The 249,613-nt window shown below is 44.4% G+C and overlaps 2 protein-coding genes across 3 annotated transcripts; both read right to left on the reverse strand.

Annotated features, from left to right (window-relative positions):
* Window positions 1–846: 846 nt before the first annotated feature.
* MYBPC3 (myosin binding protein C3) lies at window positions 847–137,921 on the reverse strand. Of its 2 annotated transcripts, XM_074955460.1 has the most exons (33): window positions 137,765–137,921; window positions 118,928–119,194; window positions 118,256–118,363; window positions 117,439–117,525; window positions 117,145–117,293; window positions 114,762–114,879; window positions 112,505–112,553; window positions 109,762–109,806; window positions 107,738–107,794; window positions 95,405–95,428; window positions 94,525–94,694; window positions 93,546–93,678; window positions 91,931–92,055; window positions 87,024–87,129; window positions 77,949–78,115; window positions 76,306–76,471; window positions 74,363–74,469; window positions 72,267–72,296; window positions 71,949–72,088; window positions 68,622–68,699; window positions 67,104–67,263; window positions 57,809–57,913; window positions 49,518–49,706; window positions 46,825–46,959; window positions 42,455–42,622; window positions 38,586–38,674; window positions 28,672–28,867; window positions 11,632–11,771; window positions 10,894–11,053; window positions 10,186–10,322; window positions 5,992–6,178; window positions 4,360–4,402; window positions 847–3,805 (listed from the first exon to the last, which is right to left on the reverse strand). In XM_074955460.1, exons 1-32 carry the CDS (start codon window positions 137,787–137,789, stop codon window positions 4,392–4,394), a joined length of 3,828 nt encoding a protein of 1,275 aa, XP_074811561.1. In that variant the 5' UTR covers window positions 137,790–137,921; the 3' UTR covers window positions 847–3,805; window positions 4,360–4,391. The 2 variants fall into 2 exon arrangements, with proteins under 2 accessions (XP_074811561.1, XP_074811560.1); XM_074955459.1 differs by lacking the exon at window positions 4,360–4,402.
* Window positions 137,922–167,611: 29,690 nt separating this feature from the next.
* Window positions 167,612–196,906, reverse strand: SPI1 (Spi-1 proto-oncogene). Its single transcript, XM_074957022.1, has 5 exons — window positions 196,617–196,906; window positions 187,408–187,501; window positions 175,837–176,024; window positions 169,209–169,365; window positions 167,612–168,137 (listed from the first exon to the last, which is right to left on the reverse strand). Exons 1-5 carry the CDS (start codon window positions 196,659–196,661, stop codon window positions 167,821–167,823), a joined length of 801 nt encoding a protein of 266 aa, XP_074813123.1. The 5' UTR covers window positions 196,662–196,906; the 3' UTR covers window positions 167,612–167,820.
* Window positions 196,907–249,613: the final 52,707 nt, after the last annotated feature.

The raw sequence follows: 249,613 nt of genomic DNA on the forward strand, positions 1-249,613 counted from the left end.
ACCTGTTTTCAAGCGTTAAGGGCCACGTTACGTATCTCCCCAAGGGAGAGCATTTAGGTATTGGAGGGTTTAGGGGCCAAGCTTGGTGGGGCATTGCGGGGGGGGACCCCAGCTTTCCCTGCAGCATTAGCAGGGGCCTTGACTATTTTTGATCTGAAAGGTGGGGGGGGGCGAGGAAGCCCTGGGTGACCGGGGAGGGGCTGGAGTGTCCGACGCGGCTGCTCGAACGGCCTCTCCCGTGGAGGTCGCGCCCCGCTCTCCTCGTTCACTTTGCGCAGCCCCTCTAGTTCTCACGAGTCAGCCCCGCCCCGCTGCACGCACAGACCCGCGCTCCGGCGTGAGCCGCGGCCGCCCGCTTGCCGCGCTGTCGTCTAGGCGCATGCGCAGCCCCCGTTTCTGCCGTCCTCGGGATCACGGCTTGGAGTACTGCTTGGCTGCGGTCTTTCGCCCCGGGGGGCGCGCGCTATCTCCACGCGCCGCCAGGCTCCTCACCGCGGGCGGGAGGGGGAACCCCAGGGCCAGCCCCTTAGTCAGGCGGCCCGTTTCCTTCCCCCGGCAACACGCAAGGGCCGCCGGGCTCGCCCGTCCCGAGGAGGCTGAGCGCGGTGACGACGCAACCGTCTTGATTCCCGCTCCCTGGCCAGCTTCCCGCCCTTCCTGGGGCACTCACGCGGGGCCCCGCCCTGCCCCTCCCGCTGGGGGACGTGCCTGGCCCGCCCGGCTTTAATGGTGCCATTGACGACAGTGGACGTTGCACTCAGCCACCTAAATAGCATGGTGATAAGTGCTTTAGAAATACAAATAGACTATAGGATATATAAATAGACACGTTCCTTAATTTCTGGATGAATTTTAAATGGACTATGTATTGTGTTTCATGAATAGTGTCCAAAGTAAAAGGCCACCAATAAGAACAAAGAAATGCTTCACTCTCTACTTGACAATATTTAATAGAAAGTAGACTGCACAGGAACTTTACCTCTGTATTGTAAAAATCATTGCTTTATCTAAGAGTTTTAAATAGAAGAAGGGAGTGAATGAAAGGGGAATTGTTGTCGGGGGGACACAACTCCCCAGACATTGAGAGTGACCACAGGATGTCAGTCTTGCTTTGCAGTTTGACTGGGAAGCATAGAGATGATTGCACACAGGAGGCCGTTTGTCAGAAAATTTGTCACAGATTTTTCTGTGTCGTTCCAGTGCTGGAAGTAGTCTGTGGTGAATGGTGGTAGTGGAATGTGGGTTTGATATTTTCCTAGCTAGCTAGGTTTGTGACGTGTGGGTAGACATGCCACATGGCATGTCAGTCAGTGCTTAAACTAGCATCAAGCTGCCAGCATTTTTCAGTGTCTGAGGAGCTGCCAGCATTTGGGTGTTAAAATCAATATTTTGCTTTTTGAAACTCAACTATATTATGATGGCTATTTATTTTAACCCATTTGGATCACTATTAAATTTGCCCCCTATTATTGTTTGATTGAGAATTTGACAAGCAAATGCTATATCATGTCTGCCCTGTCATAGAACTGCATTATCTTAAGAAGATCCACTAAAAATTATGTAAGTAACCCATCCCAATTTGGTTTTGTACTCCAGAAACTGAAAATCTAAAAGCAGCAGCTCAACCAACTTAGTTAAAGGAGACTATGCACTAGCTATCATTAGTTTCTGGACTTCACATGTACTAGACGGTGAGGCCCTGCAGGCACAGAGCAGGCTTGTCTGTCTTTTTGTCTTACGCCATTTGAAAGTGCTATCACTGGTACCTAAGTTATCTGAGTTTTGTATTCTGACATTTATATAGTGGAATTTCATGAAGATGTTGTGTAGATACAAACACACATCTCTGATGAAAGTGTCAAGGGAAATGCATTTCTTGCCACTGCTGATGGAGCTGTCATAGTGAGTGAACATCCCCTTGTCTTTCATAAAATCAGTATGAGTATAGTCAGCAGACAAGAATTCAGTGGGAAAGTGCCATCTTCTTCAGGACTGTGAGTTAGTTTTGTGAGTTCTTTTTAATCTTGAGCTAAAATGTAGCATGAGTTTACTACTTCTCCAAAACAATAATTCAGAGCACTTTTCAAATATTAATTAAGACAGTTTGTAAAGCACTTTGACCTCTTTCAGGCTAAAAGGTTAAGCTGCTGTTTATAATTTAGTCCTTTATTTTCTACACATGCTGTCAACATGGTTGCCAGAGGTGATGGTTTGAGTCCACTTTACATTCAGTTTGTAAGTTCTTTATGACATGGAGTGTCTCAATTTGTATGTGTGGTATCTAGTAAGTTCAGGTAAATAAGAGAGCTGGTCAGAAAATGGGAAAATGTAAATATTTTTGCACAATATTTTTAATTGAAGTTTTCTAACCAACAAATAGTAATAAAGTTCATAGGAGATATCACAAAAGCACCTCTTGTTTTAGAGGAATTGTGGTTGCTTATATATCCCTCCATGTTCTGATATGTGAATAAAATACCACTTAATCCAGCTGTCACTGCACAGGTATCTTTATTATGAAGATGTACTTCACAGTGTGGTACAATCTGCTGAGTCAGAAATACTCATCCATCAACACTGGTACATCTTGGAGGGGAGAACAGGAGCACTGAGTATTAATATGAAGAAACTGATGTAATTCTTTGATAAAGCCTCACTTCCTGGATGGGTTTCCTCTCCCTGCCTTCTCTTGTTACGCCAGTGTAAAAGGAGAGTAATATCAAGTCAGGGACTTCTAACTACCACTATAAGCTGAAAAAGATTACACAGTGCAAACTAGCAAGTTAGAAGCAGGAGACTCTGTTGGGGCAAAAGGGTTTGTTTGTTTTTTTAAAACTCATTCAAAAACCTAACTAAAGAACATAACTGTCTGGAAAAACATGTAAAAATAGTTTGTAAACTTTGAAAAACCACAAATGATACAAATGATACAAAATTAAAATCAGCTTTTGCTGAATTCATCATAAGCTTTGTGGTTTGAAATAGTCTTGTATGCTTTACTTCCTGACTGCATTTTTCAACGTCTCTCCTGAGACAGAAAGCTAGTTCTGAATTTAAGCTCTTTCATGATGTTTGTAATTCAGTTGTAGTAATATCTGAAAAACAGGAGTTCATGCTAGTGTAATTTACCAAACCAGAAGATGATTAGTAAATAGTTGGCAGGGACTATCTTATATACAGCAAGCAGTGCGATAGCCTAGACTAGATATTCTCAAATAGTGTTCCATGGACAAGCTGGGATCTGTAGAGGCCTTCCTGAGTCCACAGGCGTAAACATTTTGAGAATCAGCTGTTGGAGGTTGGAAGAGGAAAGAGATCCCTGTGAGGTCTCTCTTTTATCTAGGGTCCTGTGGGGTAATAAAGTTGAAGCACTAGAACAAATGACCTGCTAGGTATTTCTGAGCAATACAAGTATTCCATCAGGAATTTTAGAATTCTGAAAGTGACAAAAGAGGAAAAGGAGAGGATTTATTTTAGCATTGGAGAGTTGATGTTAGTGTTTGTGCTCACTTGAGGGGTGGTGGATCAGTTTTGCATTTAGCTTTAATGTTTCTGTCCTAAAGGAGAACCTCTAGTGTTAATGGAGAAAATATTTCTATTTCTCCTGCATGGTTATTAGGGACAATAACACTTCAACAATTCTGAGAAGGGAAGCATGTGAAACTGTGTAGCTAAACAGAACATCTTTCTCCCCCATTAAATGACACTTAAAGATGCTCAGAGCTTTAGGTGTACATGGGTCTACCCATTATTCATTTTCTTCTTTTGTCCTTTCCTTCTCTTCAAATTCCAAGCCCAACACCACCTGAGACAGAAAGAGAAGAGAGAGAGAGAGAGAGGTTGGTCACAAACAAGTGTGATGTTTATGATAACCATTTTATTTTTAAAAGTTTAAAGAGCATTGTACACTTTCAGATATATGTGTGAACAACCATTTTTAAACTTAACATGATTTTTAAACTACTACATCCAGATACTATGTTACAAATTAGCCTTGTACTAATTCGTGGTGCACATGGAACCACTGCTGTGGTTCTCCTACACAAACAACTTTCAGTAAATTAAAAAAGGAAATGTTCCAGTAGGATTATTCCATTAGCCTTACAAATTGTTTAAGCCTGTGAGGGGCAGGAGAGTCTTTAATACCCTCTAACTTGAATGGGAGTCCAAAAAAGGCACTTTGCAGCAATATGACTTAAATGCAGTGATTTAAAAAAAATCATCTTATTGATTGACCCATAAACTGTGGATTTCCATAAATGGCTCTGAATGGACCTGTTTTCTACCTACCCAGCTTTATTTATCATTATTTTACCCAATGCTAACTAATTATTTTCCTTAAGTTATTTTGTTTCATACCTTGAATTGGTGATGAACTAAGGTTTAGAGTTTTACTGAGGTGCTGGAGGAGGTAAAAGAATTAAGAGACAGTGAGACACACCATAGAAGCTGAACTGCAAAATTAAGACATAGCACTAATTAAAGCTTAAAAAAGAGGATGGGGGCAGAGAGAGAGAATTTTATAGTGGTCATTTTCTCCCTCACAATCATGGGGAGACTTAACATGCCCAAGTCAGACTCCAAGAAAAAGAGGACTTAAAATTTCAATTACTATGTTTTAAATATTTTTCCATGTTTAACAGGGAGTACTCCTCGTATACGCCTCCAAACATTTAACTTTGTCATTTGTATTCACTTTCAAATGTTCTGTCACTAAAATGCTTTCTACTGCAACTACCTGTGAAGAGAGTGACCGTCTCTCTAGTGGCCATATACCACCTTTTTCTTCTTGGGCCATATTATTATTAGTTTTAAAAAGAACACTGTACTTGCTTTTCTCCATTGAGGTGAACTACAGTTCCTCTTGTTGCTTTTGTATTCAAATTACCACGTTTTTGTCCTTATATTGGAATATAGTTGCACCATATTTTTTCTAGCATTTTTGATTGTACGCATAACAATTTTTAATGATGTAATACCATTTGGATTGGAAGAAGTCAATCTCCCTGTATAGAAGGCACATCTCCACCAATCGCTATTCTGTACGCATCTTTGTTGGCAGTTTGTTCTGTTTCTGAAATTTATTTGTATGCAAAGCACCATGCATGCTCATGGTACTTTATAACTCTTATTATGTTTTTTTTAACAATATTTAGCCTAAAATGTTCCCTTTTGCAGTGTAAGCATTTGTCTGACTTCAGCTAGTAGTGAAAATAAGTTATCAGTATCCTCTTTTATAATTGCTTGTAATGTAACAGAGCTTATATTTACATATTTTTGACAGCTATCGTATCTCATCACTTTTGAGGCTCTTAGGAATATCAGTTTTGAAATGTAGAGTATTGTCTATAGCAGCAGTTCTCAAACTGTGGATCAGGACCCCAAAGTGGGTCGCAACTCCATGTTAATGGGGTCACTAGGGCTGGCATTAGACTTGCTGGGGCCCGGGGCCCAAGCCCCAGCCCCACCGCCTGAGACCAAAGCCCAAGGGCGTCAGCCCTGGGCGTCAGATCTCAGGCTTCAGCTTTGGCCCCCCCTGCCCTGGGGCAGCAGGGCTCAGGCGGACTCAGGCTTTGGTCCCCCTTCCTGGGGTCATCTAGTAATTTTTGTTGTCAGAAGCGGGTCGTGGTGCAATGAAGTTTGAGAACCTCTGGTCTATAGGACAGTGCTGTTGTCCACAGCATACTGTTTATTAATTCAGCTTGTCACATTCATTCCAATGTCTCATGCCTTCTTCTGGAATATTAACAACAATGGGAGCTTAATAGCTCCCCATCTTCTTGTCCTATAGTACCTAACATATAACAAAGTTCTACCACAGAATTCTACCATATTTTCACCTGTTCCTATGGAGACATTCACTTATTCAATGGACTTTAGCTTCTGCCCCCCAGATATCAACAATTTTTGCTTAAAGGGAAGCTGTGGTTTTTGGAGAAATTAATTATCCATTCATTTAAAGGAGAATATTGTCTACAGAAATCTGGTTACCTCTGACATCCAATCTGCACTCTATTTCAGCTTCACCACATTCATTCACAGCTTTACAAGTGTAAAAGCCTCCATCAAAGGGACTAGGCTTTCGGATCTCCAGGGTCAATACCCCTTGCTTGCTGAACATACGATACTTGGCATCTCCAGAGAGATCCACTTTGTTCTTGTACCAGAATATCTTTGGCTGAAGAACATAAAAACAAAAGTTAGGAAGTTGAAGATTTATGGCTGCCTGTGCAACCTTAATACAGCCCCCTTAGGTGCACCATGATACTATTTTTAATTACATGATTCCATACTGTTGTTTTCATGAGACCCTGACTCATTCACTACATCAGATGGACAATGCTCAGAAAATAGATAACTTAGCTTTTCAATATTTCTTTTTATCTTCATTTAGTGTGTAGCTCTGTATCTTGTTTACTGCACACTATACAAACCCTGCACTGTCTACAGAATTATTAATTCCCTCTTGGGCTTTTTTTTGGGTGCTCCTCACCATAACATATGAGTGCTTTACAAACATGAATGGATTTATCCGCACAACATGCCTGTGAGATGATATGGTATTATTAGTTCCATTTACAGATGAGGAACTGAGAGACAGAGATATTTTAGACCAAAATTTTGAGGCCTGCTAATTTTGCCTAACTTGAGGTATCTGGGGCCTGATTTTTTTCAGCATAATTAGCATTTTATATCATGTTCAAAGCATAGCTCCAGTTGATTTCAGTTGTAAGTGATCAGGACTTGTGCAAATCTTGCCCCTGGTGTCTCAAGTTGGGCATCCAGAAAAGGAGGAACACAGAAACTATGAAACTAGTGGGTAACTATGGCAGATGAAAGCATAGAATTCAGTTCTCCATCATGGTATTCAGGTGTCTTAACTACCAGACCATCCTCCTGCAGTTGCTGTCTCATTCACTATACACCTTCCAATTTCCTGCAGAAAACAGAGTTGTTTAGTACAAAACCCTGAGCACCATCCATCTTGTGCACTGAATGAAGCAGAGGTCTTGTAGGAAAAAAGTATGTGATCATGTAATTAAAGGCTATAAAAATGTATACGCATAAGAGGGCTGAATTAAGGTTGCATGGTCAGTCTAAGTTCTGGCATTTCGTAGCTTTTGGGTTGAACCTTAACAGTTTTTAAACATCGTTATCTTGTATGTAATTTCCTAGGTTTTTAAAAAAGCAAATGGAAAAAAAAAAACTCCATGTGGAACCATATTAATCCATATGTGGTTTACCACTAGGATTCCACTTTTAAATCCTCACCACAGATCTCTACCATTTGAGGTATCTCAGTTCCTGGTAGACTGTGGGCCAGTCACTAAAAGGGGATGAGATACAGATTTTTATCAGTGAGTTTGCCACCTGTTTGCTGAGAACAAAGGAATGTTGGGACTTAGGAATCCTGAGTTCAGTTTTGGGTTCTGTAGGGGAGTGTTCTCTGGCTGTTACAGATTCTTTTGTCCCTGTTTCCTTCTACTTGTGTCCCCTACCATCTCCCCTGCTTCTGTGCCCCTCTGCTCAAATCCCCCAAGTCTGTCCCTGTCCACTTCTGCTCCTATCCCCTAGTCTGTTCCTCCTCCTTCCACCCTGCTTATCATCCTTCTGCTTCCTCCTTCTCTTTCATGCTGCCTGGGTGCCAGGAGGGGAAGCATTGTGAGTACAGGAGGGAAAGTCTCCCGAATCATAGAATCATAGAATATCAGGGTTGGAAGGGACCTCAGGAGGTCATCTAGTCCAACCCCCTGCTCAAAGCAGGACCAATCCCCAACTAAATCATCCAGCCAGGGCTTTGTCAAGCCTGACCTTAAAAATATCTAAGGAAGGAGATTCCACCACCTCCCTAGGTAATGCATTCCAGTGCTTCAGCACCCTCCTAGTGAAAAAGTTTTTCCTAATATCCAATCTAAACCTCCCCCACTGCAACTTGAGACCATTACTCCTTGTTCTGTCATCAGCTACCACTGAGAACAGTCTAGATCCATCGTCTTTGGAACCCCCTTTCAGGTGGTTGAAAGCAGCTATCAAATCCCCCCTCATTCTTCTCTTCCGCAGACTAAACAATCCCAGTTCCCTCAGCCTCTCCTCATAAGTCATGTGTTCCAGTCCACTAATCATTTTTGTTGCCCTCCGCTGGACGTTTTCCAATTTTTCCACATCCTTCTTGTAGTGTGGGGCCCAAAACTGGACACAGTACTCCAGATGAGGCCTCACCAATGTCAAATAGAGGGGAACGATCACGTCCCTCAATCTGCTGGCAGTGCCCCTTCGTATACATCCCAAAATGCCATTGGCCTTCTTGGCAACAAGGGCACACAATGACTCATATCCAGCTTCTCGTCCACTGTAACCCATAGGTCCTTTTCTGCAGAACTGTTGCCGAGCCATTCGGTCCCTAGTCTGTAGCAGTGCATGGGATTCTTCTGTCCTTAGTAATGAGTAATCTCAGTTGTAGTGCATAGTATTGATAGCTGCATGTATGCAGGCTATCAAGTATGTTTGTTTCTGATACGTTTTTCCCTTCTGATTGCAATGTGGAACTAAAGAAGGTCTTATATTTTTGCAACCAAGATGGTGGAGTAAAAATTTAAATGAAAATAATGTTTCTTGCACTGTGACTCATGTTTATCCTCTGTCTCTAAACCTAGTGGAATCTTTAATGCAGCACTAGGATTTAAACAGTAAGAACCAAACCTTTGTGGCATCTGATTTGTTTTTAGAATTAGCAGCCGTGGGCCTCAGTGTCCTCATCTATAAAATTGGAATAATGATACTGATCTACTTTGTAAAGTTCTTTGAGATCTACTAATGAAAGGTATTATTATTACTATTTTGTTATTGTATGTCTTTGGCCTCGTCTGCTTCATGAGTCTTGTGCATCCATACTAGTCATGCTGAATCATATTAACGACACCTGCAGTTTTACTGTTCTTAAACAACTTTGTCCACCCTAGTATTTTTGTCAAGAGCCCTCTTGCTCCTTCTGGATGTCCATCTCATGTCACAGTGCTATCTGGGCATGAATATTGGCATCTGCCTAGTGGCAGCATGTTCATGGAATATACTTTATACCCGAGACATCTTTGATAGTATAGAGTTATCCAAAATGTCAAAGCTCTATCACCAGGAAGTGTTGCCTCTGAAAAAGATGCACAACAGCTGTCCAGTGTGTACAGAGCCATTTGTATGTGTCTTCTGGCAAGCATACAATTGGCATTGCAGGTGCAGAAAGGTGTCTTAGAGAGGCCACTTTGGAGTGATTGTTTGCACTGTGGGATGGCAGGATGAGCAGGGGTTTGCATCAATTGTGCTAACATGGGAGGAAGAATCATCCAAACGACTGACTCATTTAATGACCACTAAAAGCATAATCTGGGGTGTTTGTGAAAATCAGTGGTAACTGGAACAGTTGTGTATTGGATAGAAGATGAGTTTCAGTTGATTGAGGAGGAACAATTATTATTTAGCATGGTAAATTTCTTAAGTGTGTATAAGGCCCTTTCTCCCCCGGTTCAGTCTGCTTTCAGAGATTGACTCTAATCTTAGCCTGTGCTTGATATTCTTTCTGATGCTTTTTCCTAATATATATCAATAAGGTACAAAGTACAGTTCACCCTGAATAGAGCTCAGCAAATAATTGAGAGTGAAGAAAGTGTTCCCTGCCTGAGATTTTTTTTTTTTTTTAATGCTGTCCCCTTGCGCATACATGTTACAGCAGGGTATTTTACTACTTGATCACACAATACACATTTAGAAACACAAAAAGTTACATAGGTGCACTGAAGGTAATAGAAAAAGATGTATTTCCTTTGCATTCTGTTAAGTGAATAGTATGTTGCGTTGTTCTTTGCTGTGCTGAAAGACCCAATTATAATATATACATGGAAGGGGCCAGAGTTAACATTGCTATGCCAACTGTAATTTTCAACGTCCTGACTTGGGCATTTAAAAACATAGGTTTCATGCTGTATCACTGTATTGCTTTTGTTGGTGTTTAGGTTTTTCACACTATTTAATTCTAGGGTGTGGAGGGATAGTATGGACTGGGATTGGTGTCCTATAATGTAGATCAATAATTAGAACAGTGTAATTACATGAAGCTGGCATGGATTTTAGGGTAATTATAGTAGGCTTTTGACTTGTCACAATTATATAGATGAAAACTATTGTAATCTGTACCTTGGGGCTTCCTCTTACAGCACAGCTGAGCGTAGCATTGTATCCAGAGATCACAGAACGGTTTACTAAAGGGTGAGTGAATTTGGGGGCTTCAGAGAAGTCATGCTCTTTGTAACTGGGTGGTTTATACATGGTGCCTGCAAGTCAAACAGAGTAATCTGGTAAGAATTTTGTCTTAAATCTTGCCTAGTCAACACAGTCTACTTGTAATTTTATTTTATCTATGTTGTTTTAGGAAAGCAGTAGTGTTAAAACATCAGCGTTGTCAACTTTTGTGATGTAATGAGGTATTTTTTCCTAAAAGCCCTAGCTCCTGGAGTGCTAGGATTATGTGAGAATCTGTTTTCATTTAAAAAATAAGTTTCTAGCCCTCATGGTTTCATGGAAAAGCTTGAAAGCATGTACTCTAAAGACTCAAAACCCAGAAGATAATAAGAACCCCAAAATTTGTTTTTAATTTAATGACTTCTGGGGGCCTGTCTCATGATTCTTGTGGGTGAAAATAAAAAAATATGTCACAGTCTAATTGCATAAGGAGTCTAAAAGATTAGAAGCTGTAAGTGCCCAGTGTTAAGTAATGAAAAAGTCTCTGCTCCTATGCCCAATAATTCTGTACTCTGCTGTCTATAATGTATTACTCAACTTGCTAACTGTGGCTTATCCATGAGTCAGTCTTTTGTGACCTTTGTTTTGAAGAATGTGTGTTACCTGTCTTTTGTATGTAGGCAGGAGTTTTAGTTGTTGCAGCAGTTTCACTCAGGCCACACAAATTTTCACTGAAGACACGGAAATAATACTCATTCCCCATAATCAGGTCTGACACTACACAGTTGGTGCGTCGATAATGGTCAAAAACAGTGTACCATTCCTATAATGAGATTGTACATTGTTAGAAAAAGTAGACTGTCTTGAAAAAGGTTTAAAGGGTCAGAGATGGTGCTAGTTGTGGTGTAGAGACCTTCCTTGTCAGTGTTAATGAAGAAGACAGCCTACCAAGCAACAGTGATTTTGGGAATGGATAACAATTCCTGACAGAGTAAGTGATAGCACACAGATTCCTTTAAGGGAAATTAAAAACCTTATATATTTTCTTACTTTGATCTTCATTCTGGCACACAATTGTATATGTACATGCATAAAACACAAAAGTTTCTATCCCTTATGGTTATTGCATATAAAACTTTGTAAACTATTGTAGTCTGTCTTCCTAAGTCTTCAGAGACTGCTTTAGTGCCAATAATCACAGATGAAATCAACATGACTCTACTCAATTTCAACATGTCTGTTCATAACAAAATAAAAAATCATGTCAATTGATACAAGCCCTGAAAGTGAATATGTAGTTTCTGGTTCAGCATCCTACTTCCATGCTCTACCTGGCCCTACTCTATTCCCGCCCAATTTCAGTGACTTTAGGAATTATTGGCAAGCCTGAGTGTCTCTCACCATTGTCTTTTTGTCAGCCTTCTGGATTGTGTACCCTGAGATCTGTGCATTGCCATTATCTTGGGGTGGTTTCCACTCCAGAGCGACGTTGAATCCCCACACATCTACGATTTTCACATTCTGAGGTGGACCAGGTTTGTCTACAGAGGAAACAAGTCAGACAAATTCAGTTCTTGTTTCAGGATCTTTGATCTTCAGCATTTCCTTCCAAGCAGGAAAAAAATTGTTACTAAGTTGTGTAATTATCCCAAAGTAAAACACTTATTTTATGGAAAGTTGAAGTTGAAAATTAAAACATGAAAATAAAAAAAAAGTCAGTTAAGGTACCTGCACTATTCTTAATGCTATCCTTCTGCATGCTATTTAGAGTCAGGCAATCCATTTAACAAAAATAGGAATCACCCAAACCTTAACTTATCCTTTGACTCAAACAAGAAGTTTTTGTGATGTTGGATGGGAGTTAACTCTTTTTGCCAGTATTTCATTATACACAGTGTTCTCTGACTGAATTAATCAGTTTCTCAGTGAGAGGTCTTGTATGCACTGAGGGCAGTGTGTTGAACCACCTAGGCACTGGATCTATGTTTAGCTAGACTGATGAAGGCCAGACACTTAGGAATGCCTGAGCACTTTATTGGAGAGATTGTTAATGTCTCACCTATGGGAGGGTAAAAGCAACGTTTAAACAAGCTGTAGTCCTGCCCTTGTTGAAGAAACCGGTGTTCTACTTGAATATTGCCAAGTCTCTAACCTCCTGTCTCTGGGAACATCAATGAAAAGGTGGTGACAGGCCAACTCTAGCATCCAAAATCCTTAAACTCCTTGGATCGGTAGAATGGGTCCACACATTTCTTTCAGAGGGTGGGTGACTTCTTTTTTTTCTCCCAGTGACTCAGCTGAGTCCCACAAGACTGAGTTTTGTCGCTGCTCTTTTACACAGTCTATTTAAAGCTGGTGAAACATTGTGATATATAGTGGCTACACTGTTATCAGTTTGCAGACAGTACTTAGATCTATTTCTTGTCATGTCAAGTATTCAGTCATATCCATGCTGTCCCAATGTCAGCCAGAGAGTGTGATTTGGATGGCTTTAACTCACTCCAAATAAGATTGAGTTGATGTGGATTGGCAGAGAGAAAGATTTTGAAGACCTTTAACCTGTCTCTTGATTGAGGGTATCTGCCCACCTACTGTTAAACTGGTTCATTCTCTTGGGTCTTTTTAGATTCATCACTGCACCAGACTCCCAGCTTTTATCAGTGACAGCAAATATTTTTTCATCCATGGCTGATCAAGAGGATAAGTACTTTAATATGCTTTCTTCACCATGTTTATCTGTGCCTCTTTTATACCTCTAGGCTAGATGAGTGCAATGCACTCTTTAGAGCTAACCAAGAACTTTTGACTAATACAAAATGAGGTTCTCCACCTTCTGGCTATAGGTGGGCTGTCATGAGCATGTTACACCTGTGCGTTTCTCTTTTCCTTAGCGGACAGTCATTTCTGGGTGAAATTCAAGATGCTAATTTTCTACAAAGTCCTATATGGCCCAGGTTCTTGTTATCTTAGAGAGCCCCATTTCCTCTTTGCCATCTGTATCACTTCAGCTATCTTTCACAAGGATGAAGCTTGCAGGAGGTGGAAGCCAGTAGGGGAGGGCTTTGTCTCTGGAATTTGCTCCTGTTGGAAATACTTCCAAGCCTAAACCTGACCACTTTTAAAATGTGCAGAATGGCATCAGGCTTTTCCACTATCATGTCCACCCTCAGACCCCCATGATATAATCAGGTGACTCATGAAGGAGTAAAACACACAGTCACACCTTAGACTGGATCATCTGTCTAGATGTGGACAAAGGAAACTGAAGGATTGACCTTTATCTTGGGCAGTCCACTATAACCTTCAAATTGATATAAAAATGTAGGTATCATGCAGGAAGAAGGTTTTATCAGTAGTCTGCCCCTGTTCTATAAACTCATAGTCCCAGATAATTTCTGAAGCATCCTCAGTGAAATCCATACCCAACTGAAGAACCAAGAACTGGAAGATCTGGTGAAACTTTGACCTTGTACACTGGCTTCTGCTTTTGACCACGCCGGTACCTAAAAGCACCCTTGCATTCATCCCAGCACATCATTGTGGATTTCTGAGAAGATGGAGCAGTAGGAAAGGAAACTAATGACACTGATAGAAAACTGGCAGTTAAACTCCAGCACAAGATTTTTCTCTACTCTAGCTAATATATCGTCAACTTTACATGTAACACCCTGTAAAATTTTCCAGATTGTGAACCACCTTGTTAACGCAAACTGCTTCCTCATATCCCAGCAACAAATTCCTTTCAAAGACCTGTCAACATTATAAGATCAGGACACCAGCAGTTATTCATGAGACTTAAAACACCTTTCCCCTTCCAAGGAATTTAGCTCCTTCACATAGCAGCAAACTATAGGACTGCTGGAAGAAATCTGATTCACTACTGACTGTTGATCTGTGCCCATCATGGGCTAGTTAAAGACATCTGAGGACTCTTACAGAGATTGTCAACTCCACACCACCTTTGATGAGAGAAAGCTACCATCCACCTTAAAGCATACCACTATGTGGCCTATTTACATTTAACTTTGACTTAACAAACTACTGCTTGTTGATTGACCTCTCATTTTTGAGCAAATTAACTTAGAAACTAGCTACAGGCTGCCTCCAAACACACCTATTACCAATATTCTGCATCCCTGAAACCTGGTTTAAGGCCAAGCCAGAACCACGATAGTATTGGTAGCACTGAAAGATGATCACCTCCTGCCTGCAAACTGCAGACACTTCTTGCTCTTATTTCTGGATGTGTCTGTGGCATTTCTACATAGATCATACTGTTGTCCAGGGGTGCTAGAACAATTTTTATAGTGGGGTTGCTGAGAGCCATTGAATCAAACTGTAAATATTCCATTTGTTATAATAGAAACCACTTCAAGCCAGGGGATCTGAAAGCATCCCCAGGACCCCTAGTTCCAGCACCTATGCTACTGTCCTGCCTAAGAGACGGCAGGAACCCCTTGTAAAGTGCTGAAATGGCTCCATTTCTTCCTTTCAAGACAACAACAGAGTGTGGTGATGGAAAACTGCTCTTTTATCTCTGGAGCACTCAGGAAGTCCCATAAAGATTGATTCTCTCCTCCATCCTTCTTAACATATACCCAGAGTTGTTAAGGGAAATTATGAGACATTGTTTTAAATGCCAGCAATATGCAGACAGCCCCCAATGTTAAGTTTTCCTTTGCCTTTTGACACAAATAGAATGATTTTCTAGCCCCCCTCACTGCCTGGCTGAATAAGAGATGAGAATTCTGTACTACCATGAATAGAAAAGAATCACAAAGGACTGAGTCAAAGGTTATTTATATTTGGAGCTTTCAAATGATCCAACTGTTGTTTGCTGGTAACACTTCTGCACCCTCAAGAGCAGTGTGAAGTGATGATTTGGAATGCACATTCCAGACAGAGTAGAAAATACATCTAAATGCATTTAACTAAAAAGGCTCCTGGAATTTTGGGGAAATGATTGGTAAAAGTACAGAATTGTATTTCCATTTTAGTTTCCAGGCTCTGTAAAATATAGATACTTCTGCCATCTCACAGGGTATCGTGAAAGATTAATTCAGTGTTTGTGATGTGTTCAGCTACTACAGTGGTTCTGACTTTGATTTTTGTAGCCATTTCAAAAACCAGTTTGAGTGGAGAAGTCGCAACTAGTCATGTAATGGATAAAAATTACAACTCTGTGTAATGAATAAAAATACCTAGGGATGCAAAGATAGGGCAAAAAATTAACAGAGCCAGAATTGAGATGAATTGGCTAAGTGAAACAAGCCAATACTGTGGCGGACTGTTTTGTGTAATTGAAGTCTATAAGGGATGATATTCTACAGAACAGTGATAAATTCAACCCTTAAACCAACCTAAGTGGATTGCTAGGTATACTGTGGCTTTCTGTGCCAAAGCATAGTATACGAACTCACTTCGCAGGCATACATGAGCCACCAAGGCTATGCTGAAATAAGGCAAAAACAGTTAAAGCCAGCTATTTCCAGCTGCTAATCTTTGGAGCTGAGCTGCGGGTTGGATGAAGGCTTCGCTCTTTCTCTCTTGCTCGTTCTCCACCCTCTCTTTCACACCAGCAGTTCAGAGTAAAACCCTTCCACCTCCACATCTATCAACAACTGCCTTAATTCTTTTTCGTCTCGCTTTCTGAAGTACAGAACATAGAAACAGCGATACCAGCAGCACTGCCCATCAAAAGTGGAAATGTGTCATATTGGATTGGAAGTTTTAAAAACTGCAATCTGCTATACCAAGAAAAATGGCAACCTGTCATTTCTATATTGAATAACACCTCCATATTCATCTGAATATAACAATTCTACACCATATGCCTATGTATCTGCCTGTGTGTAAAACGTCTACAGCAACCCCACTACTTGTGAATCTACCAGTACCTAACAATATTGGACCAGATGACTGTTATATTTGTTTAGAAATTATTCATTTGTGTTCTCATCTGTATATACTCAAGTGAATACATTCTAAACAATTTCTCCTTTGTTTCTATCTTGACACCAAAGGCTGGTGTTAATAGCAGGAAGTGTGTGTGATGCTTGCAGACCAGGTGCCAGCTCATGCCAAGGACTTTAGGCCCCAACTGAACACTGATGAATGCCTAGCTGGAAACCTGTCTGGCTCACCTGTGTGTTAGTATTATTAAAATAGTATTTAGGCTTTATGAAATGGTTGTAGGATGCTGCATGTATTTATCTCACTTCAGGTTATATTAGGGTATGCATTGCAAACCTCTAATTATGACCTGGTCTACGCTACAGAACTAGGTCGATGCAAAGCAGCTTATGTTGACCTAAGTATGTAAATGTCTACAGTAAATTTCACTCCCGCCAATGTAACTGCCCCACTACGCTGACTTAAGTCCAATTCCGCAAGAGGCATAGAGTCAATGTCGATGTAGTTAGGTTGTCGCAGTGTCAGTGTAGACACTGCATTGCTTACATCAACTTTACTGGCTTTCAGAAACTGTCCCACAATGCCCCATACTGACAGCACAGTTGCTACAAGTGCTCCTGGTGAGGATGCTCACTGCCAACACAAGGAGCAAAGTGTAAACATGCACCAGCGATGTAATTACTGCGGCGGCTGTATGCTGATGTAAGTGAGGTCGACTTAATTTTGTAGCGTAGACATGTCCTGTAACTCACCAAATAGGAAAGAAGCATTAATTAATGTAAAGGCTGGATTCCTACCAAAGGTGCTGGGTCCTGCACACAAGAAGGTCCATTGAAACCAAATGAGCCATTGTGAAACATTAAAGGACAAAGACTGTGGATTGCTCCCCGACATCCACGAAGAGGAGATGTGCACGAGGATTCGTCCCATGAGCTTGGACTATGGGGGAAGTGAATAAAAATTCCTGACAAGAAGAAACTGGGTCTGTATGCTGCTTGGACTTTGAGAGGGCAAGATTTCTAAGCATAATCATAGAATCATAGAATATCAGGGTTGGAAGGGACCTCAGGAGGTCATCTAGACCAACCCCCTGCTCAAAGCAGGACTAATCCCCAACTAAATCATCCCAGCCAGGGCTTTGTCAAGCCTGACCTTAAAAATATCTAAGGAAGGAGATTCCACCACCTCCCTAGGTAATGCATTCCAGTGTTTCACCACCCTCCTAGTGAAAAAGTTTTTCCTAATATCCAACCTAAACCTCCCCCACTGCAACTTGAGACCATTACTCCTTGTTCTGTCATCAGCTACCACTGAGAACAGTCTAGATCCATCCTCTTTGGAACCCCCTTTCAGGTAGTTGAAAGCAGCTATCAAATCCCCCCTCATTCTTCTTTTCCGCAGACTAAACAATCCCAGTTCCCTCAGCCACCCCTCATAAGTTATGTGTTCCAGTCCCCTAATCATTTTTGTTGCCCTCCGCTGGACTCTTTCCAATTTTTCCACATCCTTCTTGTAGTGTGGGGCCCCAAACTGGACACAGTATTCCAGATGAGGCCTCACCAATGTTGAATAGAATGATCACATCCCTCGATCTGCTGGCAATGCCCCTACGTATACATCCCAAAATGCCATTGGCCTTCTTGGCAACAAGGGCACACTGTTGACTCATATCCAGCTTCTCGTCCACTGTAACCCCTAGGTCCTTTTCTGCAGAACTGCTGCCGAGCCATTCGGTCCCTAGTCTGTAGCCATTCGGTCCCTAGTCTTCCGTCCTAAGTGCAGGACTCTGCACTTGTCCTTGTTGAACCTCATCAGATTTCTTTTGGCCCAATCCTCTAATTTGTCTAGGTTCCTCTGTATCCTATCCCTACTCTCCAGCATATCTACCTCTCCTCCCAGTTTAGTGTCATCTGCAAACTTGCTGAGGGTGCAATCCACACCATCCTCCAGAGCATTAATGAAGATATTGAACAAAACCGGCCCGAGGACCGACCCTTGGGGCACTCCACTTGATACCGGCTGCCAACTAGACACGGAGCCATTGATCACTACCCGTTAAGCCCGACAATCTAGCCAACCTTCTATCCACCTTATAGTCCATTCATCCAGCCCATACTTCTTTAACTTGCTGGCAAGAATACTGTGGGAGATCGTGTCAAAAGCTTTGCTAAAGTCAAGGAACAACACGTCTATCACTTTCCCCTCATCCACAGAGCCGGTTGTCTCGTCATAGAAGGCAATTAGATTAGTCAGGCATGACTTGCCCTTGGTGAATCCATGCTGACTGTTCCTGATTACTTTCCTCTCCTCTAAATGCTTCAGAATTGATTCCTTGAGGACCCGCTCCATGATTTTTCCAGGGACTGAGGTGAGGCTGACTGGCCTGTAGTTCCCAGGATCCTCCTCCTTCCCTTTTTAAAGATGGGCACTACATTAGCCTTTTTCCAGTCGTCCGGGACTTCCCCCGATCGCCATGAGTTTTCAAAGACAATGGCCAATGGCTCTGCAGTCACATCCGCCAACTCCTTTAGCACTCTCGGATGCAGCGCATCCGGCCCCATGGACTTGTGCTCGTCCAGCTTTTCTAAATAGTCCCGAACCACTTCTTTCTCCATAGAGGGCTGGTCACCTCCTCCCCATTTTATGCTTCCCAGTGCAGTAGTCTGGGAGCTGACCTTGTTCGTGAAGACGGAGGCAAAAAAAGCATTGAGTACATTAGCTTTTTCCACATCCTCTGTCACTAGGTTGCCTCCCTCATTCAGTAAGGGGCCCACACTTTCCTTGACTTTCTTCTTCTTGCTAACATACCTGAAGAAACCCTTCTTGTTACTCTTAACATCTCTTGCTAGCTGCAACTCCAGGTGTGATTTGGCCTTTCTGATTTCACCCCTGCATGCCCGAGCAATATTTTTATACTCTTCCCTGGTCATTTGTCCAATCTTCCACTTCTTGTGAGCTTCTTTTTTGTGTTCAAGATCAGCAAGGATTTCACTCTGAAGCCAAGCTGGTCGCCTGCCATATTTACTATTCTTTCTACACATCGGGATGGTTTGTCCCTGTTACCTCAATAAGGATTCTTTAAAATACAGCCAGCTCTCCTGGACTCCTTTCCCGCTCATGTTATTCTCCCAGGGGATCCTGCCCATCAGTTCCCTGAGGGAGTCAAAGTCTGCTTTTCTGAAGTCCAGCGTCCGTATTCTGCTGCTCTCCTTTCTTCCCCGTGTCAGGATCCTGAACTCGACCATCTCATGGTCACTGCCTCCCAGGTTCCCATCCACTTTAGCTTCCCCTACTAATTCTTCCCAGTTTGTGAGCAGCAGGTCAAGAAGAGCTCTGCCCCTAGTTGGTTCCTCCAGCACTTGCACCAGGAAATTGTCCCCTACCCTTTCCAAAAACTTCTTGGATTGTCTGTGCACCGCTGTATTGCTCTCCCAGCAGTTATCAGGGTGATTGAAGTCTCCCATGAGAACCAGGGCCTGCGATCTAGTAACTTCCAGGATAATCTCAGGATCCTCAGTGCTTGGCCTGGGTTAGTCGTAAAGTACTTAAAGAATTTGCTTATGATAGAAGCTTCTACCATCCTTTGAACTTAAGACTGTAACTCATTTGTGTATGTATGTTTACCTGCTTTAACCTTGTTAATAAATCTTTAGTTAATGTATTATAGGATTGGCTACAAGCATTTTCTTGGGTGTAAGATCTAAGGTGCAATTGACCTGGGACAAGTGACTGGTCCTTTGGGACTGGGAGTAACTTGAATATTATTGTGATTTTTGGTGTAAGGGACCATCTTCCACAACGGCAGGCTTACCTGGCAATATAGACCAAAGTACCCAAATGGACTCTCTCTGACTCTGTGTTAAGGCTGTTACAGTGCTTGAGGAGTTCACACTTGATACTTGGTTGCTGAAATCTAAGTATAGATCACCCAGTCAGTTTGGGGTTTGTGCTCTGCTTCTTAACAGTCTGTCCTGAAGTTGGTACTCACACTCTTGAGCCACTTCAAATAGTTTGAGAGTGTAGAGTTCTCTTTCTTCTCTGGGGATGAAAGGGACTTATTTCAGGACAGTCCAGTTTTTGGTTGCCTGCTTCCTCACCCCAGTCCCCAAAAGGTAAGAGCACATGAGGCTGTAGGCATTAATCCCTCAGCAAGTAGACATCTGTCAAGGAAGATTAACTGATTTATCAAAGGATCAGTGATTGATGTATTGGTTCTTTGACAGCCAGGTTAGGCTCTCACCCTTTCAGCTGACCTATGCATGCTGTTACATAGCAACTGTAGCACTGCCGTCAATAAAAAACAGCCTGCCTGTTTCTCCCACGTTTCTCTCCTGCCAAGAACATACAAATCTGGAGAGCAGAAGGTGCTGTTGACAGAAGTGAAGTAGGGCAGCTCTGATGAATGAGGGGCTTAGTCAATAATTTAAATTCATGGTTTGGCTGCAGAAGGCTCTGCAAGTATCCAAGCCCTTTTGGTAATCAGCAGGAGATTAACTGAAATTTAATGTTGTGGCAAAGCTATCCACCTAAGAATTTAGAAATCTTACACCAGTCCTGCAGGCCTGGTACATCTTAATAAATGTAATAAGATTACTCACACTTTGTCAGCCATTAAGTTTCTATGGGAAATGGTTCTCTGACAACTGATATATAGTGACGGGGTCGGGCTAGATGGCTATAGGAGAGTAATAGAAGGCAGATATATTAGCCTCAGGCTAAGTAGGTCCCTTTTCCCTGAGTAAGGTAACAGGGAAGGTTCCAGAACAATCAGGAACCTTCTGGAGACCATTAAGACAGGCTGATTAGAACACCTGCAGCCAATCAAGAAGCTGATAGAATCAATTAAGGCAGGCTAATCAGGGCACCTGGGTTTTAAAAAGCAGCTCACGTCAGTTTGTGGTGTGCGTGTGAGGAGCTGGGAGCAAGAGGCACTAGGAGCTGAGAGTGAGAATGCGGACTGTTGGAGGACTGAGGTGTACAAGCATTATCAGACACCAGGAGGAAGGTACTATGGTGAGGATAAAGAAGGTGTTGGGAGGAGGCCATGGGGAAGTAGCCCAGGGAGTTGTAGCTGTTGCACAGCTATTCCAGGAGGCAGTCTGGACAGCTGCATTCCACAGGGTCCTGGGCTGGAACCTGGAGTAGAGGGCGGGCCCGGGTTTCCCCCAAATCCTCCCAACCCCCGGTCAGACACAGGAGTCGTCGACCTGGACAGTGGGTTCAGAAAAATGGCCACGCTGAGGGCTGCCGTGAAACTCCAAGGCGAGCAAATCCGCCAATAAGCGCAAGACCCACCAAGGTAGAGCAGGAACTTTGTCACAACTGGTGTTAGAAGTGGGATCTGGTGTCCACAGCGCGGCGGAAGAAGGAGGGTGTTTGGAAGGAAGGGGGGGGGGAAGGAAGAGGGTCTATTTTTATTTTTTTTCACCACAGTGGAGGAGGTAGTGTTGGCACTGATACAAGCAACGGCTGCCCAGCAGGAGGCTACTCGTGTCCAGGCAGCCGCCCAACAGGAGGCAGTGCGGCTGCAGCAAGAGACTACTCGGCTGCTGATGGACCAGGCTGCTCAAGACCGGGCTATGTTGCAGGAACTGGTAAACCAGGTAAAGGCCCTTACAGAGCTGAACCGCGGCCATGATGGGACGCAGATCATGCGGGCCAGCAATTGCCTGCAGAAAACGACGCGGGAGGATGATGTAGAGGCATACCTCCTGGCCTTTGAGAGGACAGCCCTGCGGAAGGCTTGGCCCAAGAACAGTGGTCTGGCATCCTCTCTCCATTCCTGTGTGGGGAGGCCCAGAAGGCCTACTATGATTTGCCTGAAGAGGCTGCAGCAGACTACCCCCACCTGAAAGCAGAGATCCTGGCCAGATCTCGGGTAACAACCGCAGTGCGAGCCCAGTGATATCATGAGTGGAGGTACCAGGAAAACAAAACCTTGCGGTCCCAATTATATGACCTCATCCATCTCGCATGAAAGTGGTTACGAACTGAGTCCTGGAGTCCAGAGGAGATATTAGAGGTTCTGGTCATCGACCGGTACATGAGAGGACTACCGCCAGACCTTCGCACCTGGGTAAGCCAGAACCAACCCTCCACCTACGACGAGGTTGTCGCGCTGGTAGAAAGGCTAAGGACAGCGAGGGACCTGACCCAACCAGTTAAGGAAGAAGCACCCCGGGTTAAACTAGCAGCACCAAGCCCTAGAGCTTGGGTAACTGGGCCATCAGGAGAAGCTAGGTGGAAAAAGAGAGGGGCCGAAGGCCCACCAGAAGCCACAAAGAGTCGGAGCACTGAGGGGAAAGAGAATCGTGATGTTAGACTACCCAAACCCAGAGACCGGGGAATGCCTAGGGCTCCATACAGGTGTTACGCCTGCGGGGAGTGGGGACACATAGCTGCACAGTGTCCCAATGCCGAGGACCCTATGCAGTGTAACCTAGGGAACTGGGCAGACTCGTGCTCCCTAATCCACCTTGTGGGGGTCTCACTAACCCCACATATGTACACTAGACCAGTGAAGCTAAATGGTGTAGAGACCACAGCACTGGTTGATTCGGGGAGTGCTATCACGCTTGTCTTGGGGAAGCTCGTGAAGCATAATCAGCTGCTGTGGGCCAAGTGTACAGGGATAACATGCATCCATGGGACAGTTGGTTATTACCCCACCATCCCAGTAAAAATCGAGATTCAGGGGAACACTACTGAGGTAGCAGCAGGTGTAGTCCTTAAACTCCCATACCCAGTGCTCATAGGGAGGGACTTCTCAGGGTTTGGAGACTTGCTCCCGGTAGGGGAATTGGAGAAAGGGGGAAGCCCTGAAAGTAGTGAGGCATCCACAGTAGACTGTCAACCCCTAACCTTCTCTGAAATATCCCCAGATTTGTTCTCCACTCCCAGACAGCGTAGAAAGATGAAAAGGGAAAGAAGGGCAGCTAATGCCTTGGGAACCCAAATACTGGCCCAAAGCCAGAGGGTCGCTCTCGTAGGTAGGCGGACCCGAGCAGCTGAAAAGGAGGCCACCCAGGAGGGAGAAGCACCCGAGTCTGACCCACACCCTAATGCCTCTGAACCAGTAGAGGCAACAGAGACTGGCCCCCTAGATCTCGGGCAGATTAGCCCTGGGAGAGGAAATTTTGGACGGGACCAGGCTGAAGACCCCAGGTACGACAACATTAGGAAGGAGGTGACCAAAATAGATGGGGTCCCCATGGAAGTGAAAACCCAGGGACCAGGACCCTACTTCATAATGAAGAAGAATCTCTTATACCGGGTTGCACCAGTACAGGGGCAGAAGGTACAGCAGATCCTAGTACCTCAAAAACACCAGAATGCTGTATTAAGTCTGGCCCATAGTCATCTTTTTGGGGGGCATTTGGGGGTAGAGAAGACTCTGGCATGGGTCCTATGACAATTCTTCTGGCCCGGAGTACATGAAGAAGTGCGGAGGTATTGTGCATCCTGCCCGGAGTGTCAGCTGCACAGTCCCCGTCCCCACTTGAGGGCACCATTAGTACCCCTTCCCATCATAGACGTCCCCTTCGAGTGAATAGCCATGGATCTAGTGGGACCCCTGGAGAAGACAGCCCAGGGCCACCAATATATACTTGTCATTCTGGCTTATGCTACTCACTACCCAGAAGCCGTCCCCCTGTAGAACACGGCCTCTAAAACGATAGCTAAAGAGTTGGTGGGGATCTTTGCCCGAGTGGGGCTACCAAAGGAGATATTAACAGACGAAGGTAGCCCATTTATGTTGAAGCTAATGAAGGACCGCTGCTCCATAAACATACCCTGAGAACTTCAGACTATCATCCGCCGACCGATGGGCTGGTAGAAAGGTTTAACCGAACCCTCAAGACAATGATAAGGAAAGTGGTAAGTTGAGACGGGAAGGATTGGGACACCCTACTTCCCTACCTTATGTTTGCAATCTGGGAGGTACCTCAGGCCTCCACTGGGTTTTCCCCCTTTGAATTATTATATGGGCACCACCCCCGTGGCATACTAGATATTGCAAAAGAAATCTGGGAAGAGGAACCCAATGAGGGGAGAAATATAATTGACCATGTATTGCAGATGCAAGAACGGATAGCCCGGGTCACCCCTATTGTACGGGAACATTTGGAAAAGGCACAGGAGGCCCAGCAAATCTATTACAATCGCCAGGCAAAAGTCCGACGGTTCCAACCAGGGGATCGGGTGATGGTGTTGGTACCCACGGCAGAAAGCAAGCTTTTGGCCCAATGGCAGGGGCCCTATGAGGTGATTGAACCCGTGGGGGAAGTAACCTACAAGGTGTGGCAGCCAGGATGCCGGAAACAAGAACAAATTTATCACATTAACCTCTTAAAGCCTTGGCACCAACGAGAGGCGTGTGTAGTGGCCCAAGAGACCCCAATCCAGGGAAATAATGTGCAGGAGCAGATCAGGATATCCACTGATCTGACACCAAACCAGAAGAAGGAGGTAACTGAGATGATCAACCGATACCAAGACGTGTTTTCAACCAAACCAGTCCGGACCATTGAAGCATATCACCACATTATCACAGACCCTGGGGCAAAGGTAACTTTAAGGCCCTATCGGGTCCCAGCAGCAAAAAGGGAGGAGATCAAGGCAGAGGTAAAAAGGATGTTGGAGCTGGGAGTCATCGAAGAGTCCCACAGTCAGTGGTCAAGCCCGATTGTGTTGGTGCCCAAACCCGATGGCACCACTAGGTTTTGTAATGACTTTCGCCGGCTGAATGAGATATCCAAATTCAATGCATACCCCATACCCCGTATTGATGAGTTAGTTGACCGCCTGGGCAATGCCCGATTTTTGACCACCCTTGATTTAACAAAGGGATACTGGCAGATTCCCCTTGCCAAAGATGCGAAAGAAAAGGTGGCATTCTCTACACCAGAGGGTCTGTTTCAATATACTGTTCTTCCTTTTGGATTGCATGGGGCACCTGCCACCTTCCAGCATCTTATGGACAAACTCCTACGGCCCCATACCAGTTATGGAGCGGCATACCTGGATGGTGTGATTATTCACACCCCTGACTGGGAAACCCACTTAGGAAAGGTGGAAGAGGTTCTGGACACGCTAAGATAGGCTGGTCTCACAGCCAACCCAGCCAAGTGTGCTATAGGGCTAGCCGAGGCTAAATACCTTGGCTACATTGTAGGAAGGGGCATGGTTAAGCCCCAACTAAACAAACTAGAGGCTATCCAAAATTGGCCCCGGCCGAATCGGAAAAAGCAAGTCCGGGCATTCCTGGGTGTGGTGGGGTACTACTGACAATTTATTCCCCATTTTGCTACCAGAGCGAGTCCCCTGACAGACTTGATAAAAGCCCGCGGTCCAGACATGGTGAAGCGGACAGATGCTGCAGAGAAAGCATTCATGGATCTACAGACAGCCCTCTGCAGTAACCCCGTGCTTATAGCCCCAGACTTCAACAAAGAATTCATTTTACAAACAGATGCATCTGAAGTAGGATTGGGAGCTGTCCTATCGCAGATGGTCGGAGATGAAGAACACCCAATCTTCTACCTCAGCAGGAAACTCCTCCCGAGAGAGCAGAAGTATGCCGTGGTTGAAAGAGAGTGCTTCGCTGTGAAATGGACCATGGAAACACTGTTATTACCTTCTGGGACGACGGTTTACCCTTGTGACCGACCATGCACCCCTCCAGTGGATGCAGTGAAATAAAGAGAAGAACGCAAGGGTGACCAGATGGTTCCTGTCCCTACAACCTTTCCAATTCACCATACAACACCGGGCTGGAAGCCACCATGGCAATGCAGATGGCTTGTCACGAGTACACTGCCTGACGTCCCAAGTTACCCAACCCCGGAGTGTTGAGCAGAGAGGGGGGATATGTGACAGGGTCGGGCTAGATGGCTATAGGAGAGTAATAGAAGGCAGATATATTAGCCCCAGGCTAAGTAGGTCCCTTTTCCCTGGGTAAGGTAACAGGGAAGGTTCCAGAACAATCAGGAACCTTTTGGAGACAAGACAGGCTGATTAGAACACCTGCAGCCAATCAAGAAGCTGCCAGAATCAATTAAGGCAGGCTAATCAGGGCACCTGGGTTTTAAAAAGCAGCTCACGTCAGTTTGTGGTGTGCGTGTGAGGAGCTGGGAGCAAGAGGCACTAGGAGCTGAGAGTGAGAATGCGGACTGTTGGAGGACTGAGATGTACAAGCATTATCAGACACCAGGAGGAAGGTCCTATAGTGAGGATAAAGAAGGTGTTGGGAGGAGGCCATAGGGAAGTAGCCCAGGGAGTTGTAGCTGTTGCACAGCTATTCCAGGAGGCAGTCTAGACAGCTGCATTCCACAGGGCCCTGGGCTGGAACCCGGAGTAGAGGGCGGGCCCGGGTTCCCCCCAAATCCTCCCAACTCCTGGTCAGACACAGGAGTCGTCGACCTGGACTGTGGGTTCAGAAAAATGGCCAAGCTGAGGGCTGCCGTGAAGCTCCAAGGCGAGCAAATCCACCAATAAGCACAAGACCCACCAAGGTAGAGCAGGAACTTTGTCACAATATGTAAAATATAAAGTCATTTTTACGATATATAAAATGACTATATATATCATGATATATAAAATGACTCTCTCTATATAAAGCATTTTTATGGTATGAGATGTACCAAACATTGGAAGGAAAATACTTAGTATTGTCGTACAGGACCAGAGCATGCCTTAGGTCAGGAGTGGGAAAACTACAGCCCAGGGGCCGCATCCGGCCCTCCAGACGTTTTAATCCGGCCCTCAAGCTCCCGCCGGAGAGCAGGGTCTGGGACTTGCCCCACTCTGGCGCTCCAGCCAGGGAGCAGGCTTGGGGGCTTTCCCTGCTCTGCGCGGCTCCTGGAAGCAGCGGCATGTCCCCCCTCTGGCTCCTATGTGCAGGGGCGGCCAGGGGGCTCCGCACGCTGCCCCCACCCCAAGTGCTGCCCCCGCAGCTCCCAGTGGCCGGGAACCACGGCCAATGGGAGCTGCAGGGGCAGCGTGCAGTGTGCGGTTGCCTGGCTGCGCCTCTGCGTAGGAGCCGGAGGGGGGACATGCCGCTGCTTCTGGGAGCCACTTGAGGTAAGCGTCGCCTGGAACCTGCACCCCTGGCCCCCTCCCACGCCCCAACCCCTGCCCAGGTCCTGATCCCTATTCTGCCCTCGAACCCCTCGGTCCCAGCCTGGAACACCCTCCTGCACCCCCAGCTGGAGCCCGCACCCCCTCCTGCACCCCACCCCCCAATTTTGTGAGCATTCATGGCCTGCCATACAATTTCCATACCCAGATGTGGCCCTTGGGCCAAAAAGTTTGCCCACCCCTGCCTTAGGTCCTTTGTGTCTAAAACCATTAGGTGCTCACTCTTGCCATCTTTATCCTATATATATCTTAAAATTTTTAAAATTTTCAACAATATGTAATAAGCTCCATATTATCAGTTCTAAACGGTCAGAAATTATATTAAATAATAAAGTTCAATAAAATTACACATTCCCAGAAAGATATTGACAAATTGGAGGAAATTTAAGGAGAACAAAAATGATTGGGTCTGAAGGAAGTGATTTAACCTTTCCTCCTAGAAGAGCACAATATTTATAATGTGGCTAAGCAACATTTTACTCTTAAAATATTTGCAGATGGTTAACAGCAAAGATAAAATATTATTTTGTATTATTAGTATTTAGCATTAGCATTATTTAGTATGTTACACAGAGCTATAACAGAATTCTTGCTGACTATGAGATATATATTAGTCTGTGAATAGTCTTCCAAGAGAATTTATGGAAGTGCCATTAAAATGAGAGTAGAAATGTGCAGTACAGAACAATTCTGCACTGGGCTACAAGGGATGGACTGTCTTTGGGCTTGCTTATGGGATATGTTACTCTGCACCAGAGGGTTGTAAATCCTAGTGTACCGTTAGTGTGTTGTTTACTAACTGGACTTGTGGACACTGCTGGCACCCACTAAACATTCCGTAGTGTGTGTTAAGGTAGTCCTGTGAAGAACTACACTAGCATGCATTAGGGAGCTTTTCGTATGTGCCAGCAGTGTCCACACAACCAGTAAGTCCATGACATGCTCATGTGAACTAAAATTTACACCCACTGATGTGGACTAATGCATCATGTAGACAAGCCCTTATCTAATCTAATAGGTCTTTCCATCTCTGTCTGCTATAATTGTATTAGACAAGTATTCTCTGAATTCTTTTAGAAAATTAGGGTAAATTCACAACCTGAATCAAGTAGAATCCTCCTACTAATATATTAGCACCCCTCTGTGACTCTGGGAAGAGTACAATAATACACATACTAGTCCCATGATTTTTTGCATTTACAAACCCTGGGTGTAGAAGGATCATGACACCAGCATACTAATTCCTGGATTCATATTTCCTACCTGTAGTAAAATCATGCATAAGCCCACCAGGGCTGGGATCCATACTTTCTACTTCTGTGTGCAGAAGGATACACATACTAATTCCACAATTTTAAATGTTGAGCTTTAGAGTCACCAGTTTCTTACCCATTATCTGCATGGTAATAGCAACCTTATCATTCATGTTTTCTATCTGAACTTCCACTTCATATGTCCCTGAGTGGTGATGCTCAGCCTTTCGAATGAACAGGATAGTGTCTGTGGTGCTGTTCCGAATTCCCACGTCTTTGGCGTCTACTGTTTGACCATCTTTTGTCCAAGTGATTTTAGGTCGAGGTTTACCCTGCAGGAAGAAAAGAGCATGCTTATTCTTTAGACAACAACAGATTTGCTTTTTTCAGGGTCTTTTTTTTTTTTTTTGGTCTATAAAAATAGAAGAATTAATTTCAGGTGCTGTACTGATATATGAACATATGATTCTTTGTCTGCTTCTCCATTTCCTGGGCCCCTCCAGATATTTCTCTTCCATCCTCATGGGTCAATAGCATGTTCTAACTGGGCAATGTAGATATAACACCCCCATTTTAACATAAGTCATTCTGGGAACAAACACTGACAAAAGACTGAAGTTGCCTTCTCCTCTGAGATTAATTAGGAGAGCTAGCTATCTCAATGCCCCTTTTCTTTGGAGGATGAGGAAATTGAGAGCACGTGGAAGATTAACAACAGAAACCTCATGTGTTTTCTGTTGAGGCTGTTACTCCAGCTACTGTTCCTCCCACCAGTCCCTGACTCCCTTCTCCAGTTGCTTTCAAGGCCTTTCAGAAGCTCTTGTCCAGAACTGCAGCGTCCTTGGATCTAGAATTTTGGTAGTGCAGGACAAATCACATAAACTGATATATTTCGCTCCAAACAGTCAGACACAGTGGCTGTGCCCATAAATGAAGACATTCTGGAGCCAATAAAAGATCTATAACCTACACTTCCATTAATACCAGCCACTTCCAAGATAGCTGATATTTAGCTCCTCAAAAGTGCTTTGGGTCCTTTTTTTCAGTCCTACTTTGGGGTTCCTATTGTTTCAGCAGCCAAAGAAACATCCAAACAATTTGGCCCTCAAAAGTACATCCCTAGAACTTCTGGGCAGGAACCCTTATTCATTAGGCACCTTATAATCCACTGTACTACCACATTTGCTGGTTAACTGATTTATTCAACTGGGACAAACGGGTCTCCTCTTCTTGATCAGCTGCTTGAGGACACCAGAAATGAGGCAAAAAAAGTCTCACAAAGTCTCACTCTGTCAAGCTGTCTGAAGTGGCTCATGAACGTGCATGCCCATCTCATGGCAGTCTGTCAAGAACAAGGGCACAAACCCCCAACTGGTTGTGTGTTCTATAATTAGATTTCACCAATGAAATATCAGGTGTGAACTTCTCAAGCACTATACCAGACTTAGCATGGAGTCAGACAATTGTCTTAAGCACTGCGGTCTATCTTGCCACCCAGGAAAGCCTGCCTTTGTGATAGATGATCCCTTACACCAAAAATCACATCAATATTCAGGTTACTCCCAGTCTCAAAGGACCAGTCACTTACCCCAGGTCAATTGTACCTCATATCTCAAACCAAAGACAATGCTTGTAGCCAATCCTATAATACACTAACTACACATTTATTAACTAGGAAAAAGAAATGAGTTATTTACAAGGTTAAAGCAAGTAAATATACACATACTAATGAATTACAGTGTTGGGTTTTAAAAGGTATAGAAGCTGCTGTAATATGCAAGCTCTATATGTCTTTTAGGGCTAACCCAAGCTAAACAGCTTGGGGATCGCTTGTTTAAGCTTAGAAATACTGCCCTCTCAATTCCAAGCAGTATAGTGATGCAGTTCCTTCTGGTCAGGGATATTTATTCTCTTCCCCCAGAGTTCAACGTGTGACGGAATGCGGGTTTGTACATGTCTCGTCTTCGTGGGTGTGGGGGGGGAACAATCAACAATCATTCCCTGATGTTCCACAATCATTTCTCTGGTGTCCGCATGCCTTCTTTTTTTGGGCAGGAGATAACAACTCTCATGGTAAACTAGTATTTCACACATGGTAATGCTTCTCTCCTGACTGGGGGGGTGGGGGTGGGGTTCCAGCTTCATAGCAAACACTTTAATAGTTACAAAGCAAACACTTGTATATTACTTTATAATATGGGATACAGATATTATAAGTGATATTCGTGAATGCAGCAACTCACAAGCATTTCATAAAGTCCAAACACTAAACACATTCTTAGAAACTTAACATCTATTTTAAAAATGCTAACACACTAGTTTCCAGCTATGCATTTGTAAGTGTTCAGTGAGGTTTAAGGGCATTGGCATGAGCTGGCACCTGGTCTGCCAACATCACGTACTCCCTTCAGGCAGCAATGAATGCCTCTGACAAGCTGCCCTCTCATTTGCCATTGCGGTAACTATGCAAAGATCCTCTGAGCTACAGTCCTCCAGACTTCTCAAGATGCTGCAGAAGCACCATTGAGGAGTTGTGCTTTGAAGGTCCTGAGGTCTTTAAATCAAGATGATTCTCTGCTTACTCTGAGAGACTCAAGAGCATCCTTTAGGTTTTCTTTGCCACTACAAGGAAGTTCTCTTTTAGATACAAGTACCTTCAGGCAAAGGTCTGGCCAGAATTTATACTGAAACACCCACTGAGCCACCTGGAAAGTAACCACACTATTCTAGGAATAGGATCTTTACTCTGTCCTCTGGATCATTAGTTGTTGCATTAGAATGCAAGCAGTAAGTTTGATGGTCAGTTTGAGAGCCTTGGACTAGACCATTTTACAGATCTCTTCCATTTTCTCCCACATTTTGCAATGCCTTATTTCTTCCTGCCATGGAATAGAATCACCTCAGACCAGTGGATTCTCAAAGTATCAGACAAGGTTTCTTCAGCCTATTCCAGTCCATAGCTGCCTCCCTCCCTCTTCATCCCATTTCAGGGACCCTTCTGAGGATAAACTTGAAAGAAGAAGTGGTCTCTTCCCTTCAACTGGGAGCCATAGAAGAAGTTTAAAACAATTTAAATGAAAAGGATTCTATTCCTGTTAGTTTCTGATTCTCAAAAGGAAGGGAGGATTAAGTCTTATCCTGGATTTTAGGCATCTGGTATACTTTTTTACTCATCTTAAGTTCTTACTGTCCATCCTCCTCTACCTAGATATGCAGGAGTAGTTCACTGCTCTCAGTTTAAAGGACACATATTTCCACACTATCATCTATCTGTTTCATAGGAAGTACCTCCGTTTCATAGACTCAACAGTAGCAATATTGGGTCTTTCCATTTGGTCATATCACAGCTCCAAAGGTCTTCACCAAATGCTCAACAGTAATTACGGTCCATTTCAGAAGAGCGGGAATCCACATGTATCCCTGCTGATTCAAGGCAAATCCTTTCAGGATGCTTCATCAGTTCAGGAAATTGTTCCAGTTTCTGGGTCTCTGAGATTACCAAAATTAACACTCATTCTTACTGAAATATTGGAGTTCAGAGGCACGGCCTTCAATTCCAACCTAGCCAGCGGATCAGCCTGAATATCATCTACAATACTCAAATATGCCCATAATAAGACAGATATAGCATCCTAAGGCTCCTGGGTCATATGGCTTCATGCACCTATGTGACCACTCTGCTCCCCCACAAAGGGTGACTAAAGAGGGACTGGTTTCAGAGTAGCAGCCATGTTAGTCTGTATCCACAAAAAGAAAAGGAGTACTTGTGGCACCTTAGAGACTAACAAATTTATTTGAGCATAAGCTTTTGTGAGCTACAACTCACTTCTTCGGATACATGCAGTGGAAAATACAGTGGGGAGATTTTATATACACGGAGAACATGAAACAATGGGTGTTACCATACACAGTGTAACGAGAGTGATCAGGTAAGGTGAGCTATTACCAGCAGGAGAGAATAAAAACCTTTTGTAGTGATAATCAAGGTGGGCCATTTCCAGCAGTTGACAAGAACGAGTGAGGAACAGTAGGGGGGCGGGAAATAAACATGGGGACATAGTTTACTTTGTGTAATGACACATCCACTCCCAGTCTCTATTCAAGCCTAAGTTAATGGTGTCCAGGTTGCAAATTAATTCCAATTCAGCAGTCTCTCGTTGGAGTCTGTTTTTGAAGTTTTTTGTTGAAGAATTGCCACTTTTAGGTCTGTAATCGAGTGACCAGAGAGATTGAAGTGTTCTCTGACTGGTTTTTGAATGTTATAATTCTTGACGTCTCATTTGTGTCCATTTATGCTTTTACGTAGAGACTGTCCAGTTTGACCAATGTACATGGCAGAGGGGAATTGCTGGCACATGATGGCATATATCACATTGGTAGATGTGCAGGTGAACGAGCCTCTGATAGTCTGGTTGATGTGATTAGGCCCTGTGGTGGTGTCCCCTGAATAGATATGCGGACACAGTTGGCAACAGGCTTTGTTGCAAGGATAGGTTCCTGGGTTAGTGTTTTTGTTGTGTGGTATGTGGTTGCTGGTGAGTATTTGCTTCAGGTTGGGGGGCTGTCTGTAAGCAAGGACTGGCCTGTCTCCCAAGATCTGTGAGAGTGATGGGTCGTCCTTCAGGATAGGTTGTAGATCCTTGATGATGCGTTGGAGAGGTTTTAGTTGGGACAAACCAGAGATGGTATGCAAAGTGTCCCATTTCAATCACTACTGCTGCAGAGGGAAGGGGTGTCAGTTGCCTTCACCCAAATGTGGGGTGTTTATCCATGATATTTAAGGCACAAAGAATCCTCTCTACACTTAAAAGTTCTGGAGCTCAGAGCAATCCAGTTTAACTTGCAAATCTTTCTTTCCTCAGTTGAATTTTATCACTCTCAAGATCTTCACATATAATACCACTGCCATGTATTATGTTGACTGGCAAGGTGGGGACTTATAGAAAGAAACTTATAACTTTAAGGGAAAAAATTACCTTTTGGACTGAAATTATTATTTACCAAAACATTTAGGGCCAGGTCCTTGGCTGGTTTTCCAACCTGTTTGCAAAATGGAATAGCTCAAAGGGATTAGAGGAGGCAGAAGATCTGTCCCTAAATTTTTTCAGTAATGAAGAGCCATGAGAAATTTTAGCAGCTTTTTCTGAAAGTTATATCTAGCTCAAAATAGAAACTTACTATGAAAGTGCCCTCTTAGTCATAAATGTAGCTTAGCAATTGCTGTAGTTATAGTATGGTTGAGTAGGCACTTTTCTATAACCCCTTATTTAAGATGCTATAGTAACTAATGAAATAGGGCAAATGTTTGCACTGTTGGTTTTCATATCCCGATACTCTTATTTATAGACTGTGAAAAGCATGAACCCATAGAAAGCATGTTCCTAATTCATATCTCGGAGGATTGGATTTCTGTAATGAGCAATATCTAATCTTGGAGGGAGCAGTGAGAGGCAGAGTAGGTGGATGGCACACCAGAAGAGCCTCAGGGGCTTTACTGAAGGGAGATAGAGAAGTGATTTTTTCTAACAATGTTTTTAGACACTAATATTTACAGATATATGATGGGCAGGAAGGCAGTTAAGGAATACCTTGAGTCCCCAATAATAGCACATAATACTACTTCTAGTACCTGTCTAGTTAATTTTGGAATAAAAGTGTACAAACCTCCTCCTCTTGGCAGGATGTCCCACAAGATTACAGCGCTCTATAAAAAAAGGCGTGGTCTACTAATTACTTGGCTTTTGCCCTACTCTAGCACTTTTCATCTAAAGATTTCAAATTTCTTTACAAACATTAATTCAGCCTAATAATACCCTTATAAGGTAGCTGAATAGTAGAATTCCCATGTTACAGGTGGGTAGGGCTGCGATTCTGTCTGGACATCACAGAAGTCATGGATTCCATGACTTACTACAACCTCTGTGACTTCTGCAGCTGCAGCAACTGGTGCGGCTGACCCCAGGGTCACCAGAGCAGCTGGCCCCAGGGACTGCTCAAGCAATAGCAGTCCTGGAGGCAGCTGGAGCAGCAGCCCGGGGAGTGCCCGAGCAAGGACGGTCCCAGAGGTGGTCAGAGCAGCAGATCCAGGGGCGGTTCTGGAGGATATTGGGAGAGCAGTCCCCACGGGCCTCGGACACGCCCCCTCGCCCCACGGCAGACAGTCCCCACTGCTGAAGCAGGCCCCCCCTCCCCCACCCCCCCAAGCAAAGGGGTCTAAGAGCAGAGATTTAGTAATGGGTATTTATAGTAAAAGTAATGGACAAGTCACTGGCCGTGAATTTTTGTTTATTGCCTGTGACCTGTCCATGACTTTACTAAAAATATCCATGACTAAATCTTAGCCTTACAGATGGGTAAACAGGCCCATAGAGAATAAGTGATTTTGACAAGGTCAGAGACTCAGTCACAGGAATAGAACACAGGATTCTGACTTACAGTGCCATCAGACAGTGCTCCTCAATTCCTGATTGTGTCTTCTATTCACAGAGGTTTAGCATTAATTCAGAGGCTTGTCTATGTACTCCAAATCTCTTTTTGTATTTTGAATACTGCAGTCTTATCTTCTGAAGTGCCTCTTCTTTAGCAAGTACAGTCCTAATTTTTTTAGCCTACCTGAAGAAGCTAAACCTCTCAATCTTTATTTTTATTTTCCTTTTGTTGTTTTTTGTTTAGAAAAGGTGATAAAAATTGGATATTGTAGTCTAAATATGATTTAATAAGTTCCTTCAGAGCTTTTACCTTAGTGAGAGCTATAGTTAAGGTTATAAATCAACATTCATTAAACTTGTTTTCACTTACAACTTTATGAAGAATTCTTTTGAGTTGAAATTTTCCACTCTTGGTTTCAGACCAAAAAAAATGTTTTGTGGAAAACTCCTTCAGCTGTTGAGTTATCACAGCAGCAAAATTATATATTTTTTCAATTTAAAAATGTTTTAAAGATTTAACAGTAACTCAACTGTGTCAGTAACAGTAACTCAAAATTGTCTGCCCTATAAAATGTTGCATTCTGTATGTGGCTAGACATGGGATGAGATGGGGTGGGATCTGAGTTACTACAGAGAATTCGTCCTGGGTATCTGGCTGGTGAATCTTACCCATTTGCTCAGGGTTCAGCTGATCGCCATATTTGGGGTCGGGAAGGAATTTTCCTCCAGGGCAGATTGGAAGAGGCCCTGGGGGGTTTTCGCCTTCCTCTGTAACATGGGGCACGGGTCACTTGCTGGAGGATTCTCTGCACCTTGAAGTCTTTAAACCATGATTTGAGGACTTCAATAGCTCAGACATAGGTGAGAGGTTTATTGCAGGAGTGGGTGGGTGAGATTCTGTGGCCTGCATTGTGCAGGAGGTCAGACTAGATGATCATAATGGTCCCTTCTGACCTTAATATCTATGAATCAGTGAAAAAATACTTCAGAAAGTTTAGGGGTGAGGGACTTGAGAAAGAATAATGGTAAGCATTTAATTTCATGGTAGCGGTGTTAAGCATGCAGTTCAGACATAAGACAAACTCCGTATGTCTCAACTTCACACATGACATATCACAGTTGCTTCAAATTTCTGACTTTCCACTGCTCATTGAAACGATACATCTCCATGCATATAAACCCCTTTGTATAACCTGGAAACCACAAGCCACAACACATGCAAACTATACTTTATATAGATTCCACTCATCTGTACATACAGTACTCCCACTTCCCATCCATCCTCAACATAATGCACTTTATAAGTACTATATATATACATTCTCTCCCTTACTGAAATGATATTTTGCATATCTCTAACTCCATCCATCTGAGATTTCAAAATGCTTTACAAACCTTAATGAATTAATTTCCACAAACACCCACACCTGACACTAAAGGTGTATCATTTTCTTCATTTTCTAGATGAGGAAAATGAGAAACATCAAATTATTTGCCTAAGGTCACACAGAATGTCAGTGTCAAATCCAGAAATAGAATCTGCAAGTTCTAACTTCCAGTCCTATGCCTCAGTCAGAAAACCGTCCTTCTTTGTATATGCTCATCCTGACATAAATTCACATACAAAAATATATGTTCTTTGGCATATGTGATTACTGTGATTGCTTATACAATTGCAGCAAATGGACGCACAGATAACCAGTAAGTGATGTAACTGCCTAGTTAATTATACACTCTGTATAATTTCAAGTGCATGCACATAGTAACTGTATGTAGTTGCACACATGCAGTTTTGAAAATCTGCCATGCAATTTTACACACTTTGAATACATGCCCAACAAAGCACTGACATTCATATCTGCCTCATGCATACAAATTACACTTCTAATGAACACATAGACACCGTACATGTGTGTAAACTCTGAACACCTCTCTGTGCAGGCTTATTTGCACAGAGATGCATAAACAAACATACTCTGTTAATGAGTATCCTAGCCACATTGTATACATAGACGCCATAAAAGCCACTGTTTTCTTCCTTTACACTCTTCAAGGTGTATGCAAGAGGAGAAGTAAGATACACCCCTTTCCAGTGGTGTAGCTCTCCCCTCCCAAGGAAGAAGGAAGCAGGGAAGAAAGAGTCACAATTCCTTCGGAATGCTTCTGAGGTAGCACAGATACATGCAGCCTCACATTCAGCTGAGCCTAAAGGTTTGGCTCTTCCCCCTGTCGATTATTTTTATATCAGTGTGAATGATGACAATTATTTGTATGAAATAAACTTTTGATGATTGAAATTTGTGTAGATTTTTTTCCTTCCTAAGATGTTTTTGAGTACTTATCTTTTTTAATTAAATGTAATGAACATGATTGATTTTTGTTGTCTTTTTTCTTTAATATTTTGTCCTTAATGTGAAATGTTAAAAATACTATTGTATGTTATTTATTACAACTGGAGCATGTAGTGAAAGCTATAGGTAAGGTGGACTAAGCATTTCCATTATAACCCCCCATTTTTAGTTGCTTGTCACTTTCTGAAGTTTTCACATTTGCATTGAGAATTTGATTTTAAATGGTTCATTTGTTTTTCAGTAGGAGGAAAGAGGGAAACAATCTTAACCCATTGTTGTACCTCAGCAGCAGGGTTTAGAAATCTGAAGTTTGGCAAGCAAGTCCTTAAGGAAGTGCAATATTTTAATTTGATTTGGCCAGGTTAATTTATTTATTTCTATTTAAATAATAAAAAGATGCCTATACAAAGCTCTGGCACATAATTAATACTATGAGAAAGGGTTATAAGGAGTTAAAAATCTTACTTTGGACATGTGCCATTTTTTCTGATAAAGGGTGCCGTGCATGTGCAATTTGGATTGTAGTAAAAGCCATCAAACTGAGGACATGAAATAAGACAGCACTGCCTCATTATATAATTTCTTTAAATTTGCACTCACAACTTTAACTCTATTGCCTGGCATTATAGTACATCTTTAATTGCATGAGCATAAGCTGGTATCTTGTCTTATTCATTGTGCAGATTGTACAATGTATTGTGAATGACGCAGGGCAGGAACACTCCGTTTTAAATAACTTATCAGAACAAAAACTAACAGGAGGGACATACATAAAATTATTATTTGTCAACAACAAAAAATCCTTTGTGTTAAAATATATTTAAACATAATTGAATTTGAACTATATATCTTAAATACATAAAGCCAGTTCTGGCTTATTGTTATTTTGATCATTGGACCCTTCTTTGCTATTCACTGCTTGCTATCTGATCTGTGAACAGAGGGCCAAATTCTGCTCAGTTACACTGATGTAAATCAGAAGTAAATCCATTGATTCCAGTGGATGTACTCCAGACTTACACTATTGTAAACAAACTGAATTTGGTCTAGTGTGAGGACTGGCCTAACTTGCTCCATATCTCTGCTTTATTTACTGTAAACTATCCAACCATATAGGGCTACTATCACATTTGATTCTAGGTTAAAGGTCACACGAGCCCATCATTTTTAGGAACCAGTGGCCAGCCAGCACGGGAGCTTGGGTAAGGAAAAAATAATCTGTTAGATAAGCAACTAAAGAGACCCATGTCAAAACTGAATCAATCACATACCTGGAAGGGAATCACAATGTTGATTGTCTCTCCTACTTTCTTCACCAGAGTCTGCCGTAGATAGCGAGGCAGCCAGAATTTGGGACGTTCTGTTGATAAAGACAGATGTCATATTTTGGTTATTTGAAATGTTAGGAAAATGAAGGAAAAACACCAATGGAGACAGCGTTTATACCTAACACTGGGAATCAATACAAAGTGCTTGTGAGCATGAGAAAATCAGAATGAATGCTACTCATACAGTTGGGAAAATTGATAATTTCCTGTGCATATTAATCTGTAACAGCAACTCTTGCCCTTGTTTCTGTACTTCTGCAGGCTCAATTGCTAGCAGGACTAGTGCATTTCCTCTGAATGAAGGAAGATTCTGGAGGTTTCTGCATAGTATATGCACCTCTTTGTGGAGCTCAGCTCCACTGGGTACCCATCTGCAGAGCAACAAGGGGGTAGGGCATGGGCAGGCTTGGCTGAGAGGCAGGGAAACTGCTGCTGCACAGATCCTCCAGTCCTCCTCCCAACACTACATCAGCCACTGGGTTTGCATCACTGTTGTGGAGTGGCTCAATAACACCTCGGTGACCAGCGGTGGAAGGAGTTGCACTTCATTACTCAGCATCAAGGGAGTAATTTGTGGCAGCTTACTTTTCCTTTACAAGTGGGAATCTTATTGCAAAGTGTATTCTGTCTTTTCAAATCCCGGCTCATTTGAATTTTTCTTGCTGTCATAAATATAAAGGGAAGGGTAACCACCTTTCTGTATACAGTGCTATGAAATCCCTCCTGGCCAGAGGCAAAACCCTTTCACCTGTAAAGGGTTAAGAAGCTAAGGTAACCTCGCTGGCACCTGATCCAAAATGACCAATGGGGGGACAAGATACTTTCAAATCTGGAGGGGGCGGGGGGTGGGGTGGGGGGACAAAGGGTCTGTCTGTCTGTATGATGCTTTTGCCGGAAACAGATCAGGAATACAGCCTTACAACTCCTGTAAAGTTAGTAAGTAATTTAGCTAGAACATGCGTTAGATTTTCTTTTGTTTAATGGCTGGTAAAATAAGCTGTGTCTTTTTGTAACTTAAGGTTTTGCCTTGAGGGATTCTCTGTGTTTTGAATCTGATTACCCTATAAGGTATTGACCATCCTGATTTTACAGAGGTGATTCTTTTACCTTTTCTTTAATTAAAATTCTTCTTTTAAGAACCTGATTGATTTTTCATTGTTCTTAAGATCCAAGGGTTTGGGTCTGTGTTCACCTGTACCAACTGGTGAGGATTCTTATCAAGCCTTCCCCAGGAAATGGGGTGTAGGGCTTGGGAGGATATTTTGGGGGAAGATGTCTCCAAGTGGGCTCTTTCCCTGTTCTTTGTTTAAAATGCTTGGTGGGGTAGCATACGGTTCAAGGACAAGGCAAAGTTTGTACCTTGGGGAAATTTTTAACCTAAGCTGGTAAGAATAAGCGTAGGGGGTCTTTCATGCAGGTCCCCACATCTGTACCCTAGAGTTCAGAGTGGGGAAGGAACCTTGACACTTGCATACTCTGTCTTACCTTTTCTCCTTCCCTCATCCATATCAATTATCTATAGAATGAAGTTGTAAGCCTGGATTTGGAGTACTCGTTCTTATATCTGTCTGGTTTTCGGATGCTCTGTAACGCTAGTTCATTACACTAGTGGGACTCTGGTAGGCATCTTGTGTGAGTCAAGAGTGAGGAATGGGCAGTTAACAGCTCTTAATATCTTTTGGACTGCAGTCAAATGAATTAAAACTTATTGCTATTGAGTGGTGGATAGGATGGTAATCAACAAAGTAGGACATGCAAGTGCAGATAACAGCTTTTATCCAGAGAGTCCTTGGCCTCAGTTCGCAGGAGTGTGAATGTTTGTCATTAACATACCAATCTATTTCAAGAATACTCTTATAAAATAAATACTTAAATAAATAAAGCATCTCTTAGTCAGACTTTGAGACAACCATTTCAGGAAGCAAAATGTAAACATTTTAAAAACTGAAATATGAATAAAAATATACTGACTATGGTCCAGATCCTGTTATCTCTCTTGTATATTTCCAGAATTAGGAAATGAATAGTTCAGAACCAACTTGAGAGAACTGTCAAGTATTAGAATATGGGCAGAGTTATACTCAAGTGAGAGAATGCCTGCTCGCTGTCCTCACGCTAAAGAGAGTGTGTACCCTACCAATCCCAGAATTTCCTCTCAGTTAGGAGAGACAAGCTTTCAAGCCACACAGAGCTCTTCCTCAGGTCTAGGGAAAGTACTCAGTGTGTCACAGCTAAATACAAGGCCAACAAATAGTTTAGCATAAGTAGTTAGCACATATTCTAAGAGACGTTTGAAGGTGAAGTAGCCTATTAAAACCCCTGTTTCATAGGACAAAAAGGAGGTTTAGTGGGTTACAGATTGTTGTAATAAGCCATAAATTCAGTGTCTTGATTAAGACCATGATTTTTAGGGAAGGTCTACACTACAAACTTGCATTGGTGTGGCTGCACTGTCTGGTGACGATGCTCTAAGCTGATCGGAGAGAGCTCTCCTGTTTGCTTAATAACTCCACGAGAGATGGTAGCTATGTCGGTGGGAAAAGCTCTTCTGTTGACTAGGACTGTCTACATGGGGGGTTAAGGTTGGTATAACTACATCGCTCAGGAGTGTGGATTTTTCACACCCCTGAACGACATAGTTATATTGAAGTAAGTGTGTAGCGTAGACCTGGCCATAGCGTCTAGCAATGTTAGGAATTTAAGCTCCCAGGCTCATCTTTTGAAAATGTTGTGCAGGTTTCCTTTGAGGATGGGGCTGATAGGTCAGATATGGAGTGATCACTTTTTGAAAACTGTTCACCCACAGGTGATACAGTGTTTTTGTCTTCTGTCCTCTTCTTCTGTAAGTTCATTTGAGAGCATAGTGATTGTCTCGTTTCACCCAGAGAGGTTGGAGGGCTGTTTGAAGACCAAGCTCATCATCAGAAGTAGGCTCCCCATAGACCAGGACACACCAACTCAAAGTAGCACCAGATACCACCAGAACAACAAAAGCAAAACCTGCGGACATATCTCCACTACTACAATGATCAGCACCCCTCACAACACACCTTTTAAGATCCATTGGTCCTATACATGCCTATCACAACATATGGTTTATCTCATCCAGTGCACTAAATGCCCCAATAACAACTATGTGGGTGAAACCAGAAAATCACTATGATCTCGAATGAACTCACACAGGAAAAGTATAAAAGACAAAAACACTGTATTAACTGTGGGTGAACACTTTTCACAAAGTGATCACTCTATATCTGACCTATCTCCCCATCCTCAAAGGAAATATGCACGCTTTCAATAAAACGAGGAGTATTTGTACAGACTAACATGGCTACCACTCTGAAACCTGTCACTTTCAAAAGACAAACCTAGGAGCTTAAATTCCTAACTTTGCTAAAGACTAAAAAATCATGGTCTTAATAAAGACACTGGATTTACGGCTTATTACAACAATCTGTTAACCCACTAACCCCTCTTTTTGTCCTATTACTACCGGGGTGTTAACGGGCCATTTCACTCTGATGGTCCCTTAGTTTAGCATAAGTAGTTAGCACACATTCTATCTCTTCAATCTTGTATTTAGCTGTGATGCTCTGAGAACCTTTCCCAGACCTAAGGAAGAGCTCTGTGTAGCTGGAAAGCTTGTCTCTATCACCAACAGAAGTTGGTCCAATAAAAGATATTACCTCACCCACCTAACATCCTGGGACTGACATGGCTACAACAACACTGCATACTTTCCATTAAAGGACATTATTAGAATTGTCCTGAAGGAAATAGATAAGTGATACTTGTTCACTCCCGATACTCACGCAGGATCTCTTGGATGGTAACAGGCTCTTTGGTTAGAGCTGGTTCGCTCTCACCAGCCAGGTTTATAGCCCTGACACGAAAGTAGAGTTTGTCCCCGGTGACCAGATCTTTAATGAGTGCAGATGTTCGCTCAGTTAGGCCCTGAAGAGCTGGAACCCACTCTGTAGCTGTAAGAAAAGGGTTTCTGTTTTAAAATAATACAAACTTTCTAAACTAAAGTTCCCTCTAGTTTCTTTAGGACTGTGTCTTCAGGAAGTTTAGTGATGACTGTTGAGGGGTTTCTTTGCAACTGATTTCATAAAAGTGGAAGGGAGTGGCTCTAACAGGGAGGCAGTGAGTTAGGGTTAATTCTTTCCTGAAATTGATATATCCCTTAACTATGTATATGGTACTTGGATACTATGGTGACAGAAACATGCTTCTAACAACAATAGTGCAAATAATGGAATTTATCACCTCATTTTTTTCTGCATTTTTACAAGTTGATGGCAGTAGGAGGACAGAATTTCTATTGCTTCTTCAGTAATATTAACAGCATAGAAGTCATGATACTAATAGCACTGCTGTCATGCTGTGGTGATGTAACAGTGATTCTGGTAACTCTGCAGTGAAGTGAGCTGTAGCTCACAAAAGCTTATGCTCAAATAAATTTGTTAGTCTCTAAGGTGCCACAAATACTCCTTTTCTTTTTGCTGATACAGACTGACATGGCTGCTACTCTGTAACCTGTCATTAGTGAATAGATACTAGTGAATAGACACTTTAGAAGAACCTAATACAGATTACATGGCATCACCATATAGTAACATGGTACTGCAGTGACCTTAAGAGATACAGCTGCTTTGTCAATGGTGATTGGTAACAGAGAAGATTCTATATTCCATTATTCCATGTTGATGCTACAGTGATTGTGGTGATTATGATTATGATGCTGCTGCAGCAGTTTATTTGATGACATGATAATGGTGATGTTGTGAAGATACCATGAACATGAGGATTCTAGACTTGCTGCAGTAATACTTTGGTAACCATAGACATATGGTATCAAGTAAGATTAGGGTAACTGTGGTATTTAATTAAGGGTATGTCTACTCTAGAACCACTACAGTGACATAGCTGTGGCGCTGCAGTTACACCATTGTAGCGCTGTAGTGCAAATTAGGGCTGTCAAGCTGTCATAAACATACAGCTAAGGGTAGCATAAAATCCCTCCTTTACCTGTAAGGGGTTACGAAGCTCAAATAACCTGGTTGGCACCTGACCAAAAGGACCAATAAGAGAAGAAGATCCTTTCAAATCTGTGTGGGGAGGTTTTTTATTTGTGTTATTTTTGTTGCTCTCTCCAGGACAGAGAGGGACCAGGGCAGGAAAAACCATCTCCTAAAACCCTACCTGAAATAAGCATCTAGATTACAAAAATTGCAAGTAAAGCAAGGAAATCTGTTAGATTATCTTCTGTTTTAGCTTGTGAATTTTCCCTATGCTAAGAGGGAGGTTTATTCCTGTTTTTTTGTAACTTTGAAGTTTTGCCTAGAGGAGACTTCTCTGTGTTTTAAATCTTATTACCCTGTAAAACTACCTTCCATCCTGATTTTACAGAGGTGCTTCTTTTACTTTTTTCTTCACAATAAAGTTCTGTTTTTAAGAATCTGATTGGTTTTTAGTGTCCTAAAAACCCAAGGGTCTGGTCTGTGCTCATCTTGTTTACCTATTTGGTTGGTATATTATTCTCAAGCCTCCCCAGGAAAGGGGGTGAAGGGGCTTGGGGGGGCGTATTTTGGGGAAACAGGAACTCCAAGTGGTCCTTTTCCTGAATCTTTGTCTAACTCACTTGGTGGTGGCAGTGATACCGTCCAAGGACAAGGAGGAATTTGTGCCTTGGGGAAATTTTTAACCTAAGCTGGTAGAATTAAGCTTAGGGGGTTTTCATGCAGGTCCCCACATCTGTACCCCAGAGTTCAGAGTGGGGAGGGAACCCTGACACAAGCAATTAAAAAAAATTGCAATTAATCACGCAGTTAAATAATAATAGAATATCATTTATTTAAATATTTTGATGGTTTCTACATTTTCAAATATACTGATTTCAGTTACAACACAGAATACAAAGTGTACAGCGCTCACTTTATATTTATTTTTTATTACAAATATTTGCACTATAAAATATAAAAGAAATAGTATTTTTCAATTAATCTAACACAAGTACTGTAGTGCAATCTCTTTACCATGAAAGTTGAACTTACAAATGTAGAATTATGTACCAAAAAAACTGCATTCAAAAATAAAACATTGTAAAACTTTAGAGCCTACCAATCCACTTAATCCTACGTCTTTGTTCAACCAATCACTCAGACAAATAAGTTTGTTTACATTTGCAGGAGATAATGCTGCCTGCTTCTTGTTTACAGTGTCACCTGAAAGTGAGAACAGGTGTTTGCATGGCACTGTTGTAGCTGGCTCGCAAGATATTTACGTGCCAGATGTGCTAAAGATTCATATGTCCCTTTCATGTTTCGATCACCATTCCATAGGAAATGCGTCCATGCTGATGACAGGTTCTGTTCGACACCCAAAGCAGTGTGGACCATTCAGAGCATGTTCGTTTTCATCATCTGAGTCAGATACCACTGGCGGAAGGTTGATTTTCTTTTTTGGTAGTTCGTGTTCTGTAATTTCCGCATCAGAATGTTGGTCTTTTAAGACTTCTGAAAGCATGCTCTACACCTTGTCCCTCTCAGATTTTGGAAGGCACTTCAGATTCTTAAACCTTGGGTCCAGTGCTATAGCTATCTTTAGAAATCTCACATTGGTACTTTCTTTGTGTTTTGTCAAATCTGCAGTGAAAGTGTTCTTAAAACAAACAATGTGTGCTGGGTCATCATCTGAGACTGCAAAAACATGAAATATATGGCAGAATGTGGGTAAAATAGAGCAGGGGACATACAATTCTCCCCCAAGGAGTTCAGTCACAAATGTAATTAACACATTCTTTTTTTAATGCATGTCATCAGCATGGAAGCATGAAAGGGCATACAAATGTTTAGCATATCTGACACGTAAATACCTTGCAATGCCAGCTACAAAAGTGCCATGCAAACACCTGTTGTCACTTTTAGGTGACATTGTAAACAAGGAGCGGGCAGCATTATCTCCCATAAATGTAAACAAACTTGTTTGTCTTAGCGATTGGCTGAACAAGAGGTAAGACTGAGTGGACTTGTCGGCTCTAAAGTTTTACATTGGGGGTTTTTTTTTGAGTGCAGTTATACAAAAAAAAACCCCTACATTTATAAGTTTCACGTTCACAATAAAGAGATTGCACTACAGTACTTGTATGAGGTGAATTGAAAAGTACTATTTCCTTTGTTTATCATGTTTACAGTGCCAATATTTGTAATAAAAATAATATAAAGTGAGCACTGTACACTTTGTATTCTGTGTTGTAACTGAAATCAATATATTTGAAAATGTAGAAAAACATTAAAAAATATTTAATGAATTTCAGTTGGTGTTCTATTGTTTAACGATGCAATTAAAACTGCAATTAATTGTGATTGATTAATTTTTTGAGTTAATCACGTGAGTTAACTGCGATTAATTGACAGCCCTAGTACAAATGCTTCCTACATTGACAGAAGCAGTTTTTCTGTGGACGAAGATAATCCATCTCTCCAAGAGGCAGTAGCTAGGTCAATAGAAGAATCCATGGCCTAGGCATGTCTACATGGGGAGGATGGAGGCAGAGAAGCAGGTCCACTCAACTATGATGCTGAGGGTGCAACATTTTTTACAGCCCTGAGCAATGGAGCTAGGTAAACCTAAGTTTTAGTGTTGACCAGGCCTTGTGTTTACTTACTTATTTAGTTTAGTTTAGTTGTATTACTGTAGCACCTAGGAGCCCTAGTCAAGGACCAGGACCCCAAAATGCTGGTTGTTGTACATACGTAAAACAAAAAGACATTGCTAATGTGTTGTCTGTAGAGATGATATGGGTTGTTTGACTTGGGTTGGATGCTGCAGAAATGCTAAGATGATGATTGCAGTGATGCACTGAGTCTTTTGGCAATACTGTGGTTAAATGCAGGTACTGTTTGTGATGATTATTGTGAAGATGATGGTGTGACAACAATGTTATGGTTGATATGATTATATCATGGTACTATGAGAATGCTGAAGTAAATGTGGCAATGCTTGATAATTATTTTGGGATCACATCCACCATTGTTAGTGGTAAGCTTTAATGTAATGATGCTGGATGTCCTTATTTGTAGTGCTGCTGTTGTGAAGCTGTAGTAGTTATGGTGATATTTTAGTTATTCTGTTCTGCTGATAATGCTCAATCAATACTGTGGTACTAGGGCTTACTCACATCCTTCTTTGCAGTACTCCACATTGTAGCCATCTAGTCCCCCTGCTCCAATCCGCTCAGGGGGTCTCCACTTCAGGGTAACAGTGCTGTCAGAGATGTCTTCCACTGTAAAGTGAGTTGGTTCACTTGGGGGAGCTAAAAGAAAACAAGTAGAAAGTAAAATTCTGAGATACAGGATTATAAGTGAGAGAACATGGTAGATATACAGGGAGTGATCAGCGTATGAATTATATTACTAAGCGGGGGGTGGGCAAGAGGTCAAAATGATATAGAATCATATCAAACCCCAGCTCTAAAATGTAACCTTTGTCGCTCCATCTGATGGACGAGTCAGTGACTAAAACCCAGACAAGGAGGAATACAAGATACTTGTACAGTAACGTAGGAAGTCTAGCTAGATAGCAGTTGCTGTGCGTAAGTTCCTTTATAGATAAAAGCTGATGAAGAGACTAGAGCTCTGGAGAAATGAATCAGCTTTTCAGCTGAGGAGAGCAGGGGAACGGGAAAAAACAATATCTGTACAATTTGTATACTGCACTTATGACTTGACTATTACCAGGTAAAATTCACATAGACAGGGCCAAATTCATCAATGGCACAAATTGGTGTAACACATTTTACTTCAGTAGTGGTATGTTGGCTTACCCCAGTGGTAAAAGTGGCCCATAGTATCCATATTTATTTACAAGTGCAACTAGATCTGGTCTGTGCAATAGAAACAGAAACATGAGAAAAAACATTTTGGTGTCAGGGGTTTCACTTCTGCTAAATTTATCAGCATGCCCCCTCAGAACAGGGGCTTCTTGCCCTGTGAGTCTTCTGCACTTCATAGCTCAGCAAGAACAGCAGTTAAATACAGTCCTAGTGTCTCATCTTATCAGCTTCTTTTCTACTAGTTTGAAAAAACAAAGAAAAGTCTTGCTAAAGAGTTCTGAAACCTGAATAGGCCTCAGGAAAACAAAACTTAGATTTAGGTACCAGTACCAAAACCATAATTCAAAAATGTGAGCTGAAAGTGAACTTGCTTAAAGTCACATATTGCATGGCTGAAACACTGTATTGAGAAGTTTTCCAGCTGTTGTTATCTGATCCCTTCTTCATCCAGATAGATATTTAAGTAGGATATCCCCAGGGCACATGCTCTGAGGAGTTACTTGAAGGTTGGAATTGCAGATTGTGCATTTCTAGCATTTTATATCCCTTGTGGAAAAAATACTCTATTTGGGACACATTTCATAAAAGGACTGCAGAGAACCTACTACATGTGAGAGGATGTAAACTGTGTACCAAAGTATTAATACAGTGGCTCATTCACATACCACTTAAGTTATATGGTATGGCAGAACACATTTTAAATAAATTATTTTTGCCATACCAAATATGTATATATCATAAACTAAACAGCTCTGGAATATTTTAAACATTTTAAATATTGCTTTAAATATATCAATTATGCTGTAAGCTCAGTACAGTTTAATACACTGTTTAATTGATTTAGATTATATTATTAGCATTGTAGTTTATTACTGCTATTAAAAAAACCAGATTTTAACCAGTTCCTTGCTGTTGCTGCATTTCATCAACAGCCTTCATTTTCAAAATGAGATAAAGATTGGGCACCATACACAAGAGGAAAAGGTAATTAGCAGCACACATGACCATACAAAACATACTGCAAACCCAAATACTATTCTCTGAAGCAATGGGCTCAGGCTTTATCCCTAATCTAGTAAATCTCTGCCTGTTCCATGAAAACTTTGGACCTTTTTGTTCAGTAGCTCCTCTTGATGGCTCTTGTTGCTTCCCTTCTGTCTCCGTAGCCCAACTGTTGGGTGACTGAAGTCCAGAGTTAACAGACCCCTCTTGCAGTTCATCCTGCCCTCCTGGCCCCTTGCAATGGCCTTTTGCTTTCACACTGTCTCCTTTAGAAGACTGTTCCCCCTGGCTACAGTCTGCAGATTGGGCCACTTTAGTCATTTCAGACTCCAGCTATTGGTATTTTTGTTACTGCTGTTTCTAAAGCCCTCAATGGCTGGCTTCCTGGAGACTCACACAGTTTGCTCCCAGCTCAGGGACTGCTGAAGACACTGTACTGCTGGGTTGAGAGGAATTATTTATAGAAAATAATTCCTCGGATATTTTCTTAATCAACTAGCCTTGTAGCTCTGGAAGGGGCTAGGATTAAAGGAGGAGGGATACTATGATATTTGCACCCATAAGGGAATAGGGGAAGCTGAGAGGGGCTGGGAAAATGCTATTAATTAGTTCCCTCTCCTCTCCAGACCCGGCCTTGGCTCTCACACTTCTAATTATAACAGCTAGAAATTCATCAGCAATTTCATGAAACTAGAATCTCTGTGCTCCCCAGGGAAGGGAATGGGGGAAAGAGAAGAGAAAAATGACAAAGAAAAAAGGTTTGACCTGAAGAAGAGCTCTGTGTGAGCTTGAAAACTTGTCTCTCTCTCTCTCACCAATAGAAGTTGGCCCGAGAAAGATATTACCTCACCCACATTGTCTCTCTAAAGAAAAAAGGGTGAGAAGTATGGAAGGGAGAGAAAATATCAAATGACTAGTTAGCTGTCTCAAAAAAGTAAACATTTTTTCTCTTTAGAGATGGTGGAATGAGAAGGTGAGAGTTCATTTATCTGTTTCTTTGAGGTCAGAGAGATACTATACCATGTGATGAAACGCACCAATTGGCATGAAGGGCTGTGAGGCGGGGCTAGGCCGGGACATGCCAATGGAATTCACAGCATAAAGCCGCATCTCATAAACAACACCTTCAATCATTCGCTTGGCTTCATATGACAGCTCCTTCAAAAGGTCAAAGTTCAGCCGCATCCACCGGTAGCTCTTCTTCTTTTTCCTCTCTAAGATGTATCCTATGAATGAAAAAAATTTCTGTGATGTACAAGAATTAGAAGTGGCTGAGACAGCATAATTTTCTGAAGGAAAAGGAAAACCATCCTTCTGACTGTATGGAGGGGCCCAATCCAGGCCCAACACTCCTGAGTTTGCACTTCAGAGCCTCCTCTCTGGGGATCTAGGTGGGATCCAGTACTATCTATCTCCTGTGCTCCAGAGTCTTGCTGGGCCCAGTAGTAGACACTCTACACTGCCGTTAGTTCTTATCATCAGATTTGATTTCTCTGTTCTAAGACCTGAAATTTGCCTGAGCTTTTGAGAAGGAATATGATGACACCGTCCTTCTCAACAGAAACAACAGTGGAAGGAAGGAAACCCACATTGCTGGAATTTACCATTTCTTTTACTATATTTCCCTTTTCAGTCAAATTGTCCTAAGCCAGAGAGAGTGGCAAGTAAGCAAATAAAAGGCAATAAGAAACCTCTTTAAAACAAAAGAGAGAGAGAGAGAGAGAAATATAATTGTAAATGAATCGCCAGGATGTGCACATAACTAAATTGCTGTTGCTCTCCACCTTCCATGCTCTGTTCCCCCTCTACTATTTGACATCTTCATTTGTTTGATCACATTGGAAATTTAAATTGTAGCTCTTCTGGAGCTGCGGATGCCTTTCTATGTCTGTTGTTAAGCACCTAGCACACTCTCGATGCTATACAATAATAGTATTCTATTATGTATAGTATGTAAAAATAGTAAACAAAGTTGAGAAAGGGTAGAGTTCCCATCTGCCCTCTCTCGACCCATTACATGGCTTGGGAACAAGTATTCTTCATTAATCACTGAACCAATTAAGGCATGAGCGCCTCATGTGAAGGTAAAGATTTGAAATAGTGTAGGCCAATTACCAGATAGAGATGGTAAATTTGTTAATAATGATGCTGGAAAGACAGAAATGTTCAGTAAACATTTCTTTTCTATATTTGGATGATGTACTCATATCATATGAGAATGATGAAGTACTTTCCAGCCCATTAGTACAGAGTAGGCTGTTAGGCAACATTTAGTAGGGATAAACATTTTTAATTCATTAGACCTGGATAACTTTCATCAAGAGTCCTAAAAGAGTTGGCTGAGGAGATCTGTGGCCTGGTGGTGTTAATTTTTAATAAATCTTGGAATACTAGGGAAATTTTAGAAGAATGGAAGCGTGTTAATGTTATTCCATTATTCAAAAGGGCAAGCAGGATGACCTGGCTAGCTTTAAGCAGGTTAGCCTGAAATCAGTCCTGGGCAAAATACTGGATAAGCTGATACAGGATTCAATTGGTAAAGAGTTAAAGGATAGGAATATAATTAATGCCAATCAAAATGGTTTTGTGGAAAATAGGTTTTGTCAAACAATCTGATTTAATTTTTTAAATTAAAATTAAAGGAGATTACAAGTTCAGCTGAAAAAGGTAACTGCATAGATCTAATATATTTAGACTTCTGTAAGGTGTTTGGCTGAGTACCAAACTACATCCTGATTAAAAAATTAGTATTATGCAATATCAATAGATGTTAAATGGATTAAGAACTGGCTAGCTGACAGATCTCAAAAAGTAGTTATCAATGAGGGGAAGTCATTGAATAGGGGTGTTTCTGTTCCACTGAATGCATCCGATGAAGTGAGCTGTAGCTCACGAAAGCTTATGCTCAAATAAATTTGTTAGTCTCTAAGGTGCCACAAGTACTCCTTTTCTTTTTGCAAATACAGACTAACACGGCTGCTACTCTGAAGCATATAAGTACTTTCATAGTGACAAAATATCAAGCACTAAAGGGTTATTTAATGTAGTGGAGAAAGGCACAACAAGAACTAGTGGCTGAAAGCTGAAGCCAGATAAATTCAAATTAGAAGTTAGGCAAAAAATTTTAACAGTGAGAATAATTAACTATTGGAACAAATTACCAAGGAAAGTGGTAAAGTCTCCATCTCTTGTGTTCAAATTAAGACTGGATAACTTTCTGGAAGTTGTGCTTTCACCAAACACAAGTTATGCTTTATTAAATGCATGTTACTGGTCTCAATGTAGGGGTAACAGGGTGAAAATTAATGACCTCTGACTAAGGTCCCTTCTGGTCTTAAACTATATGAATCTTCCCACATAATTTGTATATGAAATGCATTGAGATTCTTGCATGGAAGATAATTTAGAAGAACAAATATCATTCTAGTTTGGTTTGAGTGACATCCTATTATTATGACTTCCCCTGACATTTTTCACTTCTGACGCTGGGAGACAGATGCCAGCTTATGCCAAGGCCCCTAGGCCTCATGGAACAATGACAGATGAGAAATGGGAAATTTCACCAAATGGGAAAGAATCTTTAATTAATGTGATGTGCTGGTCCCGCACACAGGAAGGCCCATTGAAACCAAAGGAGCCATTGTAAAACATCAAAGTACAAAGACTTTGTTGATAGTCCCACACACCCCCATGAAGAGGAGACAGGTGCAAATACTTGTCCCATCAGTTTGAACTATGGGGGAAGGGAATGAGAATCCCTGTATCATTATACTGCTTGGAATTTAGAGAGGGCAGTAGTTTCTAAGCATAAGCAAGGGATCCCCAATCTGCTTAGCCTTGGTTAGCTCTACAGGACATAGAAAGCTTGCATATCACAGCACCTTCTAATACATTTTGGAACCTAAGACTGTAACTAATTTGTGTGTGTATGTTTACCTTCTTTAACCTTGTAAATAACTCTCTTATTTCTTAGTTAATAAATCTTTAGTTAACATTTGTAGCCAATCCTATAATTATCATTGGTGTGAGGTCTAAGGTGCAACTGAACTGGGATAAGTGTCTGGTCCTTTGGGATTGGGAGTAACCTGAACACTGTTGTGATTTTTGGTATAAGGGACCATCTGTCACAAAGGCAGGTTTGCTTGGGTGGTAAAATAGACTGGAGTACTGAAGGGGACTATCTGAGACTCCATGTTCAGGCTGCTGTAGTGCTTGAGGAGTTCACACTTATTATTTGGTTGGTGAAATCTAAGTATAGGACTCACAACTAGTTTGGGGTTTGTGCCCTGCTTTTTGACAGTCTGCCCTGAGGTTGGCACTCACACCTGTGAGCTACTCAAGAGAGCCTAACACCACTGTCAACTTTTCCCATTAAAATCTTCAGTTATTTATTATGCACTGGTTGCACTTTAGCTAAGGTTGCATTACAAAGTTCAGTTTTAACAAGAACTTCAAACCTTTGTTTTGTAAAATCTTATTGACATGGCAAAAAATAAAACATTGAATATAAATTTTGAGCACTGTTTGAATTTTTCATGGTGTTTTTTAAAAAAATGAATTGATACAGAGAGAATAAGAAGAATTTAAAAATCACCCCCTTTGGCAATTTTTCACTGGTTTGCTCATTTTTTGTCTGCTTCTCCAAGAAATCTGACACACTCTGGGACTTGTCCTTTGTCCACATTGTTGCCCTATATGTGCTAGACTATCAATCATAAATTGGTAGCTTTTGTCTGTAGAGGATTTTATAACTTTTTAGTAATTATAGTAAATATTAGCTCCAAGATGAACCTGCTGAATTAATTTGATGATAAATCTGTTTTGGCTTGAACGCTGTCACTCACTCCTGGAGACAAAGAAACACATGAGTGAGAGAGATTCAATAAGTACCCATGTAGTGTACAGGAAAACTTCCTGGTCTTGGAAAGACAAGACCAATAATTAAAATCTCACCTCTTCCTACTTTTGTTTAAATTCCAATGCAATTCAATACCCTTATTGTTGACTAACCCCATAAACCCCAAATTAGAAGATGGTTAGGGAATCGCTGCTGAAGACTCCCCTCCATTTTAAAAATACGTTAGCAGAGATCTTATGCAAGGCCACCTTAGGCTCATAACTCAGGTCTCTAAGGATAGGTACACTAGTCAGTAGTAGAATACTGGTGATCAGCAGTCCTGGATTCTATCCCTGGCTTTCGGAGAGGGTCATGGTTTATCCTGTAGAGATAGGACAACCCAAACTGATTTTAGTCACTCTGTGTGGTGCCATGGACAAGATTGGGGTTTGTCATGTTAGGCTATGTCTACGTTGCAATGAAAAATCTGTGGCTGGCCCACGCCAACTGACTCAAACTCATAGTGCTCAGACTAAGGGGCTGTTTAATTGCGGTATAGATGCTCAGGCTCCAGGTGGGGCCTTCTCTTTTGGACCCTACAAGGTGGGAGGGTCTCAGAGCTCAGCTGCAACCTGAGCCCAAACATCTGCACAGCAATTAAACAGCCCCATAGCACAAGCCAGTTGGCACAGTGTAGACATACCCTAACATGATAAATCCCAGTCTTATCCACAGCAACACACTACCTTTCAGAATGACTAAATCAGCTGTAGCTCACGAAAGCTCATGCTCAAATAAATTGGTTAGTCTCTAAGGTGCCACAAGTCCTCCTTTTCTTTTTGCGAATACAGACTAACACGGCTTTTACTCTGAAATAAATCAGCTTGGGTTATCCTATATAGCAGGGTTCTCAAAATTTGACATAGTTAGACTCGGTGAGCTATGAAAAAAATGACTACGCCTCCCCATAGTTTAGTAAAACAATATAACAAACTGAAAATCCTATATGTTGCAAAAAATAATAAAAATGTAAAGATTTGATCAATTATAGATCAGTAGGAGTTTCAGAAGTATTAATTTTAAGTTCAAAAACAGTACAAATGGAAGCAGCTAAAATAAAACTTCACAAACATTTTAGGAAACATGACACCAAATAATGATGTATTAATTCAGTATAATATCAATCAGCCCTATCTTATCAGTGGAAGGGGTGTGTTTGTTTCCTTGCTGTACAAAGTAGTGGAATTCAGGGTTGCAGTGTAGAAAGGAAGAGACATAAGTCATCTTCAACAGAAAGCCGGGAGCCATACTTTGTTTTCATTGCAGTTAATAGTGAGAAGCCTGACTAGCATAGGTAGGTGGATAAAAAAGGAATGAGGGCTTTAGGTACCCAGTGTATTAATTCATGAAACTCAGATAACCACCAATAACCAGTAGCTGTGTAGCATTTGATATATCGGTAGACTCCTCTATCTTAATTGAATAATATGGGCTCTGACAAACACTTTCTAGGAGCTGCTCTTTTATATTAGTGGCCATCTCCGCAATACGGTGTGAAACTGTGTCATTAGAAAGTGGGATCACGTCTAGCTGTGATGCTGCTTTCTCTTTTATCATCACCACACATATCCTTTGCAGCTGGAAGTAGTAGTTTCTCACCTATGTTGTGCAGCTTACCAGCTCTGGCAATGCACAAAGCCACATGGTAAGAAGCCTCAGTAGCGTTCATGTTAACAGTGCTTAGACTTCAACAACTTTTTTTTGTCCTGGTAATGAGATGCATAGCTTGCAGGGCCACATATTGTCATTTACCAGTATATCGCCGCCTACAACACCTTGAGGCCTTGGTGCATCGCTGGACCAGCACCATGTAAAGCCCAGTTTGAAATAAGCTTTGTCGTATTTTTGTCTTCTGCGTTTTGCTGGAACTTCCACTTCTGCCCTCACTTTGGCTTGTGTTGTACACTTTTGTCCCTTTGTCACAAAACGATCCATTTCTCATATAAGCTGTTTCTCGCTGTTTCTTGCTGATAATGTTTTTAAGTTCTTGGGGGAAAAAAACATGCAACAGATGTCTGACGTTTCGCAGTTGCTAAGATCGCCCTTCATGGGACTAGTGAAGAGACCTGCAGTGGCCCATGCGGCTGTGGTTCCCACTGGCAGAGCAGGCAGGGCAGGCTGCAGTTCCCCTTGTCACCTCCGGGCGGGCTCCAGCTGTCAGCCCGGGCTCTGCTTGTCAGAGCAGGGTGTGCTGTGGCTCCGGCTCTCAGCCCAGACTCCCACTCCGTCAAAGCAGGGCAGGCTGCGGCTCCCCCTTCAGCCCAGATTCCTGCTGTCAGAGGGTCTCCCCTGCTTTGTTTTTAATCTACAGAGGCTGTGAGTCTATGACAGGTCTCAGCTTGAGAGGCTGGCTCTTTAGCATAAGGTGTAAAGACTCATGTTTTTACCTCTGGAGGTCACTGATTCACTCCCTATTGTTGGCCAAGATGGCAGCCATCATACCAGCAGGTGTTTCACATGGGCATTTTGGCAAGCTGAGTGGCATGCTTCATACTGGCGGGGATGGGAGATCCATATAGATAAAACTGCTAGTGTAATGCCAGACCTGAAGAAGAGCTCTGTGTGGCTCGAAAACTTGTCTCGCTCACCAATAGAAGTTGGTCCAATAAAACATATTCCATCACCCACCTTGTCTCTCTAATATCCTGGGACCGAAGCAGCTACAACTACACTGCATAGTGTAATATAGACACACACACCCTGCAGCTGCTGCTGGCTGTATCCAATTTTCAGAAGTCCAGGCAAGACTTTGGAGGGTTTTAGAAGCGAGTGATGACACAGACTTCTTCACGGAGGTTCCTTCCAGCTGATAGATTATGTAATCAGTTCTAAACATGGAGGGTTTCTCATGGTGTACTTACTTTCAGTAACTTTTAAAAGGGGATAAAATATTTAAAACTTCTCAATGGGGATAAAACAAATAATTTTCTGATGTACACCTCAGTCTCTCTCACTCTTCAGGAGTATCAATGTAGTCAGGAGCAGCTTCAGCAACACAGTTTCTCTCTCTGATTCCCAGGCACGTTCTGCTCCATTTCTCACCTGACTGTGGGAAGCTATCCACTGTTGTACATCAAAACCATAAAAACCTAGGAAATTAGTAAGCAAAAACTACAGTGATAGTAGTATCAGTGACCTCTACAGTGTTAAGGCAGAATAACTTTCCAAACACATGGAAAGCATGACAGTCAAATGTGCTGATCTATTGATATAAAAGCATATGAGGTCACTTAAGATTTTGTGCTAGCGAGTGTAAGTTTAATGAAGTTGTATTGCTTTTTGTTATCTATTGGAGATGGACATGAAAGCCTTATGGGGTTTTGGAATGCATCAAAGTTAATGTTGTGGGCAATATGAAAATGGAAGGGAATGCACAAATCTTTCCCCTTAACTTATCTTCATACTTTTAAGGGTTTCAATGAAAAGAGTGAATTCTGCTGCAACCTTAACTGTCACTAAACATTAGTATTTGCAGTTTTTGTTCTAGTTTTGCTGATAGCAAAATCCTTGACATGATATTAGTTAAAACTTTAATTAGGGATTGAAAACAATACTTAAATGACCTGACCCAACCAAAAGCAGCTCCACATAACCGAACCATTGGTTTCAGAGTAGCAGCCGTGTTAGTCTGTATTCGCAAAAAGAACAGGAGTACTTGTGGCACCTTAGAGACTAACGACTTTATTTGAGCATAAGCTTTCGTGAGCTACAGCTCACTTCATCGGATGCATTGATGTGACCTTTTCAAACTATTTTGTGAGCTTTTGATAACAGCAACATGGCAACTGCTGGTGTGTTTCTTCACATCTGATAGTTTAAGCTATTAACTCCTTGGTGGCTGGAGTGGACACTTCGCAGGTCCTGTTATTCCTGCACAGGGTACCAGTGACTCCTATAGAAGTTACTCCTTTCTTTTGGGAAAAAACAAAGATCTAATACAAACTCTACTCTCCTAGAATATAGTATGAGGAGTTAAAAGGGAGGAATATAGTAGATCATCCATAGCTACAGTGCTTCTCATGAGGCTTCATAAAGGGTGTACTGTGCTGAAACAAGGAAACTCAAGCAAGTCCAGACCCTATAGACTTCAGCAAAGTTTCAGAGTGTGGAATGGGAATGTCTGACTTTAGTTTCCTTCTGCCTTGACACTAGACATTCCCATTTGTGCCCTTGTCCAAACACAGACTTAAGTCTGTCAGTGAAACGTGTCCCTGATTTAGATGGGGCAGATACAAGGCACTCTGCCCCCAAGATTAAAGGGCCAGGATTCCGATAGCTTGAGAATGAGTAGTGTGCATCTCTCAGTTTTAAGAGTCAGCATATCTGATTTCCGTATGAATATGCTGATAAAGGCCCCAGGTCTCATTTTAAAGGGCCAGTAACTGGTATAGATGAGTCTGCGGAGGACTCTTTCTTTTTAGCAACTCTTACCCAGTATTGGTTGGCCTCCATCATATTTAGGGGGTTGCCACTGCACTGTGCAGTAATCCTCTCCAACATTGATGATCTTGGGAGCTTCTGGAGGATCAGGAACGTCTGAAGATTGTATGAGAGAGGGAGTGTCAAAATTATTACCCTTGCCATCAGCTATGTTACTAAACATTTTTGTTGAGCATTTTTCCACATTATATATCTCAAGGATATCCGCACAACCAAATCAAACCTAGTGAGAGATCTCTCCTCCTTCATTATGAAGACACTGTCTGTCTGTCTATGGTATTTCTAATGTGCAGATCTAGATCTGTAGCATCTAAGCACCAGATACAGTATAAGTCATTACCTCAGTCCAGACTGTGCCCTGCTCTTTGATGCTTCTAGGTTAGGTTGCTTTTACTTTAAATTATGTTTGATTATTCATATTTCTTAATCTACACATATATAGACACATCTTTGTGAAATACAAAATTTTAGCTGCATAGTCCTCTGTATAATCTGCCCACACCCCACCAAGGTTTTGACGGCTGCAGTCATAACATATTTCCTCTGGCCTGCAGAATAGGTGCATTCCTGAGATGCATCATTGTTGTTCCATAATTTGGCAGGCAGAGGGAGCTGTTGCAGAGAGAGGTTGCCTCTTGCTACTCCTGGGGGAATTCTGTGCCACTGCATATTCTTTCTGCTCCTGAATCGAGATTGGGAGTGGAGGTGGTTGTGTGTATCTAGGAAATAAGTTATCCACATATTTTTAACAAGAAAACATGGAATACTGGATGTATCCACTCATGGTACATGGTAGCTGGAGCTTGAAGTTCATGAGGTTAATCTGTTGAATGATCTGGAATGAGCCAAGATAACAGTGGTTTAGTTTTCTTGAGGGTCGGGAGGTGTCCAAGTGCTGAGCTGAGAGACATATCCTGTCGATGGAGGTCAGTGTATTGTTTGTAGTCCTCTTTGGCTGAGTTTGTGTGATTTTAATTCCTCTTGAATGTGGTGGAGATGTTCAACGAAATTGGAGGCCGCAGGGTCTCATGGGAGGTTGGCGGTACAGATGGATGAAATCAGGACTGGAAGCAATAACTGAAACAGAAGGGACTTTGGCAGATTGATTTGTGATCGGAGTTATTGTAAGCAAACTTGGCAAAAGGCAAGAGCCTGATCCAGTCATGTTGATGAAGCAGTGAAGACATTTTTCTAGAATTTCGCTTATCCGTTCTGTTTGTCCATCCATCTGGGGGTGGTAGGCAGAGGAAATGTGTAGGGTGACTTCCAGGAGTTTGAACAATTCTCTCCAAAAATGGGAGACAAATTGTGGCCCACAGTTGGATGTAATCTCAGTTGATAACCCATGGAGCTTGAAGATGTGGTTGAAAAATAAGTTAGCCATTGCTTGTGCAGTTGGGATCTTCTGACAAGGCAAAAAGTGCACCATTTTGGTGTGGAGTTTGACAACGATCAGTATAGCTGTGCAGCCCTAAGAAGTGGGGAAGTCAGTGATTAAATCTATTTATTGATTTAACTGCTACCCCTTCCTACTTCTCCATGTGGACACCAATGATACTGCCAAGAATGACCTTAAGCAGGTCACTGCAGACTACGTGGCTCTGGGAAGAAGGATAAAGGACTCTGAGACGCAAGTCATGTTCTCGTACATCCCCCCTGTTGAAAGAAAAGGCCCAGGTAGGGACCATCGAATTGTGGAGGTAAATGCATGGTTGCACAGGTGGTGTTGGAGAGAAGGCTTTGGATTCTTCGACCATAGGATGTTGTTCCAGGAAGAACGATTGCTAGGAAGAGATGGTATCCACCTAACAAAGAGAGGGAAGAGCATCTTCGCAGGCAGGCTTGCTAACCTAGTGAGGAGGGCTTTAAACTAGGTTTGCCAGGAGATGGTGACCTAAGCCCTGAGGTAAGTGGGGAAGTGTGATACCAGGAGGAAACACAAAGAGGAGGGTGCAGCAGGGGAAGCCTCCTGATTCATACTGAGAAAGTAGGGCAATCGGCTAGTTATCTTAGGTGCCTGTACACCAGAGATGGGCAAACTACAGCCCCAGGGCCACATCTGGCCCGCAGGACCATCCTGCCTGGCCCCTGAGCTCCTGGCCCGGGAGGCTGTCCCCACTCCCCCGGAGCCACGCCACTGCACGGCGCAATGCTCTGGGCAGCGGTGCTGCAGAGCCTGGCCTGACCTGGTGCTCTGTGCTGCGCAGCATGGCGCAGCTGCCAGCCACTGGTGCTTCAGGAAGCACGGTAAGGGAGCGGGGGGGGGGGGGGGCGGAGGTTGGATAGAGGGCAGGGGAGTTCCAGGGAGTGTCAGGGGCGTGGGTAGGGGTCGGGGCAGTCAGAGGGCGGGGAACAGGGGTTGAATGGGGACGGGGTCCCGGGCGGGGACAGTCAGGAAGGAGAGGAGGGGTTGGATGGGACGGTCAGGAGACAGGGAGCAGGGGGAGTGGATGGGGCAGGGGTCCTGAGGGGGGGGGGGGGAGTCAGAAAGGAGGGGGGGGTTGAAGGGGGTGGGGGGGAGTTAGGGGTGGGGGCAGTTAGGGGCGAGGAGTCTGGGGGTGGTCAGGGAGAAGGGGTGGTTGGCTGGGTCAGGGGTCCCGGGGGGGCAGTCAGGAAGGAGAGGAGGGGGTTGGATGGGGCAGCGAGGGGGGCAGTTAGGGGTGGGGGGGCCCAGGGGCGGTCAGGGGACAGAGAGCAGGTGTGGGTGGATGCGGCAGGGGTCCCCGGGGGGCCGTCAGGGAACAGGAGGGGTTGGATGTGGCAGGAGTCCTGGGGGGCCGTCAGGGGGCGAGAAGCAGGGGGTTTGGATAGAGGGCAGGGGCTGGGCCATGCCTGGCTGTTTGGGGAGGCAGAGCCTCCCCTAGCCGGCCCTCCATACAATTTCAGAAACCCGATGTGGCCCTTAGGCCAAAAAGTTTGCCCGCCCCTGCTGTACACAAATGCAAGAAGCCTGGGAAACAAACAGGAAGAATTGGAAGTCCTGACACAGTCAAGGAACTGTGATATGATTGCAATAACAGAGACTTGGTGGGGTAACTCACATGACTGACGCACTGTCATGGATGGGTATACGCTGTTCAGGAAGGACAAGCCGGGGAGAAAAGGTGGAGGAGTTGCTCTGTATGTAAGAGAGCAGTATGATTGCTCAGAGCTCCAGTATGAAACCGGAGAGAAGCCTGTTGAGAGTTTTTGGTTTAAGTTTAGAGGTGAGAGCAACAAGGGTGATGTCGTGGTGGGTGTCAGCTGTAGACCACCAGACCAGAAGGATGAGGTAGATGAGGCTTTCTTTGGACAACTAACAGAAGTTTCCAGATCACAGGCCCTGTTCTCGGAGAGGACTTCAATCACCCTGACATTTGCTGGGAGAGCAATACAGCAGTGCTCAGACAATCCGGGAAGTTTTTGGAGAGTGTTGGGGATAACTTCCTGGTGCAAGTGCTGGAGGAACCAACTGGGGGCCATGCTCCACTTGACCTGCTGCTCACAAACAGAGAAGAATTGGAGAAGTAGAAGTGGGTGGCAACCTGGGCAGCAGTGACCATGAGATGGTCGAGTTCAGGATCCTGACAAAAGGAAGAAAGGAGAGCAGCAGAACATGGACCCTGGACTTCAGAAAAGCAGACTTTGACTCCCTCAGGGAACTGATGGGCAGGATCCCCTGGGAGAATAACATGAGGGGGAAAGGAGTCCAGGAGAGCTGGCTGTATTTTAAAGAATCCTTATTGAGGTTACAGGGACAAACCATCCCGATGTGTAGAAAGAATAGTAAATATGGCAGGCGACCAGCTTGGCTTAAGAGTGAAATCCTTGCTGATCTTAAACACAAAAAAGAAGCTTACAAGAAGTGGAAGATTGGACAAATGACCAGGGAAGAGTATAAAAATATTGCTTGGGCATGCGGGAGTGAAATCAGGAAGGCCAAATCACACCTGGAGTTGCAGCTAGCAAGAGATGTTAAGAGTAACAAGAAGGGTTTCTTCAGGTATGTTAGCAAGAAGAAGAAAGTCAAGGAAAGTGTGGGCCCCTTACTGAATGAGGGAGGCAACCTAGTGACAGAGGATGTGGAAAAAGCTCATGTCCTCAATGCTTTTTTTGCCTCTGTCTTCACGAACAAGGTCAGCTCCCAGACTACTGCACTGGGCAGCACAGCATGGGGAGGAGGTGATCAGCCCTCTGTGGAGAAGGAAGTGGTTCGGGACTATTTAGAAAAGCTGGACGAGCACAAGTCCATGGGGCCGGATGCGCTGCATCCGAGAGTGCTAAAGGAGTTGGCGGATGTGACTGCATAGCCATTGGCCATTATCTTTGAAAACTCATGGCGATCGGGGGAAGTCCTGGACGACTGGAAAAAGGCTAATGTAGTGCCCATCTTTAAAAAAGGGAAGAAGGAGGATCCTGGGAACTACAGGCCAGTCAGCCTCACCTCAATCCCTGGAAAAATCATGAAGCAGGTCCTCAAGGAATCAATTCTGAAGCACTTAGAGGAGAGGAAAGTGATCAGGAACAGTCAGCATGGATTCACCAAGGGCAAGTCATGCCTGACTAATCTAATTGCCTTCTATGATGAGATAACTGGCTCTGTGGATGAGGGGAAAGCGGTGGACGTGTTGTTCCTTGACTTTAGCAAAGCTTTTGACACGGTCTCCCACAGTATTCTTGCCAGTAAGTTAAAGAAGTATGGGCTGGATGAATGGACTATAAGGTGGATAGAAAGTTGGCTAGATTGTCGGGCTCAACGGGTAGTGATCAATGGCTCCATGTCTAGTTGGCAGCCGGTATCAAGTGGAGTGCCCCAAGGGTTGGTCCTCGGGCTGGTTTTGTTCAATATCTTCATTAATGATCTGGAGGATGGTGTGGATTGCACCCTCAGCAAGTTTGCAGGTGGCACTAAACTGGTAGGAGAGGTAGATACGCTGGAGGGTAGGGATAGGATACAGAGGGACCTAGACAAATTAGAGGATTGGGCCAAAAGAAATCTGATGAAGTTCAACAAGGACAAATGCAGAGTCCTGCACTTAGGATGGAAGAATGCAATGCACTGCTACAGACTAGGGACCGAATGGCTCGGCAGCAGTTCTGCAGAAAAGGACCTAGGGGTTACAGTGGACGAGAAGCTGGATATGAGTCAACAGTGTGCCCTTGTTGCCAAGAAGGCCAATGGCATTTTGGGCTGTATAAGTAGGGGCATTGCCAGCAGATCGAGGGACGTGATCGTTCCCCTTTATTCGACATTGGTGAGGCCTCATCTGGAGTACTGTGTCCAGTTTTGGGCCCCACACTACAAGAAGGATGTGGAAAAATTGGAAAACGTCCAGTGGAGGGCAACAAAAATGATTAGGGGACTGGAACACATGACTTATGAAGAGAGGCTGCGGGAACTGGGATTGTTTAGTCTGCGGAAGAGAAGAACGAGGCGGGATTTGATAGCTGCTTTCAGCTACCTGAAAGGGGGTTCCAAAGAGGATGGATCTAGACTGTTCTCAGTGGTAGCAGATGACAGAACAAGGAGTAATGGTCTCAAGTTGCAGTGGGGGAGGTTTAGGTTGGATATTAGGAAAAACTTTTTCACTAGGAGGGTGGTGAAACACTGGAATGCGTTACCTTGGGAGGTGGTGGAATCTCCTTCCTTAGAAGTTTTTAAGGTCAGGCTTGACAAAGCCCTAGCTGGGATGATTTAGTTGGGAATTCGTCCTGCTTTCAGCAGGGGGTTGGACTAGCTGACCTCCTGAGGTCCTTTCCAACCCTGATATTCTATGATTGACTCCCACAGGGAACTGATGGGCAGGATCCCCTGGGAAGCTAAAGTCCGTATTCTGCTGCTCTCCTTTCTTCCCTGTGTCAGGATCCTGAACTTGACGTGAGGCAACAGTGTGCGCTTGTTGCCAAGAAGGCGAACGGCATATTGGGCTTCATTAGTAGGAGCATTGCCAGCAGATTGAAGGAAGTGATTATTTCCCTTTATTTGGCACTGGTGAGGCCACATCTGGAGTATTGCATCCAGTTTTGGGCCCCCCATTACAGAAAGGATGTGGACAAATTAGAGAGAGTCCAGCGGAGGGCAACAAAAATGATTAGGGGGCTGGGGCACATGACTTATGAGGAGAGGCTGAGGGAACTGGGCTTATTTTGTCTGCATAAGAGAAAAGCGTGAAGGGAATTGGATAGCAGCCTTCAACTACCTGAAGAGGGGTTCCAAAGAGGATGGTGGTAGGCTGTTCTCAGTGGTGGCAGATGACAGAACAAGGAAAATGGTCTCAAGTTGCAGTGGGGGCGGTCTAGGTTGGATATTAGGAAAATATCCTAATCACCACTAGGAGGGTGGTGAAGCACTAGAATGGGTTACCTAGGGAGGTGATGGAATCTCCATCCTTAGAGGTTTTTAAGGCCCGGCTTGACAAAGCCCTGGCTGGGATGATTTAGTTGGGGTTGGTCCTGCTTTGAGCAGGGGGTTGGACTAGATGACCTCCTGAGGTCTCTTCCAACCTAATCTTCTATGATTCTATGATATCAAGGCCCCAGGTTGAGATATGGGTGGAAGTGGGATCCAGACACCCAGAAGTTTGGCAGTGGGGGTCTTCATCCAGCTGCATGTGTCCCTGGAAGCAATGTAAAGATTTGATGGAGGAGAATAGTTTTGGCCACCAAAAATTGTGAGAGATCAGCTTCTTTGTCTTTCAGTACCCAAAATGGCCTGCCAGCAGGGAATTGTGGCATAGCCAGAGTACAGCTAGATGGGGTGATCCATCAGGGAGATAAAGGCGATCCTTGAACCAGAGTAACTTGTTTTTGACTGAGAAGTTTGGGTCAGAATTGACTGACATCCATTTCACTGAAAGGAGATCACTGACCAGTGAGGAGTTTACAAGGCCAAAAGATCAACGTTGGAGCACATTCACAAAATGGCAGGGCTTTCAATATAGTGGCAGGTTCAAGAGGACCCCTTTATCTAGGAACTTCCCCTTGCAGGATAATGCACTGAGTTCACCATTTTGGGTTCCGGGCTGGCAGATCAGGGTGAAGTTAAATCTAGTAAGGAAAAGGGGCCAACATATTTGACATTGGTTGCGGGCTGTGCCCATTCAGAGATGTTTCAGGTTTTTATGATCTGTGAACACGTTGCCTGGAAAGCGCGCACCTTCTAGATGGTGGTGCCACTCCTGAAATGCAGCCTTGATGGCCAGTAATTCCTTATTGTACATTTGGTAATTTTGTTCCTCAGGTGTCTATTTCCTAGAATAAAAGGCACAAGCATGGAGGTCATTTGAGGACCACATCACTGAGATAATACTACCCTGATTGCGTAATTGGAAGCCTCTGTTTCAACAACAAAACGGTTTAGATGCATCTTGGCGTACTAAGACAGGGGCAGAAGTAAATGCTTTCTTCAGCCAATCAAAAGCCAGTTGGGCTTCTGGTGTCCAGTTGAAAGTGGAGTTTTTCTGTAGCAGTTGCGTAACTGGAAACACCACTTTTGAGAATCCTTGGATGAATTATCTGTAGAAGCTGGCGAATCCTAGAAAGCATTGGATATCACAGATGCTCTTGGCAGTTGCCCAAGTCATAATTGCAGAAACCTTTTTGGGATCCATACTTATTCCACTGGGAGAGATGGTATAACCCAAGAAGTCCACAGCAGTGTGATCAAATTCACATTTCTCAGGCTTCCCATATAAGCCATTTGCTCAAAGACATTCAAGTACCAACTGGACATGCTGGTGATGCAAGGTTTGGTTTTCTGAAAAAATAAGACTGTCATCTAGATAGATTATGATAAACTGGTTCAGAACCTCCCTGAAGATATCATTAACCAAATGCTGGAACATGGTGGAGGTGTTACAGAGACCAAAAGGCAGCATGAGGTACTCAAAATGTCCATACCAAGTATGAAAGTCTGTTTTCCATTCATCGCCCTCTCGGATCCAGACTATGTGATAGGTGCTTTAGTGGAAATTTTTGCTGAGCTGACCCTTTCTACTTCTTTGTTGATCAATGGCAAGGGATATTTATTTTTGATGGTTATATTGTTCAGTGTTCAATAGTATACGCAGAGGTGCAGGGTGCCATCCATTTTGTGACAAAACAGGATTGGGGCCACAGTGGGGGACACAGACAGATGGATAAAATTTTTTGCCAGATTTTCATCAAGATACTCCCGTAGGAACCTGAGTTGAGGTTCTGATGGGATAAATTTTGCACAAAGGGGATTTTGGCCCCTAGATGGAGGTCTGTGGGGCAGTCATAGGACCTATGTGGGGGCAGAGCATCAGTATTATTTTTATCAAATACATTTGCAAAGTCCTTGTATTTCACAGGGATTGGTGAGTTATCCTCACTTAGAGCCTGCTGTGTGCAGAAAATGGTGGCTTTGCCCAGATTACATCTAGGGGTCCTCAATACCAGATTGGACTAGGCACTGATGTAGACAATAGTCAGATTCAAACCAAACTTCTTGTGCTCTCCAAGAAATGCTCATATCATGGAGAGAGAGCCAGGGGATGCCAGGCATTATTGGGAAGTGAGGTTAGTTAGTATGTGTAATACAATGGCTGCACGTATGTTATCTTACCTTATTTAAGAACAGAAATTAATAATATAAAGAACCTTAGTATTTGTCCCGATGACCTCATACAGCAATGAACTACAAAGGTTTATAATATGGCATGCAAAAAACATTTCCTTTTATCACTTCTAAATTTGTTCAGTTTGCCCTTGTTCTTATAATGCAGGCCAGGATATAAAGAAGGAGCTGATTGATTTTCACAACACCCTTCATAATCTAGAGTACTTCAGTCAAACTCCCCTCTAGCTCTTCTCCTTTGTAGGCTAAATAATTCCAGTCCTTTTTAATATCTTACACCGTATGTACATATCCCTTCATTCCATTAACTGTTTACCATACATATAATAAAGCAGTTTCTGTTTGAAAACTTACACAACAAAATGGTAAAAAGTGATTTCATTCTATAGACATATAAACCCCACTGAGAGAAGAGACTGGATCACTGACATTCAAAAATGTAGGGAAATGGAAGGGAAGGATATTCATATAGCCTAATTTTTATGAATGGGAACAATTCTTTCTCCTCCCAGATGGGGAATACAAGGGAAGCTACTTAGAAAAAACATTTGTGTCAAGTTTTATAAAACATATTCCTCTCATATGGTCATTTTTCACCTCTTTGAACTCAGAGTCAGAGCTGCTCTCAGGTTTGCAGGAATGAGGGTAGGTCTGTCCCACTGAACTCAAGAGTTTTTCAGAGACTGGTTATTCCTGTCAGTCACTTACCAATAACCTTTACTGTGATATCAGCCTTATCTTCTCCTGCTGGGTTCTTTACTGTAACTCTATAAACCCCCTCATCTGGCTTCTCTGCTCCTTCAATGATGAAGATACAGTGGTCTTCATGCATCTCTACACGAACTCTACCTTCAGATTCAGAGAGAAGCTGTGGGCATTGAAAACAGCAAGTGAAGTCATTTGTATCTAGGGTGGAAACAGAAGAGCCTAATGCTGTGTCTGAATGAAGGGAACAGGGATTTGCATAAACATGCTGAGCCTGCAGCAACATGTAAGTCTTTCTGACACTGACCATTACCAATATCACTGAAAAACTATCAGTGAAGTTCTCTTCTGTTTTAAGGTTCTATTTTGTAGGAACAACAGGACATCAGTGGATAGTCAATAACAGCTCCGAACATTCTCCTTTGGGGAGAAATTGGTTTTTAAAGCTTGGTAAGCACCATTGGTAGTTAAAAAGACCCTATTACATTTCAAAGTCTCAAACTTGTGACGTGGGGATTATCCTCTGCTCCTCTCTCTCCCTTGGCCCACACATTTTGTCTGTGTCCAAATCTTGTTGCTTCTTCCTCCTTGACACTTCTAAGATCTGAACTTTTGACCTTTTGTTTTTATCCACAATACTAAAACCCTTGTCAAAGCCCTCATCTTCCATTTTTGTTACTGTCACCTCCTCATCCTCAGGGCTTTTGGATGCCCACATCACCCCCGCCCCCACTTAATTAAAAATACGTCGACCATTTGATCAGTGCTAACATGTCTGAGCATAACCATCACCACTTTGTTGTATCATTTTCCTTTTCCCTGTGTCACATCCTTGTATTTTTAGACTATGCTCCTTTGGACAGGGACTGTCCAAGGCCTATGTGTATGTACAGTGCCTAGAACAATGGGGTCCCAATCTTGACCCAGGCCTCTGAGTTCTAATGTAATACAAATAGCAAAATTATTCTTCTGACTGACTACCACGCATACACCAATGTAACAAAAATTAATGCAGGATAAAAGGGATTTAATGTGAAAACAGGTAACGTCATGATCTTGTATTGTGTCCTTCACATTCCCATCACTTTACCTGTTGTCATCTCTCCTTGCATCCTACTAATCTCTTCAACTAGATATCTTTACTAAGACTCAAAAAAGGGTTAGATATCCAGAGTTATGTAAAACAGAATTTACAAAAAATATTTAGAAGTGTTATAAACCCTCATGCTTCAGGGCAAAAGTCCATCACTAAACAATGGTGGTTAGGAAGAAACTTGCCCCTATAGACAGGTTATTCCATAAGTGTGCACTAAGGGGTTTCTTGTGCTTCCCTCTGAACCATCTGATAATTGCCACTGTGAGGCAGGACACTACACTGCTCTAGATGGACAGTGGTCTGATCCATTATGTTAATGCCTATGTTCCTATATACTTTAAATTTTAAGCTCCTCTTGGCAGGACCATTTGTCTGTAAATACACCAGATATATTAATGGGTTTGTATAAATAATAAGGAACTTACCTTGCTCTCATTACTTAAATCACTGCTGGAGTCTGGGGAATCCATGGAATCAGCATTGCTTAGCACATTGCAGCTGTTCTAGATGAGCAAAGAAATACATGAAAGATAATGAAGCAAATAATCAAGCAATCTATTTGCAAACAGCTAGAATATAATAAGGTGATAAGTAAAAGTCAACAGGGATTTGTCAAAAACAAATTAATGTCAAACCAACCTAATTTAACAGGTAACAAGCCTTGTGGATACAGAGAAAGCAGTAGTTGTGGCATATCTTGACTTTAATAAAGCTTTTGATACTGTCTTGCATGACCGTCTCATAAACAAACTAGGGAAATGCAACCTATATGGAGCTACTATAAGGTGGGTGCATAACTGGTTGGAAAACCGTTCCCAGAGAGTAGTTTATCAGTAGTTCACGGTCAAGCTGGAAGAGCATATTGAGCAGGGTCCCTCAGGGATAGGTCCTGGGTCCAGTTCTGCTCAATATCTTCATAAATGATTTAGATAATGGCTATAGAGTACACTTATAAAGTTTGTGGACAATACCAGTACTGGGAGGGATTGCAAATGTTTTGGAGAATAGGATTAAAATTCAAAATTATCTGGACAAACTAGAGAAATGGTCTGAAGTAAATAGGATGAAATTGAATAAGGACAAATGCAAAGTACTCCACTTATCAAGGAACAATCTATTGCACAAATACAAAATGGGAAATGACTGCCTAGAAAGGAGTACTGTGGAAAGGAATCTGCAGCTGATAGTGGATCACAAGCTAAATACGAGTCAACAGTGTAACAATGTTGCAAAAAACCCAAACATCATTCTGGGATGTATTAGCAGGTAGTGTTGTAAGCAAAACATGAGAAGTAATTCTTCCACTCTACTCCATGCTCATTAGGCCTCAGCTGGAGAATTGTGTCCAGTTCTGGGTGCCACATTTCAGGAAAGATGATGACAAACTGGGGAAAATCCAGAGGAGACCAACAAAAATGATTAAATGTCTAGAAAACATGACTGTGAGTAACGCTTGAAAAAATTGGGTTTATTTAGTCTGTAGAGGAGAAGACTGAGGTGGAACATGATAACAGTTTTCAAAAACATTAAAAGGTTGTTACAAGGAGAAGGCTGAAAATATGTTCTTGTTAACCTCTGAGAATAGGACAAGAAGCAATTGGCTTTAATTGCAGCAAGGGCGGTTTAGGTTGGACATGAGGAAAAACTTTCTGTCAGGGAAGTTAAGCACTGGAACAAATTAACCAGGGAGGTTGTGGAATCTCCATCATTGGAGGTTTTTAAGAACAGGTGAGACAAACACCTGCCAGGAATGGTCTAGTTATTACGTAGTCCTGCCTTGAGTGCAGGGGACTGGACTAGATGACCTATTGAGGTCCCTTCCAGTCCTACCCTTCTATGATTGTATGAAGAGTCAGAAAGATCTCATTGAGCAGAGTTGGTCAAGCTGTGTCTGAGACACAGAGAAGAAGGATCTATGCAGGGTATGTTGGCTGCTTGGCAGGGGAGATGTGACAAAAATGAAGATCAGAATGAATGAACAAAAATGAGAAGGAAATTAACTGATAAAAAAACCCAAAATGGTCAATGCATTCCCAGAGTGAAATAGAATTAAAGGAAGCATCAGCAAGACTAGTTTCATAGCTTCGTAAACCAAAGTTTATGAGATCCCTGCAGCAGATGCCATACATAGATGTGATTCAGTCACTGTCCCATGAAAGTAGTAGGTTAGTGGGCTTATGTATTTGTGCAAAATAGAGAGTATTCTTTCTGTATCAGTGGGGTATTGGGTTTATGAACATCTTTTACAGAAAGGAATAAATTCAGCCCTTTAACACCAGCCAAACTAGATACTCTGAAGTTATGCTACTGCCCTTCCTCCACTAGTCCCCATGCTTCCTTTGCATCAAGTTCAATTTCTTGTCCTCATGGTCCTTCATGGTCTTCCTTACTTATTTACTCATGTCTTATATCTCATCCAAAGTTGCCTGCTGCAGCTGATTTACTCTGTTCTTGAAAACTTTTTGGGTAATCCCTCCCAGAAGATTTTTTTCCACAAACTCATTTGGCTTGAGGGGGGAGGGTGGGGCTGTATGGGCTCTACTATTCCCGGGGAAGGAATGGGACCTCTTCGCTGCCCCGTTCTGGAGCTGGGGGAAGGGGTAAGACTGGTTTGGGTCTTAGCTTCCTCTGTGGGATAATATTAATAATTTTAATTTTAAATAATAATGAAGTCTGCATATGTTTTTAGAGGCAAAGTTATTCTAGGAACTGTTTTCTGGATTTTTTTGTGGACTGATGATCAGAAGATAATATTTCAGAAGATTGAATTCCCTCTCCATCTTGTCATTGAAGGAAATTTCCTAATTCTGGGTTGCAAAGGAAAACATTATGATTTATTTAGGAGTGGGTGGTGGGAATATGAGTGAACTGGAGGCAGAGTCTTTACTGCATTCATGTTTAGAGGCAGATCTCAAAATGAAATTCTTACCAGACATGACTGCCACAAGAGGTCAGCCTTTTGCTATCAGCAAAAAAAAGGAACATTTATCTGGCAGTAAGAAGTAGCATTTCACTCTTAAAGAAGAGAGATTGAAAGGTCTAAAAAGTTCAGCAAATACCATAAAAGGAGTAAGTACCATTGGCGCAGTATTACTTTATACTCCTCTATTTTGTCCTTCTGCAATTACTCCAACAACCAGGTAAAATAGCAGGTATCCTCTAAATTCACAAAGTCTAAATTGGCAGAATGCCCAACAGAAATGGCTGCTGGTATAGATGAGTCTGCTTCTAAGACATTCAGTAGGATATTGAAAGTACCATTTGTCACAAACTGACCAAAAGAACTCGGGATGGGAAAGGAGAGACTCTAGAACATTTCCTTCCTGTGAGGCATAGGTGGTGGGGAGGGCTGATGACCAGGGCTTACTTGTTTCCTGTGATGTGAGAAGACAGTAATCTAGTGATGGCAGCCCTCTCCCTAGGCATGCAGATACTATGCTGATGTGCAGTAGAGAAAGAAGGGCAGAAAGGCTACCATACACATCCACTGCCTTCCTTTTGTTTTCTCCGTGCTGAAAATAAACACTTTAGAAAAAGAACACTGTTCAAGAAGACTACAGCAAAATCAACTAAATCACCAGGTGCTGCCTTGCCACTGTTTTAGAAATGTCTTTGTTTAGAAACTCTACATTTGAAGGGATATGGAAAAGTTTTTTAGGTAAGAATTGGAAATTCAAATCATATGTGAAAAAGAGAAGAAGTTCCTTGGTATGACCTGTTTGCCTTAGCCACACTGTCAGACTACACATTACCTTGTTTACTTTCTGCCAGATGACCGTGGGTATTGGATCTCCTGATATGGGAACGTCCAGTCTAAGTTTGTTCCCAGCCACCACAACAATAGTGTCAGGGGCTGCTTGACCCATGCAGTCCAGATGGATTTTGGGGGGTTCTGTAGCGAAAGTGGAGAAAATAAAATATTTTTCAACGTGGTTTGAATGCTTTGCAGGAAACAGGAGGCATTTCTCAGATATTACGTTAAAAATTGAAGAGGTTCTGCTACTGAAAAGCATGCAAGATGACTTGTTCAGATGTTACTCACATGTTCCAATAATGAACATTGTTTTTACCTTGTCTTGGCACAAAATCAATCTTGATCTCTGGAAAGGGAAAAAAAATGGATCTGAAAATAGCTAAATTTCATATAATCAGTAGACCAAAAATAATTTTAAAACAATAATACACTAAATAATCTCTCAGTGGATGTAAATCAATGGGTGAATATATAGTATTTTAGAAACTGGCTTGGTAAAACAAGAAGAAAATAATACAAAAAATAGAATAGGGCTTGCAAAGACTTTTTCAAGTGAATAACTTTGCTCCCATGTGTAATCCTATTGGCAGTGATTTAAACCCACAATCCTGCAAACACACACATATTTAACTGTACTCATGCATAGACCCATAGAAGTCTCTGGGACTGCGTGCATAAGTAAATGTAACCCCATGAATAAGTTTTTGCAGGATCAAAGCTATAGTCTGTAAGCATTTGCAGGATCAGACCCATATAAAATGACAAGAAAACAATATAGAAAAATAAAAATAGAAAATAAGCAACTTTTAAAAAAAGTTTGGAAAATGTTTAGGATAAAAACAAAATAATAGCAATAGTATATGCAAGGGTTAAAAATACATAGAGATTGTAAATAAGCAATGGTTGAAAGAGAAACAAGAGAAACTAAGAGTGGCTATGGGCATTTTGGAACTATTTTACATGTATATTAAAAGGAATGAACATATCATGTGCCAGTCCTCAGCCTAATCACTTTGTTTGTTTCTATCCCTTCCCCTCTTTGCGATCCAATCAGTAGACCAAATTTGGTGATGAATCCTGGTCACGTGCCACCTGAAGCACTTTACACATACATTAAGAAGAAAACCTCCCAGCATAACCCACACGGAAAGGTGCTCTGGGGGTGGAAATATCTACAGGGGCGGGGGAATATCTCCCTGCACCTGTGTTTAGGTGGGATCCCCCTCACACAGAAGAGGTTGCAGGGCTTGGTCCAAACCTGATGGATCCTAGTAGGGTCTGTTGAAGGCCAGAGCCATCTGCTTGGAGGGCCTGTGTCTCCACACTGGGTTCAGTTCTTCCTCACCCCGGAGTCTATTGAAGCCACACTGCCAGGGTTTTCCCTGGCTGGAGTCTTATGGGATCCCCAGCTTATGGGATCCATCAGTTGAGCCCTACTGAAAAACGTAATACAGCATTGGACTGTATTATCTTTTCTGAGGAATCTCTGTGAGATCTGATGGGCTACCCAGACTCCACTCTGTCTCCCAGGGTAGATGCACAGAGGGGCCTTTCTGGAGGTCTGGAGAAAGGAAGGACAGTGCAGTGGAGGAGACTACCCTACCCCCAACTCCTGTCCATATAGTAGTGGTTCTCAACCAGGGGTACGTGCACCCCTGGGGTTACGGAGAGGTCTTCCAGGGGGTACATCAACTCATCTAGATATTTGCCTAGTTTTACAACAGGCTACATAAAAAGCACAAGTGAAGTCAGTACAAACCAAAATTTCAAAAAGACAGTGACTGGTTTATGCTGCTCTATAGACTATACACTGAAATATAAGTACAATATTTATATTCCAAATTATTTATTTTATAATTATATGGTAAAAATGAGAAAGTAAGCAATTTTTCAGTAATTGTGTGCTGTGACACTTACGTATTTTTATGTCTGATTTTGTAAGCAACTAGATTTTAGGTGAGGTGAAACTTGAGGGTACGCAAGACAAATCAGACTCCTGAAAGGGGTACAGTAGTCTGAAAAGGTTGAGAGCCACTGCTGTAAAGGATCTATGTGCAAGGATCTAAATGGGATGATCCAAGTCACTGACATCTGTAGGATTACTCACATGAATAGTTATTCATATATGTAAATGTTTGCAGGATTGGGCCTTAGACTGTCAGTTCTTTTGGGCAGAGGCCATTTCTTCCTATGTATTAAAGTGCCTAGCACACTGTAAGCTCTATAACAATACAAAATACATGTGCCATGTTCATACATCAGGAAGGGAAATCGCCATACAACTTCCTGGTATAATCAATTAAATGATTTGGTCCCACAGTTCCCTATAGTGCTTATATATGGATAATTCCTTCTTTGGAAGGCCCATGGTATTCCCATTACATATTAGGAACCAGATTCCACAACACTCACCCAAAAATCTGAGTTTGGCAGAAAGGTTGTAAGCAAATCCTTCAGGGACAAAAGAATAGTCAGCCTCGTCTTCTGGGGTTACATCGTCAATAGTTAGCTTATGGATTCTGAAAAATATACACAAGCATGTGACTCTCTTAACTTTAGTCAGGAGGTACACTGCTACAGAGAATGAGGGCATTCAGGTTGCAGCACACAGCAAGCCATTAATAAACTTCCCAGTATCAAATCAACATGCTAGGGCAAACAGAACCAGTTTCCTCTCAAGGATATTGTAAACTCAAGCAACACTATGGCAAAAAAAGTGCAGGCTAGTTCACCATCCCCCTCCTTGTAAACTCAGCAGACAGCACATCAAAACAATCCTTTGGGAGCCTAAGTCCCATTAACTTTCAGTAGACTTAGGACCTTAAGTAATTTTAGGCAATTTAGAAAATTTTACTCATCTAAATGTGTGTGTGTATGAGTATATACTATATATCAGGGGTCTCAAACTCAAATGACCACGAGGGCCACATGAGGACTAGTATATTGGCCCAAGGGCCGCACCACTGACCACCCCCCTACTTCACCCCTTCCATGAGGCCCCGCCCCTGCCCTGCTCTTCCCACCCCTTCCCTGCCCGCATTCCAACCCCTTCCCCGAAATCCCCACCCCAGCTCCGCCCCCCTCCCTGCCCCCAGGGGGTGCAGGAGGGGTGCAGGGTGTGGCAGGGGGCTCAGGGCAGGGGCTTGGGGTGCAGGAGGGGTGTGGGGTGTGGCAGGGGGCTCAGGGCAGGGGGTTGGGGTGCAGGGTGGGGCAGGGGGTCAGGATGTGGGGTACGGCAGGGGGCTCAGGGCAGGGGGTCAGGGTGCAGGGTGTGGCAGGGGGCTCATGGCAGGGGGTTGGGGTGCAAGAGGGATGTGGGGTACAGCAGGGGGCTCAGGGCAGGGGGTCAGGGTGCAGGAGGGATGTGGGGTGCGGCAGGGGGCTCAGGGTGTGGGGTGTGGGCAGGGGGTTCAGGGCAGGGTGCAGAGTGTGGCAGGGGGCTCAGGGCAGGGGGTCGGGATGCAGGAGGGATGTGGGGTTCGGCAGGGGGCTCAGGGAAGGGGGTTGGGGTGTCAGGAGGGGTGCGGCAGGGGGCTTAGGGCAGGGGGTCGGGATGCAGTGTGCAGCAGGGGGTTCGGCTGCAGGAGGGGTTCGGGGGGCAGGTCCAGCCTGGCGCGCACCGGGGGCAGGGCGGCCAATGGGAGCGTCGGGGGAGGTACCTGTAGGAGCGGCCTGGGCAACACACAGATCCCTGTGCCCCCCCCCACTCCCCTAGGTTCTGGCCACTTCCTGGAGCAGCGCGGGGGCAGGGCAGGCAGGCAGGGAGCCTGCCCTGCCCCTGGTGCGTGCAGGACTGGAGCCGCTCTAGGTAAACTCGGGGGGGGGGGGCGCGGAGGAGCTGCAGAGAGCTGGCGGGCCGCAGAAAATAACCCCGTGAGCCGCATGTTTGAGACCCCTGCTATATATAGGAAAAACTATAGTAAATTAACACAGACTTACTTCTCGGTACTGATATCTGTCTATCCTTATCTAATGTATCAATCTATTTGATTATGTCTATTCTAAAGTGACCATCAGTGTGGTCTCTAAGCAATTTAAATCCCCCCAAAAATGAAAGGCAGAGTAAAGGCTGAGAATCTGGGCTGATGCTCCATTGTTCAGATGTAGACCAACATACTATACGCACACCTGCAGAATAGCATACATGCCAGTACTGTACATGTGGTGCACACAACCAGGCAGATCACAGAAGGGAGGAATGGCTACATGTTCATTGTGCTCAGGAAGGTTCCAACTTCCTCTGGTTAGCTGAAGCCAGAACAGGAACTTGGCTTATATTAATTTCCTCATCACTATCCAGAGAGGACTTTAGTGTCATACCCAATCTTGTCCAAGCTTTCTGAAGCAGGGCTCACCTGCCAATATGAGAGATCTTTATCCTCTCATCTGGGATCACCTCCTTCCCATTTTTCAACCAGATTCCTTTCACATTCTCATCAGAGACTTCGCACTTGAAGACTGCCTGGTCCCGTGCCCTCACTGTCAGATCTGCAATACTCTGGTACACTTCCAGCTTCTTCTCTAGAGTTGTGAGTTGTGGGAGGAAGCAACACAAACATCAGCAGGTCAAAGGTTGGTTTGTACAGTAAAATGTTGATGTTGCTATTAAAGAAGAGAGGGAGCCAGGGCTGAGGATGCTGTTTGTTGAGAGGTGAAATGTGAAGAGAAATCCACAGTACGCAGGATTTAACAGGACTGGTAGCCAGGCACCTGTTGCAGTCAGGATATCTATTACATCTGGCACACAGATCTAACAATCTTCTGTCTCCTTGAGGCCTCTGGTCATTTCCCCAGCTATAGTTTAATTTTTCTCCAGGCATAAGGACTAACCTTCTCATCCTGTTATGGAGAAGGTTACCTAAAGCCCTCTTGCACATTTCAACCTCCCTGATTATCTGGCATTGCCTGTAACTTACTGTGACATTCCCCTGGTGTTATCTGGACCGATGATCTGCTAGGTCACTCCAGTCCTCGACTCTAGGAGCCAGCCTTACCTTGCTGTGCTGTGAGAACCCCCACTCCTGGGCAGTTCACGCACAGCCTCTGGCATGTAAGCTGCTCCTTGGATTGTGCAACCAAATGACACTAGCCAATATCTCCAGTCCCAGACACAACCCTAGGAACCTCTGTCTTTCAGTTTCCAGTTATGCCCGCTGGACGCTGCAAGCTTATATGAGTTCGTCAATTTAACGAAGAAATTGATATGTACCAGGCTTGTTATCCCAAGGGGAGTCTCTGACATGCTTCAAACCAAACACACTGCTTCAGATAGAATAAACAAATAGATTTTAAGTGATTATAAATCAAAGCATAACAAGTCGGATTTGGTCAAATGAAATAAAAGCAAAACACATTCTAAGCTGATCTTTACACTTTCAGTGCCCTTATAAACTTAGATGTTTCTCACCACAGGCTGGCTGGTTGCCCTTCAGCCAGGCTCTCCCCTTTGATCAGCACTTCAGTCGCTTGGTGGTGATGTCTGTAGATGGAGGTGGAAGTGAGAGCAAGAGTATGGCAAACGTCTCTCCCTTTTATTGTGTTCGTTCTTCCCTCTTGGCTTTGCCCCCCCTTCAGAGTCAGGTGAGCATTACTTCATCGCAGTCCCAAACAGACCAAAGAAAGGGGGGTGACTCACTTGAAAGTCCAACAGATTCTTTCTTGTTGCCTAGGCCAGTGTCCTCTGTTCCTGTGAGGCTGTGCTGGGTTTGTCCCATACATGCCCTGATGTGGTGTGAATTGTCCCCCTGCTCTTGGAGAGTTTTTGCCTGGGCTTGCTTTAAGCCATGAGGACACATTTTCAGCCTCATAACTATATACATGAAATAACAACCTATAACGAACACTATAACATTACCATAACAACAATGATCAGTACATCATGAGCCTTCCAAAGACACCCAACATGACAAACTTTGCGTTAGATACCACAGCATCATATTATAAGGATGAACATGGGGGATGTAGGGTGTTCCCACAAGGTACAGAACGTCACACTTACCTTGTATGATCAGTTCAGCAACTGACTCCCCACCATTGGTCTTCACGGTGTAGTGCCCGCTGTCCTCCTTGGTTGACTCATTCATGATCAGGTAATGCTTTTTCCCATCCTTCTTGAACCGGTACTTGAATGTCTCTTCCCGTTTCAGCTCATTTCCATCCTTTTCCCTGCAGTACCAAACAGTATTGTCACTCTGCTTTCTGCTTCACTCTCTCCCTTCTGGGGCAGGATAAAAGTCAACTGCATGATATGGAGGGTTGGGGGCACAGGACAGCAGTGCTGGATTGATGGTGACCTAAGTGGCAAAAGACTGCGCATTTCACACAGTACCAAAAGGCACAGCGCTGACACCACTACTTGCTGACAGTTCATTTGTACTGAAATTCTGATTCCTAGTACAAGAGGGTTAATTATTATTTTTGTTATATACTTAACCCTGACAATGTGTTGAATGTTATACAGGAGGCAATGATAAATACAATCCTTTCCCCCAGTGAACTTATTGTCTAAAAGACTGACATAGAGAAGACAGAACTCAGTGGAAAATCCAGAAGATTAAATTGATTAAGGTTCATTTTAACTGTTGTTATTAATTACTATTTACTTATTATGAACTCATAACTTGTGGGCATCACAGAAGAAGTGAGATTTTAGGAGGGATTTACATGAAGAGGGGAGTTACTCTGGACTTTTCCCACCCTGTTTGTCCAAGGATCTCCATGTATTTTACAAACATTACTGAGCCTCACAACGCTCCCTGGGAGTGTATGTAATTATTATAATTCCCAGTTTCCATATGGGGAAACTGAAGCACAGAGCAGTTAACCTACTTGATCAAGGTCACACAGCAAGTCATTGGCATAAAGCTTTTGTAAAAACTCTTCCCTATTTAGTAGGGCTGTCAAGTGATTAAAAAAATTTATTGCTATTCATCACAGTGTTAATAATAAATACCATTTATTTAAATATTTTTGGATGTTTTCTATATTTTCAAATATATTGATTTCAATTACAACACAGACCACAAAGTGTACAGTACTCACTTTATATTTATTTTTTATTACAAATATTTGTGCTATAAAAAACTAAAGAAATAGTACATTTCAATTCATCTCATACAAGTACTGGAATACAATCTCTTTATCATGAAAGTTGAACAAATAATTGTAGAATTATGTACAAAAAACTGAATTCAAAAATAAAACAATGTAAAACTTTAGAGCCTACAAGTCCACTCAGTCCTACTCCTTGTTCAGTCAGTCACTCAAACAAACAAGTTTGTTTACATTTGCAGGAGATAATGCTGTCCGCTTCTTGTTTACAATGTCACCTGAAAGTGAGAACAGATGTTCACATGGCACGGTTGTAGCCAGCATCACAAGATATTTACATGCCAGATGTGTTAAAGATTCATATGTCCCTTCATGCTTCAACCACCATTCTAGAGGACATGGGTCCATAATAATGAGGGGTTCTGCTCGATAATGATCCAAAGGAGTGCAGACCAATGCATGTTCACTTTCATCATCTGAATCAGATGCCACCAGCAGAAGGTTGATTTGCTTTTTCGGTGGTTCGGGTTCTGTAGTTTCCACACTGGAGTGTTCTTTTAAGACTTCTAAAAGCATGCTTTACATCTCATCCCTCTCATATTTTGGAAGGCACTTCAGATTCTTAAACCTTGGGTCAAGTGCTGTAGCTATATTTAGAAATTTCACATTGCTACCTTCTTTGTGTTTTGTCAAATCTGCAGTGAAAATGTTCTTAAAACGAACAACATGTGCTGGGTCATCATCTGAGACTGCTGTAATATTAAATACATGGCAGAATGTGGGTAAAACAGAGCAGGAGACATACTATTCTTCTCCAAGGAGTTTAGTCACAAATTTAATTAACGCATTATTTTTTAATTAGCGTCATCAGCATGGAAGCATGTCCTCTGGAAGGGTGGCCAAAGCATGAAGGGGCATATGTATGTTTTATCATATCTGGCACATAAATACCTTGCAATGCCGGCTACAAAAGTGCCATGTGGACGCCTGTTCTCACTTTCAGGTGACATTGTGAATAAGAAGTGGGCAGCATTATCTCCCGTAAATGTAAACAAACTTGTTTGTCTTAGTGATTGGCTGAACAAGAAGTGGGACTGAGTGGACTTGTAGACTCTAAAGTTTTATATTGTTTTGGTTTTGAGTGCAGTTACGTAACAAAAAAAAAATCTACATTTGTAAGTTTCACTTTCACGATAAAGAGATTGCATTACGGTATTGTATGAGGTGAATTAAAAATACTATTTCTTTTGTTTATCATTTTTACAGTGCAAATATTTGTAATAAAAATAATAATATAAAGTGAAAAACATCCAAAAATATTTAATAAATTTCAATTCAATAAATTTCAGTTGGTATTCTAATGTTTAACCGTTCGATTACTGGTGATTCATTTTTTTAATCACTGTTAATTTTTTTGAGTTAATCACGTGAGTTAACTGCGATTAATCGACAACCCTACTATTTAATTTACAAATAACAAAGATTTTATAATAAGTAGCCTGAAATTTCTGCAAATATTCTTAATTCATTTTACATGTTTTTATTTTATTAAGATAGTGCTGTTACAAATTGTATATTCACATTTCTTTCCTTTTGGGGTTTGCACTTGTTCATTTGGCAAAAATGTATTTCTTTCTCTTGTGCTTTTAATGGACTTAGAAATTCCTTGCTGTTTTTTTGTTTCCTTAACTGTGCCCCAGTACCAGAATACAAGAGCTCAGATTAGTGAATGTGTTTGTTTGGTAACAAACTGTAGTGCCAGCTGCGGGAGGACTAAAGCAGTAGAACTCCTATTCTGCAAAGAGATATGTGCAGGCACATCTTTGTTGTTCCCGTGTGGAGCACCACTGAAGGAAGCTGCTGGAATCAAGTCATTTGCAGGATCAGGGCCTAAACAATGGAGAACAGATTTAGGATATGTCTACACTTTGAGCTGGAAGGTGTACTTTCCAGCTCAAGTAGACAGCAGCATGCCCATGGTAGCTTTGATTGAGCTTGCATGCTAACAATAGAGTGTAGCCACCGTGGCATGAGGGGCTAGTCACCCCAAGTACGTATCCATCTAAAATTCTAGGTATGTACTTGAAGCAACTCTGCTGCTCACACCACCGCAGCTACACACTGTTTTTAGCACTCTAGCTCCATCAGAGCTAGTACAGTTATTTCTCCTCGAGCTTTAAGTGTAGACATACCCTAAGTTACGTGCATTGAGTAGTGTCTTAAACAAGACTAGTTGAGGAATAAGGGATTAGCGTGAAGAAGAATAGTAGAATCTGGCCTTATTTTTTGTCTGCATTAAGTACTGCTATTGTGGTTTTTGTTTTTAATTTTCTTTGAGGGAGTAGTGGATATTTTGCATTATTACTTTCATTTATTTAGTTAAGTGGCTAGCACACTGCTGATGCCATATAAAATTATATTATCTGCATAGGGCTTTACAGACAATCAGTGGAACAATGGAAACTACAAACCTCAAGAGGGAACCTCCAGACTTTTCAGTTAGTTTTGCAACAGTATGCTACCACCAAAAAAAACAAACAAAACCACATCTGAAGTACAAATGTAGTCATTGCTGACTGGAGCGGGGAAAAGAGAGAAAAGGATGACAGTACAATTAAGACACTAGACTAGGCCTCACAAGGTTTGGGCTCCATTCTCAGCTGTGCTACAGTCTTCCTCCATTAATGGTTAATCTTGCTGCACCTCAGTCCCCCTTCTGTAAAAGTGGGGATAAGGACACTTCCATACTTTTCAGGCATACTGTGGGAATACATTCATTAATGTTTGTAACATGCTCAGATACAACAGTCATGGAGGCCATATAAGAACACAGACAGAACTGTTATTACGGCAGTTAGTACAGCTGTTTTCACTTTAGGCCTATCAACCAGTGTGCACATTCACCAGCCAGGGATGAAAAAATACACCCCAGCTACAAATCTCATTACATTCCTTTTCTCAGGGACTGCTTTATTTCCAAAACACAAACTTAAAGTCAGAATAAATTAACTTATATAACTGGCTAATAACCACCTGAGGCGTTTGCAGCTTCAGCCAGCTGGTGAGGGAGAACACACATACTTCCCCTTTAGTAACCCTTTCCAACTACCATGGAGAGCCCCGCACTAGGCCAACACTGACCGGTGGCCTCTGCTGACCCTTCCTAAGAATCAGGAAGTCTTATACCTGTCTTCCTATAGGTCACATACTTGCTCCTATTAATGTACCTGTGATTACAGTTCCCAGTTTTAAAGGGCCCAAAGGCTGTAACAGAACACTGGGATATGCACATGTGTCCCAAGGCGCAGTGCCCTGTTGCAGGGCCTAAACTACTTAAACAGCTCCCTAAAGTAACCATATGGCATTTGATATTTTTCCCAGGTGATGACATTTATCCCTTTAGTCCAGGTGTTGACAAAAGGGGCATTTATTGAGTCTCTGAAATGGTGAAAAAAGACATTGAAATGTTATATATTGTATTCCTAACTGCTCAAACTCAGTTACTGTGTATTTGAGAGATCTCTATCTGACTGCTTACTCCCTATTAGGCAAAGACAGCTGCACCTTTTCCCTTGTCTGATAAAATGCACATTCCACAGATATCAAGGCCGTGTGGTGGGTCTGTTTTGGGGAGTGGTTCTGAAGCACAGTATCAGAGAGTAGCAATTGCATGGTATTCCGGGAGGGACAGAGATCAATGCCCCCTCTCCCTCCCCCCCATGCCTTGTCACCATGTATCTGTAAGTGGACACTACACAACAATGTGTGTGCACACGCATGTATTTTTAACAGAGTAATTTATACACTCTAGCCAGCTCTGGGGCGGGGGTCTATTTAAATTCTCAGTTCCTTCCTTGGAGAGGGCAGATGGAAGATAGCACTCTCCAGGAATGACTTGGGCATTATGGGAAATGCTTACAGCCTTGTGCCGGCAGCTGTTAACAAGCATGAGAGGATTCCATATGAAAAAGAAACTAAGTGAGGACAACATGTAAGAACTGGTATGTCAGAATTGCCCAGTGTCCTCTCCAAGCATGATTAGCATTCCAGCTTCCTGTAAACCAAAATGCTGAGCATGCTGGGCTCCCTGAACTGAATGCTCCTCGTTCCAATCTCACAAACCTAATTTGCATAATGATTGACTCTGCATGGTCAAGAGAATAGGTGCATTATTATTTATATTATTCCAGCACCCAGGAGCCCCAGTCATAGACCAGGACCCCATTGTGTTAGGTCTACAAACACAGAATAGAGCGTACAATCTAAGTATAAGACAAGAAACAACAGAGGGATGCAGACGTATGGACGGGAGGTAGAAGGAAACAATGAGACAGTGCTGGTCAGCATTATCAGCAGTGGTCTCAGCCCATCAGCAGCCTAACAGTTGTCAAGTTTTTTGTAGACTTCACAGCAGAGGAGAGTTTTGAGGAGAGACTTCAAGGAAGATAACAAATTAGATTTGCTGATATCATGGGGAGCTTCTCCCAAGTGTGAGGGGCAGCATGGGAAGAATGAAGGTGCTTGTTTGAAAATGTAACACGTGGGCAAGGAAGCCTGGCTTCACGGGCCAATCAGAGGTGGGTGTCAACCTTTCAATACTGAATGAGAGATGAGAGGTAGAGTGAGGATTGCTCTTGAAAGGCCATGAAAGTGAAGACAAGTAAATTACATTTGATACCATAGAGAAGAACCCAGTGGAGGGATTCAAAGAGGGGGTGATGTCATCAAAGTTGCAGAAACAAAATTATGAGAACCTGGCTGAGAGTTTTAGCTGGGTGGATGGACAGGGAAGGTGGTATCTTAGAGATCTTAGTCAGAAAGAATCATCAAAACTTAGACATAGACTGGTTGTGATGACCTAAAGAGGGGTCTGAGTCAAAGATGACATTAGGTTATGGGCCTGAATGACAGGTCAGATGCTGGTGTTGTCCACAGTAGATATGTCTGCACTTCTAGCTGGCAGTGTGATTCCCAGCTTGAGGAGACATGTTTGTGCTAACCCTGATCAAGATAGTTCACTCAAAATAGAATCTAGCTGCGACAGTGCACGTGGCTGCAGTAGCCATGCCAAGTACATACATAGCATCTCTGATGGGCACACACTTGGGGCAGCTAGCCACTTGCACTGCCGCAGCTACATTCTATTTTTAGTGTGCTAGAACAATCAGCACTAGTGTGAATATGTCTCATCGAGCTAGGTATCACACCCCCAGTTTGGAGTAATTGAGAAAGGAGGTTGCAGGGAGGATTTAGGGAGGAGCGTTAGAATCTCTGTTTTAGCCATGCTGAGCTTGAGCTGATGGCTAGAGAGCCATGAGGAGATATCAGAGAGACAGGCTGAGATTTTATTTTGAACAGAAGGAGACGGGTCTGGAGTAGAGAGGTATATCTGAGAATCATCTATATAGAGATGGAAGTTGAATTTGGGTTTGTAGATGAGATTACTCAGAAATAAAATGTAGAGGGAGAAAAGAAAGGGACCAAGGGCAGAGCCCTGAGGAACACCCACCGAAAGTTGGTGGGGGGGATGAGGAGGATCTTCTGAAGGACACGCTGAAGGAGCAGTTAGAGAGATAGAAGGAGAACTACAAGAGGACAGAGTCACAGAAGCCAAGAGGGGACAAGATTTCAAGAACAGCATGAGTGACAGTATCAAAGCAGCTGACAGCTCAAAACAGTTGAGGATGGGGTACTAGTTCTGACCTTTGGCTATGGAAGAGGTCATTAGACACTTCTGTAAGATCATTTTCAGTTGAGTGGAAGGGATGGAAGCTAGATAAGAGATGATCTAGGGCAGAATTGGAGGAGAGGCATTCCAGAAAGCAATTGTAAACAACATGTTCAGTGAGCTTTAAAATGAAAGAGAAAAGGGAGTTGGGGCAGTTGAAGAGGAAAGTGGGGTCAAGGTGGGTTATTTTAATATTGGAGAGAATAAAGCATGTTCGTATGGTGAGGGGAAAGAGCCAGAGCAGAGTGGGGGGTTAAGGAGAAGAGTAAGGTAGGGGATGAGAGTGAGCACCTGGGAGAGATCAAGAAATGGGATGGGATGGGGTTACTGGGCCAGAGAAATGGGTTAGAGGAGGAGAGCAGGTGAGAAACTTCTGCATCTGTAAATGGGGGGAAGGAGAGAATTGTAGGAGAGGAAAGGAGGAAGGGAAAGTGAAATGAGGGAAAGAGGAAGGTCACATCGTATTTTGTCAGTTTTCTCTCAGGAAGAGGGGAGAGTTTGAGGAGTGAGTCAAAGATGGTGAAAAGGCAAGTGGGATTGTAGGGCATGAATCAATTAAGTTGGAGAAGTAAAGTTTAGCTATGAAGATGTTAGAACTAAAGAAGAGAATGAATTTCTAATGGAGGAAGTCAGCCTGATCACAGGTTTTCCACCAGAGTTGCTCTGCAGTGCAAGAGCAGGAGGGGAGGAAAGGAATGTTGGGGGGTGAGCCAGGGCTGGGTTGGGTAGGGTGGATCTCTTGTAATGGGAGAGAGAGGCTAAAGAGTCCAGGATGGAGAAGAGCAATGCATGGAGAGAATCAATAACCAAAGTGATGGAAGAGAGGACAGGGAGGAGAGGGCCGAGCAGATGAGAAGTCATCAGTTCTGATCAATTGGAAGTCATGGAAAGGCCGAGTCACAGGGTGTGAGTTGGGGGGCTGCTGGGTGAGGATGAAAGAGACCAGGTGATGGCCAGAGTGGGGGAACCCAGCAACAGAGAGATCAGAGAGAGAGCAGTGCTTGATGAAGACCAAGTCAAGTGAATAGTCCTTCTGGTGAGTGAGAGAATTGAACCAGGGCTGCAGGTCAAATGAAGACATGAGGGTGATGAAATGTGGAGCTAAGGGGTTGGATGGGTCGTCAACATGGAAGGTGAAGTCTCCAAGGATGAGTGGGGGAGATTGTGAACAGAAAGAGAGAGCCAGGAGTCAATATCAGTGAGGAAGGCTGATGGGGAGGAGTTGTGCAGAGGGAAGATGACAACGAGGAGAGGAGAGGAAAGGCTTTTGTCCTGAGGAATGCTGACTTCTCCCTTGAGAGTCCCTTCCCCTTTTGACAGTGTCTGCTTCCTTGAAGGTATTTTCCTTTGCCTTGGAAACCACTCCTTGCTCCCCTGAGAGTTCCTGTCCCTGACACTGTGAGCTGCTACTACTTCTCTGAGGGTTCCTGACGCATTCCCTGAAGATGGCGTTATGCCACTTTTTCTATTCTGCCCTAGTTTGAGTTAGTCTCAGAATCAACCATCAATAATGGTTTCTAAGGGCCAGAATCTGTATCCCTGTGCTGCACATCTGTGCAGGAGATGCCAACACCCTAGGTCTTGTGCTCTGTGAGCATTGGGGTACTACAGACAATCCAGAGTGGACATAGATAGGTGGCTATGAAATGGGGAGTTAGCCCCCTTCTGCACTAGCTGGCCACCTAGGGCTGGTGCTGGGGGGTCATATGCTTACACCTCCCAAAAGGAAATGTAGAAACCACTTCTTAATACTTATTATAGAGCCCTCAAAGGCATTGTGCTTGCTTGTGCCCTGTGTAGGGAGAAAACCTCCAACCACTGGCAACAGTGCTTCTGAACCCATTTAACAAGAAGAGCAGAAGATGCCATTAAGTCCATTAGGATCTTGCCATGCAGATCTAATGAACCTGTGCAACACTTAGACCGTAAAGTAATAGGCTCTATAGAAAACTCCAAAACAAGTATATTGATAGAATGCTAGAATTATAGAGTGAGAAATTCTGGATACATCATAAAGTATCCCTTACATTTGTTGTTTTATCACTTTATGATCTGTTCTGGCCTCTCTCCTTCTCCTCCTCGCCCTGTTAGGTGGGCGGATGGGGTATTCTCAGTTCCTCTCTTTCTGACCCTGAAGGCATGTGGGTGTGGGGTTCCACCCTGTCCCTCTCCTCATTGCTTCAGGGACAGGCCCCAGCCACTCATGACAATATAACCACACTAATGGTGTCAGCGCTAGAGTCCTCCACACAGGAGTGTGCACTGGGTGTTTTTTTTTTCTTACATTACACTTACCATTTCACAGCAGCCCCTTCCTCAGACACTTCACACTCAAACTCCACTCTCTCTCCAGCCATCACCACCTGGTCCTCTAATGGGTGGCTGATCAGGATTGGAGGCTCTGGAAATGAACAAGCCTGCTTTAAACAGGGTCTGGATAATGGAACACAAAGAGTACTAAGATCCCTGTCACTTCATTTGCATCGTAGTGGGGGAAAGGGACAGGATCTGAGGTAAGACATTTTTCATTCTACAGTAACTAGGGAGCAGTGAACTAATCTCATCCATTCCAAAGCACCCACCAATGCACACCATATGACAGCATACAATTTGCTATGCCAGTTCATACCATTAATTTTATCTAATGATTCCTCTGTTCTTACATTATGGGACAGAATAAAAATGAGAGATTAATCATTTCTCATTTATATTCTTCATAACCCTAATTCAGAGGTGTTAAAAACCTGGCCCATTTGACATATTTGTGCAGTCTATGTAACATATTTAGCTTATATACCAGATAAGCTTTATTTGTAAAGTATATTTCTAGTCCTCTTTGTTGCAAATACAGTCTTCTAAATGTGAACCAAGTGTAACCTGCTCTGCCCCCTCCACTAATCTCATGGGGTGTTAACACTAAAGTCTAAAGATAACACTTGCAGTATGAGCGTTGACCATTTAATTGTTGATCATTTTTGCAGGTAGGTTGGGGAAGGGGTTGGGACTGTAATTTTATTTTAACAAGCCTGAATGAATGTTAATACAGAAACAGTTCCAGATAGAAAGGGCTCATGGTGTGCATCTGGCCCTAACCCACTATGACCAAAACTGAGCACAATGCTCTGCAGGAATAGCCTAATATCTGATATGTCATAAAGTTTGTTTTGTCTCCCTTTTATGATGCACTCAGGTGTTATGTTAGCTTGTAACTTGCTTGCTGCCTTCATTTAACTGTGAAGAAAAATGCCTTGTTGTTCAGTAAATAATAGAATCTGTTTCTGTTGTTAAGAATGTCCTTTTCTGTGAGATTAACTAGTATCAGCTCTACACTACAGGGTTAGGTCGAATTTAGCCGCATTAGGTCGATTTTATAATGAATGCATCTACACAAGCAACCCCGTGCCGTCAACCTAAAGGGCTCTTAAAATCGACTTTTGTACTCCTCCCCGGCGAGGGGAATAGCGCTAAAATCGACCTTGCTGGGTCGAATTTGGGGTAGTGCAGACACAAATCGACGTTATTGGCCTCTGGGAGCTATCCCAGAGTGCTCCAATTTGACCACTCTGGACAGTACTTTCAAGTCCGATGCACTAGCCAGGTACACAGGAAAAGCCCGAGGAATTTTTGAATTTCATTTCCTGTTCAGTCAGCGTGGCGAGCTCAGCAGCACAGGTGACCATGCAGTCCCCCCAGAATCGCAAACGAGCTCCAGCATGGAGCGAACGGGAGATACTGTATCTGATTGCTGTATGGGGAGAAGAATCTGTGCAGGCCAAACTCTGATCAAAAAGAAGAAATGCTAATATATATGCCAAAATCGCACAGGGCATGATGGACAGAGGCTACAACAGGGACACACAGCAGAGCCGCGTGAAAGCCAAGGAGCTCAGGCAAGCCTACAAAAAGTCAAAGGAGGCAAATGGTCGCTCTGAGTCAGAGCCCCATACATATCACTTCTATGATCAGCTGCATGGCATTCTGTGGGGGTACTCTACCACTACCCCACCACTGTCCATGGACACCTGCAAGGGGGGAGTCTCACGCAACATGGAGGAGGATTTTGTGGATGAGGAGGAGGAGAATGCACAGCAGGCAAGTGGTGAATCCATTCTCCCCGGCAGCCAGGACCTTTTCATCACCCTGGAGCCAATACCCTCCCAAGGCAGGATCCCCAACCCTGAAGCCGGATAAGGCAGCTCTGGTGAGTGCACATTTGTAACTACAGTACAGGGTTTAAAAGCAATAGTGTTTAATGTTTGATTTGCCCTGAAGACTTGGGATGCATTTGCCGCCAGTACAGCTACTGGAAAAGTCTGTTAACGTGTCTGGGGATGGAGCGGGAATCCTCCAGGGACATCTCCATGAAGCTCTCCTGGAGGTACTCTGAAAGCCTTTGCAGAAGGTTTTCTGGGGAGGGCTGCACATCCACCCGAAAACCGCAGCCCCTCCTTTTAAATGGCAAACCCAACCGGCATTGCTTGCTATGGGAAAGGAGGACGCTGCAGTTTGAAAACATTCCCACATGTTATGAAGGCGTTAGAAGCCAAACCCACGTACCCTTTGACTTACCATGGCAGCCTGGAAACCGAATTCTGTTGCCCAGCTGTGTGTGATGTGTCACCACACTGGCAGGCGCTCAATATAAAAGGCAAAATGTGACCGTGTACCTAAAACACATGTGCTGTCTGCTGTGAATTGCTTAATTCACTGTGAAAAAGTCTCCCTTTTGTTCTCAGAAATGTATCATCTTAAATTTTACTCTCCCTTTTTATCCCCCTGCAGATGCAAATGTTTCTATGCTCCCCCTATCATCTCTGTCCCTGAGGTTATCACAGATTAGAAGGTGAAAAAAACCGCACTCGCGATGACATGTTTTCTGAGCTCATGCAGTCCTCCCGCACTGATAGGGCACAGCTGAATGTATGGAGGCAATCAGTGGCAGAGTCCAGGAAAGCATTAAGTGAGTGCGATGAGAAGAGGCAGGATGCAATGCTGAGGCTAATGGGGGAGCAAACGGACATGCTCAGGCATCTGGTGGAGCTACAGAAAAGCCAACAAGAGCACAGACTGCTGCTGCATCCACTGTACAACCTCCTGCCCTCCTCCCCAAGTTCCATATCCTCCTCACCCAGACGTCCAAGAACTCGGGCAGTGGAGGCTCCGGGCACCCAGCCACTCCACTCCAGAGGATCGCCCAAGCAACAGAAGGCTGTCATTCAAACAGTTTTGATTTGTAGTGTGGCTACAATAAGCAATGTGGCCTTGTCCTTCCCTCCTCCCCCATCCCACCCTACCCCCCGGGCTACCTTATCAGTTATCTTCCTTTTTTTTAAAATTAATAAAGAAAGAATGTATGGTTTCAGAACAACAGTGACTTTATTTCCTTTGCCAGCTGTGATCGAAGGGGGGCAGGTGGTTGGCTTTCAGGGAATTAAAATCAACAAAGGGGGTGGGTTTGCATCAAGGAGAAACACACACAACTGTCACACCGTAGCCTGGCCAGTCATGAAACTGGTTTTCAAAGCCTCTCTGATGCGCAGCACGCCTACCTGTGCTCTTCTAATCACCCTGGTGTCTGGCTGCTCAAAATTGGATGCCAGGCGATTTGCCTCAACCTCCCATCCCGCCATAAATGTCTCCCCCTTACTCTCACAGATAGTATGGAGCACACAGCAAGCAGTAATAACAATGAGAATATTGGTTGCGCTGAGGTCTAACCTAGTCAGCAAACAGCGCCAGCGAGCTTTTAAACGTCCAAAGGCACATTCTGCTACCATTCTGCACTTGCTCAGCCTATAGCTGAACTGCTCCTTACTACTGTCCAGGCTGCCTGTGTATGGCTTCATGAGCCATGGGAGCAAGGGGTAGGCTGGGTCTCCAAGGATAACAAAAGGCATTTCAACATCCCCAACAGTAATTTTCTGGTCTGGGAATTAAGTCCCTTCTTGCAGCTGCTCAAACAGCCCAGAGTTCCTAAAGATGCAAGCATCATGCACCTTTCCCGGCCATCCCACACTGATGTCGGTGAAACGTCCCTTGTGATCCACCAGTACTTGCAGCACCATTGAGAAGTACCCCTTGCGGTTTATGTACTGGTTGGCAAGGTGGTCTGGTGCCAAGATAAGGATGTGCGTTCCGTCTGTCGCCCCACCACAGTTAGGGAAACCCATTGCAGCAAAGCCATCCTGGGAAATATGACCTGCACATTTCCCAGAATCACTACCCTTGATAGCAGAACGTCAGTGATTGCATTTGCTCCTTGAATCACAGCAGTCCCCACAGTAGATTTGCCCACTCCAAATTGATTCCCGACTGACCGGTAGCAGTCAGGCGCTGCAAGCTTCCACAGGGCTATTGCCACTCGCTTCTCAACTGTCAGGGTAGCTCTCATCTTGGTATTCCTACGCTTCAGGGCGGGGGAACGCAACTCACAGAGTTCCAGGAAAGTGGCCTTATGCATGCAAAAGTTTCGCAGCCACTGGGAATCATCCCATACCTGCAAGACTATGCGATCCCACCAGTCTGTGCATGTTTGCCGGGCCCAGAATCGGCGTTCCACTGTATCAACCAGCCCCACTGCCACCATGATGTCCCAATTGCCACATCCCATGCTTTCAGGAACGTCTGTGTCCATGTCCTCCTCACAATCGTCCTCATGCTGCCATCTCTTAGCCAAGTTCTGCACATACTGCACTATAACGCGTGAGGTGTTTACAATGCTCACAACAGCAGCGGTGAGCTGAGTGGACTCCATGCTTGCCATGCTATGCCGTCTGCACGGGTAACCCAGGAAAAAAGGTGCGAAATGATTGTCTGCAGTTGCTTTCACGGAGGGAGGCAGGGAGGGGAGACTGATGACATGTACCCAAAACCACCCGCGACAATGTTTTTGCCCCATCAGGCATTGGGAGCTTAACCCAGAATTCCAATGGGCAGCGGAGACTGTGGGAACTGTGGGATAGCTTCCCACAGTGCACCGCTCCATGAGTCGATGCTAGCCACAGTAGTGAGGACACACTCCGCCGATTTAATGCCCTTAGTGGGGACATACACCATCGACTGTATAAAATCAATGTCTAAAAATCAACTTCTATAAAATCGACCTAATTTTGTAGCGTACACATATCTTCAGAGTAGAGAAGCAGGACATAACAATAAGTGGTATTAGCGTGGATCTGCTTCTCTTGCTGGCAGTTACTCACCTTTTACAAATAGTTCTGTGAAGCTTTTCTCCTCATCAACCACACACTGATATGCTGCATCATCAGCTAGGGAGCAGTGATTGATAGTCAGGATCCTCTTATTCCCAACAGCCTCAAAAATATATCTGAAGAAATGCAAACAGAATCTAAGTGTAATTCTCACCAAGTCTGTCCCTTAGAGCCAGCCACCCTGTTCTGGCGCATGCGAGAAGGGAGGGAAGGCCTGGGTGAGAGGAGTGGGAAGGACTTTGTACCGGCCACCCTACTGGCAAAGGGGAGAGGAAGACTGTTTGAGAGTTATCCGCTTCTAGAATGCTAGTGAGAGATGGGGGGACACAGAGAACTATTTACAACAACAAGAGAGAGTTCAGCAAGGTGTGACGGGGTATACAAACCTCACACTGAGCAGCAAGGGGTTAAGGAACCATTCTGAGCTCAGACAGCCCTGCCCTGCCACATCTGTAGCAAATGCACCACTTGGAGGAGGAATTAAAAGGCAGGCGAGCAGCTCATGTGGTGGCAGACCAAAGAAGAGAGCACACCTCATACTGGCAGCTCCACAAGAGATGAGCTGAGGGAAGGTAGAATCTCTCCCTAAACAACTGTCCAAATATCTCTCCCTGAGGGAGGGAAGAAAGGGCTTGCTGCAGAGACAGCTTGAGAGGGAAGCACTCCCTCTCATATGAACTCTGGATTTCATTGGTCCCCTTTATTTGTGTTTGGACTACCCAAGCAGGGGAAAGCCCTTGGACTGAGCTGGGCCATACCACAGGAGGAGGCAGTTTCTGCCTGAGAGGGAAGAAAGACCTTGCTACATGCTGCTGTCTGGAGGTGCCTTGTGGTGAGCAGATGACCCTCATGCTGCCTTACCCCAGATGATGACCTTAAGACAATTGCAGGGAGGTGACAGGAAGTGGCCCAGGGAGGGTTGCCTTAAGAATTCCAAGCTGTCAGATCACTGATGGCCCTGGGTTGGAGCCTGGTGGAGAGGAAGGGCCCAGGCTCCCCTATTAACAACCCTCCCTCCCCAGCATGTCACTGGGCAGTGCTCCCCAACCAACCTCGAGCGAGGGCTGTGTCACAAGGATATTGCCCTTCTTGTTAATGGCTGCTAGAATGCCAGCCAGTACAAGTGTTCTCCCATGTAGCCTCACTATAGGCCTGATTAGCCCCCACTTATGTCCCAACAGAACTTCAGCACAAAATCACTTCAGCGGTAACTGATGTCCTGTTACATCTAAATAGGTCCCATATCACAAGAAGGACAATCTCACTGGATCTTAAATACATTCAGAAACAGTAAGATATAATCTGAGGACTTACTTGCTAAGTGGGCAGATGACAATGTTCAATTCCATGTGCAGGGAGTGAGCACGGGGCAAGGAGGGGAAAAGAAACAGTGATGAGAACTGCAAACTGAATGTCATTTCACATGTTAACTGGCACTGCACACACAATGACACACCCATAGTCTTCCTCCATCTTTCCCTTTCCCGTCTGATATTCCCCCTGCTTTCTTTATAGTCTCCCCTTCCTGAAGATGGCTTGGTATCTACAGTTGTTCCAGACCATAACACTCTCCAGGCTGGATATCTCAGTCTCTTTTCTAATTTACCTGCCGCTAACTTGGATCTCCTGTCCATTCTTCAGCCATTTCACTTCAGCATCTGGGTTGGCAAGTTCAACCATTAGCTTGATCTTCTGTCCTTTGTCCACTTGGTAAGCAGGATCCAGTTTCTGGAGGAATGCTGAGATGAAGAACCATTACAAAAAGGAAATTTTAATAATTTTTCTTTGCTATGTTTCCTTTCTTTGCAGCCTAATCTGGAGGAAAGGAAGTCAGGAAAGGAGGTTTTTATCACCTTTCCTATTGGTTTATCTTCTTAATCCTTCCTCTGTTCTTTCCATATCTGCCCTCACCCCCTTCTACCTTTCTTTCCCAAATGCCTTAAGCTTCACCCTCCATGCTTTTCTATTTTTATATTCTGAGGCCTGATATAGACTAGAATGATGTTAGCTAACATGCTAATTAGCATGTTCTAAATCTAGTATAGATAAGACAGTGTGTAATTTAACCAGTTTAGCACATGTTGAGTCAAAGCCTAAATTTCTCACTAAGCTTTCCCTTGATAACATATTAAAGGTAGTGTGCCTTGTCTACACTAGACTTTTAAAATGTTAGCTAACATCCCACTTTTAAAATCCTAGTCTAAACAAGACCCATTAGATCACATAAGCCATGGTGTCTGGGGTGTAGCTGAGAAGTCCTTGTCTTCTACGGAAGATAAAATTGACCACTCCTGTTTAAAGGAACCATTGCTGGCTAAGGCACAGAACAGAGTGTTATCATAATACCGGGGGAAATCTAGCAAAATGAGGAAGGTATGTAATCTCCAAGAGTCGTAGTGAGGTAGTTCAGAAGACCTGGTGAAGGTCTTATCTTTGGGAACAGGCATCTCAAGTATAAAAGACTATAGGAAAAGTTGGAAGAACTAGTTAAATCATGTCCCTCTCCCCTAATGTTGATATTGGAAACACCCATGACCAAAATAAGATGAGAACAGATATTTTAGGAAGAAATACAGCTCTCCAACCTGTACTTTTCTTCTCCTCCTTTTTTATGCGTTTGAGGCGTTTCAGCATCCCCCGTAGGTCTGTGATGCCATACTGGAAAGCAATTTTCTCATACTCAGAAGGAGGAGCTCTCCGCAGGATGTCCCAGACATCAACATCAGGTTGTAATTCAGTTTTTGGCTCACTTTTGCTAGGAGAGGAGTAGAATGTTAGAATGACACACTAGAAAGAACTTCCAGAGAAGCCATAAACTTGGCAAGCTATACATTGCTTAAGTGAAGCCATTCCTGCATTAGATGTCAGCAGTCTAGCTTTATTATTACAGAAATGCCTAGAGACCCTAACCAAAATCAGGGCCTAAGTGTGGTAGATGTTGTACATATGCATATTAGAGACAGTTCCTGCCCTGAAGAGCTTATAGTCTATCTAGGCAAGACAAAGTATTATCCCCATTTTAAAGATGGGGAACTGAGGCACAGAGATGAGTTTCCTAAGATCACCCGTGAAACCTGTGGCAGAGCCAGGAAATGAGCCCAGATCTTCTGAGGCCCACGCTCATGTCTATAAGATAGGGACTCACCTCTTATCTCCCAGGATTCCTTCTCTTTATTATAGTGAGGCCTGGTTCATCTTTAAAAGTAAAGATCAGTTTTGTGATGGGAAGGGTTGTCTATAATCAGTTCTTAGAGTTGAAAGACACTTAGATTGGCAGGTTCTGGCTAGCAAGACACTATTTACAATGGGCCACTCAGCTTATGGATTGCCCAAAGAGCTGGTGGTTATGGGAGAGTTAACTTGTGGTACAGTAGGACCCGAATGAGAAGTAGGCTGATCTGCTGTGTGAAAAACATTATGCTCCTGTCATAGTATATATTATTTGAAGATTGATTAAAAACTTACCGATTTACTGAGCGCAAGAAGCTGCTGGACTCGAGAGCGATGCAGAGAAGCATTTGGAAAAGCATGCAGCATCCCCATGGGCAGGAAAGAGGGCAACATGTATTAATACAACAGAGCCATCATCATCTCCACCCTTAGCAGAAAAAGCCTGCATTTCAGCAGCAGGGAGATGGATATATTGCACTGAAATATACTCAAGAAGAAATGCATTTTTCTAGTGAAATCAGCCTCATTCCCATACTCTGTAGAGTTCCATCTTACAGTTTATATTGCAGATGTAAACACCACAATTTATTTCTGCTACTGGTAGATGGCCTCATAGGGCAAAGTGAGGCTATTTACGTCACTATCCTCATTCCAAAAATGGACCTTCTGCCTGACGTCTTTCAATGGATTTCTCACAAAAGACGGTATGGTGAATTCCTTTGAAGGATGAGGGAGGTATGACAAGACATGCAGGCTCCAGAATCCTGGAGGGAAAATCAGCACCTCTTAGAACTCCTTGTAGGTGGAGCTTGTTTCTGATATCACCAGGATCAAGCAGATTCCAGTGCAGCAGAATATACCCATTTAATAAGGCTGTGTTCAGTAATGAATCCCAGGCCCTTCCCCTCCCCCAAATCATACACAAGCTATGAAGCATGCAGTGAAGGGAAACTTAGAGGACTCTTTAGTTTTGTTTTCATTTATATGATATACTGTGAATGTCTACAGAGAAGGAATATCTCCCATTAATCTCCGTGAGGAATGTCACTGCATGAAAGGAGCATGGAGGGTTAGTGGGGTCAGTCTAGGGAGCATCTTTAACAAGGTGGTTCTAATATTCCAGTATTTTTCTTAGGAAGGTGTTTGTAACAGGATTTCTACTATTATTATAGTGCCGCAATCGAGTGTCAGGGTTTCCAGTATCCATGTCCAGCTTGGAGCTTGCACTTCAGTCATTCTGAGCTGAAACTTGGCATGTAAAGTCTTATACTTAGAGAATTGTTCTTTAAGGTGGTTTAACATCCTCTATTACCAGGATTGACTGGTTGGATCTCCAGCCAGTATTCTGTTACAAATACAGGCCACAGTGGAGATGTTTCTTCACTAGAGCATATCTACGTCCTCCAGAAATTCAGCCAGCTCCCTCCCCACTACATATCCCCACTGGTTTCTTTGTGTCTGGTAAATTATTTGTATTTTGCCTAGCAAGGCACAATTAAAAATTGTGCCCTGCCAACCAAAAGAACAGGCCATTTACCAGATAGTCTAAGATCTTTCAACATACGAAGCATTCTGAGCTAGCTAGCTCTTGATAATGTGAACAAGCAACATTTATAATACTGTCTAAATACATGTTTCCTAGTTTTAAATGTGAGGTTTGCATTGGAGCAATTATGCTCTGTTGAGGAAACAGTGGCTCAAAAATAAGTATAGAATCATAGAATGTAAAAAAAACCCTATTAGGTCAAATCTAGTTTCTCTCTCCAGCTAACCTGTATGCACTGTCCACCTGAAAGTTTAAGGTAGGATTATTCATATTGTGTTCAAATACGTTGTCTAGGTTATTTTTTAAATGCAAATAAGTCTTCCACTTTGGAGATTTTTCCCCAACCAAATACATCTCATTGTCAAGATGGTCTCCCTAAACTTAAAGGAGACCATCAACTTAAATTTTCCATTGTTCAGTTTCATCCCATTATTTCTGGTTATACTCAGTTGGAGCACCTTAAAAAACTCCTCTCCATTCCTGGTGTTTATATCCCTCTATAATTATAGAGAATTATCTTATCCACCTTAGTTATTGTGTAGCCAAGCTATATATATATATATTTTGTAATATTGCCTCATTCATGTAAACCATATCATCGTCTGTGGACTGGACTTCATGCCTGTGGGAAATTGGTAGAGGTGCTTTCTTAAATTATAAATCACTTTAAAAATATTTGGGGTAAAGGCTATTGGCCAAATTTTCTGCTAGCCTAATTGGTCAAAATTTCCCTTGCAGTCAATGGCACTGCACCTGTTTACACAAGCAGAGAATTTGGCCAATTGTCTCCCTCTCTGTTTTGTACTTGGTCATGTAATCCAATGTTGTTGCATAAATAATAACTGAAACAAAAATCCCACAGCACTTGTAAGGACTAATGAGATCTTGCTGTGGGTCCTGCAAGACTTACCTTTAAGTAGTTGGTATTGTATATACATCCAAAATATTTATGTAACTGAATAAAAATCATGCATCAAGAATCCCTAACTGTGTCAAGCCCACCGTAAACCCATGTTTATGTGAACTAAAATGCAAGGGACCTGAATGTTCCCCAAAGTGCAATCTCAGCCTTGTTTGTAAAGAGCAAGTGTTTTGTAACTTTCCAGAGCATGGACTGGCTTGTAAATTGCCACTACATAATAAAAAAGCTATTTTACAGCCAAGAATCACCATTTAAATAGTGTAGAATTGAGCACTTAGAAGCAGAAAATTCCTGTTCATAACCCTTCAGAATTCATGTCCCTGTCTCCTCCAGTAAGTTCCGGGCTTCATGTTTCCCCATTTCTAATGCTCCCTGTCACCACTTTAACTTTATTAAAACATTCTTTTAGTTCCAGTAAGGATTTGTAGTATTCACAGAAATAGACTGACCTCTCCCACCCAGCTGGAGTAACATCCTCCCAGGCTAAGCATTTCAGGAAGGGGAGTGCTCTTAATGTGGTGCTTTGGTCTCCTTAGGTTTCTCCTGCCCTAAAGTCATTCTCCCTGATGTTGAGGGTCTTAGCTGCAGGGATCACCTCATAGGTTGACCGTGCACTTGAGGACATTAAGATGAAGCTCAGTGAACCTGTTGTTAACAGTACAGGCAGCTGATATTTTTTTAAACGTGTGAGGATGTTAAAAATAGTTTTGTACATCCCAGAGATGGTTCCTTCCTATCCTGTTACCCTGGATTGCTTGCTTCCTATCCTGTTACCTTGTCAGCTGTCATCTCTTTCAAGGTCTCTTCACTATCCTATTTAATACTAGTGTGAAAACTGTTCCCTTCCCCTTCCCCATGACCTCTCTGTGGCCTATGGCACCTATGTGTCAACACCAGCTAATTAAATTATAGTGGCCAGAAAATACAACTCCTGTACAATATAAAATGACGTTTTCTCCGTGACAGTGAACATGTGCGTAATCTGGGTAGAGTAGTACTTGATGATGGGTAAGGTGGAACAGAAGTAGAAGGTGATGGCAGAGGTGTCATTCCTGCATTCTGTCTCTCTGCAGTTCTTGAGAGTTCTTCAACCTGTTTGTTTCTCCAGTTGTGTTTTGAAAGGAGCATATATTCACCCCATAAAAAGGCTTGGTGTCTTTCAGGAGTTATTAATGCGGAGTAAAAATGCAGTGATAGTTAAAAGCATAATTTCCTGAGTCATGGTTTTTAGTTTAATATTAATGATAACTAACTAACCCAGTAGGTCAAAAATCATGAAAGTACTGGAGATTATTCTCTCTTTTATTTATTTATTTATTTTAAAAAATTCTGTCTGTACTTGCTGTTCACTAAAATTGACCATGAAAGCAGAAGGAAGGCTCCATTAGAGGTGTTCTTAACTCCTACACTTCCCTCTTCTCCCAGCTGGTGTCACTTTAGGGAATGGTACAGAGCAATGTTTCTCAACTTTCCAGACTGGCAAACCTTATTTGAAGTAAAAATGCTTATGACCCCCTTCATTTATTCTAAAATAAGAGTTAAAAATCCACACAACTGCTACCAAAACTATTGCATTTGACCTCACAAACTCTGAAGGCTTTGGCCACTCTGAAGTTACTCTGGAATTTTTATTGTCTTTGCTTTAGAATTGTAATAACATTTTCAGTGTCTTGCTTCCCCCATGATTGCTTTATCTGACCCCTCTGGAGGTCATCATGACCCACCAGTTGAGAAACAACTGGTATAGAGGTAATGGCTCTGGATAGTTCAATTACTGTAGTTCCAGCCTCTCCCAGCAGGCTCCACCTATTTAGGAATGCTGTCTATGATGGCATTATGAGGGCAGAGTCCCTATCTAGTTGGCACAGTAGTATGTGGTATATCTGAAAATAAATGAGGCCCATGAGGAAGAAATTTACAGACTGCAAGTTCAATCCTGTATTACTAAGAGTTCTGCTACTTGCTTTCTACTGGATTTTAATCTACATAAACACAGTTCCATTCTATTATAAATGGAGCCAAAACACATGAGCAGAGACTGAGGCCAGAATCAAGAACAGAGGGTTGGCTAAATAGCGCATTGAGGAAAAGTTGACACAGTTAACTATGTATAAATTGGCAAGAAAAAGCAACTCAGGAACATCTGTCAATAATAAATTTGCAGTTTTTAAATATTGAGCGAGAGGAATAGTCAGAGGTGAAAGTAAGCCGGTATGCCCCAGTACGGCGTACCAGCAAGGCCAGTGCACCGTACTGGGGCAGCCCGGCTTCCCCAGGGGGCAATTTAAAGGGCCTGGGGCTCCCAGCATTGGCTGGAGCCTCAGGCCCTTTAAATTGCCTCCAGAGCCCCACGGCTGGAGCCCTGGAGTAGCGGCTGCAGGGCTCCGGCAGCTATTTAAAGGGCCTGGGGCTCCCCTGCTTCTACCACCCAGGCCCTTTAAATAGCCACTGGAGCCCCGCCGCCGCTACTCCAGGGCTCCGGTGGCTATTTAAAGTGCCTGGGTGGTAGAAGCAGGGGAGCTGCGGGCCCTTTAAATAGCCCCCAGAGCCCTGGGGTAGCGGAGGCTCCAGGAGCTATTTAAAGGGCCGGGTCTCCAGTTGCCTCTGCCGCCCCGGTCCTTTAAATAGCCGCTGGAGCCCCGCCGCTTCCCCAGGGCTCCGGCGGCTATTTAAAGGGCCAGGGCGGTAGAAGAGGGGAGCCCCGGGCCCTTTAAATAGCCCCCAGAGCCCCGGGCTGCTGCTGCTACCCCGGTGGGGGGGGGCACTTACCTTACAGGGTGGGCTGCGGCTGGCTCTGACCCCCTCAACCCCGCCTCTTCCACCCTAGGCCCCACCCCTTCCAGGGGCCAGAGCAGGCCCCAGAGTACCGGTAAGTCACTCGACTTACTTTCACCCCTGGGAATAGTGCGTGGTGATCCTCAGGAATATATCTAGCAGCAATTACATGAAGATGAGCAAAGGAAACTTTAGTTGTAAAGCAAGGGAGATCTACCAGACCATGAAATAATTTTCTATGGAAAGTGGTGGAAGCTCCATCACTTGGAATTTTTAAGAGTATACTGAACAAAACATTTTAATATATATTCTTCTTTGAGTGCTTGTTCATGTCCATTCCAATCGGGTGTGTGCGTACTGCTTGCACGCCAGCCGAAAGATTTTTACCTTAGTAGCGTCCGTAGGGTCAACCTGGGCGCCCCCTGGAGTTGCGCCTTCATGGCACCCAATATAGGGCCCTGTCGACCCCCCAGCCTTCCAGTTCCCTCTTACTGCTGGTGATGGCTAGCTGGAACAACTGTCACTCTTGCTTTGCAGGCGCTTTTGGAAGCTTCCTCTTCAGTCTTCATTGTTAAATAGTTGTAAATAGTTTGTTAGCTGTTGTAGTTGTTGTGATTCTTGGGGTTTCCCCCCACAACAACATTTTCCCTTGTTCTGGGGTATGCCCCGGTCCCCAGGGTTCAAACTCTGCGAGGACTGTAACAAGTTTATGCCCAAGAGTGACCTGCATCTTCTTGTCTACGGTGCCTTGGGGAGAGCCACCAAAAGGACAAATGCAGGATCTGCAAGGGTTTTCGCCTTAGGACCCTTGAAGACTAGGATCAAAGACTTAAGATCCTGCTAATGGAAATGGCATTCTAACCCCAGGTCCGCAGAACTGACGCCAAGCACTTCCTCAATGGTACTCAACGCTCCGGCGCTGACCGTGTGCGAGCTGTTGCCGAGCAAGGATCCTAAGGTCTCATGGCACCGCCACAGCTCTGCCCATAAAAAACCCTCTTCGGTGTGGCACCGTTCTCAGTCCCCGGTGCCACAAAAGAAGAAAAGGCTGGATAGCGGTCGCTTTTCCCCTCTAAAGACCAAGGGACCTGTGGAATCGAAGAGTGTCTCGAGCCAGGCCACCTCGTCTTTCCAGTCCACCAGGGTCTCATTGACTCCTGCCCCGCCTGGGGTTCAGTTGAGTCCCCGGATTGCCATGATGATGACCTCCGGCTCCCCTTGATGCCGGAAGCATTCGAGGCAGCCAAGGACCTTATACGCCTCACAGCGCCATCCTCCTCGCAGAGGAGAGACAAGTAACCAGTGAGTGTGCGGCCCCAGTTTCAGTCAAGGGGCAAACCAGTGATGATGGCGCGCTGATTTCCATCCCCGGTGCACCTCTCCCCCGCATGGCCCACCCACGCAGGGGAGCCGCACTGGTCCCCGACCTCTCAACACCGCTCTCCGGCAGCCCAGAGTACCACTCCTCTGTGGTCCTCCTATTCGGAGACCTCAGAGGTGGACGCAGAGTCCTATTGCTCTGATAGGACCAGGAGCAGGAAGTCCAGATCCCTCTGTGACCATGAGCCCTACCCAGCACCGTGGCCTCCGCAGTGGCAGCCTTCAACATAGTGGCCCTTTTGGACACCCTGGGCGTATCACCAGAGCCAGGGACAGATCCACAGCTCAAGATCCAGGTTGGCGTTGGTGTCCTCGGCATCCTTCGTCCCACCGCCAGCACCACTGGCAGCGGCACCGCCGACAGAAGCGCCGCCAACATCACAGTTGTCCCCTGCAGCTCTGGCACCGACTCTCCCATCAGCAGCACCATTGGCGGCTACAGCATCGGTACCACTGGCGTCAACGATATCAGTACTGCCAGAACCAAAAACTTTGGCACCGCCTGCCTCAGCACCGATATTTCCGCCCCCAGCAGCTCCGGCACCACAAGCTTCGGAATACCACTTGCCATGAGACCCACGGGGCGCTGAAGGGAGTGAGCGGAGCCCGCTGCCAGGCCTCTCCTTCTCATCCTCCCCAGATGAAGCTGTGGCAGGGATGTCAACGGCCCCAGCTCTGGACGATAACAGGGTACTCCAGCAGCTCTTACGTCACGCTGCCCAGAACCTGGGCATACAGGCGGAGGAGGTTGTGGAGGAATCTGACCCTGTCATCGACATCCTTACACCCTCCAGTCCCTCTCATATCACCTTGCCCTTAATAGGGACAATTACAGAGACAACAAAAACCCTATGGTATGGCAGACCCCTACATCTCTGGCTTCTACAGCCAAGAGGAACAAGAGGTGGAACCTTGTCCCCTCTAAGGGATATGAACATTTATATACCCACCAAATCCCCAAATCCCTGGTCATTGACGCCGCCAATCAATGAGCATGCCAGGGCTACCTGGGACCCTGCCTAAGAATAGGGAGGCAAAAAGACTTGACCTCTTTGGCAGGAAGGTTTATTCCACTGCGGGACTACAGCTCCGCATTGCAAATCAACAGGCCATCGTGAGCAGATATACACACAACACATGAGCTGTGATGGCCAAATTTGCGGAGCTACTGCCTCAGGACTCTTGTACAGAGTTCTCGGCACTGGTGGAGGAGGGAAAGCTGGTCTCCTGAGCTTCCTTACAAGCGTCATTGGATGCAGCAGGTGCAGCTTTACGTACTATGGCAACAGGGGTTGTAATGAGGAGGGGTTCCTGGTTGCAGGTCTCTGGTCTCCCTCATGAGGTCCAGCAAACAATCTAGGACCTCCCCTTTGAGGGTTCAGCCCTTTTTTCCAATAGGATGGATAAAAGACTCCATAGCCTAAAAGACTCAAGGGCCACCCTTAGATCTTTGGGGCTCCATACACCAGCCACTCAATGTAGGCATTTCCAGCCACAGCCTCCCTCTGGGTTCTACCAACTTCAGAACTGCCAAGACGCTCCTCGAAGGAGGAATAGAAGCAGTAGGAGGCAGCACCCCTCCTCAGGCCAAGGCTTGGGCCAGCCCAAGCCACCCCCCAGCCCCAGACCACCCTTTTGAAGGTGTGGTCGAGGATGGCACACCAGTACTGCAACTGGATCCAACCTCTTACCTTTTCGTCCTGACTGTCCCCTTTCTATCGTGCACGGTCATGTATCACCTCGGACCGCTGGGTGCTCTGCATGGTAGAGAGGGGATTTTCCATCCAATTCTGTGCCCTCCCAGCCCCCTTCCCCATCCCTCTTCAGGGACCCCTCTCATGAGCAACTTCTCATGCAGGAAGTGCACTCGCTTCTCTTGGTAGGGGCAGTGGAAGAGGTTCCTCAGGAGCAAAGGGGCAAGGGCTTCTATTCCCAGTATTTCCTAATATCGAAAGCCAAGGGTGGCCTCAGGCCCATCCTGGACCTGTGAGAACTCAACAAATTCAACAAGAAACTCAGGTTCCGCATGGTCTCTTTGGCCTCCATTATCCCCTCATTGGATCCAGGAGACTGGTATGCCACTCTCGACTTGAAGGACACGTACTTTCACATAGCGATAATTCCACCTCACAGAAGATATCTCAGGTTTGTGGTGAACAACAGCCACTATCAGTTTACTGTCAGCAGCACCTCGGGTATTCACCAAGTGCATGGCAGTCGTTGCGGCGTTCCTGCGCAAGCGGCAGGTACAGGTGTTCCCGTACCTCGACGACTGGCTGATCAAAGGCCACTCCAGATCTCAAGTGGAAGCACAGGTTGGCTTCACAAGAAGGATGTTCAACGAACTGGGTCTCCTTCTAAACGAGGCCAAAATGACACTGTCCCTGGTGCAAAGGATAGAGTTTATAGGAGCAGTACTATACTCGACTCAAGCCAGAGCATACCTCCCAGAAGCCAGATTTCGGTCACTGGGTGACATCATATGGGGCCTCAGGCAGTCCCCCACCACTACAGCAAGGAATTGCCTGAAACTTCTGGGGCATATGGCCGCTTGTACCTATGTAGTACAGCATGCCAGACTTAGACTTCGCCAACTCCAGTCATGGCTAGCGTCAGTATATCAACCATCTTGGGACACTTTGGACAGCATGGTAACCCTGCCTCACCCAATACTAGACTCCCTCCTGTGGTGGCTCGGCCCACAGGTAGTATGTGCAGGAGTCCCCTTCACCAGCCCCCAGCCATCCCTCTCATTAGCGACAGATGCGTCAGATCTGGGATGGGGGGGCACATTTGGGAGACCTCACGACACAAGGCCTCTGGTCTCAGGCACAGCGAGGTCGGCCTATCAAGGTTAGAGAACTGAGAGCGGTGCGCCTGGCATGGCAAGCTTTCAGAGTCTATATATCAGGGAGATGTGTATCAGTCCTCACGGACAACACCACGGCAATGTTTTATATCAACAAAGGGGGTGCACGCTCCTCTCCCCTGTGCCATGAAGCCCTCATGCTGTGGGACTTCTGTGTAGAGCACTTGATATACCTGCAAGCATCATATCTCCCTGGGATACAGAATGAGCTGATGGACAGTCTCAGCCAGTCTTTTCATGGCCACGAGTGGTCCCTCTGGCCGGACATTGTGAGCTCAATCTTCCAACTCTGGGGTTTTCCCCAAATAGACCTGTTTGCCACACAACACATCAGGAAGTGTCAGCTATTCTGCTCCTTCCTGAGTCACAACCCAGGCTCCATTATGGATGCATTCCTATTTCCATGAGGAGGCCGTCTCCTATACGCGGTTCCTCTCATTCACAAGGTGCTCCTCAAGAGCCACAGGGACCGAGCCCTGGTGATACTGATAGCTCCGGCCACGCCAGCACTGGTACACATCACTCCTGGAAATGTCCGTAGCAACTCCGGTCACCCTACCACTCGTCCCGGACCTAATCACACAGGATCACGGCTGCCTCCGGCCTCCGAACCGTGAATCGCTCCACCTCACAGCGTCGAAGCTCCATGGCTGAATGTGGTGGAAGCTCCATGGCTGAATTGCTCTGATCAAGTCAGGCAAGTTCTTCTTGGTAGTAGAAAGCCCTCCACAAGGGCAACGTACCTTGCCAAGTGGAAGAGATTCTCCGTCTGGTCGGAGCAGCAGTCAGTCTCCGACGCTTGCCTCGGTGCCATTTATACTGGTCTGCCTCCTCCATCTTAAGCAACAGGCACTGTCCATATCATTGATAAGGGTTCACTTGGCTGCAATCTCCGCCTTCCATCCGTGCAGATGGCTACTCAGCCTTCGCGAACCTGATGGTCAGCCGTTTCCTTAAAGGTCTCACAGACTATACCCACAAGTATGACAGCCTATCCCGGCTTGGGACCTTAATCTAGTCCTTTTATGGACTGGCCACTGGCGACATGCTCCACTGCTTTCTCTCTCATACAAGGTGGCGTTTCTGGTGGCAATAACCTCAGCTAGGAGAGTGTCGGAGCTAAGGGCCCTTACATCAGAGCCCCCTTACACTGTATTCCATAAGGATAATGTTCAACTCAGACGTCACCCGGCTTTTCTCCCTAAGGTGGTCTCCCAGTTTCACATCAACCAGGACATCTTCCTTCCAGTATTCTATCCTAAACCAAATTCCAGCTGCAGGGAGCAGAGGCTTCACTCATTGGATGTCCATAGGGCGCTACCCTTCTATATCGAGAGAAAGAAGCTGTTCCAAAAGTCTGTCCAATTATTTGTGATGGTGGCCAATAGAATAAAAGGCCTCCCTGTGTCATCACAACGTATCTTGTTGTGGATCACGTTGTGCATTCGGGAGTGTTACAACTTGGCGAAAGTGCCCGCTCCACCAATCACCGCATACTCCACCAGGGCTCAGGCCTCCTCAGCAGCATTCCTGGCACAGGTCCCCACACAGGAAATCTGCAGGGCAGCAACATGGTCCTCCATACACACTTTTACCACGCACTATACGATCACTCAACAGACCAGAGATGACGCAGCCTTTGGAAGAGCTGTGCTCCAATCAGTGGATGACTCCAACCCCACCTCCTGAACTTTGGCTTGTGAGTCACCTGTTTGGAATGGACAGGAACAAGCACTCAAAGAAGAAAAAACGGTTACTCACCTTCTCGTAACTGTTGTTCGTCAAGATGTGTTGTTCATGCCCATTCCAATACCCATCCTCCTACCCCTCTGTTGGAGCAGTCGGCAAGAAGGAACTGAGGGGGTGGGTGTCGGCAGGGCTCTATATTGGGTGCCATGAAGGCGCAACTTCAGGAGGCGCCCAGGCCGACCCTACAGACGCTGCTAAGGGAAAAATCTTCTGGCTGGTGTGCACGTGGCACGCACACACTTGATTGGAATGGACATGAACAATACATCTCGAAGAACAACAGTTACAAGAAGGTAAGTAACCACTTTTTGTGGGGAACAATCCTGCAGTGACTTCTAAATTAGGTGAATGGACTAACTGTGATCAAAGAAGTCTTTTCTATCCCTAATTTCTGTGCAAATGGGTTAGGAACATAGAACTGAAATCTTGGACTATTAAGAGAATCTGGAAACTGAAGCCTAATTTAAAAGTGCCTTTAAAAGAAAGGGGTGGTTGAAACATAAAAGAAGTGTAGGAGAGGACACGGATTGAATCTCCCCCCTCATTACTTCCAAGAGAACTAATTGTTTAAAAGCATTTCTGGACTGGAAATCAGTAGGTGATACCCTCCTCCAAGTTGTCGGGGTTTAGGGAATTTGCCATGCTCCACATGTGAGAAGGGGAGTCTCATGCATTATTCAAACCACATGAATCTTTTATTCAGTCTGTCTCATGCATTTTATAATGAGATGAAATAGAAATCTTACTCTCTGTCTTAGACAACAGAATCCGAAGCAGCGTGTCCAGATTGAGATGGCAGGATAAAAGAGGTAGGCAGATCAGAGGAAGGCAGTGAGGGATGAGAAAGGGAAGAGATGTCATAAAATTTTAAAAAAGGGACGGGGGGAGTGGGAGAAGGCCAGAAATGGAAGCCAGGAAGAAGAATCAGAATTGGAAAAGTCACAATTGTTTATTATAAACAGATTTTTGATTTCCCCAACTCTCCAATCCCAATGACTACTCAGGAGAATAGAAAACTCCAGACAAACACTACATCTCAAAGGCAGTTGTTCCAGTCCTTACATTTTTCCAGCAGAAGGTGCTGTAGAAGGCTTACAGCTACTCTAGTCCCAGTCTCTACATCTGTATTTTCACAAATAAAAAAAGGTGTGGTTTTTTTTACAAGTTATCTATCTCTGTTGTAAGAGACACCTTTTTTACTGGTGAAGACACAATCTAGAGATGCAGTAAGAAATGGTGAAGTATTGCTGTCTGTGGAGAGGTCACAAATCTACCAGTCCCAGTTTCTCCATACTAGATGAACTTTAGGGTATGCTAAGGGAATTATGAATTGGTGAAACTTTAACTGGTTAGTTTATTGTTCTAAGATTGCAGATTTTCACTCACCTCTTTTTCAATAAGGCACTAAAATCCAGCTCTCCACCTTCTTCATGTCCCTCTGCACTGTACAGTAACAGAAAAATATAATAGTGTCACAAGGAGATGGGGAATGAATTGGCCAGAATTTTCTCGTAAGCATAAGATGTATCATTGGAAGGGAAGTAGGAGATAGTTTCACAATGACTCTAGAATGTTCATTGGCATTGCAGCCATTTTCTTTTAGAAATCTGGAGATTCTCTCTTCCTATTTGTTGGCCTTTATATAGATTTAAAAAGTGCACTTACTGACCCTGAATTTCTCCTGCTCTGCTTACAGAGGAAATCCTACACTGTGACTAATTTAGTGGCACATAGTAATCTAGATTAGTAGAATTGTAATCCCCCTTTTTCTGAATTAAAAGAAAAGATATCACACATATATTCAGTAGTCCAATAAACACATTTCCCACATGCTCCAGGAAATTTGTGGAGCATTGCTGGGATCTTCCTTTAGAATCATAAGTGCTTTCTGGGGACTATAGAAAGTGCTTTAGAATCATAAGTGCTTTCTGGGGACTAGATGTGGGGATGTGGAAACTGTTTTATGAGTTGGGACAGCGTTAAGACAACAGTATCTTATGTATTTTTTTAATATGGCCCTCAAGTGACATCCTGTGTTGCATACATTATTGCTTTAAGAACATAGGAATTGCCATATTGAATCAGACTTGAGGTCCATGTTGCCCATTATTCTGTCTCCAATATTTGCCAGCACTGATTGCTTACAAGGAGGTAATCTTGCTGAAGACAGATATGCCAGTAGACAGTAGGCCAGAGAAACTCAAGGTGTCAGGAGCAAATGCAAGAAACAGCCTCAACAGATTGAAATTTAGTAAACAATTTTGTTGATAAAGAGGGAATAGAATCCAGCTTCCACCTTCTGAGCTGCATTGACAGTGTCAGGTTAATTGGAGTCAACAGCAGTAAAAACTTATTTTAGTCAGATCTGATTCTTAACATGCATTGGGGAAAGCTCTTTTGATTACAAAAGTGCCATTTTTACATAGTTGGTTTCAGAATAGAACAACACTGCATGGGTTAATTTTCCCTATGTGGTGCCTAGACACTCTAGTATGTTGATGGGTGTATTGACTGATAGATAAGAACAACTTGAATGGCAGAGGGCTTTAGTCATAGATAAAGTCACTAATGTAAGGCCAGATTTCAAAATAGCTCAAGGTTAGATTTTCAGATGGTCAGCACCCACAATTCAGGTAGATTTTTCTAAAGAATTGAGCACCTAGAAGCTCCTATTCATAGAATATCATAGAATCCTAAAATATCAGGTTTGGAAGGGACCTCAGGAGGTCATCTAATCCAACCCCCTGCTGCAGGAGGAAATCCTCTGTATTCTGACACTTATGACCAGATTTTTCTAAAGATCTCAGCACCCAATATGTTAAGTTCTTTGAAAATCCTTGCTACCTATTTTGAAAAAAGTAGCCACTTTTTCTGATGCCTAAATGGGAGCTGAGCTTTGTGGTTGCTGAGCTCTTCTGAAACTTCCTTAACTTCTAACTTCTGAAATGCAATTAAAGAGTTATACAGTTGTAAAATAGGACGTCTGAAAGCACTAGGAACAGAGGGGGATGGGATAGCACACAGGTATATTTTCGTATCCAAGTGAGAATTTGTGTGGGAGCAGTGAGGGAGGTATAATCAGGATGTGTGTATGATAGAAGGGCAGACGTGCATTCAGTTTCAGAGTCACAGTTCTTAGAGGATGCCATATGTCCAGCATGTGCTCTTCCTGTAAATGAATCTCTCTCACTGAAGCATTAAAGTGCTCTACTCTTCTCATTGCTTTATGCTTGTCTCACATGATCATTGTTTTTGTGTTTTCTAGTCACGTATAAGAGCTAAGTATTATAATTATTTATTGTAATAAATTCAGATGTTCAAAATTAAATCTGCAACAAGTTCTGGTTCTCTTTACTGATCAGAGAGAGAGTTCATTGAGGCTTGGGACTGCTGGCAGAAACCTGGGCTACCTGAGACAGGCTGCAGACATCCGTCTTCCTCCTCCCACCAGGCTCCTGAGTGAGAGTCACAAAAAACAGCATTTTAGATTTATGCACTTCAGTTTAATCTCTGCAGCCTTCTCATAGAACAAGTTAAGATCATCGAACTCCAAGCTCCACTGGCAAGTATGCAATAGTTTTAGAAGTGCTGTCCCAAAGGAGCCTTTTCCATTCCAAAAGGAGAATTGCTACTGCCTAGTCCATGCAGCTGCATGGTGGGGTCAGACATTCTAACCCTCCTGTACGTTCACAGCTTGTCGTAAGGAATATCTTGAGTCATCTACAAGTTTTTGCTTGGCTGTCGAAATACCTCCCTTCAGTTTCATAGAGACAAATGAATCCTAAATATCCTGCCAATCAAATGGGCCGGGCAATCTTGGGCCTTCATTGAATCATAGTCAGACTCTGCAAAAAGGTGTTGTGTAATGCAGTGTCTCTGTATCTTACGTTCTGCTGGACAGTAAAGGCAGTAAATGAAAATCTGGTGCAGTCCCTTCACAGAGACTTCCTAATACAGTCTAGTAAAGGAGGAAGGAATCTTCAGTCTTCAGCTCTGGCTCACTGACAGAGCAAAGATAAATATGGTTATTTGTTTTGTGACGGGGGTTTTGATGGGAAGGAGTTATGCTTCCTCCATGCTGACCAGAAACTCCCTAAATCCAAAAGATTTGTTAGGATTTTACACCCACATTGCACTCACTAGCTCTAGATTTGTTGCTTTTGTTATCCTGCTAGCAGAAAGGAACTACTGAATGCTAAATAAAGGACAACAAAGGCTTGGCCGTGTAGAATTATGTTCAAGTGGAACCAGCCTGTATCACAGCAGGACTGACCAGCTGCACATATGGATTCCATAGTTACTGTTTAGTTAAATTCTGCAAGACTTTTCTTGGTTCCTTGTGACAGAGTAGAGTGTAAAAGGCAGATCTCATATAATAATAACTTGTGGAAAAGCACAAGCAATTGACTGTGCTGGATTTTCTCCTGTATTAGGAAAATTGGTTCAAATGAAATGTAAGTGCTGGAGTAATAAATTTCACTGTAGCTATTGGGAGCACAGTAAAGATCATGTTAAAATTCCTTGAGGGATAGCACATATTGCCCTGAAAAACTGTACTTGTTACAGTTGATGGCTGTTGGAGTGGTTTTTATTGATAACTTAGGGAAATAACACTCTGATTTACACACAAGATAAATGAGTGTTCAGTAATGAGTGTTCAGTAATGAATACAGTTGCAAGTTACTTCCTAAACTTTACCAAAAATCTGTAACAGTTCTTTCAATTTAACCGGTAGAGGTCAGGGCAGCTTTATTAAGAGTTCCTAGGTCAATTGAGAATTTATTGCAGATCTGGGAAGAGTGGCCTTTCTCAACACCTAAGCAATGCCCTAGGGCTAGGGTTGCCAACTTTCTAATTGCAGAAAACCAAACACTCTTGCCCTGCCCCTTCTCCAAGGCCCACGCTCACTCTATCTCCCCTCCCTCAGTCACTCGCTTTCCCCCAGCCTCACTCACTCATTTTCACCAGGCTGGGGCAGGGGATTGGGGTGTGGGAGAGGGTGAGGGCTCTGGGGTGGGGCTGGGGATGAGGGATTTGAGGTGCAGGAAGAGATTCCAGGCTGGGGCCAAGGGGTTCGACGTGTGGGAGGGGGCTCAGGGCTGGGGCAGAAGTTTGAGGTGCCAGAGGGGGTGCATGGTCCGGGAGGGAATTTGGGTGTGGGAGGGGGTTCTGAGCTGGGGCAGGGGCATGGGAGGGGGTTTGGGGTGCAGGCTCCAGATGGCGCTGACCTCAAGCAGCTCCTGGGAAGTGGCAACATGCCTCTCCAGCTCCTAGGCAGAGGGGTGACCAAGGGGCTCTGCACGCTGCACACATGTGTCACCCCCACAGCTCCCATTGGCTGGGAACCATGACAAATGGGAGCTGCGGAGCCAGCGCTTGGGGCAGCGCCTGCAGGTGGGGGCAGCGCGTGGAGCCCTCCTGGCCACCCCTCCGCCTAGGAGTTGGAGAAACATGCCAGCTGCTTCCTGGGAGCTGCGTGGAGCTGGGCATGGAGCCTGCCTGCCTCGCGGGTGCTGCGGCTAACCAGACTTCTACTGGCCTGGACGCCTGGCAACCCTACATGTGGCTCTTAATAGTCTAGGAGGTGTATATATACCTGACCATTCACACATACATTCAAAATCTCATTGATTGCACTTGTAATAAAATTACAAAACATTAATAAAGTTAAATATAACCATACTGTAATCAGCTATATAGTATTTATGTCCAAACTCTTGATCCCTGTCTAGTGCAAGAGTGTCTTAAGACACAAGTGGATCCTCAGGCTCAACTAAACCATTTTGGAAAGTATTGCTTGGTCCAAGCCATACAGCCTGGATCATTAGCACAGGATCATTAGCGCCCCTGTTGACTTGTACCTGAAATACTCTTTTCACACTGTAGAAAAAATAATTAGTGCAATTCTTAGAGAAATTATGTTCATTATCTCTGAGATAATTGAAGATCGGGTTTGTTGTTGCATAGTAAGGAGCCAACCTCTTTTAGATGATGTCTAGGAGTCAAGGGTGGCATTTTAGCCTTAGAAACACTTACACTATAGACTTACATATATCTTTGTAATAATAGCTATTTGTACAATAGTTTTTCTCTTACATGATCTTGTCTAGGAAGGTAATGAATTCCACATGGAAGCACAAGCTTCCTACTCACGTTCGTCGGAAGGCAGTGCGAATATCCATGTCTCCTGTTCCTGGTGCTTCTGGTGTGGCATACAATGGAAAAGGAAGGTGGGAAAACAGTTGAGTGTGTTCTTGAAAAAGAGACAGCACCACTGCAAAAGTTTTTCCTTTCACGCCATTTTTGTTTCAAAGATCTTATATTTTAACTATGATTAATCACTTAGTGAACGGTAGCCATCGTTAGTGCAAGTAACTGTCTGGGGTTCTACCTCAAGCTTCACATTAATTTGTAGTTTGACAGTGGGAAAGTCATATTGTCTTCTGTAAAATCTGGTCTGAATATTGACATAATGAATGCATTGAAATCCTCGGGTGAAAGGTGCTAGAGAAGGTCCAAATGGATTATAGTTCATTAATGGTAATATTACCATCTGTGGAGGCAGAAGATAAATTCCCTTGATTAATAGAAGCATGGAGAGGTTTACAGCTGGGAAGCTGCATATAAAGTGTTTGATTAATCTCCAATTTAAACCAGCTACTGCTGGCATAGCCTAGGGTAGAGAGCCTCCAGTGACTGAAAGTCAACCTATGCCCTATACCATCATGGGTCCTGCAGCCAACCAGTGCTGCTTCAGAAATGAGCAGTGCTGACTCAATGCATTCCTGGTCTGCCACTGCCTGTGAGGCATAGGCATCAACTCCATGGGTGCTCTGGTGCTCAATCACCCATGTAAAAAAATAGGTGGTGCTCAGCACCCACCAGCCATAGTGGTTCCAGACCCAGGGCTGGCTGCCCACCAGTCAGCTGTTTGACAGGCCCCTGGGGCTGGCTGCTCTTTAGCAAGTGGCTGGTGGGAGGCGCTCAGGAAGGGAGCAGTGCGTGGGCGGAGGGGTCCTTGGGTGAGGGGGCAGAGCAGGGGCGGGAAGAGGCCCACCGAGAGCAGGGCTTCCGAGTGGAATGGGGGTGGAGCACCCACTGGGAAAAACAAAAGTCAGTGCCTGTGCTGTGAAGCTCCTATGGAGCCCCAGTCACCAATTAAAGCTACCACTCCGCAACACAACCCCTGAAGAAGGAGAGTGGTGCAAATATTGAACTAGCAAGGGTGAACCATGCTCACACTGTTTTAGCGAAATCCCTGGTGACCTATTCTACACTGGAGGTAAATAGATAGTTAAATGTACTTCCCTTTTAATCACTGGCACACAAGAGCAACAGTTTAGAGTAAATCCCTTGCTAAAACTAGTCAGCTATTCTTGTTGCAATTTTATACTGCCAGAAGCTCCTGCAGTGCTTGAATTTGGCAGGAGGAAAGGAAGTAATAGTGTTAGCTTTCTGAACTTTTCCAAGTTTTTTTTCCTTTTTCTTTTCAAATTTCCATGTTCAAGTACATAGCCTTTGGCAACCTAGAACTGGAGTTAATTCTCAGACTTTTAAAATTTTTTTTACTGAATTTAGTGCTCATGGAAGTGGGGACTGAAGCCTGGATAAAGCCAAGGATAATATAGGCTAATTCTCCTTTTGCTTACTTCATGTTGCTCTTTCAGTACATCTCAGTCCTGACTTGAATTACATACTACTTTTCTTTTTAGAGGCCACCCCCCTCCTTCATAGCCCTGCTAATGCATCTCAATCTGCATCTGTAGCACTCCTGCTATTCTAGTTTTGGGCCTACATAAATCTCTGCCAGTTTCTCTCAAACCTGACCTACACCCTCTTCTGGTGGCCACTGTTTATTGGGGAGAGAGGTTACTCTGTACACAGGGAGGACAGAGTGGGGATTAGATAGAACCTAACTTAGCACAGGGGTGAAAGTAACATTAAACTCTTACCAGTATGGGAGCTTGGCTCTGGGCCCCTGGAAGGGGCGGGGCCTTGGGCAGAAGGGACTGGTCTGGGAGTCAGCCTCCCTCAGCCAGCCTATCCGCACTGCCTGGCCTGCACCACCCGGGGCTCCGGCAGCGATTTAAAAGGGCCCAGGGCTCCGGTCGCTGCCGCAGTAGCAGCGCCCGAGAGCCCCGGGCCCTTTTAAATCTCCGGCCCCAGGGCAGCAGCCCCTTTTGCCCTCCCCTCGCCCCCCGTTGGCAGTCCGGGGCAGGGAGGGGCAAAGACATTATAGTGCTGCCACGGCAGCGCTTTAAGCAGGGTCCTTTGCCATGGCAGCACTTTAATGTTGTCTGCATATGGGCTGGTACCAGTGGCCACTTTTTACCGGTACGCCATATCAGCCTGTACCAGCCCACTTTCACCCCTGACTTAGCAACACATTTCTGTAATCATATAATCTTACCATTGACAATCAGGCTGAAGTTACAGCTATCAAACTTGTCCTTGGTAGACGCCTCACATCTATACCCCCCTGCATAAGTCATTTTTGCTTGGATAATGTGCATTTCATAGATGTAAACCTAAAAAAATAGATCAGCCCACAGAGCAAGGGAAGTTAGAAAATAAAAGGATAAAAATGCATAGAAACAAATAGAGCATACCAGAACATTAACAGTGATAGACAAAGGCTGGAATTCATTAAAAAACCCACTTTGTTCCCTGTACGTGCAACTCTGTCTCACTTGTGGCTGGGTGAGGAGTTGTCATAAAGGTAAAATTTCTCTAATCCATTTTGAACACTTAAAGGACATTATCTGCAGAGGTTTTCCAGGGGATAGGATGTTGATAGCAGCAAATCCTACTGTTGTACTAGTCTGTGATTGCATACATACAGACACCACACTCATCAGGTAAAGTAGCTGCACGCTTGTGGCCAAAGGGAACAGGTCCTCCATCTCCAAAAAATGTAGGCCTCTATCTACAGCTAATAGAGCAGTTCCATAAATTCAGCCTTTGGAAGGATCGGTGTTACCGATGGGCAAATCTATCCTATTGCATCCAGTAGAGGGAAGTGGAGATGCATACACATAGCAAGTATATTACAAACCAAACGCTAGCGTGATCCCTACAGGAAGAGAGAGTGACGCACTACAGACTTCTTTGTGTTCCAGGTGTCTGTCTGTCTGTCTCTGGGCTAGAGAATTCACATTATAGATTCATTTATGGTGGGAATGGATTTTTGTTGAGAGATTTATGATAATTTACCCACTGTAATAAAGCAGTTAATTTCAGCACCAATGTATGGGTGGCTGAATATTCCTGTGAGGATAATTATGCAATAAGATCATGGAAATTGCCATACTAGATGAGTTCAATGGTCCATCTAACTCAGGATCCTATCTCTGACAGTGACCGATACCAGCTGCCTGAGAGTCAGGTGCAAGGAACCCTGGAGTAGGCAGTTATAGATTAACCTGCTGCAATGAGATGTTCAGCCCACACCACACTTGAAGGGATTAAAGTGGTTCAGAAGGGGCTAATTAACGTGATAGGCTGCACCTGGGGGAGACTGAGGCTTGATTGACAAGCACTAATTGAAGATGGGCCCATCTAGACAGGAGTAGGTGCGGCTTGTATAAAGCTGGGAGTGGAGAGCAGAAGAGGGCTGCACTGTGAAGGTTTGTAGTCACTCTCTTGTCCTAGTGAGGGGAGAAGGATGAAACCTGCAGGTAAGGAAACAGAAGGCCTGGGATCCTGACCCTTATGGAAGTGGTTTACCCAAAGGGGTGGTGGTGGAGAAAGCCTGTAGATGGCAAAGTAGGAAGAAGCTCAGGGAAACAGTAGCAGGCAAGGTCTGTGCTGTTTGTAGGGTCCCTTGGTTGGAACCTGGAGTAGCAGGTGGGCCTGGTTCCCCCAGTGGGAAAGTGGCATAGTATTGAATGGGACAACAGGCTAGAATGGCACTTGGACACCTAGTCCAGTGAAACTTTTCTGGAAGGGAAAAACTGTATAATGACCTGGCTGGAGGGCCAAGCCACAAAGAGGAAGCACTGCTCCTCCTAGAGAGGAAGAGGGGCTGTGGTGTGAGCAAGTGACAAGGAAAGAGCACCCTGAGTTCTGAGAGAGAGACTCACCATGGAGTTAGTGAGTGACAGAAGGGTGTGTCAGTCCAGGCAGAGCTAATTCCCCAGATGCAGCCACATGCAGTTGCCCCAGCAGTGAGTAGAACCCTGTTATGTGTGCACACAAGGAGCATTTATTTCTAAAACAAATTAGTTAAAGGTTGGCTTATACTCTGAAGAATTAAAGTTTAGATGCTTTCCAAACTTGTTTTTTTTTTTTTTAAATCCTTACTATTGTTATATTGGATGTTCCTGTTATTCACTACCACTGTTAGCAAATTGTTAAACTGATTTTTATCAGAATTATGTGGGATTTTTACACATTTCTTTGTTTTCCCTGGCTGTATGCATTCCTATTCTGTATTCACTGCTGAGTGAGTGTTTCTGTCCTCTTTCTGGTATGCCTTTGTGTATTCATACAATTACCAAACTTCTGCTCAGACTCTTCTCCAGACTGAACATATGCTGAACGTTTCCTCAAAAATCTTTGTCTTCCAAATCTTTTATCATTTATCATGGAACTGAGGAGTGATAGTATCTACCTTGTACCTCTACTTTGTCTAGATCCTCTGACTATATAGATCTCTATCTATGATTAGAATACTGTGCGCATTTTGGGCACCTTAGTACCAAAATGTCACTACTAGGGAAGAGATCTTTCCCCCAGAACAAAGGTTAGTGGCTAGGAGAGAGAGATTGAGAGCTCTGCTTTGCGGGCTGTACCTTGTTGTTTCGGTCATAGCTGTCATGCAGCTGGAGATGTTTCCCCACTTTGCTTCCCAGGTCCATCCACTTTCCCTTGAACCATTTCACTGATGGCTTCTTCAGCATGCTGGCACCTGCTACTTTGCAAGTGAATGTGATGTTTCCACCTTGAAAGGGAGACAGGTTAAGATAAGCCTGTGAGTGATGTTTAGTATTTCTGTTAGATCGTTGCTATTGTACAGTATATAGAGAGATAAAGGTAGTATCCAGGTAGTAGCATAGCAGCTTACAAAAATCAAGTCTTTTACTCACCAACAGTCACTTCTCCATCCTGAGGCCGTGTCACGAAGAGACCAACAGGATCCAGAGGCAGCTCTGGCTGAGCCTCAGGAACTGGAACTGAAACAAATGTCTGGATTTATTAACTATCTTTCCATTTCAGCCTCTGTCCTAGTCTATATAGTGAATCCTTTACATCATTTCAATGTTTCCCTTAATATTCTTCTCCATTCAGATATTTCCTGTTTCTTCCATAGCTCCTTATTCCCACTTGGCTGGGGCTTGTCACTTGTCATCTTCCTCCTGGTCCTGTTTTCCCCCACCATCAATGTTGGGATTCCTTGTCCCTATTCTTTCTTTCAGTGTGTCAAGTAGGACAGTGGTTCTCAACCAGGGGTACACAGAGGTCTTCCAGGGGGGTACATCAACTCATCTAGATAATTGCCTAGTTTTACAACAAGCTACATAAAAAGCAGTAGCAAAGTCAGTACAAACTATACAGACATGATTGATTGGCGATCCCTCGATTCAAGGATGATCTCTACCATTGTCTACAATACAGACAATGACTAGCTTATACTGCTCTATATACCATACAATTAAATGTAAGTACAATATTTATATTATGCTAAAAATTAGAAAGTAAGCAATTTTTCAGTAATAGTTGCTGTGACACTTTTGTGTCAACCGCTAACTAATTTTGTAAGCAAGTAGTTTTTAAATTAGGTGACACTTGGGGGTACTCAAGACAAATCAGACTCCTGCAAGGGGGCTACAATAGTCCAGAAAGATTGAGAGCCACTGAATTAAGGTTAGTCCTAGCATCTTTTTTTATTTTATTTTTTTTAACCTTCAGAACTCTTGGTGCATTCTCCTGGTTGTGTGTCTGCTGGTGTAGGTGAGTCTGAGACAATTGGGGTAGAAACAGCTTCAGTATGAAGAACTGCCTCAGACTTTTCTGAAAAGGAATGGAAAGCAAGGTTACAGAAAGCTATGTATTTCTTGGATATACTTGAGAGAGTTGTGCAGAGGAGCATCTCTTCAGTGAGCCTTAGGAAATGCACAGGAAGTTGTCTATTGTCTTGTAGAGCTTGGAAGGTGCACTGCCTTGGAAGATACCAGCCTTACGGAGTTTCTAACCAGATAAGAATAGCTTACCTTTGCCACGCTTTGAGCTGTGATGGCTAAGAACCCTCTTCTCTCTCTCAAGAGATGTTTGAATTTTTAAATGCCATAATTTTGACATATCGAATTTTAGATGTTTTAAGAACAATTTTTCTACCCTTTGGCTTCTGTGATGTACATAGAAACAGCAGTAATGAAAAATGATGAACTTTTATGAAACTTATGAACTTTTAAAAACAATTTGCTTCTGTGTGAGATTCAGGCACCGGAGGGCAAATAAATATAAACCCCCCATTTATTATTATTAAAATCTCATTCTTATGGGCCCAGTTCATGATTTCTGAATGCTTGAGTTGGCAATTCTGAATAAGCTATAGTGGTTTAGGAGATACCATACCTGGCTCTTTGACTTTGAGGTCAAATTTGACCTTGGAACTCCCTGCAATTACAGCATATGGCGCATCATCCTCTCTTCTAGTGTTATTGATAGTCAGTGAATGTTTGTTCCCCTCAGCCTTGATGATATACTTCTCGCTTTCAAACATTTCTGCTCCAGCTCGCTGCCACTTCACCTTGATGCCAGTCTTTTCAGTCTCTGCTTCAAACACAGCTGTGTCTCCTTCCACTACCTCTGTTGTCTTTGGCTTCTTGGTGAAAGCAGAAGCTAAAAAGAGAGAGGGTTCACCTGTTTACATTTTCTTGTAGTCAGACTGTGTGTACAACAGCTTTTGTCTGCCTTCCCTCCCCCACAATCTACCTCCCATCTGCCTGTGCAAGATATGAATATAACCATTTCCACAACTGTGGAATGGTCAGACCAATTTAACAGGACTCTGCATAGACTTAGCTTTAGATCTCAGTTAATTGACTCTATCTGTAATTGAGGTGTCAAATATCCATATTGTCATGAAATAATACATAATGGATTGAAAACTGTTCCCAAACTAAGGACCCTGCTTAAGTCAGAAGCACTACCTGTCTTCCTATATCTCTATTCAGACCAATATTTGTACAGTTGTGATTTTCTAATTCTTCCCCTTGGGTGTGATGGTATGTGTCATGATGGTGCAGTACATACACATAAAGCTGTCTCCTGGAGTTTCCCATGCAGTTTCTTTTAGATACAGGATTCACGTTCACATCCTGTCCTAACTGTTGCCTTAATTTGTGTTAAACAGATACTGCAGGGGTCTGCAACCTTTCAGAAGTGGTGTGCTGAGTCTTCATTTATTCACTCTAATTTAAGGTTTTGCGTGCCAGTAATACATTTTAATGTTTTTAGAAGGTCTCTTTCTATAAGTCTTTAATATATAACTAAACTATTGTTGTATGTAAAGTAAATAAGGTTTTTAAAATGTTTAAAAAGCTTCATTTAAAATTAAATTAAAATGCAGAGCCCCCCCCCCCCCCCCCCCGGACCGGTGGCCAGGACCCGGGCAGTGTGAGTGCCACTGAAAATCAGCTCGCGTGCTGCCTTTGGCATACATGCCATAGGTTGCCTACCGCTGAGATACTGCATTGCAGGGTAGCTTAATTGCATTGAGTGAAGTGATTCCTCTGTGTGTGTATATAGTGGTTAGTGCACTCCAACATCCTTTTGGGGGTGAAAAGCACTATGGGCAAAATTTTCACAAGTGCCTAAGCTCTTAGCCACTTCTGAGAATTTTTCACTGTGTCAGTATAAGTGATTATTCTGACTGCCTTGGTGTGAAATAATGCCTTAAGACTGTGCGGTGAGGAGAGCTGAATGAGACCTCTTTGATCTCGTTTGGGCACATCTACACAGTGAGCAGCAACGAGTCTCAGAGTTCGGATTGACAGTCTTGGGCTCACAGGACTCATGCTGCAGTGCTAAAATAGCTGTGAATATTTTGCAGCTCAGGCTAGGCTCTGAAGCCTAGGGAAAGACTTCTGAGTCTGAGCACCAGCCTGAGCTGCAATGTCTACACAGCTATTTTTGTGCTATAGTGTGAGCTCAAGTCTGTTGACCTGGGCTTTGAGACTTGCTGTGTAGACAAACCTATAGAGGGCACACCCCTGGTGAGGTATAGTTTTTTTTTTTTTCAAAATTACACGAGCCTAGAACTCTGGTTAGTGTGTTTTTGTTTTTAAATTAAAATAAATAGTTCCATCTAGATGGATTTAAACCTTAAATTAATTTAAATTTGTTTTCATGCTAACATTTTGAACAAATATTTAAATAGCAACTTTTTTCAGCCTTAAATTTCTCTCCTAAAATTTGATTTACTGTTGTTTCTACAGGTAACCAAAGAATAATCTCCAGAGAGTAAACATCAGTCATTTAAAAAAAAAATTTAGGAATGTAAGAATTTCTATACTGTAATAAACCAACACCATTTAGTTCAGTATCTCTTCCTACTGCCATACCAGAAGACAAGAGGTATATGTAGTTCAGTATACCACCCCTTGTTGTACCAGAATAAGCCAGTCGTTCATTTAGTCTTGCTATCTTGTCTTTGATAGTGGCCAGTGCTCAAGCCTTCTCCAGCAGGATAAAACCACCCTAAAGTTGGGCCTTATCATTTTATCCCACCTATCTGCATTCAAATGTCTAATCTGTTATTGAAAGTTACTAAAATATTTGCCTACATAATACTCTGACACTATTTCTGCTAATTAATTACATGCTGTATCAAAAGTTTCCTTTACATGTCCCCTTATTTAAATTGGTGTTTTCCTCAGTGCTGAGAATTCAAGTAACAATAAAGTGACTAAGATGAACAAGTGTAAGGGCAGATTATTCATTCTGGTTGATATGCATACTCAAAATAGCATACATGGTGGGCATGTCTGGAGCATGTACCATCTCCTGACTTGCCTCACTGAGGTGACTTCAGCTCATTGGCATCCTGTCTCCTTATTTGGGAATGTGAAGTTTTATTGTGATTCAGAGTTATTACTTTATGTTCAGATTAGGGGACTAGTCAAATCTCTTGTCATTTGTTAATCTCCACAAAATGTGCAGATATTCAAGAACACCGGCTATCAAGATTCTTCATACTTTGAATATTTTTTAATAAATCATTGTAGCACCTTTTTGTTGACTTTCCCTATTCATTGATCATGTGTTCATAATCAATTCTAAATTCCATTGCCTATTTAGTTATTTCCACTTCTGCAAATTTCATGTCTCTTTTTTTTTTTAATGCAGGCAGCTACCTTAGCTTCCAAATACACCTCAGTAAATCTGGGAACTAGCTTTAAACTTTTGATTCCACTTTTTAAATATGAACGAACTGAAGTGTGAAATACTCTAAAATGTTTAGGTCATATTCATGCTTCACCATGCACTCTACTTCTTATAGCTGATCTGTTGCTAGTAATACTATCTGTCCATTGTGCACCATCTAGATAGGTCTGCCACATTTTCTGCTGGAATACCTCTTTTGACTTCAGTGGAGTTACACCAGCAAATAATTTGACCCATGCCCTTTGTTTAGTTATAATACTTTGCACTTCTATAGCACCTTTGTCAGTGGGTTTCAAGCTGATTTACAAACCTTCATGAATTAAAGTTGACTTGCAAAGATTTTTTAACTTCTTTTGATATATTAAAAATGATCCAAATAAGAAAAACCACCTTTGTTTTTACATTTTATAGATTTGACAGATAGTGGAAACTATAGTAAGGACTTATAGTAGGCTACTGTAAATTCTTCCACGCACAGTGGAAGCTGGAGATACCCTTGCAAACTTTTATTCCAGTTGCTCGTAAAGGCAGGTATGAAAGTATGAGATGCTGTTTGTCTTGACACAGAAAATGGTCCCTGCTACTCATACACATGTGCATATCCTCTGATACATTATTCTATGGAGTAGACATGAAAGGTTTGTACTCTGATGTAGGGTATCATGGGTCATTGCACAGAGTTATTCTGAAGACAGCTAGACTGCAGCACGATAGGGAGCCACGCCAGCTCTGGAAGCTGCTACCAGCTGGCTCCTGACCCTGCAACGCTGGAGATAAAGAGACAGACCATATTTTTGTAAAAAGAAAAGGAGTACTTGTTGCACCTTAGAGACTAACCGATTTATTTGAGCATAAGCTTTCGTGAGCTACAGCTCACTTCATCGGATGCATACTGTGGAAAGTGTAGAAGATCTTTTTATACACACAAAGCATGAAAAAATACCTCCCCCCACCCCCATTTTTTCATGCTTTGTGTGTATAAAAAGATCTTCTACACTTTCCACAGTATGCATCCGATGAAGTGAGCTGTAGCTCACGAAAGCTTATGCTCAAATAAATCGGTTAGTCTCTAAGGTGCACCAAGTACTCCTTTTCTTTTTGCGAATACAGACTAACATGGCTGTTACTCTGAAACCATATTTTTGTAAAAGTTCCATCATTATCACATCCCATTAGCCACAGGAGAATTAATAAATATATTAATTACTTAATACTGTGGCTTGTGAAGGTTTCAACCTAAAAGTAGCAATAATTCAGGACATATGTTCCTGATAGGAGCTCTCTGATCTATTGCAGATCCTGCAAGAGGATTATGTTTCTTACATTTACACTAGACAACTCAGTAAAAATGAATTGGTAGCCAGAACTATATTCATACTGATAACTTCTTCTCCATCACATCAGTCTCCTGTTTCCTTTCTTAGCTCTAAATACACATGTAAGGGTTTATGAGCAACTCTGTCTCTGAACCTTCCTCCTAAAGACCTGATCCACTCCCATTTAAAGTCGATGGAAATATTCCCACTGAAGTAAATGGGAGTTGGATTTACCCAAAAGCTCACCTGAGAAACTGGGTTTGCAAAACTACTCTTGTAATACTACTACATAGGGCTGGATTCTCCCATGTAAAGAAGATTCAGGTTCCCTATCCGGCTCCTGGGAAGCAGCGACCTCCAGCTTCTAGCTCCACATGCTGCCTCCACTCCGCCCCAAACCCTGGTTCTGCAGCTCCCATTGGCTGGGAACCATGGGCAATGGGAGCTCTGGGGGCGGTGCCTGCAGGGGCAGAAACAGCACATGGAGCTAGGAGCTGAGGGAGGGGAGTTCCTGTCGCCCTTCCGGGGAGCTCCCCCAAGGTAAGCACCACCCCCAGCCCTGAGCGCCCCCCCGGGGAGCTCCCCCAAGGTAAGCACCACCCCCAGCCCTGAGCGCCCCCCCCACCCCACTCAAACGCCTGCTGTTGGTAGCAGGAGGGGGCCCAAAACTGCCCCAGCAGCAGCCAATGTGATTGGCCCAGGGGCTGCACGAGGTGCTCAGCACGGGCTGCTGCAGAAGTCACAGAGGTCACGGAAAGTCACAGAATCCGTGACAGACATGGAGCCTTAATAATAGATAATACTTACTCCTGCCATGAGTGCAAGGGACTGGATTAGATGACCTCTCAAGGTCCCTTCCAGTTCTGTGATTCTATGAAACTTTTGAAAGAACAATCATAATATTTTGTTCAGAGTTATGAACAACTTCCTTTCCCAAGGTGCTCATAACTCTGGGGTTCTACTCTACCTTATATTTCCCCCTACTGTCTGCACACACCCCAGTATCCTTATTGATTCTGTTCTCTTCTGCACACAATCCTATTAGCCTAATCCATCTCCCTGCCAGCTCAAAACATCCCTAGCCCCCATCAGGTCAACCTTCTCACGCCGGCCCTTCACCCACACTTAAGCTGAGAATTCTTCTTCTGCCTACTCTTGACCACTTGACACGTCAAAACCAGGGGACTGGACTAGATGACCTGTCAAAGTCCCTGCCAGCCCTACATTTCTATGATTCTCAGCGCTGAAGTCTCTCCTATCAGACACTTCCATGCTCCCAATACAGATGAGTCACATCATACGTGCATTTAACTTATGCAAATTCAACTATACACGCTCGGCAAAAAAAAAGAAAAATAAGATACCTGTAAATAGTGTGGGCGATTCCACCAACAATTCCACTCAATGAGCATATGCCCCAGAGTGAGTGTGAGATGGGAGACATGAATCTGCTGTTCCCTCAGTCGGTCTCAGTTCCTGCGTGCCTCTCATAGTGTGAGCATCTCGCCGCGCTGAGTGTGATTCTAGTGTTTAAAGATACTTATTTTTCGTACAACATGGCCCCTAAATGCAAGCCAACTACTTCATCTGGTGCTCCACCAAAGAAACAGCAATCTGTTCCAACGCTGGAGGAAAAACTGGCTGTGTTGGACTTATTGAGAGACGGTACATTGGTCTCCAGCATGGCGCGTAAATATTGCCGCAACGAATCTAGCATCTGTGCCATCAAGATTCGAGAGAGAAATTCGTCAATCCGTGGCATCAAGTGCTCCAGTAACTGCTAAGGTGACGAGCCAGGTGTGTGATAAGACTTTAGTGAAGACTGAAAAGGCATTAAATTTATGGCTGGAAGACATGAGCCATCAACGTATGCCTATTGATGGCACCACATTGCAAGAAAAGGCTCTTAGCCTCTACGCGCTGTTCAAACCTCCCGCCGAAGAGGGACAGCCTTCTGATGAGAAGGAATTCAACGCCACCTGAGGTTGGCCTAACAGTTTTAGGAACCTCTTCAACCTCAAAAACGTGCAGACTACTGGTGAAGCTGCATCTGCCAATGAAGAGGCAGCAAAAACCTACCCCGAACAATTAAAGAAAATCATAGAAGAAAAGGGCTCTCTTCTGGAACAAGTTTTTAATGCTGACAAGACTGGGCTCTTCTGGGGGGGGAAAAAAAAAAAAAAAAAGCCCAACCGCACTTACATCTTGAAATCAGAAGCCCCTGGCTTCAAAGTAGCTAAAGACCATGTGACTGTGTTTTGTGGCAATGCAGCTGGGCATTTAATAAAGCCGGGCTTGCTCTACAGGGCTGCAAATCCCCATGTCCTAAAAGGCAAGAACAAAAGTCTCCTGCCTGTGTTCTGGCAATCAAATAAAAAAGCTTGGGAGACGGCAGCATTATTTCTGGATTGGTTCCACAAGCGTTTCATTCCGGAGGTCAAGCGGTACCTCGAAGAGAAAGGACTTGACTTTAAAGTGCTGCTGATCGTAGACAATGCTCCTGGCCACCTTGCAGCACTCCAGTTTGCGCATAACAACGTTGAAGTTGTCTTTCTCTCCCCCACCACCTCCATCCTCCAACCTCTCAACCTAGGCGTGATTCGCTGTTTCAAGGCCACCTACAAGAGGCTTATGTTCTCACGGATACGTAGCGTTATGGATGCTGATCCCAATCTTAATGTGATGGAGTGTTGGAAGTCCTTCAACATTGCCAGTTGCATCACTTATATTAAACAGGCAATGGATGCAACCAAGCCTGAAACAGTCAATGCATGTTGGCGAAACCTATGGAATGAATGTGTGAATGATTTTAAGGGTTTCCTGACCATTGACAAAGAAGTGAAACACATTGTTCAGGTGGCCAGGCAAGTGGGTGGTGATGGCTTTGTCGACATCCTTGAGGAAGAAATTGTAGAATTAATTGAGAGCCACAGAGGAACATTGACTAATGAAGAGTTAGAGGAACTGATAAAATCGTCTACAGAAGACAAAGATGATGACGATGAACAGGAAGAGCCAGCAAGTTGGAATCTTCATAAATTTGCTGAAGTGTTCCAAGCAACGAAACATTTTGAATGATTTCTGAATACGATCCCTCTATGGAACAAAGCCTCAAAATCACACGTAGTATTATGGACAATTTGAAACGGTATCAAGAAATGTTTGAGCAGCTCGAGAGACAACAGAGACAGTTGCCAATGACCATGGTTTTTCAAGGAAAAACAACCAGCAGCAGATGAGCCTATGCAATCAACTTCTCCAGCTGAACCAGAGCCAGCCACTTCGTCTACGACTCGCTCTCCGTCACCTCCGTCTCCTGGATCGACATCAAACCCTGACGACCCCCCCTGTAATTACCCCCCTGTAATTAAAAATACAGTACTGTAAAATTATATTTTGCATATGTGCTCTTTATTATATACTGTACACATATATTTATACCTTACTGTACAGGGTTGTGTACACAACCCTGTACAGTATACTGTACTTTATGGGCGATTTAAGGGATTTTCAAGGGTAATTTTGACTATATGCGATTTTTCGCCTTACGTGCTGACTTTAGAACCTAACCCCTGCGTAAGATGCGTCTCCACTGCATTTCTCTCTCATACCATCCCTCACCAGGGCAGACCTGCCAAATGACATGCATTTGTGTGACATTCATAAATGCAAGCTGCCTCTTAGGCATTCCAGCAACTCTGACCTCATCACACATTCAGCTGGGCCCTGGGCAAACAGGAGGGCTTGGGCTGCACTTCAGACTGGCTGCCACCAGGAGCTGCTGTGGCACCTGCTGAAGAAGCAGCTAGGTGGCCTGACGCCCCTTCTAGCCCCTCTTTACTGCCTGTGAGCTCTCAGCCACATGGAACAGCAGAGAGGCAAGGAGGCAGCCTCATTACCCTTACAGGCAGGAGCAGGGAGGCACTACAGGAGGAGGGAAAGGGGGGAACAGGAGCTACTGAAGATGATGTATGACAGGTGCTGCTGAAGAGGACAGAGGTGACAAGTTGTTGTGGGGGACAAGGTAGAGGCAGGGGGCTGATAAAAGGAAAGAAACTAAATACCACCATTCTGTACCAACCTTCTCAACAACTGCCACCCCTTCATACTTCCCTGGTCATCTCTGGCTCCCTACAAGCCTTCCCATCCCATCTCTTTTGAGAAGAGCCAAGAAGAAGGTCCTTTCTACCTATTGCCTTTTCCCACTGCTCAGGGATTACCCTGTGAGGGAAATGTAATGCCACTCCAGTATCCTTCATCAGCACTAAATCCACACAGTTGCCAAAACTGATGTTTATGGCTATATCCAAATTAATTCTAATTATGCAAATTAGCCAGTTAAAAATTGCATGAAATGTCACACATGGAGGTGTGTACAATTTTGTTCAAAATCCCACTCCAAAAGAGAGAGGAAGCAAAGAGCCTGTGATCTGAAATATCCCTACAAAAGATGTGCTGTTACTCCTCCCTTTCCTGCTTCCAGTCTGTTTGCTGCAGGAGCAAGGGTCCTGTAGTGACAACCAGCTCTATTGCATACTCCAGGGGCTCCAGCCCCATCAGGAGTCCCCCAGTAGCTGGAGATGGGACTGTCTGGCATCACAATGCTATACCGTTATTGATGGGTCTTAGCTCTATTAGTTCCTGATGAGCAGCTGCCCCTGGTCAGACTTCCAGAGCCAGGCTGCAGACTTTGGTTTCGAGAGTACTTTAGGGAATGGCAGGATAACTTTCAGTTAGGATGCTGAGGAAAATATGAAGCATGTAATGAGGTAGCAGGACAAATTTCTCTATAAGTATTGTGATGGGGCAAGGCCAGAAAAGTAGTGGGAGATAGATATATTAGCTAAACAAATCCCTGGTACCAGGATAAGTGAAATGGCAGCTGCTCCAGGTCAACTAAGACACCTGGGGCCAATTAAGAACTTTCCAGAAGGCAGGGAGAAGGCTAGGTTGATTGGGATATCTGAAGCCAATCAGGGTCTGGCTGAAACTAGTTAAAAGCCTCCCAGTCAGTCAGGTGGGTGTGCATGTCAGGAGCTGTGGGAGCAAGTTGCGCTGTTGGAGAGATTGAGTAGGACACACCATATCGGGCACAAGGAAGGAGGCCCTGAGGTAAGGGTGAAGTGGAGCTTGAGGAAGTGAGGGCTGCTGTGGGGGAAGTAGCCCAGGGAATTGTACATGTCATGTTTCTAAAAGGTCAGCTACCATAGCTGATACTATTAGGGTCCCTGGGCTGGAGCCCGGAGTAGAGGGTGGGCCCGGGCTCCCCCCCCCCCCCGACCTTTGCCCCCGATTAATCACTGAGACTGGGAGACAGAGACTGTGCAAGGAAGGATAACTTCTCCTCACCTCCCTCACTGGCTTATGATGAAAATGGCTCAGTAGACTGTGACCCTTGTCTCTAGAGAGAAGGGTTATGTGGAGGGTCACAGTGAGCCTCTGAGGCTAACAAAGTCCGCAACGAAATGCGGGACCCATGGAGGCAGGGACAGAGTTTTGTCACAGTATATTATTTAAGCACTAATAAATCATTTTCTTCATTTTTTGCCTTTGCCAAGTCATGAGTTTAGGAGTCAGTGAGTATGTCTACATTGCAATAAAAGACCCATGGCTGGCCCATGTCAGCTGACTCGGGCTTGCAGGGGATTTGGGCTGTAGGGTTATAAAATTGCAGTATATTTGCTGTCTCAGGCTAGAGCCTGGGCTCTGGGACTCCATGCAGGGGGAGGGTCCTGAGCCAGGCTCCAGCCGGAGTCCATACATCTACACTGCAATATTTTAGCCCCACGAGCCTGAGTCAGCTGACCAAGGCCAGCCATGGGTGTTTTATTGCAGTGTAGACATACCTTGTATTTGTTCTGCAAGAAGACCAATTCCTGTTTGCTTCAAATGTTGATGGGTGTTCTCCATTCTTGCCAGGAAAGTATCTCTCTCTAGTCATAAAAAGACATTATATATGAAAAAGATTATTAAATTTGTGTGTAATTTAAGTTGTCACCTATATTCTGTGAATAATTTGGCACAAGTATTAAGGGGAAAAACCATACCCTACAACTACTGAATTTTTAAGTCATGTACAGAATGTTTCAAAGTGTAGTACAGAAGAGGCATAGCCCACACAGGAGATTTTAAACTTGTTGTGGGATTTTTTGTTTGTTTTTAGATTCCTTCTTCACCCCTGGAGTTGTAAGTTCTCACTCAATGAGGCCCCTCCCCCACTATGCTGTTGATTTCATGTCATCATTGAGCCCTGTTAGATAGAAGAGGTCAGCCTATGAAGGAAAGGGAGTGTGGTGGAGTGTGTACCACACACAGGCTATGAAAGGGCCTGAGAGGCCAATTAATATAATAGGCTGCCCTCTGAGGGTGAGCTAGGAATAATTAGAGATGAAACCGAGCTAGAGAAGGAGCTGGATAGTACAAAAGGCAGGAAGTTTAGCACAGAAGAGGTCTGGAGGGTGAAATTCAGTAGTCGCTCTCTGGGATGAGTAAGTAGTGAAACCAGGAGGGTCAAGGAGGAAGCCCAGGCAGAGAGTAAGCCCTGGTATCTTCTCCTGAACAGACAATTCTGGTAAGAGGCCAGGAGAAAGATGAATCAGCCACTGGGGGGTGGTGCAGGCTCCAATGGTAAACCCTTATAAAAGAGCATAATCTGGACTTTCAAGGAGAGAGTCCTGGGAAGTGGTTGGGGGTGGGGACAGCAAGGGGAACTTAATAGGCATGGAAGGCCAAGCCTGAGAAAGATTAAAAACTTGTTTGATTTTGTACTTTTGGTTTGAGTTTGTCAGAGAATTCTAGGGAGGGCCCTGAGAGCCAAGAAGGACTAACCTGGAAAGGCTATGAATAGTAAGAAGTCCTGGACGGCTGTAGCAAGGAGTTGGATGGAGTTGTCCTTGGCTGCTGGTTTTAGGGTCCCTGGGCTGGAACTGAGTGTAATGGGAGGGCCTGGGTTCCTGTTTTAGCTGCTGTCAAGATGGCATGAACCCAGAGAAGGGGCCAGAGATGACAGAGAGCTGTCGGAAAAGGGAGTGAGGACAAGAAGCATGAGCAGCAAGGGTGATGTCGTGGTGGGAGTCTGCTATAGACCACTGGATCACGGGGATGAGGTGGACGAGGCTTTCTTCCGGCAACTAACGGAAGTTACTAGATCGCAATCCCTGGTTCTCATGGGAGACTTCAATCACCCTGATATCTGCTGGGAGAGCAATACAGCGGTGCACAGACGATCCAGGATGTTTTTGGAAAGTGTAGGGGACAATTTCCTGGTGCAAGTGCTGGAGGAACCAACTAGGGGCAGAGCTCTTCTTGACCTGCTGCTCACAAACCGGGAAGAATTAGTAGGGGAAGCAAAAGTGGACGGGAACTTGGGAGGCAGTGACCATGAGATGGTCGAGTTCAGGATCCTGACACAGGGAAGAAAGGAGAGCAGCAGAATACTGACCCTAGACTTAGACTTTGACAACCTCAGGGAACTGATGGGCAGAATCCCCTGGGAGAATAACATGAGGGGGGAAAGGAGTCCAGGAGAGCTGGCTGTATTTTAAAGAATCCTTATTGAGGTAACGGGGACAAACCATCCCGATGTGTAGAAAGAATAGTAAATATGGCAGGCGACCAGCTCGGCTTAAGAGTGAAATCCTTGCTGATCTTGACCACAAAAATGAAGCTTACAAGAAGTGGAAGATTGGACAAACGACCAGGGAAGAGTATAAAAATATTGCTCGGGCATGCAGGAGTGAAATCAGGAAGGCCAAATCACACCTGGAGTTGCAGCTAGCAAGAGATGTTAAGAGTAACAAGAAGGGTTTCTTCAGGTATGTTAGCAACAAGAAGAAAGTCAAGCAGAGTGTGGGCCCCTTACTGAATGAGGGAGGCAACCTAGTGACAGAGGATGTGGAAAAAGCTCATGTACTCAATGCTTTTTTTTGCCTCCGTCTTCATGAACAAGGTCAGCTCCCAGACTTCTGCACTGGGCAGCACAGCATGGGGAGGAGGTGATCAGCCCTCTGTGAAGAAAGAAGTGGTTCGGGACTATTTAGAAAAGCTGGACGAGCACAAGTCCATGGGGCCGGATGCGCTGCATCCGAGAGTGCTAAAGGAGATGGCGGGTGTGATTGCAGAACCATTGGCCATGATCTTTGAAAACTCATCGCGATCGGGGGAGGTCCTGGATGACTGGAAAAAGGCTAATGTAGTGCCCATCTTTAAAAAAGGGAAGGAGGAGGATCCTGGGAACTACAGGCCAGTCAGCCTCACCTCAGTCCCTGGAAAAATCATGGAGCAGGTCCTCAAGGAATCAATTCTGAAGCATTTAGAGGAGAGGAAAGTAATCAGGAACAGTCAGCATGGATTCACCAAGGGCAAGTCATGCCTGACTAATCTAATTGCCTTCTATGACGAGACAACCGGCTCTGTGGATGAGGGGAAAGTGATAGACGTGTTGTTCCTTGACTTTAGCAAAGCTTTTGACACGATCTCCCACAGTATTCTTGCCAGCAAGTTAAAGAAGTATGGGCTGGATGAATGGACTATAAGGTGGATAGAAGGTTGGCTAGATTGTCGGGCTTAACGGGTAGTGATCAATGGCTCCATGTCTAGTTGGCAGCCAGTATCAAGTGGAGTGCCCCAAGGGTCGGTCCTAGGGCCGGTTTTGTTCAATATCTTCATTAATGCTCTGGAGGATGGTGTGGATTGCACCCTCAGCAAGTTTGCAGATGACACTAAACTGGGAGGAGAGGTAGATATGCTGGAGGGTAGGGATAGGATACAGAGGGCCCTAGACAAATTAGAGGATTGGGCCAAAAGAAATCTGATGAGGTTCAACAAGGACAAGTGCAGAGTCCTGTACTTAGGACACAAGAATCCCATGCACCGCTACAGACTAGGGACCGAATGGCTCGGCAGCAGTTCTGCAGAAAAGGACCTAGGGGTTACAGTGGACGAGAAGCTGGATATGAGTCAGCAGTGTGCTCTTGTTGCCAAGAAGGCCAATGGCATTTTGGGCTGTATAAGTAGGGGCATTGCCAGCAGATCGAGGGACGTGATTGTTCCCCTCTATTCGACATTGAGGCCTCATCTGGAGTACTGTGTCCAGTTTTGAGCCCCACACTACAAGAAGGATGTGGAAAAATTGGAAAACATCCAGCGGAGGGCAACAAAAATGATTAGGGGACTGGAACACATGACTTATGAGGAGAGCCTGAGGGAACTGGGATTGTTTAGTCTGCGGAAGAGAAGAATGAGGGGGGATTTGATAGCTGCTTTCAACTACCTGAAAGGGGGTTCTAAAGAGGATGGATCTAGACTGTTCTCAGTGGTAGCAGATGACAGAATGAGGAGTAATGGTCTCAAGTTGCAGTGGGGGAGGTTTAGGTTGGATATTAGGAAAAACTTTTTCACTAGGAGGGTGGTGAAACACTGGAATGTGTTACCTAGGGAGGTGGTGGAATCTCCTTCCTTAGAAGTTTTTAAGGTCGGGCTTGACAAAGCCCTGGCTGGGATGATTTAGTTGGGGATTGGTCCTGCTTTGAGCAAAGGGTTGGACTAGATGACCTCCTGAGGTCCCTTCCAACTCTGATATTCTGTGGTTCTATGAACAGTGCCTGGAGTTGGTGCTGAAGGCCTTGTTTTAACGTCATTGAACTGTTTGTGGGACTTTATTACCCTGGAAGGTGTGGACTTAAAATCATGACTAAGCTGGAGGGTAAAGGTGGACCAGCTGAGGGCTAGAGTGCTAAATGGGGAGAGAGCTGCCAGGCCTGGCCACAAGGAGGTCCTTTGGTAGTGAGTCTACTCTTTCAAAGAAAAGTAAGTGCTTTTATGGGTTATGATATGGTTAGTAATGTGTTAAAACTACTACACATATACCTCACTGGAATAAAAAAGTGACTGTATACTCAAAGAATGGCACTTATATGATCACATAGACAGCCTGCAGTAAGCAGACTGGAAGCTCCACTAGAGCTTTGTGGTGGGCATGAGCAGAAAATGCAGAGAACATGAAATTTGTAAAATCAAAGACACAAAATTAGGAAATACCAAAAATTAGGGTTTCTCCTGCAGTGCTAAATTGGCCTTATTGCACATCCTGTGTATCTTATGGTAAAATGATTACATGTGCAACAAAGCCAAGTTAACATTTCAGAGAAAACATTAATTTTCAAAATTCCTGAATAGTTGAGGTTTTGAAGTTGCAACTTTAATGTTACAGTTAATACTAGTTCTTTGCTTTTCCTCCCTCCCCCCCTCTTCTTTCCTTTAAGATAAGAACTGGAGCAGTTAGGTCTGTGCAGGTTAGAAGCTCCACAAACTTTAGCAAGGAGCTTGTAAATTCTTTGCTCTTGAACTGTATGAAGGAGCTATAAATTCCTTAGTCAGATAAGTGGCTTCTTGCACATACAGGCTTAACCATTACTTGATCAAAGCTATAAAGCCTCTCAAACTTATTTGCCTCTATTTCAGCCAGTGAGATTTCTCATGTTACTGGAATTTACAAAGGACTGGGAGTAATCACATTTCCTGTGTGACCTTGGACATTCAACCTGTCTGTGCCTCCAATATCCCATCTGTAAATTGGGGACAATGATTAACCTTCAGATCTACGAAAGAAAAGGTGATGGAAATTATTTATTTGTATTACATAGCATACTGGAGCCCGTGAACCAGGACCCCATTGTGCTAGGCACTATGTAAGCACAGCCCCAAACGGTTTATAACCTACATAATGGTTTACAAGCTGTAGCTTCTCCATGCTTAAGGTTGCAATCAAGTTCTATTATAAACCTTGGCCAACATTTTCTAATCTAAGTCTCTAACTCTATACTTAATCTATATTTAGGTAACTAAATATAAATGGCCAGGTTTCAGAATTGCTCAGCATTCCTAGACTCTCTTCCAAATCTAACAAAGTGCATATTTCTTTAAAGGTCTTTTTACATGACAAGTTTGATGTATCAAAGTTTAACTGTTGTTCTCAAAAACATTTGAGATGTGGAGAGAATGCTTGTGGTGGTGGTGGGGTGTTCACTTTCTTCTGACTGTCTCATAACATCCCCTTTGGCTGTTTTGAGTTTAAACTTTTCAGATTTGGTCTCTGCTCAAAGATAGAATTTTTTGGAAAGTGCAGCTTGACTACAAAAGATGAAAGTCAAAGTTCTGAGTGTACATACAAATGGGTTAAAATGGAACCTGTTTTGCACTCTTTAGTAGGCACAACAGCTATAATGTGATAGTGTGGTAGAAGGGTCTATCTGTGTAGGTATTTAATACCAAGGTGATGAACATGGTATAGAGCCTACTTCTAATTTATACTGCATATAAGTATATAATTTTCATGCTACATCACAAGATACTCTTAAAATATAGCATAGATAAAATAATCTTTGAAAATGCTTAGCATTAGTAAATTGCTTAATACTATATTTTCAACCCTACACTCTAAAAAGTCAGGATGCCTTAATTACCATGGGATTAGATACTCAGCTGTTGTAAATTGACATAGCTCCATTGATTTCAATGGAGCATTTCCAGTTGAGGAGGTGGCCCCGTGAATGTACATAGAATCGTAGACTTTAAGGTCAGAAGGGACCATTATGATCGTCTCGTCTGACCTCCTGCACAACGCAGGCCACAGAATCTCACCCTCCCACTCCTGTACCAAATCCTCAACCTATTATGTTTGAGCTATTGAAATCCTCAAATCGTGGTTTAAAGAATTCAAGGTGCAGAGAATCCTCCAGCAAGTGACCCATGCCCCACACTGCAGAAGAAGGCGAAAAACCCCCAGGGCCTCTGCCAATCTGCCCTGGAGGAAAATTCCTTCCCGACCCCAAATATGGCGATCAGCTAAACCCTGAGCATGTGGGCAAGATTCAGCAGCCAGACACCCAGGAAAGAATTCTCTGTAGTAACTCAGATCCCACCCCATCTAACATCCCATCACAGGCCATTGGGCATATTTACCGTTAATAGTCAAAGATCAATTAATTGCCAAAATTAGGCTATCCCATCATACCATCCCCTCCATAAACTTATCAAGCTTAGTCTTGAAGCCAGATATGTCTTTTGCCCCTGCTCCCCATGGAAGGCTGTTCCAGAACTTCACTCCTCTGATGGTTAGAAACCTTTGTCTAATTACATGTATCTGAATGACAAAGATTAGTACTACTAATCTTATTAAAGGTCTACAAACGATAGTAACTCTTATTTATAAGGCTCTTGTAATATCATGATCTGAGATGTTATAACTTTGCTGGGCTAGAAATTAATGCTGTATGTATATCAATGGAAAAGCTGGAATCTTAGCTTTCTAGTGGGTTCCAAATAGGCTTCTAGACATGACAAGTCATGAGATGATAAAATAGTTACTATGTGTAAAATCCTGGATAAAAGTCCAGTGTAACTTTTGCTTCCTTCCCTCCCCTCACCACCCCACCCTACACTGTTTTTACTTCTCCCATGTAAGAGAGAAAAGGGGGAAACATTTTTTTATTGATTTGCTTTTATAAAAAGTTTGGCAAATGTTTCAAACAGTTGCAGCTATCAAAGGCTTGTTGCATGTGTGCATATGCATTATAACAGGGAGATTATAAATCAGTTATTACTATGATTCTAGCAATAATATCTCAAATCAATATTAAATAACTAGCCCTGAAAGAGCACTTTGACAGTTTATTGAACTTAGGAAAAAAAGCCCTTTATTCCATTAAATGTAAGTTTATTCTAATAAAGTGTCTGTCTCAGTTTCAAGAAGTCAGTTCTATATTTGTTTAAAGCTTTTAGGTCTGAATTCTATAGATCCTGACAATAATCAACGTTTAAGAGGTTGCTCAAACTGGAAATCACACAGAAGTCGTAAATACTTTTAGAGAGAATAACCCCGCTTCAGTCCTTTTGTTTTGTGAAGAAATTGAATGATGCCTCATAGAATCACTGGCAATAATGTATTTTATTGAATAATTAGAAATAAGGGGAAAAATACCAGAAAACCTACATGAAGGATATAGTTTAAGTGTTTAAGGATGTTTTGGTTCATGATGAAGAGGCTCTTACTGAGCTGGTTTGAGTATAAGCCCTCTGAATATTCTGTCTGCCAGGCACTTCCCTTAGTCTGGACACATGCCCTTATTTATGAGGCATGGGTCTCTGGAATTCTTTAGTGTAATTGCCAGAGGCAGCAAATGTGGCTTGCTCAGAGGACATAAAATACCAAATGTTTCAACCAAAAGTGCTTCTTAATGTATCTAGGTTTGAACAAGTAGGGAAGATTTCCTCTCTGTCCACCCTAACAGGATATTGCTAAGGAACTGAACATCCATCAAGCTGTACACAAGCCTCCAATAGCTTACAATAAACACTAAGCAGCTGCTATTGACAATCCCTGAAAAATGTGTGCTTTTAAAAAGTCACATGTACACCTGAACAGACCTGCACAGTGTATGTGAGTGATTCTGATCTGAATCACTCCAGATTTACACAAGTCTCACTGAGAGCAGATTCTGCCCTTAAGTGTAAATGCTCAGACTTAGTATAATTTTCTGTTTTTGCATGTTCCTATACACTGTTTTCAAACATCCATAACTAACTTTCAGGCCCTTCTTTGAAGTTAGTTGTGAACATAGTGTTCTCATGGTCCTCTTTTTGACTCACATGGGCAGATGCCCTCTAAATACTCCTCACCCACCTCTGCCTTACTGGTGGGAGTGGTGGTGTATCTTCTTACAGAAGTTCCCTGTAACTTGCACCCTCTCCCCACACCTCTCATAGCTCTCCTCTTTCAACATAGGCAGGTGGTCTGTGACTAGCTTCTTGGTTCTAAATGTTAAATTAAATCAAGGGAATAATTAGGAATGTTCTAAATCTATTTCCTTCTGCATGCTTCCTTTCTGCGGGTGTGGGAGTAGGAGAGGGGTACTAAGCTGCCTCCCTGATGTTGGTAGACTGCTCTGACCTATTTCAAGAGAGGAGAAGTTATCTTCTGGCTCACTGGAGCAGGGAGGAGAGGAAAGGGAACTGCCGAGGGAGGTTGTGGAAGCTCCTTCACTGGAGGTTTTCAAAAGGAGGCTGGATAGCCATCTGTCTTGGATGGTTTACACAGCAAATCCTGCATCTTGGCAGGGGGTTAAACTAGATTACCCTTGCGGTCCCTGCTAACCCTGTGATTCTATGTATAAACCCCTCAGAGTTCCCTGTTTCCCTAGAGCTATAGTGTGCCTGCCTGTCTGAGAGAGAGCAAAATGTGAACCAGCTGCTATGAGCCTTGTCTTTATGCTGGAGATTTTATGCCCAAAAATTCTACCAAAGGCTGTTGCTTATTGTCTGAAAAATACACAGGAGAAGGACTATGAGCTGCTTTCACTGCCTGACGGTGCCTAGGAGAGGAAGTGAAAAGTAAAAGGAATTTGAATGGAACAGTTTAATTTTTGTCCTTCCCCTCAGCCAAAGCTTCTGGAGCTAATTACTTGGATGGGAGTTTCTGAGTGAACTTATCCCTCTTCTCCCTGTGAGCTCTCTGAATCCATCTTTTTTTTTTTTATTAACTTTTTACAAAATATCACTTATTTAGTTATTTTTTTCTCTACTTTGTTTCTAAGGCATCTCGTTTCTCTGATATAGGGACAGCTGCTCTGCTTTGCAGTCACACTCTCAGCCAGGCTATGTTCAGTGTTTCTCTCTCTCTCTCTCTCTTTCTCTCAGTTGTTGTCCTTACCTGTTTTCTTTGCAGGCTCTGGCATCTTGATTTTTTTTTCTCTTTCTTGAAGCTCCCAGTGGTGCCTCGAAGCCAGGGTCTGAGCTGAACTGGAATGAGACTGCAGGACTTTTGAGACCCCTTAAAAAACACTGACTGGAAGCACCCATCCTGCTCCTCCCCTTTTGATTCCCCCACTCTTGTCACCAGCGGCACCTTATCAACAGCAGGGCACATTGGACAGAATATATCAGCCAGGATAAATATAGCCAAGTCCTGGAGCCAGACAGTTCAAACCACCCAAGAATGGACACTTCAGTTTTGTTGGGAAGCTGGTACAAACTCAGTGCCCAGAATTATGCTCCTCTCTCTGCTTCTCCACATCACATGCATACATCTTTCTTTGCCCACGTATGTTCTAGTCCCCAGTTGGATATGTGCCATGTCAAGAAATCTGACATTCTCCATGTTTCTAGCAGTCATTTAAATTAGATATGACAATGAGAATTACAGAACTGGTATATGGAACTAATCTGTGCATCTATTTATATTATCTGTCCTATTTCAGTCCTTGTCCATGTTACAATTGTGTCAGTCTTGAACAACTCCTCAAACAAGAACTTCATTCTCATTTCTTCTTTATTAAATGTAGCGTCATTAGATCTGAGGATGGCTCTTCAGGGAGAAACAAATTTCTCCAGAGACCTACAGATTTCTGACATTTACAATCAAAAGTGGCAAGCACTACACTAGCTTCAACTTTCCCTCACCACTGTAACACAAACCTGTTGGAAGCTGGAAAATCCTTTTTTTTTTTTTTTTTTTTTTTTTTTTAAACTCGAGTACCATTTCAATAAGATCCAGATGTGGGCAAGATGCATCCTAACATTCAAATTAGCTGAACCCTGTCGAAGTTCATGCAGATCCTCCCCAGAAAACTTCTCTTGGGTACTGCCCTTTGGTGCGTCAAGCATTGTCATTTATTTACTTGCATTTTCAAGAAAGTAAAACTAACAATTGTGGCCAATCGAATTCCTGATCACTTTTCTTCTTCTTCTTAATGATTTAAGCATTCATGTCTGTCATAGGGCAGAGGATTTTTCTCTCTTCTTTCCTGAGCTGTTTTGGGACTATATATTCACTTAGTGAGATCAGATCTAATGCCAGAAACTGGTTTTGTTCCCATTTGTGCATTCTGTCAATATTTTATTTCACCCAACTCCAGTTGACTAAATTCCCCATGTGATAGGAAGAGGCATTAACTTAAGTCATCAGAGTCCCCTCTGAAAGAAAGCACAGAAATGAACCAGGACCCATTAGGTTGTACGCCCCTGTGTCTCCCGGGATGTCACCACCACACCAATCCAGGTGTTTCCTGAAACAATAGTTTTTTACAAGGAAAATTAGCCAACTAAAAGCCACATTGGCTATATGTAAATTCCACATGGTCCCCATCAGACCCTCCAAAATCAAGTATTCTGCACCATGAAAGTCATTTCCTCTCTCTTTGAGAGTGTTTTATTGAAAGAGTATTCACTGATGCACTTAGGCCTTTGATCCAGTAAAGCACTTAATCATGTGTTTAAGTGCTTTGCTAGATCTTGGCCTTACAGCCTGTTCAGCCATACAGATTTGTTTATCACCAACAAAATCTTACACTTGTATTAACATCAACTAAAAACCACATAAATGAAAATAAATCTGTAAATGTAGATCGAGAGGAAATGTATTTATGTATAAATTTAGGTTTCAGAGTAGCAGCCGTGATAGTCTGTATCCGCAAAAAGAAAAGGAGTACTTGTGGCACTTTAGAGACTAACAAATTTATTTGAGCATAAGCTTTCATGAGCTCAAATAAATTTGTTAGTCTCTAAAGTGCCACAAGTACTCCTTTTCTTTTTGTATACATTTAGGAATTGCCACACTGGATCAGACCCAATGTCCCACTAATTCAGATTCTTGTCTCTGACAGTGATCAGTACCTGATGCTTCAGAGCAAGGTTTAAGAACCCTGCAGTAGGTAGCAGAAGAATAAGCTGCCCTCTATATTGGGTCTCTTCCTAGTGTCTAATATTATAGACTGGCTTACACCCTGAAGCACAAGGTTTAATATTCTTTCCCAAATTTATGTTGTTAATTATGACAACTCTGGATATTCTTGCTGTCCATGTAAGTATCCATTCCCTTTTTGAATCTTAAGTTCTTTAACTCAACGATTTCCTGTGGTAATCATACATTGTTTGAAAGTATTTCCTTTTTATTGTTTTTGAATTTTCCATCTTTTAATTTCATAGACTGTCCCCTTTCGCTTGTGATAAGAGACACAGAGAACAGAAACTTCCAATTTACCTTCTCCATACTATTGATTATTTTATATACTTGCCCCCTTTTACCTAATCTCAACCACATATCTTAGTCTATCCCAAAGCACTTAAAAGGCTTGACATTTGAAATTGAAACATTCTCATTTGCTAAATGCTCATTCTCAGGGATTTATCCATAAAATTGTCAGGTATAAGTCTGATAAAGGCATACATGCTAGAGATCACTGCCTCCCTTTTAAAATGATGAATACACCTCTATCTGGACAGGCAGAGGAAAAGTCTGCCACCCAATGGCTGATACAAGAATTACAGTTGTCTATTTCCCTACAAGAAAAGGAGTACTAGTGGCACCTTAGATTGAGCATAAGCTTTCGTGAGCTACAGCTCATTTCATAAGTGAGCTGTAGCTCACGAAAGCTTATGCTCAAATAAACTGGTTACTCTCTAAGGTGCCACTAGTACTCCTTTTCTTTTTGCGAATGCAGACTAACACAGCTGCTACTCTGAAATCTATTTCCCTACAGCAATTCCTGTGAAAGAGCCAAGCCATGTTTCCCTTTAAAGGTGCTTCAATCACTAGTATAAGATTAAATTCCAAGGGTGGTTAATATCCCATTTCTTATATGTGAGTCACTGTTTCCTATGGCAAGTTAAGGGCAGTTCATGCTAACCTGCACAGGCGCAACCAGTAAATAAAATAAGAAATTGAGCATGCTTGCCCTGTATTATAGTAGAAAGTTATATGCAATGTTGTAGCCTTGCTGCTCAAAGGATATTAGAGAGACAAGGTGGGTGAGGTAATATCTTTTACTGGACCAACTTCTGTTGGTGAGAGAGACAAGCTTTCAAAAGTCTGTCTCACCAACCGAAGGTGGTCCAATAAAATATATTCCCTCACCCACCTTGTCTCTCTAATTAGAAAGTTGTACATTCTTCTTCGAGTGATTGCTCATGTGTATTCCACAAGAGGTGTGTAGGCTTGCCATGTGCACCAGTTCTGGAAGTTTTTCCCCTAGCAGTATCCATACGGGGAGCACCCCAGCAACCCCTGGGGTGGTGCCTCCATAGGACGGTATAAGGGGAGCTGTGTGCTCCCCCCACCCTCAGTTCCTTCTTGCCGCCGGTGAAGGTGCATCAGAACTGTGCTGCTCCAGCTTTGCTGTAGCTCGTCCCCAGAACTTTTCGTTCGTTCAGTGCTAATACCTGTAGTTAGTTAGCTGTTACAGTTAGTTCATTTAGTTAGAGTACCCAGGCCGGGGCATGCCCCATGCCCCGGCTTTTAAGGCGTGCAACACTTGTAGGCGATCTATGCCAAGGAGTGATCCACACGCAGACTGTCTACACTGTTTGGGTGAGACCCATATCAGTGATCGTTGCAAAATTTGCAAGTCATTTAAACCTCGGACTAAGAGAGAGAGAGACATTAGGCTCCGGGCCATTCTCATGGAGTCAGCGCTGACCCCGGCTCTGGCGTGCTGCTCCGAGTCCGCACCAGGCACCGTGGCATTGGTGCACGGCAACCTCCCGGTGCCTTCGACTAGTTGGCACCGCTCCCCGTCTATGGGGCATAAGAAGGCTAAGAAAGTGCCTTCTTCACAGCAGCACTGAGGTAAACCAGGGGCACAGACTAGACCCACATCGGGCAGTCCTTGATCCCCTCTGGTCTCAAGGCCTCCGACTCACGTTGAGCAGAGTAGCCCAGCCGTGTCGGACCAGGCCTCCCCTGATGTCTGGATGCCGTCCACGCCAGAGGCCCTGCAAGCAGCCAGAGACGTCATGACCATGCTGGCATCAGGAGCGCTGCCAGTGTCGGCCCCCTCACTCCAGAGGCAAGCCACAGCTGGGTTCTCCACAGTTGTCCCCGGCATGGCACCAGTCTCGGTTGCAGGAATGTTCCCGACGCTGTTCTCCGCCCAGCGACCATTTGGGATGCAGTCCACGTGGCTCGTCCTCGACTCCCACCAGACTGTCTGGTTGGGTACCATCCGACTGGGACTCCCTGCATCGCTCCATGCCACGGAGCGATTACCGACGGGACCGAGGCAGATGTTGCCAGAGGTCCTTGTCTCACTGGGGTTACCGCAGCTGGTCGTGGCACGGACATTGTCGCCGTTCCCGCTCGGAATCCCGCTCCAAGTCTCCACCAAGGCACTGTCTCTGCAGCCTGAGGCGTAGATCGCAGGTCTGCCCGTTGGAGCAGATCGTGGAGCAGGAGCTCCAGGCGGTACTGGTCCTCCGCATCGAGATTGCAGTCCCCTGGGCAATGCCGCTCCCGGCCCCACTGTTCCTCCCAGTCCCGTGATAGCGGCAGGTCATTTGTCAGCCCGGCCTCCGCTCGTAGTCGCCCTTCCATGGACCAGGCCAGCAGGCCGAACAGCCGGGGCCTTCAGTGCCACAGCAGGTGCAGTGGCACCGGGCCCAGTGGCTGGCACAGTGGTACCAGCGGGCACTGTGGCCTCTGACGCAGCCCCCGATGGGGGCCCACTCAGTAGCCAGAGCCTCAGAGGCGCCATTGGCCTCTCTCTCCAGGCCCCTAAGGAGAGGGTCGGTGGGACATACATCCTTGGCACTGTGCCTGGACTGACCAGATGCTGGACCCTCTGGTGCCGGCGGATACCCAGAGCACCGCACTCCTTCCCGGATGAGGCGATAGCAGCCTCCATCCCACAGGAGGACTTTGGGGCCCAACAAGAACTTTTAAAATGGGTGGCATCGAGCCTTCACCTCCAGACAGAGGAACTGGAGGAGCCCTCAGACTCCCTGTTCAATGTACTGTCATCTTTGGCACCAGGCACGGCGGTTTTGCCCCTCTATGAGGGGGTGGCAAGGATTTCAAATGCCCTGTGGCAAACGCCAGCTTCTCTGGCCCCCATCTCAAAGAAGGCGGAATGCAAGTACTTTGTGCCCCTTGGTGGGTACAGAGTACCTCTACACCCACCCGATGCCCAGCTCCCTGGTGATCAACTCGGTCAACCACAAGGAGCGGCAGGGACAACCAGCCCCCACTCCGAAAAATAAAGACTCAAGGAGGCTGGACTCTTTTTTGGCAGAAAGGTTTATTCATCCTCAAGTTTCCAGTTGCGGGTGGCAAACCACCAGGCTCTCCTGGGCAGATATGAATTCAGCTTGTGGGGTTCGCTGTCCAAATTCGAGGACTCCCTCCAGGAGTGCAATAAGAAAGAGTTCAAGGTGCTGGTGGAGGAGGGTGCAGCTGCTACCAGGGCATCCCTGCAAGTGGCGTCAGATGCGGCGGACACGGCAGCTCGATCCATGGCCTCGGCAGTGTCCATGAGAAGGACGTCGTGGCTCCTGCTGTCCGGGCTGTCCAGTGAGGCACAGTTGGTCATGCAGGATCTCCTGTTTGACAGCAAGGCTCTGTTTGCGGAACAAACGGATACACAGCTGCATGGCTTGAAGGACTCCCACACGACCCTGCAGACCCTGGGTCTTTATGTTCCAGCTCCTGCCAAAACTAAGTTTAAGCCGCAGCAGGCTCCTGCTCCGGCTGCCCAGCCTAAATACAAGGCTGCCTATAAAAAGTCGAGAGACTATAAGAGGCGCCGTCAGTGGCAGTCAAGGCCTGCCCCGCAGCCTGGGTCCTCCAAGGGCAAGCAGGCAGGGAAAAGGTGGTTTTGATGGGACACCGGGGGGAACCCTGACAGGTCCCAAAAGGGATCCCCCCTCAATAAAGCTTCCCTTCTGCAATTGGTTGTGAGCTTTCTTCCCGTAATGGTCGCGACTAACCTCAGACTGCTGGGTCCTCAACACGGTCTCCCAGGGCTACACACTGCAGTTTGCTTCGCCCCCGCCCAACCATCCCCTACCCCCGTTCCTTCTGGGAGATCCTTCACACGAAGCCCTGCTAGACCAGGAGGTGGGGCGGCTCCTAGACCTGGGAGCAGTGGAAAGGGTCCCCGGGAGTTCAGAGGCAAGGGGGTCTACTCCTGCTATTTCCTTATCCTGAAGGCCAAAGTGGGACTCAGGCCCATCCTGGACCTGTGGAATCTGAACCATCTTATGGTCAAACTCAAGTTCCACATGGTCTCCCTGGCCTCCATCATCCGCTCCCTGGATCCAGGGGATTGGTACGCCATCCTGGATCTGCAGGACGCGTATTTCCACATATTTGAGGGGCACAGACACTTCCTCCATTTCCTGGTGGGACAGAATCACTACCAATTTATGGTCCTCCTGTTTGGCCTATCCACTGCCCCAAGGGTGTTCACAAAATGTATGTTGGTAATAGTGGCCTACTTCAGGCGCCGGCGGGTCCAGATCTTTCCTTACCTGGTCGATTGGATGGTCAAGGGCAGCTCCAGGTCGCAGGTGCAGGATCATGTGATGCTTCTACTGTCCACATGTGCTGCCTTGGGCCTGTTAGTAAATGACACCAAGTCCACGTTAGTCCCAGTCCATTGCATAGAGTTTATCTGGGCGCTCCTGGACACCTCATTGGCCACGGCCTCCCTCCAACTGGACAGATTCGAGATCCTAAAGGGGCTCATCAACACGGTCACAAAGTTCACTGTGACAACGGCCAGAGCATGCCTCCAGCTCCTGGGTCACATGTCGGCGTGCACATATGTGGTCCACCACGCCAGGCTCCAAATGAGGCCCCTCCAGCTTTGGCTGGCCTTGGAGTTCTCCCAGGCCCGGGACAGGATGGACAAGGTCCTCACCGTGCCCAACCCGGTGATCGCCTCCATTCGGTGGTGGTCCACCCCGAACAACATGCTCCAAGAGGTCCCTTTCCGAGACAGGGCCTCGTCATTGGAGCTGGTGTCTGATGCGTCAGACCTGGGTTGGGGGGACCCATGTGGGACCATTCAGACCCACGGGCTGTGGTCGGCCCCAGAGCTATCCCTACACATAAATGTCAAGGAACTCAGGGCGGTGCATCTGGCATGCGTGGCCTTCCGCTCGCACTTATAGGGCAACGTGGTCATTGTCCTCACGGACAATATGGCCTCGATGTTCTATATCAACAGGCAAGGCGGGACCTGATCCTCCGCCCTCTACCGCGAAGCCTTCAGACTGTGGGACTTCTGCATAGCCCACGACATCTCTCTGAGGGTCTTCCACCTGCCGGGTGCCCGCAACACACGGGCAGATCACTTGAGCAGGGACTTCTCCCAGCACGAGTGGTCTCTCCACCCGGAAGTGGCTCACCAGCTCTTCTGAGTGTGGGGAACTCCCCAGGTGGACCTGTTCATGACAAGACAGAACCGGCGCTGTCCCTGGTTCTGCTCGGGGGAGGGGGGGTCTGGAAAAGGGTGCTATCTCCGATGTCTTCCTCCTGTCCTGGTCGGACCAGTTTCTCTATGCCTTCCCCCCGTATCCTCTCATCAGCAGGGTCCTGGAGAAAGTAAAAATGAACAAGGCACGGGTTCTCCTGATTGCCCTGTCATGGCCCCGGCAGCATTGGTACGGGACCCTCATGGGCCTGGCAGTGGCTCCGCTGCAGCCGTTGCCACTCCACCCAGACCTGCTCTCCCAGGACTGGGGCTGCCTCCTCCATTCCAACCTAGTGGCTCTCCACCTCACAGTGTGGCTGCTCAATGGCAAGGCAGGGAGGAGCGGACATGTTAGGAGGGGGTCCAGCATGTCCTTCTGGAAAGTAGGCAGCCCTCCACTCGCCGTGCCTACTTGGCGAAGTGGTCCCAGTTCTCCAGATGGGCCGCCAAGCAGGGTGTTTCCCCAGTGGCTGCCCCGATCCAGCTTATCCTGGACTACCTCCTTCACCTTAGAGCCCAGGGCCTGGTGCCCTCGTCGGTCAGGGTGCACCTGGTGGCCATATCGGCCTTCCATCCGTTGGTGCAGGGACACACAGTGTTCTCCCATGCTATGACTGGACGATTCCTGAAGGGATTGGACCAAGGGTGAGCTGGTTCGCACTGGTTCGCGTAAACTGGTTGTTAAATTTTGAAGCCAGTTTAGAACCGGTTGTTAAAGGGGTGGCTGTCCCGCCTGAGCTCCCGTCCTGTCTGTCCCACGTGAGCTCTTGGCTGGGGAGGCTCCCCTGAAGAATTTTTACTCATCCGGCAGCACAGCAGGCCTTCGGCGGCACTTTGGTGGCAGGCCCTTTAGTCGCTCCGTGCCTTCGGTGGCAATTCGGCGGCACATCCTTCACTTGCTCCGGGTCTTTTTGGCGGCACTTCGGCGGCGGGTGCTTCAGTGCCGCCGAAGACCCGTAGCAAGTGAAGGACATGCCGCCGAATTGCCGCTGAAGGCACGGAGCAACTAAAGGAACCAGTTCTTCATCTTCTGGCAGCTCATCACTGGATTGGACCGTCTTTTTCCATATGCTAGGCCCCCTGAACTTGGTGTTATCCCGTCTCACGGGGCCCCCGTTTGAACCTCTGGCCACGTTCTCCTGGTCTCACCTCTTGTGGAAGGTGGCCTTTCTGGTTGCTATGCGTCGGCCAGGCGGGTCTCGGAGCTCAGGGCCCTGACCTCTGAACCCCCGTATACGGTTTTTCATAAGGATAAGGTTCAGATCCGCCCACACCCCGCGTTCCTCCCTAAGGTGGTCTCTGTCTATCACTTGGGCCAGGACATTTTCCTGCCTGTCCTCTGCCCCAAGCTGCACAAGCCCAGTGAGGAATGCTGCCTCTACACGCTCGAGATGTGTAGGTCGCTGGCCTTCTACCTGGAAGCCATTCAGGAAGTCCTCTCAACTGTTTGTTGCCTCAGCTGAACGCATGCGGGGTCAGTCGATTTCCACCTAGTGCATCTCCCACTTGATCACCTCGTGCATTCGCACCTGTTATGATCTGGTGGGTGTTCCCCCGCCACCAATCGTAAAGGAACACTCGACTTGGGCCCAGGCCTCTTTGGCTGCCTTTGTGGCTCACGTCCCTTTCCAGGATATTTGTAGGGCTGCCACTTGGTCTTCGGTTCACACGTTTACCTCGCACTATGCGATTTTCTCCCAAACCAGGGATGACACCGGGTTCGGCAGGGCCGTACTCCGTCCTGGAGATCTGTGAACTCCTCCCACCTCCAACAGATATAGCTTGGAATCATCTATTGTGTAATACACATGAGCAATCACTCAAAGAAAAGACAGTTACCTTTTCCGTAACTGGTGTTCTTCGAGATGTGTTGCTCATGTCTATTCCACATCCCACCATCCTTCCCCTCTGTCGGAGTTGTCTGGCAAGAAGGAACTGAGGGTGGGGGGAGCACGCAGCTTCCCTTATACCGCGCCATGGAGGCGCCACTCCAGGGGTCGCTGGGGTGCTCCCCCTACGGGTACTGCTAGGGGGAAAACTTCCGGCACCGATGCATGTGATGAGCACGCACACCTATTGTGGAAAAGACATGAGCAACACATCTGGAAGAGCACCAGTTACAGAAAAAGTAACTGCCTTTTCATGAAGCAATGCCGAGAACAAAGCTAGGAGCAGGAATGTGCAGATGCTTATCTCAGAGCTGCCTGGTGGGGTCTCAGAAGTAGAATTATTGGGCTATACTAGGACATCTATTCACTATCCCCTTCCTTTTGCTTATCTATATAACTTGCATACCAAGTTTGGGGTTGAAGACTTTGTGTTGTGGAGACTCTCACCTTTTCCATTACTTCACTGATCATTATAAACTTTCTCCTGTTTCAATAACAATCCATTATTTAGTCTACAGTCTTATTCCCTGGGGCTGCCTTTATTCAAGGCTTCATTTAATCTATTCCTTCCATCTCATTATAGAGTTGAATTTTATAAGCCATTTAATATCTTAAGTATTTAAACACTTGCCTAACTTTAAACACGGACTTCAGTGTGACTGTTCATGTGCTTAAAATTAGACACACTTAAGTACCTTGCTGAATCAGGACCTGTGTTGGCTGTTTTCTCCAGCCCACCCGCCTGCCCGCCCCCCCAACTCCTGGATTTAGAATCAAGTTTGTAATTGGGAAGAAATCAGTTCACTCCTCCTTGCTGTAAACTAGTCATGAGAACAATGACTAGACTCGGTAAATGGAAACAATCCCATTCCACATTTCCAGCTTCTCAATTTTTTTTATCTTAAATACATATTTACTGTGAAATATGAAGCTGTTCAGAGGAAAAATATGTTGGTACTGAAAGTTAAAGGTTTTCCCTGCTATTACTCTGCGGGCTACTAGATGGCAGCATTGTAATTACAATAAATATACGTTTTTCTGGGCCATTCTACATTGCATTATATTTATTTATAAAGCACCTTTAATACCAAAAGTTCTTTGCAAACTAGAGGTATGATAGTAATCACTTCACCTGTCATGGAAATACAGCCATTTGTGAAGTGAATTGCAACAACAATTTAACAGTGCACTGCAGCACTAGACAACATTTTAGGAAACAAAACAAAAAACCTAAGGTTATGTGAAACTAAAGCAAGGATTTAGGGAGGCAAAATATAATGAATTTTATTGGAATGTTGCCAGAGCAATGACTGAGTGGTAAAGGTAAGGCATCTCTTGTCACTCTGAGAAATTGTTGAGCAGGAGAGATTAGTGGTCTATCTAGTCCAGAACTCTGGTGGCCAGCACCAGCTGCTTCAGAGGAAAGTGTGTGTTGTTTTTTGTTAAATGAATAGAAATTTTGCAATGGCCATGTGATGTCTTTTCCTGATCACATACAGCTAGTGCTTCGTTGATGCCATTAAACCTAATAATTTATTATTTAAAGGCAGAGCTGGTGATATGGCCTATTATGGTTGCCCAACACTTCCCATTATAAGACCCTGTTTTCAGTTGCTTACAACTTTGGCAGTCTAAATATCTTGGCTGAAATTTACCATGCCAGGTGTCTGCCTCAGGCTGATTGATTGATTTGATTTTATTTTGCAGAAAATTTCAGTTACAAGCATTTTGCCATTTCTAAGAACAAGGCTAGGGAAAAAAGACATTTTTCCCATGTTAAAAGAATTCTGGCAACTTTTCCTTTGAAAAATATCTAATGACCCCCATTCTTTAGATCAGGGACTTGAAATTTGGCAGGGAAAAGGCCTTTTTGTCAGGGATGGGCCCTTTGCCATCCTTGTGAAAAAATGCTCTAATTTGGCCAAGTTATAGGCTTTAGAAAATTTGCAGTTTGAACCTGCTCAGTAGAGACTTCTTAGGTGTTAGAATCTTCAGGCAATTTTGCTTCTTTCTGCTGTGTGCATGCTCCATCCCAGGACTAAACAGGACTTTTTCTGTAATTGCAGCAGTTGGCTGGGCCTGGGTCTGGATTTAGATCTAGGCAACTGACCTGAGGGCCCTATGCTCCGTGACCTCCCTACTGGACCCAAACAGCGTATAGGAAAAAGCTGTCTGAATCAAATGCAAAGTGGGCAGAATTGGACCCTCATGGGAAAGAGGGAGTAGATCTGGACAAGGAGCCTGGGAGGGAGGTGAGGAGAGGGGCTGGCAGCTTGTGTGTAACAGGGGTGGAAATCTGGGACTGGGAGCTGGAGTAGTGGGGAATCTGGAGCTGGCTGGGCATGGAGTCTGGTACTAAGAATTAGTGAGGTAAGAGGAGGGAAGTGAAATTTTACAAGTTGTTAGGGTGCAGGGGGGTGGGTAGAACAGGGAGTGGCTGGGCAAAGGGACTGGACAAGAAGGTGGGAGACAATGATACTAAGATTGGACAGGAATCCTGGGGAGGGAGATTGGGACTGGGAGGCAGAGGGGATGGGGCCACAGGAAGCCAGGGTAGTGGGGGGAGAGAGATTGGAGGAGAAGCTGGGAGGGGAGTAACGGGTACCACTTGGACAATGACACTGGGTACAAATAGCTGGGAGGTTGAAGTGGGGGAACTGGGAATGGCTGGACAAGGAAACTCGGAGTTGGGGGGTAGAGATTAGGACTTGCTGGGCAAGAAGATTGGGACTGGCATGAGAAGCCTAAGCAGTGGAGAGTGGGACTTGGTAGGCAAAGAGAATGGAATTTGGACAAAGAGCCTGAGTTGGGGAAGAGACAAGACTGGACCAGGGACAGGTTAGAGGGGATGGGGCAGAAGCAGTCATGCTTGGGAGCAATGGACAAAAGAGTCTAGGCCCACTAGAGAACGCCTGGAATGGAGCCCAGGATTCCTGAGTCTTACTATTCCTGTGCCGTCAGCAAATACCTGTGAAATCCACTGGCAAAGCGTGTGTCCCATGTCCCTCTAGTGCGTGTCCACATTGCTCATTCATTAGCTCAAGTGGCAAAAGCCTATGTAGAGTCCCGTGCGGATACAAAAATCCGTGATCTGCAAACATTGTCTGCAGATTTACTTACCGTGGCTGGGCTGAGGCTCCGAGGCATCCCCTTGCTGGAGCCCAGTTGGGGAGAGCTGCGCAGGCAGTAGTAGGAAGCCCGTGTGGAGATGCGGACCCTCCACCTGCCCTCGGCCAGGCGGGGAGCCTAAGGGGGGTGGTGACATGGCCGGGGGCTGCTGGACTCCACGCTGGCCTGGCTGGGGAGCAAGGGCGGTGACCTGTGGAGCTGCCCAGGGGCTGCCTGGGCAAGTAGAGGGTCCGCTGCGGCTCCCCACAACTGCCTGCCCGGCTCTTACCGTGGCCGGGCTGTGGCTCCGAGTGCCCCGCCCGCCCCGGACGGAACCGGGTTGGGGAGACCCACGCTGGCAGCTGTGGGGAGCCTAGGTCCCTCCACCTGCCCCGGGCGGGTGGCCTGGGGGGCAGGGTCACAGGCTGGGGGCTGCTCAGGCCCCGCACCCAGGGCAAGTGGAGGGACCCAGGCCCCCCACAGCTGCCAGCGTGGCTCTCCAGGTCTTGCCGGGATGGGGAGAGGGGGGCTTAGAGCCGCAGCCTGGGCATGGTAAGAGCCAGGCGGGCAGCTGTGGGGAGCCATGGCGGACCCTCCACCTGCTCTGGGTCAGGGGCCCGAGCAACCCCCCAGTCTGTGTCCCTGACCCCCAGGTCCCCTGACCAGGGCAGGTGGAGGGACCCATGCTCCCCACAGCATGGCTCTCCCTAACCTGGCTCCGGTCAGCGGGTGGGGCAGCTTGGACTCAGCCCAGTCACAGTAAGAGCCGGGTGGGCAGCTGTGGGCAGCTGCGTGGCAGACCCTCCACCTGCCCTCGGTGGGGGGCCTGAGCAGCCCCCAGCCTGTGTCCCTGTCCCCTAGGCCACCCGCCCAGGGCAGGTGGAGGGTCTGGGCCATGGTTTCTCACAGCTGCTGCCCAGCTCTCACTGTCAGAGCTCTGCACGGATACAAAATCCTTATCCGCATCTGCGCTGCTATCCGCAAAAATGGTCCACGGATATAAAGTGGATACCTGCCGATTTGCAGGGCTCTAAGTATGGGCCATGAATCTAAAGGTTCCAGTCTTGCAGATGACCCATGTGGGTGTCAATATGATGGAATTGCTGTTTTTTTTCTATTTGCTTTTTAAAAATCTTAGGAAATTAAATGCACAAAACTATTAAGGTTGCAAAGTCAAACACTCAGAAGTCAGGAAATGCCAGAATTAAGGTTGTCTTTGTAACCTTAATTTGGCTCCGCTTCTGCATATGCATTATGAATAGGATTCCACTATGAGAAAGTATGGTCACATGTTTAAGGCAGTTGAATGCTGACCTGGAGAACTGGACTCTATATCCCTGATACAGAGTTCATATGTGATACTAGGCAAGTCACTTGAATCAGATCTTTCACAGGTGGTTACGAATGGTGCGTTCCTCATTTTGTAAGTGCCTGACTTGAGACCCCGGAGTCTGATTTGCAATGCTAAGCACTCACAGCTGCAACTGAAGTCATTTGGAACTGTGTTTTGAACACACAAATTTCTATATAATGTTAAGTATTCTGAAAAACTTGGTCTTTGGCCTCTCAAACTGCAGACCCCAAATTAGTGGATACTTTTGACTTCAATCTATCTGTGCCTCAGTTCCCCATCTGTAAAATGGGGATAATAACACCCCCTCATCTCACAGGTACGTTGTGAAAATTCATGAATGTTTGTGAAGCACTCAGACACTGTAGTGATCAGCACCATACAAAAGCCATTGAGGAAATTAATAATTCTATCTTCAGAGTTGGGACTGAATAGTCTACGGTAAATAAGGTATGGGACCGCAATTGAACAACGTGGAGAAAACAAAATATTGAATAGCTGCTCATTGAGTGTGCACCATTCATTCCGTGCACTGAATGAGGCAGAAGTCCTGTGGGAAAAAATAGCATGTGATTAGGAAATTAAAGATACACATATCATAATGCACAAGGGGGCCAAGATAAGGTTGCACAGACAACTTTAATTCTGGCATTTCCTACCTTTTTAAGTGCTTGACTTTGTAATCTTAATAATGGTCTTGTAATTGTGTGTGGTGTGTGTAGCTTGTGTATTTGTATCCTAACTAGTTTAGTTTAAATGCAGATGATATTCTTATATCCATAAAAATAGCTAAGCCATTTTTGAATCCTGCCAAATGCTTGTACCCAGTGGTATTGTATGAAAATGAGTTACACAGGTTAAGTATGTTGTCTAAACAAATATTTCCTTTATTCTTTTTAAATGTATTGCTTTTCATTTAATTGGGAATCTTTTTGGTCTTACATTATTTTAAAAAAAAAAAAATACTACCTTCTCTATTGTTTTTATTATTTTATAATTAAATGGCAAAAAAACTTTAACTCAGAGTTAAGGTTGCCCGATCATAGCCTGTGCCCTTCCAGAACATTGAGTTCTTCAAAACTCAAACTTCTGAAAACCAGAAAATACAGAAAAAAGAACAGGGGTACTTGTAGTTATGGTAGATGCCCATGCAACCTTATTTCTGCCATGCTGGAGCTGGTAATAGCCACTGGGTATTATCTGCATACATTTCTGCTGCATTCACTATTTTGGGTGTAGCAATACTGAATGGTGGAGGAATAAATTGGAGCATCTTGGAAGAGCTGTGATTGTCATATGAGGAGATGTGGGTCTGAGTCCCCACCCCTCACACACAATGTATGTTACCAAAGGAAAGAGGTGCATGTGTACCTTGGGGTTCCGGCCTGCATCATTTCAGTACAGAATCTTGTAGGCTGTGTGTGAGCAGCAGGGCACAGGTCTTCTTTCCATGGATGTTGAGAGTAGTGAGGTGGGTTATGAGAGCAGTCTGTTGATTTCATGATGAGGAAGGGAAAGGGTAGATTTAGGTAGTATCCTGTGTAAAGGGGTTGTAAAAGGATATGAACTGGTTGTTACATTTTACAACTGTTGTATTAGTTGCGGGAGTAGGCACAGTGTTTGAGCGTAGGGCAAGTTCAGGTAGTGCCGGTCCGATAAAGTGAAAAGGGGAGTGTGTGTGTGTTATGGATGTTTTAAGACATCAGAGGACAGTTAAGGTTTTCTGGGTGTTTACCTTAACTCTGTATTTCTTGGTTTTCAGAAGCCTGTGTTTTGCTGAACTTGACATTCTGCAAAAACATGAGCTATCACCCAGCAATCTTAATTCCTAGGTTTTTTTAAACAGAAAGCTGTTGTTGGTAGGATTTAATGGTAATTTAGACAGTTGTAGTTCTTACCTAGGTTTTCAGTTGATTTGGTATCATGGCTAAGTAATAATCAAAAGACCCAAGTTTTATATAGTGCTTTTCATTAGTAGATCTTAAAGAGCTTTACCTCATGTTTTCCATTTTACAGATGGGAAACTGAGGCACAGAGTGGTGAAGTGACTTGCTCAAGGTCACACAGCAGGCTAGTGGCAGAGCTAGGAATAGACCCAGTCCAGTAGTCTTTCCTCTAGACCACATGGTTACCATGGGATTCCTTACCGTTCCTCCCTAGTCCCCTCTCCTGTACATTTTGTTATAATGGAAGGGAGATAATGGTTGTGCTATAAAATGTTTTCAGTGTGTATTTGCTAACGGGGCCAGTGAGAGAAATCTCAGACCATGGTCTATGTCCCAAGACCTTGGACGGTTGTTGCTGTAACTAAGTGTGTGCAAGAAGATCGGTGTGTCTCTGTCCATCTTCTGTTCCACCATTCCCTGCAACAAGTACAGTGGAGTCGCATCTTACACTGGGGTTAGGTTCTAAAGTCAGCGCATAAGGCGAAAATCACGTATAGTCAAAATTACCCTTGAAAATCCCTTAAGTCGCCCATAGAGTACAGTATACTGTACATGGTTTTGTGTATACAACCCTGTACAGTATAATATGTACAGTATATGTACAGTAATGTACAGTATATATTAAAGAGTACATATGCAAAATATAATTTTACCATACTGTATTTTTAATTACAGGGGGTAATTAAAGGGCGTCGTCAGGGCTTGATGTCGATCCAGGAGACGGAGGTGATGGAGAGCGAGTCATAGTCATAGAAGAAGTGGTTGGCTCTGGTTCAGCTGGAGAAGTTGATTGCATAGGCTCATCTGCTGCTTGTTGTTTTTCCTTGAAAAACAACGTCATCGGCAACTGTCTCTGTTGTCTCTTGATACCGTCTCAAATCGTTTCTTGATACCCTCTCAAATCATCCGTAATACTACATGTGATTTTGAGGCTTCGTTCCATAGAGGGATCATATTCAGAAATTAAATCATTCAAGTGTTTTGCTGCTTGGAACGCTTCAGCAAATTTATGAAGATTCCAACTTGCTGGCTCTTCCTGTTCATTGTCATCATCTTCGTCTTCTGTAGACGATTTTATCAGTTCCTCTAACTCTTCGTTAGTCAATGTTTCTCTATGGCTCTCAATTAATTCTTCAATTTCTTCCTCAAGGATGTCGACAAAGCCATTACCACCCACTTGCCTGGCCACCTGAACAATGTGTTTCACTTCTTTGTCAATGGTCAGGAAACCCTTAAAATCATTCACACATTCATTCCATAGGTTTCGCCAACATGCATTGACTGTTTCAGGCTTGGTTGCATCCATTGCCTGTTTAATATAAGTGATGCAACTGGCAATGTTGAAGGACTTCCAACACTCCATCACATTAAGATTGGGATCAGCATCCATAACGCTACGTATCCGTGAGAACATAAGCCTCTGGTAGGTGGCCTTGAAACAGCGAATCATGCCTTGGTTGAGAGGTTGGAGGATGGAGGTGGTATGGGGTGGGGGGAGAGAAAGACGACTTCAATGTCGTTATGCGCAAACCGGAGTGCCGCAGGGTGGCCAGGAGCATTGTCTACGATCAGCAACACTTTAAAGTCAAGTCCTTTCTCTTCGAGGTACCGCTTGACCTCTGGAATGAAACGCTTGTGGAACCAATCCAGAAATAATGCTGCCGTCTCCCAAGCCTTTTTATTTGATTGCCAGAACACAGGCAGGAGACTTTTGTTCTTGCCTTTTTAGGGCATGGGGATTTGCAGCCCTGTAGAGCAAGCCCGGCTTTATTAAATGCCCAGCTGCATTGCCACAAAACAACACAGTCTTTAGCTGCTTTGAAGCCAGGGGCTTCTGATTTTAAAATGTAAGTGCGGTTGGGCATTTTTTTTCCAGAAGAGCCCAGTCTTGTCAGCATTAAAAACTTGTTCCAGAAGAGAGCCCTTTTCTTCTCTGATTTTCTTTAATTGTTCGGGGTAGGTTTTTGCTGCCTCTTCATTGGCAGATGCAGCTTCACCAGTAGTCTGCACGTTTTTGAGGTTGAAGCGGTTCCTAAAACTGTTAAGCCAACCTCGGGTGGCGTTGAATTCCTTCTCATCAGAAGGCCGTCCCTCTTCGGCGGGAGGTTTGAACAGCGCGTAGAGGCTAAGAGCCTTTTCTCGCAACGTGTTGCCATCGATAGGCACATTTTGACTTCATGTCTTCCAGCCATAAGTTTAATGCCTTTTCAGTCTTCCCTAAAGTCTTATCACGCACCTGGCTCGTCACCTTAGCAGTTATTGGAGCACTTGATGCCAAGGCTTGACGAATTTCTCTCTCTCAAATCTTGATGGCACGGATGCTAGATTCATTGCGGCAATATTTACGTGCCATGTTGGAGACCAACGTACCATCTCTCAGTAAGTCCAACACAGCCAGTTTTTCCTCCAGCGTTGGAACAGATCGCTGTTTCTTTGGCTAAGCACCAGATGAAGTAGTTGGCTTGCGTTTAGGGGCCATGTTGTATGAAAAATCTTTAAACACTAGAATCACACTCAGCGCGGTGAGATACTCGCACTATGAGAGGCACGCAGGAACTGAGACCGACTGAGGGAACAGCAGATTCACATCTCCCATCTCACGCTCACTCTGGGGCATACGCTCATTGAGTGGAATGGTGGGCGGAATCGCCCACACTATTTACAGGTATCTTGTTATTTTTCTTTTTTTTTTTGCCGAGCACGTATAGTTGTATTTGCATAAGTTAAATGCGCGTATGATGCGACTCACCTGTAGTTCCCCCTCCTCTTCCCAGGCCACTTGTTGGTAACTTGTCACTGTAGAATCTATTAGCGTATAGCCATGTAAGAAGTGTTACTCCTTGCTGTTTGCTGCCCCATGCTGCTGCATACGTGTCATAGACAGCAGCTTACTAGATGGCCACATGCTACCTTGGTTTTGTAGCCTGAGCTACACACTCTGCTGGGCCCCCTCACTCCCACTACACACCACCTGCACCAGCCACTGCTTGAGCCAAGCTTCCCCAGCCATGCCTCAGGTCCACTCAGTCCACCCCTCCCTCACACAATCTGGTTAGCTCCCCCACCAGGGTGATGTGTATCTTAACTATTCATTTTCTGGATTTCAAATGTGTACATTTGTGTTACCTTCATTCTCTGTTCCACTCCAAATCCCTGCTCACATGGGCTGCCTGAGCCTCTCTCCTTGCCCATCTTTGAGGGTCCCCCAGAACACACAGGAGGCAGGGAGAAGAGCTCAGGCCATTTACTCTTACACCCCTACTCATTTCTCCCCTCTCAGTGAGCATTTGCATGTGTGATTTATTTTATTCTCAGAAATAGTTTGTGCCCTCAGTGTTCTGATGTACTCAGATTACTTTTCTCAAAAAACCTTGACTGACAGGCAGATTTCTCTTAAATGTTTAACAATTCATCCTCTGCTTTCTGCCCAGGATGGGTTTCAAACTTTTAAGTTTCTGGAATCTGTGAACTTAATGAAATGCTTCCTTCCCCAACCCTGGGGGTGAGGTGGGGGGTGCTGTATCTCAGGAGCTCCTTGCTCAAATGACCCCACATTTGGATCATTCACTAACCCTATCTGGGGTGTAGCAAACTTCAAGACAATCCATGTGCACGTGGATTTTAGAGTACTAAAAAAAAAATGGTTCTTTTAATGGGAAGGGCTTCTCAATCATAGCTGGAGCAGAGCTGAGCCTGGCACTTCATTATAATATTGTATGAAATAAGAGGAGAGTAGATGGGAGGAGCTTAACATGTACATTAGCAGCCTAGCAGGCTCACAGAGGCATTAATGGCCCATTCAACTTAATGAGATGTTTCAGATGAAAGAAAATATCCAATAGAAATGAATACAGCCTGAAACAATAGCTCTGAGACTTGTGAACTGCTCCATTCATGTCAGTGGGCATTCCCCTCCCTAGTGCTGGAGTTTCTGATATGTGTGAAGCATACCTGTTCTCAGGTCCTCACCCCAGTCTTTGCAGTATGTTCTTGGTGCATGCTCTGAGCATGTCTGTTCTAAGCTCCCCACCCAGAAGGGCAGGGCAGGGCTTCCCCAGATCTTGGCTCACATGGGTGGATGGATAGGGATGGGGTTCAAATATCCCCCAGAAAGATAAGCCCCCTCAATCCTGCCTCATAGGAGTGGGGCAGGGATGGGGAGGTCAGACCCCATAGATGGGGCATGGCCCTCAGGTCCTGGCACACACATGAGGGCCGGGAGGGAGAGGTGATCGGACACTCCAAGAGTGCAGGGACCTCCAGATCTCAGCTCACATAGGGGAAAGAGACAGGGGTTCTGACCTCTACACATACATATAGGCAAGTTGCCTCCAGAACTTGGCTGACATGAAGGGAGAGGGGGAGCAGCTTGTGGCACACACGGGAGTAGAATGTAGGGCTGACAGATTCCATTGTCTGTATTCTCCCCCATTCCCATCTACTCTCCTACCCTAACCATCCACCCCTCCCAGTGAGCATTTCCTTTTGTCTAGTTCAGTATCTTTTCAAAAATCAGTTTTAGTGCCTTTTGAATATTCTGCTGTATTCAGATTACATTTCCCCAAAATAAAAAATCAAGAGACAATCTGTCTTGTGTGTTTACTTCAGATTTCTGCTCTGGGTTAGATTTGAACTCTCAGGGGATGTCTATACTACAATTAGTGGAAAATCCAACTCCTGAATAATGCAGTTATACTGACTTAACTCCTGGTGTAGACCGCACTATGTTGATGGGAGGACTTCTCCCATCGACACTGCTACTGCGTCTCAAGGAGGTGGGGTACTACGCAGGTGGGAGAAGCTCTCCTGTTGGCATAGGGCAGTATCTTCACTAAGTAGTGTGGCTGTGCAGCTGTGACGTTGCAGCGCTGTAAGGCTTTGTCTACACTGCAGAGTTTTGTCGGCAAAAGGCAGCTTGTGGTGTCAAAACAGTGGAGGTGTACACACTGCAATGCCACTTTAGGCGACAAAACTCTTCTGTTCTGGCCTCAAAATAAAACCACTTTGACAAGAGACATCGGGCTTTTTGCGGTAAAGTTAAAGCGATGAAGCGTCAGGGTAGATGCTGCCATTCATTATATCGGCAGAACTGACCTCCCCCAGTATGCCACAATGCCCTCTATGACTGGCCTGCTCGCTGTTTTGAACTCAGCTGCCCTGCAAGCATGCGCCCCTCTCCTTTCAAAGCTCCAAGAAGTTGTGATAGGTGACCTCAGGCAGCAAAGAGCAAATCATTAATGGGGAATGTTGCTGTCTCCTGAACTATGAACACAGAGGCAGGCAGGCAGGGGTGGGTGTGTGTCTGTGAGAGAGAGACTGCTGTGCTGTGCAGAGCAGGGAAGGAGGTGGGTGCTGATATGGGGCGGTGTCCCCCTCCCTCTGCCTCAGAACTGCTTGCTTCCGGAGGCTGTCTGAATTTAGAGAAAGCATGCCGACACACTCACTCTCCCCCAACACACACTCCGACAGCACACACTCTGTCTCTCTCTCACACACAGTCCCTCACACATTCCCCCAACACACACTCTGTCTCTGTCTCCCCTCACACACACGTTCCCTGTCACACAGTCTCCTCCCGCACTCCACACACACTTCAGTTGAACAGCAGCTGACAATCTAGTGGGATGCCCAGGGAACGATGGGATTGAGAAACCTGCATCATGCAAGGCTGTACCTGCCCCAGGAGGCATTGCAAACCCTTCCCAAAGCACCCTGTGGCCAGTTGCACAATGGGATAGCTACCCACAGTGCACTGCTCTCTGTGTTCATGCAAGAGCTGCTAGTGTGGATGCGCTCCACCGACACAAGGAGCATAGTGTGGACATGCAACAACAGTTTAATTAATTAAAACGGCATAACTTTTGTCAACAAAACTCTGTAGCGTAGACATAGGCTCACGAAGGACTTGTCTATACTTAGGCTAACTGGAAAAGTAAACTTTTTCAAATAATATTGTGATGTTGCACTCCATATGTTTTATAGAAATATGCTAATGAGTGTGAATATAATGTAACTGGAATATGCTTCATGCAAAAGGTCTCTTATAAGGTATCATTACAAAGCTTATAATCTACTGAGTGTGTTCATCCTATTTGTATGTATGTATCATTCTTGTATCTAAAGCTAGAAATATGAAGTATAACTCTGAGGTCCTATTGTAATTATGCAAAGTGTGGGCCATTAATGGTGGCTTCGGATCTTGATGGCTCCCATTAACTAGAACAATTGGTTGTAAATGGCTCTGTTTACTTGCCAGCTTTCCTGTGTTTGGGTGAGTCAGGTGGAAAGAATGGAGGCTTGGGGTCTCCCAGGACATGTGACCATATCACCTGGAACTGGAATCCATCTTAAACCTGTTGCTTTTTCATTTAGAAGAAGAGGTGGGGACCGAGAGAGACAAAAGATTCCCGCCTTGTGCCAAAGCTATAAAAGGGGGTGGAACAGAAGAAAGGGGGCTGTAGTCATGAGAAATCCCCTAGTTACCACATGAACTGGAACTAACAAGAACTAAACCACGGGAAAGGATTGGGCCCAGACTAGGAAGGAGTCTAGTTTGTGAAAGAAGTTTATTGGAACATCTCTTAGGGTGAGATTTACCTGTATTCAGTTTCTTAATGTATTAGGCTTAGACTTGCTTTTTTTGTTTTATTTTGCTTTGTAACTTACTTTGTTCTGTCTGTTATTACTTGAAACCACTTAAATCCTACTTTTTATACTCAATAAAATCACTTTTGTTTATTAGTAAACCCAGAGTAAGTGATTAATACCTGCAGGAGCAAACAGCTGTGCATATCTCTCTCTGTGTTATAGAGGGCAGACAATTTATGAGTTTACCCTGTATAAGCTTTATACAGATTAAAATGGATTTAATTGGGGTTTGGATCCCATTGGGAACTGGGTGTCTGGGTGCTGGAGACAGGAATACTTGCTGAGCAGTTTTTGGTTAAAGTCTGCAGCTTTGCGGGTGTGGACCAGACCTGGGTCTGTGTTGCAGCAGACTAGCATGTCTGGCTCAACAAGACAGGGTTCTGGAGTCCCAAGCTGGCAGTGGAAAACGGGCTCAGAGGTAATTTCAGTATATCAGATGACAGTCCAAAGGGGGTCTCTGTGGCCAAACCTGTCACAAATATTTTAATTATATTTCCCCCAAAAGGGTTGGTGGGGGCCATGCCCTCTGTTGGGGTAACCCTGGTACATTTGAGACCCTGGTGTGAAGAGCTATATCTGTGTGTGGGGGAACATTGCCAGAATGTTTCAACTTTAAGAAAGGGGTTCCCCCCCACCAACCTCCAGCAGGGGCTGTATCTCTAGAATCCCTTGGTCACGTAGGCACCGCCTCTGTGGGTGCTCCGGGGCTGGAGCATCCACGGGGAAAAAAATAGTGGGTGCTCAGCACCCACTGGCGGCCTCGCCAATCAGCTGCACCACCTCCCCCTGCAGCGCCTCCTGACCGCCACAATCAGCAGTTCAGCAATGAGCAGGGGGCACAGGGGAGGAGGGAGCGGGAAGAGGCAGGATGGGGGTGGAGCAGGGGTTGGAAGAGGTGGGGTGACGACAGGGCCTAGGGTGGAGCGGGAGTCAAGCACCCCCTGGCAAATTAGAAAGTCAGCGCCTATGCTTGGTCAAATGGCCTCAGATTTGGGTCACTGACCATACCCTATGTCCCCATGAGGCACACCAAATTTCAAGGCAATCTGGTTAACCATTCAGATTTTAGAGCACTTAAAACTGCCAGGCTTTAAACAGAAAGTTGGTTTAACATTCTCTGTTATAATCATGAGTGGCCAGTGACCTGGCTGTTTGGGGGAGGGTAGCCCCTGGCTCCTCCCCTTGTGCCTGAGGCCCTGCCCCCTGCTCCTTCTGCCTCCCTCCTCCGCAGCAGCCCTCAGCACCCCCACCACTGCCCCTGGCCCCAACGCCAGGCAGCCAGGTGATGCAGCCTCAGTGCTCCCAGCCCTGGTTCCCTGGGTGGCCAGGCAACGTCGCCGCAGTGCCCTCAGCCCAGAGGCTGGGCAGCGTGATCCGAGTGCCGGGTAGGCAGTGCAGCCCCAGCCGCCCTGAGTCCCTGCGGAAGGCAGACCAGCCAGCCCCAATCCTAGCCAGCCTGGGCCAGGGCCGAGCGCCGGGAACTGCGGGAGGGGGACTGGGGGTGGGGCACGCCAGGCTGTTTGCGGAGGCACAGCCTCCCCCAGCCTACGATACCCGCCGCCCATGGTTATAATCCCAGATTAAAAAAACAAAACAGCAGTTAAGGTTTAGAATTCATAATCAGTAATTTAGAGGTACTGTAATTATTCCAGAAACAAGCCTTACAAACTCAGGAAATCGAGTTAATGTTAAACTTAAAAGAAACCCCAATATGCTAAGGTATAGAAATGTAAAGTTAAGGCACCCTAACAGCATTAAGGTCTTATCTACGCTGCAGAGTTTTGTTGACAAAAGTTATGCCACTTTAATTAAAGTGCTTTAATTAAACCACTGTTGCATGTCCACACAATGCTCCTTGTGTCGGCAAAGGGCATCCACACTAGCAGCTCTCGTATCAACACAAAAAGCAGTGCACTGTGGGTAGCTATGCCACTGTGCAACTGGCCATAGGGTGCTTTGGGAAGGGTTTGTAATGACTCATGGGGCAGGTACAGCCTCACATGATGCAGGCTTCTCAATCCCATCTTTCCCTGGGCATCCTACTAGAGTGTCAGCTGCTTTTCAACTGACATGTATGTGTGGGAGAAGAGGGGGAGAGTGTGTGTGTGTTGCAGGGAGTGACAGGAACAGAGTGTGTGTTGGGGAAGTGTGTGAGAGATTGTGGGGGAGGGGAGTGTATATGTGAGAAAGGAAGTGTGTGTGTTGGGGGAGAGCGTGTTGGCATGCTGTCTCTTTAAGTTCAGACAGCAGCCTGAACAACCAATCCTGGGGAAGGGGACACCTCTACTCCATCAGTCCCTGGCTCTGCACAGCACAGCAGTCGCCCCCTCAGCAGCAGCAGCCCAGTCTGCCTGTCTGCCTATGGTTCTGTGATTCCCTGAGTTCTCCCAGAACCTCCTCAGCAGCTCTGTGAGCTCTCCACACTGAGAAATGTCAAAGCTTCCCGGAGCTTTGAAAGGAGAGGGGTGCATGCCTGCAGGGCTGCCAAGTTCAAAACAGTGAGCAGAGTGGCCACAGCAGGCATTGTCGGATACTGGGGGAGGCCAGTTATGTCGACATAATGAGTGGTAGCATCTACACTGGCACTTTGTCCACAAACCTTTTGCGCAAAAGCCCTATGTCTCTCGTCAAGGTGGTTTTATTTTGTGGCCAAAACTGAAGTTTTGTCGCCAAAAGCGGCATTGCAGTGTGTACACCTCCACTGTTTTGCCACCACAAGCTGCCTTTTGCCGACAAAACTCTGGTATGAGTGGGGAGTCCAGTCCCTGTGCACCAAGACATCAGTGCTTGAAAGACTTCTCAGACCACAGTTTCAGTCCTACTGCAGTGCTGCCCAGGGAGCTGAGACAGGAGCTTAGATGGAATCCTTAAAGCCCAGAGACTTCATTCCTCTTCACCAAAACCCCCCACCCCCTAATCCTTTGCATAGCGCTGGCCTCCCTAACGCACCCTTTTCTTGCATTCTCCCTCACCTCCTCCCTGCTTCATCTCCTCCACTCCACATCTTCACTCTCCTGTCCCCCCATAGCCCTGCTTATGCTGAGTCTGAGGTAGAACTGCAGCATCTCATGACTGTTGGTGTCAAAAGGTGGCTCATAGGTTGCACAGTACTAGCATAAATGCTCTACCTCTATCTATGGCTATAAGTGAAATGTCCCTCATGCAACCATCACAGTTTCTCCATCTTTCCCTAGCCTGATGCTTCATCAGAAAGGGTCAAAACATTGTAAGACGATAGATATTGCTAGAGTCAGCTCGCTAATACTTTCTTTGAATAATATTTCTCAAAGGATTGATTAGGAACCGGACAGTAATTAAGACAGATAAAGTGAAGAATGAGTTTCTTGAACACAGACCAGATTAGAATATGTTTCATATCTGCAGGCTGAATGACTACTCTGCTTGAGGGAGTCATTGATGACTTCCATCAGCCGTGGCTGTCAGATATTCCTACAAGGTTTTACTAATCATGGTTTCACTTTGCTGATTATTGTCCAGACTAAATTCCTTCAGCACCCATGTGACTGAGCCAAACTCAGCCAAAGAAGATGGGAAGGTCACTGTTTTCTACTTCATCTTAGTCTCCTTGAAGCTAGTGAAGCTGTCACATATTTGCTCAAACTTTCTCTGTAAAATAGCAGAACAGCTCCTGTTTGAGTATGTGATGGGATGGAGGCAATTCAGCTTCATCAGACAGACAGTTATCTAGAACAGTTCAGCTGGATGAGATATAACAGATACTATTACAGAGAAAAAACGTCTTTTGGTTCCCTTGGCAGCTGGGGCACCTGATTATTCAAACCCCTATGCTACAGATGACAAATCTAACCCGACACAGATGGGGATTTAATATTGTTTCTAAAAATATTTCAAAACATTAATTTGAGGAAGAGAAAAAGATCTTGGCTTTGGAGCTTAACACCATTATTTTAAACTACTTGCTAAAATTACATTCAGAATTCTTTGCAAAAAATGTTTTAACAATAAATATTTCTTGTTCCCCATGAAATTGTTTCCAGAGATCCCCACGCAGAGTCTAGCTCCATATTTCATGGACCTAAAACTACGGTAGGCATTGAAGCTTTATATTAGAGATCAAAGCAACTGCTCGAAAGTCATATTTTTAAGGAAGCGCTCAGGCCTCCCCTCCTTCAGAGTTCTGGCTGTCAGATCTCAAATTGCTCATCAGAGTTTTTTCATTTTAAATTTGAATTTTGTTGAGTTTCAATGTTTGTTATTTTCTCTTTCTGCTACTTCCTGGAGAAACAGAAAAGCAAATGGGAACTCTGATATCTGAGAGAACTCCCTGGTGAGCTTGAAATACCTGATTTAAGATCTTCCAGCCATTCTCACATATTGTCTATCACAGATTTGCTCTGTTTGAATCATCATAGTTTCCCTGTAAGAGGAAATGATATTTGTCTACCAAGCTCTGATATCAGCGACTGTGAGGCTATTCTAGGCCAGTTGTGCTCTGCCAGCTGTGTATGGGATGAGGACATAACTCACATCTTCATGAGGAATTCTCTTCTTTCCTCTTAACTCAGGTAAGAGAGGGACAAATGTCTTGCTCCTAGACAGTTCCTGGAGCTGAGTCACCCTCAGTGCCAAAGAGAAAAGACATGACCAGGGAAGAAGCTCTCAACTTCAAAATCAGCACTGAAGAAATCCTGAAGACAGTCATTGGTAGGAGTTGTTCCGGCCTTCCATTGAGAACTGACTCTGGACCAATAGAGGTACCAGCCCATATAGTTTACCACAATGAGGCAAATTAAGTTTAATGGTGATAGTGTTTTGCGATATAAAAAGCAGATCACTAAGTTGCTTCTAAAATTATAAAATGCTTCCCTTAGGACAGTTTTACAATCTCTGCTATAACATGACACCATCTGAGCATATAAATGCTCAACTAACAGCAAATAGATTTCTGAAGAGCACTGATTTAAAGACAGGCTTCAAGATTTTTTAGAAAATTAAAAGAAAAAACAATCCCCCTGTTAGCAACTGCTGCTGTCAATAAAGTTCTGAAACTCTTGGCTAGCTGTAATGCTCAGATTTCTAGCATCAATAAATATATTTGTCATGTTCCTGAATCAAGACACTGGAAAAAGTTACATACTTGGAAAAAACCACTTTGTGCATTTTGTTAAAGCAGCTGCTTCTTCCTGTCTGGTTCTAGGGAATTACCACTGCACAGTGATGACATCAGTCTCTTCACTTCCCCAATGGGACTGTTACTACAGACAAAATTGACTAATGTGGAATATAACTTTAAAGACTCAATCCTGCAGGTGCTGAGCACTCTCGTCTCCCACAGGCTTCCATGGGACATGAGGGTGCTCAGCACCTCTCAGGATCAAGCTCTAAGAAACTAAAGTTTCTTATTTGCCCATGTCTTCCTCATCACCATGTTTGACAGCCTATGTCACTATTGAATATGCTTAAATAAGAACCAGGCTCTTTAATTCCAGCTTTCAGTCTGGTCTGCTCTCCTGAATTATGGTATGTAATCTCTCTTCCAGCTGTTTTAGAGACCTTTGTTACACCTTCCAACTGTACAGTTTTTCCTACAATCATGCAAGGTGCATATTATAAGCTGTGAATATATACTATGCATCTTGAACAATACTCATGGACTATTTGTCAAGATACCTCATGTATTTCAGGCTGCAGAAAAATTATTTGGTAGGCTGTGATCACGTAACTAGACTATTGTAATACATGTACACGGGCGGGGGAGGGGGAGGGGCGACGGAATAAAAGTTCACATGGTATCTTAACCGTGACATTTCCTAACTTTTGAGAGCTTAACTAGAGCCATGAAGTCTTAACATTCTTCTAAAATTGGCTGGTTTTGTTTGTTTGTTTTTATGGAATCCAGTAAAGCTGGTTAATACTTTGCACTGTGAAGTAACTTATATCAGTACAGAGTTATTAGTTTATTATTTGCTTTACAATAGTGCCTAAAGGCCACAGTTAAGATCTGATTGTAACTGATTGTGCTAAGCACTGTAAAAGACACAGTAAAAGGACAGTCACTATACAAAAGAGCTCACAATCTAAATTAAGACAAAATGCAACAGTGGATGTAACAAACAGGGCTATGTCTACACTAGAGAACTTACAGCTGCACAGCTATCCTGATGCAGTTGCACCGCTGTAAGATCTCTCATGTAGGCATTCTGTGCAGACAGGAGAGAGCTCTCCTGTCGACATAGCTACCGCCACTCGTTGGGGTGGATGAACTATGTCTGTGGGAGAGCTGTGAATGTTAGTGCTTATGCCGGCATAACTTATGTCGCTCAGGGGTGGTGGAGTATTCAGACCCCTGAGGGACATACATTTTGCTGACATAAGTGGCAGTGTAGACATAGCCTAGGAAGGAGCAAAAGAAAGAGATGAGTGAAAGAGGAATAAGGGCTGGTCTACACTGAAAACTTAACTTTGGCATAGCTACATCTATCAGGGGTGTGAAAAATCCATGCCCCTGAAAGACATAGCTCTGCTGACCTAACCCCGCTACTGCCTCTCAGGGAGGTGGATTACCTATGCCAACAGGAGAACCGCTCCCATTAGTGTAGATAGTGTCTACACTGAAGTGCTGCAGCTGTGCTGCTGTAATGTTTCATGTACAGATAAACCCTGGGGTGTAGACATACCCCAACATGGGTTAATGTAAGCCAATTATGTTCAAAGCAATGTGTGGCTGTAAATTGCAACCATCAGTATAAGTGAGTGGAAAATTCTGAATTGGTAGTGTGTTGTACCTTCTTTGCATTTAATATGCACAGGTGTAAATGATGATACAGGATGCATGGCAGTGGTGATTTGAGACTTTAGTGTGTGCATTTTTCAGGTTCCTAGTGACTTTTAGGATTTTACAACCTCCTATACTGTGATCCCCACTCACTTTTGTTTCATAGTCTGAGAATGCTTCCAACATTTCCAGGGAAACAAGAAGCCCATGGAGACATGAACCTGTTCTGCTCTATACCCAGTTACCATACTTGAGTTGATACTGTGTAAATGCAAGTGAGACTAGTTTGTGAAGCAGCTATCTGTCATGCAAACACCAAGACTTCATTATATCAAATTTTATTAAATATATACATGTTATTACTATTTAAACAGAACAGGTATCTTTCCAAGATCTGCAAACTTCTCTCTAGCTGTTGAGAGCTGCGGCAGAGCCTGTATTAATGCTAGTTTAAAAGCTGTAAGCTAATGCAGTGTCACTGAAGATGACACAGCACTGCCTTTGAAGGGCAAAACTTCATCAGCTGTATCCATTAATTACAACACAATCAAACAAATATTTTCTGACAATAATATATTTATACACTTTTAAAATTTCCCAACTCTGTCCAGCTTGTTGGATGGAAGCAGAATTCTCTTATCTGTAGGATTCTCAAGTGCTGAAGAAGGGAATTCGTACCAGAAATATCGGACGTTAAAAGCCCTGACAAGGTAGAGAAGTGGGCACATGAAGCAAAGAGAAAGATGCGTCCGTCTCCTCTGCCAATATCCAGCCAGGAGGTCTTCATTTTTTGGCTTGCTCAGGGTCCCAAGGCCTGTGCTCAGTGAGGATAATGCTTCCTATCAGTGCTTCCCCTTCCCATTACCTCTCCACTAAACTGGTAGGTCAGCTTCTTCTTGACCTTCTTGACTTCCCCCGTCTTGCCGTAGTTTCTCAGTGCCCGTGCCATCTTCTGGTAGGTCATTTTCTTGCGGTTGCCCTTCTGGATCCCCCAGCGGTGTGCCAGTGCCTCTTTGTGTTTGGAGGAGAACTGAAAAGTGCCTTTTTCCTTGTCTACCCACCAGATGCTGTCCTTCATCTCTCCACTTCGAAGAAGGTCCAGAAGGAACTGATACAGGCGGATTTTCTTCTTGCTGCCTGTGTGAGGGTCAGAGAGAGAAGGCAGTAGTGAGACAGCTTCATGGCTTCAAGTGTATAGCATGGAATGAGGAAACTTGCACAGTTCATATTGTTCTTTTTGCTAACAGGCTATTCACAGAAATTCTTCAATGTACAGCAGTTATAGAGATAGATGATGCCAGGATGTATTGTGGCCTGGTGCACTGAGCACAGGTATAAGATCTAGTAACTCCTGAGATCTAGCCCCAGCCCTGACACCAGTTTGTTTTGTGGTTTTGGGCAACTCAAGTGAGTTATCTGGTTTTTTTCAGAGGAGTTGAGCATCTACAGTTCCTATCAACTTCAAGTGAAGTTGTAAGTGCTCAGCACTTCTGAAAATCAGACCCTTAAGCTCACTGCCTCAGTTTTCCCATCTATAAAATGGGGATAATATCTACTTTCCAGAGGTGTTTTGAGGATTAAAACCAGTGCATTACTTTCAACATATAAAGCTCTATATTAATGTTAGGTATTTATTACAGCAATAAAAAGTTAGAATAGGTAGGGACAGGGGCCTAGGGCCCTGATCCAAAGTTCACTAAAGTCAGTGGAAAGACTCCCATTAATTTCAGTGGGGTTAGGATCAGGCCCTGTGAGAGGTGTGAAGGGTTGGTGATATGAATCAAGTGTGGCTAACTAGCCAACATACTCTATTTATAGACTGCATATAAGGGATGGGTTCTGAGTGCTTTTTAGAAAGGGATGGGGAGTCAGAGGGGTGGAGGCAGGTCAACTGTTCCAGAAAGCAGAGGCAGCAGATCAACTTCTGGCAGAGGAAAGGACCAAGCGGTGACTGAAATGAGGCCAGAATCAGCAGAGCAGAAAAGAAGGGTATACAAGGAGAGGTAAGATCAGAGAGAGAGAGAGTTGGGGATGGAGCCACAAAGGTTTCAGAAGATAAGAAAGTGGGTGAGGAGCCAGAGGAAACTGAAGCTTCTAGAGGTTGGGTGAAGCGGCAAACACAGTTAATTCTTCAGTACCATCCGTCAACATCATACCAACACAGTCTGCACTCTTGTGGCTCAATGCAGCCTCTCTGGGTTTACTGACCTGGCTCTCCATGTATAATTCCAGGACGTGGGTCCACACCATCAGTCTCCCCATCTGATACCTCCAAAGGGGGGCTCTGCCTCTCCATATCCTCCTCATCAGAGCTGGGCTGATGTGGAGAGGAGTACTGTACGCACATCCGAGGCAAATAGGAGACCTGTAGAAGAGGGGAAGAATGGTGGGAGGAGGAGAAAGTGACAGAGCAAGGGGCAAAAAATGAAAAGGGTAGGTGTGAGGGGAGATTAACAGAAAGGAAGGGAGAGAGTGACAGGTGCATGAGATTATTTAAGATCATAAGTAGAGATTTAATTGTTGTCACTTAAATATTGTATGGTTTAAACCTATTCAGAGGACCAATCAAGTTGAACAAAAACTGTCCTTAGCAGTCGTGGCCCGTTTAAGAGAGGGAGGATGAAGCAGTGAAAGACAGAAGTGAGTTCTAGTTTAGGCCCTGCACAATCATGGCACCTCTTTGTGCCTTGGTTTCCTCACCTGTACAAGAGAGAGAATTCTCTCTAATCAGGTCTACATGCCCATCACTGTGGTATCTTCCTGCCTGCTATGGGTGTGGTGGTGGATGTATTGCTTGTAAAGGAAATTCTTAGAGGGATGTGGCAATAGTCATGCAAAGTATCTATTTTTCTGACAGGATGAGACTCCACCACTTTTCTAATGTGGAGACAGTATATTCATTTAACAGGTGTCTTTGGGTGACAGATTATTCCTGTGGGTGGGAGTTGCTGGGATGAGTTTTCTCCAGATAGACCTTCTGGGAAGGATTCACAACAATCACCTTTAAATGGGCGGGGGGAAGGGGGAAACATGATGCTTGTGATATTATGGGTAAATACAGAAGCAGCACATTTCTTGGTGACTTCCTGGTCCTTGTTAACTTTCCCCAGTCCAGGGCCACCCTCTTTTGGATCTTTTTCTTAGTAAGACTTTCTAGGGAGCCCATTTAAATTTGGCAAGTCTAAATACTTGTAGCCACAAAGTAGCCATTTTAAAACTGGCTGCTGTTTACTGTATCTTCCTCTTGTCTATCTGGTATATATCCGTTACTCTTTTACCTTTCTTGTTGCTGAAGAGATTGGGCACTGTGAGAAGGTTCTAACATAGCAGGAGCATATCCCGCCTGGCCTGGGGGCAGCTCTCTCTGTTCCTCACCTGCTTTGAGGAGGGAGAATGGTCAGCACTAAGGTGAGGGATGTACCATGCTGGGTCAGATTTTGCACCACTTAGGTGATGTTAAATGGCTGGAATCAGACCCTAACTGGCCATCTGAGAATTCCCCAATGTAGACCTCTCACCTGGTGTAGAAAGAAGAAAAGGAGTACTTGTGGCACCTTAGAGACTAACCAATTTATTTGAGCATAAGCTTTTGTGAGCTACAGCTCACTTCATTGGATGCATCCGATGAAGTGAGCTGTAGCTCACGAAAGCTTATGCTCAAATAAATTGATTAGTCTCTAAGGTGCCACAAGTACTCCTTTTCTTTTTGCGAATACAGACTAACATGGCTGCTACTCTGACACCTGGTATAGCTAGTTCCTATGCTAAATGCCTGGTGTTGGGGGTATGTCAATGACAGGGTGGAGTGTACTTCTGCTCTGCCAATACTTAACTGACATGTGATCCCTTGGCATGAGCTAGTGCAGCCCTTTACATCAGGGTTGGAGCAGATGGATCTTGGGAATGCGAGAGCTGCTCTTTGATTGCCATCCCCACCCCTTGTGCCAAACAGATCTCTGTGCAGGAGAAAATATGGGCACTGTCTCCTCACGTTTTTGTAATAGTGAGACCATTAGGTATATTACATCCTCCTGTGAATCACATGGAAGTCAGGCAGGCAAGGTACACAGACCATGCAAGAGGTTAACAATAAGGAAATCTCTCATCTGCCACCGATGGAGGGACGTTGCCGTGTGGGTCCAAATAGTGCAGGAGGTAGGGGAGTAAGCAGGTCACTTCTTCCACTCCCCACAAAACACCACATGCAATACAATGCTGGTGAAATGTGTTAAACTGATAACCCAGAAGACTGAGGGTCTCTTGAACCACCCTCCCTTCCCTCCAACACTGTGTGGGAGAAAGGGGTTCTGCGTATGACTCCCTCAGCGCAGGGTTAGGTGATGTGGTGGGGAGTGCATGGTCTGTTCATGACTCACAGTGCCCAGTCTGGGGTCAGACACTGAATGACTGGAACTTTTCTGATGAGTCTCAAACCATCCTGAAATGTCCCAATAAGGAGTGTGCAAGTGGATTGGTTGAAGGGTGCAGTGGCTGGCGGTTAGTGAGTTGGCAGATTGGCTGGAGGCGAGCATGGCAGGAAGGGCCATGATTGGGTAAGAGTGTGTGTAAGTTTCCTGTCAGATGCCCCAGAGTGAAACTCCAAACCTCACCACAGAGTCACCTTTAGTGTTTTACAGTTGAACAAACTGCAGCCTCAGGGATGAGAAGGAAGGGAGAGGTTGGGGTGGGGGTGGGAGATGAGCAGATAGGAGAGAAATGGGGAATGGTACCTCTGGAGGGAGAAGGGGAAGGTGGTTGGTGAGTGTGGTACCAAAAGGGGGAAAGAGGACAAAGCTAAACAATGCCCCTGGAGGTGGGGGGAAAAGAGTATGGGATGGTACTGTGGGAGAGGAAGGATGAATGATGCCTCAAGAAAGGGGAAGGGGTAAGATGCGGATAGTGCCTCAGGAGGCAGAATGAGTTTCTCCCATACTATATATACTTTCCATATCTGCTATACTTTTGGTAACACATATTGCACTGGTGTGTGAAATTCAGTATATGTGATATGTACGATATCCTGAAAATATTACACAATGAGTCACTGTTCCTGTTGGGGGTGCTTGCAGAGGCAGATGATTAATGCAATCGTGGAGAGAGGAGGTCTTAGAAACTGCTGGCTACTTCCACACTCTGCTGCTACCTAATTATTGATGCTCTTTATTTGTTTTTCCTCCGTCCACTCTTCTTCTTTCCTTCTTCTTCCACGTAGCCTTTCCTTTTCCTTACAGTGTTGTCTGCTGAGAGCTGTTATCAGCAAGCTAAGAAAACTTTCTCAAGAAGACCTGTCCAAGAACAATCTGGAGCTCAGATTTGATCTCACAAAATAATGGGACTGTTTCAATTTTTTTTGGTAGCTAAATTCTTGTATGTCCCTCCCGCAATAACAAACTACTGCTTTGATCTCGCATGACTGTAGTGAGTGTAGTGACTAGCACATTCAGCATGAGGATGAAAGTTGGCCTCCTGCTTCTGTTTCCTTGAAAATGCCTTGTAACAGTAGTTGTATGATGACCGCCATGTGTGCCAACACTTAGGGGGATTAAAGCACAGCTCTCAGCACTAAATTCATGAGCTGCTATAGCTTGAGCTAAAGCTCCCTAACTGGGGGCTGTAACACTCATAGCCTCTGCCCAAAGGGAGCTCTGTAAACCACATTCACCAGTAGGTTACAGCTGCACTCCAGATTACTCTTTGAGGAGAATCTAGAATTGTAATGCTGGAAGGGACCTTGAGAAGTTGTCAAGTCCATCCCCTTGTGCTGAGGCAGGACCAAGTAAACCTAGACCATCCCTGAAAGGTGTTTGTCCAACTAGTTCTTACAAACCTCTAGTGATGGGGATTCCACAACCTCCCTTGGGAAGTCTATTTCAGAACTTAACTACCCTTGTACTTGAAAGTTTTTTCCGAATATGTAACCTAAATCTCCCTTGCTGCAGATTAAGCCCATTACTTCTTGTTCCACCATCAGTGAACATGTTGATCACCATCCTCTTTATAACAGTCCTTAACATATCTGAAGACAGGTCCCCACTCAGTCTGTTTTTCTCAAGACTAAATATGCCCAGTGTTTGTTTTTTTAACCTCCCTCCATAAGTCAGGTTTTCTAAACCTTTTATCATTTTTGTTGGTCACCTCTGGACTCTCTCCAATTTGTCCATATCTTTCCTAAAGTGTGGCGCCCAGAAGTAGACACAGTTCTCCAGCTGAGGCTTTACCAGTGCTGAGTAGAAAAGGACAGTTACCTCCCCTGTCTTATATATGGCACTCCTATTATTACACCCCAGAATTATATTAGCCTTTCTCACAACTGCATCACCTTCAATTTGTGATCCACTGTAATCACCAGACTCTTTTCAGCAGTACTACCACCTCGCCAATTATTGCCCATCTTGTGCATTTGATTTTTTTTTCCTTCCTAAGTGTAGTACTTTGCATTTATCTTTACTGAATTTCACCTTATTGATTTCATACCAATTCTCTAATTTATCAAGGTTGTTTTGAAACTTAATCCTTGCCTCCAAAGTGTTTGCAACCCCTCCCAGCTTGATGTCTCCAGTATCCAAGTCATTAATGAAAATATTGAATATTGCCCTGGTCCTAAGACTGACCCCTGCAGGACCCCACTAGATATGTCCTCCCAGTGTGACAGCAAACCATTAGTAACTACTCTTTGAGTTCAGTTTTTCAACCAGTTGTGCATCAACGTTATAATAATTTCACCTAGACCACATTCCCGTAGTTTGTTTATGTGAATGTCATGTGGGACTGCGTCAAAAGCCTTGCTAAAATAAGATACATCACATCTACTGCTTCCTTCCTATCCACTAGGCCAGGAACCCTGTCAAAGAAGACAATTAGGTTGATTTGGCATGATTCGTTCTTAACATCCATGCTGGTATTCCTTATAACCCTATTATCCTCTAAGTCAGGGGTTCTCAAACTTCATTGCACCACGACCCCCTTCTGAGAACAAAAATTACTACATGACCCCAGGAGGGGGGACTGAATCCTGAACTTGCCTGAGCCCTGCTGCCCAGGGGAGGGAGTAAAGCCAAAGCCCATGGGCTTCAGCCCCAGGCAGGGGGCTTGTAACCTGAGCCTCACCCCCTACGACTGAAGCCCCACTGGCTTCGACTTTGGCCCCGGGTGATGGGGCTCGGACTTTGGCTTTGGCCCTGGGCCCCAGCAAATCTAAGCCAGCCCTGGCTACCACATTAAAATGGGGTCCCGACCCACTTTGGGGGTCCCAACCCACACAGTTTGATAACCACTGCTCTAAGTGCTTACGTATTGATTGTTTGTTAATTTTTTCCAATATCTTTCTCGGTATCGAAGTTAGGCTAACTGGTCTATAATTCCCTGGGTTTTCTTTGTTTCCCTTTTTAAAGATAGGTATTGTGTTTGCCCTTCTCCGGTCTTCTTGGACCTCGTGCATCCTCCATGAGTTCTCAAAGATAATTGCAAAGGGTTCTGAAATTGCTTCAGATAGTTCCCTAAGTACCCTAGGATGATTTTCATCAGGCCCTGTCATCTTTAATAGATCTAACTTGTCTATTCTGTAACCCATTCTTTCCCTGTTTTGGCTTGCATGGATGGATTAGCCCTATCTCCTCTGTCCCAAAATGCCAGACAAGGCGGATGGGTGAGTGGAACAAGGCAAAATCTCCTTCTCTGCTGCCCTTCTGTGATGTTTATAACGAAACCAAGGTGGGGTCAATGCTCATTCTCAGCCTTAGGATGAACATAATGGTCAGTCACTGAATTTCAGCAGCTTGTCTAAATGCTGGAACCGGAAGAGCTTGAAGCTCCCCGCAGAGTGGTGTCCCAGGCATTTTTCCCCCTGTCTTTTTGTCAGTACCTGATTCTGTTTGTTTTCATCTGCACCCTATAGTCTATACATTTCACATACTGTTGTTGTGTTTGCTGTGTGGTAGATTCTGAGGCTTTGCAGTGGATGAGTTTCCTGTTGGAAGAAAAATTAGCCACATAGACACAGGGTATTTTCTCCTAGGCTGTTTAATTAAAACAGTATACATACATGAGTCCTATTTACTCTGAACATTAATGGCTAAAATAGCTAAAGGGCTTCCATGAATTACGTAATGTATTAGGGAGTGGGTGGGTCCTTAATTTTGCATGTTTGTTAAAGTGTTACAAGGGCTGGGTGGCTGTTGAAAATCACCAAAACATGTGTTTCATAATTTATGGTCAGCCCTAAACTGCAATTCCATTTGCAAAACCTTAGCTAAGACACCATTGTGTCCAGATCTATAGAACTGCCTTGGAGCCAGAGCTTCCAGGATCTGTGGCTTTCAGAACAACCTGACAGGTAGACTGCATTCGAGTCAGGGACCTCAGGGTTTGCAGCTCCAGGGCAACCTGCCAAGTAGACTGCCCCAGAGCTGGGGCTCCATTCTTATTTGTGGAGAATTTTGGAATATTTGATTTTTGCTGATGTTCCAGATTGGAATGAAACCAAATATCAAAATCCTCTGTGAAACAGAATTACCCTTTCTCTACACAGCTCTAAAAAAAATCACACTTCCTTTAGCAGTGACGAGACAGCCTGTGAGCCGTCATCCAGACAAATGTGCTTAACCCACACTTTTCCTTAGTGACTGTCTTCGTGTGGTTGCTGTAGCCAGCCCTTCTGTGGAACTCTAGGCCAGGCGTTCTGTTTAACCCTTTCCTTGGGGAGTTTTATGTCAAGATCCATAACTTGTACCCTGCATTTCACTAACACCTTTGGCAAAACACTGCTCAGTCTCTGATGCTTCTTGTTCCATGCTCTTTACTGTCATCCTATATTCTGTGCAAAAGGTGACAACCATACCTGGTGGTTGAGGCCAATATGTGTGGTTGGGATCCCCGAGTCTAGGACATGCATCTGCTCAAACTCCATGTGCCGATAGAGCTGTTGCAGCTGGGGAGGCTGTACGCTCTGGAGTTCTGTAAACTGGTTGTCCCCGAAGCTCTCAAACTCACTGTGCATGTGGTGTGGGTGATACTCCCAGTAATGGTCTAAAGGAAATAAGAACAATTCTCTGTTAATATAGAGGTAAGTAACATGCAGCATTCATCAAACCTTTCGCTTCCTGTTCCTCCCCTTGGCGTGTAGTGATCAGACCCCTAAATAACACTCTACATGAATTATCTTGCCTGTTAACAAGGCCTCCTCATCTCCAAGATGGCCTTGATGGGGGCCAATCATCCTATGGCAACTTTCAGTAGTATGATACCATCAGACAGGAACCTAATAGGTTTCAAAGGGAATATATTATATGTTGCAGAAATGGTAAATGCTGACCCTTTGCTCTCTGGACAAAAGGTAAAGGTGCTTCTTTTAGGGCCAAGTACATTTTTTTTAATTTCACCCGTGGGCTAGTATGTTCCAATAATTTTTCTTGCCTCTCAATGTCATCACAGTCTTCCTCATTGTGGGGTGAGAAGGAGAAAGAAAAAATTTACAGATTGCTCCCCACAAATAATCTTTTCCATTTTCCACTTGGCCCCAACACATCTCTATGTGGCAGAAAGAACATGGTATACTGCTAGATTCTGCATGGAACCATGCCTCAGTATGCCACACACACAAAGGCATATACAGAATCTTACAAGATGAGATGGGGGAGGAGGAGCTATTGGTAAGTCCTGTTTACTTTGTTGTACAGTGGGCCTAAATTCTGAGGCAAGCCCTCCTCATTTCTGTAGCATGGCATTACTAAATTCTGTGGCACACTAGAAATTTCTGTGACAGATTCAGATACATTCAAAAAGGGGTTTTTTTAATTAAAAAGATTAAGAAAACCAGTACACTATTTCTTGCATTATTTATCTTGTCCTTAAAGTCAACACAGATCTCAGTTTTGGATTAGTGTTCAGTTTATGCTGCCCCAAATTTTCAGGGTGCAAACTTTTGTATTGGTAATGCATAATTTAGAATCTGCCAAGGGACAGCTGGAGACTTTGCAAGCTCCATTTCACTCACAGCACAAATTTGCGTGTACTCAGATTTTAAAATCTAGCACGAACTGTCTGAATTGATGGGGTTTCCACCATGTCCCTTGACAGTATTCCACCATCTAATACGTCTAATTGTCAAAAAGCCCTTCCTGATATTCACCCTGAATTTTCCCTTTTTTATCTATACCCCTTTACTCCTTGTTCTAGCCCCTTGTACCATTTTAATCATTTGTCTCACCCATCACATATTTGCAGACTGCTATCATGTACTCTTCCAAAATACTTTTAAATGTCACTTAGCCTAGCTCTCTCTGGTAGCTCGGGTCAATCCCATGGAGAGCTTTCAAAATCAGACCACTAACTTTGAATTGGATTCTGCATTCACTGGGGAGCCGGTGCAGAGATGAGAACCCCAGGATGATGTGTTCACAGCAACATGTGCTGCTATATGGCAGAGGAGAAGTAGGGTTTTTTTGGGGGGTATGACTACATTGCAATCACAGTGCAATTGCAGCTCAAGTAGATGTACCTGAGCTAGCTTGGGTATGGAAGCAGTGAAGCCTCAGCAGCACATGCTTCAGCACAAGCTGTAGAAGTCCAGTTGGAACCCTGGCTAATTACTCAAGGGGCAAGCATGCTCCAGGACCCAAGCTAGCTAGATTAAAGCTAGCTCAGGTATGTCTACTTCAGCTGCAATCACACCCTGTGATTGCAGTGGAAACATACCCTTTGGCTCCTTTGTGACAGTGGCAAAGGTCTGTAGAAATTATTTGTCTGGGTCTGTTTGTATCAAATGATTTTTGGCCACCCATACTTGTTTTCTTCCTTTCTACTTTTTCTGTCACAGGTCATCCATGTCAATATGTGTGGAAGGGGATGTTTGGGAATCTAGTCAATGTAGTCAAGGAGTAGTTGTAGTGCCTCACTAATTCTACTCTTTGTGCTCTTTGTTTTTCTATTAGCAAGGTCTGGAATTTGGCAATTTTCAGAGGGGAAACATGAGGGTGGTTGTTTCTTGCCTTGCTTTGTGAGAGTGTTTTATTTATTCTTGGAAGAGGAAGTGGTCTGAGTAGGATATAGGGTGGTTCTTGCCATTTTTTTAATGTTCAAATCTAACATCAGAATCCAGTCCAGGGTATGACGGGCTGTGTGAGAGTGTGAGTCCATAGGTTACCTAAGGTGGAATGTTCCAATAGGAGGATTTGGGATATCATATAAGAGGCTTATTTGTCTAGCTAGCAGATTGAGCCTTTTGTTTTCACATGCAGCCTTAGCTACAATGATCCATTCACCAGTTTCACCAGTCTAGACTGTGACAACACATTCTATCTAGGATTGACCATGGATGTTCCAACTGATCCAGCAGGCAGCAGCCCACCTTTTGGGTGACAAACTGATGAGAGCATAGTATAACAGTGCTCTGTGCTGGCTTCTCAGCCTGTTCTGGATCTGCTGGAGGGGCCTAGTGTTAATCTTTAAAAACCCCTCAATAGGCTTCGGCTGGCTTTTTTCAAAGACCACCTCTCTGCAACCCAATGTAGCAACTAAGATTAGAGAGGATGCTGTAACTGACCGCAGGATGAAACTCTGGGTGTCCTCAGTATCATGTCCTCATCTGTGGAACTTCCCACCATCAGTAACCATGGCTACCAAAGAGGTAACGAGTTATGCTTAATACATAAGCAGCCTTGTAATCTTCATTCCTAAGTAGGAACACTGTGCATGCTTCCCAGCAGGCTTCCTTGAATCCTTCCATAGCTATTTTTCATAGCAATTGTTTCTTCAGTATTTCAGGATGTCTCTTCATTTGTTGGAACTTGAGTCAAAGCCTCTGCTACCTCTAGAACTTCCTTGTTAAGGCTCTTCTTGACAGCTAGATTAATTTTTAGAATGCTATTAATTCCCACCCCTGCCAATCACTGTCACCTGGCCTATTCAAGAATGAATTCCATTTTTATTTGAATTGTGTAACAAGTAGCGCCATCATCTCCATCAGGGCATCAAAGTCCATGACTGGAGTTGGGTATTACAGCTTGAAGAGAAAAGAGCCTTTAGGAAGCAAGCAGCTCTCAACCAAGATACATACATTTGCAATAACTGCCAAAGATCATGCAAATCTTGGATTGGACTATTCAGTCACATGAGACATTGCAAACCATGTACATCATAGGCTGCAATTCCCACTGTCTCCTCAGAGACGAAAGGATACCAACAACATAACACATGTTACTGAAGTACTATAAGAAAGTAGCTGCAATTCAGACATGATGATGATTATGCATCATCTCGGGAGTTTCCACACTGACAGGTAACAAACCCACACCATGTCATAAGTTACTGTAACACAATACTTTACCCACATATGCATAATACTGCTCCCATATATGCAACAACCCTTGTGAAGGGAAGACAGTTCCTATTTCTCTTTCGTGAATTATTTATCAATCAATTCTGCTCTTCAGAAAAACTTTCTTAATCCAATATATTTTCGTGATATTGAAAGATAAATCCCCATGTCTGTCTCCAAGTATCCCTACCATCAGAGCATTCAAGTGTGGATAGGTATGATGCACCACATCAGGTGTCAGCACTGTGCAGCAGAAGATGGGGAATTATAAATATCCATTTCTGCAGACATTACTATTATCAGTTTAAGTTGGACCTTTTTTTTCTTATAAGTTCTTTGTTGGTTTGAAGTTGGTAATGAGGTGTAGTTGTTCCCTACTGTTCAGAAAGATGCAAAGGTGGAGAGAGGGGAGAAGAAAGGAGAGAAACACCCGGAAATGAAAGTGTGTACTTTGTGGCTCAAGGAGAGTGTCAGTAAAAGCCAAGCTGTATTTGTACTCTGGAGTCATTCTGAAAAATCTCATGTGAAGTGAAAGAGGATGTGAGAAAATTCTCTTTTGTAGAGACATGGAGACCATGTTTGTTTTGGTCTTTTATGTAGTGAAAGGTTAAAGGAAGGACAGTAATGAGCCCTGAACTCATTGTCTTTATACACATAGAGGATGTTGGCCTACTGGGATGCAATAATTGATCTAAAGTAGGGCTGTCAATTAATCACAGTTAGCTCACACGATTAACTCAAAAAAATTAATCGCGATTAATCACACTTATAACAATAGAATACCAGTTGAAATTTATTAAATATTTTTGGATGTTTTGCTACATTTTTGATATTGATTTAAATTACAACACAGAATACAAAGTGCACAGTGCTCACTTTATATTATTATTTTTATTACAAATATATGCACTGTAAAAATGATAAACAAAAGAAATAGTATTTTTCAATTCACCTCATACAAGTATTGTAATGCAATCTCTTTATCGTGAAAGTGTAACTTACAAATGCAGATTTTTTTGGTTACATAACTGCACTCAAAAACAAAATATTGTAAAACTTGAGAGCCTATAAGTCCACTCAGTCCTACTTCTTATTCTGCCAATTGCTATGACAAACAAGTTTGTTTACATTGACAGGAGATACTGCTGCCTGCTTCTTATTTACATTGTCACCTAAAAGTGAAAACAGGCGTTCGCAGGGCACTTTTGTAGCCGGCATTGCAAGGTATTTACATGCCAGATATGCTAAACATTCATATGCCCCTTCATGCTTCGGCCACCATTCCAGAGGACATGCTTCCATGCTGATGATGCTCTTTAAAAAAATAATGCATCAATTAAATTTGTGACTGTACTCCTTGGAGGGAGAATTGTATGTCTCCTGCTCTGTTTTAACTGCATTCTGCATATATTTCATGTTACAGCAGTCTCGGATGATGACCCAGCACATGTTCTTTTTAAGAATTCTTTCACAACAGATTTGACAAAACGCAAAGAAAATACCAATGTGAGATTTCTAATAATAGCTACAGCACTCGACCCAAGGTTTAAGAATCTGAAGTGCCGTCCAAAATCTGAGAGGGACAAGGTGTGGAGCATGCTTTTAGAAGTCTTAAAAGAGCAACACTCTGATGAGGAAATTACAGAACCCGAACCACCAAAAAAGAAAATCAACCTCCTGCTGGTGACATCTGACTCAGATGATGAAAATGAACATGCGTCAGTCTGCACTGCTTTGGATCGTTATGAAGCAGAACCCATTATCAGCATGGACACGTCCTCTGGAATGGTGGTTGAAGCATGAGGGACATATGAATCTTTAGCGCATCTGGAACGTAAATACCTTGCAACGCCAGCTACACAGTGCCATGCGAACACCTTTTCTCACTTTCAGGTGACATTGGAAACAAGAAGCAGATAGTATTATCTCCTGCAAATTGTGATCAACCTTGTTTGTCTGAGTGATTGGCTGACCAAGAAGTAGGACTGAGTGGAATTGCGGGCTCTAAAGTTTTACATTGTTTTATTTTTGAATGCCGTTTTTTTTGTACATAATTCTACATTTGTAAGTTCAACTTTCATCATAAAGCGATTGCAGTGCAGTACTTGTATGAGGTGAATTGAAAAATACATTTTTTACAGTGCAAATATTTGTAATACACATAAATATAAAGTGAGCACTGTACACTTTGTATTCTGTGTTGTAATTCAAATTAATATATTTGAAAATGTAATAAATATCCAAAAAATATTTTAAATAAATGGTATTCTATTCTTGTTTAACAGCGCAATTAATCGCGATTATTTTTTTTAATCGCTTGACAGCCCTAATCTAAAGGCTTTGATATCCAAAGCAGATATGATGGCTTTAGTCCAGGATTAGAAAACATAGCTGAACCTCTCTAGCATCCTTCATCCCAGAGGAGTTGATGTTCTCTTGCCTTTGCTGGGTGAATACTAGCTAGACAACTAGGAGGATGGAAAGTGGGCTATAGAAAAGTATCTGTTAATGAAGAGGGGTCACTGTGTTTTACCCCTATCAAAAAACAAATGAACAAAAAAGTAAAAATAAAGAAATGAGGGAAAATACTGAGCGGCTCTGCAAAATGTACTTCTGATTCTCTGCAGAATCATTCCCTTCTCAGAGAAATGCCATGTTGCCCAAGTAATGCCGCCTTGTCTATAATTATATATAATCTCATTACTTCTCACTTTACTAATTAACAAATCTGATCATTTCAGTAATGCCAAGCATTCAAAAATCATAAGTCAGCCCTCCCAAATCATGAGATTTTATTTTTATATATTCCCTCATTTCCTTTACTTTTATTTTTTTGCTTATTTGTTTTTTGATAGGGGTAAAACACAGTGACCCCCTTCATTAACAGATGTGTTATGTTATATATATATTAGGGCTGTCAAACGATTAAAAAAATTAATCATGATTAATCGCACTGTTAAACAATAATAGAATACCATTTATTTAAATATTTTTGGATGTTTTCTACATTTTCAAATATATTGATTTCAGTTACAACACAGAATACAAAGTGTACAGTGCTCACTTTATATTTATTTTTGATTACAAGTATTTGCACTGTAAAAAAAAATAGTATTTTTCAGTTCACCTAATACAAATACTGTAATGCAATCTCTTTATCATGAAAGTAGAACTTACAAATGTAGAATTATGGACAAAAAAAACGGAATCCAAAAATAAAACAATGTAAAATTTTAGAGCCCGCAATTCCACTCAGTCCTACTTCTTGGTCAGCCAATCACTCAGACAAACAAGTTTGTTTACATTTGCAGGAGATAATGCTACCCGCCTCTTGTTTACAATGTTACCTGAAACAAGTGTTCTGATGGCACTGTTGTAGCCAGCGTCGCAAGATATTTACGAGCCAGATGTGCTAAAGATTCATATGTCCCTTCATGCTTCAACCACCATTCCAGTGGACATACATCCATGTTGATGACAGGGTCTGCTCGATAACCATACACAACAGTGCGGACTGCCACATGGTCATTTTCATTATCTGAGTTATATGCCACCAGCAGAAGGTTGATTTTCTTTTTTGGCGGTTTGGGTTCTGTAGTTTCCGCATCGGAGTGTTGCTCTTTTAAGACTTCTGAAAGCATGCTCCACACCTCGTCCCTCTCAGATTTTGGACAGCACTTCAGCTTCTTAAACGTTGGTTTGAGTGCTGTAGCTATCTTTAGAAATCTCACACTGGTACCTTCTTCGCGTTTTGTCAAATCTGCAGTGAAAGTGTCCTTAAAATGAACAACATGTGCTGGGTCATTATCCGAGACTGCTATAACATGAAATATATGGCAGAATGCGGGTAAAACAGCAGGGGACATACAGTCCCCCCCGCAAGGAGTTCAGTAACAAATTTAATTAAAACATTATTCTTTTAACAAGCGTCATCAGCATGGAAGCATGTCCTCTGGAATGGCGGCTGAAGCATGAAGGGGCACATGAATGTTTGCATATCTGGAACATAAATACCTTGCAATGCTGGCTACAAAAGTGCCATGAAAATGCCTGTTCTCGCTTTCTAATGACATTGTAAATAAGACGAGGGCAGCATTATCTCCTGTAAATGCAAACAAACTGTTTTTGTCTTAGTGATTGGCTGAACAGGAAGTAGGACTGAGTGGACTTGTGGTCTCTGAAGTTTTACTTTGTTTTGTTTTTGAGTGCAGTTATGTAACAAACAAAGAAATCTACATTGGAAAATTGCACTTTCACAACAAAGAGAGAGTACTATAGTACTTGTACGAGGTGAATTGAAAAATACTATTTCTTTTTTTTATCATTTTTACAGTGCAAATATTTGTAATAAAAAATAATATACAATTTGATTTCAATTACAACACAGAATACAATATATATGAAAATGTAGAAAAACATCCAAAATATTTAATAAATTTAATTTGGTATTCTGTTGTTTAATAGTGTGATTAAATCTGCGAGTAATCATGATTAATTTTTTTAATCGCAATTAATATTTTTAGTTAATCGTGTGAGTTAACTGTGATTAATTGACAGACCTAATATATGGTTTTGTTTTTATTAATTGTCTTCTGGGTCTTGAACTATTAGGACTCATGTTTGCTTTTCTCTGCAACTATGAGGGCTATAAATTTTTTTTAAAATGAAAGGGAGATTCTTATGTAATCAAATTATTCCAGGACCTGGCGCTTTAAGAAAAACGCAGAATAACATGAAATGGCAATAAAATATGAAATCATTAGCATTGACAACGGTTTAATTCTCTCACACAAACTTGGTGGTCTCCCCTCTGCTCAGCAACAAATTAATCACAGAGACAGAGCTACAGGAGAGTGAAGTCTCCTACACTGAAGTCTCGTATTAAAAAGGATATGTCTGCACTTCGAGCTGGGGAGGGTGATACCGAGCTTGAGGAGGCATACCCATGCTAGCTCTCATTGAGCTAGTGCACTAAAAATAGGGTAGCCAGAGTGGTGTGAGCAACAGGATAGGCTAGCCATCCCTCATACATGCCCTTCCAAGATTCTAGATATATATGGTATGCTATGACTATGCTGTAGGTGTGGCTATGCTCTATTTTTAGCATGCTAGCTCAATGAGAACTAGTATATGTCTCCTTGAGCTGGGCATCACACCCCCAGCTCGAAGTGTAGACATACCCTAAGACTGCATCAGTCTTACAAAATGTGCTACACAATATTTACTGGCTTACTAAAGTATTAGTAAAAATAATTAATAATTATTTTGCTATAGCCCCAACTTTAGAGGTTTGCTGCTTACCATAATCACACCAGGGCTGTCCTGAGGATTTTGAAAAAGCCTTGTGATATATTTTTGGAATACATCTTAACCTTAATGAACCCTTCACAACTCTGCCCCTCGCTACTAATCTGTTCTTGTATTTTATCATGTTTACACCCCTTTTACTCCATCAATACCACCAGCCCTGACTCCTTGTTTGTCCATTTATCCCACAACCATCTTTGTACTTTCCTCCACAACACTCCTTACATGTGGGCATGACTACATTGGAAACTTCAAAGGGCTGTCGCAGGAGAGCTCCTGCAGCAGCGCTTTGAAGTGTGAGTGTGGTCATGCGCGAGCGCTGGGAGAGAGCTCTCCCAGTGCTCCTGGTAATCCACCTCCACAAGGGGATTAGCTCAGAGCGCTGGGAGCGCGGCTCCCAGTGCTCGGAGCCTGTTTACACTAGCACTTTAAACCACTCTGACTTGCTGCATTCAGGGGGGTGATTTTTCACACCCCTGAGCCAGCAAGTTAGAGCGCTATAAAATGTAAGTGTAGCCAAGCCCACATAGAACATACCCTTTAAAATAGGTTGTAAAGTCTCTTTCCTGTGCTCCTTCATATCCCTCCTCACAATGTGTGGCAAATTACCGGTGCTACCATAATACAAATAAAAAATAATTTATGTGAAATGTGTGTTGCGATTGTGAGGTATTGTTCCCGCCTAACCATCTCTAGTAAGAGAACTGAAACCCAGCTCCGTGTGTTGGAGATTTTGCATTGTTGCTAACATTTAGAAAAGTTTAGCAAGGGGCAAATGTCCATATAAACTGGGGGCCTGTCCTTAGGGCCCTGATTCAGCAAAGCACTTACATATGTACTTAAATCTTGTTGATTTTCAGTTAGACTTGAGCACATTCTTCAAGTTAAAGATGTGCTTAAGCGATATGCAGAATTGGAGCCAAGGTTGGAAGGAGTGGATGTATGGCGGGGGCGGTGTGGGCACATACACATGTGCATGCATTCTGTTGAGTGTTAGGACTTTTAAAATATTAACTACTTAACTGTCACAACCACTCTGTTAGATAGATGAGTATAATCCCCATTTTGCAGATGTGAAAACTGAGGCAGAGCAGTTAAAGTCAACATTTTCAAATTTGGGTGTATAAAGTAAAACACCTGAATTTGCATCTCTGGATTTAAGTGCCTTTCTTTAGGCATTCAAATTTGATTATTTTGACCAATATGACTTCACAAAGGTGACAGTAGTAGTTGGGTCAAGATAGGATTACTCCCTTACTCTGTCCCTTATTTAGTGTGCAATTAGAAATTTCATATCTGGTCTGTGAATGTAATGTCAAGAGCAGATGTTGGTAGGTTTTTTTTTTTTTAATTAAACGTCCCAGGTATGAGCCAAGCCTCTTCAGAAACTTGCTGCCCTGTGCCATCTCTCTTATTAGCCATAGTACATTATGCTGTGAATTTGTTAGATCTCTTAAACTAAGTAGGGATGGCCCTGATTACTACGTGGATGGGAACCTTCCAGGGAAATCTGAGGAACTGCTATGAGTGGTACAGTAGCGGATGCTTTTCTCTTTGAGTCAGTACTAACTCTGATGTCCCAGCATGGTGCTGGTGGGATGCTGTGCTGCAGAAGGAGATGTGGATCACTCAGTGAGGGGTGGTCTCACTTCAGAGTGCGTATTGAGCTCAGTGTCCCCAGAACATTTGAAAATACTTCACAAATTAACTATCGAAAAGGAAATATTTTGTATTAATTATTAATTGTGGTTTGTTTCATATAGTAATGAAGGATCAGCAGAGATGTGCTCAGTTAGTGATCACTGCAACTAGGAAAATGGTCACACTTTCAGATGATACAGACTGAACTGTTTCCTGCATTTATCACATTAATGATGTCAAAAGAGTCCAGACTTGGCTCAGCTCGAACACTAAGGAGATCTTACATCCACCAGAGCAAAGCCCAGAATTAATTCTAATAGGATTTTTAAAATATAGGAATCCACCAAATTAAATCCTAGCCAAAACACCAACGGGCCCTCCAAGCTACGGGAACACAACAGCTCTAATTCAACATTAATTGGATATCACATGTATAAGTTGAAACAACAGACTAACTTATGTTTCAAAGTAAACCAGTTTACATACAATCAGTTGTAAGATAATGAGAAAAGGCAGGTGTAAACAGATTTAAAGAGAGGCAGTTTCTCAGGGTCTGGGGGAGGGTGAAAGTTTCAGGTAGGTGGGACAGCACCCCGGAAAGGTCAAGATAGAAGAGTGGGTTATGTGGGATTGAAGGTGGTCAAGAGCTCAGAGAAATACATTTGAGATTGAAGAAGCAAACTGAATAGTTAAAATTGAAGTCAGAGGAGAAGTAGAGATGGAAGTGAGGTCAGAGAAGTAGGGTAGAACAAATCCATGTCCATGGAGCATTCTGAAACTAGGTGAATGAGTGATTTGGATTGAGAGATAGATAGGAAGGCAATGGAGACAATGAAGGATAAAGGTGTTGTATTTCCACCTTCTGAGGCAAGAATATAGTCTGGCTGCAACATTCTAGACCTCCTAGAAGCTTTATGTATGATTTCAATGCCTTTTGAAGTTATTTTATAGAAGCATATGATATAGTTGGTAGGCTGCAACAGTGTCATTGTGTTAGATGAATAAATATTGTTACTAATTCAAAAATACATGTATTTACTCCATATACCATAAATGGCATCTTTGCTTCCTCCCAGAATGCCCTAAATCTGTCTTCTCCAGGATCCTAAAATGTAGCATGTTTCAGGGAGATTTTTTCAAACTTACCACCGTGACTCTCTCCATCACTGTTGAGATATTGGTAATAGTCATGGGGCTGACGGTAGAGGTCTGACTCATAGGATACCACGTCTTCTGAGGGCTGCAGAGAGAGGAGGAATGATTAGGCCTGAGAGTTTGGACAAAGCTCTTTCACAATTATTTAGATCAGTTAGGCACATGAGGGGAAGGGGGATGCCAAGACACTATCTGTCAAGGAGGGGATGGGCAGAGGAGGGTCTTCAAAAGTTCTTATTTTACTAGCAGGGAATGAGGAAAAAAAAGAAACCAAAAAGTGGCCTGCAAAAAAGGAAGTTCACCTCCTGGGAGCCAATGGGAAACGAGTTTGCTGCTATCTATACAGTAGACAAGGAGATCCCAAGGAGATAGTCCTTTGGCTAGCAGTTGGAAAGAAAAATAATTCAAGGACTTGTGTAATGCTGTAGGAAAGGTGTGCTCTTGGAAATCAAGCACAGGTGCATGCCTCCTTCTTAGTACTGGCTGATACCCTCGCTACTCCCTCTTCCCCATCACCAGTGCAGGCAGACCCCTGCCTTAAATGCTGGCTCTGGGTGCTTGTGGGTGGTCTGTGTGAATGGTGCTGAGGTTTGTGACTGCTAGTGGGTGGATACAAGTGGGTGGTCATGCTGGGACTACAAGATTGAAACACTTCATTTCTGATCACTTGTCCAGGACTAGTGTTCAGAAAAGTTCACGGATGCGGTAAGCATTTGTATTGTTCTCCCTGAAGTCTTGCAGTCCCCTGGAAAATCCCAAACATTGGACACTACAGCATGTATATCATGTAATGTATTAAGGTATTTTTAAATAAATTTGGTTGTGTTTAATATTAGTTATGCATAACTCAGTGTTTCACCAGACTAAAAAAAAAGTTAATTTTTCTCTCTTTGGTGGTTCCCATTCCCAGCACTATCTAGTAGATCCCTGGTGTCTAGACTGCTGCTGACATCACAAGCAGTTCCCATTTCCAAGCTCAAGAAAAACAACATAGCAGTAGTATTCGGTGGACTTTGTTAAACTTTTGTCCAAATAACTTTGTCATAGTACTTTCTTTCTGCAGGAACAGGAAATTCTTACAATGTCAACTACAATGAATAGCCTCTCAGACTTTGCTGCGAGAGGAAATTACAGTTTGGAGATAAATATAAACTTTCTATATTTTTTTCTTATCCTGAGATGTTTTCCTTAATTAACATTCAAGAGCCACGCAAATATTGAAAATAATTTAATAAATTAGATGACACTCATTTTTAAAACATCATTCCAATTAATATCTTGCCTTTACATTCTGACCTCTCCCCCAACCTGAGATATTTGGGCTACACTTCTCTTTGTGAAAATGCCACAGGGCTTTTCAGCCTTGTCCACATCCCTTCTGCTAGATTCTCTGCCTTTAACAGTGCAGACTGGCTGCTCAGTGATCCCACTTTTCTATTGCAATCCTAGTTTTTAAATCAAAATTTGGAGCTGCAGTGATCAAAATCCTTCCCCCCTCTCTGTCCTCTCTCCCTTAGGTGACTGAAATTTTAGGGATTTTGGTCCCCAAATGGGAAGCCCTGCCATGCTCCTTCCCTTGTTTGTTTTCTCCTCCCTCGTCATGGCAGAGGAATGCAAACAGCACAAGGAGGCCTTGTCAGGATCTACAAAGGAGGATGTCTGCCATAATTCCTTCCAGCCTGTGCTCCCCTTGCTGTGACCAGGGGAAGGAGCTTAGCATCTAGACTTGACTTGGTAGGGCTTATGCATCCCTCCCCAAACAGCCAAGTCTTTTCGGAACTGACTGTCTTCGCTGACTGTACACTCTTCAGAATTAAATTAAAAAATCTCCCCAAACTCACCTACCCTCAATCCAATTCAATCCAAGGGGAAAGTTCCAGGGTCGCAGCCCAGGTTTTTAAGTAGGTAATTGAGTCACTTGGGAAAGAATCTAGTATCTTTTCTGACTCTCCTTATTCCCAAAAAGAAGCTCTGGAGTCCTTGGGCTGCCCCTCTGTGCTTCCTCCTCTCTACTTGTGTATTTGTCGATGTGTACTGTGGCTTAGGAGCTCCCTCCCACCCAAGATGACTAAGATCCAAAAGTGAAGCAACTGCTCAAAGGACTGATGACCACCACCTCAAAAAAAAAAAAAAGGTAAAAGAACAGGAAAAAGTCAGAAAGTATTCCAGACCCTCATCTCCTGTCATTAGATTTATCTCCTCACCTGAAGAAAAGGGTACTCTTAGCTTTGGATTATGATAAAACCAAGCTAGAGAAGCAGGAGAGGTTCTCTCTTCCACCTTCCCCCCCCAGATTTGTTTGAAAACATGGGGAGTACCTGGGGAAAACAAGGTGATGGCTGCCATTAGGAGTCTGTCAGAACAAGAAGATGAACAGGTTAACACATGGGAGAAGTATTTCCCATTGAAAACTAAAACAGAATTTGCCTTTCCTCATTGATTTACTCCTTCCAAGAAGGCAGTAGGGAGGAGTGTGAAACTCACAACAAAGGGGAAAGGGTGAGATGGCAGAGCACTGAAATGTTACAGGCGTCCTAGAACCCAAAGTCTTTTTTTCTCCAAGATCAATGCAGCAGTGGCACTTCTGGAAAAGGACGTGGCAATTCCTATAGAGGGCGATTTCTTCCCAAAGGATAAAGAGGATAGAAAGATAGAATTGAACCTTGGAAGGGACTTCAAAGCTTCTTCAGTGTCCTTCAAAGCCTCACTGGCACCATGTACTTTGTTAGCACCACCTGTTAGAATGTTCTAATGAGATGCCTTAAAAAGCCACAACTGAATAAAAAACAATGCTAAAGAGACAGACAGATTGCTGCCATGGCCTTAGAGAATCCATAGAACTAACTTGTTGGCCAGTGGATAATTTATTCAAAGCAAATCTTCTATGCCTCAAAATTCTCAGGCACGACTGTTCAGGAAAAGCTTGATAAAGTGGTAGCTAACAACCAGGAAAAGCAAAAGTCAAGAAGGACAGTAGTCTCTTATACAGGACAGAAGCTGTACCTATAGTCACTTGTACCCACAAACAGAGGTACCAGAAAAGGGACTCCTCTTATTTGACGGGTAAGACCTAGTCCCAAAACACTGAAGGGAAGCCCAGATCACAATGAGTCTAACCCTTCCTTCCAGATCAGTATGACTGCAACGGAACCTGCCTCCATCCAGAAATAGGCCTACAGGGCAGTATATACCACTTCTCAGATTTCAGATCTGTGGGTACAGGACAGAGGACAGCATGGATACTCTTTGGTCCTCTTGGTTTCTCCTCCACATCCTTTCTTCATGCCCTCTCCAACTACAAGTGATCAGAAACATCAAGTAATCCTGATTTCTCACACCTCCAACAGCTTAATGATGGTAACAATCCCTCAAGAGAAAAGGTGCTGAGTGTTGTACTCTATATTTTCTTCATAGTGGGGAAAAAAACAGGAGTCTGGTCTGTATTAAAGCTCAAGAGGCTGATAATGTTCTGAACTGATGTTCTAGCTTCCACTGTCTCTACAACTTAACTCACTGTATTTTGTTTCCATATACATGCAGCCTGGATACAGTCATGTCAGTAAGAATTTCTGAAATCTCTCCTCTTAGAAGACATGAGCCTTAGTGCTGCTTCTTAGTCATTTGTAACCACCACTGACTCTCCCCCCACTCATAAATCATAAGAAATAATTCTTACTTTTTTTGACAGAAACTTCAACACACAAAAGAAAAAGAATTGTACATGCTAGTTATGCAAAGTGCAGTTAAAACATTAACCTTTGTAATACAGATCATTTAGGAAAACATCTGTGTGTTTCCTTTCACCCCAACTACCTGAGTCTGAAAGCATTCCAGTCCTCCACAGCTAGATGGATCAAGTGCTGTATCATTGAAACATATTCAGCCACACATAAACAAGTTCCAGAACGGGTCATTCAACACATTCCACAGCAGCATCCTGTACAGAAAGGGCCTCAGCCACCACAGAGGAAATCTGTAAAGCTGCCACCTGTCATCCGTAAAAAGTTTTATAAAGTATAACCAACTTCACATTCATATCTCTGAAGAAGCATCCCTTGGCAGGAAGGCCAAGCAGTGGTCCCAAAATAGATAAATACTACCAGTTTTAGATAAGGGAGAGAACTTTCTTCTTTCCTACTTGCTTCTCCTTCCCTAATATTTGTTCCTTACTACTAGTGATTCCCCAAATTTGGGAGTGAGGTGGGAACACAGAGAAAATGTGTTACCTGGTGACTTCTGTTCTGAGACTGCCCTCTTCCCCAAGGCCTCCCTCACAAGAGAACTCCAGAGTCACATGAAGTCTGTGCTGCAATCAGTATCAGAAAGGCACAGGGCAAATGTCTGATGGGAGAAGAGGTCAGTTCCAGAAAGAAAATCATCAAGTAGCAAATTTTCCATATTCCCCCATTTCAGTATAATTTTTAGCAGCCAGTAGTCTCTCAAACTCCTAGAGGTAAAAAAAATTAACGATTTCTCCTATTTGAAAGCTAGTATTATAAATTCAGTACAATTATTAAGCCAGTCAGCATTGGTTCTAGCTGCACAGAGTTTTGTGATACAGCCAATTGAAATCCAATTCAGAAATGAAGTGGGAATAAACAGGCAAGAGAGTAATCAGAATAATATGATTTTAAAGTCTAAAAAGTTTAAAAAACCACCAGGACTAGAAAAATTTGGGTAATTAAAAATTAGACACCTCACTAAACGTGACATGATTATCACTCAGAAATCTAATTGTCTCCAGTGGGAGCTGTGGGTGCTCAGTGCCTCTAAAAATCAGGCTTCTTTTATGTAGGTTTATTTATTTATGAATTTAGATGCCTTGATTTTAGATATCCTATTTTGAAAATTTTGGCCTTAGATTCTCTGCCTTGTGGTTTATTGGCCTTCCTGGTCACTGCCCCCTTGGACAAAGAAAAAATATCATATTAATTCTTGCATCCCATGCCAGTCTGCTCCTCACAAGGACCTTAAAATGGAACTTCCTATCACCAACGTATCTAAGTAGATTCTCTCAGCTGTATGGATGGGATGACTAATATGTGAAGATCAATAATAAATTGATGACAATTTCTGTTTTCTCTCTCCTTTTCCTTGATGAACTCTGTCATAGTAAGACTGAATGTTTTATCTATCCTTCATAGAATTCATCTCAAAGATCCCTCCTTAAATCACCGTTTAGTTTCTACTTTAGGTTTCATTAAACTTATATTTTTGTCTATCATCAGGAAGAGAGATGAGCTTTCTCTGAGCCTCCTTCTCCCATTGACACCAGCATGTGTTCCTATGGTCTCTTGGCCTCCCCACCACCACACACTTTGGGGTAGCCTGCCCTCTTCTGGAACCCCCCAACCAGGCACACATTTACCAGGTAGTTTAAGCCATTACTACTTCTAGGATGCACATTGATCTGAAAGGTTTCAGAGTAACAGCCATGTTAGTCTGTATTCGTAAAAAGAAAAAAGAAAAGGAGTACTTGTGGCACCTTAGAGACTAACCAGTTTATTTGAGCATGAGCTTTCGTGAGCTACAGCTCACTTCATCGGATGCATAGCATATCGTGGAAACTGCAGAAGACATTATATACACACAGAGACCATGAAACAAAACTTCCTCCCACCCCACTGTCCAACAGCAGGACAGTGGGGTGGGAGGAAGTTTTGTTTCATGGTCTCTGTGTGTATATAATGTCTTCTGCAGTTTCCACGATATGCTATGCATCCGATGAAGTGAGCTGTAGCTCACGAAAGCTCATGCTCAAATAAACTGGTTAGTCTCTAAGGTGCCACAAGTACTCCTTTTCTTTTTTCTTTTTATTGATCTGAAAGCTTTTTCCAGACAGGAAACAAAAGAGCAGCACATGTTACTTTTTAGAGATTTTAACTCATGTGTATTATGAGAATTCCATGCTCTTTGAGGAAGGTGACAGGAAGGTTTGCTAGGAACTGATTGTGCTTTGAAGTTGGTCTCCTTTCCTACATGCCCTGAGCTTCAGTAGGTCATCCAAGACTATCTTCCAACCTCAAGCAAGTGTTCAGCAAACACATAAATCAAATATGTCATTGACATTAAAGGGAGAATTGCCCCACCCTACCCCTTGGCTTGGCAAATCTAGATAAAATTACTGCAGCAAGAAAAGAGCTACAAAGCTATTTGGACAGTGTAAATGACAGAAGTTGAGAAGAGCTGCAAGTGGTCCAACTGAATTCCAAATAATAGTCTGAATATTTTTCTCTGTCTAAGATTTTGTCATATGGTTCAATCAGATTGTACATTTACTGAATTCTGTTTGGGTTTTTGTTTTGTTTTTTTTCTCCTGGGTGTGTGATTCAAAAATACCCAACACAACTCCCCATGATGTGCAGCTGAGACTGGTTTTATGGACAAACTCAACCTTATTTCCTTGGAAAAATTTACAAAACTCTTTTTTAGAAAGGGGAAAATCATGTTAACCTCTTCTCTCCACAGACTCAGTGGCCCACGCAGGAAATGCAGGTGTGCTAGACATGCTGTATATGGAGGGTTTCTTTCCCCTCTCTCACACACAAAATTTCACATCAAAACTGTTGGTTCTACAGGCAGCTCCTTAGAGATTCTCAGGCATCTCAGGGCAGCACGAGACAGAGGTTTACAATTGTAGACCTTTCTGCCTTGGTGTGAAAGTGGTTAGATCCAGAACTGCACTAGAGAGAACATTTGTCCTAGTTTATAGGATTCTTCCCACTGCGTCTTCCACATTAATTGTTTAACCTCCAAAGAAAGAAACTGTGACTTTTAACCATATTCAACCATCACTTTCCAAATCAAGCCTAATGGTTCTCTAGCCAAATCAGGAGGAAGGCAGTTACAGACACACCCTAAACTGAAAGGGGAGGGACAGAAGAGGGAAGTGTCACTTCACAGAAACGCTGACTCTATAAACAGCTAATGTCTGCCCCTAAAGAGTCCCAGTGGGCCAGCCACTTACAGTGAAACTGTGTGTGCTCAAATTGCTGGTACGCAAAGCACCTAAACTCAAAACAAAATTTAAAAATTGTGGAAAATACAAAGTAATCTATTTTTGAATATTTTAATCACATAAATCAAAAAAAAATATTTGTTCTGTCAGATGCTTCAATAAGATGTGATTCTATTTCCACTACAAATAGTCTCTCCTCTGAACAGAGTGTAGCTAGAACTCCAATCTGAATGGATTAACAAAGGTTATAATAATGGGTAGACGGTGCTGGATTTTCACTCACTCCACACCCTGGAATTTGAGAGTGGAAGAGAGGCTCCTGAGAAAGAGGGTTATAGGTGAATGAGACCGTTAGAGCAGTCAGGAAACCCCTTCTCTTTATTTTTCCTCAGACTCCAGGGGAAGATTCGGTCAGTTTTTATAGTAATGCTTGTTGGAGAATTCAGAATTGTGGCATGACCTCAAAACAAGCCCAGAGTCATTTATGGAGAACAGTGGAAATCTCAATACTCATTCAATTCACTCAAATCCTTTTCAAATTATGATCCTGACAGATTCACAGACAGACTGACTGAACTGATGTAGGCAACATGGGACACAAATAATTTTGCATGTTCCTTCCACCCAGGGGGTAACTATTGGATTCCATGATCTCCATGATCTGAGAAATATTGCAATAGTGTGTGAAGGGAGAGATCCTGCTACGGTCACACTTATTTTGCTAGCAACATTGATGCCAACAACTGAAAGTAATTGAGAGGTATATTTATGGAGGATAGGTAGCGCGATGGGAGATGGCAAAGAGAAAACCTGGTAAAAATTTTGCCAAAGTGTCCCTGGGGCTGTACTGTCTCCTAACTGAGTACAGATGACCTGTAAGTAAAGCATGTGCCAGATAAAATCCCCTCATTTGACTTCTCTGGAACGTATACAGAGTTAACAAGTGTACTCAGGGCCATCACCCACCCATTCTACTTCAGAGACTCCCCATTACAAAGCTGCTGTGTCTGAACAGCAGGCTGGTGAAACAACTTTCTTAATAAACCGAGGCTTAGCTACTTAGTTACGAAGATATGGATTCCATGGTTCTTGTATGAGAAATGTTGCAATAGTGTACGAAGAGAGAGATCCTGCTGCAGTCACACACATTTTGCTATCATCATGGATGCCAGCAACTGAAAGCAATTAAAAGGAGTATCTTTTTGGAAGATGGGTAGCGCGATGGGAGATGGCAAAGAGAAAACCTGGTACAAATTTTGCCAAAGTGTCCCTGGGACTGTACTGTTTCCTAACTGAGTACACATGGCCTGTAAGTAAAGCATGTGCCAGATAAAATCCCCTCATTTGACTTCTCTGGAACTTATACAGAGTTAACAAGTGTACTCAGGGCCATCACCCACCCATTCTACTTCAGAGACTCCCCATTACAAAGCTGCTGTGTCTGAACAGCAGGCTGGTGAAACAACTTTCCTAATAAACAATAATCCCCAAGTTAATTACTTTAAAGTAAGAGTTAACAGTGTAACAAAGCTTCACAGGCAAAAGGGACAGAAAAATTCAATGATCACTTATAAAAAGGAAAGTTTGTGTCGCTGGAAAAAAATATAGAGATTTAGTTAAGGTTTTATCTTGAACTTTCCAGCTGACTTTTTATATTCCAAAAAAGGAAAATTTTCAACCCTATTATACACAGATGGGTGGAGTGAAGTAGGGGAGATTTAGGATTATTTCAAAGACACAAATTTCACTCATATTTAAAATAAAAATCTCAAAATCTTTAGAAACTGAATCCAGAGACTAGAATCTTGTCCCTTGCAAATAGCAAGCAGCCGTGGAGTTTCCAAAATATAAAACCAGCACTTGGTTGCTTTTATCTCACAGACTGGCAGATATTTTAAATACATAAAATTATGTTTAAGTATACAGATTATAAATAATTACAACCTCAAACAAAACCCAGCTTTTATACCACAAAGCCAACTTTGGAGAAAAGTTTTACTGATGTGTTAACATCTATAAAATATAAAAATACTCAAAAACTATACAAGTTCAGAGAGCAAACATTAACTTCCCATTCATTAGAAAACTTGTCACTAGCTTTATACATTGACCTGAGCCCAACTTTCAGGCATTACAAACACAGACAAAAAGAGAGGCATTCTCAGATAGTAAATCCTAATTTGCTTTGTCTTTTGTTGCTGAACCCAATGAGCCATATTTGGAATTAACCCCATATACTCACAGGGGAAATGAGGGGAAATCCTTCCATTTTGCAAGCTTGCAACATTCAGCCAACTTCTTAGTGAATTTTCTAATTTCAGTTTTCAAACATCCAGAATAACTGACTTTAAAAATTGCATCAAAAAAACAAAAAAACACAACACAACAAAAGTGAGATCTTTGGACTCCTTGAAGTCCCCTTGTTGTGATGGATCTCAGGATAGGAGACGGGCCCTAATTAACTTTCATACTTTTCTGTAATAGGTTCTGAGGTGAGAACCTTCCCTAGACTTATCTGAAGTTCCTGATTTTATCAAATGTCTGTAGAAGGGAGATAGTCCCTGGGCTGTATCAGCTCAGTGTGACATCACATCAGCCTCAAACCCAGTTTGCATAAATCTCATTTCAAGGAGTTGTAGTGCTGAAACAGGAAGTCTGTCACCAGCCAGATCTGCCATAGGCAGGTGCTTACTACATAACCAACAGCGCAGGCCCCACCAGTAAACAAGCATACTGGTGCAGTGTTTTTTATTGACGGTGAGAGAACAGAATGCTTCATATAAGTAGAGTTTGAAGCACAGTGATGTTACAGCTCTCTGGTTTAATGCAGTGACACAGATCTGAGTTAGTGACTCTGCTTATGATGGTAATACAGTGACATGAGCCTGCATTAATGGTAGCCCTGTGTTGGAGTGATGCAGCAACATATCTCAGTGTCCATGATACCTCTTTCTGGGAGCAATGCATGCTCAAAGATATGGTCTTAAGTTGTTCAAAAGGCTGAAGAGAACTCCATGGACACTGCTTAATAACCACTTCTGATATGGAGTTAAGTGATTCATTGAAAGTGGTTAAGACCCTTCATATGTTTCCTTGAGGTCTCTGAACTTATTGGATTGTGGAAAGGGAAAGCATTTAGTGGGGAGTGGAAAAGTGTCCCTTTTTGGGTAGATCTACATTGCAAAAAAAGACTTGTGGCAGCAAGTCTCAGAGCCCAGGTCAATTCACTCACGCTACAGGGCTAAAAATAGTAGTATAGATGTCCAGACTGAGGCTGCAGCCCAGGCTCTGAAACTCAGTGAGGAGGGTGTACCTGTCCCTTTGTGTAAAGAATCTGAAGATTCAGATCCTAACATTTTCCTGAGCAGACTCTGCACCAGCCCTTCTTCCCATACATCATCCTCCCTCTCTCTGTCCTGCTGTTTTACTTAAATGTGGCTGCACTGAAAATATGTGCCCTATCATTGTGCCTGGTGCTGGCAGGAAAATGAGGAGGCATGGAGCAGGGTGTGAGGATTGAAGCCTTGCAGCCTGTGTAGAGCTGACATTCTTTCTAGCTCTGCAAAATGCCTCCTCATCTTGCAATTAGTTGTTCTTATTTTGGAAAAATGAATTGTGGTCATTTGGATTGTTCCCCTTCATTCTATGCCCTGTGCCACAGGTTCTGCTTTTGGCAGGAGTATGCTCACCGCTCACCTGGGACTATGTGTGAAGGGGAATTTCAGCTAAAGTGCAAACTTCCTCCCTCTTACACTGGTAAAACCAAAGGCCGGTCACAAGTTCCTCTCTTTCCCAGCCCTGAAGAACCCAACAAACAAACCATATTAGCAATGGGCTGGGGCTGGGACATGATGGGAGGTTAACTCTTGATGTCCTAGATTGAATTTCTTCCTTATTGACTGGTACCTAAGCATCACATTCCTGTTTTGCTGGCACCAGAAAATCTTGTCGTTTACTTTGAGGAAAACAAGCTGCTAAATAGTTCACATCAAAGACCACCTTCATCTCTGATAGGTAGCAAGCTTAGTGGGTAAAGGGAATGCAGCAGCTGGGTAGCCCTTGATGTTCATAAGAATAAAAGGAAAACTACAGAAATATAGATTAGATGTAACTACTCTAAAAGAGATACAAAATTAGCTAAAATCAAATGTAGAATCCTCATTAATGGTTCTTTGTCAAGTAGGATCCTACAGAGAGCCATTCTGGGTCCAATCCTATTTATATTTTCATTCATGACTTGTAGATTGTGGAGGGGAGTTCACTAATCAAATTTATTGATGATGCATGTCTGTGAAGGGATCAAAAGTACTTGAAAGACTAGGGTTAAAATAAAGCACATTGGTGATCATAAATTGTAAAAATGATCAGAAATCAATAAAATAAAATTAATTAAAAACAAATGTGAAGGAACAGTGAAATACATAAATCTTGAATATGGATAACTGGTTGGACTGTGGTTATAATAGATGATAAACTGAACAAAAGTAGTCTTGGCTATCTGGACATCATGTATAGGGAAGACATGCTAACTGACTGTTAATACAGTGAAACACATCTTAAGCACCCACTGGAAGGTAAAACAAGTTAAAAGTGATGCTTAATTCAGGTGGCCTTCTACTAATGACTAAATTCAATTGTAGTCAGTATATTGGAAGATACTTTGGAGCCGTCATTTAAGACAGGAAATTACCTAATAAGGATGGATGTGTTGCACAAGCTTCACTGTACTCAGAGGAATGCTAGAAAGAGGATAGGTGCCAATTATTGTACTTTGTCAATTAGAACAGAATAAGAAGTCATAAAACTTGAGCTACAGAAGGAGGAATGCTGTAACTCTAAGACCAGTCCAGCAATGGAACAAGCTACCAGGGAAGATGGTAGAATCACCCTCAGTTGAAATGGTCAAGGCTAAGACAAAACACTCATTTAGAGTACTAGATTTTGGTTAGGGAAAATAACAAACCTGTTGTGATTCAGCCTAGATGACTATCTAATCTGTGTTTTTATACCAGATCTATCACTGTGTTATCTTTGTGTTCAAAGTCACTTGTGAGGTCCTTTCCAACGCAAATGAGTCTGTAAGTAGTTTAATAAATTCAGCTACACTTTGAATTAAGAGTGTATCCATCATTGCTCAGTCCTAAAAGGATGCCTATTAAGGGATGTATGTTTGGCTCAGCCTCTTTGGATCCCTGAACCTTTTATGAGATTAGAATGTATATATGTGGAACTACAGATGGGTTTCCAGGTTACAATATAATAGCACACCATTGTATAGATATAGTTTTAATCAGGTCATGAATTTTAAAATGCAAGAGGCTTATCCCACTGCCCTTCCCCCCCCCCCCCCACTCTGTCAGACACATCCATGGAAAAGACCCAAGTGCTTATAAAGAAGTTCTCAGAATTATTTTGATTTTTCTCTTTCTCACTATCTGTTCCCATCAGAGACAAACTCAGGTGGGTTTTTTTCTGTCTCCAACCAAAGTGCAGGGTCCCAGGGTCTCCATTAATATCATTTAGTTTTTATACAGTGCATGGCATTTTACAGATAAAACATAATCTCTGTCTTGAAAAGCTTCCAATCTCCAATTGTACAAGACACAGAAAAAACAAGAGGCAAGATGAGCAGGTAAATGAAGGCCAAGGTTTACACAAATTAAGGTAATCACAGGTTCCTTGGTTTTGTATTGAGATTGTTCCAGGGTTGTTTGTTTGTTTGTAATTTTAAATACTTGTATCTATTTGAAAATAGCATTTTTATTAATTTGGTTTAGGGGTAAAGGGCAGCATTAGAAAGTCAGAAGTAGTCAATTTGAGGATAGATTTTAAGAAGGAAAAGGAAGCTGCCTGGCATACAAAAACAGTGATGTCATTCAAGGCAACAGGGAAGGGTGAGAAAAAGCAGATGCATTTATTGGAGAAGAATACAGAGGTTGCCTGAAATAAGTGGAAATGGCACATGGTACAAGTAGGTGAGTGGCAGGAGCTGAGAGCTGAGATGTGGGAGTGAACAGAACTATTTAGAGTCTTGAAGATGAGAACAAATAGTTTGAACCTGATGTCAAATGAGAGAGGTAGAGCCAGTAAAAGTATTCAAAATTGGGGGTGATGGAATCAGAGCAATGGAAGAGGAAGATGAGCTTAGAAATGGTATTTTGAATAATCTGGAGGATGTAAGTCGAAAGCATATTTCCACACAAAGTGCACACAACTCTAAGACTGGATACATAGTGTTTGGTGCTCCTCACGCACAGAGTGTACTCCATCTATTGAAAAGGCTCCTGAAGTTGCTTTGAAGAAGACTAAGGCAGCTTTTGCTTTGTTGAGAGTTTGGGAATAACTCCTAAACTGGAAGATTAACCTCTGGAAAAGTTTAACAAGAGGTTTAATGTAATTAAATTACAGAAAACCCCTTCTCTAAACTACATTTCTCCCTGCTAGTGTATATGACTGAGGCACATTTTAAGTGGCCCCACCCCCAATTCTACCCATGTATTCTTCAAACCACCTCTAACCACAAGCTACCAGAACAGAAGGGTTTTAACTTACAGCCACATCACATTGAGGTCCCTTTACCTCAAACCTTGCCTGGTGCTCACAAGGTAATTTTTCTTCCTACCAAAACCACATACAGGTCGCTGCCTCCTTTTATCTTGGTGACTCTTGTCACAAAAGAGCCTTTATGCAGTCTGTGCTGCTGAGCTTTGTTGTGATGATGAGACATGGCCTCTGTGCACACTAGGATCCCACAGGGCTTGTATACCGTCCCCACAGCTGTGTTGTCCGTAGGATTTGCACTCTCTCTTCAGGGCTGAAGTGGCTTGTTGGCCCTGTATACCATCCTCAGAGCCACGACGCCATGAGGACTTTACCCTACACTCCTAAGACCCAAGCTTCCCGTCAGGTCTCTTACATTTTCCCTGCATCTGAGGTGCGATGGGTCTCTCTATTTAACCCTTTGTTACATGTGCTACTATTGAGGCCCAATGTGTAACACCAAAATACAAAGCCTTCTTTATTTCCATGGTGGAAACAAGAGCAGGGCAAGAACTGATGCGAGTCTTCTGGCTAAAGAGGAATTTGTTACCCCTTCTTTACAGATATGGAGTTTGAACCTAGGTAGCCTAACAAACTGAACACAGACACCACTGACAGACATACTCTATTGTATCTATGTGAGGTTCTATCCCTCACTGAAGTTCCCCTCCAAGTCCTAGAACACTAGAAAAGGTGTGCTGGTATAGCAAAAAAAATAAAAATAAAATAAAATAAAAGTGTGTTAGCTGGTATAGCTTATACCAGTTCTCTGAACAAAATAAACTATACCGACAAAGAATGTTATGCCAGTATAACTGCATTTACACTAGGGCTTTTGCTAATATAGAAATGTCACCAAAAATCATACCTGTAACTGACATTACTATATTGGCAAGAGTCTGTGGATTTAGACCAGGTCTACTCTATCTCTGAACCAGGATCTCCTGTCCACACAAACTTGCTGCCTTTCAAGCATGTGGAGACAAATTTCACCTCTTAGCCCTGGAGAGGGAAGTTCACAGCCCATCCCAATCTGCCACCCACAGAAAGGTCGATATCCATTGGCGGTATGATGTGGTTATATAGTATTACTGAGGCAAGATTAAAAAAAATAGGGTGCAGATTGTCAAAAAAGGTCAGCACCCATCAGCTCCCACTTAGGCACCTAAATATGTATTTAGGTTTTCAAAAGTGCTCAGCACCCAGCAGCTCCCATTGCGAACTATCTACTCCTAGACCGACAAGGAAAGAATTCATAGTTCTTTGAGTGATTGCTCATATCGATTCAAATTAGGTGTGCGCGTGCTGTGTGCATGGTTGTCAGAAAGTTTTTCCCTTAGCTACTCCCGTCAGGTTGGCTGTGGAGCCCCCTGGAGTGGCGCTGAATATATGACCCTGCTGATCCAGCCCCTCCTTTGTTCCTTCTTACCGCCAGTGATGATCATTGGAACTGCAGTTGCTTGCGTAGCAAGTGCTTCTCTTAGCGTGTATAGTAGCTGTTAGTTTGTAGTTTAATTTGTATATATAGTTGTAGTTTGTAGATAAGGTATTGGGTGTGGGGTTTACCTCCCAATCACTTCCCTTCCCTTGGGTTCTGGGGCATGCCTCGGTCCCAAGGGTTTAAGCCCTGCAGAACCTGCAGTAAGCCTATTGCAAGAGGCGACCCCCAGGACTTGTGCCTGAAGTGTCTGGGGAAGATGCACCAGACAGAGAAGTGCAGGATCTGCAAGGCATTCCGCCCCAGGACTAAGAAAGAGCAAGACTTCCATCTGAAACAGCTCTTGATGGAGTCCGCTCTTCGCCCCCAGCCTGCCGTGGACTGTCAGGACCCAGCACCAAGCGTGTCCATGCGGAGCGCCCTGGCCTCCGTATGTGACACGGCGCTGAGGATGGACTCTGGCCTAAGAGACCCTTGGCACTGGCACTCCCCAGCACCACAGGCTGCGGAGACAACCCAGCACTGCTCCGACTCCCCAGTGCCGCACAAGCGGCATAGAAGGACTGATGGGGTTGTTTCCCTGTGCTAAAGACAGTGGTGCCGGTGGGCATGGCAGCAGTGTGTCCTATGCAGGAGCACTAGGTGCCAACAGCACAGGAGTCGGTGCCGTTGACTTTGGTCCCGTTAAGGGGACTGTCAAGTCCGGCACTCAGCAACACTCCTGAAAGGCAGTGCCAGGTGGAGGAGTTAGAGCTGCCCTCTACCCCGGACACTTTTGAAGCTGCCAGGGACTTGATTGCCATGATGGCACCTCATCCCATGGTAGTCAGAGTCAAGCCTCTGGTGCCACAACGACCGGCACCACCTAGAGCAAGTGTGTGCAAACTATAGCCTGTGGGCCGGATCTGGCCCATCAGGGCTTTAGATCCAGCCCGTGGGATTGCCAGACCGACACCGCTCATGGAAGCAGCTGGCACTGTGGCCCCTGGAGGGGGTGGGGGGCCAGAGGTCTCCGCATGCTGCCCTCACCTGCAGGCACCGCCCCTCGCAGCTCTCAGTGGCCAGGAATGGAGAACCGTGGCCAATGGGAGCTTCGGGGGAGATACCCGCAGGCAAGGGAAGCACGCAGAGCCCTCTGCTCCCCCTTCCCCAGGGGCTGCATGGATGTGGTGCCGGCTGCTTCTGGGAGCAGCACGGGGCTAGGGCAGGCAGGGAGCCTGCCTTATCCCCGCTGTGCGCTGCTGCCACCCTGGATCCACTCCCTCCTGCACCCCAACCCCCTACCCTGATCCCCCTTCTGAACCCCAACCCCCTGCCCTGAGCCCCTGCCACACCCCACACCCCTCCTGCACCCCAACCCCTTGCCCTGAGCCCCTTCCTGCACACCGCACTCCCTCCTACACCCCCGCACTCCCTCTTGCACCCCAACCCCCTGCCCCAGCCCTACATTCGTGGCCCTGCATGAAATTTGCCCACCAAGATGTGGCCCTCGGGCCAAAAACTTTTCCCACCCCTGGCCTAGAGGCAAGCTGGCTAGGATGAGACAGTCGCCTGCCCCAACTCGGCACCGCTCCCCATGGCACTGCTCTTGATCTCCCTTGTCACATCACCATTTGCTGGCACCGGGTTCCAGGTGGGGTTCTCCAGCACCATCGGGGTGGCAATTACCCTCCCCGACATTGAAGGTGGAGCGACACCGGTCCCTGGCGCCAAATCCTCAGCACTGGTCCCCTTCACTGGATCTTCAGTACCGGTCCCAGGCACTGGACCCTCAGCATCAATCCCCTGCACCAGACCTTCGCCACCAGTCCCTGTCGCAATACCCACTGGCGCCAGGCGTGGCCCTTACAGTCAAGGTTGGCTTTGTCAGACTCGGAATCCTTCTACTTGCGACGTAGCCAGCTCAGGTCGGACAGGCACCAACGTTACACAGGTGTGGTGCTTTGGCACCCCCAGTGGCAGCCAGCTGCACAATGTCCCTTTTGGACCCCCTGGGCTTACCACTTGGCCCAGGGGTACTTTTTCAGGGGCTCCCAGTTGGTGGCCTCCGAAAGTTGAGCACCCCCACCATCCAGAGACCGACCTATGCCTTGGGGTTCTGAGACGACGCCAGCACAAGGCCCGCTGCCCATTCAGGCCACTGCCATTGTCACAACGGTCGGTGCTGAGGTCCTCGGAACTGGTCAGGAGGACGCGAGAGAGCTGGAGGGTCAGGAAGACCCTGCATCACCTCTGGCCTCGTCATCCTCGTCCCCAGACAAGGCGATGGCAGGGGCTTCGGCCTCGGGACCACCCCTCAATTGACCACAGAGCCCACCAAGACCTGCTCCGCAGGATTGCCCGCAACATGGGGTTGCAGGTAGAGGAGGTGATTAAACCTGAGAATCCCATGGTGGACATCTTGGCACCAGAGGGACCATGCAGGATAGCTCTGCCACTGATAAAAACGATCCAGGGCAACATTAAGACCCCTGTGGCAGACCCCTGCATCTATTGTGCCTACCACTAAATGCGTTAAGCGGAAGTACCTTGTACCCTCTAAAGAGTATGAATACCTCTTCTTGCACCCGCAGCCCTGCTCCTTAGTGGTGGCCACAGTTAATGAAAAGGAGAGACAGGAGCAGCAGGGACTGACTCCCAAATCAAAGGAGTCAAAATGGATGGACCTTTTCGGTAGAAAGGTCTACTTAACTGGAGGCCTGCAGCTGAGGATAGCTAACCAGCAAGCTATCCTCAGTAGATATAACTTCAACTCTTGGGCCTCCATGTTGAAGTTTAAGGAGCTGATTCCACCGGACTCCAGAGCCAAATTTGCGGCTATAGTTAATAAGGGAAAGGCAGTGGCCTGGACCTCTTTACAGGCTTTACTGGATGCTGCAGATTCAGCCGCCCACACCCTTTCTTCCGGGATAGCCATGAGAAGGGGCTCATGGTTAAAGGCATCCGGGTTGCCCCTGGAAGTGCAGCAAACCCTGAAGGACCTGCCATTTGGCAGGACAAGCCTGTTCTTGGAGCAAATGGACTCCAGGCTGCATAGCCTAAAAGACTCCTGGGCGACCATGAAATCGTTGGGCATGCACACCCCGGCAACCCAACGCAAACATTTTAAACCGCAACAACAACAATACCCCTATCCTCCTCGGCCGAGGCAGGACTTCTATAGGAGGAAGGGTAGGAATGGCAGGAGCAAACCTTCCCATCCTCCATCCAGGCAGGGCTAGAGCCTGACCAAGCCATCAATGGGCTCAAAGCAGGCCTTTTGAAGGTGCACCTGAGGACGGCGCACCCGCCATGACACTGGATCCTTCCCCTTGTTTCTTGAATCGTCTGTCTTACTTGTTCCATGCTTGGTCCCAGATAACATTGGACAGCTGGGTTCTTCGCACAGTAGAAGTGGGATATTCTTTCCAATTCTGCCCTTCCCTTCCCTTCCCTTCCACCCCCTTTCCCCGGCCCTCTTCAGGAACCTTCTCACAAGCAACTCCTAATCCAGGAGGTGCAGGCACTCCTTGCTATTGGAGCGGTGGAGGAGGTTCCTCAGGAGCTCAGGGACAAGGGATTCTATTCCCGTTATTTCCTAATCCACAAGGGAAAGGGGGGTCTCAGACCCATTCTAGACCTGCGAGGACTCAAGTTCAGGGAAAAGTTGAAGTACCGCATGGTCTCCCGAAGTGCTATTATCCCTTCTCTGGATCCGGGAGGCTGGTATGCCACCCTCAACATGAAAGACGCTTACTTTCACATAGCTATACAGCCTGCACACAGTTGATTACTCAGGTTTGTCATCGACCACAACCATTATCAGTTCATGGTCCTTCCCTTTGGCCTGTCAGCAGCCCCCCAAGTGTTCACCAAGTGCATGTCGGCTGAAGGAGGCAGGTGCAGGTATACCCCTATCTTGATGACTGGCTGCTCAAGGGACACTCCAGGGAACAGGTCGAGTCTCAAGTCCGATTGGTCAGATCCACATTCAAGAGACTGGGTCTCCTCCTCAATGTGAACAAGTCGTCTTTGTTACTGACCCAAAAAATAGAGTTCATTGGGGCAGTATTGGACTTGATACAGGCAAGAGCATTTCTGCCAGAGGCCCGCTTCCAAGCGATGACAGATATTATTCAAGGCCTCAGGCGATACCTGACCACTACAGCAAGGGGATGCTTGAGTCACCTCGGCCACATGACAGCCTGCACCTACGTGGTCCGGCATGCCAGAATGAGGCTCAGACCCCTCCAAGCATGGCTCGCTTTGGTTTACTGCCCGGGGTGCGACAGCCTGGACTCGTGGTCACTGTGCCAGAGCAAGTATTCAAGTCCCTCCGATGGTGGCTCGACCCTCAGACAGGATGCGAGGGAGTCCCCTTCAACAGCCCTCAGCCCAGCTTGTCCCTGGTAATGGACACATCAGCTCTGGGATGGGGCGCGCATTTGGGAGATCTCCAAATGCAGGGCCTATGGTCGCAGGACGAGCTCTCACTCCATATCAATATCTTGGAGTTGAGGGCTGTGTGACTAGCATGCCAAACCTTTCAGGCACAGCTACAAGGACAGTGCCTGGCAGTTATGATGAACAACACCACTGCCATGTTTTATATCAACAAGCAGGGTGGAGCCCATTCCTCTCCCCTATGTTGGGAAGCCCTCCAGCTCTGAGAGTTCTGCATAGCCCACTCCATTCACCTGGAGGCATCCTATCTCGCAGGAGTTCAGAACGAACTAGCGGACCACCTCAGAAGATCCTTCCACAATCATGAGTGGTCCATCCGCCCGGATATCATACACTCCATCTTCCAGAGGTGATGGATTCCCCAGGTCGATCTGTTTGCCACCTGAAGCAACAGAAAGTCCCCACGATTCTGTTCCTTTCAGAAACACAGCCCAGGCTCGCTTGCAGACGCATTCCTGCTCCCCTGGCAGGACGTCTGTTGTACACCTTTCTGCCAATCCCTCTCGTACGCAAGGTCCTACTCAAGGCCTGCAAAGAAAGGGCCACAGATGATTCAGGTGGCACTGGTGTGGCCTCTCCAACATTGGTACACCACACTCCTGGAGCTGTCGGTGGATGCCCCGATCACGTTGCCACTACTTCCGGACCTGATCACATACGACCAGGTTGCCTTCATCACCCCAACCTCCAGTCCCTCTATCTCATGGCCTGGAAGCTTTATGGCTAAATCCCATGGAGCTCCTGTGCTCAGAACCAGTAAGAGAGGTCCTACTCGGCAGCAAAAACCCCTCCACTAGGGCCCCATACCTAGCAAAGTGGAAAAGGTTTACATTCTGGTGTGCTCAGCATCACACACCTCTACTCTAGGCACCCATACCACTCACCCTGGAGTACCTACTATACCTGAAACAGCAGGGTCTTTCAGCATCGTCCATCAAGGTGTACCTTGCAGCCATTTCAGCCTTCCACCTGGGAGCGGACCAGGCGTTCCGTCTTTGCCACCCCCTTGGTTGCCCATTTCCTCAAGGGCCTGGAACAGTTATACCCACAAATTAGACAACCAGTCTCTGTGTGGGACCTTAACCTGGTCCTCTCCAAACTAACGGGGCCCCCTTTCGAAACGCTGGCGACTTGCTCCCTTCTCTACCCATTGTGGAAGGTAGTCTTTCTGGTCGCCATTACCTCAGCAAGGAGGGTGTCAGAGTTAAAGGCCTTCACTTCCGACCCCCCCACACGGTTTTCCATAAGGACAAGGTACAACTCAGACCTTACCCTGCCTTCTTTCCATAGGTGGTGTCACATTTTCACACCAACCAGGCCATTTTCCTGTCTTTCTTCTTCCCTAAGCTTCATGCTAATATCCGAGAACAGAGGCTGGATGTTCGGCGGGTACTAGCCTTTTACATCGAGCGCACAAAGCCGTTCCGAAAGTCAAACCAGCTGTTCATGGTGATGGCAGACTGGATGAATAGGCTCCCGGTCTCATTTCAGGAATCTCATCGTGGATCACGTCCTGCATATGGACTTGCTACAAGCTAGCTAGGGGTTTCAGCCCCGGCTTTTATGGCACACTCCACATTTCATTGGCGGCGTTCCTGGCCCAGGTCCCGATACAAGAGATCTGCAGGGCAGCAACGTGGTCCTTGATATATATGTTCACCTCTCATCACACCATCATCCAGCACACCAGAGATGATGCAGCATTCAGCAGAGTGCTGCTCCAGGCAGTGATTCCATAACTGCGACCCCACCTCCAGAGTAGGGCTTGGGAGTCACCTAATTGGAATCGGTATCAGCAATCACTCAAAGAAGAAAAACGGTTGCTCACCTTTTCATAACAGTTCTTCGAGATGTGTTGCTCATATCCATTCCAATACCCACCATCCCAGCCCTCTGTCAGAGTAACCGGCAAGAAAGAACTGAGGAGGGGCTGAGTTGGCTGGGTCATATATTCAGCACCATGAAGGCGCCACTCCAATGGGCTCCACAGCTGACCCGATGGGAGCTGCTAAGGGAAAAGCTTTCTGATGACTGCGCACGTGGAATGGATATGAGCAACACATCTCAAAGAACAACAGTTACGAGAAGGTGAGTAACCGTTTTTTTCACTACCAAGGTACAAATGAAAAGGGTTATTAGTTGGCATGATTCAGAGTAGCTCACTAGAGTCAGGAAGAAGTACACATAGACACAAACGCACACATGCACTTTGGTAAACACCAAGGAGGGAGAGGGATTGTTTAGGACAGTGCTACTCCAACTTTTCATGCTGCAGACCATTCCTTACAAAAAGTTCTTCTCACGGCCCCTTCAAGCCCCAAAACTCCTTGGTTCTCAAAGTTTCTTTTTGCAAATCACTAAAAATGGTTCCATGGACTGGGGGGGTCTAGGAGCCACAGTTTGAGAATCAGTGGTTTACAATGATCAAAAATGTTTCTACAGAACTGTATTGGAAAGATGCAAATTGTCCATAAAATAGAATATTGAAGCAAAGCAGAGACGATCTCACTTTGGGCAATCCAGATGGTTTCAGCATCTGCCTTCCACTTGACTCTCCTGGATTATTTACTGTCTTTATAACCCCTTTTTCATCCTTAAGGCATAATCAAGATTACCATCTTAATATATGTCAGATTTTTAAAAGGAAGGATTTACACCTTTCCATTTTTGTATAAATCTCCATCTTCTTATAACTTTTGTATTTATTTCTTCCCAGGTAGTTAAAGTAGCCTACATTTGAGCCGTTGCGAGAGTGTTCACTCTGCCATCTATCCCTGAAGACTGCATTGCCAGTAATAATATCAGCCAGTAAAATCAGTGAGATTCAGCCACTAATGGTTGACAACCCCCTATAGAGTATTCCATAAGGATATGGTAGTCTTATACCCACACCCCAAATTCCTATCTAAGGCAGTCTCTGATTGCTATCTGAACTAATCCATTCATTTACTTGTTTTTCCCTAAGACACACACTTTGCCAGGAGAAGCTAAGATACAGAACTGAGTTGCAAAAAGAGCCTGTAGCTATTATGCAGATAGGACTACAACCATATGTAAATCTTCTATTTTATTGAACCATATCAGGGAGGACATAATCTCTGTTCAGATATATTCTAAGTGGATCACACATGGTATACAAACCTGTAGCTACAATAGTACCAGTAAGCCTTACAACGTTTCACTAGGGCCCAAGCAGCCTTTACAGTCTGTCTCAGAAATGTTTTTGTTGGCTGCTACCTAGAGTTCTATTCACGTTTATGCAACATTTCTCTCTTGACTTGGCAGCTATATGTAAAAGCCTGTTCCAGAGAGCAATCCAACACTCATTGTTTAATTAATATTCCTTAGATTCACCTCTATTAAAACTTGTTACTGCTAGTAATCCCCTAGAAGTGGGGGGTCTATATAGGCAGGAGAAGAACTGTAACTCACAAATAACTATAATTCTTTGAATAAATTGTCTGTATAGGTCTATGCTCCCCACTCTCCAGCACAACTGGTTTGTCTGGGATTCTGAATAAGCAGAAGGAACTGAAGCATTAGGAGTCAAAACTCTTTGCAGAACCTTACTCCAAATGTTCAGCTCTACAGGGAAGAAATCATGCAAGCAGCTTCAAGTGCTCATAACTTTCCAAAGGCATCTGATTTGGTTATAGAAGCACATGCTCTTTCAGAAGTGTGGATCTATATTTACATTTTTTTCAAAGAACTACTTGCTGGTGAGCAGCCTTTCCTTTGAATGCATTTGTTTTAAATTAATTTGGAGCCTTAGGTAAACTTTGTCTTAATAAATTAAATTTGACATCAGTTAGAATCCTTAGCCTCTGCAGAACTCTGCATCTGCATTGCTGAAATTCTTCTGTACTTCAGATTCCTTGAAACATGGAATGGCCAGCAGAAATCTGAACATCTTTTACTGAAGGAGCTGTAAACTTGTCCAATGCAGACAGTCTGAAGAACTTTAGAATTGGCCTAGAAGAGGTAAGTAGCTGGACTTTAAGCCATTCAGTCCCTTAGGACCACCCCTTGGTTATTATTTTAACACCTTCCCCCATGGATACAAGGGACATAGGCTCACTGACCTTATAAAAAGCTGATGTTAATTTTTTGTTTGGTGTAGTTTTTTCAACTGATGCTTGCTGTGCTCATAGTACTGTACTTTTCATGTGGTTGTGTTGCTCTCTGTGGGCTGGTACTTCCTGTCTGCTGGCATTCTCACTGCTTCACATACTTGTATCATATTTCAGTCCAACTTGCCATAAGGTTTTTCTTAAAGTCCAATCTCTTTTAACACAACTTTTCTACCCTGTTATGATTCAGTGATTCTTCAAATTAAACTCAACAGCTAGAGGCGGGAATATGGGGTAAAAGGTAATAGAGCAAATTATATGAACAAATGATTGGTAGGGGCTAAATTTTGAAAAGTCTTAAAGAAAAGGCCCAGCGCTTGTATTTGATACAGCAGATTAGGAGGATTCAAAGGGGAGCGGGTGATGTGGTCAGAATGACAGATCAGGAAGATGATAAAACAACAGCTTTTTGAATGCACCTCTGATATGGTATGAGAGAAGGAAGGCCAGAGAGGTGGAGGGTGGCAGTAGTCAAGATGAGAGATGGATGAATGTTTAAGTAGTATGGGCAAAGAGAAAAGACTGGATCTTAAAGATGTTATGAAGGAAGAAGCTGCAAGATTTGGACAGAGCCTGAATGTATGCCTCTGGCGAGAGTGGAGTCAAAGATTATACCCAAATTACAGAGCTGAGTGGCAAGGAGACTGGGGGTGCTGTCTGTAGTAACAAAGACAGCAGGGAGAGGGGAAGGAAAAAAATCAAGAGTTTAGTTTTGATCATGTTACGTTTATGTTGGTAGTGAGACATGCAGGAAGAGACCTCAGAAAAGTAGGCCATGATGTCTGTATGTATCTGTTGAAGCTGAAGTCTCCTCGATGCAGGAGGGCAGAACCTCTCCCACAGATCAGATCTGAAGCACACAGGTTTAACAATGTTGAAAACCCAAGACTTAATGAAGACTACATTCCACTGTGAGATGAGATTGTGTGTGTGTGAGGTTTAGGATGTTGAGCATGTTATGTGGTTGACAAGAAAAGATGGAAAGGGGAACTTGAGGTAACTTAACGTGTGGAACTGGATCAATTTACAGTAATTCCCAGAAGGGGTTAAAATATTTTGGGGGGTTAAAGTGAATCAGACTCTGCACACTGTTCTCTGGAAATTCCCTGAATGATTTCTGTGGTCACTAAGAAAAGGGAAATGGTTCTTTTCATAGCAGGAGATGGCAGGAGACTGAGGAGCAGACACCAAACTAGAACTAAGGCTGGGTATTTATAACTTAGCTGGCTCTGTCCCAAATGTGCAGAATTCCTACTAGTCAAGGAGACAAACCTTCAAATTGGTTTTGTCTCATGAGCGCCATTTGGCCTACAAATCTGGGAGATAACATGATGATTTTGGACAGTTATTGCTGTATTTGCAATACCATGAGTTTGCTGCAACTATGTCGAATGTGGGGGCAGCTGTAGAAATGAGGTAAAACTTAGTTCTCTGCTAAGTTGAGCTGCATCTCTCATCAGCCACCTCATGTGCTCTTCTCTGCCCTCCCTCGGCTTGGGGTATACAGTTTCATTGTCTATTCAATCCAAGACCTTATCTATACACACAACTTTCACTGGTTTAACTAAAATGAGTTTTTAAATAGTTAAAATAGTCAAAACCCTTGTGTGGATAAATTTAAATCAGTTTACAACTGGGTAATATATTTTTAGCTTAATTCAAACAATTTACAAACTAGTTGTAGTTAAATTCATGCAAGTTCTGTGTGTAGACCAGCCCCCAGACTTCTGAATCATGACTTAGAGAAGCCAGCTGATTTGGTTTTCTTGGTATGGATTTCCCTGCTAAAACCATCAGACTCCAGCCAAAAGCCTTCCCACAACCCCTCCCTCCCATCAACGCTGGCGCGAGGGATCTCTTCTGCCCTCAGCAAACTATAAGTCTGTCCCTCCTATGTGGCAAACATGTACAAGGGAAATCTTTCTCCACCTGTAATTGCCCCATATGAGTACCCAGTCTACTCTTTGGTAGAGCTGGCCTTTTGTGGAGGATTCAGAGAACACCTCAAAGACTTCACCAGTGCCGCTGCTGTCCATCCAACCATAGCTCCTCACAGGGTGAAGGCCTTCTTAGCATTTCTCTTGTCCATGCATCTATTCCAACTGTTCCTAGCCCCGCTGCAAGGCAAAGGGCTCTTCCGTGTTTCTCCTACCTAGCTATCCCTCTCTCACAATTATTGCTCCTTCTCCACTTTTCGTCACTGCTCCTGAGTGAAACACGTGCTAGATGTTCCTAGTCAGTGCTGCTCCTGCTCATCCATCCCAGCTGTTCCCAGCTCTTAACAAATGAAGACCTTCTCAGCATTGCTCCTTCCTTAACAGTGAATGATTTGGCCAGGATATCACTGCACTGGCCCAGTGCAGATTACTGAGTAGCTCTTTCAACCCACAGTAACTTCTCTAGTGATCTGCTAAACATGGTTCAGCCTACCGGGACAATCATTCTCATGTGCATTGCATAGGTTCTTTAGTAGATTTGTTGACACTAATTCACCATCTGTGAGGATGCATCTCCCCTCCAGAGTCAGTTTATGACTGTGCTTAATGGTGCAAGTTCAGTACAAGACCTCTGCGTCCCTGTGTCAGAGGCATCTCTCTTCAGAACATTCTGGACACTGAATGTAACTACCCATAGCTATTTTGCTATACGCAGAGTACTTTGGGTCCCCATTGCTGATGCAATGCAATAGTGAGACAATTTTGAGCACAAAAATTAAGGCAAATCCACTCGGCAGTGAAACGCAACCCCCCTGCATTAGCTGCTGAACTGAACAGGAGTTCCCAAACAAGCTGACAGCAGTAGGAATCGTGGTTTATAAAAAGCTGCCAGCAGTGCTGAGCTGGTGAAGAGAAAGAGGAAGCTACAACGGGAAAGAGAAAAAAGTACAACCAAAAGCAACTTCACTTCTTTACTTGTTTTTAAATAGATGTGGCTGTGAACTGCTTTTATTTGTGCCGTGCAATAACCCTGCAGAGCTGAAAGCCCCACACTGCTGACCCTTCCCTGCACTACCGCTGCAAATCCCCCTTCCAGCCCTGGGAACTATTATATGTATGTGTGTGCTGCTCAGTAGCATGTGAATAAATATAAATTTATTAGAAAAACATCTGCAAATACCCTCCTCCTTTGCAGGGTTTGTGTGATGTTCCTTGGGACTAAGCTTCCCACTAGATCACCATTCCTGCTTTGTGAAAATTGGGAGACTGCTTCCCATCCGCAAACCACCAGCATGAGCTGAGCAGGTAATAATTGGAGAGATTCCAGTGATTGAATCTCCCATCTGTACCAAATGTCTTGCAGGAGAATAGTTCTGCTATATTCCACTGTTCCCTCCCAGCTTGTCTGAAGCATGTGCTTCAGCCCCAGATGGCTCACCAAAATATGATGTGGAGGTAACTGGTCCTCCTTTGTGTACTCAAAATCTGCAACTTCAAGAGTGGGGTGGGGCCATCACACTGACAACCCACTAATTGAGAGGATTGGTTGGTTCTGTTTGTCTTTTCCTGGCCCTTATGTCTGTGTGTCTCTCTGTGTGCTTATATTGCCCCTGATTCTTTCTTGAGATGTTTTGTCCATGTGGATCCGACTCCTGGTGCACATGTGCCTCATGCACATAGATTTGAAACTTTTGGCCCGCAGTGTCCATTGGGGCCGCACATATGCCTGCCTCTCCTTACCCCTCCACTCCAATTCAGTTCCTTCTTATCACCTGTGGCAGTGAGTTGGAACTAAGTAGTAACTGCTCCACTTATCCCATAGCAGAACTTTAACAGAAAATTCCTCTATTTCTCAGTTATCATAGAATCATAGAATTCTAGGACTAGACAGGACCTCAGGATGTCATCTAGTCCAGTCCTCTGCACTTATGGCAGGACTAAGTATTATCTAGACCAGAGGTGGCCAAACTATGGCCTGCGGGCCACCTCCGGCCCGCGGGACCATCCTGCCTGGCCCTTGAGCTCCTGGTCGGGGAGGCTAGCCCCCAGCCCCTCCCTTACTGCCCCCCCTCCCCTTTAGTTACACTGCCGTGCGGGAAGCACAACTGGCTTTGTCTGGGCAGCGGGGCTGCGAGCTCCTGCTGCTCTGAGTGGCATGGTAAAGGGACGGCAGCCGGGGGGAGGTTGGGTAGGGCATTCTGGGGGGCAGTCAGGGGACAGGGAGCAGGGGGCGGTTGGATGGGGCAGAGGTTCTGGGGTGGTCAGGGGTTGGGGAACAGGGGGGGTTGGATAGGGCGTGGGAGTCCCGGGGGCCTGTCAGGGGTCGGGGGTGTGGATAGGGGTCGGGGCAGTCAGGGGACAGGGAGCAGGGGGGGGTGGATGGGGGTGGGGTCCCGGGGGGATAGTTAGGGGCAGGGGGTGCTGGGAATGGCGGTCAGGGGACAAGGAGTGGGGAGGAGGGGGTTGGATGGGTTGGAGGTTCTGAGGGGGGCAGTCAGAGGGCAGGAAGTGAGTGGGGGTGGATAGGGGGCAGGGGCCAGGCTGTTTGGGGGGCACAGCCTTCCCTACCTGGCCCTCCATACAGTTTTGCACCTCGATGTGGCCCTCGGGCCAAAAATTTGCGAACCCCTGATCTAGACCATCCCTGACAAGTGTTTGTCTAATCTGCTCTTAAAAATCTCCAATAATGGAGATTCCACAACCTCCCTAGGCTAGTTTATTCTCTAGTTTGGTGTCAGTTAGGATTTTATTAATATCATTTTGCCAACTGGCAAAAAATTAAAATATTATTGTTTATTCAGTTAGGCCTCTGGTCTAAAAGTATCTTCCCACTATATCACTGATCCTAAGGTATCAGGCTTCAGGTGCTGTGCTACCTGTGTCTTTATCAGATAGCCACACATGATGCCTCTTCTGCGTTGGTGGGGAAAACACAGCCCTGAGACATCTTCCATCTGTAAAGTCACCAGGACTTGTAAGTCTCAGCAAAGCAATCTTAAGCTCTTTTTTCTTGAACAATCTAAATAAGGTTTCAGAGTAACAGCCGTGTTAGTCTGTATTCGTAAAAAGAAAAAAGAAAAGGAGTACTTGTGGCACCTTAGAGACTAACCAGTTTATTTGAGCATGAGCTTTCGTGAGCTTTCAAGCTCATGCTCAAATAAACTGGTTAGTCTCTAAGGTGCCACAAGTACTCCTAATCTAAATAAGCTGTTTCAGACCCTGAACAAGGGGATTCCATAGCAAAAAAAACAAAAACAAAAAAATACCCAATCCACAGACACTTTGTTAAGGGGGTCACAATCTCGTAGTGCTCCAGTGAGCTGAGATTCAACCCCACTATCCAGGGCCACTAGTACTGAAGACAGGGCTTCCATTGCTCCTAAGAGTAGCTTGTGACCCCCAAGGCCACGCTCAGTAGCTACTCCACCTGCCTCAACCTCTTGTGTCCATAAACCTCCAGTACTGAGTAATAGGCCAGAACTTTGGTCCCTCGTCCTCTGAACCTTTGAGAAAAAAGAAAAAGAAGAGGAGTCATGAGTCACATGATCCCCTAGGAGCTGGGATGCTGAACCCATTTGCAAAAGGTTGTCCAGGCACAAAATCATTGCAACCCCGGTACTGCTCCTCTCATTACTGACTGCTTTGACACCAAAGCCTTTGGGACGATTAGTCTTTAGTGTCTGGGACCTTCACACATACTAAGGTATCTTCCACCCCAGTACCAGAGCCTTTTATACTGAATAAATAGCAACCAGTACCATTGGCACTGTAGTCTCAAACCTTGGCTTTGGCACCAGAATCTCCAGTACTGTGTCCTTCCTGCACTATATCAGCACTGAGCCTGCCTGCAGGGCTAGACTGAAATGATATCCATTCCACAATAATAATAAAACAATAACAAGCTCTTATTTCGTGTTTTTCATGTGTAGATCTCAAAGTGTTTCACAGTTTTTAATGCATTTACCCACACAAGACCCCTGTGACATAGGGATGTGCCATTATTCCTCTGACAGCAGGGAGATTGGCACCTCCACTGATCACTTATTCTTCCTCAGAAACATTCTCAGAGTCCAGCAGGGAAGCACCCTAAGCACCACACTCTATATGCCCTTCTAGAATGCAGTCAGACCAAGAGCACCAGGGTTGCCCTCATGGCCATCTCAGATGAAGTCTAACGGCCACTCTGTTATTCCTCTTCCTTCGAGTCCTCCACCAATTTATGACAAAGACACACATCCTTGGAGCCCTCCATCCTGGGATCCTCTTCCTCACTGATCTTGCCCGTATGGAATAAGACTGTGGACCTGCTGTTGGTGTGGAGATCCCCTACAAAACCTAATAGGAGCTGCTACTCAACTAGACCTCCTTAAAAGGCCACAAAGATCCCCTTCACCAGTGACATCAACAAACGCACTTCTTCTTCGCATATGTCCAACATGCCTCAGGTGGCACATGACCAGTTTTTATCACTGAATTTGGTCCACTAGTTGGATCATTAGCTTCCCTGGCTTGGGCTGGGTACTGATGGGGAGTGCGATGTAAATGCTGATCCATGCCCGCCAACTAACACACTGACTAGGTATGAACAGCATGAGGCACAAGAAGAAGAGGAAAATCAGGAGGAACCAGAGGCGAATTCAAACCATCCATCAGCTCCTCCGTACTTGTCCTCTCTGGATGAGGCTATCAACTCTGACCCAGTATTTGTTCCAGATGATTTCAAGTTGTTTTAGGATCTGCTTGGTACAATTGCTGAAACTCTGGATATAGAGCTTCACCTAGTCCAGGACAAAACTCACAGGTGATTTGACATCCTGCAACCCAAGCAATGATGCAGAAAAGCCAGGCCTATTAATAAAAGTATCTTAGAACTAGCAAAAACTCTATGTCTCTTTGCAGCATCCATCCCCTCAATCTCCAAAGAGGCTGATGGGAGATGTCAAGTGTCACAGCAGGGCTTCAAATATTTTTATTCAGACCCAACCTGGCATCCTGAGGCAGTTTCTCCAATAATGGGGACAATGTCAAATATCAGAAAGGCATATTTGCCAACAGGGCCAGTAGTTGGCAATGTGCATCTGGAGCATGGCTGAGGAGTAGGCCTTCTTGCCAAGAAGGTTACATTTTTCTGGCTCCTTTTCTTTTGATGTGGCCTTTGGTAGATGTGTTTATTTTGGGCCCAGGAAGAAGTGAAGCAGCACCTGTAAAAGACAAAAGCAGACTGTAAGCAGTATATGGACCAGCATTGATAGCAGGGCCCCTATGCGCTGGCACAAAAGTGTGGCACAGACCTGCCCAGAAGTTGGACTTTCAGTTCCTTGGCCCTTTTAAGATCTTGCAACAGGTTAATCCAGTCACTTTTGAACTCCAACTACCCCGCTGTCTGAAGATTCTCTCATGTAAATGTTGGTCCAATAAAAGATATTATCTTACCCACCTTGTCTCTCTTTTGAAACCCTACATAGAAAACCCTTTCCCCTCACAAGACCCAGCCACCTTCTACACCAGTACAGGTAAAAGGCCATGAGGAATACGTGATTCACAATATCCTGGACTCTAAACGTAATCATGGCAGGCTCTGGTATCCTACTGACTGGGGTCTGGTATGGTCCTGAGCAATGCATCTGGGATTCTGCGGAAAATGTACACGGTCCTGCACTTGGGCAAGCATTCCATAAGCATCACCACAAAAAGTCCTGAGGATACCCTGTAGGGTAGGGGTGATATCAGCAACCACAGCTGTTGAACTCTGGTCCACAATGGTCTTAGGAGCTAGACAGTTCCAACCTGCCACCTAGTAATCAGTTGCCAGAGTAGAAGCTGAACTCTGACAAAGACTCCAGCCCAGGAATCTGATTGGTGGAACTCTGGGGGCCCTGATTGATTCCTTATTTAACCCAAGCAGAGGACCAAGAAGTTGTCCGTACAACTGGGTTCTCCCTGCTTAGGGCTGCCTCTCCTGCATTACCTGCTCCTGATCTAGTAACCTGACCCTGCCTGACACCTGACTCTTGGAGTTGCCCTCTGGCTTGCCTTGGACTCTGACTCCCTGGTATTTGAGCTGGCTTGACTCCCAAATCCTGCTCCAACCACTAGGTCAGACTGCCCATGCCCCAGACGTGACAGTCTGCATTGCAAAAACAAACAAACATTGTAGTGTTTCAGAACCAGGTCTACAGACTTAGTCTTGTGCTACCATTCTAAAAATAGCAGTATAACACTCAGGCTGGAGTTTGGACTCTTGAAACCCAGTCCCCTTCCCAGGCTTCAGACCCTGAGCTCCAGCCCAAGCCAGAATGTCTGCATGGCTATTATTAGTGCCATAGCACAAGCCCTATGAGCCCAAGTCTGTAGACCCAGGCTCCAAGGCTCACTGCTGCTAGTTTTTGTTTTACCATATATACATACCTGGAGAGTCTTCACAAAATGGCTGGCAGTAGTGGCAGCCCACCTCAGATGTCAAGGCATTCATATATATCCATATCAGAATGCCTAGCCTGTCAAAGGGAATTTCCCCAGGGTATTTCCAATGCACAGAACATTATACTCAACCTATTTCAATTCCATGGTCTGAAAGTAAATTATGCCAAGTCAAGCCTAATTGTAAATCACTGGAATTTATGGGGGCCACACTAAACCACACACATAACAAATATCCTCTCTGCCCAAACATCTCATTATAACAGAAAGGACTTGTCTGCGACTATTGGGCTACATGATTTCATGCATGTACATTATGCCACTTTCCACACTTCACTTGCACCCTCTACAAGGGTGGTTGAGGCCAGTACATGAACCCAAAATGCTATGGAACTCAGGGTCATTCTTCCTCTAACTGCTGTCTTTCCTGTACTGGTGAACAGATCCACTTACAGTCTGCAGAGATGTACCATTACATATGAACTCTCCTTCAGTGACACTAACGGCAGATGCCTCCATCCTAGGATGGGGAGCTACCTCAGTCACTTGCAGACTAAAGACCTATGGGTAGCACAGTAGTCCAGTCTTCACATAAACATTTTAGAGCTCAGAGTGATATGTCAAGGCTGCAAAGCATTTCTCTCTCTTCTCAGGATGCTACTCCCCAGATCCTGACAGACCATACCACAGCAATATACTATATTAGCAGACAAGCTGGGGCGTGCTCTTTCCCTCCATGTCAAGAACAATCAGGTTCTGGGTCTGGCTCATACTGCACCGAGTAATGCCAACAATCCTTCACTTTCTGGAGTAAGCAGTGACTTTATGGACTTACTCAGCAGGAGATATTCAGCATGGACTCAAAGACCGTTCTGAAACTTCTCTTCCAGAGATGGGCATGTCTGCAAATAGACCTGTTTGCAACAAACAGCAACAGCAAATGCCCACTGTTCTGCTACAGGGGCACAAACCTGAGATCTCTCCCAGATACCTTTCAACTGTCATGGACAGAAGATGTCCTATATGAAGGGCCCTACCAAATTCATGGCCATGAAAAATGCATCACGGACTGTGAAATCTGGTGTCCCCCTGTGAAATTTGGTCTTTTGTGTGCTTTTACCCTATACTATACAGATTTCATGGGGGAGACCAATGTTCCTCAAATTGGGGGTCCAGACCCAAAAGGGAGTTGCAGAGGGGTCACAAGGTTATTTTAGGGGGGTTGCAGTATTGCCACCCTTACTTCTGTGCTGCTGCCTTCAGAGCTGGGTGGCTGGAGAGCAGCGGTTATTGGCCAGGCACCTAGTTCTGCAGGCAATGCCCTGCCAGCAGCAGCACAGAAGTAAGGATGGCAATACCATACCATGCCACCCTTTACTTCTGCGCTGCTGCCTTTAAACCTGGGTAGCCAGAGAGTGGTGGCTGCTGACTGAGGGCCCAGCTCTGCAGTCAGCAGCGCAGAAGTAAGGGTGGCAATACCATACCATGCCATTCTTACTTCTGTGGTGGTGCTGGCAGTAGCTCTGCATTCAGAGTTGGGCTCCCGGCCAGCAGCTGCTGCTGTCCTGCTGCCCAGCTCTGAATGCAGCGCCGCCACCAGCAGCAGTGCAGAAGTAAGGGTAGCAGTACCGCAAACCCCCTATAATAACCTTGTGAATCCCCCCTCAATTCCTTTTTGGGACAGGACCCCTACAATTACAACACTGTGACGTTTCAGATTTAAATAGCTGAAATCATGAAATCTATGATTTTTAAAATCCTATGGCCATGAAATTGACCAAAATGGACTGTGAATTTGGTAGGGCCCTACAGATACGCTTTTCCACCTCCCTTGATCTAAAGGGTCACCAGAACAGTCAGGCAGGATGCAGCTATTGTATTATTCTCAGCACCATACTGGCTGAGACGGTTCTGGCTGACAGACTTGCTACCCCTGCATGTTCAGCCACTACCAGACATTCTGGATCTGATTTCGTAGAACCAAGAACAGACCCTTCGCCTCAATTCCAGATCACTGCACCTGACAGCTTGAATGTTGGCTGACTGAACATCACTGACATAAGCTGCTCTGTGGCCCGTGGATGTACCAACCATCATAGCACAGAACAGGGGGCCATCATTTTCTGTATGGGTTTCACAGCAAGGCTTAGCCCCACACAGGCTCCAGTTTCTAAGATCTTGGAGATCCTTAACCTGAAACAGTTGGGTCGTACCATCAGCTCTGTTAGAGTTCACTTAGCTGTGATATCAATCTTATTCTCCCATTGAAAGCTTATACCCTGCAGTCAGCAAATTCTTCAAAGGGCTGGTTCATGGTTTCCTTCCTATTAGAGACCTTAATATAGTTCTGAATGACCTGATGGGTCACCAGTTCACACCTGTGAAAGACTATTTGCTATGCCACCTTTCCATTAAAATTGCATTCCTTGTGGCTATCACCTCGGCAAAGAGGGTCAGTGAAATAGAAGCTCCCGTGGCAGATCCTCCCTGTGTGATGGCCTATAGGAATAAAGTGATGTTAAAACCCCATGTAAAATTCTTAACTAAAGTGGCCACCAACTTTCACCTCAACCAGTCCATAAAACTGTTTTTTCCTGTCTCGTTCCAATTTAGATGAAGCTAAATTGCTCACCTTAGATATCATGAGGGCTTTCTCCTTCTGGATAGGACTAGACAATTCAGGAAGTCACTCTATTTGTTTTTGGCACAAGGGGATACATGTGAAGGGCAATCTGTCTGCACCCAGAGGTTATGTAAGTAGATCAGGTAATGTATTAATGAGTGCTCTCAGGTAGCAGGTCCTTCCTATAGGAATCAACGCCCATTCCACCAGGGCTATGGCAGTCTACTCAGCATGCCTTGGAAACGTCCCTGTAATAGATATTTGTAGGGCTACAACTTGGAGATCAGTGCACACATTTACACCACATTACTCCTTGACCTGTCTGCTAGATCTAATGCCAGATTCAGTAGAGTATTCCTACAATCTCTTTAGCTAGAATTCCTCTGACTCTCCTAATGGTTAGAAACTGCTAGCTAGTCACCATGACTGGGATCCACATAGACAAATACTTGATGTGAAAATGGTTACTCACCTGTGCAGTAACTGGTTCTATTAGATGTTTTGTCCACATGGATCTCATGAACTTCTTTCCTTCTGCACAACTTTGGTGTTCCTTTCTCCTCTGGGATTCTGGATCAGTTTTTGGAACTGAGTGGCAGTTGGGATTGCACATCTCTTTTATTTCTTTGGGCAGCGAGTGCAAGTGTAGACAAGGTGCAAGCACTGCCCCAACAGACACTACTGGCCAAAGGTTCCAAACCCATGCACATACCATGAGTGGCATCCACATGGACCAAACATCTTAAAGACTCATAGGACTTGTCTAAATGGAGAGTTAGTGCGCAGCAAGCTGGGATGTAAACCTACAGTGCAGTAGTTTGCTGCACACTAACTGGCTGTGTGGACCCTGCTCCTGTGCACTAGAACTTCCATAATGTGCTTTGATCTACTGCTTCACAGCACATTACAGAACTTTTAGTGTACAGTAGCAATGTCCACACAACCAAATAGTGCACAGCAGGCTAAAGTGCTCTAGATTTACATCCCAGCTTGCTGCGCACTAACTCTCCATTTAGATAAGTCCATGGTTACTGCACAGGTGACTAACTGTTTTTCCCCTTCCTCTGATAGACTCATTCTCTCCTGGGATACTGATAAATCATCCCTGCCAGAAATTACATATCCTTGGGGCTCATAAAAACTTTTGGATAGAAAATGTATTTTCTGTGTAATGGATTAGGTTGCACCAAATGGTAGGTATTTTCAAAAATATTTCTTGAGAAGGATTCTCCTCAGATCCAGAACCTTCTAATTACACAAGTGAAACATTGTTTCCCCTGTATCCTCTGTTTATGTTTCAGTATAAAATTTATAAATATTGCCAACAAATGCATTTTTCATCAATTTGGTGCTGAATTATGCTCCCTCACATCTTGGTTCTGCTTATAAAAAAGCATTTGAATAGGAAAGCAAATGAATAGATTTCCTGGTCCCTCACTATGCATGTTAGTAGCACACACAAGCCTGTGGTACAAGAGATTTATCACAGGCTAAGAGTGAATATTTTGTGGGCGCCCCTTTTTAAATATTGGCAGCATATTACTTGTCCTCTGCCAGTGCCAGTTTTGGTAAGGAGGGAAGCCAGCAGGGTCAGAATGAGAGTGAGATAAGAAGGGAACCTGTTTTAAAGAAGCAGTATTATCGTTTTTACAGTGTACACAAGTAGGGCAGCTCTCACTGGTTTCATCCAACTCTTGTCTTTTGCACTGACTTTCAGTTTTATTCCAAATATGGAAATTGTGGGTCTGATTCTCATTTACACTAAGGCTGCTTTACACTGCTCCTGAGCATAAATGGGGATCAGTGCCTGTGTGCCTACCTCAGGTGGGATGGGCAAGAGACACAAACAGAATGAGTCAGGCACACAGGGACTGATTTTCATTTCCTGTCAAGCCCCTTTTTGCTGTTCAGAAGCAGTGGTAAGTGGCCCTAGTGTAAATGGGAATGAATCCCTGTGTACCTAATTCATTTTGTCTGTATCTCTTGCCCATTCCTGTATCCTCTTCTCACAAATACAGCCTTTGTGTGCAGTGTCATGAATTTTTAAAGCAAAAGTTCCATGGGAAACACTATCACTGCAACTTTATCTCTCTAACAGATTTATTTCCTGCACTTCTCTTCATGGATCTGAAGTCCCCATCCCATAAGATGGGAGCTTAGGGACCCCCATCTGGGTTTAGGCAGCTTCTGGTCGTCTCAGTAGGTGAGGAGAAAGTGAAACAAATGCAGTGCCTGGAAAGAAAGCCAAAGCTTCTCTTTCATATTCACTTCCCCATGAAAAGGAGAGGCCCATGATACAAGTTCAGAAAAGAAGTGGACATTCCGCCACATTAATTGCAGTCAAAGATTTGATAACTAAAAGCTAGGGAGGAGCAGGAGGTAAGACAGGTGAGGTGCAGGGAGTAGGACTTGACATGCAAGTATTTGGGAACATTTTTAAAAATGGATGTGTAGCTTATGCTTCAGACTGATTTTGTGCAAGCAGATGCCTATGCTGTATCTTCCCTTCATAGTGGGAAGTACAAGGAGCATTCTACTCTGATGTTAAACATATCCCCAGCAACATACATATGAATACCATGATCATCAGCAGGATTGAATATAGGACCATCAGCACCTAAAGCACAAGACCTTATCATAGGACCAAGAAGTAGTAGATGTAAGTAGCAGGCTCTTATCCTATCAGGGGCTGGCCCCTAGAGGGAGCACATCAAGGGGTGGGAAGGAAAGGAGCCCCATGACTCCCTTTCACTGCTGCTCCTTCCAGCCAGAAGGAAGAGTGATTTGGAACTCCCTTTCCCCTATTCCTCCTTTCCTTTCTTCTCTTTCTTTCATGCACACAGGCCTTGCCTACAGTAAGTAAAAAAAAAATTATTTAAAAACATTTTAGATATTATTTGGTACCCATTTGAAACATCACTTAGGACCAGTTTAATACGTTTAAAACCAGGTTAGTTGATCAGTTGACTCTAGGTGGAAATCTAGGATTGACCCCGTCAATTCACCTGGTTTTAAAGGTGCTAAACGGCATCTACACTAGGTCTTAAGTGGTATTTTGAGAACGCAATCTTAACCTAGCCTAGACTGGACTACACAGTGAAAGAGAGAGAGAGAATGTGGGGGATGGGAAAAGGAAGAGACTTAGGCTATATCTACACGGCACTTTTGTCGTTAAAACTTTTGTCGGTCAGGGGTGTGAAAAAACCACACCTTGGACCAACAAAAGTTTTAACGACAAAAAGTGCCGGTGTGGACAGCGCTTTGTTGGTGGGAGATACTCTCCCGCTGACAAAGCTACTGCCCTGGATGTGGGGTATTAAATGATTGAGGAGGGAGAGTGAGGCAGTACAGAGGGAGGAGGTGGAGGGAATGAGTGAAGGACAGTTAGATGGACTGAAGGTGGGGTCAGAGTAAGGGGGAGGGGATTGGCACAGAAGAGTCTGCACTCAGAGACGGGGGATGTAGAGAGGCTGCATTCATTTAAACTTAGGCTTCGGCAACATGCTTTCCACACACAGTAAAAAATATTAGCAGAAACACAAGTGAGCCAAGAGGTGCCAGTAAAACTGGCCGCAGCCCTGATGGTGCCTCCTAAGATCTGGAACAGTCCACAGCCCTAGTGGTGCTTCTAGATCTGGTTGTGGGCCCAGCAGTATTGACATAGGCTCTGGGTATGAAACTGAGGAGTTGATTGTGAGCCTGGGCCATGTCTAGTGTAGGATTAAAAGGTATGATGTTAGCTTGTTTCAAAAGTCTTTAACATGTGCAAAGATGGCTGAGTTAGGATATATCTACACAGCAGCAGGGAGATGTAATTCCCAGCTCAGGTAGACATACACGTGCTAGCTCTGCTTGAGTGAGCACTTAAAAATAGCAGTGTGGCTGCAGCACTTTAGGTTAGTCACTTGAGTATAATCCCACTTTACCTGTAGGTATGAACTCAGCCTGAGCTCTTGTTAGCTAACAAGTGCTAACATCACATTTCAAAATCGTAATCTAGACAAGGCCATGGGGATGTCTCTGGAGCTGGGTATACAGTATGAGTGTAATTGTTTCTTCCCTCTCCTCCTTCATGCACATGTTGACCCAAATGTTCATTTCAGTTTTGAGGGCCTCCCTCACAGGCCAGCTCTATTATTTGCAAATACATACAATTTGTGGAAGTCCACTGTATAGGAACAAGGAAGGTATCTTATATGGACTAAAACTTTAATTATAATCACTGGAGAGAGTGGCAGCAAGACAAGTGCACATCTTTTATCCTTGCACCCACGGAACAATGTTTATTTTCGGGACAATTCCAGTGGATAGGAGTACAGGGTAGTTCCCCTCTTTCACCAACAAGCTGACAAATGTGTACTGTATCTCATTGCACATTTTCTAGGCTCTGTTTGTGCTGGACACCACAATACAATCAACTTTCTACCAAAGTTGTTTTTAAATCCAGATTTGTAGTAACAGCCTGGTGCTCTTTAGCAGACAAGCCAATCACTGGTCAAGAGAATATATCAGGGTGGATTTCTGCTCCACTAACCACCCACCCCCATATCCAATGTGGCCAACACTTATTATTTTATCATGAGATATGATATTTGTTTTTCTTATTAAAAAAAAGTTTTTACCTCTCATGGTTGTGAAGAAAAGCTTGAACACATGACTCATATGCACCCTAAGAGCTCAAAAAACAGAAGACAAATAAAATGAAACCCAAAATTATTTTTCAAAACATCTCATGATTTTTAAGCCGATCTTTTGAGGTGTGACACATTATTTTTGAATTCTTGATGTTGGCAGGCATTCCCCACCTCCATTTTTAATGCATAACCAGGTAGCCCAAACCCTACAGAGTTAGCGTTCCAACTTCGGAAAAAATTGGGATTTTTATAAGGATGGAGTGGTGATTCATTCCCACCTCTCACAAGACAATCATGCAGCTGCCCCTGTTTCAAAATCAGCAGCCCCGCCAGCTTGTCTCCATCAGTCTTGAGAAAACAGGAAGCACAACGGCCACCACAGGAAGTGGTGCGTTCGTACACCCACCCCAAAACACTGAGCCGCTGAGCTTATTGCAAAATGTTAACAGAACACTTTGCAGGCTACAGCAAGAAAGATACAAGAAATCTGCTGACCCCTTTATGTCTGTGCAATTCCTGGCTTTCAGTTTCTCACGCCCATTACCTAACTGGTCATTAACAGCCAGGAAATGTTATTCCTCTGTATTATTATTGCTTGAATGTCCTATACTGAGATGATATTACTAGGATTCTGGAGACTATTATTATTGTCCATTATTTTGTTTCATCCTAACAATGTGCTCAGTTTTGTACAAGACAAACAGTGAGACAGCCCCTTGTCTGAAGGACTGACAACATAAAAGACAGAAATGAAGAAGACAGAGAGTATTGTTTGTCTTTTTTTATACTTGTAATTGTAATGATTAACTTGCTCTTTATGGGACATGGAAGAAGTGGGGTTTTTTAGGAGGGACACACATGAGGAGGGGGTTCGTGGCTTAATGAATTACATTGAGCAGGGCATTCCATCCATAGGGAGTGGTGTGGAAAAAGACATGGAGTCAGAGATGGGTGAAGGAGATGAATGGAACATTATCAAGGCTGGCATCATGTGACAAGCAAAGGGACAGGAGGGACATGATCAGGAAAGGATCCAAAATGTAGGCTGAGTGGTAGCTGAATGTGGATCTTGGAAATGATCAGAAGCCATTTAAATTTGATCTGCAGGTCAGAGAGGAGCCAGTACAGGGGTGGGGTAGTGGGCAAATGAAATTATTTTAGTGGTTGTATTTTGAATGCACTGGGGGTGATGTGGGGACTGAGAAGGCTTCAGTGGAAGAAGTTGCAGTAATCAAGGTGGAAGATGATCAGGGCTAGAAGAAGTGTTTTAGTTGTCAGGACAGAGAAGAAGTCAGATTCTTAAAATGTTGTGGAGAAAGAAATGGTGAGATTTGGACATGGCCTAGATGTATGGGGAATAGGAGAGGGAAGAGGTTAAGATGATCCCCAGATATCTAGATTGTGAGACAAGGAGAATGGTGGTGTCATCAACACCAATGGAGAATGGAGAAATCCATATTACTGGAGTCCTAAGAATCCTATATGGAAGGTAACTAGAGAGTTGGGATCAATATAAATATAACATGGGAGAAAAATCCCCAGGTAGAAGGAGTGATTTCACTTGGGTAGTAAAGTTAGGTGCAGAATCCCTTTGAGCAATCTGACCTGGACATAACCAAGGAACATGGTAAACAGCACTGCGGGTAATACTCACATCTCTCTGCCCTGGATGCTGGGTCATCTCTTTTTTTCTCATTTCCATTCCTCTTATAATATGGAGACAGGAAAATGGGATTTGGCCACAGAAAATTCAGCAACACTTTACCACTTCATAATTTGGTTCTGTCCTCTGCCTGGGCTTCTGTCCTCTAGCTAGACTATTGCTTGCAGTGTTGAGAAATGTATAATAGTTCTGAGATGCCTTTCAGTGCAGGTTGTTGTTTGAAGTAAATGTAATTCATTTTATACAGATTGTTTCCGTTTTGTACAGTCATTCAGCAGGACTTCAGTTTGCCCTGTAACTCCCCTCATTACGTTAACTCTCTTAACAGCACACACATTGGAATTTTTCTAAAGCTCATAACTGTTTGGTTTTTTCCCTTACTATGGATAAGTTTTAATTTCAAGTGTGTTCAGAGAGCAACAGTATGACTGGTTTCAATACTAACACATCTCTTTTCTTTTTGTGCTGGTTTAATACCCCTCTCTGGTGTGTACTGGCTGCTGGTCATTTTCAGACTTCTAAAAAAATAAATCAAGAGGTTGGCTGACAGAACACCCCTCTGCAAAATCTGGGTCTAGAGCCACTCTTTTGTGTTTGTTCATCATCTCATTGTAGGTGAGGGGGCTGTCGTTCGGCTGGATGTAAGAATGGAGTCTATTGTTGGGCCTTCCATAAGCATGGAAGGTCTGATGGCACGTGTGCAGATAAACTCCATACCATGCCAGGAAAAAGGGTTTAAAACCCTTGTTGAGGAAGCCAGGAACCTCAGTAAGTTTTTCTGGGATTGTAGAGGGAAACAGCCACCTGAGGTTCTGCCTTCTACTAAACAAGTAATTAGGCCTAATGAGGCAGCAGGAGTTCCTTGGTTGAAATGTTTAAAAGCCTAATTTTAGTAGTAGTTACCTGCATTTCTAGAAGGGAAGATATAAATCAACAACCAGGAAAGAATCAGGAGCCCTAAGGTGGTTAGATGGATTTGCTCTATAACTTGTTGCCATGTGTACAAGGTGAGAAACTTTGCAACTGTGACTGAGCAGCAAGAAACAAGCTGCTCTAAAAACCCACCCAGAACCCTGGTGGAAGTCATGGGGCTGGCTTGCACTACTGCAGCTCTGCTAAGCCATTCTATAGTCCATCTATTGTTTGCTTCAAAGATGTTTATTTGCTTCTAGTTGAAAATAGGAAGTCACTCTGTAACCCGCCCTCTCTGAAACTCCATTTGTTGTCTTCTGATCACTGTTCAGCTAATCATTTTGATTGTTCTGTGTTTTGTAATTCACTTCTGGTAGTCACTACTTTCATTTCCCACTTATCACTTAATTCCTACTAAGCTCAAACTCTTTTATATTAGGACTCACTCCATAATAGAGAGGTCATTTGTATGTGAGTGTGTTTATTGATAGACATACAGGAAAAGGAAATGCAATAAAAAGCAGAAAAGAGTGGAATACAGTTAAGGTTTAAGACATGCATGCAGTTTTAGAAGCAAGTACAGCCTTGCCAATTTCAATAACTACAATTAAAGGCTAGCATAATAACAACGATATTTCAGGAAATTAGGTCAGTTTATTGATTCTGCCTTAAGAAAAAAAAAATTAGGTCCAAAGAAACAATATTCTCCTATTTCAGTTGGAGTACAGAATTATTTAGAGCAGGGGTGGGCAAACTTTTTGGCCCAAGGGCCACATCTGGGTATGGAAATTGTTTGGCCGGCCATGAATGCTCACGAAATAGGGGGTTGGGGTGCAGGAGTGGGTGAGGGCTCTGGCTGGGGGTGCGGGCTCTGGAGTGGGACTAGGTATGAGGGGTTGGGGGTACAGGAGGGTGCTCCGGGCTGGGACTGAGGGGTTCAGAGGGTGGGAGGGGGATCAGGGCTGGGGGAGAGGGTTAGGGCGCGGGCAGGGGTCAGGGGTGCAGGCTCCGGGCGGCACTTACCTCGAGCAGCTCCTGGAAGAAGCGGCATGTCAACCCTCCGATTCCTATGCGGTGTCGCAGCCAGGCGGCTCTGCACGCTTCCCCATCCACAGGCAACCCCCCCCCCCCCCCGCAGCTCCCATTGGCTGGGAACTTAGGCCAGTGGGAGCGGCGGGGGTGGTGCTTGGGGCAGGGGCTGCATGCGGAGCCCCCTGGCTGCCCCTACATGTAGGAACTGGAGGGGGGACATGCCGCTGCTTCCGGGAGCCGCGCGGAGCCACAGCACACACAGAGTGGGGCAAGCCCCCAACCCCACTCCCTGGCTGGTGTGATGGAGCAGGGCAAGCCCTGGACCCCACTACCCAGTGGGAGCTCAAGGGCCGGATTAAAACGTCTGAAGGGCTGGATGTGGCCCCTAGGCCATAGTTTGCCCACCCCTGATTTAGAGCTAGTATAACAATGAGAGAAAAATAAAACAATCATTTCAAGATAGTAAGTCTGTCCATGATTTGAGTAGGGGGTGGCTAGAGATTTTGTGATCTGTTATCACTGCTATTATCTCACAGGGCTTGTCTACACTTTAAAGGCTGCTGTGGTGCAGCTGCGCTGCTGAAGCACTTCAGTGAAGATGCTGCTTACACCAACGGGAGAGGCGCTAGCTATGTCGACAGGAGAAGCCCTCCTGTCAGCGTAGATAATCCACCTCCCTCTGTCTACACTGGGAGTTAGATCAGTATAACTCCATCGCTGAGGGGTGTGGATAAATTGCTAGTGTAGACCAAGCCATAACGTGTATAGGGGATAAAGAAAACAGGTCAGCCCTCTTCTGAGAGTTAGGGCTTGATTGTCAGAGATGCTGAGCACCTTCTGCTATCATTGACTTCAGCTGCAGTTATTGGTGTTCAGCATCTCTGAAAATCAGAAACTTAGGGTGTAAGAAATGATGTTGATGCTTCCCTTGGTAGCAGACACTTTACCAGCATGCTGTCTAAGCTTACTCAGAATTGTGCATGGTGCTTGCTACAGTTTACATCACCAGTACTATTGTTGCAGCTGCCTCACTGAACAAAATAATTTACATTTTTCCTGGTGCAGTCTACATTCTACGTAAACGTTATAGATTGTTTAGAACAAAGCCTTAGCAAATTTAGCATCCCAAAAGCTTATGAATGACATAGAGCTTTTCACAGTATAAATAATTCTATTCTTGCTACCAAATTCTCTCTTGAAGGGAACAAATGCCTTATGTCAGGCATGTGTGATGGGACTCAAATAGGACAGATTAGGATTTGGTTTCCCTATTAGGTGAAGTCTCCTGCAGTTTTAGCCATCTTTAAAATTATTTTTGTCACAGATTACAATTAGATACAATTATGGTTCTCCCTTTCTTACACATGGGATTCTAATAGGTCCCTTGAACATAAATAGACTCCTCAGTGGTATCAGTTTTCAGGTGTTCAAGAAGAAGCTTTTCCATAACCCTAACTGAGGAAGCCAATTCGAACCCTCATCTGGTTCTCCAGTGTTTTCTGACTTATTTCCACTAAGGGTTAAGGCTCCTTTTTGGTTAAGGATCTTGTAAGTTTTGATGTTCCTCCTTTAAAGCCCTCAGGTTCAAGCCATTCTCAGTACCCCTAACATGAGAGTCCAAGGTTTCTGATTTCCCTGACATTTATGCCACTTTGTCTTCCACAGAGGTTGCAGATTTTTGTAGGATATTCAAAGAGAAAATCATTTATTTCAGAGAGTCCTTCCTCTTCCACTGCACCTTCTATGGAACAAAATGGCACTAGGGTGCTCCAAAGCAGCCTGGAAAAGGGGAGCTTAAAGAAGTCAGTGCTGTCAGGCTTAGCCTTATTTTCACTCCCGTCTTCTCTTACCCATTTGCAGGTGGGAGACAAGTTGGGGTTTTTTTTCCCTGAGGAGGCAAATCATTAAGGTTTGCAGAAAAACAGGAGAATTCTGCTTCTGTAGCCAAAGCATTTCTGTCATGTATTTGTTCCAGTGTGTGCCAGTCCAATCCCCACAAAGAACTATGTTTTCTCAAATAAATAAATGTCATGGCTTAGGCATTTCTACTCTGCTGATTGGTTTGAGTGAAGGAGGACCTTGGGGCACAGCAGAGGGACAGCTAAATGGGTTGCTTCTGGTTCTCTGAGCCTTTCTCTTTCACAGTGAGTGGCACTGACCCTTGTGGGAAGGAGGGAGAAAATGGTGCTTTCACACACACACTCTCATTGACTCTTCTTCTCTGAGGAAATCCTGTGATTTCCCAGAAGTCTGCTGTTTCCTTCAGCACTTCTGAATTACTGGCCCAATCCTTTCCTCTCATCAATCTTTGAGTCCCAAGACAGAGGAGTCATGAAGACTGTTTCTTCCTCTCCCAGTAATATCACTGTGAAAATTAATGCTTCCCCCTTGGGAGGTTTTACTGGAATGTCAGGGCAGTAATAACTTAATTCAATATAGGATTTGGAGATGCAATTGCTGGTTGTCCCTGGTGGAAGGATTTTATCAGAATAGTTAATGCCGATTTGTATCACTCAGCCACACAGAGGTTATACAAAGAGCAGCAAATCCCCAGAAGCGTAACAGTCAGTCTGCTCCTAACCTCAGCCTTTATCTCTCACAGCCAGCTTCCTCCCCTCACCACAAGCACCAAATGCTGCTTTACACTGAGGCAACATTTAGCAACTGAGGTCTGTCCAACCAAAGGGCATACACAGGAGGGGAGGGGACATGGACACATGTGATCAGTGTGCAGAATGGGGACAGGGAATTATGGGGTGAAGCTCTTGTGAACCAATTCCAATCTACTTCATACTGGGGCTTGTGGGTTCTGGGGGGTATCTGGAACAGGGTTTCAGTCTGTAATTTCTTTTTTTTTAGTGTGTTGCATTAATCTTTGGATGGCAAGAGGAGGTTGTGCCGAATGAAATACAAGGAATGAGCTTGAGTGAAGAGGTGTTGGCAGCTTTCTCAGCTTGTCTGAAGTCACTCATGACCCAAAGGAATATCCCCAGCTGCTGGGAAGAGGCGTACCCATAATGCATGGAGGTTGGGAGAGAGCTCCTTCACCATGAGGTCACATTACCCCCTCCCCTCAAATTTCTGATGAGAAATCTGTTGGAAGGGGACAGTGAGGCAAGGAAACTCTGATGCGTTCCTCTTTGGCTTCCTGCAAAGGATCCCCATAAAGGGGAGGGCCTGGGGGCTGTTGGAGTTCGTAGGAGAGTGAGGCCTTCCAATACTATGGATTCAGGGGAGATTCCTGAACCTATGTGCCTGGAATAAATATGAAACAGGTGTAGGTAATACAAAATCTAAAGCTTGGGAGAAGGGGGTACTCATGGAGGTTGCCTGCAGGGGTGAGGAGGAATGTGGTGGATGGGGGAGGCTTTTGATCCATATATGGTACAAACTGTTCCTTTAAGTTGATATATACTGTTTTTAATTAATAGGAAACTGCAGAAAATGGCCTTTTTTATCTTTCTTCCCCACCCATCCCATCTGAAGTGGGTTGAGTCTTGGCCTGACTGGTTGGGCCTGTCTCTTTAAAAGTGGCCCATGCAGGGCAAGGAGTAATGAGTATTTTAATTCTTAGTAATTACTAACAAAAATATCCTTAGGGATATTGGAGTAGCATTGCTTATTTCTTGTAAAGCAGACCAAGGAGACATGGTCACTGGAGTCTGGTTCATAAAATGATAAGCTGTTTATGTATACCATGTGGGGCAGGCAGAGAAACACACTGAGACAGCTGCACAAACCAACAGCTGTGACATGCACAGGAAACTTAGATGGAAAGAACCATTAGTGCATTGAGACCATCTCCCTGCCTGTTGGCAGGGCCAGCCCCCTTTTAGCAGGCTCTTCAAAAGAGACTCCTTCATGTTAGACTTGAATGCTTTGATACTGGTGCTCCCCAAATGCCCTAAAAGGGAAGAAGCCTCTCTGAATCTCATTATTGCAAATCTGACCTTTGGCCCATCCTGTAATAGAACTGGGTTCACAGGCAGAGAAATTTACATCATCTAGATTCCACATAGTTAGCAATACATTACTGTGTTTGCAAGAAATGTTTAGGTTTTGTTGGACCTATATCACCCAGAATAATGGCTTGCTCTAATAAGGCCTTCTTTGTAGCTCTACAGCAGTTTCAGTTAATTTACCATCCCAGATTGTCTCTTAAGGGATAAAGCTCCCTTCTAAGCTCTCAGAATTCTAGTCCTGCTTTATGGTCCATTTTTAATTTCTCACAATGTCTTGAGATGGGAGTGGATCACAAGGCTGAGAAAGACAAGCCCACGTTTTAGATGTTGTATTGCAGGCCAACACCTGGGTCATCTTGACCTCAAAATATCCCCGCTGATGAACTAACTCATTTCAAATCAGTTCCAAGGACATGATTCAAGATGTGGGCTGCCCTGTGTGTGGCTGGGTAAAGCTCATGCCCATTTGGTGTCCAAAACTTCTCTGGCAAAAAACAGGAACAGTCAATTTGTTAAACTGTAAACTATGAAGGCACTTGATGGAAATCTTTAAAGAGCCATGATTGGACATTACAGACTGTCTTGACAAATATGTTACAGTAAAACATGCCTTAGCAACTGCCTCTGAAGAGAGACCACCTGTCACAAGTGACTACTTGCAGAGGCCACGGAATGTTTTGCCCCTATAATTTAACTGTGAAGAGCGACAACCTGTCATCTGTGACCAGCAACCACATTTTCTTACTCCTATGCATAAAAACAAACCTGTAGGAGAAACCGATCTTCCTTACTTCTGAGTTGCTGCTGATAGCTAGGGTGACCAGAACACCTGGTTGAAAAGGACCCTGGTGGATCCAGTCAGCACCGCCGACTGGGCCGTTAAAAGTCCAGTCAGTGGTGCTGCGGAGCTAAGGCAGGCTAGTCCCTACCTGTCCTGGCTCCATGCTGCGCCCTGGAAGAAGCCAGCAGGTCCAGCTCCTAGGTGGGGGAGCCCCGGGAACCGCGGCCAATGAGAGCTGTGGGGATGGTGCCTGCAGGCGAAAGCAGTGTGCAGAGCTGCCTGCTGCACCTCCACCTAGGAGCCAGACTGGCTGGCCACTTCCGGGGCGCAGCACGGAGTCAGGACAGGTAGGAAACCTGCCTTAGACCCCCTGGTGCGCCACTGATGGGGAGCCGCCAGAGGTAAGCCCGCACCCCAACCCTGAGCACCAACCCCCTGCCCCAGCCCTGAGCCCCCACAAACCCAGAGCCCCCTCCTACACCCCAAATCCCTCACCCCGGCCCCACACCAGAGCCTGTACCCCCAGATGGAGCCCTCACCCCCCCTGCACCCTAACCCCCTGCCCCAGCCCAGAGCCCTCTCCCACACCCTGAACCCCTCTGCCCCACCTGAGGGGCAGGGCTCAGGTGTTCAGTTTTGTGCAATTAGAAAGTTGGCAGCTCTACTGGTGGCAGTGCTGCCTTCAGAACTGGGTGCTCAGCCAGTAGCTGCTGCTCTCTGGCCGCCCCGCTCTGAAAGCAGCGCAGAAGTAAGGGTGGCAATACCACAATCCCCCTACAGGAGGCTCGTGGCCCTCTTTTGGGTCACACCCCCAGTTTGATAAATGCTGTGTACTTTTGTATACTGTACTACTGTATTAATAAACCCACTGAGGGATTTTAAATACAGTACTATATTGTATACTGTATGTAATGTTTATTTAAAAGGCGATTAAAATTAAACATGAAACAATAGTAGCCTTTCTGTACATCATAAAAGTGCCCATTTTACAACAGACCTTTGAAGAGAGACCACCTCTTACAAGCAACCACTTTTGCTAACTCCCATGAGTGATCGCTGCTGGCAGGTTTTACTGTATTCATTATCTTGTGTTGTTCTTAAGCCCATCCTCCTCCCCCTCAAACCTATTCACTTGCCAAGTGCAGAGAACAATGTGTCTCCAGCTCAAGCAACCCAGGTGGGAGGCAGGAAGCTATAAATAACTTCTCCCCCACACAGAGACTGATCTGCTGCCTCCAGCAAAACCACTTTCCAAAACAAAATCACCCCACCATTTTGCTCTGCCTTTCCCCTTCTTTGCAGTAAGGCCACTCTAATGCACTATTTTCCCCACTCCCACTCTATAGAGATACTGTTCTCTCTTCCCTTTGCCCTCACATCAGTGCAGAGAGATCACCTTGATTACTAGCATCTCTTTCTCTCCCTCCTCCTATGTTGTCTCTATGGAGCAGTTTCCCAATTACACACATTATGGAAAGCTAGGTTTTTGTAAAAGGAAATAAAACTGTAAATGTTAATATAAGAGGGTATGGTCCTCTCTGTGACTTGGTTCCCCATCTGTAACATGGAGATAGTGCTGCTTTCAAAGAAAGGCAAAATGCTTTCAGATCTATGGATAAAACATCTGTATAACTACTAAAGCAGTATTATCACAAAGAAAAATGTCAAGGTTGAAATTATGTTTCAGTGGAATACTTATTTTATACATAGTCTAAGTGTGCAGTAAAGAGTTCAGAAGACATATAGTCTAAGGGCACATGAAGTGTGATAATTTGTTGGAGTAACAATATTTTATAAATAGAATTGGAACAATTGATCTGTTTGGTGCTCTGTAATAGGTAGATTACAAGATGGTGAAGTCTGTGCAGAGTTTCAACTTTATTTTTAACTAGATTGCATAGTAACTAACATATGTAGATATTTTTATTTTTGTAGAGAGTAATGTAGTATGCTGTTAGCCTATAAAAAGTCAGCCAACCAATGACAGCCAGATTGAGTTGCATCTCAGAAGAGGTAGATTTATTTAAAAAAATAAAACTTTAATATTATTTGAACCATCAAGTTGTGCATGTCACTCACCTATATAACTGCATGATCTTATTACTGTTACCCGCATCCTTTCTCTCACCTTTCCTCCTCACTTGTTTCATTCACTTGTTGCATTTTAATTCAAATTAGATAGCAAGGTTTTTGGGTCAGGGACCATATCTTCCTGTGTGTTTTATACAGTGCCCACCATACTCAGGCTCCCATCCTAATTGGGGGCTACTGCAATAATAAATAATAATAAAAATAATAAATGTTAGTGTGATAATATGTTGGAAATAGATTATTTGTCTAGGATATAGAATTTCATAATCACATAGTAATTTATTATGACTTTTGCATATATTATGCAAATGTTAGGGTGCTAAGGATGTGTAGGCACTGTGGGTCATGTGGGGTGATGGTGAATGATAAAGCATTGTATGTCAATAGAAAACTGGCTGGATCCTTTAACCTTTTTCCACATTTTCTTTCTTCCAAGATTTTTTGGAGAGAAAGTATTTGTTGGGGCAGAAGTATCTGGAAGGTAGCTAGTCTCTATTGAAACAAAATATCAACCTTAGCTCTTTTTGTTTGTGAATTTCCCTGGAATTTTTTAATTAGCACCAAAGGTTTAAATCAGGTTGGTATATAAGATCCACTGGTAGAAGCTCTGCTCTTACAGATCTTATGAGGATAATCAAAGCAGGCCCTCTTGCAGACCATAGTAAATCCCTAAGAGAGGTATTGCTGTCAGGGGTACAGAAGTTATACTTGGGTGGGATACTTGGCTAGGAGGAAGGCTTTTATCCTCCTGAAAAACTTTTAATGTTTATAGTTTTATTTCCTATTCCCCTGCACACTCTCAACATGCCCCCCTCTTTCCATATCTTCTTAACTCCTGCCTCCAATTCTATTCTCCATGGCCTCCTTATCTCTGGGACTCTCTTTCATGCCCGTCCTGCCTCCCTGCTTCTGTCCTTCTATCTTCCCTAGTATCTTTCATACCTTTCTGTTCCTTGCCCCCTTTCCCATGCACCACTCTGTCTTCCCTAGTTCCTCCAAAATGACTGTGTTAGGGGATCCAGTTACAGCACTGCAAAGCCATGCCATGGTTCAGTCCCATCTACAAGCTCAAGACTAAAGCATGGTATAACTAGGAACTCTAACAAAATATTTTTATAGTGCAGATAGAGCCAGGGTGTGGGAGGCCACCTCATAGTGCAGACCTCTGCCTTTGTCAGATGAATATCTCAAAGCCTGGTTCCATTTAACATGGTTCCTCATGAGTAGCTGCCCAGGCACTATCTGCTGCTCAGGGCAATCTTCTAGCAGGCCAGTGCAGGACTGTCTCGACCCTTGGTGGCAGTTGAACTCTACATTACATCCTGGGGCAAATGAGGGGAACTCAGCCTGCAATAGCCCAAGTGCAGGAGCCAGAGAGGCTAGAAGGACAAAAGTCAGGGGCTAAACTTTGAGGCAGGCTGGAAACGATGAGTGGGAGGACGCCTTGTTTCTTCAGCATAAATAACATTTTTGTGACTCCCATTTCATGATTCAGCAGCTCTGATGTCAATTTACAGTAAGAAGGGAGACAGGAGATGGTCTGTGTGGGAAAGAGTGTCGACAAAAGAGTCTTGTACAACTTCCTCTGGGCTCCCCAGCTGTGTTATCAGGGGTGGGCAGCTGTGTAGAACAAGCCCAGTGTTAGGGGAGTCAGGCCCCAGAGTGCAGACAGGGTCTGTGGCAATGCTGAGACTTGGGGGCTGTAGATAAGCTCTCAGCTTCAGAAGCCGTGATCCTTTGGGGTCAGGGGTTTTGCAGAACAGACTCTGCTGGGTGGATGCACTTGGTCAGGGCTTGTGAATGCAAGTGCTAGAGCCTGTCTTAATCTAGAATGTGAATTCTTCCACACAGGGCATGTTTCTTACTGTTTACTTGTGTAGCACCCAACATAATGGGGACTCAATGTAGTAAAAATAATAATATGTCTTAACTCCTGCTAGCTCCTCCTCTCCAACCTCCCTGCCTCTCACAGTACTGTCAACCCTAAGCGTTCCAAAGACAACTCTCAAAAAATCATCAGTGGCTTTTAAAGTAATTGTGGATTATTATTATTTGTCTTTGGTTTTTCAATGTTTAGGGGTTACATTTTGAAGCTTTTCTCCACAAGCATTAGGGCTGCAATGTTTTTTAAAAATGAAAGCTGAGCTCCTCACATAACTTCATGACTCCAGGAGCTAGAGCTTTAAGAAAAATACCAAATATTGCGAGATTCATGATAGAATCATGAGAGTTGGCAACAGGCTTTGCTCCTCCCTGTCTGTCTTCTGTCCATCGCTATATGAGTGTCTCTTGTCCATCCAAAATACTGTAGCTAACATCACTTTCCCTTCCTTCCATTCTGACTGTGTTGTTCCGTATTCAGATCCCTTTGCTGTCTCCCCTCACCTTTGACATGAAACTACATTAAGCTCAATTGTCAGTCCTCATCTTCAAGGCTTCTCTGCCCCTTTTTCCTGCTCATTTCCTCCTCCTGAACCTCTCTCCTCACATCTCTCTTCATAGCTTTTTCCCACTGGCTGCTTTGTTCTTTCTTCCATGAGGCCTCCTACACTTAGAATTTCCTCCCTGTTTTCATTCAGATATCTCTGGTAAATGTACTTTTGTGTGAAACCTTCCAACAATGATCATAACAATGGGAAAAAAACTGCTGGGTTGAGACTGATCACCTTGAATATTGTATGTGCATGGTACTGTTTGTCTGACCAACAGGTGTGCCTACACTTCAAGCTGTGGGTGTGATTCACAGCTCAAAGAGACACCCATGTCTCCTCCAGCTTCAAATTACCCAGCTTGAATAGTCCCTAATCAGAGGTGTGACTGCAGCCCGGTGTAGACAGACCCAAGGTAGCGTTGATCTAGCTAAGCTCAGATAGCAATAGCTGGGAGGCCATGGCAGCACAGGCTGCGCAAGCCTGCCTGGGACCCTGTGTGCGTCTTCAGGCAGCTAGCCTGCACTGCTGCCGCCCATATTGCCATGTGACTTTGCTATTGTTATTTGATCCAACTATATCTCAAAGCTAGCTTGGGCATGGCTGCCTGCGCTGTAGTCACGCCTCTGATTGCCGTAAAGACACACCTCAAGACTACACACATCTTGGAGCAAGCACTATGTCCTCCTAAGGCCACGTCTACAGTACGGGGGACTAGAGTGGCCCAGTTAGGGTGCCATAGCTATGCCAGCATAACCCTGTAGTGTAGACGCAGCCTACAACGATGGAAGGGGTTTTCCCGTTGCTGTAGGAACATCACTTCTGCAAGCAAGGGTAATTAGGTCAACTGAAGCATTCCTCCATCGATCTAGCGGCGTCCACACTGGGGTTAGGTTGGCATAGCTACGACGGTCAGTTGAGTGATTTTTTTATACTTCTGAGCACCATAGCTATGTTGACCTACATTTTAAGTATAGACTGGGCCTAAATGTATTGTACAGCACTGAGTACCCTGCTGTAGTTCAATGAATAATAATTAATGTGCCTCAATTCTGACCTATAGTACTCCCTGCTATTCTTGTTCTAGGTCCCCCTCCATTCACCTCTTTGCCAATGCACTTTAATCTTGACTTACACCATGCCCTGCTATCCAGTCCTGGGGTTCTCTTCTAATGAGAAAAGAAAAAAGATTTGTTTCACTCACTTTAAAACTTCTCAGATGAGCTTCTCATCCAAATGCTCTAATTTTAATTCCAGGTTTATTTCACTGCTACCAGGGGCGGCTCTACCAATTTTGCCGGCCCAAGCAGTCACCGCTGAATTGCCGCCACCACAAGCTGCAATGGCGGGAAGAGCGGCGGAGCTGCCGCCAAATTGCCTCCGCGGGACACGGACTGCCGCCCCATTTTAAATGCCGCCCCAAGCACCTGCTTGGAAAGCTGGTGCCTGGAGTCGGCCCTGACTACTACTACTTCAAACAAGCAATGAAATAGAGAGATGTGGAAAGGCCCAAGGCCTAGGGCCTTCTCCCACCTTTGAGAAATATTCCATTCTAGAGAATGTCTTTTTCAAACAGTCTGTTTCTGGCAGGAATGTCCTCCTTTTTCTTCTCCCATAAGTGCTAATGGTGACAAATTATTGGGTAGTTCTGTCATCTACCTAAATGGAGACTCGACTGAGAGCACTCTTACTTGTGACCCAAGGAGGACTTCAACTCAGGGCTGTAGGGCAGGAACGTAACCCACTGAATACGGCTCCACCTTGTCCTTTGTAGAGGTGGAGAGCCAAATTGTAGACCCTAGTACACTGAAGTGTAAATTGTCATGCACCTGAAATTTGAGAGGATAATACCAAACGATGTGCATCGTGCTGCACTAAGAGGCTGGGCAATGAGTTCTGGCCCTCATGGTCTGAGGTAGAGTGCCTGCTGAATCACAGCACTTGTGCTTTGGGTTACAGATCCTTGTGCATTCACAGGCTAGAAAGGTGAACCCTAAAATTAGTATCCTTTATGTTAAATCCTACTGCACTTGGAGTCCGGGAGTGTGAGTCCTGACCCTATTGTCCTGGTATGTGGGTGCTGCTGGCACGTGCACTCAGGGGTATGGATCTCACTGTACTTGGGCAGGGAGGAGGTGTAGATATTACGGCACTCAGAGTCTGAATGTGTGACTCTTGGCCAATGTTCCCTCTAATATTTGACAGGCTTCTGTGCACAAAAAATTTCTTCTGTGCAAATTTTTGTGCGCTGTGTTTCGCCGTGTGCGCGGGGTTTAGGATCTGTGTGCATGCACACACACACACAGCTTAGAGGGAACCGTGCTCTTGGCTCTATAATATTCATGTCCGCAGCATTTGTGCAGAAGTACATCTATGGGATTCCAGCCTGTGCTCTGTGAATTGAAAGTGCAGGCAACACTGTTCAGGCTTCACTCTGTAGCCCAGGAGAAAACTGTCTGGAGTGTGTAGAAATTGGGGCAGGGTGATCCTAGCCTTAGAGGAGGGATGCAGTGAGCCCAAAAGGATACCTTTTTGCCATGCTCAGAACCAAGACAGTTGTAATTAATTTTGTGAGATTTTGAGAGATCCTGTGTCAAATGTATTACTAATGTCCAGCTCTGTTACATGGTACTGCAGCCTCTACACCCTCTCCTTCTGTAACTTTGGCAAAGAAAGAAATGAGCCGGTCTGGTAGATCTAATCTTTATGAGCCCCCAGTCCTTCTCCCAGCTCATGGCCACATATGCTCCTGATAACATTTTTTTTCTCATATTTGTTCCATTTCACTAGGGATTGAAGCTAAGAGCAGCACTTTCTCAGGCTGAACCCTCACTGAATCTCTCACATATTCACTCCTCACCTCTAACTTATTTCAGCCCCTCTGCCTCCTCCTGACAGCTGCTGAATCTTTCTCAGCCCGGGCCCACCCTCCCGTTTCCTTTCCTACAAGGCACTGCAGTCTGCTGAGTGCAAGAAGAACAGGCTGCCCAACTGCTCCTTACAAACATCCAGTAAGCAGCTGGCTGAGCTGAGTTCCAGACTGGAGATACTGCATATATTTATGGAACAAGGAGTAAGGGAGCAGCTGGCCCTGTGGTGCACACAGAGTTAACATGCTGACAAAACACTGAGGTTTACATATGAAAAACCAAATATAAAAATAATATGATGAGTAAGACTAAAATTCCCTGTTTTGAGCTTCCATGGGCCCACCTCCCTCCCCCCTCATTCAGGGCTCAGCAGTTACTTCTCCTTTTCTACTGTCCTTGCAGAACTGTGTCCTGGGATGAGTCAGAGCAGCACTTCCAGGCTGTGTTCTCATAGCGCTCCGGTCCCACCAAAGAGCAGGCAGAGATAGCTTGCTGGTCAGGCCTCCCTGCTCTCTTCAGATACCCCTGAGATGCTCTCTCTACCTCACATGCTGTCCCTTAAGTTCATTTTTCCCAAGTTTTCCTGTCATCTCCCCATTCAGGTTCCCTTCTGGTTCCACGGCTACATCAGCAAAATGCCCCAATTCTTAACCCCTAGCCTCTCTCAGACACCTTGCCCCACAAGATTTTTGAGTACTTCACCATAGACTTCTCTGAGGCCCTGACATCTTCTGCATACTGCAGTTGCATTCTCTGGGTTTAACACTTTCCCCAGCTCCACCTTAATCAAAGGTGCCTTTGTATCTTCCACTAACATCCCTGTCAATAGGAGCTGTGACTGCAGGCTGGTGGCACTATTGTCCTGCATCTCTTCTTGCCAGGGCCCTGAAACATCACAGAAGTAGATAAATGTGATGGAAGAAAGAAAAATTATAAAAGAAAAAGTCCCAGTGATAGCATCCAGGTGGCTCTGCCAGGTCCCAGGGGGCGTGACCTCAGCAGAGTCATTCCAGCTCCTTTACCATCATGCTTTTTGGTAGAAATTCAACTACCAAAATATCTTCTTAGAAAATAAAACAAACACATATCACTGGTAGTTTGGGACCTACGACTTCACTTCCAGGGTGCCTGCTTAATTAAAGGAAGATGTTCTGTCAGCAGTACTTCCATCAAAAATTTAAATCCCAAATCCAGCCATGCCATGCCCTGGATAGACAAAATCCTCCCCTAGGCCAGAGCTGCAGCAATGGAATCTACTGTGGTTAAGGGTTGGAGTACCCTTCATGGGATCTGAACAAACACTACCCCTTTTGCAGGGTCGGGGGAATAGCTGGTGGATCCAAGCAGCAGCAGCTACAGGAAAGCCTTGTGACATTGTTCTCTGGGGTACAAAATGCAGTGATGACAGTAGCGAATTATTGACAAACTCTTTTAGGCAAAGTACCATCTAACTCCCTGCTCTGTGCCGTGGTTTGGAGGGTTGCGTTTAATTACTAATGTTCTGTAGCATCATAAATGGTCAAATATAATCTACCTGCTTATATAATTCACTGTTGTGCTTCTGTTGAATGACATTCCTGATCATTCACCATTTAAATGGATTTGGGACACTTAAACAGTGAAAAATATTTTTTCTGTCGCAACCCAGACATTGCTTCTAGTAAAGGAAGTCGGAGGGAGCTGTTCAGATTGAAATGCTATAGGTAGATAGTGCCACCATGTGGTGTCTCTGTGGACTTACACTATTATCAGGCTTCGCACTTACAGCAACATGTTTAACAAGTTGCTTCTGAGATACTATGAGCTTCCAAAGTTTGCTGCGGCCACCAAAATTTTCACAGGGAGGCAATTTCAGCTATTGGCTTATGTGATCACATCACACCCCAGTCTCCAAGGGGCTCTGCACCAGATGCACATCCCCTCCCTCCCAGCCAAAGTCCCATTTCAAATCCTTATCTGAGTGTGGTGCAATGAGCCATGCTGCTTTGAATTTCCTAATTCCTCCTGTTTGAAAAGTTGTTTTTGGCTATACAGATGACTTTCCCATCTAAGCAAGGAGGTCACTGGAGGCTGCGGGCCTCATAAACCAGGAGAAGGGGTTGCTGGTAGACATGAAATGGTCATGTAAAAGGGGTGGTAGCCATAGACACACAGAGGTAGAGGCTCCAGTTAGAGAGGATGAGGGTGTTGGATAAGGCAACTGCATGTCACTTTAGATAGCACTCCCCACCCCAAATTCCCCAATAAACTTCTAGAAACATCCTGGGGATAAGATGCAAGAAGTCTGACTTCCTACTCCATTCCTTTAAGATAAGGGAATCTTGTAGGGAAGAATGTGGAAACTCAGGTGTAAATTCCTTTCAGGACCTCAGGCTCAAGTGGCTTGAGGAAGGCTACATTGCTTTTAGACATCCAAATAGCTATGCTCACTAAAAACAGCAACTTCTATGCATGGCCTGAGACCTATCCTATTGGACTCGGATTTGGCCATAGTGATCCACATATTCGCGACCCTGAGACTTGATGATTTAAAATTAATTATACTTAGGAATGCAATGGCCACCCTTGGAAAAAGGTCCACTTGGTTCAGAATGCAGAAGCTGCTGCCCACTTAGCAGCACAGGAGCCCACTGAGAGCACATTTCCCCGAGGACTTTGCTGTGTTTCCTTGTGGGATACAGTCTAAGATTAAAATTAAAGATCTCAGAGTGAAATCCTAGCTTCACTGAACCCAAGGCAAAACTTCCATTGACTTCAGTGGGCCAGGATTTCACCCTTGTTCCTGATATTCCAAGCCCTCCATGTTGCTGGCCCAGGATACCTGAGGAACTGCCTCCCTGTCAGCAACCATGACTAACTATCATAGCTCCATTCTACTGGAACAATGGAACTGTTACCCATTAGAATAAGCCCTGATCTACACTACGAGTTTAGGTCGAATTTAGCAGCATTAGATCAATTTAACCCTTCACCCATCCACACTATGAAGCCACTTTTGTCGACTTAAAGGGCTCTCAAATCTATTTCTGTACTCCTCCCCGACAAGGGGATTAGCGCTGAAATCGACATCGCCAGGTCGAATTTGGGGTAGTGTGGATGCAATTCGATGGTATTGGCCTCCAGGAGCTAACCCAGAGTGCTCCATTGTGACTGCTCTGGACAGCACTTTAACTCAGATGCGCTAGGCAGGTAGACAGGAAAAGCACTGGGAACTTTTGAATTTCATTTCCTGTTTGGCCTGTGTGGCTAGCTCATCAGCAGAGGTGACCATGCAGAGCTCATCAGCACAGGTGACCATGGAGTCCCAGAATTGCAAAAGAGCTCCAGCATGGATCTAATGAGAGACACTGGATCTGATCGCTGTATGGGGAGACGAATCCGTGCTATCAGACCTCCGTTCCAAAAGACAAAATGCCAAAATATTTGAAAAAATCTCCAAGGGCATGAAGGACAGAGGCTATAACAGGGACATGCAGCAGTACCGCGTGAAACTTAAGGAGCTCAGGCAAGCCTACCAAAAATCCAGAGGCAAACAGACGCTCCAAGTCAGATCCCCAGACATGCCGCTTCTATGATGAGCTGCATGCAGTTCTAGGTGGTGCCCCTACCACTACCCCATCCCTGTACGTGGACTCCTGCAAGGGGGGAGTCTCATGCAACAGGGATGAGGATTTTGAAGACGAGGAAGATGATGATGATGAGGATGAAACCATTCTCCCCAACAGCCAGGAACTGTTTATCACCCTGGAGCCAATACACTCCCAACCCTCCCAAGGCGGGCTCCAGGACCTTGAAGGCGGAGAAGGCACCTCTGGTTAGTGTACCTTTGTAAATATAATACATGGTTTAAAAGCAAGCGTGTTTAATGATTAATTTGCCCTGAAGACTTGGGATGCATTCGTGGCCAGTACAGCTACGGGAAAAGTCTGTTAAATCTGGGGATAGAGCAGAAGTCCTCCAGGGACATCTCAATGAAGCTCTCCTGGAGGTACTCCCAAAGCCTTTGCAAAAGGTTTCTGGGGAGGGCAGCCTTATCCTGTCCTCCATGGTAGGACACTTTACCATGCCAGGCCAGTAGCACGTAGTCTGGAATCATTGCATAACAAAGCATGGCAGTGTATGGTTCCAGTATTTGCTGGCATTCAAGCAACATCTGTTCTTTATCTCTCTGTGTTATCCTCAGGAGAGTGATATCATTCATCTGGTCACCTGGTTGAAATAGGGGAATTTTATTAAGGGGACATTCAGAAGTGGCCGTTCCTGCTGGGCTGTTTGCCTGTGGCTGAAAAGAAATCATCCCCTCTGTTAGGCATGCGGTTCGGGGAGGAGTGAAGCGATCATCCCAGAGAATTGGGTGTGTGTGTGTGTTGTGGGGGCAACCTTGTACCGAAAGCACATGTGCTATGTAATGTTAACAGCTTGGTTCACCGTGAAAGAGTCTACCCATTATTCTCTAAAATGTGTCTTTTTAAATACTGCTCTCCCTTTTTTTCCTCCCACAGCTGCAAATGTTTCCACACTCTCCCTATCATCTCCGTTGCAGAGGCTAGCGCAGATAAGAAGGTGAAAAACACGCACTCGCGATGAAATGTTCTCTGAGGTCATGCAGTCCTCCCACACTGAAAGAGCTCAGCAGAATGTGTGGAGGCAAGCAATGTCAGAGTCCAGGAAAGCACAAAATGAACGTGAGGACAGGAAGGACCTCGCGAGAGAAGAGGTGGTGGGAGCAAGATGATAGGTGGCAGCAGCATGATGAGAGGAGGCAGGATGCAATGCTGAGGCTACTGGAGGATCAAACTGATATGCTCCAGCGTATGGTTGAGCTGCAGGAAAGACAGCAGGAGCACAGACCACCGCTGCAGCCCCTGTGTCACCAACTCCCCTCCTCCCCAAGTTCCATAGCCTCCTCACCCAGACGCCCAAGAACGTGGGGGTGCGGGGGGACTCCTGGCATGCAACCACTCCACCCCAGGGGACTGCCCAAGCAACAGAAGGCTGGCATTCAGTAAGTTTTGAAGTGCAGTGTGGCCTTGTCCTTCCCTCCTCCCGCACCCCTCCCGGGCTAACTTGGCAGTTATCCCCCCATTTGTATGATGAATTAATAAAGAATGCATGAATTTGAAACACAATGACTTTATTGCCTCTGCAAGTGGTGATTGAGAGAGGTCGGTTGGCTTACAGGGAAGTAGAGTAAACCAAGGGGATGGGTTTTCATCAAGGAGAAACAAACAGAACTGTCACACCGTAGCCTGGCCAGTCATGAAACTGGTTTTCAAAGCTTCTCTGATGCGCAGCATGCCCTGTTGTGCTCTTCTAACCGCCCTGGTGTCTCATTGCCTGTAATCAGTGGACAGGTGATTTGCCTCAACCTCTCACTACACCATAAATGTCTCCCCCTTACTCTCACAGATATTGTGGAGCACACAGCAAGCAGTAATAACAATGGGAATATTGGTTTCACTGAGGTCTAACCAAATCAGTAAACTGCGCCAGCACACTTTTAAACATCCATGTGCACATTCTACCATCATTCTGCACTTGCTCAGCCTATAGTTGAACAGCTCCTTACTACTGTCCAGGGTGCCTGTGTATGGCTTCATGAGCCATGGCATTAAGGGCTAGGCTGGGTCCCCAAGGATAACTATAGGCATTTCAACATCCCCAACGGTTATTTTCTGGTCTGGAAAGTGAGTCACTTCCTGTAGGTGTTCAAACAGACGAGAGTTCCTGAACATGTGAGCATCACGTACCTTTCCCGGCCATCCCATGTTGATGTTGATGAAACGTCCCTTGTGATCCACCAGTTCTTGCAGCACCATTGAAAAATACCTCTTTCAGTTTATGTACTGGCTGCCAAGGTGGTCCGGTCCCAAGATAGGGATATGCGTTCCATCTATCGCCCCACCCCAGTTAGGGATTCCCATTGCAGCAAAGCCATCCACTATGATCTGTACATTTCCCAGAGTCACTACCCTTGATAGCAGCAGCTCAGTGATTGTGTTGGCTACTTGGATCACAGCAGCCCCCACAGTAGATTTGCCCATTCCAAACTGATTCCTCACTGATTGGTAGCTGTCTGGCATTGCAAGCTTCCAGAGGGCTATCGCCACTCGCTTGTGAACTGTGAGGGCTGCTCTCATCTTGGTATTCCTGCGTTTCAGGACAGGGGAAAGCAAGTCACAAAGTTCCATGAAAGTGCCCTTATGCATGCGAAAGTTTCACAGCCACTAGGAATCATCCCAGACCTGCAACACTATGCGGTCCCACGCAGCCTGTGCTTGTTTCCCGGGCCCAGAATTGGTGTTCCACGGCATGAGCGTGCCCCATTGCCACCAGGATGTCCAAATTGCCGGGGCCCGTTCTTTGACAGAAGTCTGTGTCCCTGTCCTCATTACTCTTGTCACCGTGCTGCCGTCACCTCCTCGCCTGCTTTTGCAGGTTCTGGTTCTGAACACATTGCAGGATAATGCGTGAGGTGTTTACAATGCTCATAACTGCCGCAGTGATCTGAGCGGGCTCCATGCTTGCCGTGGTATGGCATCTGCAGGAGAGCAGAGTTGCAGCAGTAGTGGTGGCTAACGACAGATGCCACAAGAATAGATATTTATAGAGAACGACGAGAGGACCTGCGAGGTGGATTCATGAGAGCAGGAGAGCAGAGTTGCAGCAGAAGCCCATGACAGCCAACATGGAGAAATTCGCTCTTGAGACAAGAGTAGGAGAGCAGAGTTGCAGCGGAAGCGGTGGTTCGATGACAACGGTTAGCAGTCCTACTGCACTGTCTGCTGAAAGCAGTATGGTGTCCACACGGAAAAAAAGCACAAAACTATTGTCTGCCATTGCTTTCACGGAGGAAGGGGCGACTGATGACATGTACCCAAAATCATCCGTGACAATGTTTTTGCCCCATCAGGCATTGGGAGCTTAACCCAGAATTCCAATGGGTGGCGGAGACTGCAGGAACTGTGGGTTAGCTACCCACAGTGCAACGCTCTGAAAGTCAACGCTAGCCACGGTACTGTGGACGCACTCCGCCGACGTAATGTGCTTAGTGGGGACACACACAATCGACTGTATAAAATCGCTTCCTAAAAATCGACTTCTATAAATTCGACCTAATTTTGTAGTGTAGACATACCCTGAGACTCATGTGGGGGCAGCTGGGCCAAGCCTTTCGAACACTGAATAACTATGAATCTTACTTTGGAATGAAATGCAAAACCCTCTTATTTGGGTTGGGTTTCTCACATAAATAAATCAATCTTATGTGTGTGAGTGGGAGACAGATATTATACTTGTAAAACAAAAGTATAAATTTGCAAGGCACTCACATA

The sequence above is a fragment of the Natator depressus genome, chromosome 6, assembly GCF_965152275.1.
Source record: "Natator depressus isolate rNatDep1 chromosome 6, rNatDep2.hap1, whole genome shotgun sequence".
Taxonomy (NCBI): Eukaryota; Metazoa; Chordata; order Testudines; family Cheloniidae; genus Natator; species Natator depressus.

What these genes read in the sequence shown, in the direction of transcription:
- SPI1 (XM_074957022.1), bottom strand. Translation starts at nt 196,661, where the DNA reads ATGTTGCAAGCTTGCAAAATGGAAGGATTTCCCCTCATTTCCCCT. An exon ending in GATTTCCCCTCATTTCCCCT is followed by an intron (nt 187,502 to 196,616) that starts GTGAGTATATGG and finishes CTCTCTCTGCAG; the next exon opens with CCCTCAGAAGACGTGGTATC. An exon ending in ATATTGGCCTCAACCACCAG is followed by an intron (nt 169,366 to 175,836) that starts GTATGGTTGTCA and finishes CCTCTTCTACAG; the next exon opens with GTCTCCTATTTGCCTCGGAT.
- MYBPC3 (XM_074955459.1), bottom strand. Translation starts at nt 137,789, where the DNA reads ATGCCAGAGCCTGCAAAGAAAACAG. An exon ending in GGAGGAGAAGAAAAGTACAG is followed by an intron (nt 93,679 to 94,524) that starts GTTGGAGAGCTG and finishes TCTTCATCTCAG; the next exon opens with CATTCCTCCAGAAACTGGAT. An exon ending in CACAGAACTATTTGTAAAAG is followed by an intron (nt 87,130 to 91,930) that starts GTGAGTAACTGC and finishes GTTCATTTCCAG; the next exon opens with AGCCTCCAATCCTGATCAGC.